Source organism: Dendrobates tinctorius, unplaced genomic scaffold (assembly GCF_039654945.1).
Source record: "Dendrobates tinctorius isolate UK_male_01 unplaced genomic scaffold, ASM3965494v1 ptg000165l, whole genome shotgun sequence".
NCBI lineage: Eukaryota > Metazoa > Chordata > Amphibia > Anura > Dendrobatidae > Dendrobates > Dendrobates tinctorius.
In genome coordinates, this window is record NW_027361832.1 from 6,277,327 (window position 1) to 6,565,684 (window position 288,358).

At 44.2% G+C, this 288,358-nt stretch overlaps 4 protein-coding genes and 1 non-coding gene across 7 annotated transcripts; 1 reads left to right on the forward strand and 4 right to left on the reverse strand.

The window, feature by feature from the left end:
• Positions 1 to 36,116: 36,116 nt before the first annotated feature.
• MATN2 (matrilin 2) lies at positions 36,117 to 143,572 on the forward strand. 3 transcript variants are annotated; one of them, XM_073550437.1, is made up of 18 exons: positions 36,118 to 36,319; positions 48,882 to 48,937; positions 55,841 to 55,957; positions 68,947 to 69,516; positions 82,611 to 82,733; positions 85,162 to 85,284; positions 93,609 to 93,731; positions 94,231 to 94,353; positions 96,176 to 96,298; positions 117,898 to 118,020; positions 119,842 to 119,964; positions 120,756 to 120,878; positions 128,732 to 129,145; positions 130,759 to 130,911; positions 133,896 to 133,937; positions 134,273 to 134,359; positions 138,602 to 138,691; positions 142,646 to 143,572. In XM_073550437.1, the coding sequence occupies exons 3-18, from the start codon at positions 55,843 to 55,845 to the stop codon at positions 142,699 to 142,701; spliced, it is 2,511 nt and encodes an 836-aa protein (XP_073406538.1). In that variant the 5' UTR covers positions 36,118 to 36,319; positions 48,882 to 48,937; positions 55,841 to 55,842; the 3' UTR covers positions 142,702 to 143,572. The 3 variants fall into 3 exon arrangements, with proteins under 3 accessions (XP_073406539.1, XP_073406538.1, XP_073406537.1); XM_073550436.1 differs by lacking the exon at positions 48,882 to 48,937 and having other exon boundaries at positions 36,119 to 36,319; XM_073550438.1 differs by lacking the exons at positions 48,882 to 48,937; positions 117,898 to 118,020 and having other exon boundaries at positions 36,117 to 36,319.
• Positions 143,573 to 144,591: 1,019 nt separating this feature from the next.
• Positions 144,592 to 162,620, reverse strand: RPL30 (ribosomal protein L30). Its single transcript, XM_073550439.1, has 5 exons — positions 162,468 to 162,620; positions 162,310 to 162,354; positions 151,830 to 151,975; positions 147,915 to 148,045; positions 144,592 to 144,685 (listed from the first exon to the last, which is right to left on the reverse strand). The coding sequence occupies exons 2-5, from the start codon at positions 162,328 to 162,330 to the stop codon at positions 144,633 to 144,635; spliced, it is 351 nt and encodes a 116-aa protein (XP_073406540.1). The 5' UTR covers positions 162,331 to 162,354; positions 162,468 to 162,620; the 3' UTR covers positions 144,592 to 144,632.
• On the reverse strand, positions 147,733 to 147,864 carry LOC141053592 (small nucleolar RNA SNORA72). Its single transcript, XR_012221212.1, has one exon. It is a non-coding gene; the product is annotated as a small nucleolar RNA SNORA72 (small nucleolar RNA).
• A 5,792-nt stretch (positions 162,621 to 168,412) lies between the features above and the next one.
• Positions 168,413 to 202,255, reverse strand: LOC141053049 (polyadenylate-binding protein 4-like). The gene is made up of 14 exons (XM_073550379.1): positions 202,063 to 202,255; positions 198,189 to 198,382; positions 197,998 to 198,113; positions 196,998 to 197,134; positions 189,268 to 189,362; positions 187,335 to 187,472; positions 187,146 to 187,241; positions 186,572 to 186,844; positions 186,254 to 186,340; positions 184,104 to 184,329; positions 175,177 to 175,328; positions 173,784 to 173,862; positions 173,570 to 173,700; positions 168,413 to 168,505 (listed from the first exon to the last, which is right to left on the reverse strand). Exons 1-14 carry the CDS (start codon positions 202,253 to 202,255, stop codon positions 168,413 to 168,415), a joined length of 2,010 nt encoding a protein of 669 aa, XP_073406480.1.
• Positions 202,256 to 230,983: 28,728 nt separating this feature from the next.
• LOC141053113 (polyadenylate-binding protein 1) lies at positions 230,984 to 255,344 on the reverse strand. The gene is made up of 16 exons (XM_073550440.1): positions 254,976 to 255,344; positions 252,132 to 252,347; positions 249,569 to 249,762; positions 249,377 to 249,492; positions 247,507 to 247,646; positions 247,323 to 247,417; positions 235,726 to 235,863; positions 235,551 to 235,646; positions 235,137 to 235,406; positions 234,604 to 234,694; positions 234,349 to 234,459; positions 232,927 to 233,087; positions 232,119 to 232,203; positions 231,904 to 232,034; positions 231,725 to 231,824; positions 230,984 to 231,420 (listed from the first exon to the last, which is right to left on the reverse strand). Exons 2-15 carry the CDS (start codon positions 252,322 to 252,324, stop codon positions 231,732 to 231,734), a joined length of 1,914 nt encoding a protein of 637 aa, XP_073406541.1. The 5' UTR covers positions 252,325 to 252,347; positions 254,976 to 255,344; the 3' UTR covers positions 230,984 to 231,420; positions 231,725 to 231,731.
• Between the last annotated feature and the right edge of the window lie 33,014 nt (positions 255,345 to 288,358).

Below are 288,358 nucleotides of genomic sequence, written 5' to 3' on the forward strand. Positions count from 1 at the left end.
CAGAAATCAGGGGTAACGGATACTGATATTTAACAGTAATTTTGTTGAGGGCACGATAATCAATACAAGGTCTTAATGATCCATCCTTTTTGGCTACAAAAAAAAAACCCGGCATCCAAGGGTGACGAGGATGGTCTAATATGACCCTTCTCCAACGCCTCCTTAATATAGGATCGCATAGCCTCGTGCTCGGGTACAGATAAATTGAAGAGCCGACCCTTGGGAAATTTACACCCCGGGCTCAGTTCAATTGCACAGTCATAACTCCTATGAGGAGGGAGAGACGCAGACTCATTCTCACTAAATACATCATAAAAGTCCGCCAAATAATCAGGAACATCATGCGACTGAGGAGAGGTGGAAAACACCGGAGCCTCAATAAAGGCACACCGACAACCCCAACTCACCACAGACACAGATTTCCAATCCAAAACTGGATTATGAATCTGTAACCAGGGAAACCCCAGAACAACAGTATCATGCAGATTATGCAACACCAGAAATCTGCAATTTTCTTGATGGTCTGGGGCGACCCGCATTACCACCTGGGTCCAAAACTGGGGTTTATTTTTAGCCAAAGGAGTAGCATCAATTCCCCTCAAAGGGATAGGCGTCTGCAGAGGTGTCATCGGAAATCCACAACGTTTAGCAAAATCCAAGTCCATTAGGTTTAGGGCTGCTCCCGAATCCACAAACGCCTTGGCGGAAAATGTGGACAGGGAGCAGATCAGAGTAATAGCCAGAAGAAACTTAGGTTGAACACCCCCAACAGAAAACGTGTGTGCAAAGCGTTTCTCTCGTTTGGGACAGACAGAAATAATATGCGAGGCATCTCCACAGAAAAAACACAACTTATTACGCCTTCTGAACTCCTGACGCTGCTCTCTGGAAAAAACTCTATCACATTGCATAGGTTCAGACATTTGTTCAACAGGTGGCAACACCTCTCGTGCAGCTTTGCGTTCGCGCAAACGCCGATCAACCTGAATGGCTAATGACATAGAATCGTCAAGACCAGAGGGAACAGGAAATCCCACCATAGTATCTTTTACGGCTTCTGACAACCCCTTCCGAAAGAGAGCAGCCAAGGCATTATCATTCCAGGTAGTCAGTACTGCCCACTTTCGGAATTTTTGACAGTACAATTCTGCAGAATCACGACCCTGGCTCAATGCCAGCAGGGTCTTTTCAGCCTGATCAATGGCATTAGGTTCGTCATACAACAACCCCAAAGCTTGAAAGAATGCGTTCACATTAGTCAGAATAGGATCATCTGGTTTCAAAGAAAACGCCCAATCCTGGGGATCGCCACGCAGCAAAGAGATGACAATTTTAACCTGCTGCGCGGAGCTCCCTGACGAGTTAGGCTTCAAGGCAAAAAATAATTTACAATTATTTTTGAAATTCAAAAATTTAGACCGATCCCCAAAAAATACATCAGGTGTAGGAATCTTTGGTTCAGCAGCATGTGAATGAGCAAGGTAGGCGGAAATTCCCCGCACTTCCGCAGCGAGCTGCTCCACACGATCAGACAATTGCTTTATCTCCATTGAGAGAAAAAAAAAACTCCCCCTACGGCCTCAGAGATATAGAGGAAAAAATATACACTTTTTTTTTTTTTTTTACAATTCTTTCCTGCTATTGAGTACCCTAGAATCTGCGGTAAGGCGGGTGATTCTGTTATGAATGAGTCACCGTAGGAGGCAAAAGCAGAAATACAAGCTAAGTCCAGAAAACCAGAGAAGTTGGCAACTATCAGATTGCAGTCCCCTGAACCTATCAACACAACTAGCAGTAGCCGTGGGGGGTTCCTACGATGCCCTAGACCCCTCGATCACAGCCGGAAAAATACATAGGCCTAAAGAAAGAAAGGGGAAATCTAAACTGCCCCAGAGCAGACCCCAAAGCAATAGGCAGCCCCCAACATATAATGACGGTGAAGCAAGATGAAAATACTAACACAGACAGAAAGATAGACTGAGCAAAGACGGGGCCCCAAAACTACCTAGATAGGAAAGGACAGGAAGGCTGCTGTCTGCAATCTGCCAAAACCCTATCAAAGACATAAGCCAACCAGCTGATATGAAAAAGGCCCTGAAGCAGCTAGGCTTCAAAAACCGAATCAGCACTCAGGTATTTTCAGAAGACAGAGCTAAATGAATTCAGCACACCCCAGCAGGGAATGGCAGAAATCCAGAAAAACAAAGCAAAAACAAAGTCAAAGCACAAAAGCAAAAGGCCGAGCAGCAAACTTAGCTTTGGAGGAGCAGGAATTCAGACTGGTCTCCAAGGATCCCACAGAGAAATCACCCGCAGGGCAGAAGGGCATCGGCAGCATTATATCCAGTCCGTAACTCCACTCAGCCAGTCACAATCATCAGCCTCAGGTGTTTGACAATCAGGCTCACTACCTTTCTTTACCAGAAGAGGGAGTTCCTCGGGCCTCAGTAATGAAGGGGAAAATGAACTCACAACAGAGAGGCCACAATCATAGCCCCAGGTGTGCAGGTAAGCCTGCATCGGGATCACAACCTTTAACCCCAGAAATGCCAGTCATCAGCACTGGTTCCAGACATTAACCCCACGTGTGCGAGTCAAACCCGCACTGAGATCATGACAGATAACACCAAAACTTTTTCTCCACTCATGGTTAGTGGTTGGGTGAAGCCATTTATTGTCAAACTACTGTGTTTTCTCTATTTAAATCATAATGACAACCCAAAACATCCAAATGACCCTGATCAAAAGTTCACATACCACATTTCTTAATACTGTGTATTGCCCCCTCTAACATAAATGACAGCTTGAAGTCTTTTGTGGTAGTTGTGGATGAGGTTCTTTATTTTCTCAGATGGTAAAGCTGCCCACTCTTCTTGGCAAAATGCCTCCAGTTTCTGTAAATTCCTGGGCTGTCTAGCATGAACTGTGCTAGATTCAATGATTCTGAGGTCAGGAGACTGAGATGGCCACTCCAGAAACTTCACTTTGTTCTGCTGTGGCCAATGACAGACCAACTTGGCCTTGTGATTTGGATCACTGTCATGTTGAAACATCCAAGTACATCCCATGCGCAGCTTCCGGGCTGATGATTGCAAATTTGCCTCCAGTATAACATGCTGCATTCATCTTTCCTTCAACTTTCACCAAGTTTCATGTGCTTTTGTAGCTCACACATCCCCAAAACATCAGCGATCCACCTCCGTGCTTTACAGTAGGAATGGTGTTCCTTTCATCATAGGCCTTGCTGACCTCTCTCGAAATGCAACATTTATGGTTGTGGCCAAAAAGTTTGATTTTGGTCTTATCACTCCAAATTGCCTTGTTCCAGAAGTTTTGAGGCTTGTCTCTGTACTGTTTTGCGTATTGTAGGAGAGATACTTTGTGGCATTTGCACAGTAAAGTAAAGTAGTTTGGGCATTATCATATTCTCTGAAAAAAAGGCCAAGAAAGCAAAAATTCTGCCCAGGTATGTAAACTTTTGAGCACAACTGTAAGTATGTTTAGTCAAAAAGTTTGATAAAATTCAAAGAAGAATGCCTCACAAAGGACAAAGCACATGCCTGGAGTAATGCTTATTAAGACTGGACCAACAGGCATAGTATTACCATATGGAGTATTAACTTGCTAAGTTCATAATCAATAGTACGTGCATATACAATAATAAATGAATAAGGATAGATGTAACCTGTGTTGGGTTCTACTCACTTGGTTGCAGTTGCGGTAGGCACAGGAAGCGGTTTCATTAAAATGTCCAGGCTGGTCTATTAAGACTCCATAAACCACTAAGGAAACAAAACAAAAATCCAGCCTTTTCCAGCACAAAGTGAAAACACAAAGTAAGTAGTCCATACTGTATGGTGGATTCGCTCACTCAGGTTAGTGTCCAGCTCTTAAGGACTTAGCACAGACACTGAATGAGAAAACTGGATTCCATTTTATCTGCCATATGTGAGCAGTCAGTCCCAGCAATCTCTTTAACTGCTCGTAAAACCCGGCACTGACACGCCCTATTAACTTTATCAGCACTATATGTGCTGGAGCCTGCTTTCCCAGGCTTACAGCACCAAGACTACCAGCCATGATGATACACATCTCCCCTCAAGGACATATCTGGTGTCCATCTTACACCTGTTAAATGAAATAACTGATGCCCAAGACACCAAGATGTATTTGTCACTGTGTCCCTGTACCCCGAGGCACGTTTCACCCAGCTTCTTCAGGGGGCGTGAGGGCTCATTAAACTGATAACTATCTAGTGTGGATGGACAATTGTATAAGACTGGTCATACGTACAAGATAGCTATTTGCTGAATGAGCCCTCCATCTCTCTTACTGCTCCACACACATGCACACTTAACTACTCATTCATTATTCTCAGTACAAAGAGGAGACGAATACTCCTGTAGCAATAGCTTGTAATCCAACTACCCAATTCCCATTTTCTCTGACATTGGCCATCAGTGAATGGTGAGGAGGTCACCATGCGCATGTATATGGTCAGGAACTCCTACCATAATCGTTGGATTCAGCTGACATACATCTAATGTATGGCCAGCTTAACGCCTGACATCTGAAGGTTTGTAAATTACAAGAGCAAAATACAAGACAATAAATTCTCATTAGTAATCTGCTTTTCCTTGGCTCCGTCCCTCATCGCTATGATATTACTCCGGCCCTTGAAGGGATGTATTTTAATTAATTATACATGTCTGAAATAAATTGAAAGCAGACATAATTAATTTTACTTAGATGAACAATCCACTTCATTAAGTTTGCCTGTTATTGACTAATATATTTTCCTGACAGATCTAGACAAAGGTTTTCTTCACAAGAAAAAAAAATTGTAAAATAGGGACCATAGGAGCAATTCATCTCCAATACTTTTAACCAAAAATAGGAATGGACCTAGAATACCTCTGTAATAAAGCATGCCAGTCAATGTGAAATGAAGGCACATGGAGGTGATTAGGGTCCCGTGAACCACTATAGATACCCATGTGTACGAGGCCTCATGGCATAGTCATACATAGTGGTAAATCATGGTTTTCTGAATTTTAGAGCAACATATGAATTATTATATTTTATATATAATATAATATATAATTAAATATAATATTATTCATTACATTATAGGCTTATTATAAATGAACCCACTAAAAGTCAACTTTTTTTTGTAAAAAATACAGTGCTTTTTGTTGATTTTTTTTCTGCCATTCCTTGCTGCATTCTTTCCTGATATTGGCTACAATACAATAGGTTTTGAGTGTTTCCTTACACTTGAGGCGCATTATTTTGGTCCCAGACATTTATAGGAAAAAAAAAATTGCATAAAAATGCAAGTGTGCCTAAAAAGGCAACACAAAGAACTGCTTGTAAGAAACGAATGAAAATAAGGGTGTGTCCTTTTCACGGTGCGCCGTCCAGCGCCAAACACAACCTGCTGCAGTTTGGTTGCGCTCGGAGCACCGTGAAAAGGACGCATGCGCCGCCAAACGCATACTGCGCACGGCCTGCGCCCCCAGTGATAAAGATAGGGGACGCAGGATGCATGCAGCGTCATGCGCCGGTAGGCGGAGCTACCGGCGGAGATGTGGCAGGGGGCGGGGCTTAGGCTGGTTTCACATTAGCGCTTTTTAAGCGCACGCACGGCCGGGGTAGCTCCGCCCCCGAGCCGGCTCTCTGCCCGGCGTGCCCGCCCCTTGCTTGTAGCGCCGCCTCCTAGCGCACAGCGGCGCCTGCGATCGGCGCACCCTATCTTTAGCATAGGGTGCGCAGATCGTGCGCAGGCTGTGCGCTAGTTGCGCTTTGACCTGCGCTGCGCACTTTTGACGGTGCGCCGTGCGCGCCAAAATCCGAAAAGTTTGATTTTGGCGCGCACGGCGCACCGTCAAAAGTGCGCAGCGCAGGTCAAAGCGCAACTAGCGCACGGCCTGCGCACGATCTGCGCACCCTATGCTAAAGATAGGGTGCGCCAATCGCAGGCGCCGCTGTGCGCTAGGAGGCGGCGCTACAAGCAAGGGGCGGGCACGCCGGGCAGAGAGCCGGCTCGGGGGCGGAGCTACCCCCGGCCGTGCGTGCGCTTAAAAAGCGCTAATGTGAAACCAGCCTTAGCGGCGGCCGTGCGCAGGCCGTCGCTGCGCTCAAAAGCGCAAATGTGAAATTAGCCTAAGAAAATGCCAATAAAAACGTTTATAAAACTGCTTCGTTAAATGACTGAAAAAACGAAAGATGATGCTTCAAAAGGAGAAAAAAAAGCTGACACTTCCTAAAGCGGTTTTTGCTTGAATAATAAATGCACTTTGTGCAGGCTGATATTTTACTGCTATAAGGTAACTGCCTCACAGAACTGCACAGACTTTTTCCAAATGCCGTTTTGGCATTTTACAGCACATCTTTTTATTCATTGTGTCCAGGATAAAAAAAAAAAATGAAATAATTGACTCGTAAAGCCAGGAATTTTAGGCTTCTGAAGATTTTATAGGCAATGTTCTGCTTCCAAAATATTCAGGAAATATGTAACACCACATCACTCTCCCTGTCTGCTGCCAATGATTGTTCGCCGTTTTATACTGTAATCTATAATTCTGTGATATTATCAGATCAGCGACGTGTAATCTGTAATAGTTCATCAATTGTGATAAAAATATTACACCATACAATATAGCAGGAAAGACAAGCCCGGAGACATTACAGGGGAAGATCTCACATTTGTGCCTTAAAGAAGCACTGCTCCTCCCAACAAAATTTGAATCTTCTTAATATACTGCAATCATCATATTATATACAGTTGTGGCCAAAAGTATTGACACCCCTGCAATTCTGTCAGATAATACTCAGTTTCTTCCTGAAAATGATTGCAAACACAAATTCTTTGGTATTATTATCTTCATTTAATTTGTCTTAAATGAAAAAACACAAAAAGAATTGTCCTAAAGCCAAATCGGATGTAATTCCACACCAAACATAAAAAAGAGGGTGGACAAAAGTATTGGCACTGTTCGAAAAATCATGTGATGCTTCTCTAATTTGTGTAATTAACAGCACCTGTAACTTACCTGTGGCACCTAACAGGTGTTGGCAATAACTAAATCACACTTGCCGCCAGATGACATGGATTAAAGTTGACTCAACCTCTGTCCTGTGTCCTTGTGTGTACCACATTGAGCATGGAGAAAAGAAAGAAGACCAAAGAACTGTCTGAGGACTTGAGAAACCAAATTGTGAGGAAGCATGAGCAATCTCAAGGCTACAAGTCCATCTCCAAAGACCTGAATGTTCCTGTGTCTACCGTGTGCAGTGTCATCAAGAAGTTTAAAGCCCATGGCACTGTGGCTAACCTCCCTAGTTGTGGATGGAAAAAAAAAATTGACAATAGATTTCAACGCAAGATTGTGCGGATGTTGGATAAAGAACCTCGACTAACATCCAAACAAGTTCAAGCTGCCCTGCAGTCCGAGGGTACAACAGTGTCAACCCGTACTATCCGTCAGCGTCTGAATGAAAAGGGACTGTATGGTAGAAGACCCAGGAAGACACCACGTCTTACCCCGAGACATAAAAAAGCCAGGCTGGAGTTTGCCAAAACTTACCTGAAAAAGCCTAAAACGTTTTGGAAGAATGTTCTCTGGTCAGATGAGACAAAAGTAGAGCTTTTTGGGCAAAGGCATCAACATAGAGTTTACAGGAGAAAAAAAGAGGCATTCATAGAAAAGAATACGGTCCCTACAGTCAAACATGGCGGAGGTTCCCTGATATTTTGGGGTTGCTTTGCTGCCTCTGGCACTGGACTGCTTGGCCGTGTGCATGCCATTATGAAGTCTGAAGACTACCAACAAATTTTGCTGCATAATGTAGGACCCAGCTTTCTCACAAGCTGGGTCTCCCTCAGAGGTCATGGGTCTTCCAGCAGGACAATGACCCAAAACACACTTCAAAAAGCACTAGAAAATGGTTTGAGAGAAAGCACTGGAGACTTCTAAGGTGGCCAGCAATGAGTCCAGACCCGAATACCATAGAACACCTGTGGAGAGATCTAAAAATGGCAGTTTGGAGAAGGCACCCTTCAAATATCAGGGACCTGGAGCAGTTTGCCAAAGAAGAATGGTCTAAAATTCCAGCAGAGCATTGTAAGAAACTCATTGATGGTTACAGGAAGTGGTTGGTCGCAGTTATTTTGGCTAAAGGTTGTGCAACCAAGTATTAGGCTGAGGGTGCCAATACTTTTGTCTGGCCCATTTTTGGAGTTTTGTGTGAAATGATCAATGGTTTGCATTTTGCTTCATTCTCTTTTGTGTTTTTTCATTTAAGACAAATTAAATGAAGATAATAATACCAAAGAATTTGTGTTTGCAATCATTTTCAGGAAGAAACTGAGTATTATCTGACAGAATTGCAGGGGTGTCAATACTTTTGGCCACCACTGTAGCACTGTGTACTTACAATTGCTCATTTTCCACTTCTACCCAGTTAATTCTCTTTTCCATTAGATCTATGACATCACGTGATTAAAAATGGACTAGCTGAATCCTTCTAAGCTCTATATAGAAACGGGATTCGGACAGATTATGCTAATGTCACTCGGCCAAAACTCTGATCGGAGTATGAGCTGAGTGTCATCTTATTGTGATCCGATTCTCTCGCATGTAAGAATCGGAGCACAAGGGCAGAGAACATGGAGAACTTAATTTCTTGAAAAGAAATCTTTTTCACAAGACCACAAACTTACACAACCCATATCTATCAGATTTTGGGTGGTCCCTATAAAGTGGTTCACTGTTTACACAATATATGAAAAAAATGATTATGATCAATCACTTCGCTTGTAGAGTAAAATACCTCCATAATATGGCAGTATATAGAGACACACCGTGTAATCACCTACTGTATGAGTGCCTTTGGTTCCATATGAAAGACCCACAGCCTCGACGTGCCACAAACACACCCTGTGACACAGTTTAGCTTTTTGTCCAGAAGGTTACGGCTACACAGTGAAATGTGTCATACGAATGTCAGGGTGCTTCATTGTGACATCACACCTAATAGGGCCGTAACAGGACCACCTATCTCATGAGAGGTCACAAGCAACTTTGCTACAACAAACCACAATGCAAGTTGTGTGTGACTGCAAATGGCCGATCATCATTTTGGGTGTTTGTGTTTTTTTACAGCCATACTGCAGCTCTAAAATATTTATGAGACTTGAAGTTGCAGATAAATTGCACCAATGTCTTAATTCGTGGAACTTGTTGGAGACTTAGTGTCAGGTACGGACTGGGGCTGAAATTTAGCCCTGGCATTTGAAATCACACAGGCCCATGTTACCCCTGTACCCAAGCACCAGATAAGATATATTACCCTGGATGGAGGAAAGCAAGATTTTCTACAAGACCAATATTTCTAATGATACCCGTGGCTTGCTGGGGTTAGTGACAAAGTCAGTGAATTTGTGCTCCTTCACAACTCTTAACAGTATGGGTGACTTGAGAACACAGATTCTGTTAACAATGTAGCAGACAATGTGGCCCACGACCAGACAAGCCCTTCTGGCATTTGCCAGAATTGCCAGATGGCCAGTCCGGCCCTGCTTACTGTTGCCAGGTTCCAAAATTTTTTCTTAAATTATTTCAAATTATTAGGCTAAGACATTTTTGTTAGATCACGGTCCAGTATCACAATTCGTGGATTCTTATGGGATTAGTAATACTTCCATTGCAAATTATCCAAACGTATTTTTTTGAGAATGACCTGAAATAAAGAAATATACCAGTATATGATATACAAGCATACTTCATTGATACTCATGTAAATATAGTAACCTATAAAATACTGATTCATGGTGTTCTCAAAATGGTGCCAAACAATTGCAACTCATAGCATTAAAAACAATTTTAATCCAGCTACTGTACTTCAAGAAAATTCTCTAATCTGTGATCTTGGCAAGCTCTGTTCTGTTTCTATTCTTTGTCTACCTTGGTCTTGGCCACCCTTCCTCTTCCTTGTGAAGATAATACGCTTGGATTTTGCAGCTTGACCATATTTTTCAGACCTGCATCAGGACCACACACATGGAAATGCTGGGATGTCATGTCCTTCAAGTGCCAATTACTGGACAGATAGTGACACAAGAATATACTGACCACTAAATCAGAAATGCTGGAAAACCAGAAGCAGGAGCAAGCAAGGACCAGAATCAGGATCAAGCAAGGACCAGAAGCGGGATCAAGCAAGGACCAGAGGCAGGATCAATCAAGCAAGGGCCAGAAACAGAATCGAGCAAGGACCAGAAGCAAGATCAAACTAGGACCAGAAGCAAGATCAATCAAGGTCCAGAGGCAGGATAAAGCAAAGACCAGAAACAGAAATAAGCAAGGACCAGAAGCAAGATCAAGCAAAGACCAGAAGCAGGATCAAGCAAGGAGCAGAAGCAGGATCAAGCAAGGACCAGAAGCAGAATCAAGCAAGAGCAGAAGCAGGATAAAGCAAGGAGCAGAAGCAGGATCAAGCAAGACCAGAAGCAGGATAAAGCAAGGAGCAGAAGCAGGATCAAGCAAGCAAGGACCAGAAGCAGGATCAAGTAAGGATCAGAAGTAGGATCAAGCAAGGACCAAAAGCAGAATCAAGCAAGGACCAGAAGCAGGATCAAGCAAGGACCAGAAGCAGGATCAAGCAAGGCTCGGAAGCAGGATCAAACAAGGACCAGAAGCAGAATCAAGAAAGAAGCAGAAGCAGAATCAAGCAAGGACCAGAAGCAGGATCAAACAAGGACCAGAAGCAGAATCAAGCAAGGACCAGAAGCAGAATCAAGCAAGGACCAGAAGTAGAATCAAGCAAGGACCAGAAGCAGAATCAAGCAAGGACCAGAAGCAGGATCAAGCAAGACCAGAAGCAGGATAAAGCAAGGAGCAGAAGCAGGATCAAGCAAGGACCAGAAGCAGAATCAAGCAAGGACCAGAAGCAGAATCAAGCAAGGACCAGAAGCAGGATCAAGCAAGACCAGAAGCAGGATAAAGCAAGGAGCAGAAGCAGGATCAAGCAAGACCAGAAGCAGGATAAAGCAAGGAGCAGAAGCAGGATCAAACAAGCAATGACCAGAAGCAGGATCAAGCAAGGACCAGAAGCAGAATCAAGCAAGGACCAGAAGCAGAATCAAGCAAAGACCAGAAGCAGGATCAAGCAAGACCAGAAGCAGGATAAAGCAAGGAGCAGAAGGAGGATCAAGCAAAACCAGAAGCAGGATAAAGCAAGGAGCAGAAGCAAGATCAAGCAAGCAAGGACCAAAAGCAGGATCAAGCAAGGACCAGAAGCAGAATCAAGCAAGGACCAGAAGCAGAATCAAGCAAAGACCAGAAGCAGGACCAAGCAAGACCAGAAGCAGGATAAAGCAAGGAGCAGAAGCAGGATCAAGCAAGACCAGAAGCAGGATAAAGCAAGGAGCAGAAGCAGGATCAAGCAATCAAGGACAAGAAGCAGGATCAAGCAAGGACAAGAAGCAGGATCAAGCAAGGACCAGAAGCAGGATCAAGTAAGGATCAGAAGCAGAATCAAGCAAGGACCAGAAGCAGGATCAAGCAAGACCAGAAGCAGGATAAAGCAAGGAGCAGAAGCAGGACCAAGCAAGACCAGAAGCAGGATAAAGCAAGGAGCAGAAGCTGGATCAAGCAAGACCAGAAGCAGTATAAAGCAAGGAGCAGAAGCAAGATCAAGCAAGCAAGGACCAAAAGCAAGATCAAGCAAGGACCAGAAGCAGAATCAAGCAAGGACCAGAAGCAGGATCAAGCAAGACCAGAAGCAGGATCAAGCAAGGAGCAGAAGCAGGATCAAGCAAGACCAGAAGCAGGATCAAGCAAGGAGCAGAAGCAGGATCAAGCAAGACCAGAAGCAGGATAAAGCAAGGAGCAGAAGCAGGATCAAGCAATCAAGGACCAGAAGCAGGATCAAGCAAGGACCAGAAGCAGGATCAAGCAAGGACCAGAAGCAGGATCAAGCAAGGCTAGGAAGCAGCATCAAACAAGGACCAGAAGCAGAATCAAGAAAGAATCAGAAGCAGAATCAAGCAAGGACCAGAAGCAGGATCAAACAAGGACCAGAAGCAGAATCAAGCAAGGACCAGAAGCAGAATCAAGCAAGGACCAGAAGCAGGATCAAGCAAGACCAGAAGCAGGATAAAGCAAGGGGCAGAAGCAGGATCAAGCAAGACCAGAAGCAGGTTAAAGCAAGGAGCAGAAGCAGGATCAAGCAAGCAAGGACCAGAAGCAGGATCAAGCAAGGACCAGAAGCAGAATCAAGCAAGGACCAGAAGCAGAATCAAGCAAGGACCAGAAGCAGGATAAAGCAAGACCAGAAGCAGGATAAAGCAAGACCAGAAGCAGGATAAAGCAAGAGGCAGAAGCAGGATCAAGCAAGACCAGAAGCAGGTTAAAGCAAGGAGCAGAAGCAGGATCAAGCAAGCAAGGACCAGAAGCAGGATCAAGCAAGGACCAGAAGCAGAATCAAGCAAGGACCAAAAGCAGAATCAAGCAAGGACCAGAAGCAGGATCAAGCAAGACCAGAAGCAGGATAAAGCAAGGAGCAGAAGCTGGATCAAGCAAGACCAGAAGCAGTATAAAGCAAGGAGCAGAAGCAAGATCAAGCAAGCAAGGACCAAAAGCAAGATCAAGCAAGGACCAGAAGCAGAATCAAGCAAGGACCAGAAGCAGGATCAAGCAAGACCAGAAGCAGGATCAAGCAAGGAGCAGAAGCAGGATCAAGCAAGACCAGAAGCAGGATCAAGCAAGGAGCAGAAGCAGGATCAAGCAAGACCAGAAGCAGGATAAAGCAAGGAGCAGAAGCAGGATCAAGCAATCAAGGACCAGAAGCAGGATCAAGCAAGGACCAGAAGCAGGATCAAGCAAGGACCAGAAGCAGGATCAAGCAAGGCTAGGAAGCAGGATCAAACAAGGACCAGAAGCAGAATCAAGAAAGAATCAGAAGCAGAATCAAGCAAGGACCAGAAGCAGGATCAAACAAGGACCAGAAGCAGAATCAAGCAAGGACCAGAAGCAGAATCAAGCAAGGACCAGAAGCAGGATCAAGCAAGACCAGAAGCAGGATAAAGCAAGGGGCAGAAGCAGGATCAAGCAAGACCAGAAGCAGGTTAAAGCAAGGAGCAGAAGCAGGATCAAGCAAGCAAGGACCAGAAGCAGGATCAAGCAAGGACCAGAAGCAGAATCAAGCAAGGACCAGAAGCAGGATAAAGCAAGACCAGAAGCAGGATAAAGCAAGACCAGAAGCAGGATAAAGCAAGAGGCAGAAGCAGGATCAAGCAAGACCAGAAGCAGGTTAAAGCAAGGAGCAGAAGCAGGATCAAGCAAGCATGGACCAGAAGCAGGATCAAGCAAGGACCAGAAGCAGAATCAAGCAAGGACCAAAAGCAGAATCAAGCAAGGACCAGAAGCAGGATCAAGCAAGACCAGAGGCAGGATCAAGCAAGACCAGAAGCAGGATAAAGCAAGGAGCAGAAGCAGGATCAAGCAAGACCAGAAGCAGGTTAAAGCAAGGAGCAGAAGCAGGATCAAGCAATGACCAGAAGCAGGATCAAGCAAGGACCAGAAGCAGAATCAAGCAAGGACCAAAAGCAGAATCAAGCAAGGACCAGAAGCAGGATCAAGCAAGACCAGAAGCAGCATAAAGCAAGGAGCAGAAGCAAGATAAAGCAAGGAGCAGAAGCAGGATAAAGCAAGGACCAGAAGCAGAATCAAGCAAGGACCAGAAGCAGGATCAAGCAAGACCAGAAGCAGGATAAAGCAAGGAGCAGAAGCAGGATCAAGCAAGACCTGAAGCAGGATAAAGCAAGGAGCAGAAGCTGGATAAAGCAAGACCAGAAGCAGTATAATGCAAGGAGCAGAAGCTGGATAAAGCAAGCAAGGACCAAAAGCAAGATCAAGCAAGGACCAGAAGCAGAATCAAGCAAGGACCAGAAGCAGAAACAAGCAAGGACCAGAAACAGAATCAAGCAAGACCAGAAGCAGGATAAAGCAAGGAGCAGAAACAGGATCAAGCAATCAAGGACCAGAAGCAGGATCAAGCAAGGACCAGAAGCAGGATCAAGCAAGGACCGGAAGCAGGATCAAGTAAGGATCAGAACTAGGATCAAGCAAGGACCAAAAGCAGAATCAAGCAAGAACCAGAAGCAGGATCAAGCAAGGACCAGAAGCAGAATCAAGCAAGGCTCAGAAGCAGGATCAAGCAAGGACCAGAAGCAGGATCAAGCAAGAACCAGAAGCAGAAGCAAGCAAGGACCAGAAGCAGAAGCAAGCAAGGACCAGAAGCAGGATCAAGCAAGACCAGAAGCAGGATAAAGCAAGGAGCAGAAGCAGGATCAAGCAAGCAAGGACCAGAAGCAGGATCCAGTAAGGATCAGAAGTAGGATCAGCAAGGACCAAAAGCAGAATCAAGTAAGAACCAGAAGCAGGATCAAGCAAGGACCAGAAGCAGAATCAAGCAAGGCTCAGAAGCAGGATCAAGCAAGGACCAGAAGCAGGATCAGGCAAGAATCAGATGCAGAATCAAGCGAGGACCAGAAGCAGGATCAAGCAAGGAAAACACAGATACATGGGGTAAGAATATATTATATAGAGGAGAAAAATGTTAACTTCTTATTGCTGCTTATAGATGGGCTGTAAATTGTAGAACGAGCAGTCCTATTAACTTTCATTCTCAACTATCATGTCACCTGACCAGGCAACCACCTAGTGAATGAGCAAAATGCTTGTAATGATTGTCAGATGCATTTTTTTTTAGCTAATTAAACAGTCATCATTCTCGGCGGCACATTGTCCTGTGTAAACAGGATAACATTATATTCTATTTGCACAAAACGATCATATTAGTGATTGTTCTGTGCACATGGAAGTACAGTCTGAATGTCTAAACAGGTCGTTCAATGGCTACTAATTAGTTTGCAAGTAGCCAATCAGCGATCGTTTAATGGTTGTGGAGCACACTGAGCGACCTGTAATGAACTGTTCTGTGCACTCAGGCTGCATTGTTCTCGGCAGCACGAGTTCTGTTACACAGGATGATACGCTGCACAGGACAATGATATTTTGTGCACGAAATATCATTCTACAATCATTTACTGGACTATTTACAGAGTTCTATGCTACAGAATAGTAATGTTTCTGTAAAAATTGGACGGCATACGGATGGTCCATGTGCCGTCTGTTTTTTTTCTGGCACCCATTAACTTAAAAATACACGGCCTCTCGCAGCACGCTGAGATTTTATTTCTCATCCAGATTCCAGCTGAGAAAAGAATTGCACATCAGTACTAACTGAATGAATAACATTGGTACAAGTGCAATCTGACTTTTTAGTCGATTGCACTCGTCCAATTTAAAAAAGGTGAGTATGAGCCCTAAAAAGAAATCTAGAGACAGGCAAGGTTCTCGGCGATCAATCTGATAGATTAGATTCACGGTTCCAGCGCTTTTTGTAACTAAAAACTTAGTGGAGAGATTTTTGCTAGTAGTCAACAGGAGAATATAAAGTTCTATACTTAATGATCTACATGTATCAAGCTCCAAACGCCACATTTTAGGCATTTTCAGTTAAAAAATGATGCGATCTGTGTGCAATTGTCTCGTATAGTAATTATGCTGTAAAGAATTACTGTTTGCTACACGTGTGCCACTTTGTGGATAAGAGAATGTGTATTTAAAAAACTAAAACATGAGCCACAAAACTGAGTCCAATGCACCTTCTCCATCCATAGTATAAGAAATGGCGTACACGACTATCACTTGATTGATATATGTGGACCATTGTTGCTTTTTCCTTTTTTTAAAAAATCAAACAGAATGCCAAAGGTGGAGGGGGGGTTTCAGGCTTTTCTTTTTTCATTTACAAACATCAAACTAAACCAAAAAGTTCAAGTTTTTAAGGCATTTTTGGCACAATTTTTCAACACATGACACATATTTCAAGACTAATTTCAAAAACAATAAAAGAGATATAAATCAGGATCTCTCCTGACGAGTGTATGCTTAACACAATGATGTATATTTACGTCATCAGCCACGTCCCTGCCTTTGAAGCGGGCTCACGCGCTGAGCCCGCATCTTTCCCCGCACTTGATGGCTGCTATAATCTGAGATCCATTTGCGGCCGTTATCCAGTTAAATGCCGCTGTCAATCACTGACAATAACATGCGTAGACAGGGAAGCACGATATTGATATTGCCACTAGGGAGCATCAGAACCAGCGGAGTAGCTGGAGTAGGTGCAGGGGGAGCCTTGGCGCCTAAAGGGGCTCAGAAGGACCAATATTAAAAACCTGACATGCTTGTGGGCTCTGTTGGAGATTTCACATTGGGGACCACACGCTTCAAGTTACGCTTTTGGTCAGAACTAGAGTTTTGGGTATCGGGAAGATAAGTATAGGTTTTTAAAAAAATAAAAGAAGTTAAGTGATTAACAATGAATGTTATTGGTTGGATAACCCCTTTACGTCTAAAAAAGTGACATTTCAATAGTAAAGATAAAAACAGACTTTCAAAAATGCTTGGGAAGTATGTAACTACAATTATAAGCTCACAACCCACTGCAAAAGCCATGTGCTATCACTAAACAATTAATGAAATATCATCACATTACAGACAGAAGTATCCGGTGTTCAACCAGTAAAATTGGGGCTCACTGCTCAGCTACATGCAAACATTACATCACCCTCATTCACAGATTTACCTCTGCTTCTATATAAGTATGCACAGGTTGTTTTTTCTGTTTTACTCACTTATATAGCGCCATTAATTCTTATATAGCGCCATTATCATCACTGTCCCTATTCTAAATTCCTTATCAGTATGTTTTTGGAGTGTGGGAAGAAGAGGTAAAGCCACATCGGGAGAACATACAAACTCCTTGCAAATGTCCTTGGTGGGATTTAAACACAGGGCGGCAAAGCAACAGTGCTAACCACTGAGCCACCATGTTGCCCATTGTTTAATGAATGATGAGATGCTGCTATTGTCTGTATATAGTAATTTAACCCCTTTACCCCCAAGGGTAGTTTGCATGTCAATGACTGGGTCAATTTTTAAAATTCTGACCACTGTCCCTTTATGAGGTCATAACTCTGGAACGCTTCCATGGATCCCGGTGATTCAGACATTGTTTTCTCGTGACATATTGTACTTCATGTTAGTGGTAACATTTCTTTGATATAACTTGCGTTTATTTGTGAAACAAAGCGGAAATTTGGCGAAAATTTTGAAAATTTTGCAATTTTCCAACTTTGAATTTTCATTATCTTAAATCACAGAGATACGGACACAAAAAACTTAATAAGTAACATTTCCCACATGTTTACTTTACATCAGCACAATTTTGGAACCAATTTTTTTTTTGTTAGGAAGTTATAAGGGTTAAAAGTTAAACAGCGATTTCTCATTTTTACACCATTTTATTTTTAGGGACCACATCACATTTGAAGTCACTTTGAGGGGTCTATATGATAGAAAATACCCAAAAGTGACACCATTCTAAAAACTGCACCCCTCAAGGTGCTCAAAACCACATTCAAGAAGTTTATTACCCCTTTAGGTGCTTCACAGGAATTTTTGGAATGTTTAAAAAAATGAACATTTAACTTTTATTTCACAAAAAAAATTACTTCAGGTCCAAACTTTTTTATTTTCACAAGGTAAAAGGAGAAATTGGACCCCAAAAATTGTTGTGCAATTTGTTCTGAGTACGCTGATACCCGATAGGTGGGGGTAAACCACTGTTTGGGCGCACGGCAGACCTCAGAAGAGAAGGAGCGCCGTTTGACTTTTGAACTCATAATTCAGTACGACATACTGTATTGAAATAAGCCACTTTATAATATATTTTATCAGAGAATTCCACTTCTTTATTAGGACTGATCACTCATTTTCAAAATTCTCAATATAGGCCGTGTGCCCACTATCCGAAAGTAGCAGAGCTTCAGATGCAGCGTGTGTTCTAATGAACGCAGGTAAATCCCCATGTGTTCACTGAACCGCGCGGATTTACCGCATCCAATACAATCTATTCATTTCATTTCTGTTGTGGAGACTGAGCATCTCCACAAGACAAATGGACATGCTGCGGTCTGGAAAGACGCGCCACATGTCCGTCTCCGCGGGCGGCTATGCACGTATAGTGGACATGTGATTTCTATTACACCCATCCACTGGGCTGTAACATCTGTCTGCTGCGGTCTTCACCCTCCATAAATACGCAGCATCAAACCTGCAACAATTCCCGATCGTAGGAACGTACTCTAAGGCCGGGATCACACACAGCGAGATACGGCCGAGTCTCGCAGGTTAAAACCAAGCTCTGGCACCGGCACTCCGGAGCAGAGCGTGCAGCCGCACAGCAATACATGGAGCTGCACACTCAGCTCCAGAGTGCCGGCGCCAGAGCTTGGTTTTAACCTGCGAGACTCGGCCATATCTCGCGGTAGTGTGACTCCGGCCTTACGGGTAAAATCTGTGTTCAGTGTCGACAGACCGTTACATTAAATATTGACACAGGAGATGACAGTTGCTGCTAATGATAGTCTATGTAGAAGGGAAAGGAGAGGAGCTCTGCAACAAGCTCCACCTCCCTCTCACCTCCTCCCAACGACATAGACTCTTATAAGCACCAACTGCCTTCTCCTTTCTCAGTAAAGTAAAAATCTGTCTTCACGGAATACAAATACTATTAGGATAATAATAATTTTGATAATGACTGATCAATTCTGGCAGAGAAAGAAGCAGGTTTCTCTGACAAGTTATATTTCAAAGGCTAGTTTCACACTAGCGTACTTTACATGCAACGCACGGCGCCGCTAAGCCCCGCCCCCTACCCGCTCCATGCCCGCCCTGTCTGGTCATCTCCTCCTACTATCGCACATGGCCGCATGCGATCTGCGCACCCTATCTTTAGCATAGGGTGCGCAGACCGTGCGCTGGCTGTGCGCTAGTAGGATTTTTGAGTGCGCTGCGCACTTTTGAAGGTGCGCCGGTGTGCGCCGAACGCACCATGTTGCATTTTGATGTGCTCGGCGCACCTTCAAAAGTGCGCACGTGCATGCAAAATTCCTACTAGCGCACGGCCAGCGCGCGGTCTGCGCACCCTATGCGAAAGATAGGGTGCGCAGATCGCATGCAGCCGTGGGCGATAGTAGGAGGAGATGACCGGACGGGGTGTGCATGGAGCAGGCAGGGGGCGGGGCTTAGCGGCGCCGTGCGCTGCATGTAAAATACGCTAGTGTGAAACTAGCCTAAGTTTTTATTTTCACGTGAACTATTGATTTATGAGATAAAAATTCAAACGACGCTGACCCTAAGGCCAGGAATCACACGTGCGAGAAAATCGGACGAGTCTCGCATGTTAATACCCGGCACTGCTGCCGGCACTTGGGAGCTGAGCGTGCGGCTGCATGTATTGCTATGCGGCCAAACGCTCCGATCTGAGTGCCAGCGGCACTGCCGGGTATTAACATGCAAGACTCGGCCATGTTTCTCACATGTGTGATGCCAGCCTAAGTGTTTTGTTCCAACTACTGCTCATATAGCTTTGTGGTTGACCAACTCCTACACCGAGGTCCACCGGGGAAATTGACTGGTTCCACTGTGGGCCCCACCAAGCCTCTAAGTATTAAAATAGGGTTCAAAGAATAGAGATAAGTGGCTGTACATATGGCCAGAACACCATTGTATCCACCTGTAATCAGTTGCCGCCACTAGTCAGTGAAATGGCCACATCCACTGTGTCTCTATAGACTCTATGCAATATATATAATATACATAGTCCTCCACAGCTAATTAGAAGAAACTGCATATATAAAACATGTGAAGAGAATGTCACCAGAGGCTTGTTCTGTAATAATGGCAGTAATGATGGTGGTAGTGGTAGTAACATGGACACACAATGTCTGTAATAATGGTAGAAATGATGGTGGTAGAAGTAGTAGTAACATGGACACACAATGTCTGTAATAATGGCAGAAATGATGGTGGTAGAAGTAGTAGTAACATGGACACACAATGTCTGTAATAATGGCAGAAATGATGGTGGTAGTAGTAGTAACATGGACACACAGTGTCTGTAATTATGGCAGAAATGATGGTGGTAGTAGTAGTAACATGGACAATGTCTGTAGTAATAGCAGTAATGATGGTGGTAGTAACATGGACACACAATGACTGTAATAATGGCAGGAATGATGGTGGTAGTGGTAGTAACATGGACACACAATGTCTGTAATAATGGCAGTAATGATGGTGGTAGTGGTAGTAATATGGACTCACAATGTCTGTAATAATGGCAGTAATGATGGTGGTAGTGGTAGTAATATGGACACACAAAGTCTGTAATAATGACAGTAATGATGGTGGTAGTAGTAGTAACATGGACCTACAATGTCTGTAGTAATGGCAGTAATGATGGTGGTGGTAGTAGTAACATGGACACACAATGTCTGTAATAATGGCAGTAATGATGGTGGTAGCGGTAGTAACATGGACACACAATGTCTGTAATAATGGCAGTAATAATGGTGGTAGTGGTAGTAACATGGACACACAATGTCTGTAGTAATAGCATTAATGATGGTGGTAGTGGTAGTAACATGGGCCTACAATGTCTGTAGTAATAGCAGTAATGATGGTGGTAGTAATAGTAACATGGACACACAATGTCTGTAATAATGGCAGTAATGATGATGGTAGTAGTAGTAAAATGGACACACAATGTCTGTAATAATGGCAGTAATCATGGTGGTAGTAGTAGTAACATGGACACACAATGTCTGTAGTAATGGCAATAATGATGGTGGTAGTAGTAGTAACGTGGACCTACAATGTCTGTAGTAATGGCAGTAATGATGGTGGTAGTGGTAGTAACATGGACACACAATGTCTGTAGTAATAGCAGTAATGATTGTGGTAGAAGTAGTAACATGGACCTACAATGTCTGTAGTAATGGCAGTAATGATGGTGGTAGTGGAAGTAACATGGACACACAATGTCTGTAGTAATAGCAGTAATGATGGTGGTAGTAGTAGTAACATGGACCTACAATGTCTGTAGTAATAGCAGTAATGACGGTGGTAGTAGTAGTAACATGGACATACAATGTCTGTAGTAATGGCAATAATGATGGTGGTAGTAGTAGTAACGTGGACCTACAATGTCTGTAGTAATGGCAGTAATGATGGTGGTAGTGGTAGTAACATGGACACACAATGTCTGTAGTAATGGCAGTAATGATGGTGGTAGTGGAAGTAACATGGACACACAATGTCTGTAATAATGGCAGTAATGATGGTGGTAGTAGTAGTAACATGGACCTACAATGTCTGTAGTAATGGCAGTAATGATGGTGGTAGTAGTAGTAACATGGACACACAATGTCTGTAATAATGGCAGTAATGATGGTGGTAGTAGTAGTAACATGGACCTACAATGTCTGTAGTAATGGCAGTAATGATGGTGGTAGTGGTAGTAACATGGACACACAATGTCTGTAGTAATGGCAGTAATGATGGTGGTAGTGGAAGTAACATGGACACACAATGTCTGTAATAATGGCAGTAATGATGGTGGTAGTAGTAGTAACATGGACACACAATGTCTGTAATAATGGCAGTAATGATGGTGGTAGTGGTAGTAACATGGACACACAATGTCTGTAATAATGGCAGTAATGATGGTGGTAGTGGTAGTAACATGGACCTACAATGTCTGTAGTAATGGCAGTAATGATGGTGGTAGTGGAAGTAACATGGACACACAATGTCTGTAATAATGGCAGTAATAATGGTGGTAGTGGTAGTAACATGGGCCTACAATGTCTGTAGTAATAGCAGTAATGATGGTGGTAGTAATAGTAACATGGACACACAATGTCTGTAATAATGGCAGTAATGATGATGATAGTAGTAGTAAAATGGACACACAATGTCTGTAATAATGGCAGTAATCATGGTGGTAGTGGTAGTAACATGGACACACAATGTCTGTAGTAATAGCAGTAATGACGGTAGTAGTAGTAGTAACATGGACATACAATGTCTGTAGTAATGGCAATAATGATGGTGGTAGTAGTAGTAACGTGGACCTACAATGTCTGTAGTAATGGCAGTAATGATGGTGGTAGTGGTAGTAACATGGACACACAATGTCTGTAGTAATAGCAGTAATGATGGTGGTAGAAGTAGTAACATGGACCTACAATGTGTGTAGTAATGGCAGTAATGATGGTGGTAGCGGTAGTAACATGGACACAGAATGTCTGTAATAATGGCAGTAATGATGGTGGTAGTGGTAGTAACATGGACACACAATGTCTGTAGTAATAGCAGTAATGATGGTGGTAGTGGTAGTTACATGGACACACAATGTCTGTAGTAATGGCAGTAATGATGGTGGTAGTAGTAGTAACATGGACATACAATGTCTGTAGTAATAGCAGTAATGATATTGGTAGTGGAAGTAACATGGACACACAATGTCTGTAGTAATAGCAGTAATGATGGTGGTAGTAGTAGTAACATGGACCTACAATGTCTGTAGTAATAGCAGTAATGATGGTGGTAGTAGTAGTAACATGGACATACAATGTCTGTAGTAATGGCAATAATGATGGTGGTAGTAGTAGTAACGTGGACCTACAATGTCTGTAGTAATGGCAGTAATGATGGTGGTAGTGGTAGTAACATGGACACACAATGTATGTAGTAATAGCAGTAATGATGGTGGTAGTAGTAGTAACATGGACCTACAATGTCTGTAGTAATGGCAGTAATGATGGTGGTAGTAGTAGTAACATGGACACAAAATGTCTGTAATAATGGCAGTAATGATGGTGGTAGTAGTAGTAACATGGACCTACAATGTCTGTAGTAATGGCAGTAATGATGGTGGTAGTGGTAGTAACATGGACACACAATGTCTGTAGTAATGGCAGTAATGATGGTGGTAGTGGAAGTAACATGGACACACAATGTCTGTAATAATGGCAGTAATGATGGTGGTAGTAGTAGTAACATGGGCCTACAATGTCTGTAGTAACAGCAGTAGTGATCATGGTAGTAGTAGTAACATGGACACACAATGTCTGTAATAATGGCAGTAATGATGGTGGTAGTAGTGGTAACATGGGCCTACAATGTCTGTAGTAATAGCAGTAATGATGGTGGTAGTGGTAGTAACATGGACCTACAATGTCTGTAATAATGGCAGCAATGATGGTGGTAGTAGTAGTAACATGGACCTACAATGTCTGTAGTAATGGCAGTAATGATGGTGGTAGTAGTAGTAACATGGACCTACAATGTCTGTAGTAATGGCAGTAATGATGGTGGTAGTGGTAGTAACATGGACACACAATGTCTGTAATAATGGCAGTAATCATGGTGGTAGTAGTAGTAACATGGGCCTACAATGTCTGTAGTAATAGCAGTAATGATGGTGGTAGTGGTAGTAACATGGACCTACAATGTCTGTAATAATGGCAGCAATGATGGTGGTAGCAGTAGTAACATGGACCTACAATGTCTGTAGTAATGGCAGTAATGATGGTGGTAGTAGTAGTAACATGGACCTACAATGTCTGTAGTAATGGCAGTAATGATGGTGGTAGTGGAAGTAACATGGACACACAGTGTCTGTAATAATGGCAGTAATGATGGTGGTAGTAGTAGTAACATGGGCCTACAATGTCTGTAGTAATAGCAGTAATGATGGTGGTAGTGGTAGTAACATGGACCTACAATGTCTGTAATAATGGCAGCAATGATGGTGGTAGTAGTAGTAACATGGACCTACAATGTCTGTAGTAATGGCAGTAATGATGGTGGTAGTAGTAGTAACATGGACCTACAATGTCTGTAGTAATGGCAGTAATGATGGTGGTAGTGGTAGTAACATGGACACACAATGTCTGTAATAATGGCAGTAATGATGGTGGTAGTAGTAGTAACATGGACACACAATGTCTGTAGTAATGGCAGTAATGATGGTGGTAGTGGTAGTAACATGGACACACAATGTCTGTAATAATGGCAGTAATGATGGTGGTAGTGGTAGTAACATGGACCTACAATGTCTGTAGTAATGGCAGTAATGATGGTGGTAGTAGTAGTAACATGGACACACAATGTCTGTAGTAATGGCAGTAATGATGGTGGTAGTGGTAGTAACATGGACACACAATGTCTGTAATAATGGCAGTAATGATGGTGGTAGTGGTAGTAACATGGACCTACAATGTCTGTAGTAATGGCAGTAATGATGGTGGTAGTAGTAGTAACATGGACACACAATGTCTGTAGTAATGGCAGTAATGATGGTGGTAGTGGTAGTAACATGGACACACAATGTCTGTAATAATGGCAGTAATGATGGTGGTAGTGGTAGTAACATGGACCTACAATGTCTGTAGTAATAGCAGTAATGATGGTGGTAGTAGTAGTAACATGGACACACAATGTCTGTAGTAATGGCAGTAATGATGGTGGTAGTGGTAGTAACATGGACCTACAATGTCTGTAATAATGGCAGCAATGATGTTGGTAGTAGTAGTAACATGGACCTACAATGTCTGTAGTAATGGCAGTAATGATGGTGGTAGTGGTAGTAACATGGACCTACAATGTCTGTAATAATGGCAGCAATGATGGTGGTAGTAGTAGTAACATGGACACACAATGTCTGTAGTAATAGCAGTAATGATGGTGGTAGTGGTAGTAACATGGACCTACAATGTCTGTAGTAATGGCAGTAATGATGGTGGTAGTAGTAGTAACATGGACACACAATGTCTGTAGTAATGGCAGTAATGATGGTGGTAGTAGTAGTAACATGGACCTACAATGTCTGTAGTAATGGCAGTAATGATGGTGGTAGTGGTAGTAACATGGACCTACAATGTCTGTAGTAATGGCAGTAATGATGGTGGTAGTAGTAGTATCATGGACCTACAATGTCTGTAGTAATAGCAGTAATGATAGTGGTAGTAACATGGACACACAATGTCTGTAATAATGGCAGTAATGATGGTGGTAGTAGTAGTAACATGGACACACAATGTCTGTAGTAATGGCAGTAATGATGGTGGTAGTAGTAGTAACATGGACACACAATGTCTGTAGTAATGGCAGTAATGATGGTGGTAGTGGTAGTAACATGGACACACAATGTCTGTAGTAATAGCAGTAATGATAGTGGTAGTAACATGGACACACAATGTCTGTAATAATGGCAGTAATGATGGTGGTAGTGGTAGTAACATGGACACACAATGTCTGTAGTAATGGCAGTAATGATGGTGGTAGTAGTAGTAACATGGACACACAATGTCTGTAGTAATGGCAGTAATGATGGTGGTAGTGGTAGTAACATGGACACACAATGTCTGTAGTAATGGCAGTAATGATGGTGGTAGTGGTAGTAACATGGACACACAATGTCTGTAGTAATGGCAATAATGATGGTGGTAGTGGTAGTAACATGGACACACAATGTCTGTAGTAATAGCAGTAATGATAGTGGTAGTAACATGGACACACAATGTCTGTAGTAATGGCAGTAATGATGGTGGTAGTGGTAGTAACATGGACACACAATGTCTGTAATAATGGCAGTAATGATGGTGGTAGTAGTAGTAACATGGACACACAATGTCTGTAATAATGGCAGTAATGATGGTGGTAGTGGTAGTAACATGGACACACAATGTCTGTAGTAATAGCAGTAATGATGGTGGTAGTAACATGGACACACAATGTCTGTAATAATGGCAGTAATGATGGTGGTAGTAGTAGTAACATGGACACACAATGTCTGTAGTAATGGCAGTAATGATGATGGTAGTGGTAGTAACATGGACACACAATGTCTGTAATAATGGCTGTAATGATGGTGGAAGTGGTAGTAACATGGACACACAATGTCTGTAGTAATGGCAGTAATGATGATGGTAGTAGTAGTAACATGGACCTACAATGTCTGTCGTAATGGCAGTAATGATGTTGGTAGTAGTAGTAACATGGACACACAATGTCTGTAGTAATGGCAGTAATGATGGTGGTAGTAGTGGTAACATGGGCCTACAATGTCTGTAGTAATAGCAGTAATGATGGTGGTAGTGGTAGTAACATGGACCTACAATGTCTGTAATAATGGCAGCAATGATGGTGGTAGTAGTAGTAACATGGACCTACAATGTCTGTAGTAATGGCAGTAATGATGGTGGTAGTAGTAGTAACATGGACCTACAATGTCTGTAGTAATGGCAGTAATGATGGTGGTAGTGGTAGTAACATGGACACACAATGTCTGTAATAATGGCAGTAATGATGGTGGTAGTAGTAGTAACATGGGCCTACAATGTCTGTAGTAATAGCAGTAATGATGGTGGTAGTGGTAGTAACATGGACCTACAATGTCTGTAATAATGGCAGCAATGATGGTGGTAGTAGTAGTAACATGGACCTACAATGTCTGTAGTAATGGCAGTAATGATGGTGGTAGTAGTAGTAACATGGACCTACAATGTCTGTAGTAATGGCAGTAATGATGGTGGTAGTGGAAGTAACATGGACACACAGTGTCTGTAATAATGGCAGTAATGATGGTGGTAGTAGTAGTAACATGGGCCTACAATGTCTGTAGTAATAGCAGTAATGATGGTGGTAGTGGTAGTAACATGGACCTACAATGTCTGTAATAATGGCAGCAATGATGGTGGTAGTAGTAGTAACAAGGACCTACAATGTCTGTAGTAATGGCAGTAATGATGGTGGTAGTAGTAGTAACATGGACCTACAATGTCTGTAGTAATGGCAGTAATGATGGTGGTAGTGGTAGTAACATGGACACACAATGTCTGTAATAATGGCAGCAATGATGGTGGTAGTAGTAGTAACATGGACACACAATGTCTGTAGTAATGGCAGTAATGATGGTGGTAGTGGTAGTAACATGGACACACAATGTCTGTAATAATGGCAGTAATGATGGTGGTAGTGGTAGTAACATGGACCTACAATGTCTGTAGTAATGGCAGTAATGATGGTGGTAGTAGTAGTAACATGGACACACAATGTCTGTAGTAATGGCAGTAATGATGGTGGTAGTGGTAGTAACATGGACACACAATGTCTGTAATAATGGCAGTAATGATGGTGGTAGTGGTAGTAACATGGACCTACAATGTCTGTAGTAATGGCAGTAATGATGGTGGTAGTAGTAGTAACATGGACACACAATGTCTGTAGTAATGGCAGTAATGATGGTGGTAGTGGTAGTAACATGGACACACAATGTCTGTAATAATGGCAGTAATGATGGTGGTAGTGGTAGTAACATGGACCTACAATGTCTGTAGTAATAGCAGTAATGATGGTGGTAGTAGTAGTAACATGGACACACAATGTCTGTAGTAATGGCAGTAATGATGGTGGTAGTGGTAGTAACATGGACCTACAATGTCTGTAATAATGGCAGCAATGATGTTGGTAGTAGTAGTAACATGGACCTACAATGTCTGTAGTAATGGCAGTAATGATGGTGGTAGTGGTAGTAACATGGACCTACAATGTCTGTAATAATGGCAGCAATGATGGTGGTAGTAGTAGTAACATGGACACACAATGTCTGTAGTAATAGCAGTAATGATGGTGGTAGTGGTAGTAACATGGACCTACAATGTCTGTAGTAATGGCAGTAATGATGGTGGTAGTAGTAGTAACATGGACACACAATGTCTGTAGTAATGGCAGTAATGATGGTGGTAGTAGTAGTAACATGGACCTACAATGTCTGTAGTAATGGCAGTAATGATGGTGGTAGTGGTAGTAACATGGACCTACAATGTCTGTAGTAATGGCAGTAATGATGGTGGTAGTAGTAGTATCATGGACCTACAATGTCTGTAGTAATAGCAGTAATGATAGTGGTAGTAACATGGACACACAATGTCTGTAATAATGGCAGCAATGATGGTGGTAGTAGTAGTAACATGGACACACAATGTCTGTAGTAATAGCAGTAATGATGGTGGTAGTGGTAGTAACATGGACCTACAATGTCTGTAGTAATGGCAGTAATGATGGTGGTAGTGGAAGTAACATGGACACACAGTGTCTGTAATAATGGCAGTAATGATGGTGGTAGTAGTAGTAACATGGGCCTACAATGTCTGTAGTAATAGCAGTAATGATGGTGGTAGTGGTAGTAACATGGACCTACAATGTCTGTAATAATGGCAGCAATGATGGTGGTAGTAGTAGTAACATGGACCTACAATGTCTGTAGTAATGGCAGTAATGATGGTGGTAGTAGTAGTAACATGGACCTACAATGTCTGTAGTAATGGCAGTAATGATGGTGGTAGTGGTAGTAACATGGACACACAATGTCTGTAATAATGGCAGCAATGATGGTGGTAGTAGTAGTAACATGGACACACAATGTCTGTAGTAATGGCAGGAATGATGGTGGTAGTGGTAGTAACATGGACACACAATGTCTGTAATAATGGCAGTAATGATGGTGGTAGTGGTAGTAACATGGACCTACAATGTCTGTAGTAATGGCAGTAATGATGGTGGTAGTAGTAGTAACATGGACACACAATGTCTGTAGTAATGGCAGTAATGATGGTGGTAGTGGTAGTAACATGGACACACAATGTCTGTAATAATGGCAGTAATGATGGTGGTAGTGGTAGTAACATGGACCTACAATGTCTGTAGTAATGGCAGTAATGATGGTGGTAGTAGTAGTAACATGGACACACAATGTCTGTAGTAATGGCAGTAATGATGGTGGTAGTGGTAGTAACATGGACACACAATGTCTGTAATAATGGCAGTAATGATGGTGGTAGTGGTAGTAACATGGACCTACAATGTCTGTAGTAATAGCAGTAATGATGGTGGTAGTAGTAGTAACATGGACACACAATGTCTGTAGTAATGGCAGTAATGATGGTGGTAGTGGTAGTAACATGGACCTACAATGTCTGTAATAATGGCAGCAATGATGTTGGTAGTAGTAGTAACATGGACCTACAATGTCTGTAGTAATGGCAGTAATGATGGTGGTAGTGGTAGTAACATGGACCTACAATGTCTGTAATAATGGCAGCAATGATGGTGGTAGTAGTAGTAACATGGACACACAATGTCTGTAGTAATAGCAGTAATGATGGTGGTAGTGGTAGTAACATGGACCTACAATGTCTGTAGTAATGGCAGTAATGATGGTGGTAGTAGTAGTAACATGGACACACAATGTCTGTAGTAATGGCAGTAATGATGATGGTAGTAGTAGTAACATGGACCTACAATGTCTGTCGTAATGGCAGTAATGATGTTGGTAGTAGTAGTAACATGGACACACAATGTCTGTAGTAATGGCAGTAATGATGGTGGTAGTAGTAGTAACATGGACCTACAATGTCTGTAGTAATGGCAGTAATGATGGTGGTAGTGGTAGTAACATGGACACACAATGTCTGTAATAATGGCAGTAATGATGGTGGTAGTAGTAGTAACATGGGCCTACAATGTCTGTAGTAATAGCAGTAATGATGGTGGTAGTGGTAGTAACATGGACCTACAATGTCTGTAATAATGGCAGCAATGATGGTGGTAGTAGTAGTAACATGGACCTACAATGTCTGTAGTAATGGCAGTAATGATGGTGGTAGTAGTAGTAACATGGACCTACAATGTCTGTAGTAATGGCAGTAATGATGGTGGTAGTGGAAGTAACATGGACACACAGTGTCTGTAATAATGGCAGTAATGATGGTGGTAGTAGTAGTAACATGGGCCTACAATGTCTGTAGTAATAGCAGTAATGATGGTGGTAGTGGTAGTAACATGGACCTACAATGTCTGTAATAATGGCAGCAATGATGGTGGTAGTAGTAGTAACATGGACCTACAATGTCTGTAGTAATGGCAGTAATGATGGTGGTAGTAGTAGTAACATGGACCTACAATGTCTGTAGTAATGGCAGTAATGATGGTGGTAGTGGTAGTAACATGGACACACAATGTCTGTAATAATGGCAGCAATGATGGTGGTAGTAGTAGTAACATGGACACACAATGTCTGTAGTAATGGCAGTAATGATGGTGGTAGTGGTAGTAACATGGACACACAATGTCTGTAATAATGGCAGTAATGATGGTGGTAGTGGTAGTAACATGGACCTACAATGTCTGTAGTAATGGCAGTAATGATGGTGGTAGTAGTAGTAACATGGACACACAATGTCTGTAGTAATGGCAGTAATGATGGTGGTAGTGGTAGTAACATGGACACACAATGTCTGTAATAATGGCAGTAATGATGGTGGTAGTGGTAGTAACATGGACCTACAATGTCTGTAGTAATGGCAGTAATGATGGTGGTAGTAGTAGTAACATGGACACACAATGTCTGTAGTAATGGCAGTAATGATGGTGGTAGTGGTAGTAACATGGACACACAATGTCTGTAATAATGGCAGTAATGATGGTGGTAGTGGTAGTAACATGGACCTACAATGTCTGTAGTAATAGCAGTAATGATGGTGGTAGTAGTAGTAACATGGACACACAATGTCTGTAGTAATGGCAGTAATGATGGTGGTAGTGGTAGTAACATGGACCTACAATGTCTGTAATAATGGCAGCAATGATGTTGGTAGTAGTAGTAACATGGACCTACAATGTCTGTAGTAATGGCAGTAATGATGGTGGTAGTGGTAGTAACATGGACCTACAATGTCTGTAATAATGGCAGCAATGATGGTGGTAGTAGTAGTAACATGGACACACAATGTCTGTAGTAATAGCAGTAATGATGGTGGTAGTGGTAGTAACATGGACCTACAATGTCTGTAGTAATGGCAGTAATGATGGTGGTAGTAGTAGTAACATGGACACACAATGTCTGTAGTAATGGCAGTAATGATGGTGGTAGTAGTAGTAACATGGACCTACAATGTCTGTAGTAATGGCAGTAATGATGGTGGTAGTGGTAGTAACATGGACCTACAATGTCTGTAGTAATGGCAGTAATGATGGTGGTAGTAGTAGTATCATGGACCTACAATGTCTGTAGTAATAGCAGTAATGATAGTGGTAGTAACATGGACACACAATGTCTGTAATAATGGCAGCAATGATGGTGGTAGTAGTAGTAACATGGACACACAATGTCTGTAGTAATAGCAGTAATGATGGTGGTAGTGGTAGTAACATGGACCTACAATGTCTGTAGTAATGGCAGTAATGATGGTGGTAGTGGAAGTAACATGGACACACAGTGTCTGTAATAATGGCAGTAATGATGGTGGTAGTAGTAGTAACATGGGCCTACAATGTCTGTAGTAATAGCAGTAATGATGGTGGTAGTGGTAGTAACATGGACCTACAATGTCTGTAATAATGGCAGCAATGATGGTGGTAGTAGTAGTAACATGGACCTACAATGTCTGTAGTAATGGCAGTAATGATGGTGGTAGTAGTAGTAACATGGACCTACAATGTCTGTAGTAATGGCAGTAATGATGGTGGTAGTGGTAGTAACATGGACACACAATGTCTGTAATAATGGCAGCAATGATGGTGGTAGTAGTAGTAACATGGACACACAATGTCTGTAGTAATGGCAGTAATGATGGTGGTAGTGGTAGTAACATGGACACACAATGTCTGTAATAATGGCAGTAATGATGGTGGTAGTGGTAGTAACATGGACCTACAATGTCTGTAGTAATGGCAGTAATGATGGTGGTAGTAGTAGTAACATGGACACACAATGTCTGTAGTAATGGCAGTAATGATGGTGGTAGTGGTAGTAACATGGACACACAATGTCTGTAATAATGGCAGTAATGATGGTGGTAGTGGTAGTAACATGGACCTACAATGTCTGTAGTAATGGCAGTAATGATGGTGGTAGTAGTAGTAACATGGACACACAATGTCTGTAGTAATGGCAGTAATGATGGTGGTAGTGGTAGTAACATGGACACACAATGTCTGTAATAATGGCAGTAATGATGGTGGTAGTGGTAGTAACATGGACCTACAATGTCTGTAGTAATAGCAGTAATGATGGTGGTAGTAGTAGTAACATGGACACACAATGTCTGTAGTAATGGCAGTAATGATGGTGGTAGTGGTAGTAACATGGACCTACAATGTCTGTAATAATGGCAGCAATGATGTTGGTAGTAGTAGTAACATGGACCTACAATGTCTGTAGTAATGGCAGTAATGATGGTGGTAGTGGTAGTAACATGGACCTACAATGTCTGTAATAATGGCAGCAATGATGGTGGTAGTAGTAGTAACATGGACACACAATGTCTGTAGTAATAGCAGTAATGATGGTGGTAGTGGTAGTAACATGGACCTACAATGTCTGTAGTAATGGCAGTAATGATGGTGGTAGTAGTAGTAACATGGACACACAATGTCTGTAGTAATGGCAGTAATGATGGTGGTAGTAGTAGTAACATGGACCTACAATGTCTGTAGTAATGGCAGTAATGATGGTGGTAGTGGTAGTAACATGGACCTACAATGTCTGTAGTAATGGCAGTAATGATGGTGGTAGTGGTAGTAACATGGACACACAATGTCTGTAATAATGGCAGTAATGATGGTGGTAGTGGTAGTAACATGGACCTACAATGTCTGTAGTAATAGCAGTAATGATGGTGGTAGTAGTAGTAACATGGACACACAATGTCTGTAGTAATGGCAGTAATGATGGTGGTAGTGGTAGTAACATGGACCTACAATGTCTGTAATAATGGCAGCAATGATGTTGGTAGTAGTAGTAACATGGACCTACAATGTCTGTAGTAATGGCAGTAATGATGGTGGTAGTGGTAGTAACATGGACCTACAATGTCTGTAATAATGGCAGCAATGATGGTGGTAGTAGTAGTAACATGGACACACAATGTCTGTAGTAATAGCAGTAATGATGGTGGTAGTGGTAGTAACATGGACCTACAATGTCTGTAGTAATGGCAGTAATGATGGTGGTAGTAGTAGTAACATGGACACACAATGTCTGTAGTAATGGCAGTAATGATGGTGGTAGTAGTAGTAACATGGACCTACAATGTCTGTAGTAATCGCAGTAATGATGGTGGTAGTGGTAGTAACATGGACCTACAATGTCTGTAGTAATGGCAGTAATGATGGTGGTAGTAGTAGTATCATGGACCTACAATGTCTGTAGTAATAGCAGTAATGATAGTGGTAGTAACATGGACACACAATGTCTGTAATAATGGCAGCAATGATGGTGGTAGTAGTAGTAACATGGACACACAATGTCTGTAGTAATAGCAGTAATGATGGTGGTAGTGGTAGTAACATGGACCTACAATGTCTGTAGTAATGGCAGTAATGATGGTGGTAGTGGAAGTAACATGGACACACAGTGTCTGTAATAATGGCAGTAATGATGGTGGTAGTAGTAGTAACATGGGCCTACAATGTCTGTAGTAATAGCAGTAATGATGGTGGTAGTGGTAGTAACATGGACCTACAATGTCAGTAATAATGGCAGCAATGATGGTGGTAGTAGTAGTAACATGGACCTACAATGTCTGTAGTAATGGCAGTAATGATGGTGGTAGTAGTAGTAACATGGACCTACAATGTCTGTAGTAATGGCAGTAATGATGGTGGTAGTGGTAGTAACATGGACACACAATGTCTGTAATAATGGCAGCAATGATGGTGGTAGTAGTAGTAACATGGACACACAATGTCTGTAGTAATGGCAGTAATGATGGTGGTAGTGGTAGTAACATGGACACACAATGTCTGTAATAATGGCAGTAATGATGGTGGTAGTGGTAGTAACATGGACCTACAATGTCTGTAGTAATGGCAGTAATGATGGTGGTATTAGTAGTAACATGGACACACAATGTCTGTAGTAATGGCAGTAATGATGGTGGTAGTGGTAGTAACATGGACACACAATGTCTGTAATAATGGCAGTAATGATGGTGGTAGTGGTAGTAACATGGACCTACAATGTCTGTAGTAATGGCAGTAATGATGGTGGTAGTAGTAGTAACATGGACACACAATGTCTGTAGTAATGGCAGTAATGATGGTGGTAGTGGTAGTAACATGGACACACAATGTCTGTAATAATGGCAGTAATGATGGTGGTAGTGGTAGTAACATGGACCTACAATGTCTGTAGTAATAGCAGTAATGATGGTGGTAGTAGTAGTAACATGGACACACAATGTCTGTAGTAATGGCAGTAATGATGGTGGTAGTGGTAGTAACATGGACCTACAATGTCTGTAATAATGGCAGCAATGATGTTGGTAGTAGTAGTAACATGGACCTACAATGTCTGTAGTAATGGCAGTAATGATGGTGGTAGTGGTAGTAACATGGACCTACAATGTCTGTAATAATGGCAGCAATGATGGTGGTAGTAGTAGTAACATGGACACACAATGTCTGTAGTAATAGCAGTAATGATGGTGGTAGTGGTAGTAACATGGACCTACAATGTCTGTAGTAATGGCAGTAATGATGGTGGTAGTAGTAGTAACATGGACACACAATGTCTGTAGTAATGGCAGTAATGATGGTGGTAGTAGTAGTAACATGGACCTACAATGTCTGTAGTAATGGCAGTAATGATGGTGGTAGTGGTAGTAACATGGACCTACAATGTCTGTAGTAATGGCAGTAATGATGGTGGTAGTAGTAGTATCATGGACCTACAATGTCTGTAGTAATAGCAGTAATGATAGTGGTAGTAACATGGACACACAATGTCTGTAATAATGGCAGTAATGATGGTGGTAGTAGTAGTAACATGGACACACAATGTCTGTAGTAATGGCAGTAATGATGGTGGTAGTAGTAGTAACATGGACACACAATGTCTGTAGTAATGGCAGTAATGATGGTGGTAGTGGTAGTAACATGGACACACAATGTCTGTAGTAATAGCAGTAATGATAATGGTAGTAACATGGACACACAATGTCTGTAATAATGGCAGTAATGATGGTGGTAGTGGTAGTAACATGGACACACAATGTCTGTAGTAATGGCATTAATGATGGTGGTAGTAGTAGTAACATGGACACACAATGTCTGTAGTAATGGCAGTAATGATGGTGGTAGTGGTAGTAACATGGACACACAATGTCTGTAGTAATGGCAGTAATGATGGTGGTAGTGGTAGTAACATGGACACACAATGTCTGTAGTAATGGCAGTAATGATGGTGGTAGTGGTAGTAACATGGACACACAATGTCTGTAGTAATAGCAGTAATGATAGTGGTAGTAACATGGACACACAATGTCTGTAGTAATGGCAGTAATGATGGTGGTAGTGGTAGTAACATGGACACACAATGTCTGTAATAATGGCAGTAATGATGGTGGTAGTAGTAGTAACATGGACACACAATGTCTGTAATAATGGCAGTAATGATGGTGGTAGTGGTAGTAACATGGACACACAATGTCTGTAGTAATAGCAGTAATGATGGTGGTAGTAGTAGTAACATGGACACACAATGTCTGTAATAATGGCAGTAATGATGGTGGTAGTGGTAGTAACATGGACACACAATGTCTGTAATAATGGCAGTAATGATGGTGGTAGTAGTAGTAACATGGACACACAATGTCTGTAGTAATGGCAGTAATGATGATGGTAGTGGTAGTAACATGGACACACAATGTCTGTAATAATGGCTGTAATGATGGTGGTAGTGGTAGTAACATGGACCTACAATGTCTGTCGTAATGGCAGTAATGATGATGGTAGTAGTAGTAACATGGACACACAATGTCTGTAGTAATGGCAGTAATGATGGTGGTAGTGGTAGTAACATGGACCTACAGTGTAATATACTTTCTAAACATCTGTAACATTAATATTTCAATGTAGCTGCTCTTTCAATCTCTGGCTGTTGCAATCACATTACTATCGTGCAACCTCGGCAGAAACATGTTCTTCTCTCCAGCAGATGAGGGCATCACACAGATGACTGTCTCCAAGGTCTGCTCCTTCTGCTCCATCCTCCAGATGCCCCCGTGTATCCCACCTCTGGAGCCCTGGCTGCCCTGCGCTCTGTGTGCCCGGGACTGGCCCTGGTGGGGCGGAGGGCGGGTCTTTCCATGCCTGCTGCTGTCTGTTCCCAAAGGGAGCAATCTTCCTTCTTTTTGGTTGCTGGATGTAGACGGCTGTGCAGGCGCGAGGAGCTGGTTTGTTAGCGGAGTCTCCTTCTCCCACAGGACGAGGTAAGCACAGTGTGATCGATGCGCAAAGCGCCGTGCGTCTTCTGGAGTGCGCAAAGGGACCCGGAGCAGAGATGCGCTGGACGCACCGTGTGGACGGGGTGTAACTTGTGCTGCTCCCTGGATGTCCTGAAGAGCTCCAGGCTGTGCCCCACAAAGTCAGATCTGACCCATAATGTTGTGTATTGTCCAAGGAAACTCAGCCTGACACATTACCACTGCAGGAAAGCTGAGTCTGCCATTGGTTCCAGGCTGTTATGTCACATAACTGTTTATTATTTATGTGCTTAGGGTAAAAACAATAATATGTTTAGATTAAACCCTTTAAAATAGCATTTACAGCACAGGCTACTTTACCATTATGTGCTGATAATTATGGTTTTTTTTTGCAATTGAACCAATTACATGAACTGAGGGTGCAGTGCTGGTTATGTCATTCCGACAGCCCCCAAATGGCAAACAGGCGTTCAGACATGTGGGCCCCGTGTGTGACGGGCGCAGCGGTGCGAAAGGAGCTATTAGTCGTCACCCTTCCTGCATTGGGGGATATAATCATGTACATGATGTCTAAAGATGTGAAGGGTTTCTCTATTTTACTTTAGTTGTTCCCTATGTATGCGTTTCTTTTTTTTTTCTTCTTTTTCTTTTCCGCTTTTTTGGAGGGAGGGTTGAACCCACCATCCAATACCATTAGTTATCGTCCGTTTAATTTAGTGCTGATTTTTATCGTCTTTACCAGGTGGGTGTTATTCACATTTATTCACATGGTAATTTTGCAGTGGTCTAAAAGTCACATCCTCAAAGACTATGGCCGGGATCACACATGCGAGAAACACGGCCGAGTCTCACATGTTAATACCCGGCACTCGGGAGCGGAGCGTGCGGCTCCACGTATAGCTATGCGGCCGCACGCTCCGATCCGAGTGCCGGGTATTAACATGCGAGACTCGGCCGTGTTTCTCACATGTGTGGTCCCAGCCTAAGAGTCCCGGGAAGGACCCTTATCTCTGCAACCTTCAAGAAAAAGTATATTCAAAGGAGCAGAGAGAATAAAATAAAAATATAAATGTATGTGAATTGGTGCTGTCCGGTCCGATGAGCGATGCTGGTCTTTTTCCACAGTGCCTCCACTATCCCCACAATTGCGTCCTCATGCCTTAATTGATGTTGATGACTCATCCACAGGCCACATTCACACAGTCAGTGTTTGGTCAGGTTTTTACCTCAGTGTTTGTAACCAGGAGAGGGTGATAAATCCAGAAGTGGTGACGTGTTTCTATTCTACTTTTCCTCTGATTGTTCCTCTCCTGGTTTTGGCTTACACATACTGAGGTAAAATACTGACCGTGTGAATGTGGCCACATGATGCTGCAAATCTCGCGCCTGCGTAGTTGATGCACAGGCCTGCGCAGGCGCACCTTGCTTTACCCTACTAAGGGCAAAACAAGTCCTGTAAAGTTCCGCAGGTCAAAGTGCGTCTGTGCTTCACCTGTGCAGGCGCGAGGTTTGCAGCACTGTGGGGATGATGTAGGATGCGTCATCCACATCAGTTAAGGTAGAGGGATGCTATTGTAGGGACAGAAGAGGCGCCAAACAAAGACCAGCAACGCCCATCGCACCAGATCAGGAGAATTATATAAGGTATTTTCTGAATATGCAGAAGGAGTTGGGGAATCAAATACAGTTTGCCAGATTACTGGACTCCGGTACAAGAGGATTTAAAGGTGGTGGCTTTAGTTTATATTCGGAAAACCTGCTGGCAGGATCCCTTTAAAGATGGCTTCACAAATACCGTACTTGTTTTTCATACTAAGTACAGACTGTGGTTTTCTGTCTGGACCTGAACATCGACAGCCTCACAAGCATATACGAGGAGACCCACAACCAGTCTTACACAACTGTCACTAAATTTTGGCCTACAAACAGCATAGATTCTTAAGCAGATCTCATAGGTCGGATGAGGCTGGTATACCTGCTATGAAAATCCATGTCAGAGCGGTTGTAAAATCCTGATTGAAGGTAGTGTTTTATATTAAAATGAGCTTTTCATGAATTCACCTCTAGCCGGACTCATAAAATGCTCATCTTAAAATTAGGACTTTATAGCACTTTTGCGGTGAATTTTCATAGGAAGTACACCAGCCACATCACGTCCAAGAGATCTATTTAATTTTATTAATCTACGCAGTTTGGATAATGAAATTTGGTGATGGATCTGTTTCACGCAGCTTGTTACTTACCTGTTACTGTTAGATCACATTTTTTTCGGCATTATTTGATTGTAAAAATATCTTAATGGGGTTGTCCGGTCAAAACCGATAAGTCTGCAGTCAGATGCATTTTTTGCATCTTTTTATTTTGTTTTTTTATTTGGTTATTTTTTATGTCAATGAACTGTCCAAATTCTCATGTTCTGTAACTTCCCATCCACTCTAATCCAGTAAACTGTCCCTGTTCATTCTGTTCAGTGCACCGCCTCCCTGCTACCGCTGAGATCTCACACTGCTCCGTACAAACTGTAAATCATGTAAGGCTAGGTTCACACTTGCGTTCAGGAGGGCTGCGGATGGCTGCCTACTTCCTCCTTTCTTCCTCCCTGAAGCTCCGTCTACTTCTGTATGCGTCCTGCGTTTCCCTGCGTACCTATCTTTAACATTGGGTACGCAGGGACATGCGTTGTATGTGGATGCGTCCGCATGCGGTGACTTGGCGTGTGCGGCAACCGCAAGAAAACGCAAAATTTAAAAAAAATGTTTTTAAAAATATGAAAAAATAAACAAAAATAAAAGTTCAAATCACTCCCCTTTCGCCCCATTCCAAATAAAACAATAAAAAAATCACACATACACATATTTGGTATCGCTGCATTCAGAATTGCTCGATCTATCAATAAAGCAAAGGAATAACCCGATTGCTTAACGGCGTAGCGGGAAAAAAAAAATCAAAACGCCAGAATTACGTTTTTTTGGTCGCTGCGACATTGCATTAAAATGCAATAACGGGCAATCAAAAGATCATATCTGCATATAAATGGTATCCTTAAAAACATCAGCTCATCGCTCAAAAAATAAGCCCTCACCCAAACCCAGATCACAAAAAATGGAGACGCTACGGGTATCGGAAAATGGCGCAATTTTTTTTTTAGCAAACTTTGGAATTTTTCTTCACCACTTAGATAAAAAAGAACCTAGACATGCTTGGGGTCTATGAACTCGTAATAGGTAAGTAAATTTTTGGCACTCAACTTGAAAAATAGATGAATTATATTTGCAGTCACGGGTAAACGTTTTGGTCAATACATCTGACCTTCATCAATACACCAACTGCTCCTGAGTTGTCTGTATGAACACAATATAGGAGATACTCATAAGAGCTTGGCTCCCGATAAATAAATGTACAAGGTCCTGAAAGGGTCCTGTTAATAACCAAGGGTCAAAAAGGCTCAAGATGTGAGACTAATATTATATGTAGTAAATGTGTCATTCACCTATAAAAATCATCAGTAGATGGTGCTCAACATAGATTTCATATGAAGATCAATGGGTCTGCGTATTTGTATAATGGTGAGACCATATAAGATCGTATGTAATAGGGACCTCAACAATGGACCAATGGAATGCGGCGATTATCGGTGGTGGATGGTGGTATCCCCTGCCATGAGCGATGAACGCCGCGTTCTGGTCTGGCAGGGGATACCACCATCCACCACCTTTAATATTCTTTAGTAAACCATACTTACAAGCTCACCTAATTCCTGCGAAGTCCTCGATCTCCTGTAATAAAAGTAAAATAATAAACCAACAATATACCATACCTGTCCGTCGTTGTGTCCCACGCCGTAATCCATTTCTGGGGGTGAAATATTTTGCAACCTGGACAGTGCCAAGATGCGACTGCCCCAGCTGAAAACCACTGGTGAATGAGGAGATGCTGGGAGCGGCGCCTCAGTGACTAGTGGTGACGTCACTGAAGCTGCGCTCCCTTACAGCCTGAACTGTGGTGAGCTCTGGACCGTGGGAAAATGCCAGTGAGGAGGACACCGCGGTCACCTCATCACTGGCATTTTCCCACGTCCAGGCTGTGCACATTTGTGTCAGACAGCACACATCCATGCTGTGCACAGTTGTGTCGGAAGGCACACGTCCATGCTGTGCACAGTTGTGTCTGAAGGCACACGTCCATGCTGTGCACAGTTGTGTCGGACAGCAGACGTCCATGCTGCGCACAGGTGTGTCGGACAGCAGACGTCCATGCTGCGCACAGTTGTGTCTGAAGGCACACGTCCATGCTGCGCACAGTTGTGTCGGAAGGCACACGTCCATGCTGCGCACAGTTGTGTCGGACAGCAGACGTCCATGCTGCGCACAGTTGTGTCGGAAGGCACACGTCCATGCTGTGCACAGTTGTGTCGGACAGCAGACGTCCATGCTGCGCACAGTTGTGTCTGAAGGCACACGTCCATGCTGCGCACAGTTGTGTCTGAAGGCACACGTCCATGCTGCGCACAGTTGTGTCGGAAGGCACACGTCCATGCTGCGCACAGTTGTGTCGGACAGCAGACGTCCATGCTGCGCACAGTTGTGTCGGAAGGCACACGTCCATGCTGCGCACAGTTGTGTCGGACAGCAGACGTCCATGCTGCGCACAGTTGTGTCGGAAGGCACACGTCCATGCTGTGCACAGTTGTGTCGGACAGCAGACGTCCATGCTTAGCACAGCTGTGTCGGACAGCAGACGTCCATGCTTAGCACAGCTGTGTCGGACAGCAGACATTTATTTCTTGGCTTGAAAGTAGCCATGAACCTTTATGTAAGACATATAGTTCTTGGGTTTGCTCACATCTGCTTATAAATACGCCAAGTGCAAAGCGATAAAAAACCGCACTACCCTCGCCCCAATGTTAATCAATGATGCAGTGCAGATATCCATATTTTTTCTCCGCTAGATTCAGCATGCTGCGATTTCACTCCGAAATCGGACAGGGCCTGAAAAAAAATCTCGCGCCATATGGACCATCAGTGACATCTGACTTTTATGGATACATTACACATTTCTGTAATAGAGGAAACTGTTAATGCTCCTGTAATGATTAATAGCTGCTGAGTAAAAACGTGGACTGCACATGGATGACAAGTGAGAAAAAAATCGTCCCACTCTCCGGGATGAAAATGGGACCAATTTTTTTTTATACGCAAGTGTGAGTGAACTCTAAAGCCCCCGTCACACATAGCGATCTCGCTAGTGAGATCGTTGCTGAGTCACAAGTTTTGTGACGCAACAGCGAGATCGCGGTGTGTGACACTGACCAGCGACCGCCCCCCCTGCCGGGTATCGCTGATCGCTGTGGAATAGCCAGGACATTTTTTTGATCACTGGTCTCCCGCTGGCCAGCACGCATCGCTGCGTGTGACAGGCGGGAGATCAGCGATCAGCGAGCTGGTAACTAAGGCAAACAGAGGGTTTCTAAGCGGCGCGCAGCGCTTAGAAACCCGATGTGTACCTTAGATACCAGCGCACTGGTGCAGGGAGCAGGTAACCAAGGTACACATCGGGTTTCTAAGTGCCGCTTGCTGCTTAGAAACCCGATGTGTACTTTGGTTACCAGCTCCCTGCACCAGTGCGCTGGTATCTAAGGTACACATCGGGTTTCTAAGCGACGTGCATCGCTTGTTACCCTCCTGTCGCTGGTGCTGATCGCTGGTGAAGCTGTCTGTTTGGCAGCTCACCAGCGATTATGTAGTGACACCCCAGCGATCCTGACAAGGTCATATCGTTGTCGGGATCGCTGGTGCGTCGCTATTTTTGACAGGGCTCTAAGAGTCAGACCTTTCCTTCAGGCCACAAGTGAGTTGACGGGAGTGTGTAGGAGAGGGATGGGAGAAGCTTTGGCTTTTCTCCACCTGAATCCGCCTACAGGAAAAAGTATTTCCATTACTCTTCAGTGTGGTGATCGGGGCTTGTATAGCAGAGGCTGTGCAGAGCTTCTTACATGGGTTCATCATGTCATCTGTGACTTAACTCACTATGAGGATCAGTACGTCCCCCCTTGTCCCACTCATTGTCCGGCATGTCTGAAGGATTTGCCATGTGGACTGCAGGCTAAAGCAGGAAGGAACTCTGGAGCTTTAATTAATTCAGGAATAGATATACAGTGAAGTAATTCATTGCTGGAGGGTGCAATCAGGCTGTGCAAGGATGCAAAGAATTAGGGAATAAAGAATGTATTAAAACTGCAGCATTTTCAAAGATTATATTTACACGCAGCATTTCTTCTGTTTTTTTGGGTTTTTTTGCATGAAAACCAGTGTCAGCAGGGAAACAATGTGTACATTAAGTGTATTTTTGTACGCATTTTTCTGTGCATTTTTGCAGCGTTTTTACTTGCATTTTCCTATTCATTTAAATAGGCGAAAAACGCTGCAAAAATGCTGAAAGAATTGATATGCTTCTGTGGCTCCCCTGAGGGTTCAGTCGCCACAAAGGTACTGCACCTCATCCAGAGGTGTGGTATTCCACTCTCAGGTAAGGAGGGGACACTACCCAGAACCAGACACTTGCATCCAACACCAGACTTCTTCAGACCAGGGAGGGACTAAGGCAGAGGGTGTGGGTGGAGAAAGCAGAAGGTGGAGAACTGAAGGGAGTGAGAGGAGTGATTTAGTTGGAGCTGGGGACTTGAGCAGTGAGGAGCTCGTCCCTGGACCAGCAGACAATAGAAAGAGAGAAAGGAAAGACAGAAGAACAGAAAGATAAGCTTCAGTGGAAGAGTGGAAGAAGGGGTCCTAGGGGCACGGGTAGTGAGGAATCCACCCGTGGGGCCCGTAACCACGCAGACCATAGTTGGGTGGAGGGACCAGGTCGCAGTAGAGGACTGGCCTCAGACTAGTGGAGAAACAAAGGACTCAGCTAGCTAACTGGAGGTTGCAGTATCTGCATGTGCTGCAGCCACATCCAGCAGCTGGATAGGATCAAGAGGACATAGAGCACATCGCCCGACAAGATCCGAGGCTGCTGGCTTGGGACACTGTGTGTGAAGGCGCAGGGCAGGAGAGAAGGGAGCCAGTGCAGTGAGACGGCCAGGAAAGGAACATCTGAATGGGGTTCTGAGACGGTGTACCCCAAATTACTTGAGAGCTGGCTGAACCACCGATCCGAATAACACAGCACCCCAGCTGGGGATTGTAATTGAAAGAACTATGAGTAAAAGTGTGAAGACTGCACTCCACTGTGTTCTCTGACTTATTTACAACGTCACCTGCCTTGCACCACGACTACAACCACCATCATCACATTTATCTTTATAACTGCCCTGGGGCTTAGCCCTACCCGTGGAGAGCTGTAACAACTCTTCTGCATCACCAACAGCCCCAGCGGTCTCTTTTGCAGCGTCGGCTATCACCTTCACTATCACCACGGGTGGTGCCACAAATCATCCCCATCTTTATTCCCTAAAAACATCATCTTCTTTATTTTCACTGCACGCCCAGGGCTACAGATCGGGTCACTGCTGCCGTGACATTCCCTTTAAGAACTGACCGGCCCGGTACCGAGTAACCCCAGCCCTAGGGGGAGCTGCACTTCGGATTTGAAAAAAACGCCTATGAGCTGAAAAAAAAGGAAAAAATCTCATTTACTTTACTGGTATTTTTCGAAGTATATGTTCCTTGTGTTCTAGTGCTGGAAAAAATGCTGCAAAAAAGCCACATGTGAACATACCCTAAGTCTTGTGCTTTACTCCATTGTCTTCTAATATTGACTGCATAATATGTGATGTGGGAGGATTTTGTACAACTTTTTCTTACAGCTGAGATTGTAAGTCGTGGTTTATATTGATGAATCTACTGTATATAGAATGAAACATCTATGAGAAGACCACCCATATACAGATCAGATGTATGAAATATGGTATACTGGCTATCTTCTTTCAGAAGACCACCCATTTTAATACCACTTTACTATATAATTTTAGGTGATTGTCAAAGAGGATTCATTGACAGATAGAACCCATAGGGCTGGAGCAAATTCTCTACAATATGCAGGATTTGATGGCATGGTGGACGTATCGTGATTGTTTTACTTTAACCAAGCCTGACTTGAAGATCTCCCTGTACAGGACTGTCTATTAATGCCTCCTGCGTAAATGGTGCTAGAACTCATCCTGACAACCAGATTCTGGGACTCGGGCCCTCACACATCAACCCCCCATATGCCCACTCATGAATATCTATGTACTCACTTGTGCAAGGTGATTACCAAAAGTGTATTTGTATCATGGTGCAGGGTAGTTGCCGCAGGTGAAGCACTCGTCTTCAGTGTCCCGGCATGTTACATGAAAGTGTGGGTCCTGGCTTGGTGTGGACTTGTACTGTGAGGACATTACGCCCTTGCAGGCCGCATTTAATTGTTGTTGAGGGTTTGCCAGGACCAGATGTTTCAGAGAGAGACACCATCATTCCCAAATAAACTCTTTACTGAACAGTAACTTGATCAGAGTTATACACAAGGGATAGCGGTTACAAAGTCTTTTGGACGTTTCTTTTACAGTATGAAGCATTTTTCACAGTGTCCTTCCTCTGTAGTTTACTCCAGGTCTTTCTATCTCCATTCTTTCTCTCTACTTCACCACAAACCATCTTTAACTCTACAGTCCTGATTTACAAGTCTCCTTTACTTGCTCAGCAGTTCCGCATCCTATTTCTTCCACTACTGGTGCCTTGGAACTCCTGCTTGAGACCCTTAACTAGTCCCAGTCTATCAGTTCAGATAGGTCCGTTACCTTCTGCATTACAAGCTCAAGGTATAGGCGTGCTCTCCTAAGACCCAAATCCAGAAGGCTACTCTGTCTCTTTTGTCACTTTTCCTCAGGATCACACTATTTCTCCTACTTCAGTCTCCTTTCACACAGAATCACTCTTGGATGTAGAACTGCTCACTCTGCACTCCAAAACCTTACTCCTGTCCAAGCAGGAAGGAGTCACTTTTCCTAAGACTAGCTCTTCCAACTTATGGGCTAGTCCCAAGCATTAACTCCTAACTTACCCTGTAGTCAACTACACACATATTATACTATACATTACATTGCTACACATGATACATTATAGAATATTTACACAAGACACAATTCACATAACACTTTACATAATGCAATTGGTGTCTTCAGGGGTAGGAACGCGACCGCAGTGGTCCACCATCCTTACATATTTATACACGCAGTCATCCATTCTTGTATGCACATATTCTCACTCCCCTACATTGACTTGTGCAATTACTTGTGTATACATGTGCTCCCTCATACTCATGGCCATGCAGCCATACATTCACTTTGGGTATTGGAGAAATGTTCGATGGTCAACCTCCTGAAGGACATAAAAAAGGCGCAGTTCTTTAGGGTCTAAGTCTCTCAGAACAGCCCGACTGTAATGTAATATTTGCTTCTACTTATTGTTGTTGTAAACACATATAATGGACCCCTCACCATCTTTGTGCATTTACTCAGCTGAACGCTGTTGACAATGACATACAAGATAAAAATTCTGCATGTGGACACCAAATCTGGTTTGTAGTTTCCAAATGGACACAAATGAGGTAAAGCTGTGTCAAAGTTTTGGCAGCCATTTTTTAAAAGGTATTTATTGGTCTGATTGACCCCTATTGACACTGCCGCTACCTGTGGTGCTGTTTGTAGCATCATCACATTAGCGACACATCAGTGCAGAATTTTCTGACCAAGAGAGCAACAGGTCCTTCAATGTCCTGCACATAAGGAAAGAGACATAGCGAATCAGAAAAGCTATACTACATTTCTAATTACAGGTATTTGCTAAAATTATTATTATTACACCTACTACATATTGGGATAGGATTTTGGAGACGGGAATACCCTCAAATTTGTGAGGTATAGGGACAGTACATCATCGAAATGTAAAAATGAAGCCCCTTAAAGGAGTGTTTCAAAATTAACATTGATTTTAATCCTAAATGTCTACTTATTGTTATAATCTAATCTCTTTTCTAATATATTAAATAAAAAATTACCCCCCGAAATGAAGCATCATAACTGACGTCCATATGAGTGGCTGGGCAAGTCCCAGCTCTACTGCCTATGTGTCAGCTGTCAATTCCCAGATATTCTCAGGCTAAACTCCCTTATCACTGTGCAATATTACTTTCAGTCACAATAACAGTGCGCTCCCTCCTTCAAGCAGAGACATGCCTCAACACTGAAAGTGATGTGTGTTTTGGGGGGTGAGACTGGTCTCTGCTTTTTCTGTTTGCTGGGTTCTCTACTTACAGTGCGCACTGACAATGTGCTCTCTTGCCGGCTCATCACTTCTCATTAGAGCTGGCGAGGAAGCGCACTGTCACTGTGCATTGAAAGTATTGCACAGTGACAAGATCCTACAGGGCATACATCAGCGATGAATGCATAGTAGAGCTGAGATTAGTTTAGCCACTGAAGCGGACATCACTGATGTTGCTTTGTTTCAAGGTAAGGTCAGCGGCTGTGGCAGTGACCACAGCTTCTGGCCCCTGATGACATCTTATTTGAGTCACCTAGCATGCACTGCCATCAGACTGGAAGTAGGCAAAAAAAAATAAAGCTGTTTGATAGAGATGAGATGGTAGGGTAATTTTAAGTATATTAAAAAAGAGATTAGATTATTGCATTAAATAAATGAGCACTTAGGATTAAAGTCAATGTTAGTTTCGGACCAACCTTTCCTTTAAGGTCAAGCCTGTCTTGGTCTTTGATTAAGGTGTATCCAAATGTTAGCGTCATTAAATTACATCCCACACCACGGCTCCAAGTTTATTTTCTAGTTGGAAAATGTACCTTTCCATGACCAGGATTAGTTTTGCGTGTAGAGTATATATTAACCCTGAGGAGCACAGCTGGCATGTCCTCCATGCTTCATACTCGATGCTTTGTTAGAGGGAACCAGTGACTCAGCCAACTCTATAGCCCAACCATGAAGACCTAATGGGAAGTAATCATCGCCTCTGCCTGAAGGAAACCGGACATTATTACATTTTGCATATTAATAGACAACCAGCAAATATCCAGGCCCCTCAGGTACAGAAGGTGCTGACTTGACTCCTTGAAGACAGACATATTTGGACATATGTAGATCTCATTTTTCATTTATGAATCACACAAGGAAAGGAAGAAACCCTATCCAGGTCGCCAAGCCTAATGCAGAAAGCAGCTGATGAGAGGAGGTTGTGCCAGTTTGCCATTTAGGATCAGACGTGGACTTCTTAATACCCCGCAAACGTCAGTCGCACCTTCCTCAGGCTCATAAAAGCTTAATGACTTCAGGCACTGTACGAAAAGTACAGCTTTGTACTTCTGAATTCATTGCAGCGCTGTGTACGTGGAAAAACAATCTTGCCAAAAAAAAATAGGAAAGCTTCCACGGTCAAGGTTAGTTCAAGATAAAGTGTCCAAGTCATAGAGAAATCTTTTTTTAATAGGACCATTAAAATAGACAAACGCTGATCTCTTTATCTGGACGGTAACCTGAGAAGGGTTTTCCTTAGTCGTTACAGAATAAAATATTTCCTATATTTATATCATCTGGAAATCCTGGAAAGCCTCCCCATAAACAGCTTCATGAACTGTAAAATAGAGGAATTTATTATTATTTGTACTATACACGGGTCGGGGCATTGGAGTCTGCTTCACTCTCATCCCAGCTACAGTATATAGATGTCTGGTACAATCTCCTACAGGTAAGGCTACTTTCACACATCCGTTTTTTTAAATCCGGCATGATGCGGCGAAATTTGTGAAAACCGGATCCGGAATTGGATCCGGTTTTTTCACATAGAATGTAATGATCGCCGCATCATGCCAGATGGACATGCGGCACCTCCGGGTTTTGCCGGATACGGCAAACATGCGCCGTCCGGCGTCTGCAAAAAACGTTGGCTGCAACGTTTTTTTGCAGCGCCGGACCGGCTTTTTCAACTGCGCTTGCCCGGGCACTATGAGTTTTAACCCCACAAGTGCCCGGCGCGCATCTCTCTCTCTCTCCCCCTCCCCTTCTCTCTCTCTCTCCATACGCTCCATACCTTTCTTTGGCTGGCTCTGTAGTCCCCCTCTGTCTCTCTGGCTGCTCTCTCGTCCCCTGCTGTCTCTCTGGCTGCTCTCTAGTCCCCCGCTCTCTCTTCGGCTGCCCTCTCGTCCCCCGCTGTCTCTCTGGCTGCTCTCTCGTCCCCCGCTGTCTCTCTGGCTGCTCTCTCATCCCCCGCTGTCTCTTTGGCTGCTCTCTCGTCCCCCGCTGTCTCTCTGGCTGCTCTCTCGCCTCCCGATCTCTCTCCGGCTGGCTCTCTCGACCCCCGGTGCTGCGACTCCTTTAAATGTCCTCCAAGCCGCATCAGGGGCCGCATGTACATCCGGTGTCATCGCTGCAGGCCGGATCCGGCGGCCCGGCTATTCGCCGCAGGCCGCCGGACCCCTGACACCGGATGTGTGAAAGAGGCCTAATGGCTCCAACAGCTGTCATCCCAAAAGTGCCGTGTTGTTTTAGTAACTCCTTCTTCCATTCTCTTTTCTTCAAAGGCAACATTCAGACATTGGATTTCTTCTACCAGATGTAAAGCATTAATGTGTAGGAGGTAATGATTACCCATTTATACATTTAAAGCATTCAGCATTCTGCCAGAACTGTAGGTGTAAGAACTTACTTTCCCTCAGTTGATGGCATGTATTGTGTCAAATTGCCTGCTCTAAACTAATAGTTAACCTCCTTGTTATGCCTATAAGCGGTATAGCAGATAGTAGAGCAGAAGTTGAGAGAAAAAGACAAGTCCCCACCAGGGCCGGTTTTAGGCAAAGTGGGGCCCTAGGCAAAGTTTAAAATGGGGCCCCAAATGCTCACATATTGCACATCACACAGAAGCATTTCGGTTGTATTTTCATGCGCTGAGTTCAGGCCGCTAAATGATCGACAAAATTGAAGAAGTCGTTCAACACTTGTTTCCCGGCCTCTTTCCACCGTCTGAGAAAGAATGATGGGGACAGAACGATCACTAATGGATCACTTAGGCACTAAGGGTGTGTGCACACGTTGCGGTTTTTGCTGTGGATCCGCAGCGGATTTGGTCCTGCGGATCCGCAGCAGTTTCCATGCGGTTTACAGTACCATGTAAACCTATGGAAAACCAAATCCGCCGTGGACATGCTGAGGAAAATTCCGCACAGATTTGCTGCGGTTTATTTCCGCAGCATGTTACTTCTTTTTTGCGGAACCGCAGCTGCAGTGTACATTCCGGGACATACAAATCAATCAATCTCTCATCCACACTGCCAAACCGCACTAGAAGCTGCATCAAATCCGCTGTACACATGCTAGGAATCCGCAGGAAAAATGCATGTGTTTTACCCTGCAGTTTCTGCCAAGAGATATGGATTCTCTGCAGAAAAAGCCGCAGACTAATCCGCAACGTGTGCACACACCCTAACAGATCACCATACAGTATCATGTTATCAGCAGCACATCTACAGTTTACACCCCATAGTCCTCCATATAATATAATCTGCCCCATAGTCCTCCATATAGTATAATACACTCCTCAGTCCTCCATATAGTATAATACACTCCTCATAGCCCTCCATATATTAAAATACACTGCTCAGTCCTCCATATAGTATAATACACTCCTCATAGTGCTCCATATAGTATAATGCACTGCCATAGTCACCCTTGTAGTACAATTCACTTCCCATAGCATAATGCACCCCATAGTTCTTCATATAATGTATTCCCCATAGTCCTCGATACAGTATAATGCAGCCCACATATAGGATAATGCAGCCACCCAATACAGCATAATGCAGCCACCCCAGAGTATAATGCAGCCCCGCCATACAATATAATGCAACCCCCATAGAATATAATGCAGCCACCCCTTAGAGAATAATGCAGCTAACCAAGAGTATAATTCAGCCACTCCTCAGAATATAATGTAACACCCCATAGAATATAATGCAGCCCCACCCCCCATATAGTATAATGCAGCCCCTCCATAGAATATATGCAAACCCCCTCATAGGATATAATGCAGCCCCTCCATAGAATACAATGTAGCCCTCCTCATATAGTATAATGCAGCCCCCATCGAATATAATAAATATAATACACCCCCCATAGAATATAATGTAGCCCCAAATAGAATATAATACAGCCCACCTCCCCATAGAATATAATGTAGCCCCCCATATTATATAACACAGCCTCTCCCTATAGAATATAATGTAAAATGTACCCCCATGGTATATAACACAGCCGCATAGTATATAGCCCAGCACCACATGGTATATAGCCCAGCACCACATGGTATACAGCCCAGCCCACCAGGGTATACAGCACAGCATGGTATATAGCCCACCATGATATAATACAGCCCACCATGGTATACAGGCTGTATTCCATGCTGGGCTGTATACCATAGTGGGCTGTATAATGCAGCCCAGCATGGTATACAGCCCACCATGTTATAATACAGCCCAGCATGGTATATAGCCCCCCCAGAATGGTATAATACAGCCCAGCATGGTATATATCCCCCCAGAATGGAATAATACAACCCAGCATGGTATAATACAGCCCAGCATGGTATATAGCCCCCCAGAATGGTATAATACAGCCCAGCATGGTATATAGCCCCCCAGAATGGAATAATACAGCCCAGCATGGTATAATACAGCCCAGCATGGTATATAGCCCCCCAGAATGGTATAATACAGCCCAATACAGCCCAGCATGGTATAATACAGCCCAGCATTGTATATAGCACCCCAGAATGGAATAATACAGCCCAGTATGGTATAATACAGCCCAGCATGGTATATAGCCCCCCAGCATGATATAATACAACCCAGCATGGTATAATACAGCCCAGCATGGTATATAGCCCCCCCAGAATGGTGTAATACAGGCCAGTATGGTACTGTATAATACAGCCCAGCATGGTATGCCCCCCCCAGAATGGTATAATACAGTCCAGCATGGTATATAGCCCCCCAAAATGGTATAATACAGCCCAGCTCGGTATAATACAGCCCAGCATGGTATATAGCCCCCCAGAATGGTATAATACAGCCCAGCATGGTATATAGCCCCCCCAGAATGGTATAATACATCCCAGCATGGTATAATACAGCCCAGCATGGTATATAGCCCCCCAGAATGGAATAATACAGCCCAGTATGGTATAATACAGCCCAGCATGGTATAATACAGCCAACATGGTATAATAAAGCCCAGCATGGTATATAGCACCCCCCCAGAATGGTGTAATACAGTCCAGCATGGTATATAGCCCCCCCAGAATGGTATAATACAGCCCAGCATGGTATATAGCCCCCCAAAATGGTATAATACAGCCCAGCATGGTATAATACAGTCCAGCATGGTATATAGCCCCCCCAGAATGGTATAATACAGCCCAGCACGGTATAATACAGCCCAGCATGGTATATAGCCCCCCCAGAATGGTATAATACAGCCCAGCACGGTATAATACAGCCCAGCATGGTATATAGCCCCCCAGCATGGTATAATACAACCCAGCATGGTATAATACAGCCCAGCATGGTATATAGCCCCCCCAGAATGGTGTAATACAGGCCAGCATGGTACTGTATAATACAGCCCAGCATGGTATGCCCCCCCCAGAATGGTATAATACAGCCCAGCACAGTATATAGCCCCCCAAAATTGTATAATACAGCCCAGCTCGGTATAATACAGCCCAGCATGGTATATAGCCCCCCAGAATGGTATAATACAGCCCAGCATGGTATATAGCCCCCCCAGAATGGTATAATACATCCCAGCATGATATAATACAGCCCAGCATGGTATATAGCCCCCCAGAATGGAATAATACAGCCCAGTATGGTATAATACAGCCCAGCATGGTATAATACAGCCCAACATGGTATAATAAAGCCCAGCATGGTATATAGCCCCCCCCGAATGGTGTAATACAGCCCAGCATGGTATATAGCCCCCCCAGAATGGTATAATACAGCCCAGCATGGTATATAGCCCCCCAAAATGGTATAATACAGCCCAGCATGGTATAATACAGTCCAGCATGGTATATAGCCCCCCAGAATGGTATAATACAGCCCAGCATGGTATAATACAGCCCAGCATGGTATATAGCCCCCCAGAATGGTATAATACAGCACAGCACGGTATAATACAGCCCAGCATGGTATATAGCCCCCCCAGAATGGTATAATACAGCCCAGCATGGTATAATACAGCCCAGCATGGTATATAGCCCCCCAGAATGGTATAATACAGCCCAGCATGGTATAATACAGCCCAGCATGGTATATAGCCCCCCCAGAATGGTATAATACAGCCCAGCATGGTATAATACAGCCCAGCATGGTATATAGCCCCCCAGAATGGTATAATACAGCACAGCACGGTATAATACAGCCCAGCATGGTATATAGCCCCCCCAGAATAGTATAATACAGCCCAGCATGGTATATAGCCCCCCCAGAATAGTATAATACAGCCCAGCATGGTATATAGCCCCCCAGAATGGAATAATACAGCACAGCACGGTATAATACAGCTCAGCATGGTATATAGCCCCCCCAGAATGGTATAATACAGCCCAGCATGGTATAATACAGCCCAGCATGGTATATAGCCCACCCAGAATGGTATAATACAGCCCAGCACGTTATAATACAGCCCAGCATGGTATATAGCCCCCCCCAGAATGGTATAATACAGCACAGCAGGGTATAATACAACCCAGCATAGTATATAGCCCCCCCAAAATGGTATAATACAGCCCAGCATGGTATAATACAGCCCAGCACGGTATAATACAGCCCATTATAGTATATAGCCCCCCAGAATGGTATAATGCAGCCCAGCACGGTATAATACAGCCCAGCGTGGTATATAGCCCCCCCAGAATGGTATAATACAGCCCAGCATGGTATATACCCCCCAGAATGGTATAATACAGCCCAGCATGGTATATAGCCCACCATGGTATAATACAGGCAAGCATGGTATAATACAGCCCAGCATGGTATATAGCCCCCCCAGAATGGTATAATACAGCACAGCACGATATAATACAGCCCAGCATGGTATATAGCCTCCCAGAATGCTATAATACAGCCCAGCACGGTATAATACAGCCCAGCACGGTATATAGCCCCCCCCGAATGGTATAATACAGCACAGCACGGTATAATACAGCCCAGCATGGTATATAGCCCCCCCAGAATAGTATAATACAGCCCAGCACAGTATAATACAGCCCAGCATGGTATAATACAGCCCAACATGGTATAATACAGCCCAGCATGGTATATAGCCCCCTCCCCCCCAGAATGGTATAATACAGCCCAGCATGGTATATAGCTCCCCCAGAATGCTGTCTGGCACATAGTGGCACATAGTAAGAGCGCAATGACGTCATCGGGCCCCCGCTGTGTCAGAGGCAGAGCGGGGAATGATGGGAGAGGGAGCGTCAGCTGACACTCTCTCCTCCATCACTGCCTCCTTCAGTGCGGCGGCGGGAGTCGGCGCTGGGGGCAGGCGGGGACCCCCTGCCTCACAGGGGCCCCATAGCGGCTGTGTGATGTGCTGCTGGCTGGGGGCCCTTGGAGGAGCAGGGGCCCTAGGTAGCTGCCTGGTCTGCCTGCCCATAACGCCGGCCCTGGTCCCCACTCACTGTCAGTAATCCGTCTTGGCACCTCTGCACCTGTAGGTGGATTACACTTTACAACAGGCAGTGAATAGTAAGTAAAAAAGAAGGAAAACCACTAGTGGTATTTTGGAGAGAAATTTCATAAAAACATAAGTGTTAATCATGGGTACCAGAGTATTTAGCACTGTTGTCTTGTAGCACTGGGGTCCTGAGTTTGAATCTGACCAAATTTTTGACACTCTCCAAAACAATTCAGTCATGGCCAAAAGTGTTGGCACCCTTGAAATTGTTCCAGAAAAATAAGTATTTCTCCCACACGTTTTGTTATACACAGGTTTACTTCTTTTATGTGTTGGTGTATTGGAACAGCAACTAAAAAAAACAGAGGGAAAAAAAGGCAAATTGAACATAATTTCACACTAAATCCCAAAAATGGGCCAGATAAAAGTGTTGGCACCCTCAACTTAATATGTGGCTTCGCACCCCTTTGGAATAAATAACTGCAATCAATCACTTCCTATAACCATCAACAAACATCTTACACCTCTCATCTGGAATTTTGGACCACTCTTCTTTTGCAAACTGCTCCAGGTCTCTCATATTTTGAAGGGCATCTTTTCCCAACGGCAATTTAGAGCTCTCCACAGTTGGCATTTAGATCTGGACTCATTGCTGGCCACTGCAGAACTCTCCAGCACTTTGTTTCCATCCACTTCTGGGTGCTTCTTGAAGTATTTTGGGGTCATTGTCCTGCTGGAAGACAATAAATAAAAATGACCTAGAAAAATCTAAGGGTCCTTGAAAATCACAGACAGCACAAGGATGGCACCAGTCGGGAATCTGTGTGCTGTCCGCGATTGAAAGGGTAGTCCACTACTCAAACAACCCCTTCTGGATCCCTATGTTTCCTCCATATAAACTAATAACAGTACTCACTTCTGGTGCCGACGTCGTTCCAGCGGTGATCAGCGCTGGGTCCACCGAGGAGCATCTCTCGCTTACTCCAGATGTACGTAATACATCCATTGGTGGCATGGAGCGTGAAGTTGGCCCTGGTTGGCAGGATTTTCACTTGAGACCCGGGAGAGCCAGTGCCAACACCACTGAAATGGCGCCGGCATCGGAGGTGAGTATAATTGTTGCTATTTTACAAGGAGGAAACATAGGAATTCAGAAAGGGTTGTCTGAGTAGTGGACAGCCCCTTGGACATTGTAGTAGATAGGGCAAATTTTGCAGTTTTTGTTTTTCATACAAGAAAATCACTGATGAAACACTGATGGTAAAAACTGACCAAACACTGATGACATGCAAAGCATGTATTTCTATGCAGCCTCACGTTCCAGTCAGAGTGCCGGCGGCAGTGCCAGGTTTTCATGCGAGAGACTCCCACAAGAATCGTGCGAGTCTCTCGCAAGTGAGTATGAGCCCTAAGAGAGGTGTTCACACTAGACACGTATGTTCCCAGCAGATCTGAGATCACCTTGTCACTGGCGGCTGGGCATGCATGAATTGGCCAAATTACATGCTAAGCGTCTCTATTGTTTCTTATTACCTAGAGCAGTAATGCTATTCATATTTCATATATTTCATATTTACATGTTTTAACACTACAGAGTGCAATTTTATTTCTTTGTTGTATATGGAGGTGGCTGCACTTAGTTCGCACCTGTACTCACCAGTTTTCTGAATTGGAAGTGCCAGTCAGTTTTTTGCTGTTTGGCTACATAATAACGTAATTTCTATCCACAGTGGCTTGTGATTATGTTTTGTACATTGCTGGAAATAGTATAAGAATACGTATATTTTGTATCTATTTTCAGATATGGGCCTCCAAAGTGTGTGCATTATGCTTCCGCTCCTCTTCCTGGCTTCAGAGGCGGTACAAAAACCACAATCAAGGGGACAAACTGAAGTGGAAATTCAATCTAATATATTAAGTAAGTGATTCCATTGCTATTTTTTATATTTAGACATTTTAGTTAGATTTTCTTTAGAGCAGCCTCATGAAAAAAAGCCTCAGTCAGAAAACAACCTATGTACTTCTACGGGAAAGTGTTGTGAGCATGCTCTGTGATCTGTGCAGAGGTCATTGTGCAGGGAGGAGGAGGAGGTGGTATATGGTCTATTGCTAATGGTGGATCCTGTGTTATCTACACTCACTGGCCACTTTATTAGGTACACCATGCTAGTAAGGGGTTGGACCCCCTTTTGCCTTCAGAACTGCCTCAATTCTTCGTGGCAGAGATTCAACAAGGTGCTGGAAGCATTCCTCAGAGATTTTGGACCATATTGACATGATGGCATCACACAGTTGGCGCAGATTTGTCGGCTGCACATCCCTGATGCAAATCTCCCGTTCCACCACATCCCAAAGATGCTCTATTGGATTGAGATCTGGTGACTGAGGAGGCCATTTGAGTACAGTAAACTCATTGTCATGTTCAAGAAACCAATCTGAGATGATTCGAGCTTTATGACATGGCGCATTATCCTGCTGAAAGTAGCCATCAGATGTTGGGTACATTGTGGTCATAAAGGGATGGACATGGTCAGCAACAATACTCAGGTAGGCTGTGGCGTTGCAACGATGCTCAATTGGTACCAAGGGGCCCAAAGAGTGCCCAGAAAAAATTCCCCACACCATGACACCACCACCACCAGCCTGAACCGTTGATACAAGGCAGGATGCATCCATGCTTTCATGTTGTTTACGCCAAATTCTGACCCTACCATCCGAATGTCGCAGCAGAAATCGAGACTCATCAGACCAGGCAACGTTTTTCCAATCTTCTACTGTCCAATTTCGATGAGCTTGTGCAAATTTTAGCCTCAGTTTCCTGTTCTTAGCTGAGAGGAGTGGTACCCAGTGTGGTCTTCTGCTGCTGTAGCCCATCTGCCTCAAAGTTCGACGCACTGTGCGTTCAGAGATGCTCTTCTGCCTACCTTGGTTGTAACGGGTGGCAATTTGAGTCACTGTTGCCTTTCTATCAGCTCGAACCAGTCTGCCCATTCTCCTCTGACCTCTGGCATCAACATGGCATTTCCGGCCACAGAACTGCCGCTCACTGGATTTTTTTTCTTTTTCGGACCATTCTCTGTAAACCCTAGAGATGGTTGTGCGTGAAAATCCCAGTAGATCAGCAGTTTCTGAAATTCTCAGACCAGCCCTTCTGGCACCAACAATCATGCCACGTTCAAAGGCACTCAAATCACCTTTCTTCCCCATACTGATGCTCGGTTTGAACTGCAGGAGATTGTCTTGACCATGTCTACATGCCTAAATGCACTGAGTTGCCGCCATGTGATTGGCTGATTAGAAATTAAGTCTTAACACACAGTTGGACAGGTGTACCTAATAAAGTGGCCAGTGAGTGTACATGTAAATGTGCTACATCTCAGTGTAAGACTAATGTCAGATGAACCTACCGATATCAGAAGGAACCATTGACAGTGTAATATGTATCGGGGCCTTCCAACTGTTCCTCAATAGGGAGAGAAAAGAATTTGACTTGTTGAATTTCAATGGGTGGTACTTTTATTCTTCCTGGAGATAAGCTTGTGCCGAAGGCGTTTCAGAGTGTCTCTCTCATAGAGAAAACAGGAGCGCTCTAACGAGCATTATGGTGTCGGGAGAGGTAGCTCTCGGTCAATGATCAACTATCTAATGTGGACGAGTCCTCCTTATTCCTGCCTCTGATGATAATGAAATGCTGTAAAGTGATCTTTATAAAACAAAGAGTAGCAGGTTCTGTGGTTGGAGTGAATACTGTAAAACTTTAGAATTTTTCAATATGGAAATAATTTTTACATGGAAAGTTGAAAAAGATCACTCTAAATTTTAAAAAATGATGTTTATCATAAAAACTTGAAAATTAAAAAAATATTAAACATGGCAGTCCTGTATCTACTAATTAGGTGGCCAAGTAGAATCCTGTCCCATAATATGCAATAAAAAACATGGCGCTGATCGGGGTCGATCGTCACTGTGGTGTGCTCCGCTTGCCTCCATAGCGCTGTTTCTCATTTATTCCTTGCTCTAATGCAATCTGTAACACTGATGAAGGTTGGATGCGACCAAAACATTTATATATCTACTGTGGATTACCTGCGTAAATAAAATTAAATTGCATGATTTTTTTTAAGGGCCAAGTATTTTCACTGCATAAAACTTGACCTGAACACTTTTATTTAGATACAATCCATTTATGAAGAATCATAGCGTTAATACTATTATACAGTATATGAACCAAAATTGAAACAACTGTGAAAATAGACCCTTAAAATCAGACTACACACAGGGTTTGTTTTAAGTCTGTAGCCATGACGAGTGCATCTGCCTAGGAACTATAGATAGATAACTATAGGAATAGATAGACAACTATAAGAAATGTTTTTATCTAAAGTACAGCACTGTGCAAAAATTTTACGCAAGTGTGAAAAAAATGCTGCAAAGTAAAAATGCTTGGCAAAAGCATAGAAGTGTTAATAATTTATCTTTATCAATTAACAAAATGAACAGTAAATGATTAAAAGCAAAATCTAAATCAAATCAATATTTGGCATGACTGCCCTTTTCCGTCATCACTTCTTCTAAGTACACTAATGCACAATTTTGAAGGAACTCGATAGGCAGGTTGTTCCAAACATCTTGGAGAACTGACCACAGATCTTCTGTGGATGTCGTTTGTGCAAATCCTTCTGTCTCTTCATGTAATCCCAAACAGACTGGATGATGTTGAGATCAAGGCTCGGTGTGGAGCCGGATCATCACTTCCAGGACTCCTTGTTCTTCTTCTTTATGCTTAAGATATTTCTTAATAACATGTATGTTTGTTGACATTGCACTGATGTAGAATAAAATTGGAGCCAATTGGACACCTCCCTTATGGTATTACATGATGGATAAGTATCTCCCTGTATTTCTCAACCTGCTTCCTCATATTCTGAAATGCAGCCCCAAACTTGCATGTAACCTCCACCATGCTGCACTGTTCCTACAGACACTCATTATTGTACCTTCAGTGCATAAACCAAACCGTCTTCTGTTACAGCCAAATTTTTCAATTTTGACTCATTATCCAGAACATCTGCTGCCATTTTTTCGCACCCCAAAATTGATTCACTTGACCATATTTCCATTTCAAAAGTATGTTTTTTCACCACAATTTTTCCTTGAAGACCGCTTATGGCCAGACTTCTCTGAATGGTAGGTGGGTGTAGCTTGGTCCCTCTGGTTGCTGCCAATTCTGTTCCGATGTCACGATTGGATTTCTTAAAGTTTCTAAATGATTTGCCACTTATCTGCTGCATAAAGTTTCTTTGGCCTACGGTACTCAATGTTGCCCGTTTCTTAGTGTCCTCAATGCCAAGAAATACAGGCAGATACTTACCCATCATGTAATGCCATCAGGGAGGTGTCTGACTGGCTACAAATTTGTTCTGCAAAGACCATACACGTACAACCAATGTCATTAAGAACCATCTTCAGTGTAATGAAAAACTAGGAGTCCTGGAAGTGATAAAATGGCCCCTACAAAGCTCTGATCTTAACTTCGTCAAGTCTGTCTGGGATTTTAGGAAGGATTTGCTCTAGTGTACATCCACAGAAGATATGTGATTAGTCATCCAAGATGTTTGGAACAACCGTCCTGTTGAGTTCCTTCAAAATCGGAAATATCTCATCCACTAAGTAAAACATAGAACAACATACACAAAACGGTAATGAAGCCGCTATGATGTTTATAAAAGTCACCATTTCCAACACATAGCAATCCGGCAGTGTCAACCATAGAGGTCTGCTGGAGACCTCTGGTTGTCATTCCGATCCATCGGTGACCTGTAATCACATGACAGGGTCACCGATGGGCGGGATTTCCGGCGCACTTTCTGGAAGCACAAGTTAAATGCCGCTGTGAGAGATTGACAGCGGCAGTTATCTAGTTAACAGCCGCGGGTGGATCGCGATTCCACCCGCGGCTGTTAGAGGCACATGTCAGCTGTACAAAACAGCTGACATGTCAGCTGTACAAAACAGCTGACGTACTGGAATAGATGTGGGCTCAGCACCGTAACCCACATCAAAATGGGAGACACAACATGTGCAGTACATGTATGGCGCATGTTAATGAACACATAGTAAAAAAAAAAGACTAATGTAAAGTAAGAACAATGGGTATCCTAGTTAAGAAATGTAATTAATGATTTCAGCAGTAATATATAAACCCATTACATGTATGCACAAGGATAGTCTTACCCATAATAAAGTGCGCTATGCAAAGTGACCAAAAAACATGTGCCTATTTTATGGTCACTTTGTATAGCGCACCTTATTATGGGTAAGACTATCCTTGTACATACATGTAATGGTTTTCTATATTACTGCTGAAATTATGAATTACATTTCTTTACTGGGTTACCCATTGTTCTTACTTTACAACATTATCTAGGCTTGCGCTATAACCTATGTGCCTGTTTTCTGTTTAATGAGATCCTTTCTTTAAAACCCACGTGTGAGTATACCTAGAAGAATCAATTATTTAAAGCTGTCACCAAATACTGATGTGAATTAAATTTCTCTTTTGTTCATTCACTTTGTATTTTATTAATTGATAAAAGTGATAAAAATAACCTATTAATACTTCTGGGGTGGGGGGTTTAAGCAATTTTTAGGGTTCATGCAGACGCCCTTGGACCTCGATCTGATCACGGACGGCAATGCACGGACTGGCCATGGGTTTCCCAATCGGAGAATGACCGTTTCATATATTTCTGCGAGGTTGTCATTCTCGGACAGGGAGACCTGCAGCCAGTCCGTGGATGGCAGTCTGTGATCGGACCGAAATCCACTGATGTCTGCCTGAGCACTTACGTTGCAACATGTTTTCCCACACCTGCCTAAAACTTTTGCACAGTTCTGTATATTGCAAATTTGCTTTTTTTTTAATTTTCAGCGCAGTGGAACAATATAAAAAGTGAAGATAGACTCTTGATGATCTAACCTGCATTAGGTATGATTGTGGCAGTAATTCAGGCACTGAATTGCACCAATATTACAGACGTGGGTGCAGATTTGGTTTGTACACCTCCTCCTTATGTATCATCAGACGTACGGCTAAATGTAATGGGAACAGAGCCTCACAAGTGTCTGATAGCAGAAGCGGCAGCAGATGCTTGAAATGTAGAATTTCTGTGTAATCCTCTCATTAAATAATACCATAAAAATTCAATCAGACTCCAGAAGTGTGATTCATCCACCGCACGCTGACAATTTCCCGAGATTTCAAGCAAACTTCATCTCTTTGCCAAAATGCACCATGGAGGGTGCAGTACATACTATTGACTTTGGAGGTGTTGCTCAGTCCTGGAAAGAGTCTAAGTGATAAAATACTGCATTGCAGTGAAAGGCAGAAAGCGAGAGTATATTGCTGAATAATATTATTTTAATAGACTACCCCTGTTTTCTTTTAGATATTTTAAATGGATAAATTCAACTTTTGTAAATCGCACAGTCATACATTTCTTAAAATTTCTTCTACAAATAAACATAAATTAAAAAGAAAAACATCTACATGAAAAGAAACATATAATAAATCTGTTGCGCATAGCAGGCTCACACGGTGAGGTTATCCTCTAAGCCCAAGGTGACGGTGCAGTAGGTGGGTGTAGCACAGTGTCGCTGAAAATCTCGGGCAGATTGCAGAGTTACTGGAAATCACAGGCAAGCAGGAGACGTCATGGAGATGCAGACAGATAGCGGACAAAACTTCAGAGTAACAAGAAAGTTCAATACCATGGAAGCCACAAAGACGTCCTGAAAAGCAGACACATAGAAGAGTCTTAGAACACCGGGGACAGATAGGCATCACTCAGGAGAAACTAGAAAGTCTGTTTACATTGGAAGCCGCAGGCAGACAGGAAGACTTCCTGGAAACTGTAGGCAGGCAGATGAGCGAGTTTACTGAAAAGTGTAGACAAGTAAATCATGGAAGGGGGAAGCGCAAATAGCCAGGCGACGTCCTGATGACTCTGAGCTGAAACTGTGCACAGACAATCTAAAAGCATTACTAGCAAGTATTAGAGCAATACCAAGAGACAGGTGTGTTTCTTGGGAGACCTTATATAGTCCATGTTAATACAATCCATGGGAGCATGACAGGCTGCTTGCAAAGCGTGATGTGGAGTACAAGAAAATCCAAGTCACTGGGGCATGTAGGGAACAAAATCTTTTACATCTGAATTACAACTTAATGTCTCATTTTTTTTGTCCTTGAAGGGGTCTTCCTATTAGAACAAAATACAAATAAGCATCGAAGAGGAGTATCCCCTGTTTCAGAGCACCAGAGATCTCAACACAGCCATAGATAACTTTGCATCGTTGATACCCCTGTAATCTATCACCCATCCAAAGGATTGTAGATAAGTGAATCGCTGGTGTCCTATCCCACCTATGTCGAGAGCGGTGATCTGGTGAGCCATGTTTGAATGTATCAATGGTTGTACTTGCGCATAACCACTCAATTCTTTGCCAGAGATAGCTGAAACATGCTCATGGTTAACTCCAGCAGTCCCATAGACAGTGAATGGAGTGACGGTGCGCAAGCGGGACCATTGCTTCATTCAAAGAAGACACTCTGGAGCCCCATCATCAGAATCATAGGGGATTGCAGTAATGTCATAAACTCTCCCATTGATGACTGCATGTTATCTCTTAGACATTTATCTATGCAGGGGTTTGGGAGCTCTTAATCAGAAAAAGGAAGCTGCAGCACCTATAAAGATATAATAAAGGGGTTGTTATCAATATTTGAATCCTGACCATCCTACCCTTAAGGCAGATGCACACAACAGTATAAAGAATAGTTCAGAGTTCAATCCAGAAAAGTGGGACCATTTGTTTCTCACTTGTCATTAGAGTTGAGCGAAACAGGTCGGTCAGATTCAAAAGTCGCCAACTTTCGCCAAAGTCGGGTTTCATGAAACGAAACCCGACCACAGTGTGAAGTCAGCCATGCGGTCGGCAACCCAAGCGACAAAGTCGGGTTTTGCCGAAGGCTTGTACGTGACTTTTTTCAGCCAATGAGAGAAGCGGAGCGTAGCTGGAGCGTAGCTTGAGTGGGAGTGGGAGAGGGGGAGAGAGAGAGAGAGAGGGGAGAGAGAGATTTCGCCGCCTCTAGGGTTAAAATTCATGCCAGGTGTGTTTACAGTCCTCCACTCACTGCTGACTTTTCTCCCCATTGACTTGCATTGGGTTTCATGCTTCACGACTTTTCCCGACTTTTCCCAATAGTCGGCCGATTTCGTTCGACTCGACTTTTGAGAAAGTCGGGTTTCATGAAACTCGACTCGACCCTAAAAAAGGCAAAGTCGCTCATCTCTACTTGTCATCTGTATACAATGCATTATTTTTACAGCAGCTATTAATCACTTACATTTTCCTGTTACAGAATTGCAATGTATCCGTAAATATCGGACGCTATACTGTGGCATATGATTTTTTTTCTCACACCCATAGATTTGAATGGGCGAGAGATTGTTTTTACACACAGATTTGGTCAGTGAAAAAATGTGTTCATCTGCACCACCCCATTGAATAACATAAGTCCGAGTGCTGTCCATTATTTAACAGATAGCACTTGGACCAAAAATACGGTTGTGAGCTCTTAGGATACTGTAGGTCATCAATATCAGAATGGCAGGAGTCGGACACAGAGATGGAGCTTGGGGTTCAGTATCATTCAATTTATTAAATCCCAAATGCCCCACAAAAAAGTAATAATACTTCTTCATCCCCCCACATATCGTAATAATATTCCAAGTCCCCCTAGTAATAATGTCTTCTTACAAATAATCATTCAAGAAAAGTTTGAAATTACTTACAGAAATATATAACTTTGGATCTTGACGAGTCCACCAGCACCTGGCGCAGGCGGAGTGATGGCGTGACAACATCATGATAGCGTCCTGTCCCAGGACACTGATGTACCCTGCCTGTCCCTGCAGTACTCTAGGCCTAAAGCAGCCTGCAGCCTAAAAAACTGAGAGTGTTTGGGCAGGGAGTCCATAGCCCCATAGCTCACTGCTTTATCATGGAGTCCAACTGTATTGGTTTCCAATACAGTCAACAGTGGTGGTCACAGATCTGAGTGAGCCCCACTGTGTAAGTGGGCTTGGATCCTCAACCCCTTTGCCCCCAATAACTACACTACTCATCTGACACCCCTCTGACTAGCTGATTCTGCAGCTTCCGGACTTGCACACTCCATGGAACCGGAACACTTACTTTAATAGGAGCTGAGCTGCAGTACCTAAGAACGACCACTATATGGTGTACCGCCAGCCGCTGTGGCATTGGTGGGGATGCTAGGTGACAAACTCCCATGGGTCTGATATCGATGATCCATTCTAAGGATCGGTCATCATGATCACAATCCTGGATGATCTCTTTAAAAAAAAAAATAAATGACCGTAATCAACAATGAATTTTGAAACTCTTGATTAAAAAGGAAACCATCGTATTCCAGAATGATCTGCAACTTCTAGCTTCTAAAGCCATGTTATCTTGAGAGAATGCAGAGGCCGTATCCAGCTGTGGCAGGTCGTTATGGCTCCATTACACGTCTCTGCTCAATATGATATCCTCCTAGGAATGAAAGATAATGTTTACACGTCACATTCATGAATAATTACACTTTGGCTTGAAATAATTATCCTGCGGAAACGTCTTTCCTGGATCAAGGCCTTTTCCTTCTTACTGAGAGATGAGCACGTTCCAGCAGTTCAATGGGAAAGGAAACGCGCTGGACCCATTGTGATAAGCAAACCCCATGTTATTCCATAAGCCTTTGTATACCCTGCACTGATTGCATCCTTGAAACCCAAATACAGAGCCGGGGTTCTCTGTTGGAGCATGCAACGTGCTAATTACATCCGTCATGTATTGTGCAAGTGTGAGCAGGTTGCGGGATGCAATGACGGACAGGAGGCCGAGTAAGGGTTAACAATTTTTAATAAGCAGGAATACTCCACGCAGGGAGGTAAACAGTTAAATGAGTGAATAAACGGTTCAGTTTGCGATGGATGATGGATATGCAGAGTTCAAGAATAAAGAATCAGTTAACGGCAGTCCCGGTGAATACGGCTAACAAGTCGGTAGCCCCTCAGACTACGAAGTCAATACCGCCGGCAACGGCTGGCGCGGTGTCTTTTCCAAAGGGGTCCTGTGGGCAGCAATGCCCCGTCTTCTGGCGGCAGCGGTCGGTCTCCAGTATCTTCCGCTGCCCCTAGTCCATATGCTGCAGTGGCTAACAAGGGTGCGGGCCACAGTCCTGTATGAGCCCAACGTGCCTCGGCACATATACACTGGCAAAGTCAGTGCGCAAGTGTCTGTCCCACACCCGGTCACTTTTATGTGGCACGTGCACTGTACTCACGGGCATGGAGCGTACGGCGCCTTGCTCTCTGGTAGTCACCGGGGCACACACTGCGCGTCTCCCTCTCTGTGGTCCCCACTGTTGGCGGCGAGAGGCGACGGACGCTGTACTGCGTGCTGCTGGTGCTCCGAGGACGGAGCACTCCTCTCTCTGGACTGCTGCAGTACGCACGGCTCCTCTCTTGGCAGCGCCGGTACTCGGTGGGGTTGGCGCCAAACTGCGCTGCTGTGCACGCTTTTCCTTTTTATCCCCCCGCCCCCCTGGGTCAGGAAGAAAGTCCAGCTTGCTAATGCTTCCCCCAGACAACAGGGGATACAGCCTCAAAAGTTCTGGACCCGGCACGCAGGTATCCGCGTTACGGTCATCTCCCTTACACAAGTAAGAAATATAATATCTGCATTATATTCTCAGAGGGCAATGTAAGGATTATTGGTGCATTGGACTCATCAGTTTTGTATATTAACCAGCAGAAAATTAATTATTGTTTCAATCAAGTTAAACCTATTTCTTAAAGAGAATCTGACACTAAGATCAGCCCAATCTCCAAACCTCACATATGGGTGTTTGCATCTTTAAAATGTACATCCATTGACACCTTTATATCTTCTATTTGTTGTTGCACTTTTGAGTGATTAGCGTTGCCCCGGTGGTGGTGAGTGGTAGTGCACTTTTGTTTCTTTGGTTTAGTGCACGTAATTATAAATCAGGTGTGAGGCTCTTTAAAAGAGTTCAGGTGGGTTTGATGACTGTTGGTGATATTGTGTGTTAGTCTTTCACAAGGAAGCCTAGGTGAAGGAAGGAGCTGAACATGAGTCCTGCGCAGCCCAGCCAGAGGGGACGAGTGGCAGCTATGTGGTCTGCAAGAAGGGCTGGCATGGCATGGTGGAGTCACAGTTTATGGTGTCGGCAGGAAGTGCTTGCATGGCTTGGTGGAGTGACGACTATGGAGAGAGTTGCACCCAGCATGTGGGACTTGGTTGCTGAGAGCTGGACTCAAGCATGCTTGACTTTTTGGGCAGGAGCTGAACTCATCTTTGGGACTCTGTTACTGGACTTCTGCAATTGGTGGTGGACTCTGCTCCAAGGCTATGGTGAAGGATCCAGTTATGGTGATGGATCCGGGTGGAGGAGAAGATGCACACAGGTGGTGGGCTCTGTTGCTAGGAGCGTACGCAACAGAGCAAAGCTAAGTGATGTTTCCCCTGTATTGTAATTTTCCCTCATGTGTGTTTAGTGCAGGGTGGGATTAGTTTCCGCACCGACCAATTCCCTAGTGAGGGTTTAGGTTCAGGGCGAGCTAGGGTTTTTAGGTTCCTGTGCGTCGCCCAGTGCGGAACCGGCATAGGGAACGTTAGGAGTGCAAGGACACTGGCTCAGGGGAGTTCAGGAGGTCTCCACTTCCCTATTCCCTATTGCAGGGCCCACCATTGTTAATGTTACCCAGGTTCCCCTTTATTATTTAAATTCGCCTTACTGGAGGCGGGGTTTCCAGACTACTTTATATATACGTGTAATACCTAAATTCGCCAGTTGGAGGCGGTGTATCCAGCTGCACATCTTATTATTTAAATTCTCCCCACTGGAGGCGGTGTATCCAGGGTCACGTGTGTCATATGGGTTCGCCTTGCGGTACTCGCTGCGTCCAGACACACGTGACCGTGACACCCGGCTTCCATTCTTTGCACTCGTACAGCCCTCCTACATACCCCCCCAGAGACTCCGCTCTATGAAGAAAGCAAAATCTCTGGTCGTTTCCCTACAAATAACTCTCATAATCCTTTATAATTAGTCGTAATCTTTTCTATGGAACCAAATCATTTCTTTTATCGTTTTTAATGGGAGCTGAGATTATCTCGAGAGTTTATTTCTGTGCTTCGCGATAATCGCTGCAGCTGGCGTCTATGCGGACGAAGACATTATCAATTCAGTCCCTGTATAATATCATCATCTATGGAACGATCCATCGAGCAGGAGAAATAGAGCATTTCCCAATAACAGGGACTTATTCACGCTGCAGTATTTCATCCACATATTTTCATCTTTTTTTTTTCTTTTAAAAGCCAAAATCAGGCATAGATTCAAGTAAGAGAAGTATAATTCATGTAATTACTTATCAGACACTTGTGAAGATAAGTCAGAACAAGTCTTTGAGTTTTCCTCTTTTGTAATGGTCTTGTTTAGACTGACCGACTTGTGGCGCAATATGACCGCCAATCAGTAAACTTTTACCGATCGGCGGTCGTTTGAATGCCTGTTTACACAGGCAGACCAAACAAAACGATGCATACCGATTGATCTAGACTGGATTGCTCGGTGCAAATAGGTTGCCATGGTTCTTGGTGGTGCGAGTCCTGTTTACACATTCAGACCAAACTAAACGATGCACACCAAGTGATCGAGACTAGATTGCTCGGTGCAAACAGGCTGCCATGGTTCTCAGCAGTGCGAGTCCTGTTTACACAGGCAGACCAAACCAAACGATGCACACTGAGTGATCTAGACTAGATTGCTCAGTGTACATAGGCTGCCATGGTTTTCGGTGGTACGAGTCCTGTTTACACAGGCAGACCAAACCAATTGATGCACACCGAATGATCTAGACTACATTGCTCAGTGCACATAGGCTGCCATGTCTTGGCGGTGTCGGTAGGTTTTTGGAGGGTTTTTTCATGGTTTTTGTGATGTCTTTTTTACTGTCACTTTTTCCACTACATTGAATAATGATGAAACAGCTAACATTTTTTTAATCAAAAACTATGGCAAAACGCTCCAAAAAACGTCTGTTCATCTTACGGACATCTTTTGAGCTTTCCCAATGACTTGTATTGTAAAGTACAGAGCTTCTTCAGAGTAGAAAACACCAGTAGAACAGGCCGGTCACTCCTCCTTTTATAACTGCTTGGAGTTTTTAGAAACCTGAAGTAGTTAGAAGATGTTCAAAAGCCTGAACATCCGCACAGCTAGTCGTTTTGACATAGAAATACATATGTTCATTCTTCTAAATGGTTTTGGGAGCAGAAACTGAGAGGAAACTCTTCAAAGCCTCCTCAAAAACACAAAACTCCTCAAAAACTTGGAGGTTCTCCTCAGTTTCCTATAATAAACCTTAGCAAAAAAGACTGTGAGTACATAGCCAATGACTGCCAAAGGAAGAGTCACGCAACTAAAAGCATTTCTGCAAAAAAAATAGGTCACAGAAGAGTTGCAAGTAAGTCGCAGTCACACACAACTTGCATTGCCTTCTATGATGGTAATGTCATATGTGAACAAAAATCCAACAGATTTGGGGGTTTTGCATCCTTCAGGTTTAGCTGTGATGATTTTGTGAATTGCTAATTATTGAAGGTGTTGTCACAATGCAACATTGCAATTTTCATGTTGCACAGCACTTTCGGAAAGCCTAAAACACCTGACCACTTGACGCCTCTAAACAAGTCATTGCAGCAAATGAATATCATGATCCTTTTTTTCCATTTTGACCTTGTTTTATTTTACAGGAGAAGCCTGCCACAACAAGCCGCTGGATCTCGTCTTCATCATTGACAGTTCCCGAAGCGTCCGTCCATATGACTTCGAAAAAGTAAAAGAATTTCTCATCACTGTGTTAAAATTCCTTGACATTGGCCAAGACACAACTAGGGTGGGCTTATTACAATATGGCAGTACAGTGAAAAATGAGTTTTCTTTGAAAACATACAAAAAAAAATCTGACATTGAACGTGCCGTCAAGAGGATGATGCACCTTGCCACCGGCACCATGACTGGTCTGGCGCTACAATATGCCATGAATATTGCATTTTCTGAGTCTGAGGGTGCTCGTCCTGTAGACATGTACGTGCCAAGGATTGCCATGATTGTGACCGATGGCAGACCCCAGGATCCTGTATCCGAAATTTCTGCAAAAGCCAGGAATTCTGGAATCTTGATTTTTGCAATTGGAGTTGGCCGGGTAGATATGCAAACCTTGAAATCTATTGGAAGCGAACCTCATGAGGAACATGTCTTCTTGGTGGCCAATTTCAGCCAGATTGAAACATTGACGTCTGTGTTCCAGAATAAACTTTGCGGTAAGAACCTATAAATCTATATATTTTGTTACTAATATGAACACATGAATCCAGAAAATAAAGGGGCTTATTTATCCAAAAGGTATGACCATATACTGGAGTCCTCATTTCTGTTAGGGTAGTTTCACATGTCAGTGGCTCCGGTACGTGTAGTGACAGTTTTCTCACGTACCAGAGGCACTGACACACGTAGACCCATTCTAATGAATGGGTCTATGCACACATCAGCGTGTTTTCACTGACCGTGTGTCCGTGTGCAAAATACTCTGATATGTCTGTTTTTGTGCAACAGCACGGATTACACGGACCCATACAAGTCAATGGGTCAGTGTAAACACGTACCGCACACGGATGGCGTCCGTGTGCGGTCCGTGTGTGATCCGTGTGCGTCAAAAGCTTTGTGAGTGATACGTATTCACACGGACAGCACACAGACACCATACGGATGTGACACACGGACACACGGACAGCACACAGACACCATACGGATGTGACACACGGACACACGGACAGCACACAGACACCATACGGATGTGACACACGGACACACGGACAGCACACAGACACCATACGGATGTGACACACGGACACACGGACAGCACACAGACACCATACGGATGTGACACATGGACACACGGACAGCACACAGACACCATACGGATGTGACACACGGACACACGGACAGCACACAGACACCATACGGATGTGACACACGGACACACGGACAGCACACAGACACCATACGGATGTGACACACGGACACACGGACAGCACACAGACACCATACGGATGTGACACACGGACACACGGACAGCACACAGACACCATACGGATGTGACACATGGACACACGGACAGCACACAGACACCATACGGATGTGACACACAGACAGCACACGGATGGCCTACGTATCCACACGGACAGCTCCGGGACCGTTTTCTCCGGTACCGGAATTATCTGGACGTGTGAAACCGGCCTTACCTAAAGTTTAGGATCCACGGCAGGCAGAGCCCTGCACAGTTGCACACCACATGTGAAAAAAGGGGACCCAGCAGTCAGTACATTCACCCGTGCTTAATTGTAGTATTTCTTTTACTAGTGGTGCCATTTAACTACTTTTAAGTCCAGGTTCAGATGACAGTGTGCAAAACTGTCCATTGTTCATACTTGGATTGCATCTGAAAGTTCATTTTTTTGCGAATGTGCCCTCCATACGTCTGTTTTATATATCTGTATGGAATCTATTTTTCACATGAACAATTTGATAAATAATAAAGTCCAAATAAAATTTCCTATTCTAATAATTATATTGGAGCCATGAAAAGCGCATTGGATTATGGATGGTGACTCATATGTGATCCTATTTTTGCACCCATTAACTTATAATGTACGAATCTGTAAACATGCTTACCAAATACTGACCGTGTGAACATGACCTTAAAGGGGTTGTCCGGTCCAAATAGTTAAGTCTGCAGTCACTCTGTGTGACTGCAGCCTTCTGAATCCTCCCAGAGCACACACTGAGCTCTGTGAGGATTCAACGGTTTCTGACCCGGTATGTATGAGTTAGGCCGGGGTAACACTTGCAACTGCAATGCAAGAAACTTGTGCAAGTTTCTCGCTTCAATACCCGGCACTGCCTCCGGCATTCAAGTGCCGCGTATTGAGGCGAGAGACTCGCGCAAGTTTTTGCATTGTAGTTGCAAGTGTCACCCCGGCCTAATACATATTCCCGGCCAGGGAGGGCCCACCTAGTGGGAGCTGCCTCGCTCCATACTCTTGTTTAGAGGGAGTCCATGCCCCATCTAGTGATAACTGGTTGTCCAGTGATGCGTAACACAAGTGTATGGAGTGAGGCCTCCCCCACTGGAAACATACATCCAGTCCTGGGTCAGAAACAAGGGATTCCCCGCAGCACACAGTGCGGGCGCTGGGGGGATTTATAAGTCTGCAGTCACACAGAGTGTCTTAAGACTTATCAATTTGGACCGGACAACCCCTTTAAGCAAATTAGGTTACTTGTGTTTTTTCACTGCGTTACTTACTTGTGTTTTTATCTCATTTTTGCTGCTGCTGTATATGTCTTTTGGTATAACATGTTTTAACCCCTTAATGACATGGGCCAAATTTTACAATTCTGACCTGTCTCATTTTATGTGGTCGTAACTCTGGAACGCTTCAACATATCCCGGTGATTCTGAGACTTTTTTTTTCGTGATATATTGTGCTTTATGATAGTGGTAAAATTTCTTCGATATGATTTGCATTTATTTGTGAAAAACAAAAACAGAAATTTGGTGAAAATTTCACAATTTAGAAACTTTTAATTCTTATGCCCTTAAATCAGAGATATGTCACACAAAATAGGTAAAAAATATAACATTTCCCACATGTTTACTTTACATCAGCAAAATTTTGGAACCATTATTTTTTTTTTGTTAGAAAATCTATAAAACCATTTTTTTAAGGACCACCTCACATTTGAAATCACTTTGTAGGGTCTATATGACAGAAAGTACCCAAAAGTGACACCATTCTAAAAACTGCACCCCTTAAGGTGCTCAAAACCACTTTCAAGAAGTTTATTAACCCTTCAGGTGCTTCACAGGAACTGATGCAATGTGGAAGGAAAAATATGAACATTTAGTTTTTTTCACAAAAAAATAACTTTAGACCCAACGTTTTTTATTTTCACAAGGGTAACAGGAGAAAATGAACCACAAATTTTGTTGTGCAATTTCTCCTGAATTCACTGACACCCCATATGTAAGGGAAATCTACTGTTTGGGTGCATGGCAGGGCTCGGAAGGGAAGGAGTTGACTTTTTTTTTTACATTGACTATTTCAATGTAAAATTTGCTGGAATAATTAGTGGTTGCCATGTCGTGTTTGGAGAGCACCTGATGTGCCTAAACTGTGAAAAACCACCACAAGTGACTCCATTTTAGAAACTAGACCCCATAAGGATTTTATCCAGTGGTATAGTGAGCATTTTGAACCAACAGATACGACACAGAATTTGATAAAATTAGGTTGTCATATTGAATATGTCGTCATTAGTGTTGAACGCAAGTGCTCGCTACTCCAGATTGCATCGGGTGCTCAGATAAGCATCGAATATCGTGGGTGCTCGAGTGACATGCACCAGTCCCTGTCCCGCATGTAGACACCCAAAAAAAAACATGCTGCGATATCTCTGTGCATACCCGAGCACCTGATGCAAACTTGAGTAGCAAGCACTCCTCCTCAAAACTAGCTGTCATATCATTATTTTTTTTTCTTTTGAAAAAACCCCAATTTTAACCCCAACCCTAACCTAACACAACCCTAATCTAAACTTTAACCCTAACACACCCCTAACCCTAATACAGCCCTAACCCCTACCCTAACACCAACCATAAGCCCAAATGCAAAGAATAGATAAAATAAAAAAAAAATATTTTATAATTTTTATCTAACTACCGTCTTTCCCCGAATATAAGACACCCCCGAATGTAAGACGTACTAGGGGAATAATGGGGGATGCCTAATGTAAGACATCCCCCGTTTATAAGACATAGCGGATCAGCGGTGCCCCGAAAGTAAGACGTTGTGCGGTACCGGTATAATGCATTAGGTTTAACATACCGGTACCGGTGCCTGTGTCCCCCTATGTCCCCCGGGCAGAAGTCAGGGCCTCTCTGATTGGCCCAGCGGCTTCTGTGAGCCCGCCCGCCGGCCGCCGCCCTGACGTCACCGCTCATTGGCCAGTGTCCCCCTGCACGAGGAAGAAGAAGCCTGCCCTGCCCTGTCCCGCACCGCAGAGGAATCGCCATCCGGTAAGCAATGGCTGTGGGATACTGTACCATACCGTAATGGCAGGCTGTGGGATACTGTACAATGGCAGGCTGTGGGATACTGTACAATGGCAGGCTGTGGGATACTGTACAATGGCAGGCTGTGGGATACTGTACAATGGCAGGCTGTGTTTACGATGATGTTCCTGAAGATGATGACATGGTTGTCATCGAATAAATCTTGTTTTATCTTCCAGTATAACTTATTCAGACTGTTCATTGTTACCGTTTTTCATTGTTTTAAATGTTTTACATGTTATACATGGAAATACCGTCATGATACGGTTGTAACAAGACATTCTTGGCACTTTCTTGGGCACTTGGTTTAATAAAACTGTTTTGTGGTGAACACCACACTGTTCAGCTTGTTAATAAATGTTATTTTTTGGTTAAAACAAAAATCGTCATTTTTTTTTTTCTAATATAAGACATACCCCGAAAGTAAGACATAGTGGGACTGTTGGGGGTCAAAAGAATGTAAGACACTGTCTTATATTCGGGGAAACACGGTAAGGGGGTGACAAAGGGGGATTTGATTTATTGTTTTTTTATTTCTATCACAGTGATAAAAAGGAAGTAATAGGAAAAATGTTCTATTGTTGCCTGGTGCTGTCTGGCAGATCTCGGCGGGCGCACTGTCCATGCGCTCGCAAATTTTTTTTCTTACAGGAAGATGACGCCGGGCCTGGGGACAGATCAGGATGGCTCAGGGATGGCAGAGATATCGGGTGGTTTCGTGGGGCACTGAATAACGTCTATCACGTGACCGGACATTGGAAAATTTGGCTTTGATCATGGTCTCCGGGGTCTTGGCTACCAGAGATTTTCCAACTCTGGGGGGCGCTACAGCCTTATTCTCGATCGCCAAACGGCGATGAGGGAATATGTACCCTTAGTGGCCATCGTTTTAATGCATATTGGCGGTCGCAATGGGGTTAAATAAAGCTTCTTTGTCTTTGATGCTCTCTTTTTTATAGAATCATAGAATCATAGAATCGTAGAGTTGGAAGGGACCTCCTGGGCCATCTGGTCCAACCCCCTGCTCAAAGCAGGATTCGCTAAATCATCCCAGTCAGATGTCTGTCCAGCCTCTGTTTGAAGACTTCCATTGAAGGAGAACTCACCACTTCTCGTGGCAGCCTGTTCCACTCATTGATCACTCTAACTGTCAAAAAGTTTTTTCTAATATCTAATCTGTGTCTCCTCCCATTCAGTTTCATCCCATTGCTTCTAGTCTTTCCTTGTGCAAATGAGAATAAAGTTGATCCTTCTACAATGTGACAGCCCTTTAGATATTTGTAGACAGCTATTAAGTCTCCTCTCAGTCTTCTCTTTTGCAAACTAAACATTCCCAAATCCTGCAACCTTTCCTCATAAGACAGGGTTTGCAGACCGGTCACCATTCTGGTCGCTCTTTTCTGAACTTGCTCCAGTTTGTTGATGTCTTTTTTAAAATGTGGTGCCCAAAACTGGACACAATATTCCAGATGAGGTCTGACCAAAGAGGAGTAGAGGGAAATAATGACTTCACGTGATCTAGACTGTATGCTTCTGTTAATACATCCTAGAATTGCATTTGCCTTTTTTGCTGCTGCATCACACTGTTGACTCATATTCAGTCTGTGATCTATTAGTATACCCAAGTCTTTTTCACATGTGCTGTCACTTAGCCCTATTCCTCCCATTCTATATATGCTTTTTCCATTTTTATTGCCCAGATGTAGTACTTTGCATTTCTCCCTGTTAAAAACCATTCTGTTAGTTGCTGCCCACTTCTCCAGTTTATTTAAATCTTTTTGAATCCTCTCTCTCTCTTCTCTAGTATTAGCTATCCCTCCTAGCTTTGTGTCATCAGCAAATTTAATCAGTTTACCCTCAATTCCTTCATCTAAATCGTTGATAAAGATGTTGAACAATACAGGGCCCAGGACAGAGCCCTGTGGTACCCCACTTGAGACATTCTTCCAACTGGATGTGCAGCCATTTACGACCACTCTTTGGGTCCGATCACTAAGCCAGTTATGAATCCACCTAACAGTTGCCTTGTCCATTCCATACTTAATCATTTTTTCAATAAGGATTGTATGAGAGACTTTGTCAAATGCTTTGCTGAAGTCAAGATATACTATATCTACAGCATTTCCTTGATCCACCCAATCAGTGATACCGTCATAGAAGGAAATTAAGTTAGTCTGACATGACTTATTAGTTACAAACCCATGCTGACTCTGTTTAATCACTTCATTCTTATCCAGGTATTGACATACATGTTGTTTAATAATTTGTTCAAAGATCTTTCCTGGTATAGAAGTCAGACTCACTGGCCTATAGTTACCTGGGTCCACCTTCTTCCCCTTTTTGAAGATAGGAACAACATTTGCTCTTCTCCAGTCTTCTGGCACTTCTCCTGTTCTCCAAGAATTTTCAAAGATTATAGAGAGGGGTTCAAAAATTTCTTCTGCTATCTCCTTCAGCACTCTGGGGTGTAATTCATCTGGACCTGGAGACTTGAATTCATTTAGGCTAGCTAAGTGTTTCCTCACTATCTTTCTGTTTATAGATATCCTGGATTCTTCTATTCCCTTAATAGGACAGTGAATAACAGTTGATGTTACATTTCCTTTCTGAGAGAAAACAGATGCAAAATAGGAATTTAAAAGTTCAGCCTTCTCAACATCCTGTCTTACCATTTCATCATTTTCATCCTGTAAAAATCCTATAGCATCTTTGACTTTTCTTTTACTTTTGACATATCCCCAAAATCCTTTATTATTGCTTTTGACATCTCTTGCAAGCCTCAATTCATTTTCAGCTTTAGCTAATCTGATTTGTGCCCTGCAGGTTCTGCAGACAGCATTATATTCTTCTTTAGATATGCCTCCCTCTTTCCATTTTATAAACATTTTTTTCTTCCTTTTTAGCATGTGCTTAAGTTCTGTGTTCATCCATCCTGGTTTCCTTAACTGCTTCCTATTCTTCCCTCTTTTCGGAATTGTTAACAACTGTGCTATGAGAATTTCATTTTTCAAGATTTCCCATCCTTCCTGGACATTTTTGTCTTTAAGGATATCCAGCCATTGGATCCCTCCAATTCTCTTTCTGAATCCCTTAAAATCTGCCTTTCTGAAATCTAACCTTGACGTCTGAGTCTTCACAGGTCTTCCGCCTCTAGTTATCCAAAATTCTAAAATAGCATGGTCGCTACCTCCTAGGGTCCCAGCCACTTTTACCTCCTCAACCATTTCCTCCCTGTTTATAAGGATTAGATCCAAGGTAGCAGTTCCCCTTGTTTTCTCCCTTACCTTTTGGAAGATAAAGTTGTCAGCAAGAGAGGATAAGAATTTCCTTGACCTGTTAGTTTTGCCTGAGAGAGATTCCCAACAAATGTCTGGATAGTTGAAATCTCCCATGACAACTATGTCATATTTTTTGGAGAACTTGGCCATTTGATGCATAAAGAGTTCATCCATAGCTTCAGCTTGCACAGGCGGCCTGTAGTAAATGCCTACAATGGTGTCCTTTCCATTGTTCTGTCCTTGTATTCTTACCCAAACAGTTTCCACAGAACTCCCAGTCTCTGAAGCTTCAATCTCTGTGCAGATATACGCGTTTCTAACATACAATGCGACACCCCCTCCTCGTTTATCAAGTCTGTTTCTTGCAAATAAGTTGTATCCTTCTAGTCTTGTATTCCAATCATGTGTATTGTCCCACCAAGTTTCAGTGATTCCAATGACATCATATTTCTTTTCCTGCGTTAGTAGTTCCAATTCTCCTTGTTTGTTGCCCATGCTTTGTGCATTAGTATAGAAACATTTTAGTTTGTGATTAGTTTCTCTTTCTCGAATATTTTTATTAATTAGATTCTTTCGTCTTTGTTCTTCCTTTCCACTTCTAATAGCAGAGTTCTCAATAGCATTTGTCAGGTGTATGGCTTTTTCTGGTCTTTTGCTTCCCTTCCCATGTTGTTCTAGTTTAAAGCTCTCCTTACAAGTGTAGCAAGGCGACTTCCAAATACATGCTTACCAGTCTTCGTAAGGTGCACCCCATCTCTAGCAAGTAGTCCATCGTATAAGTAGTTCACTCCGTGATCCAGGAATCCAAATCGTTGCTGACGGCACCATCGACGTAGCCAGTTGTTCACCTGCAGAATCTTATTCCACCTCCTTGTTCCATGGCCATCCACTGGGAGGATGGAAGAGAAGACCACCTGCGCTCCCAGTTCTTTCACTTTCTTGCCTAAGTCTTCAAAGTCTCTGCAGATGGTTTCCAGGTCGTTTCTTGCAGTGTCATTTGTCCCCACATGTAGTAGCAGGAATGGGTAGTCATCTGTAGGTCTGAAGAGTCCTGATATCCTGTCAGACACATCTTTAATTTTTGCACCTGGAAGACAACACATTTCTCTTGAAGTTATATCCGGTCTGCAGATAGCGGCCTCAGTTCCTCTCAACAGGGAATCCCCCATGACCACCACTCTCCGTTTCTTCTTCACAACATTTTTCTTTCTCCATCCAGGAGGACTCTGAAGGCGTACAAGGTTGCTGCTTGTTGGCAAAGTCTTATCCTGATGTATTTCTTCATTGTTTTCCTGCGTGAGAGCCTGGTACTGGTTTCTGAGCAGTATGGGTGCTGACTGCCTCCTGATCCTCCTGCTTCCCTGGGTCACATGTCTCCATTCCTCTGTTTCTTCAGGTGCACTTCGAATTTCTTCTCTTTCTGTAACATGAAGAGATAATTCTGCTCTGTCCAAGAACTCTTCACCTTCCTTAATGATCTTCAACGTAGCTAACCTCTCTTCGAGATTTTGCAACTTTTCCTCCAACAGGGATACAAGCTTGCATTTGTGGCATGTGAAGTTTGGCTTTTCCACTGGTAAGTCTGTGAACATGTAGCAAGAAATGCAGCTCACCAAATGGCTCCTGGCCTCTTCCATCTTGAGATTTCTTAAAAACGATGAAAGATGAGCCCAAATTCGCGGAGACTCTTCACTTATCCCAGAAGGCACTGGGAATATGCAAATGATCTCCTCAAGACTCTTCCCCTGGTTTTCCGATTTCCTCTTTTCAGCTGCAACGGCCAAAACCCAGTGATCGTTGAGCTCGCGGAGACTCTTCACTTATCCCAGAAGGCACTGGGAATATGCAAATGATCTCCTCAAGACTCTTCCCCTGGTTTTCCGATTTCCTCTTTTCAGCTGCAACGGCCAAAACCCAGTGATCGTTGAGCTCGCGGAGACTCTTCACTTATCCCAGAAGGCACTGGGAATATGCAAATGATCTCCTCAAGACTCTTCCCCTGGTTTTCCGATTTCCTCTTTTCAGCTGCAACGGCCAAAACCCAGTGATCGTTGAGCTCGCGGAGACTCTTCACTTATCCCAGAAGGCACTGGGAATATGCAAATGATCTCCTGAAGACTCTTCCCCTGGTTATTTGGCTTTGAAAAAACGTTATTGATACGTTTGTGTGTTTTTGCTGTTTCCACTACAGAGATCCACTAAAAACACATGCACATTTTTTACTTGTGAATTTTCCGCTTCTAATTCAAGTCTGTGATGAAAATCAGCACAGAAAACGGCGTACCCGCAAGAGAAATTGACATATTGCAGACGTGAAACATGCACCGCAGGTCAGGTTACGTTCAGTAAAAAAGAAGCACAGTGGGCAGGAGATTTCTATAAATCCCATCGACTGTGTGTGAATTGTAAGACTATGTGTTTTTGATGCAACAAAAATACGCAGCGAGAAAAATTCATCATGGGCACACCTAAATATCCAGATTCCCCAAAACAACACCAAACTTCACTCCTTGCACAGAAACTTAGGACAGAGCGGTGGGGTACAAAGTGAGGGGAGTGTAACTGCAGGATAAGACTAAGGCTTCTGTGGCGCTCCAGAGGGTACAGTCGCCACAGAGGTACTGCACCTCCTCCTGAGGTGTGGTGCCCCACCATTCAGGTAAGGTGGAGACACCTGACCACACTCCAACACCTGCACCCCACACCACAAAGTAGTGTAGCAAAGCACCTTCGGTGGCTCCCTGGTTGGAGTGTAGCATAGCACCCCTTGGTGGCTCCCTGCTTGGAACACGAAACGTGCTGGGAGGTGGGTGGAGCTGAGTTTACATAAAAGAGCGGGAAGAGTTGAGTGAGTCGTTCAGTCAGTCAGTGAGTGAGGATGTAGAAAGACAGAGAAGATCCCCGGGAGAGGGATGGAAGAACTCAGTGCTGCAGCAGGCCACAGTGATCTGGGTCTGCTGGCATAGGAAAGAGACAGAGAAAGGAAGCTTGATTCTCCATTGGGAAGAAGGATTAGCACGGAACGTAAGGAGAATAAGAGAACAAGGACCAGGGTTAGAGGACAACCCTTTTCAAGTTCTAAGCGCAAGGCCGGGGTCCAGTCCCCGAGGTTGTATGAATACTAATGGTCCTGCAGCAGACACCGGAGGAATAGAATTAGTGACCACTTTATTCCCAAACAAGACTTGGGGGGCACAACAGCAACATATTAGTGAACCGGGACTTAGTAGCAAGGAGTCCCCGAAGCAGGCTACAGCTGTCTGCCGTACAAACAGAGTTCATAGGAACATCTGACAGGAGGAACGCCAGTGTAACTCAGTACTAGGAGTACTTAATTCAAAGGCGCTATAAGAGGAGACGTTCAGAAAAGGCACATATGTTGGCGGATTGTTGGAAAGGAGGACTTCATCTTGCCTGGAAGTTGGCTGAGCTCCTGACCCAGAGGACACGGCACGGATGCGGGCACCTGTACCTGCAACAGACTGTAAGTAAAGCTTTGGAACTACATGCCCTCGTGTCCTCCACTTATTCCTGCGCCAACCTGCCCAGCACTGATACATCCCTTGCGCCTGACACTACACCATCTACGTGTCACTTCACCTACACTGCCCTGGGACTCCAGCCCTGCCTGTGGAGGGCTATAACATCACCGTTGCACCACACCATCTGTCCCAGAGGATCTGTCTGCAGCGTCGGCTTACATCTTCATTGACGAACACCACAGGTGTCGTCACGAATCACTTATAAACTTTCATCACCATAAGCACACTGCAACAACTTTTACAATGGGCGCCCAGGGCCACGGGCCAGGTCCCAGCTGCCGTGCCATCACCCATTGAAGCTCATCGGGCCCGGTACCGGGTACCCCACAGCCCTGGGAGGGCGACCCACTTCTTTTACACTTACAGGGTTTTTTGCGGCCCATTATTGCAGGCCTTTTTTCCGGGCCGTATCGCCTCAATTTTCACGGTCTGCCGCAATAATGGACCGCAAAAAACTTGCGGATCGCCGTTTTTCAGGTTTCCAATACTATGGAAAAAGTATTGGAAAAAAAAACGGTGTTCCACAAAACCGGAAGTCACGGTGCACCGCAAAAACAAGCTTCCGTTGTTTTTGCAGCCCCATTGATTTTCAATGGGGGCCGTGTCCGTAAGCCATGAAAAAGATCGAGCAGGCTCGATCTTTTTTCACGGCCGCAAATTCGGCCCTTACGGCCATACGGCACATGGCGCTCTGACTAATTTTTGCAGGCCGATTTTGCGACCCCATAGAAATCTATTGGGGCCGCAAAAACGGCCCAAAAAAACATGGTAAATGTAAAAGAAGCCTAAGCAGAGATTCTATGTAGTTTGTAACCATGGTGACACACGGTCTGCATTCGAGCTGTAGACCCCAAACTGAATATTTTTAATCACTGCCAAGTTGTTTTATCTTCTTATTTTTAGAGGCATTGAAGCAATAGAATGGTTGTCTGGGTGATTAATATGTTGGTGCATTGTATGATGTCTACAGAGACAATTTCAGATAAAAGCACTGGGTAATGTGAGACGCCAGTTACTGAGTTAGAGAATGTAAGAGTTGGAAAGGACCTCCTGGGTCATCTGGTCCAACACCTGCTCAATGCAGGATTCACTAAATCACCTCAGACTCATGTCTGTCCAGCCTGTTTGAAGACTTCCATTGAAGGAGAACTCGCCACCTCTCGTGGCAGCCTCTTCCACCCCTTGATCATCCTCACTTTCAAAAATGTGCCTTCATTCCCCACAACAAGTTCAAATTGATTTTTATCCACATCCCAGTCTAGATATGGAGTTGGAATACTCAGATGGAACATGACAGTTGGTGCTTTTAAAATTTTATGGAGAGGAGAGAGGAGGAGCTAGAGGTGGAGACAGACATTCTGCTGCAAGTTCTCCTGAAATAACAGTTAGTTTTCCAACTCCTTTCTCAGTAATGAGAAAATCTATATTCACTGAAGACAGATTTTACCCGTGAATTGAGAATTTTGAGAATTAATGATCAATCCAGGAGGAGAAAGAAGCAAATTTCTCTGATAAGATATATTACACAGTTTCTTATTTTCATGTGCACTATTGAGTTATGAAATAAAAAATTATAACAACCATTACACTAAGTTTATAAAACCACCGTGACCATCTGAGTATCACGTTATCTTGGTATTTGCATCAAATATAGAGCAGAAAACTTTTTCATCTTTATTAATTTCCACCTTTAATAAATCCAATCCAACTTGCTTTGGTTCTTAGTAAGAAACATCTGCTCAACCTCTTACACCTTGTGGTGTTCGGGAAAAATGTCTCTTGGCTCAATAACAATGCGGCAAGTGTTACAAAAGGCTCATTGCTCGTCTTCTGTATCACTGTCTTTACAAGAAAAAAGGGGTCTTGTTATAAGTCCATGACACTGACTGACCTCTAACTAAGTGTGGGAGGTCTACCAGAACCCTATGGTTTAGTGCAAACCGCCGGAACTCTGCCGTAACAAGAGACCGGCCCCATAACTGAGGCAAGAAAACCACAAGAATCCCCTCTGTGTTGCTGTAAATGTGACTGGAAAATCAATAGATGAGAAGTGGGCTTTAGGGATTTGTGGCTGATTTATACAATGATTTACAGAGAACTCCCCTCGTGCCAGTGATCCAGATACTCACGAGAAGATGTGATGTGATCTTCATCTAAACTAACCAGAAAATGTCGAACAGCAGCTACCGTAACATACAGTAATAAACACACGGGTCAAGGATTTTGATAGATCGAGAACCCTTCCGTTATAGACGTTTAGAGACACCAATATCTTGTGAATGCGATTTTACTTTTTTGGAGAACTCAGCTAGCCATCGTTGGCTCATTGGCCATCACTTCTGGAAATCACATATATACGACATCCTATAGGTCATTGCTCACTGTCTATAATGACATAACGTGCATTTTCTTTCTTCCAGCTCCTCATCTCTGTTCTACTACCACACATGGCTGTGATCACTTCTGTATCAATACTCCGGGGTCGTACTTATGTAGATGCAAGCAGGGATATGTCTTAAATACTGATGAGAAGACGTGCAAAAGTAAGACCTATTTGTTTGGTATATCACATAAGGTATGGGTTGAAAAATTACTAGCAGAGTTAAAGGGGCTGTCCACTACTTAAACAGGTTGTCCACTATTCTTTCATTGATGACCTTTCTTAAAGAGGTTGTCCACTATTTTTTCATTGATGACCTATCCTTAGGCTAGGTCATCAAAGTCTAATTGGTTAAGGTCCAACACCCGACAAACCTGACAATCAGCTGTTCATGCTGTCGGCGTTGGCTGCCGGCCGAAACGGCTCGATTGTGGAGCTGCTCCGTCTTGTGATAGTGGCCACGGTAAGGTAACACACATCCGCTTCATATTCAAATCAATTGGAGGTGGATGCAGCTCCACAATCAACCAATTCGGGCCACTAACACCGAGAACAGCTGATCAGAAGGGGTGCTAGGTGTCGGACCCCGACTGATCAGACATTGATTATGTATCCTAAGGATAGGTCATCATCAATGCAAAAATTGTGGACAACCACTTTAAGAAGGGTCATCAATCTTAGATCATTGGGGGTCCGACAAGTAGATTCTGCACCGATCAGCTGTTTTTTGCTCTGGCTGTAAACAGTATAACTTTTAATACATAACTCTAAAAATAATCAAACCTAAAGTGTCACCAAAAGTGATTAAAACGAGATGCCCATACATTGGGTAATCCCCAAAGGATAATTGAATGCACCCAAAAGCATCAGATAGGAGTATAGAATGCAGTTAATGTAATAACCAAGCAGCAATCTATATATATTGGATACAGCATAAAAAATAGCAAAATGCCATAGCCAATTGCACTCATATGTTTATATACTGGCTAAACCAAGGAAAGGGGGAAGAGATTCATAGCCACAAATAGATGAGAATAATAATAAAAGGAACAATCTCACCAATATTTTGCAGACGGTCAGGAGTCTCCAGGGATACTCATCAGTCATCATACATATGGATAGGCAGCAGTGGGAGTACAATACCCTGTCACAACCCTCATAAGCCGACCATTATCTGATCCCCAGACTCCTGCCCTAACAAGGCAGACAGCAGATAGTATTGAGAGCAGGAGGATGTATCTCTTAGCCTTAGCACTGTGGCACTTTTGAACAAGTTAGTCCCCTGAAGAATTACTTGGATGAAACGCGTTGGGACGCTCCTTGAAGGGAAAGTGTAGGGCTTGTGCAATTTAGGGCTAGTTGTGGACTGCCCTTGTCAGGGCAGGAGTCTGGGGATCAGATAATGGTCAGCTTATGAGGGTTGTGACAGGGTATTGTACTCCCACTGCTGCCTATCCATATGTATGATGAGTATCCCTGGAGACTCCTGACCGTCTGCAAAATATTGGTGAGATTGTTCCTTTTATTATTATTCTCATCTATTTGTGGCTATGAACCTCTTCCCCCTTTCCTTGGTTTAGCCAGTATATAAACATATGAGTGCAATTGGCTATGGCATTTTGCTATTTTTTATGCTGTATCCAATATATATAGATTGCTGCTTGGTTATTACATTAACTGCATTCTATACTCCTATCTGATGCTTTTGGGTGCATTCAATTATCCTTTGGGGATTACCCAATGTATGGGCATCTCGTTTTAATCACTTTTGGTGACACTTTAGGTTTGATTATTTTTAGAGTTATGTATTAAAAGTTATATTTTATCTTACTTGCTGTTATACATTATACATTGTTGGGTGAGAATTCATTGTCAATCCCTGATTACTATTGGCATTTTTGCTGTATACTGGCTGTAAACAGAGCATGAAGCTGCAATATCATGGTCCAATACACTGTGCAGTGGCCTCTCCTGAGTACTGTAATGTAGCTCCTATTGAAGTGAATAGGACCTTTTCTGCCATACTCAGGAGTAGCCACTAATATTTAGTGTACAGAGCTGTGAGTTTACACTCTATACGCTGATTACATCTGGCGCCTGTCTGTAGCTGATAACAGCTGATCGGCAGGGGTAAAGGTGTTTGAGCCCTATTAATGACCTATCCTAAGGATAGATCATCAGTTTCAAATTAGTGGACACCCCCTTTAAGCAGGCTGAACCATGTATCTCAGACTAACCATCTAACATGTATAGGACCTTTGGACTCTCCCCTGATGGTCGATGTCGGGGAAGATAAAGATCCGCCTGTAGGATTTCAGCTGCTCTATGTTTTAGCTTGGTCATTTGAGTATATTTACTGTATTTGATAGTCCTATACCATAATATACTGTAGTAAGGGCAATAACATATAGGCAGAACTTTTTTTTTTTGCCCTTACTATGGTATGTTTTCCTGCAATCTCAGTGGACAATACAGAAAATATATTAGAATTTTGTATATGTTCATTCTTTTTTTTTCTATTATTCTTGCCGTTCTTGTGTTATCATCAAATCAAGCTACAATGTCGACTATTATACTTTTGTTTTGTGCAGCGGTGGACTTGTGTGCCACAGAGAAACATGGATGTGAGCAGATCTGTGTCAATACTCTGGGATCCTATCTATGTCAGTGCTATGACGCGTATGAGTTGGCCAATGATGGCAAATCCTGCATCAGTAAGTATTGCTAGTGTCACTTTTCCATTGTCATTTGAACAAAAAACTGTGTTTTCTGCAGCGAAAAACTGATTTCCTGGCAGTAAAAGCACTGTGCCTGGTTTGTCGCATATTGACAGCAATTTTTTTACACATTTTTTGGGCGCAGATTACAAGTGTGCTTTGCCTACAGTATGTGTTTAATGAAATTAGTTTTATACACCAAAAATGCCATGAAAATATCTGTTGCATTTTTTTTCAGCGTTTTTTCACTTTCTCATTGCTTTCTATGGGTGACAAAACGCTGAAAAATTGCTTCAAAAACGCTCAAAGAATTGACAAGCTGCAGATAGAATAAACGCTGAAGTTCTCAAATTCAGGAAAAAAAATAACATGCATGAGATTTATGAAATCTCATAAGTTTCCCTGGTACTGTTAAAAAAACAAAAACCTAAGATAGAATCAAATTGACCATTAAAAGCAAAAGTGCATGTAAATATCATAGGGTACTTAGTAAACACTGTTTTTGATTAAAAAAAACGTAAAAGCCATCCCACCAGCGTCAAGGTGTACCCCTGTTGAAAAAGCATCTGGCGAAACGGCAGCGTCCAGGGTGGTGACACTTTACTATCCATCTCACAAGCACTTTGGCTCTTTGTAAGTATAATTACTTAAGGGAGACCTTCTATATCCGCTGCACCTTATAGATAACCCTTTGCTTCAGCAACACAATGACCATGTCTACTCTGTTATATATACTTGCTTTGCTTGTGATATGGATCCTAAATAGGATATACTCCTTATGCCATCAACAGTAACATGTCACTTTGTTGTTCTTTCTGCTTGGATTTTTAGTATTATCTTTTAAACAAATATGAATTAAAATGTAATGATTTTAAAGAATTTTTTCACAACGGACTCTCTTTTCCCTAAGGCCTGTTTCACACATCAGTTTTTCTCAATCAGTCAAGATCCGCCATTTTGTGAAAAAAACAGATCCGCCAATTTTCCTTGCGGATCCGTTTTTTTCCCCATTGACTTTCATTATCGGCGGATTTTGACTGATGACTGTCCTTTGCGTCCGTAATTCTGCGGATCCGCCAAAATTTTGGCATCCACAAAGATCACCGAACGGACCATGCAACGTTTTTTTGCAGTTCGGATCTGCACTTTTGCCTTTTAACCCTGAATCAAGTGTCTCTGCTGGTTGAAAATTCTCTTTCTCACTATCTATCTATCTATCTATCTATCTATCTATCTATCTATCTATCTATCTATCTATCTCTCTCTCTCCTTACCCGCAACCTCCATTCCTTGATCTCCAGCCTCATCATCGCGCGATCACCATCCCCATCATCGCACGATCACCATCCCCATCATCGCGCGATCACCATCCCCATCATCGCGCGATCACCATCCCCATCATCGCGCGATCTCCAGCCCCATCATCGCGCGATCTCCAGCCCCATCATCGCGCGATCTCCAGCCTCATCATTGCACGAGATGAACCGGTATTATTTTATTTATTTTTTCCTACCGCAGTTCCTTTAAATTTTTACCATCAGCGGATCCGTACATCCGCCGATTCGCTGTCCCCTGTTTCTGTCAGTCCGCCTGCGGATCCGTTTTCCGCTATTTTGACAGATTTATACTGACAGAAAAAACTGAAGTGTGAAACAGGCCTAAACCATTTTATTCAAGGCTGGGTTGTTATGACACTATAAACTGTATACTATGTGTATAATTGCACTGGTTATCACGGTATTACCTGTACACTGACACTATATACAGAGCTCCTGTGTATAATGTCACTGATGAGTCACTGCATTACCTGTACACTGACACTATATACAGGATCCTGTATATTTTGTCACTGGTGATCACTGTATTACCTGTAAACTATATACTGTATACTATATACAGTGCTCCTGTGTATAATGTCACTGGTTATCACTGTATTACCTATATACTGACACTATATACAGAGCTCCTATGTATAATGTCCCTGGTGAGTCACTGCATTACCTGTACACTGACACTATATACAGAGCTGATATATATAATGATACCGGTGATCCATGTATTTCCTGTGCACTATACACTATATACAGAGCTCCTGTGCATAATGGCACTGGGGATCCTGGTATTTTCTGTACACTGATACTATATACAGAGGTCATGTGTAAAGTGTCATTGGTGAGTCACTGTATTACCTGTACACTGACGCTATATACAGAGCTCCTGTATATAATGTCATCAGTGATCCCTTTATTTCCTGTACACTATATACAGAGCTCCTGTGTATAATGGCACTGGTGATAACTGAATTACCTGTACAATCTAATCACCATATACATAGGTTCCTATGTATAATGGCACTGGGGATCCCAGTATTACCTGTATACTTGTACTATATACAGAGCTCATGTGTATAATGTCACTGGTGAGTCACTGTATTAGGCTAGTTTCACACTAGCACTTTTGAGCGCAGCGATGGCCTGCGCATGGCCGCCGCTAATCCCCGCCCCCTGCCGCGCCTCCACCGGTAGCTCCGCCTACCGGCGCATGACGCTGCATGCGTCCTGCGTCCCCTATCTTTATCACTGGGGGCGCAGGCCGTGCGCAGTATGCGTTTGGCGGCGCATGCGTCCTTTTGACGGTGCGCCGACCTGCGCCAAACACAACCTGCTGCAGTTTGGTTGCGCTCGGCGCACCATCAAAAGGGCGCATGCACCGCCAAACGCATACTGAGCATGGCCTGCGCCCCCAGTGATAAAGATAGGGGACGCAGGACGCATGCAGCGTCATGCGCCGGTAGGCGGAGCTATCGGCGGAGGTGCGGCAGGGGCGGGGCTTAGCAGCGGCCGTGCGCAGGCCGTCGCTGCGCTCAAAAGCGCTAGTGTGAAACTAGCCTTACCTGTACACTGACTCTATACATTGTATATTATGTACAGAGCCACTGTGTATAATGGTAATTATAGTAATATGAGTATTGCGTTTTTTAAGAATGATCAGTATTATTGTATTTGGTCACTATGTGGCAGTAGTATGTGGTTTGGTCATGGTGTGGCGGTATTTGTTCCTTGTATGTGATATTATTCGGTCACTATGTGGTGGTAATATGTTGTGTAGACATGGTATGGTGGTATTTGCTCCTTGTATGTGGTATTATTCAGTCACTATATGTTGGTAGTATGTGATCTGGTCATGGTGTGGCGGTATTTGTTCCTTGTATGTGATATTATTTGGTCACTATATGTGGTCTGGTCATGGTGTGGCAGTATTTGTTCCTTGTATGTGGTATTATTCAGTCACTATGTGGTGGTAACATGTGATCTGGTCTTGGTGTGATGGTATTTGTTCCTTGTATGTGGTATTATTGGTCATTTTAAAAAAAATGCATGTGACATATTGTCTTAAAGATAAATATAACTACAAAGAGGATTGGATATTTTAAGAAATGTTTAATAGGTTAGCGTAGAGTAGGGCCTGGCCAAAAGAGTCTACTGTACCTTGTCTTGGTGGCAGGCTTAAAACAAAAGCTCCTGGCTATTGTATGTGATATGGTATTCAATGGGAACTGTTAATGTGTGATTGGTGAGGACGTGGTGCAGAAGTGGAGTTTTTCCAAGAGTGGACGGTAGGACTGTGGAAGGTTTGAGAGGTAGAGGCCGAGTCTCAAAGTGGCCCTAAAATTTTGCCAGTATGTGACCCTGAAATTCCTGGTGAGTGCCCTGTTCCTTAAGGGCCTGTCACACTAAGCGATATCGCTAGCAATATCGCTATAACGTCACAGGTTATCGTTATAGCGATATTGCTAGCGATATCGCTATGTGTGATACTTACCTCCGACCGGCTCCCCCGCTGGTTATCGCTGATCGCGCGAGAACGTCCTGGACCGTTTCTCGTCGTCAGCTTCCTGTGGCGCCGACGAGCGACGCGTGGACGCGGGCGGGAGGACGTCAGGATCGCCTCGTCTGACAGGTAAGTAGCGACCCCCGACCCCTGCTATGTCGCTGGTGAGCTCTGCCTGTGTGGCAGCTCACTAGCGACCACTTAGCGATGCACCAGCGACCCTGACCACGTCATATCGCTGGTCGGGATCGCTAGTGCATCACTAAGTGTGACAGTACCTTTAGTGTTCACCTCGTGTTGCACCGCACGCTGGGCGTCCTCTCGCGGCTAGCGTGACAGGTACACCTCATATATTCACACACAGACATTGCTCTTATGGGAGATTTTGAGTCATGTCTGTCCAACTGCATAACTTGTCAGGGAGACTGCTGTAATGGTTTCGGCCACCCGCACATCATGTACCATCCAAGCCTCATTATCAATGGCCCATATAACTCCTCCATCTCACATTTTTGGATACTAAGGTACAAATCTCATCTAGTGGTCCACGAACAATAGTAACAAAATCAATTTGTTATCTGCACTAAAAATAAATGGCTATTTTGACACTAATCTTTCCCAAATCTTCTGGTCAATGGATCTTTTATTATCTTCCCATTGATCCCAGATAAGCAACATGTACCCAGAATGTAACTACTAACATGAGTTTCTGTCCCTAGTAGGGCTCACAGACTAGTTTTGCTCAGACCCACACACTAGATCTAATTTCATAGCCAATTAACCTTTTAGTATATTTGAGGAGAGTGGGAGGAAATCCGAGAACCTAGAGGAAACCCATGAAAACAGATGTTACATTTTAGGTGGATTTATCCCCTAGAGCTGATTTCCGGTTTTCGCTATGAAACTTCATGTGGAAAAGTTCATCAGGACACGGCATTAAACACTGAGCTTTAGGTAATTAAAAAATAAAATATTTTACCTGATGTTTTCCGCCCTCTCACCGCCATAGAGCAAACACTGCATGGATGAAAGAACAAGGGCTATGTACTGTATGTCTGTAATGTCTGGGTGACTTAAAGCGCCACTCCAGCGTTTGCTGTTATTGCAGCTTTGGAGTGCTGCCACTAATGTAATTTCCCTGCGCTTAGTCTTACACTTATCCTATGTTGTGACCGCATCTCCTGAATGACTGGAAGTCAGAGGTAACGGTCACAAGTAGGGATGAGCGGACCCGTAGATGTTTGGGTTTGTCGGGTTCAACCATACTTTAGTCCAAAGTTCGGTTCGGGTACCCGAACTTGAACCCGAAGCCCACAGAAGTCAATGGGGTTCCGAACTTTGGTGCTATAAAATGGTTGTAGTAAGGGCTAGGGGACTGCCAAAGGAAGCAGAGTACCCCCCCAAAAAAAAATCTCTCTCTCGGTCCACTAAAACAGACTTATGGGAGAAGTATGTGTACGTAATTTAGCAGTTCGGGTTGTCTGTCCTATTACGTGTTGGGTGCAGCTTGAAATACCCCTACTGGTGTTTCCTGCTGGTGATAGACTTTGATGGATTCATTCACTTTTCTGTAGTTTGTTTTGGTTGGTCCCTACTACTTAGGGAGCTTCTTCTCTAGCGATCCCAGGAGCTACAAAGGACATTCAGGGTAAGCCACCATCAAGTGGAGGCGCCATTGCGTTATCTTAGGGTGCCAACTTCCACCGTCAGGCATGGACAGACTAGGGTCAGAGAAGGGCATTTCCTGTCAAAGTCAGGTGTTTGTTTCCCTGGTTTGTACGTTATCCGTATGAATGTGCTTTGGAAGTCATAACATTAAAACCAGCAGGTAATCCAGTCGGGGAAGGTATTTAAAGCTGCACCTGACAGGTGATAGGGCAGACAAACAAAGTAAATGAAAAACACGTGTACCCAAAAAGGCCAAAAACTAAGATGGCAGAACTAAAACACCCAAAGACAAGGTGTATTTGTTGTGGCTCAGCGGAGCAAGACACCAACCACAGAACACAGAATCAAGAGTTCGAATCCAGAAGATGACACCTATCTACTTAATTGTATTTTTCACAATGGCCACTACAGAGCTACACTGTAGTATATATCCAGCTGCTGCTGTTGAACACCCACCAATTTGATATTGTTGACTTTGTTATTCTAAGAATAGATTATCAATATCAAAGTAGTTGATAACCCATTTAAATGATAAAACAATATCACTTACACATTGACTATGCCATTGCTGGTGGTCAACATCCATCCTGCAAAGAGTTTGCATGTTCTCCCCATGTTTGCATGGGTTTTCTCCGGGTTTTCCGGTTTCCTCCCACACTCCAAAGACATACTGATAGGGAATTTAGATTGTGAGTCCCAATGGAGACAGTGATGATAATGTATGTATAGCGCTGCGGAATAAGATAGCGCTATATACAGTTGTGCTCAAAAGTTTACATACCCCAGCAGAATTTTTGCTTTCTTGGCCTTTTTTCAGAGAGTATGAACGATAACACCAAAACTTTTTCTCCACTCATGGTTAGTGGTTGGGTGAAGACATTTATTGTCAAACTACTGAGTTTTCTCTTTTTAAATCATAGTGACAACAACCCAAAACATCCAAATGACCCTGATCAAAAGTTTACATATCCCATTTTTTAATACCGTGTACTGCCCCCTCTAACATCAATGACAGCCTGAAGTCTTTTGTGGTAGTTGTGGATGAGGTACTTTATTTTTTCAGATGGTAAAGCTGCCCACTCTTCTTGGCAAAAAGCCTCCAGTTCCTGTAAATTCCTGGGCTGTCAAGCATGAATTGCATGCTTGAGATCTCCCCAGAGTGGCTCAATGATATTGAGGTCAGGAGACTGAGATGGCCACTCCAGAATCTTCACTCTGTTCTGCTGTAGCCAAGGACAGGTCGACTTGGCCTTGTGTTTTGGATCGCTGTCATGTTGAAACGTCCAAGTACGTCCCTTGTGCAGCAGTATTTGCTGATAACCTGCTGCATACATCTTTCCTTCAACTTTGACCAAGTTTCCTATGCCTTTGTAGCTCACATCCTCAAAACATCAGCGATCCACCTCTGTGATTTACAGTAGGAATGGTGTCCCTTTCATCATAGGCCTTGTTGACCTCTCTCTAAATGTAATGTTTATGGTTGTGGCCAAAAAGTTAAATTTTGGTCTCTTCACTCCAAATTACCTTGAATCAGAAGTTTTGAGGCTTGTCTCTGTGCAGTTTTGCATATTGTAAGTGAGATACTTTGTGGCATATGCACAGTAATGGCTTTATTCTGCAACTCGACCATGCAGCCCATTTTTCTTCTAGTGCCTCCTTATTGTGCATCTTGAAACAGTCACACCACTAGTTTTCAGAGAGTACAGTATTTCAGCTGATGTTATTTGTGGGTTTTTCTTTGCATCCCGAATAATTTTTCTGGCAGTTGTGGACAAAATTTTTGTTTGTCTACCTGACTGTGGTTTTGTTTTTACAGAGCCCCTGATTTTCCATTTGTTAATCAAAGTTTTAACACTGCTGACTGGCATTATCAATTCCTTGGATATCTCTTTGTATCCCAATCCTTTTTTATACAGTTCAACTACCTTCTACCATACAGTCCCTTTCATTCAGACGCCGACGGATAGTACGGGTTGACACTGTTGTATCCTCGGACTGCAGGGCAGCTTGAACTTGTTTGGATGTTAGTCGAGGATCTTTATCCAACATCCGCACAATCTTGCGTTGAAATCTCTTGTCAATTTTTCTTTTCCGTCCACATCTAGAGAGGTTAGCCACAGTGCCATGGGCTTTAAACTTCTTGATGACACTGCGCACGGTAGACACAGGAACATTCAGGTCATTGGAGATGGACTTGTAGCCTTGAGATTGCTCATGCTTCCTCACAATTTGGTTTCTCAAGTCCTCAGACAGTTCTTTGGTCTTCTTTCTTTTCTCCATGCTCAATGTGATACACACAAGGACACAGGACAGAGGTTGAGTCAACTTTAATCCATGTCAACTGGCTGCAAGTGTGATTTAGTTATTGCCAACACCTGTTAGGTGCCACAGGTAAGTTACAGGTGCTGTTAATTACACAAATTAGAGAAGCATCACATGATTTTTCAAACAGTGCCAATACTTTTGTCCACCCTCTTTTTTATGTTTGGTGTGGAATTATATCCAATTTGGCTTTAGGACAATTCTTTTTGTGTTTTTTCATTTAAGACAAATTAAATGAAGATAATAATACCAAAGAATTTGTGTTTGTAATCATTTTCGGGAAGAAACTGAGTATTATCTGACAGAATTGCAGGGGTGTCAATACTTTTGGCCACAACTGTATATATAAGAAGTGAGTATACAGCTATTACAGACAAGATGTAGTATAGGATAAGTAAGACTATGTTATACATGCATATACTTACTATGCTGCTATCTTATGTGTGCACTATATATATATTTTGTATTAGACACTTTAGACTGTTTTATTCTTTTTTTAGTTGTCGATTATTGTGCCTTGGGTACCCACGGGTGTCAGCACGAGTGTCTGAACTCCAACGACTCACATATCTGTCAGTGTCGACCCGGCTTTCTTCTGAATCCTGATAAGAAGACTTGTCGGAGTAAGCAAACTCTTTGTCCTTGTTATGTGAATATCGATGTCAGGGTAAATTAGAAGCAGACAGGACTATTCCTTCGCTGTTTTGCTGATTCTGTCATATTCTAATGAAAGTCACCTTGTTTCCCCACGACTTCTGACTTGTTTTCCTCTACAAATAAAAGTGTTATCCGTAGTTGACACTGAGAACAGTTGATAGATTAATATCTAGAGAAATAAATAGAGGAGCGCACATATCATTGGTGCAACCTGAGCGGCAGGCGTGGGAGACCAAGAGGTCATTTGGTCACTTCTATCTCCAAAGCAGGTGGAATTGTGCATTATGATGGACTATTGGATTACAAGGGGCCCCTATATTGCTCTTGAACAGGGACCACTTCTGTCAGTTTCCGCTCCTGGATAAATACTTCACCTTTAAGAGGTTTCTATTTTACAAACCAGTTCTGATTTATACTCTGCACCCTCATATAATTTAGTATTGATGGCGGTTCATTTTCTTATAGGACCGGATTACTGTGCGTTGTCTAATCATGGCTGTCAGCACGAGTGTGTTAATACCGATGATTCCTATAACTGTAAATGTCGGCCAGGACATTCACTTAATGCAGACAAGAAAACTTGCACAAGTAAGTTTCTTTCTTTTCTTCCTTCCCAAAATAGCTAGACTTACAAGGTACCTTATATAACATTGATGTTACAGATTAAAATTAACTTTTATTATACCTATTAAAACCACAAGACATTGCCAAGCATCATACAATCAAATGTGCAGGCTACCATCACCCTATGTAAACAATACCTATTAAAACAAGCCTACCTACCAGCGGAGGTTGGCACCCTAAACACAAAGCGAGATTGGCGCCCCCGAATGCGAAAAAAATTCTAATTTAGTGATAATAGCTCTGGCTCTATAATAGATGGAGATTCAAGTCCGCTGATTTCGGGCTCTCTATTGTCTCACCATTTTGACAGCTGTGTGAGACTTACTGCTTCTGAGCTGTAAGATACTGCTTTTTTTTGGAGAATGGAAATGTGCAGCATGGAAACTGGAGATCTGTGCTACTGTTTAACTTCTGTCTCTTCATGTCAAATGTTATTATAAAGGGGCAATGTAAGATGGTTTCTTGTGTATTGTGGAGCAGCAAGAATTGATGAGTAAAGGCCCCATCACACATAGCGATCTCGCTAGCGAGATCGCTGCTGAGTCACAATTTTTGTGACACAAGAGCGATCTCACCAGCGAGATCGCTGTGTGTGACACTGACCAGCGACCGGCCCCCCTGCCGGTATCGCTGATCGCTGCAGGAAAGACCAGGACTTTTTTTTTGGTCGTCGGTCTCCCGCTGGCCAGCACGCATCGCTGTGTGTGTGACAGGCAGGAGACCAGCGATCTGCTGGTAACTAATGTACACATCGGGTATCCAAGGGACGTGCGTCCCTTAGATACCCGATGTGTAAGTTAGTTACCAGCGCGCTGATGCAGGGAGCTGGTAACTAACGTACACATCGGGTATCTAGGGACACATGTCCCTTGGATACCCGATGTGTACGTTAATTACCAGCTCCCTGCATCAGCGCGCTGGTTACTAACGTGCACAGCGACGCTTGGCGTTGCTGTGCTGATCGCTGGTGAAGCTGTCTGTTTGACAGCTCACCAGCGATCACATAGCGATTCACCAGCGATCCTGACACGTTGATATAGTTGTCGGGATCGCTGGTGAGTCGCTATGTGTGACTCCAGCCTAAGACGCTAAAAGCAGCAACTGTGGTAATCCTATCACATTCTTCTATGGCTGCCTGTTTACAGTAGACATACACTCAAATTACCCATTTTACAGGCAGGTGATCTCATATTTTGCAGATCAACCCTTTACAAGCAGCGGTGTCCTATTCTTGCAGATTAATTGCTTTTAGCCTGCTATGTTCTTTTACATATTACTCGTTTAGAAGCAGCTGTATCCTCCTCTTTTATCTGTGCAGATACAGAGACAAATTATTAGATGGTTGATAAATTGTAATATTCTATATACAGCAGTGTTCATCCTTCCAGTCAGGATATGAGATATTCTTTTAGTCCAATTTGTGTTTTGCTGGTTTATTGCCTATTAGTATATAATGGGGAAATGATCACCATGTCTTTGATTTTATTTTGGTGAATTTGAGAAAAAGTAGATAAATTGGTTTTCCTATTGAATTATATACATTAGTGATACAGCAAAACAGTCCACATCTTGCAGATCTAAGCAAAAGGCTCCATGTAGTACTGAGGGAAATCATCTGGCACATATTTGATAAAAGTCTTATTATTTCATCTGCTGTTCTGTTTGTTTTTTCCATTACCGAAAGGTCATTTATAATGTATGCAACTTATGTATATATATATATATATATATATATATACAGTATATACAGAACTTACTAGGTTTCTTTTTTTGTAACCTTTTACAGAAATTAACTACTGCTTGCAAGGCAATCATGGATGTGAACAGGAATGTGTCAGCATGGACACCTCGTTTGTATGTAAATGTCGTAAAGGCTATGCTCTGAATCGCAATGGGAAAGCCTGCAGGAGTAAGTTGCTATAGAGATGTCATATTTCCTGAAACACAGTCATTAAGGGCCAGTAAAAGTGATTATTGCAATTATATAAAGCTGGAAAATGCAGATGAAGTCAGAACAGTTCAGCTCCGACGTGTAAACATTGTGGTAGTGATATGTAGCAGCTGTCCATCCATGGTCACCCTTCTAGATAATCTTTTTATTTGCACTAAATTGTTCTTGCCTTCGTAGTTTACTTCATAGTGTAAATGGATATTGTAGGTCACATCTTGTATGGCCAAAATATTTGACCCCCTTCCCATGAGTAAGGTCATTACTAGCAAGTGCATAAAATAGCAGCTAGCCAAAGACAAACATGACCAGAATCGTGGACCATATCGGAAAGTTGGCATAGGATGTCACCTAATAGATTTCTGCATGTTTCAGCCATCTGTACTTGCTGATGTCATGGTCAAGAAGCCATACAAAAATCTAAACCAATCGTGTGTACTACAAAGAACTCCATTATTTGGGGGTGTAGTTGGGGCCATGGTTGTTGGGTTGACGGCTCATGTACTTTGAGAGCTACTGTAGATGACGGCGGCTGGGGGATGTGCCATCAAGCCATTCAGCCTTTGCCAGTGTATGTAGCTACAGTCTTGACTTACCATGGACCAACGGTGGGTTGATCAACCTCCAATTTACATTGCGAAGAAGAGATTTGGTACTTATTCCACTAGAGCACACCACATCACTCCCTACTTGATCAGAACATTGATATTTGTATAAAGGAATAGGCACAAAAAAGGGATTTTTTTAAAGCTTTTTATTTTTTACCCTCATATAAAAAAAGGTTATTACACCTTAAAGTGAAGTATAGCAATGTTTTGCGTAATGACTCCTTCATCAGGTATGGAGTAGGGTATTTATTGAATGGACTTCTTGGATGAAACAAAATGCAGAAATCCACTTGTGCCGGTATATGAAAGGATAAAATCACTGCACTGTCTAAGGATCCAGAGAGAGAACATGGAGATTTCTATTGCCCACAGGAGAAGATACCCAGTGGTGCAAAAAGCAGTGGATGTAGAGGAATACGATGTCACACCAATCTCCACACTTTCTGCATTTTTTGTCTTCCAAGAAGGGCATTCCGCACATACCATTCTCAAGCCTGATGAAGGGTACATTACCCGAAACGTTCCCATTAGCAATGAGTGAACGTGCTCAGATAAGGTGTTATCCAAGCATGCTATCAGAGTGTCTTCGGCGTGCTCGAAAAATATGTTCAAGTCTCCACGCCTAACAAACAGGTAAACTCTGCATGTGTTGCGTCTGTCAAACAGCCACGAGACATGCAGCCGCGGGGACTCGAACATATTTTTCAAGCACGCCGAAGATTCTCGGTTAGCACGCTCGCATAACACCTAAGCCGAGCTCGTTCCCTCATCACTAGTTGCTATTATACTTCACTTTGTGGTGTAATAACCTTTTTTTGGATATGAGGGTAGAAAAATAAAAAGTATTAAAAAAAATTCCCTTTTGTACCTATTCTTGACTTACTATGGATGATCGGAAGACAAGCCATGCCTTTGCTGCCATTAAACTGAGCCACCTGACAGTGTGATAAATGAATCTTGGTGTAGTGGATGTTATGATAATACTACTTGCTTGTAGAGATGAGCGAACATGTTCGGAATCGGTCGCTGAATCTGAATTTGCCATTTTTGTGCCATATTGTTACCCTATTTGTGCCCAGTTTATGTTTGTTGACCAGTTCCGAATATATTCAGTCATTTCTACTCTCATTGACTCCAATGACGTTTGGCGAATATTTCAAAATTAATATTCGTCGCCGATCATAATCGGAACCGAATTTTGAAGAATTCACTCAACTCTACTTGCTTGGTCAGTGGGAACAACTTTAACATTTGTGGAGATAGGATAACAATCTGGGACAGTTTTTATGATTTGGGTTGTAATCGGTAATATTCTGCACAGTCTTTGAAGAGAGTGGGAGCGAAACTGTAATTCTTGGTGACAATCATAAACATAACGAGGCCCCTCAGAATTCATGGCGCTCAGCAGAATGCCGTCATCCTGGCCAAGTTTTCTTGTATACAATTCTTTAATCTTCAGTCGGTTTTATGAAACCAGACATCATTCTGAGCCAAAACGAGAGAAAAAATCCATAAACTTTATTCTGAGATAAACAGATGTTGAGTTTTCTAGCAAAAAAAAACCTTTTTCACAAACATCTGTTGGTTGAACGTGGTTTTAATCTTCGTAGCCGACGTTCAGCAATCACAGCATAAAACTACCTGCAGGCGCTTAGTATTTACGGACACATGATTTGTTGTTTTGTTTGGTCCCTTACAGTTTTGTATACAAAACAAGTGAAGCGCGAGTGTTCCGAATATTGTAAGCGAGCCAGCTCGCATCTTATACCCAGTCAGTGTTAATTGCCGGCATCTGGAAACGTGATCTGCTCTCTAGTCTGCTGGGATTAGATCACATATAGCTTATTACAGGAGAGCTACACATTTTAGGGAGTTCTTAAAGGGAGTTTTCTAGTGCTGCTCACATCCACATCAGCATGTAAGTGAGTGGTGCCGATGCTGTGGTGTCAGCAGATGCCTGCCATCCATTTATTATCTGCAACGTTATCAGTGTCGATGGTTAGAAGTGCTGGAGAAATCTGTTAAGGTTCATCTGTAAATAAAGTCATTAAAGGAGTTGTCCAGGACTTTTACTATGGGCCTAAAGGTAGTGTCACACTTAGCGATGCACCAGCGATCCTGACAACAATATGACCCGGTCAGGATCGCTGGTGCATCGCTAAGTGGTCGCTAGTGAGCTGCCAAACAGGCAGATTTCACCAGCGTCATAGCAGTGGTCGGCGGTCGCTACTTACCTGTCAGACGAGGCGATGAAGATGTCCTCCCGCCCGCGTCCACGCATCGCTCGTTGCCACAGCAGGAAGCTGACGACAAACGGTCCAGGACGTTCTTGCACGATCAGCGATAACCAGCGGGGGAGCCGGTCGGAGGTAAGTATCACACATAGCGATATCGCCAGCAATATCGCTGCTGCATCACAAAAACAGTGACGTTATCGCTTAGTGTGACGGGCCCTTAAGATCTAACAGGAAGGTAATTGCTAACTACCTGCCTGTTCTGCCCAGCTCAGAGCGGTGACCGATTCCTGTCGACGATCCTGCTGCTCCACGTGAACAGAGCAGCTCTTCTTCTACCGGGCTGCTCTGTCGATGGGGCGTGAAAGCCGGCTCCCTGCAGTTAAGCAGCAGGGAGCCGGATATCAATCAGCATGACATTGGCAAAGAGCCAAAGAGAAGCTGCTGATCTGTCAACGTGACATCAGAGGAAGCCACTGAATGGCTGGCAGGATCACCACAGGCAGAGATCAATGCCAGGCACGACAGGCAGGTAGTCAGCAAATACCTGCCTGTTAGGCTGGTTTCACATTAGCGTTTTTAAGCGCAGCGCATCGTTTATGTTTAACATGGCGTACGCAAGGTCTTGCGTTTGCATGCGTTCGTCTGCGTTTTCGTGTGCATGCATTTTTTCAAGGTGTGCGTCTAGACGTGCCGGACGCAGCAATTTTGGGTCCGCCCAAAGGCGTAAAAAAAAGCATGCTTACGCTTGCGCACAGAATGCGTCAAAACAACACATTACAGTCTATGGGAACGCAGGCTTGCGCATGGACATGCGCACACCTGCGTTTGCGTACGCATGCATTTTAAAAGTAAACATGTGTAGACACTGGTTTAACACCTAGAGAACGAATGCGCATGATGCGTTTTTGCATGCGTTTCCACTTGCGCACGATGCGCTGCGCACAAAGACACAAATGTGAAACTAGCCTTAGTTCTTAGAGACATTGTAAAAAAATATATACCTGGCTAACCCTTATAAAATTTGCATCAGCTCATTTAAATTTGTTTAACTTCTTAAAGAGGCTTCCAAGATGCGTATAATTCTGTCGTTAGCGCGAAAACGATGAAATGGTATTTTGTCATCCTCCATTCCAGCATTACATACCCACTGCTTCCTGCTGGTATATGGTTTACCCCACATGACGTCTGCAAGCACTCGCTAACATGAGCGTGATGGAGCACACACCAGGGCCGAGAGGTACTCGATACCGGGCCGGTACTGAAGGGGATGTGTCATGGCAGCAGTGATCCGGTCAGTGGCCCTGGGCGTCCAATAAAAAGGATCATAGAATCATAGAATCGTAGAGTTGGAAGGGACCTCCTGGGCCATCTGGTCCAACCCCCTATTCAAAGCAGGATTCGCTAAATCATCCCAGTCAGATGTCTGTCCAGCCTCTGTTTGAAGACTTCCATTGAAGGAGAACTCACCACTTCTCGTGGCAGCCTGTTCCACTCATTGATCACTCTAACAGTCAAAAAGTTTTTTCTAATATCTAATCTGTGTCTCCTCCCATTCAGTTTCATCCCATTGCTTCTAGTCTATCCTTGTGCAAATGAGAATAAAGATGATCCTTGTTAAAAGGGGAAATAAGTTAGATTTGTGACACCACCTGTGGTACTCAGCAAGTAAGGTGTTAGCCAACGCTGCAGATTCAGTCCACTGGGGCAGCTATTAATGCAGCAGAGTTGGTTCAGTTCCACAGGCAGAGCTATTCCCCAGGGCAGATTATGGTGTTGGAAATGATGGTGGTTGTAGTGCAGGGCAAGTGATGCAGTAATAAATTGAAGGACACAGCAGTATGCAGCCTTCACAGGTTTTACTCACAGTTCAGATGTTAGAATGCCCAGTCAGGGTCCGTGGTCCAGACAGCTGTCAGGTAAATTGGGGTACACCGTGTCAGAACCCCCTTTAGATGTTCCTTTCCTGGCAGTCTCAGTACGCTAGTTACCACCTCTCCTGCCGTGCATCTTCACACACAGTGTCCCAAGCCAACAGAATCGGGTCTTGACGGGCGATGTTGGTCAGGCCCCTGGATCCTATATGTCTGCCTTTTCGGCGAATGTGTACGGATGTGACTGCAGCACTTGAAATACTGCAGCCTCCGGTTTCCTAGCTGAGTCCTTAGTTTCTCCACTAGATTTGGGGCCGGTCCCCTAACTGTGACCTGGTTCCTCCACCGAACACACCGGTGGATGTGGGCCCCACGGATGGATCTCTCACTACCCATGCCCCTAAGATCTCTTCTTCCTTTTCCACCTCTGGAGCCTCTCTCTTTTTTCCATTCAAACAAAATAGGAAGCACTCTGTAGCACTCTCCTTAGACTGAAATTGGCCATTTTATGCGCTAAGCTTTCTCAATTTTTTATATTTCTAATGCAGTAATGCAATTCATTTGTCATATTTCATGTTTGCATGCTATGGCGCTACAGAGTGCTTCCTATTTTGTTTGAATGTGTATGAGTTGGTAACTCTAGGTTAAGCACCTGTTCACACTTAGTTTATGCTTGGATGTGACGGTCAGTTTTTTGAAATTTGTATTCATGAACCTTCTGACTGAGCACTCCACCTCTTAGCTGCAGGCGTTTTTATTCACAGCAGGGCCACCACCCCTCCACAGATATAGATTTCAGTCTAAGGAGAGGATTTACATAAGTTCCCATACAGATGAAGACTTTAGTCTAAGTGAGGACTGGCATTAGGTTAAGGTCCTGGAAAACGAGAAACGCCTTAACGTGGCTTCCAGGTACACATAAATTGGAAATTTTATGCCTAAGCTATCTCAGCTTTTCATATTTCTAATGCAGTAATGCAATTCATTTTTCATATTTCATGTTTGCATGCTATATATGAGTTGGTGACTCTAGGTTAAGCACCTGTTCGCAATTTATGCTTGGATGTGACGGTCAGTTTTTTTAAATCTTTTTTTTTATTGATAGATCGGGTGATTCTGAACTCAGCGATACCCAATATGTGTATGTTTGATTTTTTTAATTGTTTTATTTTGAATGGGGTGAAAAGGGGGGTGATTTAAACTTTTATTTTTTTTATTTTTTTTAAATATTTTTAAAAAAACATTTTCTTTTTACTTTTGGCATGCTTCAATAGTCTCAATGGGAGACTAGAAGCTGCCATAACCTGATTAGCTCTGCTACAGTTGTGGCCAAAAGTATTGACACCCTTGCAATTTTGACAGATAATACTCAGTTTCTTCCTGAAAATGATTGCAAACACAAATTCTTTGGTATTATTATCTTCATTTAATTTGTCTTAAATGAAAAAACACAAAAAGAATTGTCCTAAAGCCAAATTGGATATAATTCCACACCAAACATAAAAAAGAGGGTGGACAAAAGTATTGGCACTGTTCGAAAAATCATGTGATGCTTCTCTAATTTGTGTAATTAACAGCACCTGTAACTTACCTGTGGAACCTAACAGGTGTTGGCAATAACTAAATCACACTTGCAGCCAGTTGACATGGATTAAAGTTGACTCAACCTCTGTCCTGTGTCCTTGTGTGTACCACATTAAGCATGGAGAAAAGAAAGACCAAAGGAACTGTCTGAGGACTTGAGAAACCAAATTGTGAGGAAGCATGAGCAATCTCAAGGCTACAAGTCCATCTCCAATGACCTGAATGTTCCTGTGTCTACCGTGCGCAGTGTCATCAAGAAGTTTAAAGCCCCTTGCACTGTGGCTAACCTCCCTAGATGTGGATGGAAAAGAAATGAAATATGAAAAATGAATTGCATTCCTGCATTAGAAATATGAAAAATTGAGCAAGCTTAGCATATAAAATGGCCAGTTTATGTGTACCTGAAAGCCACGTTAAGGCGTTTCTCGTTTTTGCGTTTTTAATCACAGCAGGGCCACCACCCCTCCACAGAGAGAGAGATTTCAGTCTAAGGAGAGAATTTACATAGGTTCCCATACAGATGAAGACTTTAGTCTAAGTGAGGATTGGCAAGGTTAGGGTCCTGGCAAATGAGAAACGCCTTAGCGTGACTTCCAGGTACATATAAATTGGCCAATTTATGCGCTAATCTTTCTCAATTTTTCATATTTCTAATGCAGTAATGCAATTCATTTTTCATATTTCATGTTTGCATGCTATGGCGCTACAGAGTGCTTCCTTTTTTATTTGAGTGTATTTGAGTTGGTGATGGTCAGTTTTTTGAAATTTGAAATCTCTTTCTTTTCCGTCCTTCACTTCACTTTCTGTAATCTGGGGACAAGCTGTTAGGGCTGGCGGAACGCACCAAATTATAAAATAATAGTAGGTGCGTTCGCAGCCCGGGGTCCACCGTGCAGAGGTGGTACACTGCTGCTTAGTAATGGCGGAAGAATTAAGCGGTGTGAAACCAGTCACACGTGGGTTACGTCACCCAATGTGAACAGGGGCGAACTCTGTTAATGCACAGAGCCGCACAACCGCTGAACGTAGATGCCGGAGCCTGTTAAGCTCACAGAGCCCGGCCAAAAGAGCGCACAGTGTACAGCCACAGAACTCTACCCCAAGGACACAGGGTTAGAGTCTTTCTAGGCCCACTGAACGCGTGGCGTCGCTGCCGCGAACACCGCTATAGATGCTGGCTATGGAGCACCTGCACTGAGGCGTGCCGAGTCCCTGGTGAGGACTGATGCCTGACTCAACCTCTGTCCTACCTACACCTAAGCCTGGGCGCTAGCAGGCTAGGCTGCACAACACATGCGTACCAAGGGTAGGGGTTTCTTAATGAGTCATTCACCAGAGACATTCATGCATGCATACATCACTCACTCCACATAGTTTGTAAATACAGTCTTATCCTAGTGCATGGCCGAGCGACCATGCGAACCTTTTATAGCCGCGAGCGTCCGGGACCTTCCTGGCTTCTCAGATGGGCCAATCCGAACAGGAGCAGGACCTGAGCACGTGACCTTCGATCTCCAATGGGAGATCACTCCACGGGCATGCTCAGTGGCCCGACATGAGGACTTAGTCCCTGGAGAATCTCGCTGCTGAGCAGCATGCATAGCTGTACCAGAGGTAGCAGCAGCGACCAAACCCACAGAGTTGGCCTGGGCAGAGCGCCGGGACCGACGAATCTGCTGAGCAGGCTCCACTGCGGCCGAAGAAGAATGGGAGACCGCTGGATGCAAGGCTCTGGATTCCTGCTGTGCAGTGGCAGGAACCCGACGCCTAACACAAGCTGCTCTCAGCTTCAGCCCCCCTGTCGACTGTCCCTCTGGTTTCACAGACCACTACAAACCACTCTCTGACTCCTCCCCTTCTCTATTTTCTCCACCCTCACCTTCTACTTAACTCCCCCCTGGCCTCTTGGGGACTAGTATTGGGTGCTGGTGTGTGAGTCCTGGCAGTGCCCCTTCTTTACCTGAAAGCGGAGTACCACACCTCTGGATGAGGTGCAATACCTCTGTGGCGACTGAACCGCAGGGGCGCCACACTGACACCACCTTTTGGCTTCAGATATGAGTATGGGCTGTGAACCAGGTTCAGACTGGCCCATAGGGGGACCGAGAAATCCCCTGGTGGGCTCCTGTGCAGATCTGGGCCCCCAACGCCACTGTATAGGCAGCATCTCATCATTCATTAACCAAACTACGCGTGTATTATTATGTAAAGATGTAAAGATATAGGTGAATTTGTGAACGTGGGGTAGTGTAATATTTGTATGCAGATGAAAGGTGGGTCCCCCAAAGTCAATGTTACTGGTGGACCCTTGGCACCCCAGTCCAACACTGGCTGTGACATTTGCAACCTGGCAGGTAGCAGCAAGGATACAGCACGCCAACGAAGGGTGAGTAAGTATCATTCCATTTTTTTTAGCAGTACTGTTGCCTGTCTGCCACATTTTCCATATCTCATAACTCCCCTTTCCAGGACCAAACCAAATTTTGCAATTTTTGTTTTGCTTCAGTGTTACCACATATATTAGAGATCCATAAAAATGTACCGTAGTTGTCGTACAAGGGCTTGTTTTTTACTGGATGAGCAATATTTTTGGAAGGCTCCATTTCTGGGTATACATTACTTAACTTATTGATAAAGTTTTCTTACTTTTTTTTTATTGGGGCAATGGAAAAAAATAATTCACCGTGTGACATAAGTATTACATTATCTTTATCGATTTGTGATGATACCTAATAGGTTTAGTTCTTTTACACTTATTGCTTTGGCACAATAATAATAGTATGAAAAAATAATGTTTATTTTGTAGCATTCCGAGAGCCGTAACGCTTGATATATCTCTGCCGATGTAGCTGTATGTGAGCCTGGTTGTGTCATTGTGGGAGAAGGGGACCCCATCGAGTGTCCGGGCCGGAACCAAGGGAGCCGTCATCTAGGTTCCGGGGGAAACTGTCCCCGGGGGACAGAGTTCGGGGACGGACCGTTGTGACAGACAGATGGGCTGGGGGAGGGACCAGTATAAAGGAGGCGGGGAATTCCTGGGTCGATGAGTCAGCAGACCGGGACAGAGGCAGCAGGAGAACGTGGGAGCGACTGAAAGCTAGAGCGACTTACCAGTGCCAGGGGAAACGCTCACTGAGGACTCCAAAGGGACGGCGCTGAGACGAACATCCGAGACTTGCTGCCCCGCTCCAGCCCGCGGCCATTACGGCCCCAGTTCAATCCGCGGCCGCTGCCGCCCCACCTCAGCCCGTGGCTGCGGCCTACCCGCGGTCGCCCACGGCCGCTGCCGTCATGCTCCAGCCCGTGACTGCGGCCTGTTCCCCGTGACCCACAACGGCGCTACTCTCACCAGTGGCTGCGGCAAGCACAGTGCCGTTGGCGGCCACCACTGTCCCGCTCCGGTCCACAGCAGGGGCCGAGCGACTGCTAGCCGCGGATTCCCCGTCGAAACTGTTAACTGCGCAGGTGGCCTGTCCTCCGCCACCCCACATCGATGCCCCTTGCCCCAGTCCGGGGGCTGCGGCCCATCCGTCCAAGGACTCCGCCGAGGCCCGTGGGGCTCCAGTGTCATCAGCGCGCCGGAGCGCACAAAGACTTCATCAACGCCTCAGCAACTGGGCCCAGCGACTACTACCCCGAAAGACGACCATCCCGAACGGCGAGGAACGTCTGGAAGGTTAAGTTGACTGTATAATTAAGGACCCGTAGTTGGCCATACCGCGGCCCTATAGTGACCGGCTATTGCCGGAAGTAGTCGTGTTCTACTCGTTTGTGTTTGCTTGTATAGAGCCCCTGCGAGGGCAACCCGTGTTGCCTCTTTCTGTTGATCAGGCCGTGACTGAGGAAAGTTCCCTCTAGTCTTATAAACGTTATTATAGAAAGCACCAAATTGTCTCGTGACTCGTCACTGCATCCTGCGCACCTGCAAGCACCACATCATTTTTTAACAAACCATATTTTAGATAAAAATAACATATTAACTTTGTTTTACGAGCCGCCAGAATTGCAGAAATACTGTATATCTGTATTTTTATAATTTTTTTTTTATTTTTATTTTTTAATTTGCAAAATGGAACCAGTTTAACAGGGGTTTTTTGTTTTTGTTTTTTTTAGCTTTTAGCGCATATTTTTTTTTTTTCAAACTTTATTTTTTTTTTTATTAGAGGACTTCATGATCCTCTGCACACTACCATGATGTCTTGGTATACTCAGTAAAAATAAAAACTGTCAAGGAATTTATTAATCCACCTTAGGGAAAGAGCTAAATATTGATGGAATGTAGTATTCCGAGTTTATCCATATCTTCCGCCATTGTAGCTTGCTGCCCTCATCCAGGCATGATGTCCGCACCGCTGTAAATTCGTAAGCACCCATTCGCCCTGATTTTACCAACTTAGATGATAAAAAAAAATCTAAAGAATCTACGCAACATGCTGAGGTTCAGCTTTTGAATATGGTTGTTGAGCAGATTCTTCTTCTTTGTGAAGATATTGCAGCTGGGCCACAGAGAGATTGCGCTTCGTGCTGTGCCAGGATATTGGCATTTCACAGAGCCCTGTCTGTACCGCACACAGCAGCCCGTCTCTGCTATTCACCGTGCAGATCAAACATTCTCATTCCATTATCAGGTCCGGGCACTGTTACAGTCTCTTCTGTAATTCTGAAAAATTGTACTTGTCCTCATTTTCATCCTCCGATAAACATTAAAGAAAAATACAGAAATGCATAAAAAGTGTCAGAAAAAAATGTCCAGTTCTAAATAACGAACGTTTTATCCATCAATGTGTTTGTGTAAAATACCTGTGAGTCGTCACATTGCACAGTCACGGCGGGAAGCACACGGCACAGCTTGCCAAACTAGGCCAGTGCGCAGAGAGATGGCGCGTGTACGACACCGATCTCATGGATGTCATTGACCCTGAAGAAAACTTTACACAAAGTTTGGGAATTTGAGGAAAGTTTTTTTTATTTGTCAAAAAAGAAGACTCGACTTCCACAAACACAGGGTACCTCAGCTCGGCTGCAATAGTCCTCTGGATATTGCTCTGCCCCGCTCATCTGTCAGGTCAGGGGAGAGTAGCGAGGCCTCTTTCCACATTAGACTGTTGGCCGATCCCAATGATATTGGTGGGTTCAACCTACTATATTCGGGGGCCCTTTCCTCTATATGATGTGGGGTGACTATGTTCTCTACCTGCCTGGCTTCCTGAATTACATAGAATAAGACCCCACTTGCTTCCTCCTCGGACCCCTGGAGCCCCTTGCTCCAATGTGCCAGTCCCTAGTACAGCTCAGTTTCTAGGTCTAACAGTATTTTCCTGGAAGCTCTGGTGCCGTCTCTGCTTTCCTGAGGGAATGTTCACATCTGTATAGGTTCACATTACACTTTCCAGGCTCATGCACAACTTTCTAAACATCCCTTCATACTTCTCCTTTATATAGATGCACAAAACTTTGGAATTACCCTACATGCATTTGACTTTCTACCAGTACCATATGTACTGTACTGCTCTTTACCTGTATTACATTTACTCAATGACTCTCTACCTACTGTATACTACAAGTGTTGAACTGCTATATATCTCTTTATGTACTGTACTGCATTCTGCCTGTACTACATGTACTGCACTGCTATATACCCTTTATGTACTGTACTGCATTTTACCTGTACTACTTATACTGTACTGATCTCTATATTATATATACTGTACTGCACTCTGCCTGTACTACATGTACTGTACTTCTCTCTATATTATCTGTACTGCACTCTACCTGTGCTATATGTACTGCACTGCTCCCTATATTATATATGTAGCATACTGCACTCTACTTGAACTACATCCACTGCACTGTTCTCTACCTGTGCTACATGTGCTGCACTGCTCTCTATCTGTACTATATGTACTGTACTACTCCCTACGTATACAATATGTATTTTACTTCTCTCTAATAGTGCTGCTTGTACTGTACTGCTCCCTACCTTTACTATATATACTGCTCTCTACCAGTATTACAAATAATGTGCTCTAGCTTTAGTATATGGACTGCACTGCTGCCTACCTGTACTACATGTACTGTTCTGCTGTCTATTTGAATTAGAGTGGCTTGTAAAAGTTTGGGCACCCCTGGTCAAAATTACTGTTATTGTGAACAATAAATCAAGTTGAAGGTGAAATGATCTCTAAATGGCCTAAAGTTGACACATTTTCTTTGTATTTTAGGAAAAAAAGATATGTATAAATATATATCTTGTCATTATTTTTTTTTTTTCATTTTAAACATTGCAAAAAGTTAAGTGGGCCGATACAAAAGTTTGGGCCCCCTTGGAGATTTGTGTGCTCAGATAACTTTTACCAAGGTTTCAGACCTTAATTACCCTGTTAGGCCTGTTTCACACATCAGTTTTTGTCCATCAGTCAAAATCCGCCGTTTTGCAAAAAAAAACGGATCCGCCATTTTTTTTGGCGGATCCGTTTTTTTTTTCCCATTGAGTTGCATTACCGGTGGATCTTGACGGATGGCCATCCATTGGATCCATTTTTTTGCGGATCCGCCAAAATTTTGACGTCCGCCGACATGCCCGAATGGAGCATGTAACGTTTTTTCGGGCGGCATGATCCGCACTTCTCACTGCGCATGGCTGATAGACTTCACTCAGCCTGAAATTTAACCCTAAACTCTGTTCTGGCGGCTGGAAAATCTCTCTCTCTCTCCCCCCCCTTTCCCCAGGCAGCGGTTCCTTTAAAATTCTTCCTTTCACGGATCCGTTAAAATAACGGTCCGGTAACAAACGTTGTCGTCAGTTCAGAAATGGATCCGCTATCCGCCATTTTAGCGGATTTTGACTGAACACAAAAACTGATGTGTGAAACAGGCCTTAGGGTTATGGCTTGTTCACTATCATCATTAGGAAAGGTCAGGTGATGCAAATTTCCCAGCTTTATAAAAACCCAGCCTCCTCTAACCTTGTGCCAAAAAACAGCAGCCATGGGATCTTCTAAGTAGCTGCCTAGCACTCTGAAATTGAAAATTGTGGAGGACCATAAAGAAGTACAGGGATATAAGATGATAGCAAAGTGTTTTCAAGTTGCCCTTTCCTCAGTTCCAAATATAATTAAGAAATGGCAGTTAACAGGAACAGTGGAGGTCAAGATAAGGTCTGGATTACCAAGCTAAATTTCAGGGAGAGCTTCTTGTAGGATTGCTAGAGAGGCAAATTAGAACCTTTGCTTGACTGCAAAAGACCTTCAAAAAGATTTATCAGACTCTGGAGTTGTGGTACATTGTTCTACTGTTCAGAGACACCTGAACAAGTATGGCCTTCATGGAAGAGTCATCAGAAGAAAACATCTCCTGCGTCCTCACCATAAAATTCAGCATCAGAAGTATACAAAAGAACATCTACACAAGTCTGATGCATTTTGGAAACAAGCCCTGTGCACCGATGAGGTTAAAATAGAACTCTTTGGCCACAATGATCAATGATATGTGTGGAGATAAAAGGGGACAGAATTTCAGAAAAAGAAAATCTTGCCAGCCATTAAGCATGGGGATAGATCAATCATGCTTTGGGGGTCGTGTTGCAGCCAATGGCACAGGGAACATTTCACGGGTAGAGGAAAGAATGGATTCAATGAAATGTCAACAAATTCTCGATGCAAGGATGGCTTCTACAAATTATCTCAAACGCACGTCAAAATCCACAATAGACTGCCTCATTAGGCTCAAGCTGAAGGTTTTACAATGGCCCTCACAGTCCCCTGATCTGAACTTCATTGAATATATGTGGCCAGACCTCAAAATAGTAATGAATGGAAGACGACCCAGGAATCTCAGAAATGGAAGAAAATCCCTCAAACAAGAATTGAAAAACTATTGTCTGACTACAAAAAGCGTTTACACGATGTGATACTTGCAAAAGGAGGTGCTACTAGGTACTAACCAAACTTTTGCATCAGCCCATTTTCCTTTTTGTAATTTTTTAAATGTAAAATATACATATTATTATTTTTCTGGCTAAAATATAAAGGAAATGTGTCATCTTTAACTTTAGGCCTTTTAGAGATCATCTCATCTTCAACTTGGTTAGCTATTTACAATAACAGTAATTTTGATGAGGGATGCCCAAACATTTACACGCCACTGTACGTGTACTGTACTGTTGTCTATCTTTACTACATGTGCTACACTGCTGCCTACCTGTACTACATGTACTGTACTGTGCTCTAGCTTTGCTACATGTACTGTACTGCTCTCTACCTGTACTGCATGTACTGTACTTGCGCTCTACCTGTACTACATGTACTGTACTTGCGCTCTACCTGTACTACATGTACTGTACTTGCGCTCTACCTGTACTACATGTACTGTACTTGCGCTCTACCTGTACTACATGTATTGCACTGTGCTCTAGCTTTGCTACATGTACTGTACTGCTCTCTTCCTTGTGTATACGTACTATATTACTATCTGGTGGTGAAGAAAGTCACAGCATATCCAAATTATTTGATAAAATTACATCTTTATTTTAAATCAATTTATATCTCACAAATACATGATAGTTTATTTACACGTCTCTGGCATACTTATGCCGTTAGTTATTTGACAAGTGAATCATGGGCACGCACTTTTAATTTCCTCCCACCTAAACAACCACGTGGGTTTCACACTGAATTAGAATGAATCTCATTATTGTATTATTACCAAACAACACTGCATAAATATAATATTATAAAATATAATATATACATCACTGTTTTAGAATTTTCTCCAAAGTTTAATCCTGTTGTAAGAAGGGTAAATATTCTACAATTATCTGCTTTATTTTGGATTGTTATCTACCTGTACTAGACTCTAATGATCTTTACCCGTAATACATGTACTGTACTGCTGTTCCCTACTGCAAGCAAGAGACTAATTCCTACCAGTACTACATGTACTGTAATGCTCTCTGCCTGTACTATATGTACTGTACTGCTATCTACATGTACACTTTTCATTCTACCTGTACTACACGTGCATCAATACACCTTATCTGTCCTACATGACATGTATCTATGTCAGAACAAGCGCTGCCCTGAACATAAGGTTAGGGGATTCTTTTCTTTTGTTTTACAGAAGACTGAATACTGTACATCATCATGGAAAAGCTCCTAATCTCAATATAATTGTTAATTTTGCGGCTTCCAGCAGCTTCTTCCACTTTTTATATTAGGACTTATTAGTATTAGCCATTTTTTGTTCATATACAGATCTATGAAAAAGTGTGTGCCCCCTTCCTGACTTCCTATTCTTGTTCATGATTGTCACACTTAAATGTTTCACATCACCAAACAAATGTAAATATTAGACAAAGATAACACCTGTAATCACAAAATGCAGTTTATAAATTAGGGTCTTTATTATTAAGGGAAAAGGAAATCCAAACCTACAGGGTCATGTGTGAAAAAGTGATTGCCCCCTAACCTCAATAACTGATTGGGCCACCCTTAACAGCAACAACTGCAATCAATTGTTTGGGAAAACTGACAATGAGTCTTTTACAACGCTCTAGAGGAATTTTGGCCCACTCATCCTTGCAGAATTGTGGTCATTCAGCCACATTGGAGGGTTTCCAAGCATGAACCACCTTTTTAAGGTCATGTCACAACATCTCAATCGGATTAAGGTAAGGACTTTGACTTAAGCCCTTAAGAGGTGGACTTGCTGGTGCATTTTGGATCATTGTACTGACGCATAACCCAAGTGCCCTTGAAGTTACAAACAAAGGGCCCGACATTCTCCTTCAAGATTTTTTGGCAGACAGCAGAATTCATGGTTCCATTTACCACAGCAAGTCTTCCAGATCCTGAAACAGCAAAACAGCCCCAGACCATCACACTACCACCACCATATTTTACAGTTGGTATGATGTTCCTTTTCTGAAATGCAAGATGTAATGGGACATACAATTTCCAAAAAAGTTCAACTTTTATCTTGTCAGTCCACCGAGTATTCTCCCAAAAATCTTGGGAATCATCAACATGTTTTCTGTCAACACTGAGAGGAGCCTTTGTCTTTTTATTGCTCAGCAGTGGTTTTTGTCTTGGAACTCTGCCATGCAGGTCATTTTTCCCCTGTCTCTTTCTTATGGTGGAGTCGTGAACACTGTGTTGTTGTGGCGTCTTATGAGACCTCTTGGTTGAGTCGTTGCTGTGCTCTTGGCTTAATTTTGGTCAGCCAGCCACTCCTGGGAAGGTTCACCACTGTTCCATGTTTTCATCATTTGTGGATAATGGCTCTCACTGTGGTTCACTGGAGTCCATATGCTTGAGATATGGTTTTATAACCTTTTCCAGACTAATATATCTCCATTACTTTGTTTCTCATTTGTTCCAGAATTTCTTTGGATCGTGGCATGATGTGTAGCTTTTGAGGATCTTTTGGTCTACTTCACTTTGTCAAGCAGGTCCTATTTAAGTGATTTCTTGATTTATAACAGATGTGGCAGTAATCATGCCTGGGGGTACCTATCGAATTAGAACTCTGCCACCCAAATATGTGATAAACCACAGTTAATTTATGTTTTAAAGGGGGGGGGGCAATCATTTTTTTTTACATAGGACCCTGTAGGTTTGGATTTCTTTTTCCCTTAATAATACAGACCTTCATTTAAAAACTGCATTTTGTGCTTACTTGTTTTATCTGCGTCTAATATTTAATTTCCCTTGGTGATCTGAAACATTTAAGTATGACAAACATGCAAAAGAATAGGAAATCAGAAAGAGGGCAAGCACTTTTTTTTGTGTATAAATATTGCATTGCAATTTGGTTTTTGGAGAAATATTTGGAACCAGTTAACAGATTTCTATAGGGTTATGATATCAAATACTTCTTGTAACTTGAGAATGCACTGTATAATCACAAAGTTAACAAATCGCTTGAAATAAACAAGACCACCCAGACTGCAGCGGATGAAACAGGATTATTTTCACCAAGAACAATCACAGGTAGTAACTTGTATGAAGCATTGAGTGTAGGAAACTCTTGGAGAGCGATTACATAAAGCTGTCATAAATTGCAGCAACAGAAGAACTTATTGTAATACAGGAATGTGCTCATATCATATCCAATTGTCATTCTCCCCTCATAAATCATGCACCATTTGCCCAGTTTGTGTTTGGAAGGGATCCATAGTTGCGCTCACCCTTTCTGGTTTATGAGCAGAATTACAGGGTGATCCAAAGTCTTCCTGCCCTGGAACTACTAGGCTTTATAATCGTACAGGTACATAAAAAGAGTCCCCGCAGCTGCGCCTCAACACATGCATGGATTGCATGTTTGTTAGGCCGTTATCTGTCATTGTAATCATGTCTGTGATGATAATTATACTTCTGAAAAGAACAGGCTAGTAAAATCAAGCAGCTATTAAAATAAATAGGTGTCCACCTCCTCCACTGATTCAATCAATATCTTATTAGTCTATTAGGGCACAGACATGTACAGTATTTCGGATTTATGTAATAAAGGGGGACCACAGACGATCTGATCTTTAAAGTGGACATCAACCCTTTAAGACTATATTGATTTTCATAAACTCTTTATAATTGTCTCTCCAAATCCCTATGCATAGAGGGTACAGTTAAATAACAAGCTTCTGTCTTCTTGCAGCCATCACTAGGGGGAGCCCATGAGCTCAAACTATACATCAGAAAAAAATTCATTGTTTTAAATGAAACTATAGTCAGCTATAGTCAGAAAATTACCTATTGTTGAAGGTTTTTGTGTTGAATTTCTTTCTTTTCTTATTTCTAGATTATTTTTCTTTTTTTTAACATATAACATTCTCTATTAAAAATTTTAAAAAATCTTGCAATTTTTCAAACACAGAGGCATTTTTAGGGTATGTGCACACGTTGCTGATTCCTGTGCGGAATCTGCAGAGTCCGCAGGTAAAATGACCTGCGTTTTACCTGCGGATTCACTGCGGAATTACTGTGGATTTCGCCTGCGTTTTACACCTGCGGATTCCTATAATGGAATGGGTGTAAAAACGTTGAGGAATCCGCACAAAGAATTGACATGCTGCGAAAATTAAACCGCTGCGTTTCCGCGCTGAATTTTCCACAGCATGTGTACAACCGTTTTTCATTTACAGAGCCTAACATGGTACTGTACACCACATGAGAATCTGCAGCAGAACCGCACACAAATCCGCAACGTGTGCACATACCCTTAGACTCTAACTTCCTGATGTTTCAGGAAGCAACACATGTAGATAGCCACAATCCTATTATTTAAGGCATTTAATGAGTATGTGCAAAGGTCATTGTGCAGAGAGTGGGAGAAGGGTCAGCTGTGAAATTGCCTATTGTGATTGGTGGATCCTGTGTTATCAGCTGTGTATGCAGGTGTTACCTGTAATTGTAATGCTGCCTGTGCTGATAAGGAACCTACTGAAAACACTTCCTGAAAGAATGAATCTATATAAGCCCTAGTGCTCAGTCTGAAAATGGCAAGATTACTATTTTTTTAACTAAAGCTCATAATATGAAAAAAATATTTCCATTTATAAAAAAAAAATATCTATGCAGCACAAAAACATGCTAAACGATGGGTCATTTTCTGACGATACACTCCCTTTAACGACGCAATCCGACAGCCATCTAAATCAGGCCAAGATCGGACCACAATGCACAGACTATCCAGCAGCTCCCTGGACCTGAGTGTGACACCTGCATAGAAACACATGAAGCTGTCACTTTCAGGTCGGAAGAGCCGAGGGGCAGTCCAAGCATTGCGCTCTGATCTTGGCCCGATTTATACGGCCGACTGACTGCACCCTAAATAACACATTCATAATGCAAATACATGCATAATACTAGATATTTTTACGTGATTTCTCCATTAGCAGAAGAGATGGGCCGAGGGATGGAAGCCGTGTAGAGAAATGTTGGGAATGCCAACAATACTTGACTCCAAAACTCTAGTCTTGATCTGTGATTGGCTGGAATCATACTTGCCACCTTTTAGCAATGCTTCTGGGGGGTATCAGGAGTGCCGCATGCTTTGCTTGGGGAGCTGTCTTTTTGGGGGAAGAAAAGTTGGCGAGTATGGTTTAAATAAAATTGTATATGTGTCCCCATAAAATTTAGTGTGTCTTCCAAGCAAGTGGTGTTTATGTAGTAAGGATTACGAGTGCATTTTTGAGAGATGTCATCTTGGGGGTCTGACATTTGCGCCATCGTCTCTGTTACCTCACCCTATTTATTTCCTTGCCAGATGAAGCCTGTTAGGTCAGCGCTCACGTGTCTAGGTGAAATCTGGGACCCCTAGAGTTTTTGTCTCTGGGGCGCTTCCATTGTGATGGACCGGTCCCACCATAGTGTATGATGTCTAACACAAGTAACTTGTAGTGGCAGATTGACTCGGCTCATTTATTGTCCCAGGTCTGACCTCGGCAATCAGGTCCCGCAGAGAGTTCAGACCTGCTGCTGTTTACGTGGAAAATCATATGGATGGAATTTCAACAAAGGAAAAAGGTTGTCATTCCAAACCAAGGGCGGATATTTTACAATACATGTATGTATGCAGAAGCGTAGCTGTGGTGGGACGCAGGTCGGAGTTGGGTTTCAGCCTTACCACATGGGTGAACATCACGAAGAGTTTAACGATAATTACACAGTAATATAATGAACAGAGCTAAATACTACCCAAATATAAAAGAATGATCTAATGTACGGAGATGCTACATGACGTGCAATGGTCGGGGCAGGAGCGTCGGAGAACGTTGTTATCTGATAAAACTTTGCTCCCATATTTGTGGGGTTATGTTTTATGTCTTAGCTCTTGAAGTTTTTCATTGCATGCAGATATGATATTGAGATATCACACACCCAGACTTATGTTTAGGCGTTAGTTTCTTCAAGCTCAAGAAAAACGGACTGATTATTTTGATCAGAGTGTGATCCAAGTGTCATTGGTTTTACTCGTACGTGGATGGAAAAAAAAAGTTCCTCCACCTCCTCCTTTCTGATACTTCGTGAAAATCGGACCGCACTCAAATGAGATCCTATTACGGTCCAATTTTATTTCACGAGCCCGTAGACTTGCATTTCCGATTTTGATCCGACATGTTTCCACAGTTTTCATCATGGACATGTGAATGGCCCTTACAGACCATCACAAATAAAAAAAGAACAAAAAAAAAAGGCGGCCAATAAGAAGATCCGAGGCACGGAAACTTGTAGAGAAATAATGGAGAAAGAAGAAACATTCCAGAGTCAAACACTTCAGCAATAGCAAAAAATGTATTTAAAAATATTTTAAAAAGTCATAAAAATATAGGAAAATCTAGCAATTATTGGCAAGAAAAATAGATCTTTAGATGTGTTTACAATGAAGGATAATCATATAATGTAATCATCACATATTCACTAATGCTCCTTTGTCAGCACCGGAAAGCGCCAACTCGGGCATATACGGAAGCGATCGTTGGCATGTCATCACAGCTATTTGTGAAGGGGGCTGGCTGACGGCTCATTTTAATAAGTGAGCCACCCCCTTCTCTAGTCTACTGTAGTCATTGGCTGTGACAGATAAGATGGCTGGTTTACCTATTGAAATGAGCAGTCAGCCAGCCCCCGTCATACACATACCTCATCTGAGAGCAGCCTGATAGAAGAAAAAAGACCCTGATTCCAGCAATGTGTCACTTAGTTTACTGGGTGCCGCAGTTGTGATACAATTAGAGCTTTCAAATGTAGCATATAGCAGAGCTAAGAAACTAACTCCTCCTACACCAGGCTCTGTACGTACATTGTATATTGACAGTGAGCTGCTAATCAGTTCTGGGGGCGGAGATGGACCAGGATGGACGGGAGCTGTAGTTCTGTAGTGATAATCTCCTGCTCAGAAAAAAATTCATTGTATTGAAACAACAGTACACAGTCTAACAAGTGACACATCCCTGAATCAGTGTCTCAGCCCCTACATCATGCTGTCCTTAGATTGAATAGAAAATTAAGCCTGCTGACAGTTTCCCTGTAATCACTGCTGTTTATTAAAATTAATATTATTCATTAAATTGATAATGTTTAAAGAAAACTACGATGATATGATTGTCCCTAATTATCTAAGCAGCATTTAGACAATGTGTTTGTTTTAGAATTTATTTTGGCTCAAGAAATGAAAATATGAAAATTAAAATGTTTTAGGCCCAAAACAAAATTGTTAAAAGAATACAGTATATGTTCTATGCGCCATTTTTTTGTTATTATTAGAAGTGGATCATTGCTCGGAAAATAACCACGGATGCCAGCATGTCTGCACGAACACAGATGAGTCATATACGTGCCGGTGCAACGAAGGCTTTGTTTTGGGTGACGATAAGAAGAGCTGCAGAGGTGAGCAGATATCCTCCCACCGTGATAAGAACATTTTACTGCCACGTCTGTTACGCTGTGATATTAGCACCGACAGCCTTTTTCAATAAACAGTGTGTGGACAATTTAAAGGGGTTGTAACAAGTTAATAAATTATCCTCCTATCAATATGATAAGGGATTGCTTATCGATTTCTGCGGGTCCGATTGCTATGACCTCTACCAAGACTGAGACCGGAGAAGGAATGGAGCGGAGGTCGACCGCCACTCCATTAATTCTATGGAACTGCCATTGATCGTCCTTTGCTATCTCTGGCAGTCCCATGGAAATTAATGGAGGTATAGACTCATGACCTCCACTCCATTCAGATAGGGTTGTTCAAATCCATGTTCTTGGGATTGGTGGGGGTCCCAACAGTTGAACCCAGGCCCGGATTGGCCACTTACCCAACCGGGCATTTTCCCGCTGGGCCGCCATTTTCATGCACTTGTGGGCCGCTGGCTAGGCACCCGCTCCTCTGGCCGCTTGCCAGATAATGCGGTGGCGGGTCGGCCTCTTTTTTCCTGCCGCCGGCCCTTTAAATTTTCTGGCAAGGCGGCAGGCAGCGCTGCGGCAACTTGAACCCCTAGGTACCAGTACGGTATCCACTATACTATCTACACTATCAAGGGTCTAGTTCACATTTAGGTTTAAAGCAACTGTCTAGCCCACTCACTGTGCAGAATAATGCCGTAATACCCACTGAGGCTCTTCTTTTATCACCTGGCTTGGCAAGTAAATGAGAAAGCAGAATCTGGTACATGACACCGCCAAACCTCTAATCAGTATGCTGTGCTTAAAGGAAATCTGTCAGCAGAATTTCACACCCCAAACTATGTATGTACATCTGTAGCTATTTCAAAGGCAAGTCCAGCAATACCTCTACATAGTCAGTCCATTCCTCAACAACTAAGAAATCAGTGTTTGAATTGATATGCAAAAGAGGTTGAAGAGCTAGTGTAGATCTGAAGCATCTGTCACTCCAGCTCTTATCTCCACCCAGCGGTTCCTCCTTCTTGACTGACAGCTTTTCCACAGATGACTCCTTTGCCTGAAGTCACACAGCAAAGCAGAATCAAGCGATGTCTAGTGGGGAATAGAGTTTGAGTGACAAAGGCATCAGATCTACACTAGCACTTCAGTCTCATTTGCATAACCATTCCAATGGTGATTTTTCAGTAATGGAGCAGTGGACTAGCCATGTAAAGGCATTACTGGACTTGTCTTTGAAAGACCTACATGCACATATAACTAGTTTAGGGGGTGAAAACCTGCTGACAGATCTGGAATTAGACATCAGCCCAGTCTACTGGATGGAACAGGTGCAGATTAGTCCAGGCTAAACTTCAGGCACCACCACCGATCAGTTGTTGTCAGCTCTGCTGGCAGCTGGATGTAAACAGTGTAGGTGCTGGAACAGCACAATGGCCATTCATGAGAACTGCAGCTCAACTCCTGTTCACTTCCATAGGAGCTGAGCTGCAGTACCTGCCCATGATACAGATTACGTTGTGCCGGCTCCATTCACTGTTTACATCCCGCTGCCTCCGAAACTGATAATAGCTGATCGCTGAAGGTGCCTGTTGTCGATCCTCTGCCCATTTGATATTGATAACATATCTTGAGGATAAGTCGTCACTTTCACGAACCTGGACAACCCCTTTAGGGTATGGATCCTCGTTGACTTTGTGCATCTCTGTACAGAATCCAAGCTTGTGGTGGAACCTCCGGCCCTGCATTATGTGATAAACTGCGATCCGTCACCTCCTCGCTGGTATATAACACTAGTATTTCTCGTTTCAGCCATCGACCACTGCGGGGTGAATGAACACGGCTGCGAGCACTTGTGTGTCAATGCGGAAGGCTCGTACATGTGTCAGTGCTTCGAGGGATATTTTCTTCGGGATGATAAAAAGTCCTGTCAGAGTAAGAGGCTGCTAATCTGTACAAGTTAAATCCCAGTAAATAATGGCCGGATGTTGCTCTATGTTGGGTGTTTACATGCGCAGGTCCTCGTAGAGCATCACATATTGACGTCATCCTTTGTAGCCTCTTGGCAGCCAACATTGGTGGAGGGGAATTGGCAGAGACGGAGTTATGAAGGCCAAAGAAACGGGCAGTGATACTTTACATCATTTCTGGAATAGTCTTACGCAGCTTTATCTGTGTCCTCGAAGGTTGTTTTTTTCTTTCTAAATAAAAAATACCTGACATCTAAGGGTGTTCACACAAAAAAAAAATTTTTCAAGCAGACATCTCAACTGGAGTCTTTAGTGATTAGTTTTTATTACTTTCTTTTGTTGGAATTTTCTGTAAATGTTTGGGATTTTTTAAAGCTTTTTTTTACTGCTGTTTTTGTATTTTTTTTTACATCTATTAAGCAATGATTAAAACTTTAATTTTTTTAAGCGAAAACACTTAAAAACCCTCAAAAAGACACCCATGTGTCTTCTAGACAATGTTTTTAGCCTTTCCATTGACCAAATGACTGCCAAATGGACTTGTCGCTTCATTCAGCCGCTTGGCGTTATTGAAAGCTTGAAGTGTTTTAGAAAACGCTCAAAAACTATCGCCCTGCAGCGCCACCACAGGTGAAGTGAGGAATTACACAATGCTTATTGAAATCCTACCTATACCTAATTATTATTTTAGGAACAACCATGATATTCCTATTCAGTGCTGCCAGTTTTACTAACTTTAAATGGTTTTGTTCACAGGTAAAGATGTCTGCAAATCCACTGAGCACGGATGTGAGCATCTCTGTGTAAATAATGAGGATTCCTATATCTGCAAATGCTTTGAAGGATACTTATTAGCGGATGATGGAAAGAAATGCAAAAGTAAGTGATGCCAAGTAACTTTTATAGGGAACCTGTCACCTCCAGAAACTATTTACCTTTACGTATAGCAGTATCCTGCAGCTACGTGGTGTTTAAATCCTCAGCTCCTTGGAGCAGCAGCTACGGGGGGAATGAAGCTTTAATGAGATGAAAGAATAAAGTGCATGTGCCAAGATTTGGAAAGAGGCAAAATGAACACAGCTACCTATAAGTCAAGTGACATGATAAGGAATGGAATATACCGCTGTACTTAATAAGTAAAAAGCCTCTGGTAAATACCTGGTGCACATAGTGATTGTCCCTTAGATGCGCCCACCCCGACGCGCGTTTCTGTGTCTGCCTTCGTCAGGGAGATTGACAAAGGCAGATCTTGGCACATGTAGTTTATTCTTTCATCTCATATCTCTATACCTGCACACAATCACTTTTGTTGATTGCATTTTTTATCATCCACATATAGCAGTATACACATGCCACTTGGCTAGTTACCATAATCCAGCACATTTGCACTTTAGCTTGAGATTACAATTATTTTACTGATCTGTGTCTATTTTGCAATCCCTTTTGTCCCTTGTGTTGTGTCCCTTTGTTTTTGGTATTTTTTTTCCCCACCTCACCTTCTGTTGTATACTATAATAAATATTTCTTATACCAAAATCATTGGAATACCTTTCGGTTTTCTTTGTTTTTCTGTCACTATGATCGGACTATGATGTCACTTTGATCGGACTGTGATGTCACTATGATCAGACTGTGATGTCACTATAATCGGACTGTGATGTCACTATGATCAGACTGATGTCAGTACGATCAGACTGTGATGTCACTATGATCGGACTGTGATGTCAGTACGATCGGTCTATGATGTCACTATGATCAGACTATGATGTCACTATGATCGGACTGTGATGTCACTGTGATCGGACTGTGATGTCACTATGATCAGACTGATGTCACTATGATCAGACTGTGATGTCACTGTGATCAGACTGATGTCACTATGATCAGACTGTGATGCCACTGTGATCGGACTGTGATGTCACTATGATCGGACTGTGATGTCACTATGATCAGACTATGATGTCACTGATCGGACTGTGATGTCACTATGATCAGACTGTGATGTCACTGTGATCAGACTGATGTCACTATGATCAGACTGTGATGTCACTGTGATCGGACTGTGATGTCACTATGATCAGACTGTGATGTCACAGTGATCGGACTATGATGTCACTATGATCAGCATATGATGTCACTATGATCAGACTATGATGTCACTGTGATCGGACTTTGATGTTGCTATGATCAGACTGATGTCACTATGATCAGACTGTGATGTCACTGTGATCGGACTGTGATGTCACTATGATCAGACTGTGATGTCACAGTGATCGGACTATGATGTCACTATGATCAGCATATGATGTCACTATGATCAGACTATGATGTCACTGTGATCGGACTTTGATGTTGCTATGATCAGACTGATGTCACTGTGATCAGACTGTGATGTCACTATGATCAGACTGATGTCACTATGATCAGACTGTGGATGTCACTATGATCAGACTATGATGTCACTATGATCGGACTATGATGTCACTATGATCAGTATACGATGTCACTATGATCGGACTATGATGTCACTGTGATCGGACTATGATGTCACTATGATCAGACTATGATGTCACTATGATCAGACTGTGATGTCACTGTGATCGGACTGTGATGTCACTATGATCAGACTGATGTCACTATGATCAGACTATGATGTCACTATGATCAGACTGTGATGTCACTTTGATCAGACTGATGTCACTATGATCGGACTGTAATGTCACTATGATCAGACTGTGATGTCACTATGATCGGACTGTGATGTCACTATGATCAGACTGATGTCACTATGATCAGACTGTGATGTCACTGTGATCAGACTGATGTCACTATGATCGGACTGTGATGTCACTATGATCAGACTGTGATGTCACTGTGATCAGACTGATGTCACTAAAATCAGACTGTGACGTCACTATGATCAGACTGTGATGTCACTATGATTGGACTGTGATGTCACTATGATCAGACTGTGATGTCACTATGATCGGACTGTGATGTCACTATGATCGGACTGTGGATGTCACTATGATCGGACTGTGGATGTCACTATGATCGGACTGTGGATGTCACTATGATCAGACTTTGATGTCACTATGATCGGACTGTGGATGTCACTATGATCAGACTTTGATGTCACTATGATCAGACTGTGATGTCACTGTGATCAGACTGATGTCACTATGATCAGACTGTGATGTCACTATGATCGGACTATGATGTCACTATGATTGGACTATGATGTCACTCTGATCAGACTATGATGTCACTATGATCGGACTATTATGTCACTATGATCTGAATCTGATGTCAATATGATCAGTATATGATGTCACTATGATCTGACTATGATGTCACTATGATCGGACTATGATGTCACTGTGATCGGACTATGATGTTACTATGATCAGACTGATGTCACTATGATCAGACTGTGATGTCACTGTGATCAGACTGTGATGTCACTATGATCAGACTATGATGTCACTATGATCGGACTATGATGTCACTATGATCAGTATATGATGTCACTATGATCAGACTATGATGTCACTGTGATCGGACTATGATGTTGCTATGATCAGACTGATGTCACTATGATCAGACTGTGATGTCACTGTGATCAGACTATGATGTCACTATGATCGGACTATGATGTCACTATGATCAGTATATGATGTCACTATGATCGGACTGTGATGTCACTATGATCAGACTGATGTCACTATGATTAGACTATGATGTCACTATGATCAGACTGTGATGTCACTTTGATCAGACTGATGTCACTATGATCGGACTGTGATGTCACTATGATCAGACTGTGATGTCACTATGATCAGACTGTGATGTCACTGTGATCGGACTGTGATGTCACTATGATCAGACTGATGTCACTATGATCAGACTGTGATGTCACTGTGATCAGACTGATGTCATTATGATCGGACTGTGGATGTCACTATGATCAGACTGTGATGTCACTATGATCAGACTGTGATGTCACTAAGATCAGACTGTGACGTCACTATGATCAGACTGTGATGTCACTATGATTGGACTGTGATGTCACTATGATCAGACTGTGATGTCACTATGATCGGACTGTGATGTCACTATGATCGGACTGTGGATGACACTATGATCAGACTGTGATATCACTGTGATCAGACTGATGTCACTATGATCAGACTGTGATGTCACTATGATCAGACTGTGATGTCACTATGATCGGACTATGATGTCACTATGATTGGACTATGATGTCACTCTGATCAGACTATGATGTCACTGTGATCGGACTATTATGTCACTATGATCTGAATATGATGTCAATATGATCAGTATATGATGTCACTATGATCTGACTATGATGTCACTATGACTGGACTATGATGTCACTATGATCAGACTGATGTCACTATGATCGGACTATAATGTCACTATGATCGGACTATGATGTCACTATGATCTGACTATGATGTCACTTACATTCAGGGGGCTATATTAGTACTATGATTACGGGCAGCACAGCTTCTTATAATGTGTCAGCAGTGACTGCTGTGACAAATGTAAGGGTGATCTGTCATTTGCCATAAATGTCATTATTTACCTGGTGTAAATTCCGCTGTTCTCCTGAATCTGCTGTTTTCCTTTTGTTCTCCTCACTCTCCATTCCTAAGATATTGACACATCTTTCCTATATATAAATTTAGTTTTGTTGGCAAATTAGGAATGGTCTTGAAGGCTATTTTGTAAGGCCATACCCAGTTGGATAACAAGACTAGATTTATATACAGGGAAAAAAGGGTTCTAACTCAACCTTTGAGTCTTGACCCCATAGTCCACCACCAGTAGAATTCTGCTCCGTGACCCTGTAAGTAACTGTGCTAAGTACTAGTAGTAAATCAGCAGCAAGTAACACTGTTTTTAGTGACTGTACCTGTCATGCTGAGCAGTCACCCCTGAGAGCCTCTGAGCCTTTAAGGCTGTGTATGCCATTGCACAAATTTTGTTTTTTTGTTTATTTGCTTCCTAATGCAAACTTCCTAAATAATCTTTATGTAAATACTTAGGTCCCAAAAAAATGTGAAAGGTATTCAAGGAGTGATGCCGTTATTGGCTAACCAGAGAAATTATATGCGCAAGCTTTCAGGGCTCAGAAGGCCCCTTCATCAGGCTCGTCTGATGAAGGGGTCTTCTGAGCCCTGAAAGCTTGCGCATATAATTTCTCTGGTTAGCCAATAACGGCATCACTCCTTGAATACCTTTCACATTATTTTGGGACCTAAGTATTTACATCGATTTTTCTGGCTAGCACGGTACCACAATATTATTTTGTATTGTACATCGTAAATAATCTTTACAATGTTTCTACTATTTTGCTCCATCAAAATGTTTGTATGTCCTTTAGTTCTGTAAAAAAGATCTTATATCAAAGCTCCTACTCCTGGCTCTGAAAGCTTTCTGCTTCCCCCTCCTTTCACTGTATTTGTCATAGCAGGAGGAAAGGCTAAAAAGTTGTAGAGAGAGGGGAAAGCATGTAAAGTGTCATGGAGGACTGAGAAAATGGCTGTAGAAAAGGAGGAGAGCATATGGAGTGAAAGTTTCAGTATTAGAGCTGTGCTGATAGATGAAAGCAAGTGTAGAGTAAGAGAAAATATACAACAGCAAGTGACGGTAGCAGTATACACAGACCTCTCACATTCAGCCTATATTACAGGGAGGGACAATCTCAAAAGAGAAAAATCTGAAATTTAACTCAGGCTTCAAACTGCATATAAGGGCATTCATTAGTCTCTATAAGGTCCCTGCCTCATGGCATCTCTCCTCATAAAACAGAAGGAGTTAAGTCTGGAAAACTGAATAATCACAAATTGCACAATAGGATTTGTCTGTACAAGCAGATCTGCCGCCGCGAAGAATACAAATCAGACGGGAACAGTTGGTAAGAAATTTTAGATGCATCATCTGCCTTTGTGTCCGGCCTAAAGCTCAGCAGCTCCAAGGAATCTGTGCGATTAAATAAAACGACATCTATACTGCAAATCTGTAGAATTCCAATGAGAATTACTTGTGAAGGGATTGGCCCTTAGAGGCTGCGGGATAAATCCTCAGGAACGGGAAGCGCTCGCTCTCGGTACAGCTTGTGCTTGTAGCTTCTGTTTCCCTCATTGATTTGAACTGTGGTTTACTAGGAGCTTTTATGTGTAATGAAAGCAGATATTTTCGCTTCTGACCTAGTGTAAAGTACAGTCATTGCTGAGAGCCAAGAACAGAGCTACAAATTTCAGACCCTCTTTACTTTCAGTAAGTCCAAGGTCACACAAGCATATATTCGCTCTCCGAGAGAATCGGGCTGATTATGCTAATCATATGATGATCAGAGCGTGATCCAATTTTCTCGGATGAGGAGAAAAAAATGCTCCATCTTCACCCTTCTGTCACTCTCTGGACATCAGACTGTACTCGGATGTCATTCGAGTGCAGTCTGATGTTTTCCAAATACTCATTGACTTGCATGGCCTAGTGCGATCCGATAACCGCATCCAGCTTGGGCATGCCGTGATTTTTTTTTTTTCCTCAGATCGGCTCAGTCTGAAGTTAAAAAAATCAGCCTCATAGAATAACATTGGTCCGAGTGCGATACGATGTTTTGTTGGATCACGCTCGGACCGAAAATACGGTCATGTGCCTACTAACCAACATTTGGGGGATGCCAGTCCTGGAGATTCGTGGAAGGCGGCACACAAAGCGCATGAGTGGGAGCTTTTGCCCATAACCTCACCCTTTCACATCCTGTTTTCTGCCTCCTGAATACGCATTTTGACACTCGCTCCCCCAAAAAACCCTGGAGTGCCCCCCAAATCTTAGTGGTCTCCACTTTTTTTCTGTATAGTTGGCAAATATAACATAGTTAATATGGTTGCGAAAAAAAAAATGTTCACCCCATTTGGCGCTTTCGCATATTTTTTCCCTTTTATTTTTAAACCCCATCATTTCCAAGCATTTTTCATAGAATTTCGAGGGGGGGTTTCATTTTGTTATATTTGTGATCTACAATTTTTACTGGTGTTTTTAAAGGGGTCGTCCACTTAACAACTTAAAGGGAACCTGTCGCCTTAGGGCGGTATTTTTATCTGCTGGCATCACTATAGAACAGGGGAAGCTGAGCAGATCAGATAATGCTGGGGACGGTGCTCGGAGAGGAGGAATGGCACCAGTACGGTCAGGTAGGTAAGTATAGGTTTTTATTAGTTAATCTTCTGCACTTTCTGGGATTTTGGGTCCGATGGGCGGTCCTATCAATGACTGACAGCTTTCTTTTTAGGACACTGCATGCGGAGATAACTGTCAATCACTGATAGGACCGCCCACTGGACCCAAAATCCCAGATAGAGCAGAGGCTTAAATAAATAAAACAAAAATGAGGGTGCAGTCAGACGGCCATAGAATATGCAATGGCTGGCGGCTCTCCTGACCATGTATTTCTATTCTCAGGTCAGGAGAGCTGCCAGCCAGTCCGAGCATTGCGATACGATCCTCGTCCGTGTTATACGGCCGTCTGACTGCGTCCTTATACTGAATCTTTTCCCACAAAACCATATATCAATCCGCTCAGCCCCCTCTGATATGTAAGGGCTTATTCACACGTCAGGATTTTTCAGCAGTGTTTACCAGGAATGGAACTGACAAAGGAAAACTATAATCGAAAGACTCACACTTGTTTTGTGCTTTGGAGACACTCCTGGTTTTGGCCTGGAAAAACTGATCAAAAACACCGACGTGTGAATGAGGCCGAACATGAAGCCTGCAGATTGGACGTCATTTTCATGGTGACAGGTTCCCTTTAATGCGATTTTTACCCCAGTTTCTGCCATCTCTGACAACTTTTTGAAAAGTGGATAGAGCTTTTTTTTTTCTCTCTTTACCGGAGTCATCGTACATTTCTGAGCGGTGGTGCGCGGCCGCTGTAAGAGGCGCCAAATTCATTAAGAGGAAATCGCTTCTTAGTGAATTTGTCATTTTACTCAAGCTCAAGCCATTTTGACGAATGGGACGCAAAAATCAGTGACGCAAATGCTTTATGGTCATCGTCATCACTGTCCCCATTGGGGCTCCCAATCTACATTCCCTATCACTATGTCTTTGGGGTATGAGAGGAAACCCCCGCAAACACTGGAAGAATACACAAACTCAACTTAGTTTTCTAAAAAACTAGCCATAATTGAAACTCTATAAAAAGCAACACCCGATGCTGCCACAATACCAGACCTCTTCTGTTTCCATAGCTTCGTTCTGATTTTAGCATTTCCCAGTGCAGAATTGAGGGGATTTCAATCAGTATTTGGGGTTTTGGTGTCTTAGCGGCGCCATCTGGTGGTTATAGGTGGTATTACAGAATAACTTCTAAACGTGAGCATCTTTACTCCATATTCTGTATTGTGTCATTCCTCTGTTTTTCCTCCTGGAAATGTATGGCTTAAAAATGTGTTACTAGTTGGGGGTTTGCTCCTATATGCTCAGACGCTATCCAATCAGTGCTGCTTGTGTCGTAGTGAAATAGTAATGCCCATTTGCCAATGCATTCATATGTTTCCAGGAGGAGTAACAGAGGAACAGCCCACTGTTAAGCATTTATCACCTCATGAAATATAGACACCCCAGGAGTGTTGACAGCTCAATGATGATTGCATCGGCCAAATTGTCATCCATCATATGTTTGTTTTCAGAGTGCGGAGAAGGACCAGTGGACCTGGTGTTTGTCATCGATGGATCCAAAAGCCTTGGAGAAGACAACTTTGAGCTTGTGAAGCAGTTTGTAAATGGGATTATAGACTCGTTGGAGGTGTCGCAGAAAGCCGCCCGCGTAGGACTGGTCCAATACTCCACTCACGTCCGCACAGAATTCACTATGGCTCAGTACAGCTCGGTCAAAGACATAAAGAAAGCCGTGTCCCAGATGAAATATATGGGCAGAGGCTCCATGACTGGGCTCGCCTTGAAACTAATGTATGAAAAAAGCTTTTCAGAGGCTCAGGGGGCAAGAAGCCGTTCCCTGGGCGTGCCGAGAGTGACAATTGTGTTTACGGATGGACGAGCACAAGACGACGTCTCCGACTGGGCGAGCCGGGCAAAGCAAAGTGGTATTTTACATCTCTTATTTTACATCTCATCTTTACAAGATCAGATCTAGAATGACTCTAACAGTCTTATATTCTTATAACTTGTGACAGGGGTGATAATCCCGGTACCATGAAAATCACAGTACTAGCTCTTCTTCTAACACAGGCCCCAGCGGGGGTCTCCGGTTCTTCCCGCTAGGCCGCAAGTCCTCTTGACAAACAAGGCTCGCTAGGCCGCCTTCGCTTCTACCTGCCCCCGACCTGTCTGTTTCTCTAGCCCAGACCAACCCCTGTACCAAACGTCAGTGCTGGAATCAACGGCCTGGCTCACTAGCGCCTCCCATTCACCACCGCTGGCGTCCACCCCCGAGTCTCCTCACTGTTCTTCAGTACTTGACCAATGGCAGATGTCTCTGATACCCGGTGAGATGAAAGATCTTGACTGGCGTAGTCTAGACTCCATGTTTTGACCGGCAAAGGTCTGGTTTTTGGGCCTTGACCAGCGTAGTCTGGGCTCCGGAACTTTCCGGGCGTAGATCGGGTCTTTGGGCCTTGACCAGCGTCATCTGGACTCTGAGGCTTGTCTGTCGCCCCCGGGTTTTGCTTCCAGGTGCACCACAACCCGCTGCCTCTGGCTTTCTGTCACGGCCTGATACCTCGGCCTCAGCGTCTCCCTTTCCACACGTCCTGTCCATTCCTTTACTTGGTACCAAATCTACTCCCGTTTTGGCACCCTGTGGGTGAACTGCGTCTTCAAGGTTATCTGACCTGGTGCTCCATCTAATTTCTTCCTTCCTGAAACCTTCCCTCTTCTGGTCGGTTCCACTTGGACAGTAGGTGGCGGTCTTCTTGCACAAATTCCGCCACAGCGCTGGGGATTCTCGCTTCTTATGGCCCACCTTCTTACACACTGAATGATCTATTACTTAGCTCAAGGGAAGTGCGGTCAGCCTGTGTAAATGGAATTCATGCCCACAAAGGATCTGTTGCCTTATTGGCACAAATGGAAGCAGATTGTTATGGGGTCTGTCTGTGTTCTGTTTTGTGTCAGTTTTTAGAACGGTCCTGCATGCAGAATTTTTTTTCTCCTGTTGTTAAAACTGGCACAAAACAGAATCCACATGGACCCGGTAGTAATCAGAGGGGTTCCTCTGCTTCCATTTTCATAAGGGATGCTTATGGATACTTTTAAACATGGATTCCATTTGTTCCACTAAACGGAACAGACAAACGGAATGTACGAAAATGTGAACTGAGCCCTACTGTAATTACATCCTATGCCTGGGGGAATAAGGGGCTCAATAATGGATTGATGGAAGGGGACCAGGGAGTGTTAACAGTGCGCAAAATACCTGCCTTGCCCCAGGCGCTCCCCACCCACGCCACACCAATAGGTGGCGCCTCGGAGCTCCTGCTGTTCCTCATCCTCCAGTGACTGTCTTTTTCCTATGGTGCAGCTCTGCGGTCGCACACGATGCAGCTGTCACAGTACGCAGCCCCTGTAGACACAGCGGTTTCTCGGCCCTGTGGGCCTCTTCAGTCGCTGACAGCTGTGGTCAGCGCAGGTCACTTGGAGGTTGGAGCAGATGTAATTGGCATGACATAATTCTGCAGTCTTCCTTCTGTCTCTCCAGGCATCACCATCTATGCTGTTGGAGTGGGCAAAGCCATTGACGAAGAGTTACAAGAAATTGCTTCATCGCCACAAGAGAAGCACGTTATTCATGCTGATGACTTCAGCTCCATGGGATACATCACTGAAAAATTAAAATCCAGCATCTGCGACGGTACGGTGTCTAAAACAGTGTAGAATTATTGCTATAAAGGTCCATGGTGCACTTTTTATCGTTACAGCCCTATTGCATGTATCATATGATTCCAATTAAGTAAGGTTATTAAAGGGAATGATCCATGGTAAGTGCACGGGTATAAATAGTGTCATAGCGAAACAAAGCAACAATTAGAATGTCATTTTGCGACTCATCTTCATTGGCTCATGCATTATCCCTTCTGTCTGCAGCTACCACTAGGGGGAGCTCACTGCATATGGAATCACACATCAGATATGGAACTCAGTGGGTTGTAAAAATCTCTGTTCAATGAGCTCCCCCTAGTGGTGACTACAAGAAAACACTAAAGGGTTATTCCCATCTTCATAAATGGGTATAGACAGTTCTTGTAAAAAAAAAAAAAAAAAAGCAATTATTCAATTTACTGCTTTTTAAAATTTTCAGACGTTCTTGATATATTAAAGCTTTCCTTTTATTTACTGCTCGTTGCCTTGGAGACAGACCACTTCTGCCAAATAAGGAGAGCATGTGCAATGCTTACATGGTATTTTTTACTGAGCTTGTAAGCGCTGGCTAGGATTGCTGGAGCGCGCTGTTGCCTCCCATTCCTGGCCAGCTTAAAGGGTGGTCCGAAGTCCAGCTAGATATTTTGTAATATACTAGTATTAAAAATTCCTTATTGTTCCCTAACTACACTGTCTAAGATCTATATTAAATTTTTTCCTATTTCCTTTTAGATGATGTTTCATTTGAGAATCTCAGTGCATCGGGGGCAGAGGCTGCAGTCACTGTTGCAGCACCTGCCCCCTCCCTGAAAAAAAGCCTCATCAGTGACGCTCGTTTTAGGGGCTGTGCTCGTTCCTCTGTTGTCGGCTCAGATCGGTAATAATCAGCAGGCAGCAGAGCTGAGTCAGAGCATTCAGCATGTAGGAGACCAGTGATGTCACTAGCGGGTCAGCGCTCGTCTCCTGCACGCGGGGTATCGAGACTCCGCTCTGCTGCCTGCTGATTATTACTGATCTGAGCCGACAACAGAGTAGACGCTGTCACTGGGCGGATCGTATAATGCACAGCTTATAGGGCGGGATACAGGGACGAGCACAGCAGAGTAGACGCTGTCACTGGGCGGATCGTATAATGCACAGCTTATAGGGCGGGATACAGGGACGAGCACAGCAGAGTAGACGCTGTCACTGGGCGGATCGTATAATGCACAGCTTATAGGGCGGGATACAGGGACGAGCACAGCAGAGTAGACGCTGTCACTGGGCGGATCGTATCATGCACAGCTTATAGGGCGGGATACAGGGACGAGCACAGCCGCTGAAACGAGTGTCACTGATGAAGGTTCATTTCAAGTAGGGGGCAGGTGCTGTGACAGTGACCGCGGCCTCTACCCCCTGATGAAGCTTTGATTGAGTATTGATTATCAAGTGACACGCCATCACACAGGTGATAGGAAAAAAAAATAGAATGCTGGTAGATAGTGTCGTTAGGGAATTTTTAATACAAGTGGATTCCTGAATACCTGGAGCGCTTCCGATAATCAGCGGTTCGGTGCCGCAGCTGCATGTGTCACGGCTGTGTGACAGTCACAGCACAGGCATGGACATCTTGTTTGTTGGATTCTCCATGCCTGTGCTGTGACTGTCACACAGCCGTGACACATGCAGCTGCAGCGCCGAACCGCTGATTATCGGGAGCGCTCCAGGTATCCGGGTTATTCAGTAAGCGCTATAGTTATTTGGATTACTTCCTATCCGAAGCTATGCGATCATCCCTAATAAACATTAAATTGCGTAAGTGATTGTATACCATTCAACAATACCAATAGATGAAGATGAAAATCACCTTTTACGACCATGGAAGCAGAGGAATCGGCTTTTTGCAGAGACAGTAAGTTACCTCTTATCCATAAGATGGGGATAACTTACTGATCTTTGGTAGTCTAAATGCTGGGACTCCCGATGATCCAGAGGACAGGGCTCTGGAACCTAGGAACTTGTCTTGAATATAGTGTAGGTGCAAATGCTCCGATATCCGCTCCATTCAATGTCTGTGGGACTGCCAGAGAAAGACGAGTGTATTCTCGGCATCACTGGAAGTCCCTGTGGTCAGATCCCCAGCGATCAGTAGCTTCTCCCCTACCCATAGGATAATTAGAGGCTAATCCATTATACCAGGAGAACTCCCGTTGCCAGGATTGTCACAGGGGGTTCTGAGACAATACAGACACATAGTGATGACTGCTCTGCTCCGTATGTCACTTATTGGAGCAGCTGCTTATGCTCCAGAGCTGCTTTTCCCACTGTCAATCGTATTAGCCGTATCTGAGTTTATGGCTCGTTCAGTGTCTGTATTGGGGATGCACTCGAGATCAATAATCAGTAACACTCACATAGAATCATACAATCATAGAATCGTAGAGTTGGAAGGGACCTCCTGGGCCATCTGGTCCAACCCCCTGCTCAAAGCAGGATTCGCTAAATCATCCCAGTCAGATGTCTGTCCAGCCTCTGTTTGAAGACTTCCATTGAAGGAGAACGCACCACTTCTAGTGGCAGCCTGTTCCACTCATTGATAACTGTCAAAAAGTTTTTTCTAATATCTAATCTGTGTCTCCTCCCATTCAGTTTCATCCCATTGTCTCTAGTCTTTCCTTGTGCAAATGAGAATAAAGATGATCCTTCTACAATGTGACAGCCCTTGAGATATTTGTAGACAGCTATTAAGTCTCCTCTCAGTCTTCTCTTTTGCAAACTAAACATCACAAAGCATAAACTGTTTCAACAAGCAACACAAATAGTTTCTCTTTTTATTTCCATTCATTTCATTGGGTACCAACATCTCCCACAAAATTATCATGAGGTTTTATGTTTTTTTTTGAAGAATGCTTTAATAACTGACATAACAACATGTGGCATATGGAATTTTCTAAGAGTCAGAAATAATGAAAAAACTAAACTTTGTTTTTTCTTTAGGTTGGAGCAATTGGAAAACCCCTGCTGACCTCTCCAACCAAGGTGAGAACCGGAGAATGCTCTATTGTACTTATTACAATTGCAGAGTCACACTGGCTGCAGAGATTTGCCAATTCCCTGGCAGATGCCCCCTAAACTACCAAATGTGGGGGGTTGCAATGTAGTTTTGAGGTTTGTGGTATGTCAGAAAATAGGCGGAGAGGCCCAGGTCCATCCCTGTTCCAAGAAGCCACCACCTCTGGTTGTGGGAATTTCAAACAGTTTTTAAAACACATAGCACATGTGGTTTCAAGGCATGTCATACAGTTTGGGGGGCAAATTGCACCTGAAGTCTGGCGCTTTCTACATAGTACATCTTTCCCCTTCTTGTCTTTCAGAATTTTCCTCCGAACTAAAAGGAGAGAGCAGTGAAATCACAGTATCCTGTTCCATGTCTGCCATCAAATTCATGGCTCAAGCAGAAGGTGAGATATGAATTAGATTGCTAACAGACAGACTGTCGAACAGCCATGAGACATGCAGCTGCGGGGACGGGAGCATAGTATTCGAGCACACCGAAGAAGACACTCTGTTAGCACCCGAGCATGGCGGGTACCAGCTTATCCCAGCATGCTCGCTCATCGCTATTGGCCACCCATGTTATACATCGATGTACAGGTCGGCTGGAGTGGACTCCACGTTCCAGCTCATGGAGGAGGCATAGGGCATGTGGACAGGGCTATTCTTTATAACATGATACCCCCCATTAGAATAAAGGTGTGAATACTTATTCTTATTTTTTTTTTTATCTTTCAATGGGTTGACCGTGATCATTTTTTTGCAGCTGTTGAAAATGATAAACTCCATAACACTCACCCATCTTTGCTCCTGTGCTGCCTTTCCACTGCTGCTCCGGCACCGGGTTGAACGGCCCGTGTGGTCTACATTAGCGGAGCTGCTGAGATCATGGTTTGGCGTCAGCGGTCATATGGGCAGTTTTTGCTGGGACTGGCATGGCGAATGTTATTTTTAACAGTCTCTTTGGAAAATCACAAATGCGATGGACAGTAAAAGATTGCTAATACTTTTTCACGCCTCATAGATACATCCATCGGTATTATGCTGACTCCTAATATAGCATTAGTGCATTAGTTGTAGGTTAGAGGCATCATCCAGCATCTGTATGTTGTAGCCCTTTCATATATACAGTATATTGTAGGGATTCATTTGCTCTGGTAGGCATTAGGTATTTGGCCTTAGGTAGCGTTCACACAGGCAATACCGCTTTGGTTCAAACATGTCCAGTTTTTATAGCTTTCCAAAGGTTGCACAGCAACAAAACAACTAAATCATTAACCTAAGTCCCCAGCCTTGTCCAGGCGCTAACTAAACGGTATAGACCCCGACTACCTCAGACACCACTAACTTAGGCTGGTTTCACACTTGCGTTTTTTTTGCGCTGTTTTTTTGCGCAAAAAACGCACGCGTTTTCTTTTCTATTCTTTACATGGGTGCGCATACACATGCGTTTGTACGCGTTTGTATGCGCATGCGTTTATTTGTAGTGTGTGCTCGGGCGCACAAAATGCATTCTGTTGCATTTTTTGAGCGTCCGACTTGCCCCCAAAAAACACATGCGCACGCAATGCGTTTTTTTTTCACCCAACCACCCATTAAAGACTATGGGTGTGCTGAAGTGCGCATGGTAATGCACACGTCAGCACAAAAAACGCGCACAAAACCGCAAAAAACGCATGATGCGTTATGTGCGTTTGCACGGGGAGCAGCGCAAAAAAAACCGCAAGTGTGAAAGTAGCCTTATTTATTGAAAGGGGTGTTCTAATTAATAGCAATTAGTGAGGTCATTCATTCTGTGAAGAAATAGGTGTCAATTATGGCCTTTATTTAAAGAAGGAGGGCAGTAAACGTTGTACCTGCTGGTTTTAGCCCTTGCTCGGTGAATAAAATGGGTCGTTCCAGACATTGTACCGAAGGAGAATGAACTTTGATCAAGAAGTTGATTGGAGAAGGGAAAACATATAAAGAAGTGCAGGAAATAATTGGCTGCAAAGCTAAAAAGATTTCCAATGCTTTAAAATGTAAAACAAAACCGGAAACACGTGGTAGCAAAAGAAATCCTGCCATCCGCATAGATCATAGAATACCAAAAATGGCGAAGAAGCATCCAATGGTGATCTCCAGAGAGATCAAAGAAGATCTTCAGTTACATGTTAGGGTGGTTTCACATTAGCGTTTCAGGGCACAGCGACGGCCTGCGCACGACCGCTGCTAAGCACCGCCCCCTGCCGCGCCTCCTCCGGTAGCTCCACCTACGGGCGCATGACGCTGCATGCGTCCTGCGTCCCCTATCTTTATCACTGGGGACGCAGGCCGTGCGCAGTATGCGTTTGGCAGCGCATGTGTCCTATTGACGGTGCGCCGAGCGCAACCAAATTGCGCCGTGCATCGAGTCTAAAGGCCGCAGACAGTTTGTGAGACGACCCATAAACACTGAATTCAAGCAGCAGTAACTATGAAGACCAGGTGCGGACCGGGACTGAAATTCAGTACTGGCATTTGAAATCACACAGGCCCATGCTGCCCCTGTCCAAAAGAACCAGATGGGATATATTACTAATATTACCCTGGATGGAGGAAAGCAAGATTTACTACAAGACCAATATTTCTAATGATTCCCGTGGCCTGCTGGGGTAAGTGACGGAGTCAGCGACTTTGTGCTCCGTCAAAACTCTTAACAGTATTGGCATCTTGAAAACACCGATTCTGTTAACAATGTAGCAGACAAGGCGTCTCACGACCAGACAGGCCCTTCTGGCATTTGCCAGAATTGCCAGATGGCCAGTCCAGTCCTGGTGAAGACTGTAAAGCATGGAGGTGCAAGCATAATGGCTTGGGGATGTTTCTCATACTATGGAGTTTGGCCCATGCACCGTGGACCAGTTTGCATATATCAAAATACTGGAAACGGTCAAGTTACCTTATGCTGAAGAAGAAATGCCCTTGATATGGGTGTTTAAGCAGGACAACAACCTCAAACATACCATCACGGGGGCAGCATGCAAAAATCCTTGTACTTACAGCCTTGTCTGAGGAATGTTCTGCCTCACTCACAAGTCATTAAAATTCGCTGCTGGTATCTCCCTTTGCAGTTGCCAACCAATGAAGTCCCAGATGTGATCGATGGCAGCCTAATTTGGAGATGCTGCAGTCCATGGTGGTACATTTAGGAAAAGCAGGCTGCTAAAAGCCACTTCTTGAACCAAATCAGTGACATAGGAGCTCCGGGAGTTGCTGACTTGATTTATGATGAGATCAGCGGGTTGGTGACACAACAGATGCACTCACTCCTGTGATAAAACAAGCAGGGAAATGTGTTCTGTGTGGTCTGAATACCCACTTATCATAAGTTAATTATGTTTCCTTCCGTGGTATAAGCGCCAACCATACACTGAAACGGCTCTGCATGGTTAACACAGAAAATAAGTCAGTACATAGCATATAAGATTATTTCAGCACAGATATATTTTTTAATACCTCTAAGACACATCTGGAACTTACTATTATTCCAGGCTTTTTTAACTAAAATGTGCTTTGTTCTACAAACTCTTTAACATGTTTATCGATGATGTGCTTTACATATATTTTTACAACTTTTTCTTCTTGGCGTTGTAAAAATATTTAGATATGAGAGTCCTCAGTGGTTGTAATTTCAATGTTGAGGAGTGTTAATATGTACAATTGGAGGATCATGAAAATTATAATCCCCACTAATTAGGAACCATGTAATAATTTACGTTTACGGCAGGACCAGGTAGACCTGCCCACCTGCAACATTGGTCAAACAAGTTTGTTTCAATTGGCCACCGTGGTGCATGGAATTATGATCACATACTACTTGCTGCATCATCTGGCCGTGTCCTTAAAGGGGTTGTACTAAGTTTGGAAGTTATCCCTATTCATAGAGGATTCACTATCGCTGGATGTCTGGGACCTCTACTGATCCTCAAGACTCCCATGTAAATGAAGCGGTGGTCCATCATGAGCACTGCCGCTCCGTTCATTTTTATGGGAGTGCTTTGCTATCACCGTCGGTACGATAAAGAATAAATGGACCATCAGTGCTCATGATCGGCCACCACTGCATTCAAATGGGGCTGTAACGAGGCCCAGTTCACGGTCGTGGGGGTATCTGCTGTTGGGTCCCTATCGATCGGGAAGTTATCCCCTTTTTCGGGATAGGAGATAACTGCTAATCTTGGAACAATCCCTTTAATTATTGTCCTGAGTTCTCTTATATGCCTGTCTTGTCTCTAAAAGTAATCTGTCACCAGGTTTTGTATACCCCACCTGACAGCAGCATAATGCAGGGACACAGACCGTGATTCCAGTGATTTATCACTTACTGGGCTGCTTAGTGAAGTATTAATCAAATCCCGGTTTTATCTGCTGCAGATCTAGCAGTTGTCTAAATGCATTATAACCCCCGACAACACCTCTGAAGGGAAGTTTTCTGTGTACACTGTACAGAAAGCAGCCTAGAAAGTGACACATCGCTGGGATCAGGGTTTCTGCCCTTATATTCTGCTATTCTCAGATTAGGCATTAAAAAAAATAACCTGGTGTAAAATTCTGTTTAAGATATTTTACCATTAGTAAAAGTCAGCTTTGGTTCTGATGTATCCTCTTTAATGTATTTTTCATGTTAGAAAAAGCTGATGAAGAGCGATGCCAGTGTAAGAACATTATGGAGTTTCAATACAATTCAAACGAAGAAGTCCGAAAGCTAACAGAGCAGTATATCCTTTACAGTTCTGCCGTGTTTGTCCTTTTTGTAATGTCGGCCTTTTTCAATAAGTGATAGATATGTCCTTTTTTTGATACAATGGATCAGTCGGGCCTCCTATCCTCCCATATCCGAGCTATCACAGGAGGGAGGAAACGCTAAACTTCGCCAGCCAGTTTTCACTGTGATTTGATATAATATTTTCATGTAATCTGTTTATCTGCTGTCAGGACTCTTAGAAAAAGCCTGAGAGTCCTGCACCCCTCCATCACTATATTGTTTGACAGCTCTACAGTCTCGTACGAAAAAACTGTCTATTACTCAGTGTGGGAGGGAAAGCTGGACTCATGGCTTTCGCTTAGGAGTCCTGGCAATAGATCACTGATCTCCGCTTCCTGCAAACTGACAGGTAGGTCTCCTGTGCTACCCTGACAGATCATCTGTAAAAGCTTACAAGAGATTCTGAAGCAATTTCTTAAAGGCAGCGTGGCACTTTCTAAGAAGTAAAGTCCAGCCTACATATGTGATGGGATGATGTAATCTTCGATGATCCCCTGTAAATCATTAGGTCCATGAAAGATGCCTGAGGTACACATGGAGATGCTACCGACATGCCAACAGAAGGGCAAACTATATAGAGGAGATCATTCATGATGATTGCTGGCTGTAGAACGAGTAGTGATCAGCTTTCTAGATCATCAGTCAGCACTCGTTTATTTGCCCGTGTAATAGAGTTCTTTGGACTATCAGTAAGGCCAGGCTGGCATCTGAATTACTAATTGATCAGAAATTGACTGACATTTGTTATGTTTGCTTTTAAATCTATAACTATCCTAATCTACAGAAAGATAAAATGAGAAATCTTGCAATTTTCACATTGGCCAGTTTAGACTCACGCTACATGTTCTTTTCAGGAGTCTCATTATCGTCACAGCCAGGATCACCATGACAGGTTACACATCTATACCCAGCTGATAAAGCAGGATCCACTAATTACATAGACGATGTCAGAGCTGACCCTGCTCCCCTCCCCTTCACAATGGCCTTTGCACACGCTCATTAGATGTTTCAGTACAAAAGGTAGAGTCAAAGTCTTTTCATTGCTGCTAATGTTCATGTGAATTTCCTGAAAGAGCAGGGAGTATAAATCTATACTAGCTCCAGTGGCCAGTGTGAAAATTGCAAGAATTCTAATTTTTAATTCAGAATATAGGAAGAATAAAGAAGTCATTTTAAAAAAAAAAAACATACTTGAAAACTATTGAAATGGATGTATTTGTATAACTTCACTTGCTTTCGAGGCTGTCCTTGTCCAAGCAAAGTTCACTGCTAGGAATCTATAGAGGACAACCATTCACATGGAATTGAGACTGTATGGGGGCACGCCCTGTGCAGACGAAAACCTCTGCATACATGACATTTAATGGGGCGCTAACAGTCTGGCTTATGAGACCCCCCCACCAATCCTAAGAACGGAGAACACAAAATCCCACTTGTGAATGAAGCAGTAGTGAGCTTGTGCCACCACCAATCCTATAGACAGTAATGGAAAGATGGCTCACTACCACTCGCTTCACACAGGAGCGTTTGGGACCCCCACTCTTGTTATTGGTGCGCAGAGACGTAACTTGAAGTTTGTGGGTACTAATGCAAACTTTCCAATCGATGTGTCCCACATAACCTCTTATATACAGCATTAGCCCCCACATAGCCTTTTATATACAGTATGCAGCCTTAAATACAACGCGCGTCCCACGTAACCCCTGATATATAGCATATGCCCCATTTAGCCCACTATATACAGCATGTGCCCATCGTAACCCTCTATATACAGCACAAGCCCCCACCTAGCCTCTTATATACAGCATGATCCCCACATTGCCCACTATATACATGCAAATATCCTATATGCATTGAAAACACCACCACATACCTCACTCCCCCGGCCCTCTGCTCTCTCTGATGCAATGATTCTCCACAGTGCACAGCTGATGCGATAAAATGGTGTAATGGCGACTGCTGATTCGCATGCTGATTGGTGGAAGATGGAGCCAGTGGCACTGTCCTCCACCAGTATATTCACCGTTGTCTGCATCCCGAGGATGCGGAGAGTGGTGACAGCGAGCTGCATTGGCGGATTGACGGCGGGCATGGTATGGACCATAGGCCACTGTTGCAGCCCTTTGGCTGTCTTGGTCCGCAGACTGGACTGGAACAGCCAGAGGGCCGGATGTGTCCTGCGGGCCGCAATTTACCCAGATCTGGTTTAGAGAAATGGGAATGCAAATAACTCCTGAGCTCCACTGCAAAATCTGCAACAGGTCCCAACTATTACGCATCATTTATACAAGTGCTTCTCACAAAATTAGAATATCATCAAAAAGTTAATTTATTTCAGTTCCTCAATACAAAAAGTGAATCTCATATATTATATAGAGTCATTACACACAGTGATGTATTCCAAGTGTTTATTTCTGTTAATGTTGGCGATTATGGCTTACAGCCAATGAAAACTCAAGTCATTATCTCAGTAAATTAGAATACTTTATACCACCCAACTGAAAAATGATTTTAAAATCCGAAATGTTGGCCTACTGAAATGTATGTTCAGTAAATGCTCTCAATACTTGGTTGGGGCACCTTTTACATCAATTACTGCATCAATGCGGCGTGGCATGGAGGCGATCAGCCTGTAGCACTGCTGAGGGGTTATGGAAGCCCAGGTTGCTTTGATAGCAGCCTTCAGCTCGTCTGCATTGTTGGGTCTGGTGTCTCTCATCTTCCTCCTGACAATTCCCCATAGATTCTCTATGGGGTTAAGGTCATGCGAGTTTGCTGGCGAATCAAGCACAGTGATACTGTGGCTTTTACACCAGGTATTGGTACTTTTGGCAGTGTGGACAGGGTCCAAGTCCTGCTGGAGAATGACATTTCCATCTCCATAAAGCTTGTCGGCAGAGGGAAGCATGAAGTGCTATATTTCCTGGTAGACGGCTGCGCTGACTTTGGTCTTAATAAAACAGTGAACCTACACCAGCAGATGACATGGCTTCCCAAACCATCACCGATTGTGGAGACTTCACACTAGACCTCCTGCAGCTTGGATTGTGGCCTCTCCACTCTTCCTCCAGACTCTGGGAGCGCGATTTCCAAATGAAATGCAAAATTTACTTTCTTCTGAAAACACCTTGGACCACTGAGCAACAGTCCAGTTCTTCTTCTCCTTGGCCCAGGTAAGACGCTTCTGGCATAGCCTATTGGTCATGAGCGGCTTGATACAAGGAATGCGACACTTGTAGCCCATGTCCTGGATACGTCTGTGTGTGGTGGCTCTTGAAGCAATGACTCCGGCAGCAGTCCACTCCATGTGAATCTCCCCCAAATTTTTGAATGGCCTTTTCTTAATCCTTTCAAGTCTGTGATTATCCTGGTTGCTTGTGCACCTTTTTCTCCCACACTTTTTCCTTCCACTCAACTTTCCATTAATATGCTTGGATACAGCACTCTGTGAACAACCGGCATCTTTAGCAATGTCCTTTTGTGGCTTACCCTCCTTGTGGAGTGTGTCAGTGACTGCCTTCTGGACATGTCAGGTCAGCAGTCTTCCCCATGAAACAGACTAATGGACCTTATTAAAAACTTAAGAAGACTTTGCAGGTGTTTTTTGTTAATGATTCTAATCTACTGAGATAATGACTTTTGGATTTTCATTGGCTGTAAGCCATCAACATTAACAGAAATAAACACGTGAAATAGATCACTCTGTGTGTAATGACTCTATATATGAGATTCACTTTTTATATTGAAGAACTGAAATAAATTAACTTTTTGATGATATTCTAATTTAGTGAGAAGCACCTGTAGCAACTGACCTCTTGAAATTTGATATTTTGGGCCGATGAAGTTCTAGTTTGAGAGGCTAGAGATGACAAACGCTTTACAAGTAGATTTCTTGACATGAACCCACTACAGCAGATTACACGACGGATGGAAGAATTGGAAAATCGAGTAGGACAAAGATAGCAGATTGGACCTGGACTGTACAGAGGATATAACATTAGTTCTCCATAGGATGGAAGCAAACTATTCCAAGCAAGCGACCATCTGGACATGAGCAAAATGTATAAAGTACAGAAATGTTTATTTATATTCGCATGTTTGACGAGAGTATATAGAGTTTTTGTCAATTTTCTGGGGACCCAAATGTAAAATTCTGTAAAAACAGAAGAGCGTGGACTGCAAAGTCTAGTTCTGTAATTTCAAGAAGTTACCGTACATTGTTTTACAAAATATTAAATGGTAAACTGTTTGTAATAATGAGTGTCACTGGGTTCCTTCTGTGTCATCAGGACTAGACTTGTCCACATTTGTTCCCTCTTATTCGGCAAGCTATAGCGCTTACCGTATAAGCTGAAGAGGGAACCCGGCTTCCTGGATCGCTCCGGCTGGTCATCTCCGCAGCTGCATGTGTCGCTGATGTGTCACAACACATGCATGGAGAATCCAACAAACAGGCTCTCCATGCATGTGCTGTGACACAGCTGCAGTGCTGATCGGCCGGCGCGATCCAGGAAGCCAGGTTCCCTCTGCAGCTTATTCGGTAAGCTCTATAGCTTGCCGAATAAGAGTGACCCCGAACAATTTCGCTCAACTCTAATCAGGACCCTTAGTACTATTACACTTTGTATACAAGGTATCACTATCTTACCAATGAGAAGCTCCATTGATACAGGAAAACTTCTTGGCACACCTGAGATGTCACACGAAGCGTACCCTCTGCCTCCCCCCATACACATGCACGCTTGGGGGTGTTTCTAGGCTATGGGCACCTCTGACTTCCTTATGCGAGGGGTAACTTTTAGTTAATAAAATTGAACCAAGTTTCAGTCCACAATCTTCATTTCTCATTCATTTTTAGACCCGCTGATATAAATTATGCATGGTGCAAGTTTTTTTTTTTTTTTTTTTTTAAATTGTTGGGAGACTTTCCCAATAATGTAATGAGTTGTGTGTATCCAGAATACTGTTGTCTTCATTACATCTGTCATCAGAAAAGATATAACACTTTATGTAAAGGAGTAAAGTCTGGAGGCACAACGCGCATCGGTGTGACGTTACTATGCTGCGTCTCATGTGTTAACCTTGTAGACTAGATGGACGGACCACGATCCTGGGAAGACACAAGATTATAATCCACGATATATGGTGGATAAAGGGATGACCCGTACATATCCTAAATTAATTTAGGGTATGATGAGTAGCTACACATGACAGCATTTGTGAACATTGCTTTTGTACGTATATGATTGTATTTTTTTTATTGGCCAATGAGCTAGTAAATGTTCTTTTTCTTTTTATAATGAATGCAACTTTATATAGATGGGCAACTAAAATAACTCGCACTTCAATTTTTAAGATCTAACGTGCCATTTCAGATCTGGAGGTTTGTCGTTTATTTCATGTGATATAAATGCACATTATAAACCCCCAAGATGAATTCCTTGGTGCATATAGTTTCCAAAAACCGAGTCACTTTTGGAGGGTTTCTGTTCTAGCACCTCAGGTGCTCTTCAAATGCAACAATATCTACAAACTCTCCAAAATGAAATGGTGTCCCTTCCAAGTCTTGGGGGGGGGGGGGGAGGCTAAATAACCAATTTAGAGGCAAAAAGTAAGAACTTCCAGAAGATTAAAGAGAACACATCTAACATCACACGGTAGGGGGAAAGGTGTTCTTCAATGAATGCCACAAAAAATAAAAGTTTACAGTGAGTACAAAATAAAAATGCTCTTTTCTCAGGTGCTTCATTGAGATGTTCTGAAGCAAGTAGAACTAAGTGGATAACTAATGGCAAGCTCTGGCCAGAGCAACAACCATCATACTAGTTGCACTAATGAAAAACCACAGGAGCCTTTACTGGAAACCAGTCATTTATTAACAGTTTGGTGTAGATTTACTTCTCGCTGGGCTGCTGTTCGGGCATGCTTCTAATGATATCAGAGTCACCTGCAAGGCAAAAAGGACATGGTTAATAGGCATTACAATGAGGCATGACTCTGATTCTATGTTGTTGCTGCTTCTAACATATGGAAAATCTTAAAGATATGAGGTTAAAATTCCATTAAAAAAAGTGTGCATTTTATCATTATTTGCCTTTTTAGATGTGCAGTAATTTTTTTTTTCTAAATCTATAAAATAAATGTTTGCAGCAATTGGCCTCACAGTTGCACTGGTCAATCAGTGGTATAGATTAGAGATGAGTAAACGTGTGCGGATAAGGTGTTATCTCTGAGCATGCTCGTGTGCAGAGTGTCTTCGCGTGCTCGAGTCCCCAGCAGCTGCGTGTCTCGCAGCCATTAGGCAATCAATGAATATACTGCAGCTATTGATCACACTAGTAAAGGTGCATGGCTTCAGGAACATGGACGCCTGAGGTTACACTTGCGCAGATTGAGATCTCGGCCGGGCAGATAAGCAATGCATTCCACTCTGCCTCACCAGGCCTGCAGTATCCACTCTGCCTCACTGCCGACACCGAGCCCACAGCATCGCGTAGCTGGGGCACCCACTTCTCCCACCCAGGGCTCGCTGCATTTCCCCATTTCTGCCGCTGCTGGTCCATGAGGAAGGGACCAGGCTTCCTGTGATCCTGCACCCCAGGTAAGATACCTTAAATTCGGACTATAAGACAGACCTCCATCTTATAAAATCTTAAGGTAGATCTGGAGTGACAGAGGCTTCAGATCTACTGTAGCCCTTCATCCTCATTTACATATCAATTTGAATGCTGATTTCTCAGTAACAGAGGAACAGATTGGCCATGTAAAGGGATTGATGGACTAATCCTTAAAAGCGACATGACCATACAAGTAGTTTGGTGGGTGAAATCATCCCATTAAAGCAAAGGCTGAAAGATTAGTAGACACAATGGGAATTTATAACTATACGATTAAAGCATATAGTGGCCATACAATGTACATAAACTGAGTGGCTCTGGGTTTCCCAAATTTGCCAAAATTGGCAGAAACATAGTAGGCTTTCACCAAAGCTATATTAAAGTATTCCTATAACTGTATTGAGTGCTGGCTAGATTGGCCAAGATATATACATTACACTTATTTATTTGTTTTATAGAAATATAGGGTGACCGATTCACATTTTGGAGTTTCTCACTAAAATGTATTTTCAAATATTTACTTTGAGAAGCTAAAATAGCCATGTTCACTTCAGGAAGACTAATCAGCGGCTTCTCCGGAGCGAGCCGAAACTAAACAACTGTATACACAGCACCGATCTAAAGTGGATTTTTGCCATTTTTGATACAGACGAAGCAGAATTAGCTTAAATCCAAATCAAAAACCTCAGTAATGAACCGAACAGGAAAAAAAAAAAAAAGAAAGTTTACTGGAAAAATTTGTATGTTATGTCAACTGCTTGGAAATGTGTGCGTAAAAATTCTCTTAAGAAGGAATGCGAAAACTGCCAAAATAAAAAAAAAAAAATTTTCAAAGTTGAACTCTTGCAGTTTTTACACTAATCTGACACTTCCCGTTCCGTCTCACTGCAGAGTTGTTCCGCAGCTTGTGAGTAAAGTTTGGTAAAGTCTCATCCACATTGCCACTTCTCTGAAACACTGGGGATTAGGCAGAAAATCTGCACCACGAAATCATTGGTGGATTCACAAGTGGTAGATTAGGTGCAGAATTTCTGCAATTAAATTATGCAAATTGCCTCTTCAGAGAGGAAGCGGACTAGAACTCTAGTGCCACATATTGGAAGTAGCAATCCTAAAAGTCAATGTCGACCCTTTAACGAGCCTTGTCACATGACTTAGGATAAAAGCCAAACCAGAATCTCAATTTGCAGACACTGTCTCGGGGTACTGCCCCTCATCAGTGCAAAGTATGAGATCTGGTCTGACCGATATCCAAGAAGCATCGTTTCTCCTTGCAGAGATTGACATGATAAGCATGCCAAGATGAGGAGACTAAGGGCCCCGTCACACATAGCGACTCACCAGCGATCTCGACAACGATATGAACTTGTCAGGATCGCTGGTGTGTTGCTACATGATCGCTGGTGAGCTGTCAAACAGGCAGCTTTAGCAGCGATCAGCACCAGCGACGCCGAGCGGGAGCGTCGCTGTGTACGTTAGTTACCAGCGCGCTGATGAAGGGAGCTGGTAACCAAGGTACACATCGGGTTTCTAAACGGCGCGCGGCACTTAGAAACCCAATGTGTACCTTGGTTACCTGCTCCCTGCACCAGCGCGCTGGTATCTTAACGTACACATCGGGTTTCTAAGCGCCGAGCACCGCTTAGAAACCCGATGTTTACCTTGGTTACCAGCTAGCTGATCGCTGGTCATTGCTCTCCCATCTGCCACACGCAGCGATGCGTGCTGGCCAGCAGGAGACAAACGACGCAAAAAAAGTCCTGACCTTTCATGAACGATCAGCAATACCCGGCAGGGGGGCCGGTCGCTGATAGCTGTCACACACAGCGATCTCGCTGGTGAGATCGCTATTGCGTCACAAAACTTGTGACTCAGCAGCGATCTCGCTGTGTGTGACGGGGGCTTTAAAGCCGCAATCCTCTTCCTCTATGAAGAGACAATTTGCATATTTCCAAGAGGAGCATTGCTGCTTTAAGTCTCCTCATCTCGGCATGCTTAGCATGTCAATCTCCGCAAGGAGAAACAATGCAATTAAATTAAAATTTTGTCTGAATGAGATTGCATGGTCAAATATATGGATCGCTAAAGCCCAATTCAGATGTATGGGATGGTGGTAGATATTTATTATTTTTTAACAAAATGGACCTTTTAAAGAGAATTTTATCTAAGCTCAATCCTCAAATCACCGTCCTGTTAGAGGTGCAGAATCTGCCGAGTGGAAATGGATTAAAAATGTGAGCATGGACAGAAACATGAAAGGCAAATAGTACTGCAGATAGGCAAGAGGATACAAGAGGCAGATGTATAAAAGAAAGAAATAACACTTTTATAGCAATAATCTCCAGCACCACAATGGTGCGGCCTCTCCTGGGAGTCATAATGTAACCAGCCTTTAACAATCAGTACTGCATAAGGATCCAGTACTGTGACACAGACTGGTGCTGATCTAGCGAATGTCTAGCCCGGAACTGATTACGGACAGATCAATCCGGCGAGAATATGTTCGCACATGGAACAGAGTCACAACCCCCAGAAGTGAGCCCTGTGTGATCAGCTTACCTGGGTCAATAATGGCCAGTGTGCACACTCTGTAGTATTTACCGCAGGCTGTACCAAGCTCAATGTTGTTGCCGCTGTAGTGGTGAACTCCAGTCTTGGCCAACATGGCATAATACTCAATCTCAGATTTCCTGTGTCAAAACATTAGGAGATAATAAAGCTTGTAGCCTTCATATCTTCGGTAAAACAGTCTAAGGTGACAGCAGAATAGGCTGCATTACATTCATGTTCTCTCCAGCAGGATCAGAGCGTGCCAGCTGTAAACACACAGCAGACACCAGGCCGCAACCACCTTGATGAAGCCAGCTCTGTTCTCAGCTGCTCAACTGGGAAAGTGCAAGAGTCAAATCAACCACTTAGGCTATTTTCACACATCAGTTTTTTGGCGTCAGTCACAATCCAGCAGTTTTGGAAAAAACGGGTCCGTCGCAGACTGTGAAAAACTGATGCGATGGATCCGTTTTTTGCTGGTTCCGACTGCCCTACCTGGTAATAATTGGAACATGCTCAGTTTAGAAAAAACGGAGTCCGTCGCTGGATTCCGTCATTTGACAGACAGCGACGGATCCTGCGCCCATAGGTTTCTATTACAGCCAACGACGGACGGCGCTGGATCTGTCGCTGTCCGACTTTTCGATGGAGACAAAAAACGTTCCTATGTCTATTATCTACGCCCGACAGACACAAAATTTCCGAAGGATCCAGTGAACCACGGACGAAACGTGAGGCCATCCATCACTAATACAAGTCTATGAGCAAAAAACAGATCCAGCGTCAGTCACTGGATCCGTTTTTTCTAAAAACGATGGATTGCGACTGATGGCAAAAAACTGATGTGTGAAAGAGGCCCTATCCAAGACGTGAAACAGAGGGAAGGTTCCCGTCAGCCTATTGGAACCTCCGCAACGTGATCAACAGGGCACTGATGGGTGTGATTTTTTATGAAAGGGTGAAAAATCCCACTATACTAGAAAAAAAAAAATCTAAAAGTCTTATCTAAAAATGCATATTAGTCCAGCTCCTGTGCGGGAGTTTTCCTACTTGAGATTGGAAGAGTGCTGGGGTATACACGACTGAGATTAGCAAGTTCTCATGTCTAGGTTATTCAGTAATCCAAAAATGGAGGCAGCACTCCGTTCTCATTCATAAATTTAAGGTGCTTAAATTTAATAGCCCATCACAGCAACATTTCAGTCTTAGGTGTGGACCTTTCTCAAGGCTTGTAAAAGGTCCACACCTAGGACCGAAACGTTGCTGTGATGAGCTATTAAATTTAGGCACATTAACTCCATGAATGAGAACGGTGTGCTGCCTCCATTTTTGAGTTCCTGTATAAGGTTTGGAATATGCCTATGGGGGGCTTTGCGCCCTTATTGCAATTTTTGTGCTGCTCTTTTTCTTGTTTAGGTTATTCAGCAGGTAACGTGCAAGTCCTACTCTAGAGGGTGGTAGACTTACACAATACCGATCACTCCCATATCTCAGCAGCTGTGTGGGGTTTACACAGTCATGGGCACTGCTGACTTCCCATTTAGAAATGAGCCACTGGACAGCGCAGGAAATGTGACTGACTGTGGCCAGGTGGTTTTACAGGTTATAAACGGTGTTCCAAATTATTATGCAAAAAAAATTTAGGAGTGATAAGGTTAGAATTTTTTTGTCTGTCATTTAACCTCATTGCTGGTGATGTGTGTCAGGGCTCTTTATATCACTGAAAGCAATTGCAGATACCTGTGCAAATTAGTTTGGCAGGTGTGTCCAAATAAAGACAAGACTACTTAAGAAGGCTGTTCCGCATTATTAGGCAGCCTACATTTTTTGCCAAAATGGGACAGAAAAAGGATGTGTCGGCTGCTGAGAAGCAACAAATTGTGGAGTATTTAGGTCAAGGCATGACTACAATCAACATTGCCAAGACTCTTCATCGTGATCATCGCACAATCAAGAAGTATGTAGCTGATTCCCAGCACACACGTGTGCGTGCTGATAAGGAAAAATTGAGGACTCTTTCCAACAGGCAATTGCGTCGGGTTAAAAGAGCAGCTGCAAAAATGCCTTGTCATAGCAGCAGACAAGTTTTTGAAGCTGCTGGTGCCTCCAACGTCCCCCAAAACAAGAGGCAGGGTCCTTCAGATGTTTGCAGCTGTGCGTAAGCCATCCTGTCGACCACCTCTATCCACTGCACACAAGAAGAAATGGCTCCAGTGGGCCAAACGAGACATGAAGACTGACTTCCAAACTGTTTTGTTCACCGATGAGTGCCGTGCAACGCTCGATGGTCCAGATGGATGGAGTGGAGGATGGCTGGTTGATGGACACCCCATGAAAACACAGCTAAGGCGCCAACAAGGAGGAGGTGGAGTAATGTTTTGGGCTGGAATCATGGGGAGAGAGATTGTCGGCCCCTTTAGGATCCCTGAAGGGGTAAAGATGAACTCCATAATCTATGTGGAGTTTCTAAAACAGTACTTCCTGCCTTGGTTCAAGAGGAAGAACCGTGCTTTCCGCAGCAAGATCATTTTCATGCATGATAATGCACCGTCTCATGCTGCAAATAACACATCTGCATCTCTGGCTGCTATGGGAGGACAAACTTATGGTGCGGCCACCATCATCCCCTGACCTCAACCCCATTGAGAACCTCTGGAGCATCATCAAAAGGAGTGTCTATGATGGTGGGAGGCAGTTCACATCTAAGCAACAGCTCTGGGAGGGTATTCTGTCCACATGCAAAACAATTGAAGCACAAGCTATCCAAAAACTGACAAATTCAATGGACGAGAGTTCAGAAGCTTCTTTCCAACAAGGGGTCCTATGTGCAAATGTAACATCACCTAGAACAAAGTTTTGACTTGAAAACTGTTTGATTTCATTTTGTAATAAGCTGATAATGCTTATCATTTCACAATTGACCATTTTTTTTTGCTCAAAATAAAAATAAAAAGGTTGAAAACTCTGCTGTGCATAATAATTTGGAACATGCATTTTGAGTGTTTCTTATTTTTAAAAATATACTGTTTTCATAGGCAGTTTGTTCAAAAACAAGAATATTAGATGACTGGAAAATAACAATGACTGCAATTCATATAGGTAATTTAGAGAAAATATGAGGAAATATTTTTTGCATAATAATTTGGAACACAGTGTATATGCCAAATGCCACGGCACTCAGTCTATAGGACAGATTCAGCATTTTATTCCAGAATTCTGGAGTAAAAAACTTTGGTTCAATTCGAAGCGATGCTAACATTTTACCACTTTTCCCAGTCTCGTCCCATTTTCGCACAGCTCTGACAACCCACTGCTTATTCACAGATCTTACTCCAGTCCGTGACTGTAGTGAGACTTGCAGTAAGGCCCAGAGGTGCCACTCTTCATAATTTGTTAAGAGGCATGCGCATCTGACTTCATCATGACTGATGTGAACTTTTTTCCATCTTGGAAGAATTTGGGCCTATGGGTGTGAAGGCGAAGCATGAGGGACACAGGTAAGTTTCTCATTCTGGCTATCAGGTAGGGGAGTAAAGACTAGAAAACTAGATGAGCAGAGAACCCCCACACCTCAGACTAGTGGTCTGTATATACCTTGCAATCACAGACATTGGGGGGGGGGGGGGGGGGGGAGGAGTAGAGACCCTGAATCATAAATACACAGGACTCAATGCATCGTGTATTATTTTGCTTCAATTATTGTATTGTTAACGTTGTTACTTATGACTTGTGTTTTGAAGCTGTTAAACTGTAAAGCGCTGCGGAATATGTTGGCGCTATATAAATAACGATTATTATTATTCTGACTGCCATCTGGCTCAGAGGGACATGCTCCCATACACTGCACAGTATGGTATGGTGACAGATCCAAGATGTCAGCACTAGGTTACATGTATTTCAAGAAAACAGACCCCCTCTCCTCACCTCAGAGCTGGGCAGTTGTTGGCAAGAATGACAAGTTTAGCCTTGCCCTCACGGATCCGCTTCAACGTCTGCTTGTACCCCAGGACATACTTGCCACTCTTCATCACAAGTTGAAGTCTTGAGTTGATGGACTCCAGGGACTTTTTCTATAAATGGATATAAAATGCATTCAGCGAAATACTACATCTCAATGTTTTTCAGAACGTGGAGCAGAGCCGAATCTGTCACTGAACTATATAATGTGCACTGTGTATGACCAACAGGTTCCATCATCATAGGGAGGAGAACCGACAATGTCCACTCTGCTGTGTCTATATTCACGTTGGGATGGAAAGATTAGACAGAATCTATTAAAGGGGACCTGGAATCTTCAGCATTACATACACTGCTGCAGGTGACCCGAAATGATGTCTTACTGCACCTGGTCATAGCCAGAAACCATACCGGGCACTGACACCATCCTTCTGCCAACTACTGGAAGCACATCTTACTTTCATTTGTGCTAGGAGGCCTTGTACATGCCAATGTATAGTCATCAGATGTGGACTATACACTGCATGTGATCATCAATGTCCCAGATGGGAAACTTAAAAATGAATCCACATTTATATGGACAAGAGAAAAAAAAAAAAAGATTGGAAAACTAGACTCCCATCAAAGGATTCTTTCCTATGTAAGTCATCTCCTTCCATATGATGGGGGGGTCCCAGTTATTCGGAGATCGGGCTCCGAACCCACGGAAGCGGACTGTGCAGAGCCCAGGAGGTGCCAGTGCGCCGCCTCTGCTCTGTACATTGTGTTTACTGCCCACAAAAGCCGAGCGCTGGAGTCCATTTCCTTCATCAGCACCACAGGAAACGACGTGGAAGTGGAACATGAGAAACCTCTGTGGCATTCAAGACGTGGATCTGCAGAGCGCCAAGCTCAGGATCACAGTAATGGAACGCTCAATTATCAGCAACAAAAGGGGATGGATATATACTGTATATGTAGTATTACAGGTCGATGGATATATATATCTCCATAGACCTGTAATACTACTACCCCTATCAGAAGCCCATAATGTTCATAGAGCAGTTACTACTACTCCCATCATTGGAGGCCCCTACAGCCCACAGACATGATACTAATACTCCCATATGGATGTAGCCAGGCCCTGTGCCTTTGATTGTCTAACATCCCCTGGTGTGCTAGGCAATTGGTAATTTATCCCAAATCAGTTCCCACAATCCCTCTCACCTGATCCTCTACTCAGTCTTATATATTCAGATGCCTTCTAGGGGGGCACGTGTATCTCGAAAATGCAGTTATTACTACGGCGGTTAGTCTCGACAGGAGTCAGGACCCCACACTATCTACCTGTCTCTTTTGGGTATGTCTGCTGAGTAAGCCCTTCTTATTACTTGGACCTAGCTTCTCTCAACCTATCCTATTTCTTCACCATGTTTACATATGCCCTCACAGTGTTTGCTCCTTTAGTCCTCACTCTCCTTCGCTATCCCCAAACCCCAGCACCCTCTAACCAAATAATCATCTCCCCTTCCCTCTTTCCTCCCCACCTGACCTCCTCTGCTGAACTGCTCCTCAACCTCAAATCTGTCCAAATGAAACCTAAAACAAGCTGCCCACTCTCCTCCTCACTGCTGGCGACATATCTCCCAATCCTGGACCCCCACAGCTCTCACCCCCCACTACTTCCCCTTCCTACCGCTCCCTTTTTAGTAAGAACTACCACAACCTTTCTAACTTAAAACCTGTGCCATTGACACCCAACCCCCTGCTCCCTCTCTCGGGAGCACTTTGGAATGCCCGCTCCATATGCAATAAGCTCCATGTGATTCATGACCTCTTTCTCTCTCACAATCTTGCCTTCCTCGGCATCACAGAAACATGGCTGACACCGCCTCCCCTGCTGCGCTGTGTTACGGCGGCCTCCACTTTACCCACACTCCTCGCCCTGGCAACAGATACAGTGGAGGAGTGGGTCTTCTCCTTTCTTCCAACTGCACCTTCAACCCAATCCCACCTCTTCCCTCCCTAATCCTCCACCCTCTTTTGAAGTCCACTCTGTCCGCATCTACTCTCCCTCCAACCTCCAAATGGCCGTCATATACCGACCTCCAGGCCCAACCACTGCCTTCATTGACCAATTCTCTACCTGGCTTCTTCATTTTCTTTCAACTGACACCCCCACTATCATCATGGGTGACTTCAACGTCCCCACTCATACCCTTCAGTCAGCAGCCTCCAAACTCCTGTCCCTTACTTCACCCTTTGTACTTACTCAGTGGTCTGCCTCAGCCACCCACACAGATGGACACACATTAGACCTGGTCTTCACCCGTCTCTGCTCTCTTTCTAACTTCACCAACTCCCCTCTCCCTCTGTCTGACCATCATCTACTCACTTTCTCATCTCTGTCCTCCTCACCTGGCATCCATGTCCAGCAACATGCACACCCCCGCAGAAACCTTGCACACCTAGACACCCACGCGCTCTCTGATTCTATTCTACCACTGGCATCCATATCTTCACTCCATGACAGACAGTGCCACTGCTTTCTACAATGCCACTCTCGCATCAGCTATTGACACAGTTGCCCCTCTCGTTCATGGCAGAATGCGACGTATCAACAGACAACCCTGGCACAATAACACCACTAAAAAGCTCCGGCAAGTGTCCAGGATTGCAGAACGGCGCTGGAAGAAAAATTCGCAAGATGACGTCACCACATTCAAACATGCAACACTCGATTTCAAATCTGCCCTCACCTCTGCTAAACAGGCCTACTTCACAACCCTTGTATCTTCCCTATCTTACAACCCAAAACAGTTATTCAAAACTTTTAACTCCCTCCTCCAACCTCCCTCATCTCTGCCTAGGACTTTGCCACACACTTCAAAAACAAGATTGACCAAACAAGGCAAGTATTCATCACTCAGCCACCACAACCCCTTTGTATACCAGACCAATGCCCAAACCCCATAACCTCACTCTCCAACATCACTGAAGGGGAACTTAATTGCCTCTTCTCCAAATCGCACCTCACAACCTGTGCACTTGACCCCATCCCATCTCCTCCCCATCCTCACCACCACACTTATCCCATCCCTAACCCACCTCTTCAACCTATCACTAACGTCCGGTACCTTCCCTTCTGCTTTCAAGCATGCCACAATCACGCCTATCCTTAAAAAGCCAACCCTCGACCCAACCATTATGTCCAGCTATCGCCCAATATCGTTGCTCTCATTCGCTTCCAAACTCCTGGAACAGCATGTCTACGCTGAACTTTCCTCCCACCTATCATCTAACTCGCTCTTTGACAATCTACAATCTGGTTTCCGCCCCCATCACTCCACTGAGACAGCCCTGACCAAAATTACTAACGACCTACTTACAGCCAAATCAAATGGACAATACTCTATACTCCTGCTTCTAGACCTGTCCGCTGCATTTGACACAGTTGACCACTGCCTCCTACTACAGATCCTCTCCTCCTTCAGCATCAAAGGCCTTGCCCTATCCTGGATCTCACCATACCTTTCCAACCGCACATTCAGCGTCTCCCACTCCCACACCACCTCCTCATCCCACCCTCTCTCTGTTGGGAGTCCCCCAAGGTTCTGTTTTAGGACCCCTACTCTTCTCAATCTATACACTTGGTCTGGGGCAACTCAAAGTCCCACGGATTCCACTACCACCTTTATGCTGATGACACTCAGATCTACCCCTCAGGCCCAGACATCACCTCTCTGCTGTCCAGAATCCCAGAGTGTATCAGCCATATCCTCCTTCTCCTCTCGATTCCTCAAACTCAATGTAGACAAATCTGAACTCATCAGCTTTCCTCCATCTCACAAATCTTCTTTACCCGACCTAGCTATAACAATTAATGACATCACACTTTCCCCAGTACCAGAAGTCCGCTGCCTCGGAGTAACCTTTGACTCTGCCCTGTCCTTCGAACCGCACATCCAAGCTCTTTCTACCTCCTGTCGCCTCCAGCTCAAAAATATTTCCAGAATCAGTCCTTTCCTCAACCCTCAATCTACTAAAATGCTTGTGCATGCCCTCATCATCTCCCGCCTAGACTACTGCAACATCCTTTTCTGTGGTCTCCCTGCTAACACCCTCGCACCTCTCCAGTCCATCCTTAACTCTGCCGCCCGACTAATTCATCTCTCTCCTCGCTGCTTCTCCCCTCTACAAATCTCTTCACTGGCTCCCATTCCCTCAGCGTATCCAGTTCAAATTACTAATTCTGACCTACAAGACCATCTATAACCTGTCTCGGCCATATGTCTCTGAACTAATCTCCCGATACCTTCCCTCACGTAATCTCCTCCTTATCTCCACACTTATTCGCTCCTCACCCAACCGCCTCCAAGACTTCTCCCGAATAGCCCCTATTCTCTGGAATTCTTTGCCCCAACAAAAGTCCGACTATCAACCACATTTGGATCCTTCAGACGGAACCTGAAAACCCACCTCTTCAAGAAAGCCTACAGCCTGCAATGACCCCCGCTACCTCCTTCTCTCTCACCACTACCGGTGATATCACCTCAACCAACACCGGAACTGCTGCAACCCACCAACCTACTGTCTCCTTCCCCACCATCCTGTAGCATGTAAGCCCGAAAGGGCAGGGTCCTCTCTCCCCTCTGTATCAGTCTGTCATTGTTAGTTTGTTTACTGTAAGTGATATCTGTAATTTGTATGTAACCCCTTCTCCTGTACAGCACCATGGAATCAATGGTGCTAGAGAAATAAATAATAAAAATTATCGGCCCCTACAGCCCACAGACATGACACTACTACTCCCATCATTGGAGGCCCCTACAGCCCACAGACATGACACTACTACTCCCATCATTGGAGGCCCCTACAGCCCACAGACATGACACTACTACTCCCATCATTAGAGGCCCCTACAGCCCACAGACATGACACTACTACTCCCATCATTGGAGGCCCCTACAGCCCACAGACATGACACTACTACTCCCATCATTGGAGGCCCCTACAGCCCACAGACATGATACTACTACTCCCATCATTAGAGGCCCCTACAGCCCACAGACATGACACTACTACTCCCATCATTGGAGGCCCCTACAGCCCACAGACATGACAATACTACTGCCATCATTAGAGGCCCCTACAGCCCACAGACATGACACTACTACTCCCATCATTAGAGGCCCCTACAGCCCACAGACATGATACTACTCCCATCATTGGAGGCCCCTACAGCCCACAGACATGACACTACTCCCATCACTAGAGGCCCCTACAGCCCACAGACATGATACTACTACTCCCATCATTAGAGGCCCCTACAGCCCACAGACATGATACTACTACTCCCATCATTAGAGGCCCCTACAGCCCACAGACATGATACTACTACTCCCATCATTAGAGGCCCCAACAGCCCACAGACATGACACTACTACTCCCATCACTAGAGGCCCCTACAGCCCACAGACATGATACTACTACTCCCATCATTAGAGGCCCCTACAGCCCACAGACATGACACTACTACTCCCATCATTAGAGGCCCCTACAGCCCACAGACATGACACTACTACTCCCATCATTAGAGGCCCCTACAGCCCACAGACATGACACTACTACTCCCATCACTAGAGGCCCCTACAGCCCACAGACATGACACTACTACTACCATCATTGGAGGCCCCTACAGCCCACAGACATGACACTACTACTCCCATCATTAGAGGCCCCTACAGCCCACAGACATGATACTACTACTCCCATCATTAGAGGCCCCTACAGCCCACAGACATGACACTACTACTCCCATCATTAGAGGCCCCTACAGCCCACAGACATGACACTACTACTCCCATCACTAGAGGCCCCTACAGCCCACAGACATGACACTACTACTACCATCATTAGAGGCCCCTACAGCCCACAGACATGACACTACTACTCCCATCACTGGAGGCCCCTACAGCCCACAGACATGACACTACTACTCCCATCATTAGAGGCCCCTACAGCCCACAGACATGATACTACTACTCCCATCATTGGAGGCCCCTACAGCCCACAGACATGACACTACTACTCCCATCATTAGAGGCCCCTACAGCCCACAGACATGACACTACTACTCCCATCATTAGAGGCCCCTACAGCCCACAGACATGACACTACTACTCCCATCATTAGAGGCCCCTACAGCCCACAGACACGACTACTACTCCCATCAGTAGAGGCCCCTACAGCCCACAGACATGACACTACTACTCCCATCATTAGAGGCCCCTACAGCCCACAGACATGACACTACTACTTCCATCATTAGACAGACATGACACTACTACTCCCATCATTAGAGGCCCCTACAGCCCACAGACATGACACTACTACTCCCATCATTAGAGGCCTCTACAGCCCACAGACACGACTACTACTCCCATCATTAGAGGCCCCTACAGCCCACAGACATGACACTACTACTTCCATCATTAGACAGACATGACACTACTACTCCCATCATTAGAGGCCCCTACAGCCCACAGACATGACACTACTACTCCCATCATTGGAGGCCCCTACAGCCCACAGACACGACACTACTACTCCCATCATTAGAGGCCCCTACAGCCCACAGACACGACTACTACTCCCATCATTGGAGGCCCCTACAGCCCACAGACACGACACTACTACTCCCATCATTGGAGGCCCCTACAGCCCACAGACATGACACTACTACTCCCATCATTGGAGGCCCCTACAGCCCACAGACATGACACTACTACTCCCATCATTAGAGGCCCCTACAGCCCACAGACATGACACTACTACTCCCATCATTGGAGGCCCCTACAGCCCACAGATATGACACTACTACTGCCATCATTAGAGGCCCCTACAGCCCACAGACATGACACTACTACTCCCATCATTAGAGGCCCCTACAGCCCACAGACATGACACTACTACTGCCATTAGAGGCCCCTACAGCCCACAGACATGACACTACGACTGCCATCATTGGAGGCCCCTACAGCCCACAGACATGACACTACTACTGCCACCATTAGAGGCCCCTACAGCCCACAGACATGACACTACTACTCCCACCATTGGAGGCCTCTACAGCCCACAGACACGACTACTACTCCCATCATTAGAGGCCCCTACAGCCCACAGACATGACACTACTACTTCCATCATTAGAGGCCTCTACAGCCCACAGACACGACTACTACTCCCATCATTAGAGGCCCCTACAGCCCACAGACATGACACTACTACTTCCATCATTAGACAGACATGACACTACTCCCATCATTAGAGGCCCCTACAGCCCACAGACATGACACTACTACTCCCATCATTGGAGGCCCCTACAGCCCACAGACACGACACTACTACTCCCATCATTAGAGGCCCCTACAGCCCACAGACACGACTACTACTCCCATCATTGGAGGCCCCTACAGCCCACAGACACGACACTACTACTCCCATCATTGGAGGCCCCTACAGCCCACAGACATGACACTACTACTCCCATCATTGGAGGCCCCTACAGCCCACAGACATGACACTACTACTCCCATCATTAGAGGCCCCTACAGCCCACAGACATGACACTACTACTCCCATCATTGGAGGCCCCTACAGCCCACAGATATGACACTACTACTGCCATCATTAGAGGCCCCTACAGCCCACAGACATGACACTACTACTCCCATCATTAGAGGCCCCTACAGCCCACAGACATGACACTACTACTGCCATTAGAGGCCCCTACAGCCCACAGACATGACACTACGACTGCCATCATTGGAGGCCCCTACAGCCCACAGACATGACACTACTACTGCCACCATTAGAGGCCCCTACAGCCCACAGACATGACACTACTACTCCCACCATTGGAGGCCCCTACAGCCCACAGACATGACACTACTACTCCCATCATTAGAGGCCCCTACAGCCCACAGACATGATACTACTACTCCCATCATTAGAGGCCCCTACAGCCCACAGACATGACACTACTACTCCCATCATTAGAGGCCCCTACAGCCCACAGACATGACACTACTACTCCCATCACTAGAGGCCCCTACAGCCCACAGACATGACACTACTACTCCCATCACTAGAGGCCCCTACAGCCCACAGACATGACACTACTACTCCCATCATTAGAGGCCCCTACAGCCCACAGACATGACACTACTACTCCCATCACTAGAGGCCCCTACAGCCAACAGACATGACACTACTACTCCCATCATTAGAGGCCCCTACAGCCCACAGACATGACACTACTACTGCCACCATTAGAGGCCCCTACAGCCCACAGACATGACACTACTACTCCCATCACTAGAGGCCCCTACAGCCCACAGACATGACACTACTACTCCCATCATTAGAGGCCCCTACAGCCCACAGACATGACACTACTACTCCCACCATTGGAGGCCCCTACAGCCCACAGACATGACACTACTACTGCCACCATTAGAGGCCCCTACAGCCCACAGACATGACACTACTACTGCCACCATTAGAGGCCCCTACAGCCCACAGACATGACACTACTACTCCCATCATTAGAGGCCCCTACAGCCCACAGACATGACACTACTACTCCCATCATTAGAGGCCCCTACAGCCCACAGACATGACACTACTACTCCCACCATTGGAGGCCCCTACAGCCCACAGACATGACACTACTACTCCCACCATTGGAGGCCCCTACAGCCCACAGACATGACACTACTACTCCCACCATTGGAGGCCCCTACAGCCCACAGACATGACACTACTACTCCCACCATTGGAGGCCCCTACAGCCCACAGACATGACACTACTACTACCATCATTGGAGGCCCCTACAGCCCACAGACATGACACTACTACTACCACCATCATTGGAGGCCCCTACAGCCCACAGACATGACACTACTACTGCCACCATTGGAGGCCCCTACAGCCCACAGACATGACACTACTACTACCATCATTGGAGGCCCCTACAGCCCACAGACATGACACTACTACTGCCACCATTGGAGGCCCCTACAGCCCACAGACATGACACTACTACTCCCATCATTAGAGGCCCCTACAGCCCACAGACATGACACTACTACTCCCATCATTAGAGGCCCCTACAGCCCACAGACATGACACTACTACTGCCACCATTAGAGGCCCCTACAGCCCACAGACATGACACTACTACTCCCATCACTAGAGGCCCCTACAGCCCACAGACATGACACTACTACTCCCATCATTAGAGGCCCCTACAGCCCACAGACATGACACTACTACTCCCACCATTGGAGGCCCCTACAGCCCACAGACATGACACTACTACTGCCACCATTAGAGGCCCCTACAGCCCACAGACATGACACTACTACTGCCACCATTGGAGGCCCCTACAGCCCACAGACATGATACTACTACTCCCATCACTAGAGGCCCCTACAGCCAACAGACATGACACTACTACTCCCATCATTAGAGGCCCCTACAGCCCACAGACATGACACTACTACTGCCACCATTAGAGGCCCCTACAGCCCACAGACATGACACTACTACTACCACCATTGGAGGCCCCTACAGCCCACAGACATGACACTACTACTCCCACCATTGGAGGCCCCTACAGCCCACAGACATGACACTACTACTCCCACCATTAGAGGCCCCTACAGCCAACAGACATGACACTACTACTACCATCACTAGAGGCCCCTACAGCCCACAGACATGACACTACTACTCCCACCATTGGAGGCCCCTACAGCCCACAGACATGACACTACTACTCCCACCATTGGAGGCCCCTACAGCCCACAGACATGACACTACTACTCCCACCATTGGAGGCCCCTACAGCCCACAGACATGACACTACTACTACCATCATTGGAGGCCCCTACAGCCCACAGACATGACACTACTACTACCATCATTGGAGGCCCCTACAGCCCACAGACATGACACTACTACTGCCACCATTGGAGGCCCCTACAGCCCACAGACATGACACTACTACTACCATCATTGGAGGCCCCTACAGCCCACAGACATGACACTACTACTGCCACCATTGGAGGCCCCTACAGCCCACAGACATGACACTACTACTCCCATCATTAGAGGCCCCTACAGCCCACAGACATGACACTACTACTCCCACCATTGGAGGCCCCTACAGCCCACAGACATGACACTACTACTGCCACCATTAGAGGCCCCTACAGCCCACAGACATGACACTACTACTCCCCCTATCTGGGGGGGGCCCGTGCTGCACGGGACACGTGATACTGATCACCGATGTGACCCCTGTCGGTCCCACTCCAGTCCCCGGCCGGATGCTGCCCACCGCTGCCCGGGCAGCCCCATCCATCCTCCGCTCCACGTGAGACATGAGGCCGCACTCACCGTCTTCTTTGCGGCCACCATGATTGCTGTGCAGGGATCCCGGACCTGTACAGGAGAGGAAACACACAGTAAGGCGGCGGACACTCTGCCGTGCAGCACCGAGCCGACACCGACCCCGTAAGGTGACAAATTCCCCGAATATCCGGAGCCCGACTCACCAGAGGTCTCGCTCCAAGATGGCCGGGGAGGGAGAAAGGAAGACGCTCCCACAATGCAACGCTTTTGATACCGCCTGTGTAACACTAACAGTGTGAGTAGGGGGCGGGGCTTGTTAGGACGTAGGAAGAGGTGAAACGCAACGCTACGGAAAGGCAGAGGGGACAGAAGCGATGAGTAGCGAACTATTGAGTGGGTGCAATAGATGACCCAGAGAATGGCTCTAATCTTACTTTATGTGTATATCATGTCCATTTATGTATCTGTGTATGAATATATGTAGAACAGAGAAACTTTGTAGTGCATTTGCATTACTTAAAGGGATTGTCTAGGATTTACTTGTCAGTTCGCTTGGAACATCCGAGATGCTCCCACAAAGAGGGAAGACGTCAACAAATCTCCAGCCAGCCACTGTCAAAGCTGCTCCAAAAATGCCAAGAAACCAGCGATTCTGGAAATGTTCTTAATTTCTTGTGCCCCAGCATATAGGGTGGTGGGTACTGAGGCGTAGCCGATGGAGAAGGGGCAGCATGGACTCTACGGCCTCAGGATTACTCTCCTCTTGGGTTCCAGTTAGGTGATCTTGGTTAGTGGTTTAAAAATGTAATCTAACAACAGATCTGTCAAAAATAACCAGAACTTACCTTCCCAATCCCCCCGACGCTCCGGTGGTCCTCCCCGATCCTTGTTTACTTGTCCCGCAGCAGTGACAGCACGTCCAGCACTTGGCGGCTGCCGCCAATCACTGACCGCAGCGGTAATGCTTCCATGTGATGGCTGTCGCGGACACGGGCATGTGCACACCATCACTGCAGGACCAGTGAGCGGAGACCACCCCGGCATCAGGAGTAGAGGATGGAGGGGGAGGGTTTTTTTGTTGTTTTAGTTTTTTCTTTTTTTTTTCAAAGAGCTTTACTTTTCTTTTCGGTTGACACATTTTGTTTCCGCTCATTCGTTTTATCATATGTACTGGGGAAACAAAAACAGGAAAACATTCCAAATGTGGGGAAATATTGAAAAAAATGCAATTCCATCATTTTGTTTAAAGGGGGTTGTCCTTTACTGAGACCACCCCTTTTCCACCCCTATAATTACACCTACAGTATACTCACCTCCGGTGCCGGCGTCATTCCCACGGTGTCAGCACGAACTCTCCCGGAGATCATTGTTATGTCACGCGATCCCTGCGACCACTTCACTCATCTGCTTTTGGACAAATCATATCCAGAGAAAGAGAGAGCTGCTTGTTAGACTTTGTTCACACGTTGAGATTTTGCAGCGTTTTTTTATGCAAATTTTCAGCTGCAATTTACAGTACCAGCAAAAGCTGTGAGATTTCAGAAATCTCATGCACATAGCTTGTTTTTTCCCTGACTGGATTGGAAAACTGCTGCGTTTTTGCACACTGCAGCATGTCACTTCTTTCAGCGTTTTTGCAGCGTTTTTTCACCCATAGAAAGTAATGAGTGCAAAAACCTAAAGGAGGTTGCATCATGTTTTTTTTTTTTTGCGGGGGGGGGGGGGGGCACTAAAGCATGCACATGAGACAACAAAAACGCAGCAAAACCAGCATTTGTAAGCAGCTACTTTACTGCCAAGCTGGGCTGCCACTGGCAAAATTTCCGGGGCCCCCTTGAGACTCCGCCCATTCTCCACCCCAGCCCCGCTTCCACCCCTCGAACTGTCCACAGCCGCACCACTCAGAAAAACTCCACTTCTCACCAATCACACATTAACAGTTGCCATCACCAGATCACACATATAGCCAGCAGCTTTTGCTTTGGCCAAAAGGTTTTTTAAGCCGCCGCCACCACCATGACACGGTAGACTCCTCTGGTCAGGCGCTACTCTAATCTATTAAACATTTGTTAAAATATGCAATACAATTTAGGTATATTTTTATTTATGTTTCCATTTTTAAAATGATCGATAATATCACATACAGGGGACAAATTACCACCGCACCATGACCAGACTTTATATTACCTCCACATAGTGACCTATAATTCCACAGACAATGAACAAATACTGCCACACCATGTCCAGACCACATATTACCACCACATGGTGACCAATAATACCACATACAAGGAACGAATACCAACACACCATGGCCGGACAACATATTACCACCACTTTGTGACTGAATACTACGATACTGATCAGTAATAAAAAAAACACAATACTAATATCACTATACTGTATGTGCCATTATACACAGGAGATCTGTACTTAGTATGCAGTGTCAGTGTAAAGGTAATACAGTGATCACTGGTGACATTGTATATAGTATAATGTATAGTGTCAGTGTATAGGTAACACTGACTCACCTGTGACGCCTCTAGGTGAAGTCTTTCATCTTCATCCAGCACAGATCAACGTCACTTCTTCCAGCCAGGGCTCCTCTCTGCAGGAAATAACACAGTTAGAGCACTGCTTGCAGAACACATTACTTATTTTTCCCAACTTCTACATTACAACAAATGAATAAAAAAAGGCAACATAGTGTCACTCTGCACAGTAACAGGACCACCCCCTTTAAAACAGTGTACTCAAAAAATAAAATAAATACATTACTGCAGTAATAATATCCCTTAATTTGCCCCTATGGTAATAATGTCCCCCATCCTGGCCCCTGTGTGTCTCATTCCTGGCTCCAGCCTTATGTTCTCCCATCCTGCCCTGGTGAGTATCAATTCTGCCCCATATGATCTCCCCATCCTGCCCCATCTGTCCCATGATCCTGCCCCATCTGTCCCATGATCCTGACTCATGAACCTGCACCATCTGTCCCATGATCCTGCCCTATGAACCTGCACCATCTGTCTCCATCCTGCCCCATGATCCTGCACCATCTGTCTCCATCCTGCCCCATGATCCTGCACCATCTCTCTCCATCCTGCCCCATGATCCTGCACCATCTGTCTCCATCCTGCCCCATGATCCTGCACCATCTGTCTCCATCCTGCCCCATGATCCTGCACCATCTGTCTCCATCCTGCCCCATGATCCTGCATCATCTGTCTCCATCCTGCCACATGATCCTGCATCATCTGTCTCCATCCTGCCACATGATCTTGCACCATCTGTCTCCATCCTGCCTCATGATCCTGCATCATCTGTCTCCATCCTGCCCCATCTGTCTCCATCCTGCCCCATGATCCTGCCCCATATTCCTGCCAAATCTGTCTCCATCCCGCACCATGTCTCTAATCATACCCCGTGTCTCCAATCCTGCTCACTGTGTCTCCATTCCTGCCCCGTGTCTCCAATCCTGCCCCCTGTATCCATTCTGCCCCCCGTGTCTCCATTCGGCCCTTGTATTTCCAATCATGCCCCCTGTCTCCAATCATGCCCCCTGTGTCTCCAATCCTACCTCCGTGTCTCTAATCCTGCCCCCATATCTTTCATCCTGCCCCCTGTGTCTCCAATACTGCCCCCCTATCTTTCATCGTGCTCCCTGTCTCCATTCTGCCCCCGGCAGTATGGACACATGTCTCCATCCTGCCGGCTTGACGTTTTCAATAAAAATTTAAAAAAAAAAAAACTTTTTCCTTACCTGGCGCGCTCCTGTGGCAAATGACCTTCCCTCCATGCTGAAAGCGCGCATTTGCCAACGAATGACAATGGCGTCAGACGCCGGCGATGTGCGTGCTGACATCAGCTGCCAGCCTGCGATTGGCTGGCGGCTTTAGCTATTGCCATCCGAGCCCGGACCCGACCGGCAATAGAGTAACTCAACCCTGCGCCTCGGACGCAGGGTTCAGTTACTGCACCGGCAGAATCCTGCCGCTGGGGCCTGATGGGTAGAAGTGACGGGGCCCGATGCGGTCCTCCTCTGCTGATCGGGCCCCATACGCCAGTCAGGGCAGTAGTGCCCTGATGGCGGCCCTGCTGCCAAGAGAGCCGGTCTAGCCTGCAGAAAACACCACATAATAAAAATACTCCTGGAACGTGATTCTCCAGCTCAGTACAATAACGGTGATACCAAACATATCCATTTTTTCATTTTTTTTTGTTTGTTTTCTAATATATCTATATGTTTTACTGGTTCTAAATCATTCAGAACTTGTTTGGACCTTGTGTTCTTTGTCGCAGGATCTGAAGCTGAAAGTCTGAAAATTCTCTCCAAAACTAAGACAAGAGGAAAATGTGAGCAGCAGCAGAGGAATTATCTTCCTTGAGGATTATTTTCGCAGGTAAAATACCGTAATTCACACCGACATAAAATACTTACAGTTGAAGCAGGTAAAATATATGCATTTTTGTATTTTTGTAATGCACTCTTGACCACTCGGTCTTGTGTAAATCTTCACATGTGAATACGCTTTTCACCAACTAAAGCCCCCCCTTTAGATAGCTGTCAGCCATCCCGCCCGTCTCTCCCAGACACAGGAGCATGCTCTGTCTGCCAGGCGCTCCTCTGTTCCCTGTGACATCTCCAGGATTGGCCTTTCATGTTATCATTACATTTCTTGATGTTATTTTGATCAGGACAGAAGGATGGCCCGGATGGGAACTTGTTTTTTTTCCGAAAGAAGCACTCCTCCTCCCATCATAATTTTCATCCTCTTACTATATTGTAATCATCATATTATATAGCACTGTTCTTACAATTGCTCATTTTGCCTTTTTACTAGTTAATTCTTCCCTTTTCTCTGCTCTATGTAGAAACAGGAAGTCTCTATTCCCTGCATGAGCCATGAGTCATTGCAAAAGTCGCAGGTGGGGGAGGATTGAGCAGCTGGGTCAGGAGTTGAAGAGGGAGATGACTCATACAGGGAAAAGAGACTTCCTGTTTCTACATAGAGCAGAGAATACAAGAATTAACTGGTAGAAAGGAAAAATGAGCAATTGTAAGTACTGTACATAGTGCTATAGAATATGATGACTGCAATATATTAAAGGGAATCTGTCAGCAGAAAAAACACTATGAATATGCAGATATGGTGTTAATCTGCAGGTTAATAGCGTTAGTCACCTACCCGATGCCTGCACTTTGCTGAACGCTGCAGGAGAAATTGAACTTTTTTCTCCCCGGCAGCGTTCCGGCTTCAGTCATGTGGGTGGCGATGGTGCGGGTTCAGTCACTGCTCTGAGTATAGAGATCGACGGCTGTAACCACACCTCTGCCACTAACTGACAGCCAGCCGGCCCCAATGACTGAAACCAAAACGCTGCCGGGGAAAGAATCTTCATTTTCTCCCCACAGTGTTCAGCAAAGTGCAGGTGCCAGTCAGATTAATAACGCTATTAACCTGAAGATTAACCCCATATCTGCTCTTAAATAGCATTTTTTTTTCTGGTGACAGGAAAACTTTGATGGTATTGTCTATGTCCTTACCCAAACTGATTGCCACTACAGTACCGTTCAAGATGCCAACAAATACTTATTTACATCATTAATCACACAATTATGTCACAGATTTATTTTTATTAAATGAAGAGGTTATGCCATTTACAAATAACACATTTAGAAAAATATTATTCAATTTTGTTTACTTATCAAAATCTAGAAACATTTTTCACTTTCATTTAAAGGTGTTTGGCTATTATAACAAGCTATGTCATCTCTTTGCAGGATAGGTGATAACTGCTGGATCAGTAGAGATGCGATTGCTGGGACCCTCATTGATCAGTCGAGTAGGGGTCCCATGTCCCACGTTTGAAGGGATCTGGGGTGCATATACTATGACACTATATTTCAACTCTTCGGCCATTATGTAGACAGCTGAGCGATGGATTCGGCTAACGTCACCAGTCCCACAGGCTTGGAATGGATCGGCAGAGTGTACGTGAGGAGTCAGGACCACTGCGCTCTTCAAACGAGGGAAAGGGGCCCTTTGTCCTGGTTGTAGCATTGGTCAGATCTCTACTAATCTAGCAGAGTATACTTCATAAAGTCAGCAAAGAGGCTACAACTATGAATCTACAACTCAAAAGCCCATTAGATGGCTGGTCCTACGGTAGCATTGTTAACGACTTGGTACGCCACTTGTTTAGCCTGATGGACTTGAAGCACAGAAACAGCTTCATGAACCTGCAATAAGAGACCCCAAGTCAACACCGTAACTTTACACTATTTTTGTGACTGTCTTTATAAGAAAATATGCGTTACACTTCTGCACTTATACATTACATTATGCCCTTATACATTACACATCTGCTCTTATACATTACATTTCTGCTCTTATACATTACACTTCTGCTCTTATACATTAAATTTCTGTACTTATACATTACATTTCTGCTTTTATACATTACACTTCTGCTCTTATACATTACATTTCTGCTCTTACACATTACACTTCTGCACTTATACATTACTTTATGCCCTTATACATTACACTTCTGCTCTTATACATTACATTTCTGCTCTTATACATTACACTTCTCCTCTTATACATTACACTTCTGCACTTATACATTACACTTCTGTACTTATACATTACATTTCTGCTCTTATACATTACACTTCTCCTCTTATACATTACACTTCTGCACTTATACAATACACGTCTGCTCTTATACATTGCACTTCTGCTCTTATACATTACACTTCTGCACTTATACATTACATTTCTGCTCTTATACATTACACTTCTCTTATACATTACACTTCTGCTCTTATACATTACACTTCAGCTCTTATACATTACACTTCTGCACTTATACATTACACTTCTGCACTTATACATTACACTTGTGCACCTATACGTTACACTTCTGCTCTTATACGTTACACTTCTGTACTTATACATTACACTTCTGCTCTTACACATTACACTTCTGCACTTATACATTACACTTCTGCACTTATACATTACACTTCTGCACTTATACATTACACTTCTGCTGTTACACATTATACTTCTGCACTTACACATTACACTTCTGCACTTACACATTACACTTCTGCACTTACACATTACACTTCTGCACTTACACATTACACTTCTGCACTTATACATTACACTTCTGCTCTTATACATTACACTTCTGCACTTATACGTTACACTTCTGCTCTTATACGATACACTTGTGCACTTATACGTTACACTTGTGCACTTATACGTTACACTTCTGCTCTTATACGTTACACTTCTGCTCTTATTCGTTACACTTCTGCTCTTATACGTTACACTTCTGCTCTTATACGTTACACTTCTGCACTTATACGTTACACTTCTGTACTTATACGTTACACTTCTGTACTTATACGTTACACTTCTGCTCTTATACGTTACACTTCTGCTCTTATACGTTACACTTGTGCACTTATACGTTACACTTCTGCTCTTATACGTTACACTTCTGCTCTTATACGTTACACTTCTGCTCTTATACGTTACACTTGTGCACTTATACGTTACACTTCTGCTGTTATACGTTACACTTCTGCTCTTATATGTTACACTTCTGTACTTATACATTACACTTCTGCTCTTACACATTACACTTCTGCACTTACACATTACACTTCTGCTCTCACACATTACACTTCTGCACTTATACATTATACTTCTGCACTTATACATTACACTTCTGCTCTTACACATTACACTTCTGCACGTATACATTACACCTCCGCACTTATACATTACACTTCTGCTCTTACACATTACACTTCTGCACTTATACATTACACTTCTGCTCTTTTACATTATACTTCTGCACTTATACATTACACTTCTGCTCTTATACGTTACACTTCTGCTCTTATACATTACACTTGTGCACTTATACATTACACTTGTGCACTTATACGTTACACTTGTGCACCTATACGTTACACTTCTGCTCTTATACGTTACACTTCTGCTCTTATACGTTACACTTGTGCACTTATACGTTACACTTCTGCTGTTATACGTTACACTTCTGCTCTTATACGTTACACTTCTGCTCTTATATGTTACACTTCTGCTCTTATATGTTACACTTCTGCACTTATACATTACACTTCTGCTCTTATACATTACACTTCTGCACTTATACGTTACACTTCTGCTCTTATACGTTACACTTCTGCTCTTATTCGTTACACTTCTGCTCTTATACGTTACACTTCTGCTCTTATACGTTATACTTATGCACTTATACATTACACTTCTGCTCTTATACATTACACTTCTGCACTTATACATTACACTTCTGCACTTATACATTACACTTCTGCTCTTATACATTACACTTCTGCTCTTATACGTTACATTTCTGCTCTTATACGTTACACTTGTGCACTTATACGTTACACTTCTGCACTTATACGTTACACTTCTGCACTTATACATTACACTTCTGTACTTATACATTACACTTCTGCTCTTATACGTTACACTTCTGCTCTTATACGTTACACTTGTGCACTTATACGTTACACTTGTGCACTTATACGTTACACTTCTGCTCTTATACGTTACACTTCTGCTCATATATGTTACACTTCTGTACTTATACATTACACTTCTGTACTTATACATTACACTTCTGCTCTTATACATTACACTTCTGCACTTATACATTACACTTCTGTACTTATACATTACACTTCTGCTCTTATACGTTACATTTCTGCTCTTATACGTTACACTTGTGCACTTATACGTTACACTTCTGCACTTATACATTACACTTCTGTACTTATACATTACACTTCTGCTCTTATACGTTACACTTCTGCTCTTATACGTTATACTTCTGCTCTTATACGTTACACTTCTGCTCTTATACGTTACACTTGTGCACTTATACGTTACACTTCTGCTCTTATACGTTACACTTCTGCTGTTATACGTTACACTTCTGCTCTTATATGTTACACTTCTGTACTTATACATTACACTTCTGCTCTTACACATTACACTTCTGCACTTACACATTACACTTCTGCTCTCACACATTACACTTCTGCACTTATACATTATACTTCTGCACTTATACATTACACTTCTGCACGTATACATTACACCTCTGCACTTATACGTTACACTTCTGCTGTTATACGTTACACTTCTGCTCTTATATGTTACACTTCTGTACTTATACATTACACTTCTGCTCTTACACATTACACTTCTGCACTTACACATTACACTTCTGCTCTCACACATTACACTTCTGCACTTATACATTATACTTCTGCACTTATACATTACACTTCTGCACGTATACATTACACCTCTGCACTTATACATTACACTTCTGCTCTTACACATTACACTTCTGCACTTATACATTACACTTCTGCTCTTTTACATTATACTTCTGCACTTATACATTACACTTCTGCTCTTATACGTTACACTTCTGCTCTTATACATTACACTTGTGCACTTATACATTACACTTGTGCACTTATACGTTACACTTGTGCACCTATACGTTACACTTCTGCTCTTATACGTTACACTTCTGCTCTTATACGTTACACTTGTGCACTTATACGTTACACTTCTGCTGTTATACGTTACACTTCTGCTCTTATACGTTACACTTCTGCTCTTATATGTTACACTTCTGCTCTTATATGTTACACTTCTGCACTTATACATTACACTTCTGCTCTTATACATTACACTTCTGCACTTATACGTTACACTTCTGCTCTTATACGTTACACTTCTGCTCTTATTCGTTACACTTCTGCTCTTATACGTTACACTTCTGCTCTTATACGTTATACTTATGCACTTATACATTACACTTCTGCTCTTATACATTACACTTCTGCACTTATACATTACACTTCTGTACTTATACATTACACTTCTGCTCTTATACGTTACATTTCTGCTCTTATACGTTACACTTGTGCACTTATACGTTACACTTCTGCACTTATACATTACACTTCTGTACTTATACATTACACTTCTGCTCTTATACGTTACACTTCTGCTCTTATACGTTACACTTCTGCTCTTATACGTTACACTTGTGCACTTATACGTTACACTTCTGCTCTTATACGTTACACTTCTGCTCATATATGTTACACTTCTGTACTTATACATTACACTTCTGCTCTTACACATTACACTTCTGCACGTACACATTACACTTCTGCACTTACACATTACACTTCTGCTCTCACACATTACACTTCTGCACTTATACATTACACTTCTGCTCTTATACATTACACTTCTGCTCTTATACATTATACTTCTGCACTTATACATTACACTTCTGCTCTTACACATTACACTTCTGCACGTATACATTACACCTCCACACTTATACATTACACTTCTGCTCTTACACATTACACTTCTGCACTTATACATTACACTTCTGCTCTTTTACATTATACTTCTGCACTTATACATTACACTTCTGCTCTTACACATTACACTTCTGCACTTATACATTACACTTCTGCTCTTACACATTACACTTCTGCACTTACACATTACACTTCTGCACTTATACATTACACTTCTGCTCTTACACATTACACTTCTGCACTTATACGTTACACTTCTGCACTTATACATTACGCTTCTGTACTTATACATTACACTTCTGCTCTTATACATTACACTTCTGTACTTATATATTACACTTCTGCTCTTATATATTACACTTCTGCTCTTATACATTACACTTGTGCACTTACACATTACACTTCTGCTCTTACACATTACACTTCTGCACTTATACATTACACTTCTGCACTTATACATTACACTTCTGCACTTATACATTACACTTCTGCACGTATACATTACACTTCCGCACTTATACATTACATTTCTGCTTTTACGCATTACACTTCTGCACTTATGCATTACACTTCTGCTCTTATACATTATACTTCTGCACTTATACATTACACTTCTGCTCTTACACATTACACTTCTGCTCTTACACATTACACTTCTGCACTTATACATTACACTTCTGCTCTTACACATTACACTTCTGCACTTATACATTACACTTCTGCTCTTATACATTATACTTCTGCTCTTATACTTTACACTTCTGGTCTTATACATTACACTTCTGCACTTATACATTACACTTCTGCACTTATACATTACACTTCTGCACTTATACATTACACTTCTGCTCTTATACATTACACTTCTGTTTTCACCTTTTGTTTGAGAAATTCCGTTGACTCAAGCATATGCAAAACTTCAGTATTATCAAGTTCTAGCAACATGCCGGTGATTTTTGCGCTTAGTGTCGGGTACATGGCTTGAATTTGAGGGAAGAGAAGTTCACCTGAAATAATAGACCCCCTTATGTCATGTCATATGTTCTTTTACAATGTAAAGGATATGGCAATACTGTACAGTCTTACATACCCAGCATTTGCTTTTGGTCAACTGGAGGAGGAGGTGCTACTATAGAGGTGGTCGGCAGTTCTTCCATAATGATAGTGGGCTGTTGGAATAAAAATACAGAAAATAGAAAAAAGCATAATTATACACTTTCTTCTTCCCACCAGAGAAATGCCTGTATTTCTTTGCCTTAATGTTACCAGCATCTTTGCAGAGCAGCTGTTGAAAGCAGTTTCTAAATTAGCATGAAGTGGGCAGTGAAACTCCACTGTCATACACTAGTTGGGAGAGAGAAATGTACATTAATGGCACTTGTCCCCCTGGAAGAAGCAACTTGCGAAACGCGCGTCGGGGCCATCTCCTTGCCTGGTCCACACGGTAACTATGCCTCCCAGTGATAGCCAGCGCTATTAGATACCTGCACTGCGTTCATGGTCATATAGTCAGTGGACAGCAATCTCTTTGTGCACTTGCACTGTCCTATGCATCTTTGATTTATAATCTATTGTTGCACTACTGCATTTTCTGTTATACTTCGCTGATTGTCACTGTAAACTTAATTTTGCACTATTGCACTTTATATGTAAATGATTTCTGCTTATTGCCATATACATGTGTTATTACATTGCTAGCCTTTTGCAGCCATTTTGGTATTACTTTATGAAAACAGCTCACACAATTCACTAGGTTTTACTTGGTATCTACTTTGTCTCTGGCATTTTAATGTTTATGAAATTCATATTTAATGTGGCTATCTTGCCTCATATTTATAACCTAATTACATGTGATTTCATTAATATAAGCATTTCATTTTTTGTGGACCTCTTGGAGTTCATTTTGTTCAGTTTCAGTCCCTTCACATCTATGTGATTTTACCTTTTTGTATATTCAATAAATTTTCATTTTTATTATATATTTGGTTTCACACCTCCGTTTTTTGGTGTCTACTTTGGTTTGAGGTGTGTCCGTCCTCTATTATTTTGGTCTAAATTTGGGATTTTATTAATGGAATGAAGTAAATTACAAAAAATAATAATGCTGAATGTAAGATAATAAAATAGCAAAAAGAAAGGTACACTTTAAAAAAAAAATCCGCCCTTTTTCAAAACAAGCCAGGAGAAAATGATCACGTTAAAATAGCGATGATGTCCACTGTGACCGGAAGCGATGGACTCCTGTCCATGCAGCCCCACTACCACTACCCTGCAGCCAAACAACAGTCAGGTGACTGTATGGACCGTCCGTCATCACGTCCAGTCCAAGTGAAGACTGCTGTGGGGTTGGACAGTTATGTATCAATTCTTTTTTATTTTACAATGATCTCTTATCTCTGGCCAGATTAAAAAAGAAAAGCGTGGCATACCCCTTTAAGAAGGAGCCTATAGTTATAGTGAGGCAGTGCATACACAATTCTTACCTGCTGTACAGCAACCTGTGGCTGAATAAAGAGCTGCTGCTGATAAACTGGAGCTGGGAATTGCTGTGAAACAGAGCACACCGCAGTAACGTTGGCGGCTTGTGCGGTGGCCTGGGTAGGGTGGGCGTCAATTGCCTGATATGGAATATTTGCTGTATGGGAAAGTTCCAAGCCATAAACAAAATGCAACAAATGGAGTGGAATGTATCACAGTACAGGAATAGTAGACCCAGGGATCCCACGGTAATGGAAAAAGGACACAGTGATGTGACATTACAGTGATAATTTACACAATCATATCACATTATATTTATAATGTATACAATGATGTCATACTACAATCATTATGCACCCTGTGATGTCACATTATAGTGATAATGCATCCTGTGATGTCACTCTTTCAATCTCTGCTCTGAATCAACCTGTGTTTCTCCACTCCATTCAATGTCAGCAAGCTGTTAATCCTGAATGCTACATATGTGTTTTCAACTATGCAAGCTTATATCTGGTATATAGTTATTTCAACTTACTCTGCTTGTCCCCTTATGTTGTGAGGTCAAGAAACTTTTCAAACTGCTTTATGATCCATGTAGTGCTGGACATCTGTTTATTTGACCACAACATTTTTTTGGGGCCTGCTGTCTCAATTTAGTTTGATTAACGAGAAGAGAGAGAGCACAAAAAAAAACAAAAAAAAACCTTAGCCTTAGCCTCCTATATATTCAGACATAGCTTGGGGAAGGCATTTATGCAGGGGGCATTTATGAACATGTAATCTAAGTACATGTATCAAAGTACTGGCAGTTATAACATGGCAGTTAGACAGGGCAGGAGACAGGTAAGATATTTATATACATCTACTCCTTGTACATTTGGATTACAACAAATATATACCATATGCATTTGTGTAATTTATATCCTGGCCGCTGCATTCACACACATAAACCGCCCTGGCATTAACTCTCTACAATCCATCCATATCGGCCCTTCGCTCCTTTCCTCGCCTATGTATAGCACTCACGCTCTTTTCACATTGTTAAATTGCACAGATCCAGTCCGTCCCACCATTCAACATAATAGACGCTCTCACAAATCACTTAACCATCTGCTCAGTCTTTCTATCCTCCTTCTCCTAGTCGCAGGAGAAATTGCTCCCAACCCTGGTCCCCCATGTTATAGAAAGTCAAACCCCCCAACTGCTACACTCAGAAACCCCTCTAATCTTGTAAATATTCCCTGCATGCCATATGTCTCTCTTAATTGTGCACTTTGGAATTCTCCCTCAGTGTGTATCAAACTCTCCTTCACTCATGACTTTTTCCTTTCGAATTCTCTTAACCTCCTGGCTCTTACTGAAACCTGGATCCAGCAGTCAGACACTACCGCTGCTGCTCTTTCATACGGGGGACTACACTTCTCACATACCCCAAGATCAGACAATAGACCAGGTGGAGGCGTTGGTCTGCTCCTATCACCAAAATGTACCTTTCAGGTTATCCCTCAACTACCCTCACTAGCCTTCCCTTCTTTTGAGGTCCATGCCGTCAGACTCTACACCCCCTTCTCCATGCGAGTGGCGGTGGTGTATCGTCCTCCCGGCCCCTCCCATCAGTTCCTGGATCATTTTGCCACTTGGCTTCCACATTTTCTCTCATGTGACATCCCTACCCTCATCATGGGAGATTTCAACATCACATTGCTCTTCCCCTCTCCCCATCTGCTACTGACCTTTTATCTCTAACCTCCTCGTTTGGCCTTTCGCAGCTTACTAATTCTCCAACGCATGAAGACGGAAACTCCCTCGACTTGGTCTTCTCTCGGCTTTGTACAGTGGATGATTTTGCAAACTCCCCTCTCCCGCTCTCTGACCAGAGTCTTCTTTCATTCTCTATCAAGAACTGCCAGGCTGCTCAGGTCACCCCCACTGTCCATACTTATAGAAACATACAGGCCATTAACACCCAGAAACTTATGAAGAACTTGCAGTCTTCATTGGCCCCTATCTCCTCCCTCTCATGTCCTGATTCTGCATTGAAGCATTACAATGAAACACTTCAAAGTGCCCTGGATGAATTTGAACCCCCTATAAATAGAACACCACAACACAGACGGCGACAACCCTGGCACACCCTGCAAACACGTTTCCTGCAGCGGTGCTCCAGGTGCGCCGAACGTTTGTGGAGAAAATCCAATCTACACGAAGATTTTATCCATTATAAGTTTATGCTTAGAACATACAACACTGCCCTTCACCTCTCCAAACAAACCTATTTCAACACCCTCATCACCTCACTATCCAATAACCCTAAACGTTTCTTTGACACTTTTCATTCTCTACTCATCCCAAGAGTACAGGCCCCAACCACGGAGCTCCGAGCTGACGATCTGGCCAATTACTTCAAAGAAAAAATTGACCAGATTCGACAGGAAATTATCTCCCAATCACCTCATACCATGCACTTTCCTCCCTCCCCTACTGCATCTAGCTCACTCTCTGATTTTGAACCAGTCACAGAAGAAGAAGTAAGCAGGCTCCTGGCATCTTCTCGCCCAACCACTTGCACCAGTGACCCATTTCCGTCACATCTCCTCCAGTCCCTTTCCCCTGCTGTCACCCCTCACCTAACTAAAATATTTAACCTCTCTCTCTCTTCTGGTATCTTTCCCTCCTCATTTAATCATGCCATCATACATCTACTACTTAAAAAACCATCTCTCGACCAAAACTGTGCCGCTAACTATAGACCTGTCTCTAATCTTCCCTTCATCTCTAAACTCCTGGAACGTCTGGTCCACTCCCGTCTTATCCGCTATCTCTTTGATAACTGTATTCTCGACCCTCTCCAATCTGGTTTCCGCTCTTTACACTCTACTGAAACTGCCCTCACTAAAGTCTCTAATGATCTACTAACAGCTAAATCAAATGGTCATTACTCCATGCTAATTCTTTTGGATCTCTCTGCAGCATTTGACACTGTGGATCATCAGCTCCTCCTCACTATGCTCCGTTCCATTGGCCTCAAGGACACCGTTCTCTCCTGGTTCTCCTCCTATCTCTCTGACCGCTCCTTTACTGTATCTTTTGCCGGTTCCTCCTCCTCTCACCTTCTCCTTACTGTTGGGGTTCCTCAAGGATCGGTTCTAGGTCCCCTCCTCTTCTCCGTGTACACTGCCCCTATTGGTCAAACAATCAGTAGATTTGGTTTCCAGTACCATCTCTATGCTGATAACACCCAATTATACGCTTCTTCTCCTGACATCACCCCAGCCTTTCCAGAAAACACCGGCGATTGTCTAAACGCTGTGTCTAACATCATGTCATCACTATATCTGAAACTGAACCTGTCAAAGACTGAACTTCTTGTGTTTCCTCCCTCTACAAATGTACCTATACCCGACATTGCCATTTCTGTGTGTGGTTCCACTATTACTCCCCAGCAACATGCCCGCTGTCTTGGGGTCATACTTGACCCCGAGCTTTCCTTTGCCCCCCACATTCGATCACCGGCTCGCTCTTGTCATCTGCACCTCAAAAACATTTCTAGAATTCGACCTTTTCTTACTTTAGACTCTGCAAAAACGCTTTCTGTTTCTCTTATTCATTCTCGTCTCGACTATTGTAACTCTCTTCTAATCGGTCTCCCTCTTATCAAACTCTGCCCTCTCCAATCTGTCTTGAATGCTGCAGCCAGGATCATATTCCTCACCAATCGTTACACCGATGCCTCTACCTTGTGCCAGTCATTACACTGGCTACCCATCCACTCCAGAATTCAGTATAAACTTATTACCTGTAACGGTCAACGTGTGACTGGACACAGCACCTCCAGCAGGGCGAATTTATGACACACGTGACCCTGGATACAGCGCCTCCAGCGGGGCGAATTTAAATAATACCGGAACGTGCAGCCGGATACACCGCCTCCAGCTGGCGAATTTAAAAAGTACACGTAAAACTGGATACCCCGCCTCCAGCTGGCGAATTTAAATAATAAGGGGAAACACAGGAACAATTACAGTGGTGGGCCCTGTAATAGGAAATAGGGATGTGGAGACCTCCTGAGCTCCCCTGAGGAAGCGTCCCTGCACTCCTTACGTTCCCTATACAGGCTCCGCACCTGTCGCCGCACGCGAACCTTATGCCCTGACTCGCCCTGAACCTAGTCCCTCGCTAGGGCATTGGCCAGTGCGGAAACTAATCCCACCACTGCACTAGATCACACATAAGGAAAGTCACAAACAGGGGAAATAGAAAACTTAGCTCTCTCTGTGCAAATGCTCCAGCACAGAGTCCAGCAACTGACTGCAGCCTTCCTCCTGAATAGCTGCCACCAAGTTCAGTAAGCGCTGCAAAGAACTCCCTTCAGTGACTCCTTCCACACCAGGACTCAGATTGAGCTGAGCAATCTCTCCAGCTCCTTCCACCACCAAGGTTGGTTGCAAATGAACAACTATCACCAACAATGATTTAATACCCTGAGACTCATTTATAGAGCCTCACACCTGATTTATAATTACAAATTAAACCTACCACTAAGGTGCGATACCACTCACCACCACCGGGCAACTTAGAATGAAAGACACCACGTGTGATAATTCCAATGGCCACCGGGGGCAATCACGTCACACTTTGCACTTGACAAAGTAAAAAAAATTCACTTTGTCAAATTTAAAACTGTCAGATCATGACATTACCCTTACCCACAAAGCCCTCCATGGCTCAGCACCACCCTACATCTCCTCCCTTGTTTCAGTATACCACCCTATCCGCGCCCTCCGTTCTGCTTTTGACCTGAGGTTAGTATCCTCAATAATCAGAACCTCCCACTCCTGTCTCCAAGACTTTACACGTGCTGTGCCAATTCTTCGGAATGCACTTCCCAGGTCAATACGATTAGTCCCCAATCCCCACAATTTTAAGCGTGCCCTGAAAACACATTTATTCAGACTGGCCTATCACCTCAACACATTAACCTAATCTATCCCTGTGTGGCACAGCCAAAAGTTTTACCATAACCAGGTTCCCCGCATCATGCTCCCACATGCTTTATGCATCCATTAGCCCTCTGTGTCTGTACTGTTACACACCTTTCGTGTCTACCTCTTTCCTCATAGACTGTAAGCTTGCGAGCAAGGCCCTCATTCCTCTTGGTATTTGTTATAATCTATGTGATTATTGTTTTGCTGTAATGTCTATTGTCTGTACAAATCCCTTCTGAAATGTAAAGTGCTGCGGAATATGTCGGCGCTATAGAAATAAAATGTATTATTATTATTATCACATTACAGTGATAATGCATCCTGTGATGTCACATTATAGTGATAATGCATCCTGTGATGACACAATACAGTGATAATGCATCCTGTGATGTCACATTACAGTGATAATGCATCCTGTGATATCACATTACAGTCCCAGAAGTCCCAGAAGACTGGAGAAGAGCAAATGTTGTTCCTATCTTCAAAAAGGGGAAGAAGGTGGACCCAGGCAACTATAGGCCGGTGAGTCTGACTTCTATACCAGGAAAGATCTTTGAACAAATTATTAAACAACATGTATGTCAGTACCTGGATAAGAATGAAGTGATTAAACAGAGTCAGCATGGGTTTGTAACTAATAAGTCATGTCCGACTAACTTAATTTCCTTCTATGACGGAATCACTGATTGGGTGGATCAAGGAAATGCTGTAGATATAGTATATCTTGACTTCCGCAAAGCATTTGACAAAGTATCTCATACAATCCTTATTGAAAAAATGACTAAGTATGGAATGGACAAGGCAACTGTTAGGTGGATTCATAACTGGCTTAGTGATCGAACCCAAAGAGTGGTCGTAAATGGCTGCACATCCAGTTGGAAGAATGTCTCAAGTGGGGTACCACAGGGCTCTGTCCTGGGCCCTGTATTGTTCAACATCTTTATCAACGATTTAGATGAAGGAATTGAGGGTAAACTGATTAAATTTGCTGATGACACAAAGCTTGGAGGGATAGCTAATACTAGAGAAGAGAGAGAGAGGATTCAAAAAGATATAAATAAACTGGAGCAGTGGGCAGCAACTAACAGAATGGTTTTTAACAGGGAAAAATGCAAAGTACTACATCTGGGCAATAAAAATGAAAAAAACATATACAGAATGGGAGGAATAGGGCTAAGCAACAGCACATGTGAAAAAGACTTGGCTATACTAATAGATCACAGACTGAATATGAGTCAACAGTGTGATACAGCAGCAAAAAAGGCAAATGCAATTCTAGGATGTATTAACAGAAGCATACAGTCTAGATCACGTGAAGTCATTATTGCCCTCTACTCCTCTTTGGTCAGACCTCATCTGGAATATTGTGTCCAGTTTTGGGCACCACATTTTAAAAAAGACATCAACAAACTGGAGCAAGTTCAGAAAAGAGCGACCAGAATTGTGACCGGTCTGCAAACCCTGTCTTATGAGAAAAGGTTGCAGGATTTGGGAATGTTTAGTTTGCAAAAGAGAAGACTGAGAGGAGACTTAATAGCTGTCTACAAATATCTAATGGGCTGTCACATTGTAGAAGGATCATCTTTATTCTCATTTACACAAGGAAAGACTAGAAGCAATGGGATGAAACTGAATGGGAGGAGACACAGATTAGGTATTAGAAAAAACTTTTTGACCGTTAGAGTGATCAATGAGTGGAACAGGCTCCCACGAGAAGTGTTGAGTTCTCCTTCTATGGAAGTCTTCAAACAGAGGCTGGACAGACATCTGACTGGGATGATTTAGCGAATCCTGCTTTGAGCAGGGGGTTGGACCAGATGGCCCAGGAGGTCCCTTCCAACTCTACGATTCTATGATTCTATGATTCTATGATAATGTATCCTGTGATGACACATTACAGTGATAATGCATCCTGTGATGTCACATTACAGTGATAATGCATCCTGTGATGTTACATTATAGTGATAATGCATCCTGTGATGTCACATTACAGTGATAATGCATCCTGTGATGTCACATTACAGTGATAATGCATCCTGTGATGTCACATTACAGTGATAATGCATCCTGTGATGACACATTACAGTGATAATGCATCCTGTGATGTCACATTACAGTGATAATGCATCCTGTGATGGCACATTACAGTGATAATGCATCCTGTGATGACACATACAGTGATAATGCATCCTGTGATGACACATACAGTGATAATGCATCCTGTGATGACACAATACAGTGATAATGTATCCTGTGATGACACATTACAGTGATAATGCATCCTGTGATGACACGTACAGTGATAATGCATCCTGTGATGACACATACAGTGATAATGCATCCTGTGATGACACAATACAGTGATAATGTATCCTGTGATGACACATTACAGTGATAATGCATCCTGTGATGACACATTACAGTAATAATGTATCCTGTGATGACACATACAGTGATAATGCATCCTGTGATGACACATTACAGTGATAATGTATCCTGTGATGACACATTACAGTGATACTGTATCCTGTGATGACACATTACAGTGATAATGCATCCTGTGATGACACAATACAGTGATAATGCATCCTGTGATGTCACATTGCAATGATAATGCAAATGCATCCTGTGATGTCTCATTACAGTGATAATGCATCCTGTGATGTCTCATTACAGTGATAATGCATCCTGTGATGTCACATTACAGTGATAAATTATACAATCATATCACATTGTATTTATAATGTATTCAATGATGTCATACTACTATGATTATGCACCATGTGATGTCTAATTACAGTGATAATGCACCCTGTGATGTCACATTACAGTCATGAACTAATGCACTGAGTGTTGTCTCCAAGCAGTAATAATTGTAGTCAGAATTAGGTATAAGGTCAATAAATCAAGCTAAAATCGCCATAGATATTTCATAAAGAGATATCGCACGATGAAGTTGGTGTGGACCCCGTGGATCTTTCAGTGATTTAAAAAGAGATGCAGAAGCTGCCGTCCTGACGCATGAGATATACTGTAGTGCTATTCCTCTCAGTTACTGTGTATACAGACATGTACAGGTCTGTTCAGATATGATTAGTGCGATCACTTACCTAAAGGCTGCACTGGCATGGGGCATGGGGCTGGAGGCGCTGGCCTAATTATGCTGTATGTTTCTGGCCTGATAGCGGGCAGTCTGACAGCTGTTGGCATATTCTGGTACTCTGCCAAAAAGCAAATGGATTAATCAGCACCACCGAGGTAAATGCTATGTTTAGTGCCAGATAAACACAGCTCATCACCCCAAGAACACCATCCTCACAGTGAAACATGGTGAAGGCAGCATCATACTGTGGGGAAGATGGATGGTGTGAAATACATGGATATTCTTGAGCAAAACCTGCTTCAGTATGTCAGTGATTTGGGATTGGGACGGAGGTTCAACTTCCAACAAGACAATGACCCAAAGCATACTGAAAAGCAACATTTAAGGGAAAATGTAAATGTTTTGGTGTGGCCTTGTCAAAGCCTAGACCTTAATCCAATTGAGAATCTGTGGTCAGACTTGAAGAAAGCTGTTCACCGGAGGAAACCATCTAACTTCATGTAGCTGGAGCAGTTTTGCTTTGAGGAATGGGCAAAAACCCCAGTGGCAAGAGGTGGAAAGCTGATAGAGACTTATCCAAAATGACTTGCAGCTGTAATTGTTGCAAAAGAAGGCTCTATAAATACTCATTTTAGGGGGGTGAATAGTTATGCACACTGAAATTTTCAGTTATTTTGTCCTATTTATTGTTTGCTTCACAACAAAAAGAAAATCAAATGTTCACAGTTGTAGGCATTTTCTATACGATACATGAAATTATGTGAACCCTCAAAAACAAAACAATGAAATTCCAGGTTGTGAGGTAGGAAAACATCAAAAGTGCCAAGGGGTGAGGGTTGAATACTTTTGTAAGCCACTGTAAGTGTTGTTGTAATCGGATTTAGGAAACTCTTATTTGAAGAATCTGAAGGGTTTTGTACATGCTTGATCTCTGTCAACTCCTTCAATAGGAATCTTTTAAATGTTTCAAAGGATGTCTTGACGCCTTTAACCTCCTTGATTAATAAGCCCCTTAAGAAGTCCTTCATGGTAAGCATGGAGGTCGCCCCCTTGTTAACCACAAAGAACTCCTGTAATAGTTTAGAGATATGGCAGTCATGCGGAAGGATGTTCAACCAGAAAAAGTTAAACTTCCTGGATCAAAATAAGGAGCACACGTGGTCAAGAAGGGTCAACTCTGCCATAATTGAAGAGTGGCCAGAGAGACTCCGGGGTAAGTATTCTACCCTTCCCATCATTCCCGCAGCTGCGGAATTACATAGTAACAAATCTATACAGGACAATTAGCCATAAACAGCAGAATAAGAGGAAATAGATGCGTATTATGCTCCGTCATGTATGTCTCTCGGAGGCATAATATTACAGGCTGACATTTTTTCATGGTACCGAAGATCGTCTTCCTTTTATCAGGTTCATTTACTCCCCTTACGATCTATGACAATAAGGTAATCTTTTTAGCCATGACCGTCATCCTGCGGAATAGATAGTGCTATACCAGAAAAGCTTATCTCCATTGGTGGCGAGATTAAGTATGTATGACTAAGAAGAACCACTATAGATCTGAGGTGAACCTAAACAGGAACCCGAGGGCCAGATGTTCCCTCTTTACCTGCCAACATAACCCAAATTTCAACACTAACATTTTGGCCACTGTGACCATGCGGAATAGGCACTCCCCAAGGAAACAGGGCCTAAGTTGAAACCCTGGATGTAACAGTCGCGATGGGGGGAACCAAGCAACCTTCTAAATTCTCAATCGTTCTAAAGTAGCAAAACTTTATGCATATTCAACTTTAATGTCCAACAGTCATCCATGTGTCATAACAGCATGTCCATGATGAAGTGAAGGTAGAGTAGAGTGAAGATTACAAGTACATCAACTGCAATCAAAGTCGCAGCCAAGAGGACCGGAGCCAAGCTGATGGAGAGCGGCGGCATCTTCAAACCTATTTTCCAGGCCAGGTCCTAATCTCATTCTACTTCTGCCCAAAGTTTTTTTCATTTTGAACCAGAGTCTAAGAAGCTTGTTGATTTCATAGCAACAACCCACAGGTGGGCCAGATATTATCTAGGGTAGGAGGACCCCAGTGTCCACAGCCATTTTTTTAATTTTCCAGGAATTGCGCACTTCTCCTATGCACGCCAGCAGAATAATCTGTGAATACAGAGATTCTTTGACCATTTATTCATAGTTCAGAGTTGTCCTTGGAGTTTCGTAGGATGGTATCTGGATCCCTATAATGAAGTATCTTGGCCAGGACTGTGCGTGGCTGACTTCCAGGCGGTAGTGGCCTGGTCAGCACCTGGTGTGCCCGTTCCACTGCAAAGAGAGGATCCTTCCTACACACCATCACTAGCCAGGTTTCAAAGAATTCTGTGGTCTTTGCATGAAATTTTGGGCTCTGTAGCTGCTAGTTAGCGTGTAGGAGAAACAGCATGGACTCCCCGGTTCTCATCCGGTTCTGACTCAGGCTGATTTGTAGTAAGCTTTGGGGAGAAGGAATTCCGTTCTGGATGAATCCCTCTCAACGTCTCATGCCGTTTTTTCCCCTCCAGATCTTGCAAATCTTTCTAATCTAGCCAAAACCTCCTTTTGGCACTCACCCGCTCAGCTTGCACTATCCGCCGTGCTTGTATCAGCACCATCTTGTACATTGGGTTCCTGGCCTTTTGAGCATTTTCCCTTTCTTCATGGCGGGCTCTGTGCCAGGGTAAAGGCTGTTTGCAGTGTCCAGGGATAAACAGGTAAGTATACCTGACTGTCGTATCCGACCAGAGGGTGAAAAAAGGGCAGCTTGAGGATCGTATAAGGATCTGCACACGGAGTTGATCGGGCATGCATCCTATCACACCACTGGCAAACCATGCCCCCACGGCAAGTGCATATCTTAAAAATGGTGAGGACTGGTATAGTAGACCACAGAGTTTATGTAATATCACTAGTTAGACGGTAGCACACACACAGCGTTCATACTAAACTCATTCCCACAATACACTGAACATACTTTGTGGTGTCCAGCTAGGACTTGGCACAGCCTGCGGTAGCGATCCTGTATGATAGAATCCTGCATAGTTCTGGACCTAAAAACAAGTGTAAATGGATTGTATATGGTTAGAAAAACATGTCGGCTTTCTTTCTGTAATAGCTCCCCATATTTCCACAGGTCGAGTGTGGTATTGTAACTCAGCCCTATTCTCTCGAATGGAGCTGAGCTGCAATACCAGACACAACCTTAGAACAAGATTGGCGCTGTTTCTGTAAGAAAGCGTTCGTGCAAAGTTCCTGTAGGTTGTTTTCATCTGGAGACTTACCTGTGAAGCAGGTGACATTAAATAGCTGGGAGGTGATGGTGGTTTGTAGGTATTGATGACTTGGTTTGGTACCATTTGGATATGATCCATCTTCTTCATAAACTGGTGGGCTAGAAGAGCTAGCCGTTCCTTCTTATGCTGTGCCAGGGCGACATACAAGGGCTTGGAGGCTACAATCCTTCCGTTCATCTCTGTGACCGCTTTGGTTGCTTCCTCGGGGGCGGAGAAGCAGACAAAACCAAAGCCTTTGCTGCGTCTACCGTCCATCATGACCTGAAATATTAGATCACTTTCCATCCTTATAATGAAACATAGGCAAGTAAATAGTACACCCTCACCTAAGAAGGTTCACGCTGAAGGGTCATTCCCGACATTTAAAGTTATCATCTACTCATCACTCTATTCCTAAAGGATCGATGGGGTCGCAGCAGTCAGGCCACCACCAATCCGCAAGTTATCACCTCTCCTATGCATCAATGAAAACGTCTAACGTTGGGCATAAGTATAACCCTTTATGTTAAGTAGATGAAAATGAACGTGAGGATAGAAAGAAGCAGATACAAGCTGAGCTCACCTTAGCACTGGTGATGGTGCCATAGCAGGAAAACACCTGATGCAGTAGGCTGTCATCAATGCAATCTGCAAGATTTTTAATGTAGAGATTGACACCCTAAAATTAGAAGAAAAAAACGTTATTAAAAATATAGAATTTTTTTTTCAAATACTCACACAAATTAAACACGAAGGGAGTGAAGTCACTCACCCGAGATCTGGTGATCCGTTCTTGCTTTATTTGCTCGAACTTCCTCCTAAGCTCGGCTTGTCTTTCCCACTTCTTCTGGGCTCTTCCAACATAAATGGCCTTACCATTCACATCTTTACCATTCATTTCATTCACGGCCTTTTAGAAGTAGGAACATAGTTACTTTACTCCCATATAGTTGGTCACAAGAACAAGATCTCTCACCCTGAGGGACCAGGACACCATTTCATACAGACTATCATTTTTTGATCTCCCACCCTGAGAGAGCTGATCTTCCCTTTCTTCTTTGCTCACATGGTGTACACCTGACTATTGTAGACCGGAAAATTATCGTAACCTATATTATCCTAGCCAGGATGGGTATTCTCATCTTAATCATTGATGGTGTAACCATCTGATGATATAACTGAGGTGGCACCCGTATCTATCTCCAGAAATGGGCTCCCTCAACCTCCAACCTGTCTGGATGGCCGGTGGATGACTGCCGCATTCAAATGGAGAATGAAGAGGTGGTGGCACATGTGCACATCTTGAGATAGCTGAGCACATGTACAGCCATGCCACTCCCCACGTGGTTCCCTGTTTTCTGGGCATTCATTAAATGTCTGAAATAGTAAAAGCCTCTTTTAGAAGCCAGTGTACCTGTTGAGTTTTCCAAGATGAAGACGCTTGTAAAAAACAGCGATGGTGTTTTTCCTGAAGCATTTTCATTATAGCTTTTTCCAGCTGCTCTGCCCCTAGCATCTTTTTTTAATATTTGGGGTATGTGCACAAGGAGTATTTTTGCAGTGTTTTTGGAGCAGAAACTGAGCAGGATCTCCATGTTTTTGATTATGATTTGTAAAGAGTTTATGTTCAGTTTCTGCTCCAAAGACCCCTCGACACACTCCATGGGCACATAGCCTAAACTTTAAATAGCAAGCCGCTTCCAAGCAGAAGCCCCTTCCAAGCAGAAGCTGCTTCCAAGCAGAAGCCCCTTCCAAGCAGAAGCCCCTTCCAAGCAGAAGCTGCTTCCAAGCAGAAGCCCCTTCCAAGCAGAAGCCGCTTCCAAGCAGAAGACGCCCAAAGTATGAACATGCTACTTTTCGTCTTTTGAATCCTGAAGCAGTTAAAAGAAGTGACAAAAGACGGACAATGTGCACAGCGGTGTTGTTTTTATATTGCTGTTCTAATGTTAATCTTTTGTAGTTAGTTTTTTAGCACTCTTTCATGGTTATTCCAGGAAGAAATCAACCTTAAAAAGCCGTGTGTCCTCTTACCTTTGGTGTGTGTGCACACTGAGTCTTTTTGCTGAGTTTTTGGAGCGGGAATTAACAAGTTTTTTCAGGAGTTTTGAGTCTCAGAGGAGGATTTAGAGAGTTTATGCTCAGTAACTATGTGCAGATATCATCTTTTTCAAGTGGATTCTGCCTGGCATCCATCTGAAAAAGTGTCTCAAACGCTCTTAAAAACATTAACATAATGCACAGCAGTGTCAAAATGCCATTACTGTGCCCATGTTCAGTATTTAGTTACTTCTTTTCACTGCTTCAGGGTTTGGAAACCTTGGAGCAGTTAAAAGAGGAGACATGTTTATTCTCTCATAATGAAGCTATAAAGGAGAAGATGCCAGCACAAGAACAACAGCGCACTGCTGGCGTTTCAGGAAAAAAGCCGCCGACTGAAGTAGCTTCACCTGGGAAAAGTTGGCGGCTGCGTCAGAATCTAATGCACATAGCCAATTTTTGCTCCAAAATAAATTTAAAAAAATTCCGTAGGGGTATAGGACCTGAGATCCCAATTAATTAATACTACAAAGGGGAAGTGCTGTCTCAGATGAGTGGTATATAGCCTGATAAATGATTAGCGCTGCTCGCCTTCCTGCAACTTAGATGGCCTACAGTAAAAGAGATACCAATCCTGACTCCAGATTTTTCGTAAGTCTCCATCTCACTTTTTGGGCGTCCTCGTGTTTCTCAAAGCTGACAAAGCCGAATCCCTTGGACTTCCCATTTTCATCAGTCATGACTTTAATGCTCAGTGTAGGCCCTAAAGTGAGAATATTGCCCAAATTTAGGTTTTGGAAGCTTCAGGACAATCCCATAGACGTCTGGCTAACAGATATTTCAGAAGACCGTATTGTGGCCATATTCTATTCTCTTGACAGCGTACGGTCAATATGGGTTTTTCTTACCAGAAACCTGCCGTTACGCCCCACCCGTACTGGTAGCCACACAAACCCCTTCTATAAAACTAACAATCCACACATTATATTCTTTGGATAATTATGGCCACAGAAGCCAGTTTATTAACAAACAAAACATAAACATTGTTTAACAATAAATATTACTGTAAATATGCCATATTTAATGACATGAAGGGGAGGGTTCTTGGAGCCCATACAAGATCTGGCTTAATATTTGGCAAAATGTCCAACGAGAACTTCAACCGCCATGTTACCCTCAGCCGTACACCACCAGCTCGAGGGCACCATAAATCCCGTTCCGGGAAGGCCAACCACCAAACAGCTCTCAAGGTAAAACCCCGTCCAGAGCCCGTAACAAAATGCCAGATCACCCACACAATTTAACTGTCCGGAATTTTACCTACAATTCCTTTTTCCGCTGCATCAGTGTCAACTCCAAGAACCCTACCCCCCCGCCACACACGAACAGCCCTGACCACCTCAGGCTCGTGAGTGCCCCAACACTGCAACTGCTCTCTCAACTCCTTCTTGTATCGCAAGTGCCCACAAATCAATTCTTATCTCATTCAAATGAACCCCATCCCTCCAAAAATTCCCAACCCCAGCTTCCAAATCAAAATGCCGCACACTAATACCCCCGTTCCTAGAAACAAAACTCGACACAGTCCTATTTAACTTCTGGGTCGCCCTCACACCCAGGGCAGCGGGGTACTCGGTACCGGGCCGGTGTCAGGGGGATGTGTCACAGCAGCAGTGACCCGATCCGTGGCCCTGGGCGCCCAATATCAATGGCGGTGATGTTAATAGTATAGTTTATATGGATAGTTCGTGACGCCACCCGTGGTGTTTGGCAAGTAAGATGAGCCAACGCTGCATGCAGATCCACTGAGACTGATGGTGTGGTGCAGCAAAGATGGTGTAGCTCCCCACAGGTGGAGCTGTAGTCCCAGGGCAGTGTAGGTGCAATGGACAAGGAGAGGCGCAGAATGGTATAGATGCTGGTACCCAGATGTAGCGGTGCTGAAGGTGTTAGCGGCGAATGAATGGAGGACACCAGGGCTTGCAATTTCAAAGCTTTACTCACAGTTCGTGGTACCCACTGGTGCCTGCCTCCATGCCGTGTCCTCCGGGGTAGAGGCTCAATCAACCTCCCGGGCAAGTTATGGTTCTCCTCTCCAACACTCCGCCAACATGTGCCTTTCCTGAACGACTCCTCTATTGCGCCTTTTAGTGTGAAGAACTCCAGTACCGTGATTACTCTGGAGTTCCTCCTGTCAGATGTTCCTAGAACCTCACTTGAATGACAGACAGCTGTAGCCCGATCAGGGACCTCCTGGATCCCGGCTCTCTATCCGTGTTGCTGTTGTGTCCCAAGTCTTAGATTGGAGTAGTGCATTTACAGCCAACTACTCCACCGGTGTCTGCTGCAGAACCATAAGTGTCCATACAACCTCGGGGATCGGGCCCCGGCCTTGCGCTGAGAACCTATAGGCAGGGTTCCTCTTCCAACCCACAACTCCTCTCTGTTCTTCTACTCCTTTGTTCCGCGCTGTTCCTTCTCTCTCTTATGGAAGCTTGGGTTGCAGTTCTACGTCTTTCTCTTTCTCTTTTCTTTCCCGTGCCAGCTGGCTCAGATCACTGAGGCAGCTGCAGCACTCCTTCCTCTCTTCCTCTCCTAGGGAGCTCGCTCCACTAAGACCAGTCCTCAGCCTCTCCTGACTGACTGCCTTCCTCCGCCTTGAGCTCCCCTCAGGCTGAACTCCTGTCAGCCTGCTCTCCTTCTCTGGGACTCACCCCAGACTGACCTGCAATTCTAATCCTTCCCACTCTTTTATATGGATCTCAACTCCACCCACCTCCCAGCACATCTCCTGTTATGAAGCAAGGAATCACCAGAGGTGCTCTACTACCCTCTAAGCATGAGCCGCAATGTGATCAGTGCTGAACTATCCTGTGTGTGGGATGCAGGTGTGGAGCGTGGAAAGGAGTTCCCAACTTACCTAGTTGGTGGGGCACTACACCTTAGGAGAAGGTGCAGTACCTCTGTGGCGACTGAGCCTCAGGGGCGCCACACTTCACCCTAGCCCTATTAATTTCTTTCACGGATCGAGCCTCTCTCCATTTTAGCCTGGGGACGATATCCAACCATACAGTCATGACCCCGGGAAAAGACGTCCACAACCTAAGGAAGTCGAATCGAATATCCCTGATCAACTCCCTGACAGGTTTAACGCCCAAATCGTTCCCTCCCAAATGCACCACCAAAATGTCGGGCGCTTTATCCAGATGGGCAAATCTGGAAAACTCAGATAACGCCCTGCTCCATACCATCCCTCGAAAACCCAACCATCGAACAACAACGAGGTCCCTGTTAAAACCCAGTTGCCTACCATCTGGCCTCGTGTCCACCCGAAGCGCCCCCCAATAAACAAACGAGTGTCCGAAAATCCAAGCCAAGTAGGGATGACGACCTGAAATACATAACCACAACAAGAACTGTTAATTCCCCGCATATGGGCCATACCACTTCAATCAATGACGCACATATGTTCGATAGCGGCTCGAATTCCAGCGGCCAATACGCTTGATCACGTCTGCCCCTATGCCAAGACTGTCAGCCTCAGATGCTGCCCCAATCCTAAAAGAATGGGACCCATACATGTCTGGTGGAAGGCCCAATTCCCCCAAACCCCTTTTCAGCAACGCAATGAACTGGAAACGGGACAAAAATGCCCCGCCCTCATGGCACAACAATGGGCCTACCCGACCTGGCCACAAACGCCAATACGACTCCAGACACCTTCTTGGGCACATCAAAGCCCCGTCCACGCTCCCCAACACCACTCGCCTATCTCTTACTAGCTGATCGGTTTTCGAATGCCGAATCCAAAACACAGCGCCTCCCGCCCCGAATTCCACGTCCTCAGCCAACAGACCGCCAGCCCTGCCCCTACTGTGAGACACTAATTCGCCTATACGCATAGCCCCAAAGAACGCTAAAGAAAAAGCTAACTTGAACAATGCTGCCTCAAAATTAGAACCACAAATCGTCTCTAGGACTCTCCCTAACCGTTCCAATACACTAAAAGTTATCGGTTTACGCCTGTCAAAACTTTGGTTACCCTTCCGAAAACCTTTTAGAGCCTGCTTTACGAGGAAATCTTTCGTCACATCAACCGAGCCCTCCATCTTAAAACCGAACGCCAGACCAGCAATAAATTTGTTAACCTTCGAAATAGACCAACCCATTTCCGCTGCCCTGCCAACCAAAAACAAAACCCCCGACGTCTTATCCTCCACAGACAACAGCCATCCCCAGTGGGACATCCAACTCTGCCATATTCGCCATGATGCCTTGTATGACGCCCAAGTCTGGCTCGAAACCGACTCACGAATCAACCTTCCTGCTCTTCCATAACGATCCACCACAAGTGAGAAGGGCATTCCGCTCCGGAGGTCTCTGCGCCTGGTGCCAGCTCCCGAAAACGCTCCCACTGAAAACGAGACAAAGCATCCGCTATAGAGTTTTGGACACCTGGGACATGCACCGCCGAAATCCACGCATTCAAGTTCTCTCACTAGCTTAATCACTGGGGGGGATGAAGCAGACAAAGTGTTGATCACTGACACCACACTCATATTGTCGCAGTGAAACCTAACCCTGCGGTTCTCAAACATGTCACCCCAAATCAAAACCGCCACAACAATGGGGAACAATTCCAACAAAGCCAAATTTTTTGTGAGACCTCTCTGACGCCACCACTCCGGCCAGCTCCCAACACTCCAACGCCCCCTACAATAAGTTCCGTAACCAACACCGCCTGCTGCATCGGTATAAATTTCGCAATCAAAATCATTCAATATCTCCTGTTGTATCAGAGATTTACCCTTGTAAGTCTCCAAAAACGCTGCCAAACCGCCAGATCTTCCCTGTGTTCCTTATTCAAACGAATAAAGTGGTGCGCCAACCGTGCACCCGCCGTCGCGCCAGATAACCTACGGCAGAAAATTCGGCCCATGAGCATAATCCTACAGGCAAAATTCAACCTTCCTAGCAGTGACTGCAATTCTTTCAATGTCACCTTTCTCAGTCTCCCAACTCGCTGTACTTCCAGCCTTAGTGACAACAATTTGTCCTCCGGTAACCGACACTCCATTTTCTCTGAGTCCATCAGTATACCCAAAAAACTTAAGACCGTGCAAGGGCCTTCGGTCTTATCTTTCGCCAACGGTACTCCAAAAATCTCTGCCACCCATTCCATCGAGGCCAGCATATTCCAACATAGAGCGGAATCTGGTGGGCCTATAAACAAAAAATCGTCTAAATAATGAATCACGGACGGAACACCGGCAACATCCCTAACCACCCATTCCAAAAGTACTGAATGTCTCAAACAGTGAACACAAAATTGCACAACCCATCAGCAAACATCTATCTAAATAGTAACCTCCGTTCCAAAAACATCCCAACAAGGGAATGCTATCCGGGTGTACCGGTAGTAACCTGAAGGCCGACTCAATGTCGGTTTTTGCCAACAAGGCCCCCGCGCCATACCTGCGAACCCATTGCACAGCCGTATCAAAAGAGGTATAAACTACCAAACACAACTCTTGATCAATACCGTCATTGACCGACAACCCCTTTGGATAAGATAGATGTTGAATCAACCTAAATTTATTCGGTTCCTTCTTTGGAACCACCCCCAACGGGGAAACAATCATCACTTCTACTGGGACCAACGTAAACGGACCTGCCATTCTACCCAATTCAAACTCTTTAATTATTTTGGCACTCACCACCTCTGAATGCAAGTCAGCCAACCTCAAATTCTTAACCGAAAAGGGGACCGTGTGGCTGGGAGGAGGGATTCTAAAACCAACCCCCAAACCATTCCATATCACCCCAGCCTTCTCTTGATCAGGGTACCCACTTAGAAAGGGGGCCATCCTTTGAAGCCTCACCGGCGTCTCCCCCTTGGCCGGCCGCCACTGCTGGCTTACCCATTGCTTTCCTAAAACATTTCGATGCTCCATGTGAGCTACCATTGCAATGGGAGCAAACATGCTTGAACTTGCAGGTACTGCCATACTTGCACTGACCCTCGTTGAACTGCCAGCATGTTCCTGACTTTTCTCTCGCCCCCGACGCCCCTTGACTACCACTTCCGTGTCCTCCCTGCTGGTTGCCACTACCTCCGCCGCCGAGAAAGGACTGCCTGTACCTAACTGGCGCCATCACCTTTAACCAAAGCCCAATGTCTTTCTGGTCCCACCGAATCTCCGGCCGCACCGCCTTCCTCTGCCTGAATTGTTCATCGTAGCGCAGCCATGCCTGACCTCCGTATGTACGATGTGCCTGCCCAATCGCATCCAAATAACAAAACTGGCCGGAACAATTGTCAGGAGACGTTTCCGCAATCACACTCGCCAATATTGCAAACGCTTGCAGCCAATTAACGAATGTCTGCGGGATCAGCCGCCACCTCCGCTTTTCCTCTTCCTCCTTCTTACTATCATCCTTCTTCCCCCTATCCAAGTTAAACTTTTTCAACGGAAGAGGGAGAAAATCTCCACATACTGATCCCGCCAAATCTTCTCTTTCACCTCTTTTTTCAAGTGTGCTCCCAACGGCCCCTCAAAGCACACATACACCTCCCCTTTTGGTCGGTCATCCAATTTCACCTAATCTGCTTTCTCTTTCTCAGTCTGAACCAACACGGATAATACTCCTGCCACTGGTATCTGCTCCTCTCCGATCGGCCTCAAAGCCTCTCCCCCCAGGTGTGGGCCAGACCCCAACCCCGAGATCCATGCACGCGCCGCTGACACCCCGGACACGGACCACACTGCCACCGATACTTGTTCCCCCCCGACCGACCTCAATGCCTCGCCCGCCATGGCTGGCCCAGACCCCATCCCCGAGGTCCATGCTCCCGCTGGTGACAACCCTGACCTGCTCGTCGCCCCTCCTTCCATCCTCCTTAAAATTTGCGACATGTTAAGCAAAATATCACGCAGGCACGGTGCCTCTGACCCAATAGTCCCCCCCATCCTTTCGACCAATCCTGACCCCCGACTCCCTTCCGCTTCATTAGCTACAGCCCCTATGGGAGACAGACAATACATAGACTCATGCTCACCAAGCTGCACGGGTGCTGCGTCCCCGCCAGCCGGACATCCCAAATCCTGCCACTCTCCAGCCCGCTGTCGCTCACCGTTGGAGTCGGAATCTTCAGCACCGCTCAGCTGCCCCAGGCCCGCGCCCCTAGCCTCCTCGTCACCAGGGGGGACCGGAGCGCCCGCAGCGTGCCGAACCACTGACCTCAGCCTTGATCTTGACCTTGATTGTCCGCGAGACTCCGGCTGATTAGATCGGTACGTCCCTTGGCCCCTGCCAGGCAGCTCGGCCTCGCTGCCCGCCGCTCCTCTGGACAGCCGCTGATTGCCAGGACCCGGCAGCAGGTCGACCCCATGCTGCTGCCTGCCCGCTGGAGCCCTCTGCCGTGTACTCTTCATCGCTGGGCCACCACCAGGGGTGCCAGCTGCGCCGATGCTCCCATGGTCCCCGCCGTCATCATTGCCGGCCGCCTCCGGCCTCTTCCCGCATACCGCTGCCGCCTGATCCCCCCCGGGAAGCCTCGCCCTTCCCAGGTGTGCCGCGGGCCCGTGCTGCCGCCCGCGGTGTTGGTGCAGGCTGCACTTCCGATGCGGCCCTCACTTCCTGTGCGGCCTGCACCGCGGCTACCCGCCGCCTTCCTGCGCCCGCCGGCTAGTTGGATTCCTGCCGGAGGTGGCGCAGCGTGGGGAGCCGTGCCGCTGCACCCGGCCTCCGCAGGGTCCTCGGAGGGGCTCCAGAGCCTGCGCCTGCTGCGCGTGGATACCTCCGGTGACAGTCTCTCCGGGGGCCACGTCCTCCTCCTCCCTCCTGCATTCTCCCGGGTCCCAGTGTCTCCAAGCAGAGAGGACAGCTGCTCCTCCAGCCATCCTCCTCGCCTGGACCTTGCAGCGTCTCGCAGCCTGCCGATCAGCGCCTCCACTGACTCCATCAGCAATGTCAGCTCAGGTATGGCCTCTGCTCCCGGTGTCTTCCTGTGCCAGAGTGCGGTTTTCCCGCACTTTACACCCTTTTATCCATATCCACTCCTCCCCACACTCCTCCCCTATCCTGCCTCCACCAATCCACACCGAGTCCACCCTGTCCAAAACCCTACTTGTCCCAGCGCAGTCATGGGGGCCTCCACTAAGCTGCGCTTATTTTCCAGTCACCTTCTGTATCATTGTTCCATGTTCCGACCCATCAGCAGGTCTCCTAGCCCAGAACTTACATCATAAATGTCTGCCATGCTGTTAGCTCAGGTTATGAGACCTGCTGATGGGACGTGACGGGATGTGGAGCAATAACACAGAGAATAAAATATGGCCACAGTACGGTCTTCTGAAATAACCGTGATACTCGTACCTACACGATTCATACTTACCGTATTTGCAGAACAATTCCTTGAGCCGTTCATCGTCCATATTTTTTCCAAAGTTCTTGATGTAAACATTAGTGTATAAAGATCTGGCAACACGTTCAGGTTCTCGTTCTTTACGGGACTTGAAATGTCCAATAAACCTTTACAGAAAATGCAGACATGTTTATCCACATTTGTGATTTACTGATGGCAAAAAAAAAACTTTCAAAAGGGTATTCTTATGTAGATAGTTTTATATACGTGCGTTATATATTTATATTTATTTCTGTATATACACAGAGAAATCTCTGCTACTGTCCCAGTAATCGCAGAAACAAAAAATCATTCAGATATATAGAACTGATTTTTAGTTGCAGACACTTTGGCAACAGATAAAATCTACGACGTTTGGATGTACCCATAAGAAATTGTGGCGCACCCATGGGATATACTGTTCTATAGGAGGAGGTCCTCATTGTCAGGGGTGATCCACCTTTGGGGACATTTTTTTTCTTACTTAACTGCATATGTTCTTGGCTAAAATTTATTTTTACAATTGGGTACATTAAAAATCCAACAGTGAGCTCATCCTAAGATCCAACAAAAGAGTTTCTAACTATTTCTGAGCTCCTCTCTGCCGATTTAGAACCACAGACCACATCAAAGTTGAATGAGCAGGGACACAAAGAGCCTGTAAAAGCCAAAAGTTGCAAATTTTGCAAGGAAACTGAATTGCAAAAATGACTTTTAGCCCCAAATAAATGGAATTAAATTTAACAAAAAAATGTCCCCAGAGGTGGACAACCCTAATTATGTAACTATATTGTTAAGATGTAAGTCAATACTCGATTGTGGATTCTTTGTATTAGGCCGTCTTGGCACATCTTAGTCTTCTTACAGGTCGTGGTTTCCAGAAAGTCTCCTGACCCGAACCCTATAGCCTCATATATGCCTATGAGAACGTTGATTTGGGGTTCGGGAATCCCAGTCATGTGACACCGGCTTTAGATGAGGGCATACTTACACTTTCTGGTCACTTAGGATCATGCCATTCAACGAGTCAATGGCCTTCTGGGCGGATTCGTGGGTCTCGAAATGTACAAAGCCATAACCCTTAGATCCATTTTTGTCACACACGACCTGCAACACCTCATATTAATAAGTGACCTTATTACTGCACAGACCTCATACACCTGTATGTGTGAGATGACTTACCTTACACGACATGATGTTGCCAAAAGCAGAAAATGTGTCGGAAAGTAATTTACTATCAATAGTCTTATCCAGGTTTTTGATAAAAACATTGCCGACCCCGCTCTTTCTTAGGGACGGGTCGCGCTGACTCCACATAATGCGCATCGCTTTGCCATTCATGTCTTCAAAGTTCATCGTATCCAGAGCTCTCTCCGCTGGTGGGAAAGAATCAATGACATTTTCAAAGAAAAAGACTAAGGCCAGGGTCACACTTGCGAGTGTGATGCGAGAATTTCGCTCGAGTCTCTTGCATCAATACCTGGCGCTGCCGCCGGCACTCAGGACTGGAGTGTGCAGCTGCATGTATTTCTATGCATCCGCACGCTCCGGTCCCGAGTGCTGGCAGCAGCGCCGGGTATTAATGCAAGTTTCTCACATCACACTCGCAAGTGTGACCCTGGCCTAACAAAGAGATTGTCCTCCTCGGTGACCTCTCCACCCTGATACCATGCCATGCAATAATAGGAATTGTTGATGGATCAATTCCTGCATTCAGTGCTAAAACATGTTTTATTATATTTTTTTTTTTGCATTACATTTATTTAAAAAATAATAATTTGGCAGTATTTTTTTCGTTCTAAAAAAAAAATTAGAAATTTTCATTTTTTTTTTAGACTCATGCATTCTGTTTTTTCAGGAAGAGTTTTCAGCAGGCTCCTTATTAGCAGAGGCAGGAAGACGGGTAACGCTTCTATACACAGCTGATGACACAGGATCCACCAATCACAGTAGGTGATGTCACAGCTCACCCTTCCTTCATAATGAACGTTGCACACGCTCATTAGATGCATTAATACAAATAATAGGGTTCAGATCTGATCATTGTAGCTATCTATACGTGTTGTTTCCTGAAACAAGTTAAGATCTAAAAAAAAATAAAAAGCTCCCATGTCCAGTTTGAAAATTGAGAGATTTCTTATTTTTAATACAGATTATATATTATTAACAAAGAAATAAAACTGGCAAAAATTTTATAAAATATATATTTAACACAAAAACCTGCTTTAAACAATAGGTAATTTGTGACAATAGCCTGAATTTTTAAATAAATGACATCACTAGGGGAGCTTAAGGCAGAATGATTTACTATTAAATTTAATAAAAACAGTGTAGTTATATATAATGTATACTGTGAGCTCATGGGCTCCCCCTAGTGGTGCCTGCAAGAAGACACAAGTTTGTTATTTAAAGGGAATCTGTGACCCTTTTTTTGGACTATGAGCTGCCGACATCGTCATCAGGGGCTTATCTACAGCATTCTGTAATGCTGTAGATAATCCTTTGATGTAGCCTGAAAGATAAGAAAAACCAGTTAGATTATATTCACCGGGGGGGTGGTCCGGTCTCGGTCCGATGGGTGTTGCGCCTCCCATCTTCATACAATGCTGTCCTCTTATTTCCTTCCTGTTGTGGCTCTGGCGCAGGCGCACTGCTCTGCCCTGTTGAGGGCAGAGCAGAATACTGCAGTGTGCAGGCGCCGGACCTCTCACCGGGCCGGACGGGATGGCGACACCCATCGGACCGGACGCCGGGGTGAGTATAATCTAACTCTTTTTTCTTATCTTTCAGGTTACATGGGAGGCTTATCTACAGCATTACAGAATGCTGTAGATAAGGCCCTGATGGCGGTGCTGGCAGCTGATAGTCCAAAAAAGGGTGACAGATACCCTTTAACTCTAACTCTATGCACGGGGATTTGGAGAAGGTGGATTTTCACCTTGAAGATGAACTTTTCCGTACCCCCCACTTTATTACATATATCTGGAATACATGTCTTTGCCCTAATGGACTAATAGGATACTGATTGAAGTTAGTGGAGGAGATGGACACGCATTTATTCTAATAGCTGCTTACGGGTCATGCCACTATAATATATATCAGCCGGGAAAATAAGGATTTCATACACTGCCAATTTTGCAAGTTTTCCTACCTACAAAGAATGGAGAGGTCTGTAATTTTTAGCGTAGGTACACTTCAACTGTGAGAGACAGAATCTAAAAATAAAAACCAGAAAATTGTATGATTTTTATATAATTAATTTGGATTTTATTGAATGAAATAAGTATTTGATCACCAACCAGCAAGAATTGTGTCTCTCACAGACCTTTAAGTTTTTCTTTAAGAAGCCCCTCCTGCTCTGCACTCATTACTTGTATTAATTGCACCTGTTTGAGCTCGTTACCTGTATAAAAGACTCCTGACCACACAATCAATCACACTCCAACCTCTCCACCATGGCCAAGAGCAAAGAGCTGTCTAAGGACACCAGGAATAAAATTGTAGACCTGCACAAGGCTGGGATGGGCTACAGGGCTATAGGCAAGCAGCTTGGTGAGAAGGTACCAACTGTTGGCCCAATTATTAGAAAATGGAAGAAACACAAGATGACTGTCAATCTTCCTCAGTCTGTGGCTCCATGCTAGATCTCACCTCGTAGGGTAAGGAGGATTCTGAGAAAGGTCAGGAATCAGCCCAGAACTACACGGGAGGACTTGGTCAAATACCTGAAGAAAGCTGGCACCACAGTCTCATACATTACCGTTAGTAACACACTCCGCCGTCATGGATTAAAATCCTGCGAGACACGCAAGGTCCCCCTGCTAACCCCAGCACATGTCCAGGCCTGTTTGAAGTTCACCAATGACCATCTGGATGATCCAGAGGAGGCATGGGAGGTCATGTGGTCAGATGAGACCAAAAGAGAACTTTTTGGTATCGACTCCACTCGCTATGTTTGGTGGAAGAAGAAAGATGAGTACAACCCCAAGAACACAGTCCCAACCATGAAACATGGTGGGGGAAACATCATACTTTGGGGGTGACTTTCTGCAAAGGGGACAGGGTGATTGCACTGTATTGAAGGGAGGATGTATACGGTCATGTATCACAAGATTTTGACCCACAACCTCCTTCCCTCAGTAAGAGCATTGAAGATGGGTTGTGGCTGGCTCTTTCAGCATGACCGTGACCTGAAACACACAGCCAGGGAACTAAGGAGTGGCTCCGTAAGAAGCATTTCAAGGTCCTGGTGTGGCCTAGCCAGTTTCCAGACCTGAACCCAATAGAAAATCTTTGGAGGGAGCTGAAAGCAATGTTGCCCAGAGACAGCCCCGAAACTGAAAGATCTGGAGAAGATCTGGATGAAGGAGTGGGCGAAAATCCCTGATGCAGTGTGTGCAAACCTGGTCAAGAACTACAGGAAACGTCTGACCTCTGTAATTACAAAGGTTTCTGTACCAAATATTAAGTTCTGTTTTTCTACTGTTTCAAATACTTATTTCATGCAATAAAATGCAAATTAATTATGTAAAAATCATACAATGTGATTTTGTTTTTTTATTTTTAGATTCTGTCTATCACAGGTGCCTACGATAAAAATGACAGACCTCTCCATTCTATGTAGGGGGGAAAACTTGTAAAATCAGCAGTGCATTACATCCATATTTTCCCCCACTGTATCTATAGTTCTTTCTATAAGTAAAGGGGTATTTCCATGATATTTGTGGACAGTTGCAGCATGTGACCCCAGCCGAGTGTTATGTTTTGTCGCTCGCAGGGCTGCAATGTCCTATAGTGTAGTGTAGTATGGTGTAGTGTCCTATAGTGTAGTATAGTATGGTGTAGTGTCCTATAGTGTAGTGTAGTATGGTGTAGTGTCCTATAGTGTAGTATAGTATGGTGTAGTGTCCTATAGTGTAGTATAGTATGGTGTAGTGTCCTATAGTGTAGTGTAGTATGGTGTAGTGTCCTATAGTGTAGTATAGTATGGTGTAGTGTCCTATAGTGTAGTGTAGTATGGTGTAGTGTCCATTGTGTCCATTGTAATGGTTCTTACCATCCTCCGGCTGCTGGAAATTGACGTAAGCGTAGCCAAGAGACTGACGGGTGAGCTTGTCTCTGCATACCCTGATTGACAAAATGTTGCCGACAGGAGTGAACTTTTCGTACAGCATCGCCTCTGTGACCTCCTGAAGGAGATCCCCAACATACAGGGATGCTGAACTGTGGCTGAGGGCGCTAGCGGCCATTATTAGCGGGGGTCACTAAAATAAAGGAGATTGTAAGACATGATGATAACATGTCACACGCCAAATCTGGCCATACACATTAGCCGCAGCCTGACTCCTCTGACCGTAGCTTATCTATACCCCCAAACAAAAGGAAATTCAAAAAGGCGGATCATTCTCTCCTCCCGTCATCTGTTCAGGGTTACTTTGGGGGCCCCTATACACAGTATATGGCCTGTCGATCCCACCGAAGTCAGACAACATTTATCTAATGTGTATGGGGAGCTTTAATGGGGTTATCTGGGACTTTATCATTGTTGGCCTATCCTTAGGAGAGGTCATCAGTGTCTGATCACTGGCGGTGCGACACACGGTACCCAACCGATCCTGGTGGCGGCGGCTGGAACTGCTGAGTTGTAGATCTATACAGAACAGCTCCATTGACAGTATAGTGGCCGCGGCCCGGTACTGCACATCTGTCCTCTATTGAATAGGGTGTGCAGTACCACTATTCTGTTGACAATACTGTGCTGTGCAGCTCCATAACTGAGCAGTTCCGGCAATCGCCGACACCAGGAACAACTGATTTCCAGGGGGACCGAGTGTCACCCCCTACCAATCATACATTGATGACCTATCCTAAGGATAGTCCATCAATGTTAAACACCCGGATATACCCTTTAAAGAACAGGTAGATTTCACCGCTTCACTAAAACAAAGCAAAATTGACATCTTTGGTGTTTTTTTTTAATTATTTTTAATTCTTGTATTTATGGCTAAATATAATTTTTGCAATAACGTTTCATTAAATATGTTGAGCCGTTTGGCTTCTACAGCCTCTACGTATCACAGTACATAAAACACCGCAAAAAATCGAGTTAACTGTCAATACATCAGTGAGCTCATCTGAAAGCTGAATAACAGTACAAGTTCATTTATACAGCCATAATAAAATAATTCAACGTTTTTAATAAACAAATGCCCCCCAAAGTTTCCATATCCTCTGTCTGCCAACAGAGGCATTTTTTTATATCTATAATATATTATATAATAATATAAAAATGCTGTTTCCCTTTTAAGGATGTATGTTCGCACAAAGTTTTTTGCATTAAAAAAATCACCTTTGGCGTGAGTTTTTTAGCATACGGGGGACTTTTTTCTTCTTCTATTGATGTCGTAGTGGTGTTTTATCAAGGAGAAACACCCCAACAGTTTACATTGCTTTTTTGCAAATTTTTTAGTCTGATTTTTGGAGTGGAATCCCCTCCAAAAACCCATGTTAAAAAAAAGAAACTGTGTGAACATACTCTTATGGTATCTTGGGTGTAAACAGCCCCCCTATTGTGAGAGGTAACATTTAAGAAACACATGGTTGCTTTCTTCTGGAATCGGCACCACTCTTATCCCATGGTGGTGTGCGGTATTCCACCGCCACCCTGCTCACTGAAATGGGACTTAGCTGCAATACCGCACACAGCCCATAGGCAAGAGTGGCGCTGTTTCTAAAAAAAAAAAAATATATATATTTTATGTAATTTTTTTTAACATGCAGATTAACAATCCCAAACCTTCTTGGACAATCCAGTGTATAGGGACGGCATATTTGTCATCTCTTTCTGGCGATGAGCCATTAACAAAGTAAGAAGCCCATTGAGCCAGGTGGGGGCCCAGAGTCACCGGTCATAGGTGCTGGGATATCTACTTCTAACATGTGTCAGTGATCCGAGAAGTTATGTTTCTATAATTCTTCACTTTCCTCCACAAATATTTCCGGTTGTGCCGACTTCAAACTCACAAAATATCCAAAATGTGTTAATTATGGTCATAGTCACCTTATATCTCTGTCTCCAGTGGCCTCTTGATAACTCCTTCTGTTAAACTGCCGCTGTCGTGGCACGGCGTGGCTGCCTCACGGCTGCGCGATGCCAACTGATGCCCATGCGACGAGCGGGCAGTTACTACTGCTCTGAGCCCATCATGGCCGACAAGTTTCAGGATTACCCCTTATAATAAACCATTTCATGCCATAAATTTACACCTATAAAATAAAATTTCTCCTTTACTATTCATTACTTATAATATGTTTGCATTAGATTAATAAATGAATGAACCGCAATAGTTTTCTAATATGTTTTGGGAAAATACCACTTTTCTGTCTGGCACATGTACTGACAATGCTACAGAATTAGGGGAGTACAATTGTACCCCCTGGCAATGCACACAACTCACCCCAATACCTAAATCATGTCATTCACTCTCCAGGACTAACCCTACTGCGGAAAGAAGTGTACAGTGGGTATGGAAAGTATTCAGACCCCTTTACATTTTTCACTCTTTGTTTCATTGCAGCCATTTGGTAAATTAAAAAAAGTTCATGTTTTCCTCATTAATGTACACTATGAGCCCCATCTTGACTGAATAAAAACAGAAATGTAGAAATTGTTGCAAATTTATTAAAAAAGAAAAACTGGAATATCACATGGTCATAAGTATTCAAACCCTTTGCTCGGACACTCATATTGAAGTCACATGCTGTCCATTTCCTTGTAATCCTCCATGAGACGGTTCTACTCCTTCATTGGAGTCCAGCTGTGTTTAATTAAACTGATAGGACTTGATTTGTAAAGACACACACCTGTCTATATAAGACCTCACAGCTCACAGTGCATGTCAGATCAAATGAGAATCATGAGGTCAAAGGAACTGGCCAAGGAGCTCAGAGCCAGAATTGTGGCAAGGCACACATCTGGCCAAGGTTACAAAAGTATTTCTGCAGTACTCAAGGTTCCTAAGATCCCAGTTGCCTCCATAATCCTTAAATGGAAGAAGTTTGGGACCACCAGAAGTCTTCCTAGATCTGGCCGTCCAGCCAAACTGAGCAATCTTGGGAGAAGAGCCTTGGTGGGAGAGGTAAAGAAGAACCCCAAGATCACTGTGACTGAGCTCCACAGATGCAGTAGGGAGATGGGAGAAAGTTCCTAAAAAGTCAACTAAGGCTAGTTTCACACTTGCTTTTTTTTGCAGCGCGTTTTTCCCGCAAAAAAACGCATTGAAAAAACGCATACAAAAGCATACAACTGCTGCGTTTTTTTCAAGCATTTTTATGAGCATGCATGAAAAAAACGCAGCGTTTTTATGCGTTTGTATGCGTTTTTAGTGCGTTTTTACCGCACTTGCGTTTTTTCCAAACATTAGGTGGCCCCTCACACTAACCCAAACCATGACTTTACTAACCCTAACCCTTAACCAAACCATACCCTGATCCTAACCCTAACCTTGACCCTGACCCTAACCCTTAACCAAACCATACCCTAACCCTAACCCTGACCCTAACCCTGACCCTGACCCTGACCCTAACCAAACCATACCCTGATCCTAACCCTAACCTTGACCCTGACCCTAACCCTTAACCAAACCATACCCTGATCCTAACCCTAACCCTAACCATGACCCTAACCCTTAACCAAACCATACCCTAACCCTGACCCTAACCCTGACCCTGACCCTAACCCTAACCCTTAACCAAACCATACCCTGATCCTAACCCTAACCTTGACCCTGACCCTAACCCTAACCCTGACTCTAACCATAACCCTAACCCTTAACCAAACCATACCCTGATCCTAACCCTAACCTTGACCCTGACCCTAACCCTGACCCTGACCCTAACCCTAACCCTTAACCAAACCATACCCTGATCCTAACCCTAACACTGACCCTAACCCTAACCCTTAACCAAACCATACCCTGATCCTAACCCTAACCCTGACCCTAACCCTAACCCTAAACCCCCTTAACTAACCCTAACTCTAACCCAAACCCCTAAATTCCATTGTCTAAACTAATGGTAAAAAATAAAACGCATGTGCAAAAAAACGCATACATAAGCATGCCAATGCGCACATATGCTCACCATAGACTTATAATGGGTGTCTTGCTGTAAAAAAACGCAATGCGCGCGCATGCGTTTTTTTGAGGCAAGTCGGACGCCCAAAAAATGCAACAGGTTGCATTTTGTGCGCCCGAGCGCATACCGCAAAAAAACGCATGCGCGGAAAAAAGCGTACAAACGCATGTGTATGCGCACATAAGCGCATCCCATGCAAAGTATAGGAAAAAAAAACGCATGCGCTATTTAGCGCTAAAATACCGCGAAAAAAAACGCAAATGTGAAACCAGCCTAACACTGCAGCCCTCCACCAGTCGGGCCTTTATGGCAGAGTGGCCCGACGGAAGCCTTTCCTCAGTGCCAGGCATATGAAAGCCTGCATGGAATTTGCTAAAAACATATGAAGGGCTCCAAGACTATGAGAAATAAGATTCTCTGGTCTGATGAGACGAAAATAGAAAAACCAGAAGAAAGAAAGAAGAAAACCAGGCACTGCTCATCACCTGCCCAATACAATCCCAACAATGAAACATGGTGGTGGCAGCATCTTGCTATTGGGGTGTTTTTCAGCTGCAGGGACAGGACGACTGGTTGCAATTGAAGGAAACATGAATGCGGCCAAGTACAGAGATATCCTGGATGAAAACCTCTTCCAGAGAGCTCTGGATCTCAGACTTGGCTGAAGGTTCCCCTTCCAACAAGACAATGACTCTAAGCACACAGCTAAAATAACAAAGGAGTGGCATCAGAACAACTCTGTGACCATTCTTGACTGGCCCAGCCAGAGCCCTGACCTAAACCCAATTGAGCATCTCTGGAGAGACCTGAAAATGGCTGTCCACCAACGTTCACCATCCAACCTGACGAAACTGGAGAGGATCTGCAAGGAAGAATGGCAGAGGATCCCCAAATCCAGGGGTGAAAAACTTCTTGCATCATTCCCAAGACGACTCATGTCATGGCTGTACTAGCTCAAAAGGTGTTTCTACTCAATACTCAGCAAAGGCTCTGAATACTTATGACCATGTGATATTTCAGTTTATCTTTTTAATAAATTTGCAAACATTTCTACATTTCTGTCTTTTTTCAGTCAAGCTGGGGTGCAGAGTTATGTTCACATGATGTGATTGCATTTTTTTGTAGCAACAGTTTTATGAAAAACTGTTTTGCCATGAGTCTTAAATTGAAAAAAGTTTGGAAAATCGCAGCAAAAATAACGCAGAGTGATTGCATTGAGTCACCACGCAGAGTCTTAAAGGGGTATCTTTCTAAGTGATGGCTTACTGCTAAGATTGACCTCTAGGGACTCAGCACTAATTCTAAGGTACAGGGCAGAGGCGTAGCTAGGGTTTTGGTTCAGGGGGGGCAAAACTTCTGAGTGGGCCCCTAACCACGTAACCTTGATTATAACTGGGTGACGCACCCTAATAGTGGAGGAGAACCTCAGCAGATGACAGCAATGTTACTGAAAATAATCTCTATATAAAGACCAACATTGATATTACCGCCATATGGTCAGTGGTAGATACCCGTCCTACAGAACATACTGTAAAAGTGATCACAGCACAGCTACAGATAATGACTTACCGCTGACGTTCTTTCTGATGGAATCGTTCACTTTTCACGTTTTTTCCATCTGGTGCAGACCGACATGACAACTCCTCCAGCCAGGACTCGGCTACAGAAAATACAACAAAGACACGTTTCACTTCTCATATTTTCAGCACTGTCCAAACCGGGACTATTCCCAACCTGCACAAACTCCTCATCCTGCTGATACCCCAATACTGAGCCGCTGCTGCACCTACTGTATGGTTCTGTGTGCTCTCTAGATTCTAATGCAACTCTCTAGAATATAGTAATGCCTGGTGCAAGTGTCCTAGAAAACAGTGCCCACATTTTGTCCCCTAGAATGTAACATTGCCCTCTGTGTGCCCATTTGAAAGTCACCATAACCTAAGTTCCCCTATAACAATAAGTGCCCACTTTACATTTAATAATGTCCCGAGTCTCCCACCCGTACAGCTCCTCTATACACAGTATAATGCCCCCTCACGGTATATATACTGACCCCTTAATATCCCCCAAACTATTTATGGCTCCAACACTGTATGATGGCCACATCACTATAATCACTACACTGTATGATGGGCCCCTAGATAGCCTCCATATAGCATAATACACCAGATAGTTCTCAATATAGTATAATGCACTCCCCATAGGTTTCCATATTGTAAAATGCACTCCCCATTGGTCCACCATCTCCATATAGTATAAAGCACTCCCCATAGTCCTCCATATAGTATAATGCACTCCCCATAGGGCTCCATATAGTATAATGCACTCCCCATAGGTCTCCATATAGAATTATGCACTCTACATAGGCAGACTCTATCTAATATAGAAAGCTCAAAGTGTGTATGTATGTGTGTGTGTGTGTGTGTGTGTGTGTGTGTGTGTGTCCGGGATAGGCATCTGCACCGTCGCAGCTACAGCCACAAAATTTGGCACAGTCACACATCTGGACCCCGAGAGCGTCCTAAGCTATGTTGTGAGGCGAAATTTTAACCCCGCACGTTCCAATTCACCAAACAATTTTGCCCCTATCTACATACTGGGGAAAAAGTGTGTGCGCGTCAAGCCCCGCCCCTCATTATGTCGTCATAATGCCCCTATCTACATAATGGGGAAACAGTGTGTGCGTATCAAGCCCCGCCCCTCATTATGATGTCACAATGGTTGCCATGGCGACGCTGATGTCATAGGTTGCAAGCCCCGCCGCTCATTATGATGTCATAATGGTTGACTATGAGATGGAGGATGTGTGATGGGTATATGGGCACTGGACTATGGGATTGAGGATATGTATGACGGGTATATGGACACGGGACTATGGGATGGAGGATATGTATGATGGGTATATGGACACGGGACTATGGGATGGAAGATATGTATGATGGGTATATGGGCATTGGACTATGAGATGAAGGATGTGTGATGGGTATATGGGCACTCGACTATGGGATGGCGAATATGTATGATGGGTATATGGGCACGGGACTATGGGATGGCGAATATGTATGATGGGTATATGGGCATGGGACTATGGGATGGAGAATATGTATGATTGGTATATGGGCATGGGACTATGGGATGGAGGATGTGTGATGGGTATATGGGCACTCGACTATGGGATGGAGGATATGTATGATGGGTATATGGGCATGGGCCTATGGGATCGTGGATATGTATGATGGGTATATGGGCACGGGACTATGGGATGGAGGATAATTATAATTTGTTATAACTAACCACAGTTAGTTACTATGCCCGGGCAGCGCCGGGCTCTTCAGCTAGTACTGTATATAATGCACTCCCCATAGGCAGACTCTATAGTATAATGAACTCCACATAGGTAGACTCTATAGCGTAATGCACCCCTTTAGGCAGCCTCTATAGTGTAATGCACCCCCATAGGCAGCCTCTGTAGTGTAATGCATTCCCATAAACAGCCTCTGTAGTGCAATGCACCCCCATAGGCAGCCTCTATTATGTAATGCACCCCCATAGCCACCCTCTGTAGTATAATGCACCCCTTTGGCCACTCTCTGTAGTATAATGCACCCCATAGCCACCCTCTGTAGTATAATGCGCACCCCATAGCCACCCTCTGTAGTATAATGCACCCCTATGGCCACCCTCTGTAGTATAATGCACCCCTATGGCCACCCTCTGTAGTATAATGCACCCCATAGCCACCCTCTGTAGTATAATGCACCCCATAGCCACCCTCTGTAGTATAATGCACCCCATAGCCACCCTCTGTAGTATAATGCACCCCATAGCCACCCTCTGTAGTATAATGCACCCCATAGCCACCCTCTGTAGTATAATACACCCCATAGCCACCCTCTGTAGTATAATGAACCCCTATAGCCACTGTCTGTAGTATAATACACCCCATAGCCACCCTCTGTAGTATAATGCACCCCATAGCCACCCTCTGTAGTATAATGCACCCCATAGCCACCCTCTGTAGTATAATGCACCCCATAGCCACCCTCTGTAGTATAATATACCCCATAGCCACCCTCTGTAGTATATAACGTAGCCCCATAGCCGCCCTCTGTAGTATAATGCACCCCTCCCCTATAAACTAAATACTCACCTCTCTTCCTCCTGGTTCCTGCACTGCTCCCGCTCATCTCCAACTGCAGGCGCCGAGTACTGACGTTATCGTGCCCGCTGTCAGTCTCGGTGACGTCAGACGCTGACAGGTGGATGATGAGAGAAGGAGCTGTATCGGCATGTAGCCGATACAGCTGACCCTGTGATGACGGGCGGGGGGCCCACTGCTGGCACCGGGCCCCCCCGCCTGCTCAGGGGCCCCATAGCGGCCGGGCGGCAGAGCAGGGAGATTGATTTTCCCTGATCTACTGCACAATGTAGCTAGCATAGCTCCGGGTGGGCCCTCTGAGAGCACGGGGCCCGGGGCCACCACCTCCTCTGCCCCCCGGTAGCTACGCTACTGGTACAGGGACTTGCAAAAGTATTCAACCCCATTGTCTTTGTTCCTATTTTGCTACATTACAACCTGTGTTTAAATATTTTTGTAATCTGATTTGTGTGTGATGCATCAGCACTAAATAGTCTAAGTTGGTGAAGTGAGATCAAATAACTAAAAATTGGCATGTGTATATGTATTCACCCCTTTTGCTACGAAGCCCCTAAAATATCTGTTGCAAATAGTGCCCTTCATAAGTCACATGCTTAATGACAGGAAGTCCACCTATGTGCAATCCAAGTGTCTCATGGTCTGTCAGTATACACACTTTATCTTTTCTGAAAGGCCACAGAGGCTGCAACACCATTAAGCAAGAGGCACCACTAAACAAACACCATGAAGACCAAGGAGATCTCTTAACAAGTCAGGGACTTAATTGTTGAGAATTACAAGTCAGGGTTGGGTTTTTAAAAAAAAAATCCCATTCTATGATGATTCCCCGGAGCACCATCAAATCCATTATCATCAAATGGTAATAGAATGGCACCACAACAAACCTGCCAAGAGAGGGCCACCCACCAAACCTGTCAGCCCGGGCAAGAAGGGCATTAATCAGAGAGGTAACCCTGAAGGACCTGCAGAGTTCCCAAGCAGAGCCTGGAGTATCTGACTGGAGTATCTGTCCATACGACCACAATAAGCCGTACACTGCATAGAGGTGGCCATTATGGAAGAGTGAGCACAAAAAAAGCCTTTACTTACACACAAATATTGTAAGCTTCGTTTTGATTTTACTAAAAGACACGTGGAAGACTCCACAAATGTATGGAGGAAAGTGCTCTGGTCAGAGAACAAAATTGAACTTTTTGGCCAGCAAGGTAAATGCTATGTCTGGCGCCAACTCAACACAGCTCATCACCTCAAGAAAACCAACCCCACAGTAAAATATGGTGGTAGCGGGGATGTTTTTTTCTCGGCAGCAGGGACAGGGAAAATGGTCCGAGTCAAGGGGAAATACATGGATATTCTTGAGGAAAACCTGTTTCAGTCTGTCAATGATTTGAGACTGCGACAGAGGTTCACCTTCCAACAAGACAATGACCCAAAGCATACTGCTAAAGAAACACTGGAGTGGTTTAAGGAGAAATGTGTAAATGTTTAGCAGTGGCCTAGTCACAGCTCAGACCGTAGTCCAATTTAGAATCTGTGGTCAGACTTGAAGATTGCTGTTCACCAGAGGAAACCATCTTACTTGAATGATCTGGAGCAGTTTTGCCTTGAGGAATGGCCAAAAAGCCCAGTGGCAAGATGTGGAAAGCTCATAGACACTTATCCAAAGTGACTTGCAGCTGTAATTGCTGCAAAAGGAGGCTCTACAAAGTACTGACTTTAGGGGGTGAATAGTTATGCACACTTAAAAGTTTCAGTTATTTTGTCCTATTTGTTGTTTGCTTCACAAGAAATATAATACCAAATGTTCAATGTTGTAGGCATGTTCTTTACATGAACTGATGCAAACCCTCAAAAGAAACAGTGAAACGCCAAGTTGTGAGGTAGCTAAACATGAAAACCGCCAAGGGGGTGAACACTTTCACAAGTCACTGTAGAAGGGGCTGCAGCACGATGCCCCACTTACAGAATATTTCAAGCGGGTGGCCTAGCACAACCCTCTGCCCAGAGAAAAAAGTGTTAAAGATGTAGCGCTTTAATAAGCCTTTCCATGACTTAAGATAAGAAGCCAAACGGAAATACTCTTGTGACAAGGCTCATTCCAGGGTTAATATTGACTTTTAGGATTGCTACTTCCTATAGGTGGCGTTATGGAGCTTTAGTCCTCTTCCTCTCTGACGAGACAATTTGCGTATTGTACTTACATGTAATGCACAAAGTGATGTCACACCACAAGAATAATAACCATAATGATGTCACAAGCCATCCATATTGTGCAAAATGTCACTGTACAAGAATATTGCACACAGTGATGTCACTTTACATGCATATTGCCCATGAGAGTATCATTGCACAGGAATATCACACACAAAAATGTCACTTAAGTCTTTATCGGGGAACTGCAAAACCACAATGGCAATTTGGCCTGAGCACATTACTCTATATACAGTCACAATAGCATCACTTTTTCATGTACCCACATGGTCAAAATTGTTGATACCCCTCGTTTAATGACAGAAAAACCCACAATGGTGACAGAAATAACTTGAATCTCACAAAAGTAATAAATCAAAAATCTATGAAAATGAACAAATGAAAGTCAGACATTGCTTTTCAACCATGCTTCCACAGAATTTGAAAAAAAAATAAAACTCATGAAATAGTTTTCATGAGTTTTCCATATCCTTACAAGACCTATCCTTACAAGACATATCCTTACAAGACCATCTCCAAGCAGCTTGATGTTCCTGTGACTACAGTTGCACATATTATTCAGAAATTTAAGCTCCACGGGACTGTACCCAACCTCCCTGGACGTGGCCGCAGGAGGAAATTTGCTAACAAATCAAAGAGACGGATAATACGAATGGTAACAAAAGAGCCGAGAAAAACTTCTAAACAGAGTAAAGGTGAACTTCAAGCTCAAGGAACATCAGTGTCAGATCGCACCATCCGTCGCTGTATGAGCCAAAGTGGACTTCATGGGAGACGACCAAGGAGGACACCATTGTTGAAAAAAAATCATAAAAAAGCCAAACTGGAACTTGCCAAACTACATGTTGAGAAGCCACAAAGCTTCAGGGAGAATGTCCTATGGACAGATGAGCCAAAAATTGAACGTTTTGGCAAGGCACATCAGCTCTATGTTCACAGACAGAAAAATGAAGTATATCAAGAAAAGAACACTGTCCCTACTGTGAAACATGGATGAGGCTGTTATGTTCTGGGGCTGCTTTGCTGCATCTGGCACAGGGTGTCTAGAATCTGTGCAGGGTAAAATGAAATCTCAAGACTATCAAGGGATTCTAGAGAGAAATGTGCTGCTCAGTGTCAGAAAGCTTGGTCTCAGTCACAGGTCATGGGTCTTACAACAGGATAATTACCTAAAACACAGCTAAAAACACCCAAGAATGGCTAAGAGGAAAACATTGGACTATTCTGAAGTGGCCTTCTATGAGCACTGACCTAAATCCTATTGAGCATCTTTGGAAAGAGCTGGAACATGCCGTCTGGAAAAGGCAACCTTCAAACACGAGACAACTGGAGCAGTTTGCTCTTGAGGAGCGGCCAGAATACCTGTCGAGAGGTGCAGAAGTCTCATTGACACTTACAGGAATCGTTTGATTGCAGTGATTGCCTCAAAAGATTATGCAACAAAATATTAAGTTAAGGGTACCGTCATTTCTGTCCAGGCCTATTTCATGAGTTATGTTTTTTTAAACTGTGGAATCTGGTTGAAAAGCAATGTCTGACTTTCATTTCTTCATTTTCATACATTTTTTATTTATTACTTTTCTCAGATTCATGTTTCTTTCTGTGACTATTGTGGGTTTTTCTGTCATTAAACGAGGGGTACCAACAATTTTGACCACGTGCGTATAATCAGTAACAGCATGTAAAGCATATTGCTGCTTTCAGGAACCCGGCACCTCCCTAATATAAGTTGTGCTTGGTCGTCTATATTTTGTTATCCGCTTTCTTACCTATGCGGCACATATATCAAACTAGCTGAAGAGCCCGGCGCTGCCCGGGCATAGTAACTAACTGTGGTTAGTTATAGCAAATTATATTTATCCTCCATCCCATAGTCCCGTGCCCATATACCCATCATACATATCCACGATCCCATAGGCCCGTGCCCATATACCCATCATACATCCTCCATCCCATAGTCCCGTGCCCATATACCCATCACACATCCTCCTTCCCATAGTCAACCATTATGACATCATAATGAGCGGCGGGGCTTGCAACCTATGATGACATCAGCGTCGCCATGGCAACCATTATGACATCATAATGAGGGGCGGGGCTTGATACACACACTTTTTCCCCATTATGTAGATAGGGGCAAAATTGTTTGGTGAATTGGAATGTACGGGGTAAAAATTTTGCCTCACAACATAGCCTAGGATGCTCTCGGGGTCCAGACGTGTGACTGTGCCAAATTTTGTGCCTGTTGCTGCGACGGTGCGGATGCCAATCACGGACATACACACACATACACACTTTGAGCTTTATATATATTAGATTTGAGGGTCACACCAGTCTGTGACATTTGTCACATGCTGAACAAAGTTTTTGGTAAAGAATACTTTTTCCAGGAGGACAGAGTGCAGCGTGTGCATCATTCTGTGTGCTGCAGTTTATAGTCTTAACATTAGGTGTCCCCGTCACACCAGAGCTGTGAGCCTCCAGCATAGCAGCATACAGGCCGCCATCAGCACCTGGCAAAGAGGGCAGATGGCTTGTAGCGCATATGCCAACAGACACTTGTAATGGCACTGACTGTTTCTAATACATTTCAAAGAAAGTTCCCAAGCAAGCTGTATTCTCACATTGGGCTCCAAAACTAAGAACAAGAAAGATCCAGTTCATTCACATTTCTCAGTTCAGAAATGTAAAGGGCTAATCCCAGAATCACAATATTTTTTTAAATAAAGCACAGCAAATGTATATTTATTGTTAATATACTGTCTAAACTCAATATAATGTTTCTTTCTTGTACCTTAGCATCTTTTTTGATCCCAATCATTCAGCTTCACACAGTCAAATGGGGTGGTTCTATTCTTACACTGCTACTACTTCATTTCCCAGCACTTGCTTCTCCTCAGTGCTGCAGGCCCCCTCTCTCTCTGTATTGTGTGCTCTTGACTAACCGCACCTCTCATCAAGCTAATACACATTTTGCTTCCTGCACCATCTGCTACTGTGCAATACAGGTTATTGACCCGAGCATCGCCTCTATGTAGCAGAGCCGATCAGGCTATGGCAGCTTCTAGCCTAGGCTATTGCCAAAAGTAAAAAAAAAGTTTAAAAATAATAAAAAAAAAAAAAAACAACAAAAGTTCAAATCACCCTTTTGTCCCATTCAAAATAAAGCAAAAAAAAAAATACACATTAAGTATTGCCACGTTCAGAATCACACGATCAAGAAAAAAAGAAGAAAAAAAAAAGGATTAACCTGACCGTTAAACAGCGTAGCAAGAAAAAAAATTCAAAATGCCAGAATTAGGTTTTTGGGTCACCTCAACATTGCGTTTAAATGCAATAACGGGTGATCTAAAGAACGTATCTGCTCCAAAACGTTATCATTGAAAACATCAGCACGCAAGAAAAAAGACGACCTCTGGCAACCCGAGATCATGAAAAATGGAGACGCTATGGGTCTCTGAAAATGGCGCAATTTTTTTTTTTTTTTTTGTAATAAAGTTTTGAATTTTTTTTCACCCCTTAGATAAAAATGAACATAGACATGTTTGGTGTCTATGAACTCGTAATGATCTGGAGAATCATAATAGCAGGTCAGTTTTAGCATTTAGCGACCAAAAAAAAAATTTGGGATTGCACTTTTTTGCTACTTCACCGCACTTGGAATTTTTTTCCCGTTTTGGAGTACAAGATATGGTAAAACCAATGGTGTCGTTCAAAAGTACAACTCGTCCCGCAAAAAACAAGCTGTCACATGGCCATATTGACTGAAAACAAAAACAATTATGGCTCTGGGAAGAAGGGGATCGAAAAACAAACACAAAAACGAAAATGGGCTTTGGCGTGAAGGGGTTAATGAATACCCCTATCACGTATAGATTTTGAACTATTCAGGTTCTTTAATGGAACGGAATTCAGGAGTTATTCAAAGAGCAGTGGACATTCTGTGGTGTCAGTCTAAGGCTAGGGTCAATATGAAAAATTTCATCCAGAAAACAATTTATCCATATTGCCACAAGTGTGTACATGATCGAATAGTGTCAGGTGAATAATGGTAATATCCATAAATCATATGCCATGTGGATGATCTACGTAGGATCTGATTACGGTTTTGTGCACCCCTAGACTTGAATGGTTGACATCACAGCATGCACTATTCAGAGTCTTGGATCAGAATTTGATCAGTGTCAGATTTTCTTTGCTCGGATGAAAAAAATTTATCGGGCCATGATGATTCAGATGTCATCCGAGTGCAGTCCAATTTTGTGATCCAATTATTGTATCAAACTCCAGCCATACGCCGATTGTTTTTTGTGAGTCATGTCACTTTTTTTAGCTCCTTTAAGCCTGATTGAAAACCCATTTGTTTTTCAGTTGACAGCTCTCAGTGAGGACTTGTTTGCCAGATAAGCTGAAGATTTTTGTTTGTATATTTTGGGGTACACAAGTTTGTAATAAAAAATGTAATAAAATGAATGAATTATTTTCTTTCATGCAGCAAAACTGATAAGACCACTTTATCATATTGACTTGAACACAGGTTTCAGGTTTTGCCATTTTGAGCGCTGTAATTTTATTTCTGCCGACTACTTTATGAGGGCTTGGTTTTTTGCAGCACGAGTTTATTGGTATCCGTTTGGGCTATACAATGTTTTTATGGTCGCTTTTTGCTTAGATTTTTGAGTGGCAGAATAGAAACACAAAATTTAGCATTTATGCCATTCGAGATGTGAAAAAAAAAAAAAGAATAAAAAAGAATTGTTCTTTGGGGCAATATAGCTATACCTGATTTATATATATTTTTTGCTACCTCTGCACAAAGCTTTTTATTTTTACATTTTAGTTATTTGCCATGCTTGGAAACTTTGTTTTTACAGGTTAGATATGAGTTTTAGACTGTCTTCCAGACACCGCAACATTATGAACTTTGTTTACTTTTATTTTACGCAACAGGATTTTCAATTCTGTTATTTTATATGGACTTTACATAGTTACACATTTTATTAAACTAAAAACCATCGACACCTTTTTTTAAGTCGCTTGGGTGAGGATGGAGTCCACTGCCTCTCCACAAACTTTTGGAGGTAGGTTTTTATTTTTCTATAACATTTATGCTGGATTTATTCTTCATACATAATAGCTAGTTTGTCATGATAAACTTTAATTTGGTGAATGTACAGTGGTGATTTGGAAGTTTGGCTATTACAGTGGCTCAGTGGGTAAAACCTCAATCAATCAATCAATCAAATTTATTATCGCCAAGTACATATTACATATATACAAGGAATTCTTTGTGGCAAAGAGGCAACATAATATATAACAACAGATACAACAAGACAGATACAGTATATAGTCTACACATGACGATTTAATTGTTGAACAGAGAGTGGATAGAAGCTGTTCATATGGCGGTTGGTGCTGCATTTGGGGACTCTGAAGCGACGTCCTGAAGGGAGTAGTTGGAATGAGGAGTGTCCCGGGTGAGAGGGATCGGATGAAATTTTCAATGCGTGGGATCGAATACTCTTATCATAAAGATCCTGGATTTTAGGCAGGGGGGAGCCTATAATTCTCTCTGCTGTTCTGAAAGTCCTTTGTAAGCGGAGTTTGTCATGCGCAGTGGCTCCCCCATACCAGACTATCAGAGAGGAACAAATCACAGATCTGATGACAGCATTAAAGAATAAGGGCTGTAAATCTCACAGCCCTTATTAAACCTGTGGGTTTAATAAGGGCTGTGAGATTTACAGGTGACTCCTGAAACCTGTCTCAGTGAATCTATGCTCTAATCATTACCTTAAAGAAACTTACTAAAAAATTGTGAGGAAAGTATGGTACACCTTCTTTTCCATGGTATTCACGGTGGAAAATGAAATGCTAGGTGAAATGCTGAGAAACAAAGAAAACCCTATATTAAGGGTCACCAATCTAACCCAAGAAGAGGTGCAAAACCGGCTAAATAAGATTAAAATAGATAAATCTCCGGGTCCGGATGGCATAGACAAACCATTATTTCTCTAGCAACCTTACACGGCAGCATAGGAGGTTGTCTCCACGCCCTAATGGGGGAAAGGAAGCACGAGAGGTTAAAAGGTCCCTCCCCACCTTCCTCTCACCAGTGTCTTTCCTGTCCCCCATGGGGCATGGAGAGGTGCGGTATGCTGTGTGGCCGGCTGCTGCAGCGTACCTGTAATTCTTAAGCCGGGCAGTGGTGGTCGGCAGCGCTGCCTCCCCTCCTCCATACTGCTCCCGTCTTCATAAGAACACGGGACCTTCCTGGCCCACCCGTGCTCCCCTATGGGGAGTAAAGCGGGCCAGTGATCCCCGACTGGAGGCCTCCCGCAGCTCTCCGGTCTCTCCTCCTCCTGTTGCACGCCGTGCGGTGACCCGGAAGTGACGTCATGCGCGGTCACTTCCGGGGTATGTATGACAACCTCTTGTCTTGGCAGCCCCCATTCAACTGCCAGCGTGCGGAGCTCGCCAGCACTCGCTGTGCCTGCCCCGGGACCCAGGGAGGAGGGGGAAAATGAAAATACTGCGCTGAGGGCGGGGTTAACCCTTTATTAACCCGCCAGAAGACGCCGACAGGTAAGGCAAATCCCTTGTCAGTATGGACGGTTCTTCCTGCCCTGCGTCTGCAGAGCCCAACGCTGCCCCAGCCACAGTAAGTGTAACTGGGGTGGGTCCTAGTGGTGCGATCTTGGGATAGAGGTCCTCAAAGTACTTCTCCCCCTTTTTTTTTTTATAGGGAGAAAAGTCTGCCCACAAAAGCACCAATACCACCAGCAAGTCGGCCAAATGTGCCATATGCAGTGCAAACCTCCCCTCAAATTGGGCGAAAAAATTGTGTCAAGCTTGCATAGACAGGTGGTCAGGGCTGAACATCCGTCACTAATTGATGAAATCCGCAGCCTGGTTCTGACTTCCCTGGCCGCACTGTCCCCCCCTCCACCACCTCCGATTGTGAGCTCACCACCCCCAAAAAAAAAAAAACGGAAAATTCAGATGGAAGACTCAGAGTCTGAATCAGGAAAATCATATAATTCAGGCTCCGAAAATTGGGAACAACCGAGAACCTCTAATTCAGTCGAATCTAGGAAATACTTCCTTTCCACGGAATATGTGGAGGAGCTAGTCGGCGCAGTACGGGCCACCGTGGGCCTAGAGGATGAGCATGTTACTCAGTCAGCACAAGACTGCATGTTCAGGGGATTCGAGGGACCCAAGCAAACAGGTTTCTCAGTACATAGGAGCATAGTAGATATGATCTCCCAGGAACGGGAGTACTCAGAGAAGCGCTACTCAGCTCCTTCGGAACTCAGGAATAGATTCCCCCTGGAGGGAGAGCAGTTTAAATGGGACATCCCGAAAGTTGATGTCCAGGTGGCGAGGGTGGTAAAGAAAACGGTCCTTCCTTTTGATGACGCGTCCCAGCTTAGAGACCCGATGGACCATAAAGCAGAGAACCTCCTTAGGAAAGCCTGGGAAACCTCTGCTTTTTCCTTAAAGACAGGGATTGCGTCCACATGCGTGTCTAGGTCTCTCTTCCAATGGATAGAGGAACTAGAGAGTCATATTTCTCGGGGAACCTCAAGAGGTGACCTCCTGAACTCCCTATACTACAAAGAGCTACAGGCATCCGTGCATCGATGCAGATGATCCGCACCTCTGCCAGGGCTATGGTACAGTTCAATTCTGCCAGACGTGCCCTCTGGCTTAAAACGTGGAGCGGGGATGTTACCTCCAAGGTGAAGCTATGCTCTTTGCCCTTCAAGGGTGAACATGTCTTCGGCTCGGCCTTAGATGAAATTCTTGAAAAGACCACAGACAAAAAGAAGGTACTTCCTGAGCAGAGGACTTTTTCGAGCCCCCCAGAATCAGTCATCCCAGTAATATCCTGGTCCCCCAGCAGCAGCAACAGCCACAAGAAAAGCAATGACTTGACCCCGGTGGGGGGAAGGCTTTCGAGGTTCTTTCACTCTTGGCAGTTGATTTCCAACAGCCCCTGGGTCCTCAGTGTGATCAAAGAGGGCCTACTACTAGAATTCGAATCCCCCCCCCCAACGGGGTATAAGAGTTACCTCCCTACCACCTCGGGAGACTACAGCACTAAAATTCGGCATCCAGCTCCTTCTACAATCAAACGCCATTTCTCAGGTCCCTGTGGAGGAACAAGGAAGGGGGCATTATTCCAGGCTGTTCCTAGTGAAGAAACCCACAGGAAAGGCAAGAATAATAATAAATCTCAAGGGCCTCAACCGACACATTGCATATCGCAGATTCAAGATGGAGTCGGTAAAGACCGCCATTCCTCTGATAGGGCCGTCTTACTTCATGGCAACCATAGATCTGAAGGATGCCTATTTTCACATTCCTATAAATACTTCTCACAGGAAGTACCTAAGGTTTGTGATCCGTCGAGGTCCAGCCATCCCGCACTATCAGTACAACGTACTTCCCTTTGGAATATCCTCTGCCCCTCGAGTATTTTCCAAAATTATGACGGAAGCCGTGTCCCACATCAGAAGCCAAGGTATATGCATTGTTCCCTACCTGGACGACCTGCTGATAATAGGAGCCTCATACCAGACTCTGGTAAACCAGGTGACCCAAACTCTGGGTATTCTCCAATCGCTGGGGTGGATCCCAAATATAAAAAAGTCACAGATCCAACCCTCCCAGCAGATAAAATTCTTGGGAATCCTCCTAGATTCAAGGAAACAAATGTCCTTCCTCCCGGAGGAACATCAGAGGTCCATAATTTCAAAGAATCTCAAGCTTCAGGAAACAGAGGCCCCCGACCCTCAGGTCAGCTATGTCCATACTAGGGTCAATAACCTCCTGCATCCAGTCGGTACCTTGGGCGCAGGCTCACTCCAGAATACTCCAGTCCCATATCTTGGGAAACTGGAACAGAGATCACACCTGCCTGAACAAGAGTCCAGACCCCAGGAAGAGTGAAAGCTTCGCTAGCATGATGAATGGACCACAAAAATCTGTGCAGGGGAATCAACTTTTCCCAAATCCACTTGATCACGGTAACATCGGATGCCAGCAAAAAAGTCTGGGGAGCCGTAGTGTCCCAACAACCATTCCAGAGGTTGTGGAGCCAGAGAGTGAGTACAAAGTCCTCAAACTTCAGGGAACTGAAGGCTGTGGAGGAAGCTATCCTGGCGGCAAGACACCTAGTTCAGGGCCATCATATCAGAGTCTACTCGGACAATGTAACAACAGTGGCCCATCTCAGACACCAAGGTGGTACAAGATCCAGCAGTCTAGAGGGCCTGTCGGGCCGAATATTTTGCTGGGCCGAAAGACACCTCCGGTCTCTAACAGCAGTCCACCTAAAGTGTACCTCCAATCTTCAGGCAGATTTGCTGAGCCGAAAATGCATCCAGCCGGGCGAGTGGAGCCTAAACGAAAAAATCTTTCAGAAGCTGGTCAACAGGTGGGGCCTCCCGGAGGTGGATCTGCTGGCCTCAAGAGAAAATGCTTGGGTGAGAAACTATTTTTCTCTGGGGGTAGATGCCTTCGCCCACAAATGGAGGTTTCGTCTGGCATATGCCTTCCCGCCAGTTCCAATCTTTGCTGCAACCCTGAGGAAGATCCGGGAGGATCGAACCCAGACCATCCTAGTAGCTCCGCTATGGCCAAAAAGTAGCTGGTATTCTCTAATTACAGAGCTACAGGTAGAGGGGCCAGTCCTCCTACCCCTGGAAAACAACCTTCCCTTACAGGGCCCGCAACATCACCCAAACCTCCGGGGAATGAAGTTAGCAGCCTGGTTACTGTGACCCAGATCTTGAGGGCCAAGGGTCTATCAGAGGCAGTAAAAAACACCCTCCAGAAATCCCAGAAGCCGGTCACCATTGCTAGATATAACAAAATATGGAAAAAGTTTTCCTCATGGTGTCTGCCAGATTTGCCTGACCCAGGAAACCCTAACATTTCCCGTATCCTGGATTTCCTACAGAGGGGGCTTGAGCTAGCTCTAAAGCCTAGCACACTGAAAGTACAGATATCAGCATTAAGCTCCATGTTTGACTGTGACTTGGCCAACCACAGGTGGATAAGAAGATTCATTACATCAGCCACTAGGCTACATCCAAAAAAGCTAGTTGCGGTTCCACCATCGGACTTGAACGTGGTTCTTACGGGACTCACTCAATCACCCTTTGAGCCCCTGCCATCCTGTACTTCTCAGCTGCTCTCCTGTAAGGTGGGCTTCCTTATAGCAATAACCTCAGAAAGGCAAATAGGAGAGCTACAGGCTCTCTCAGAGAACCCTACCTAACAGTCAGAGATGACTCCATAGTTCTCTCCCTTGATCCGTCTTTTCTACCAAAGGTTGTGTCGGACTTTCATAGATCACAGAATATAATTCTTCCCTCATTTTGTCAAAACCCAGCAAACCCTAAAGAAGAGGCGTTTCATACGCTGGACGTAAGGCAAATAATTCTCCACTACTTAGAGTGTACCAAGCCTTCTAGAATCGACCACAACCTATTCATCCATACCTCTGGTCCAAACAGAGGAAAGAAGGTGGCAAAAAACACCATTGCCAATTGGATTAAAAAGGCAATTTCTGAAGCAAACCTGGCGCAAAACATCACTCCCCCTACAGGGATCAAAGCGCATTCAACACTATCTACCTCTACTTCATGGGCTGAGAGGGCAGGTGCATCTTCAGAGCAGATTTGTAAGGCAGAAACCTGGTCCTCCTTACATACTTTTTCTAAACACTACAGGTTGGACCTCATGTCCAACAGGGATTAAGACTTTGGCCGAAAAGTTCTTCAGGCCGTTGTAACCCCGCCCTCCCCCCTCAGTGCAGTATAGGTTGTTATGCCTCCTATGCTGTCGTGGAAGGTTGCTAGAGAAAATAGAATTAGACTTACTGGTAATTCGGTTTCTAGAAACCTTCCACGACACCACTATTTCCCTCCCTGCATTCTTGGGACAAATTCTTGAGAATCTATGGTAATCAGTTATAAGTCACTGGTGAGAGGGAGGTGGGAGGGACCTTTTAACCTCTCGTGCTTCCTGTCCCCCATTAGGGCGTGGAGACAACCTCCTATGCTGTCGTGGAAGGTTTCTAGAAACCGAATTACCGGTAAGTCTAATTCTATTTTCTTTTAGAGACTCTATAGCGACGGGGGTCTGTTCCACAGGACTGGCGCATAGCAAATGTGGCACCAATATTCAAAAAGGGCTCTAAAAGGGAACCTGGAAATTATAGGCCAGTATAGGCCCCATCACACTAAGCGATATCACTTAACGTCACTAGTTTTGTGACGCAGCAGCAATATTGCTAGCGATATCACTATGTGTGATACTTACCTCTGACAGGCTCCCCTGCTGATTATCGCTGATCGCACGAGAACTCGTCGTCAGCTTCCTGTGGAGCCGACGAGCGACGCGTGGACGCAGGCGGGAAGACGTCAGGATTGCCTCGCCTGACAGGTAAGTGGCGACCCCCGACCGCTGCTATGTCGCTGGTGAGATCTGCCTGTGCGGCAGCTCACTAGCGACCACTTTGCAATGCACCAGCGATCCATATCGTTATCGGGATCGCTGGTGCATCGCTACGTGTGACAGTACCTTAAGTAACCTCTATTGTTGGTAAAATATTTGAAGGGTTTCTGAGGGATGTTATTCTGGATTATCTCAATGAGAATAACTGTTTAACCCCATATCAGCATGGGTTTATGAGGAATCGCTCCTGTCAAACCAATCTAATCAGTTTTTATGAAGAGGTAAGCTATAGACTGAACCAAGGTGAGTTATTGGATGTGGTATATCTTGATTTATACAAAGCGTTTGATACCGTGCCACACAAAAGGTTGGTACACAAAATGAGAATGCTGGGTCTGGGGGAAAATGTGTGTAAATGGGTAACTGGCTTAGTGATAGAAAGCAGAGGGTGGTTATAAATGGTGTATTCTCTAACTGGGTCGCTGTGACCAGTAGGGTACCGCAGGGGTCGGTGTTGGGACCTATTCTCTTCAACATATTTATTAACGATCTGGTAGAAGGTTTAGGCTGCTTTCACACATCCGGCTTTTTGAATCCGGCACGATGCGGCAAAAAGTGTGAAAACCGGATCCGGAATTGGATCCGGTTATGGCACATAGAATTTAATGATCGCCGCATCGTGCCAGATGGACATGCGGCGCCTCCGTTTTTAGCCAGAAGTGTAAAATCTGCGCCGTCCGGCGTCAGCAAAAAATGTTGCCTGCAACGTTTTTTGCAGCGCCGGAATGGCTTTTTCAACAGCGCATGCGCGGACACTGAGGTTTAACCCACAAGTGCCCGGCAAGCGTGCATCTCCCCCCCCCCCCCCCCCCATACACCGCTGCCTTTCTCGTCCCCGATGCGGCTCCTTTAAATGCTTTCCAACCGGATCAGGCGCCGCATCTGCATCCGGTGTCACCGCTGCAGGCCTGATCCGGCGGTACGGCTTGCCGCCGCACCCGACACCGCATGTGTGAAAGCAGTCTTACACAGTAAAATATCGATATTTGCAGATGATACAAAACTATGTAAAGCAGTCAATACTAGAGAAGATAGTATTCTGCTACAGATGGATCTGGATAAGTTGGGAACTTGGGCCGAAAGGTGGCAGATGCAGTTTAACAAAGATAAATGTAATGTTATACACATGGGAAGAAGGAATCAATATCACCATTACACACTGAACAGGAAACCACTGGGTAAATCTGACATGGAGGACTTGGGGATCCTAGTTAATGATAAACATACCTGGAGCAGCCAGTGCCAGGCAGTGGCTGCCAAGGCAAACAGGATCATGGGATGGATTAAAAGAGGTCTGGATACACATGAGAGCATTATACTGCCTCTGTACAAATCTCTGGTTACACCGCATATGGAGTACTGTGTAGTTTTGGGCACCGGTGCTCAGGAAGGATATAATGGAACTAGAATGGGTACAAAGGAGAGCAACAAAATTAATAAAGGGGATTGGGGAACTACAATACCCAGATAGATTAGCAAAAGAGGGATTTTGGGTTCTTACTGTAAAATCTTTCTTGGAGCCTTCATTGGGGGACACAGATAACCATGGGTGTATGCTGCTGCTAGGAGGCTGACACTATGCAAAACAAGAAACTTAGCTCCTCCCCGGCAGTATACACCCGACAGGCACCAAGCACCTCAGTTGGTGAAAAAAGCAGAAGCAACCAAAAACCATAAACATATGGTGTGCAAAGACGACCAGGTCGCAGCCCTGCAGAGTTCTAAGGCCGAAGCCTGGTGCCGCACAGCCCAAGAAGCCCCTACAGCCCGGGTGGAGTGGGCTTTCACTCCCGGAGGGGGCCGTTTCTCTTGAAGACGGTAGGCCTCCAGGATGGTAGACCGAATCCAACGAGCAATTGTGGATATGGAAGCCGGAAGACCTTTCCGGCGACCCTCAGAAATGACAATCAGATTGGTGAAAGGGAGCGGTCCTGGCAAGGTAAACACGCAAGGCTCTCACTACATCCAGTTTGTGGAGCGACTTTTCCAGAGGATGAGCAGGCGCAGGACAAAATGATGGAAGGACGATATCTTCGTTAATGTGAAAGGGAGATACCACTTTCGGAAGGAAAGAAGGAACTGGCCTGAGAACAACCTTATCTTGGTGGAGGATAAGGTACGGAGAACAGGATAAGGCCGCCATCTCAGAAACTCTCCAGATGGATGTAATGGCGATTAGAAAAGCCACCTTCCATGAAAGAAACGAGAGGGATATCCTGGATTGGCTCGAACGGCGCCTTCTGGAGAGCGCCAAGAACAAGATTGAGATCCCATGGATCTATCGGAGAACGATGAGGAGCCACATGGGTGACTCCTTGGAGAAAAGTCTTCACTTGCGGTAAGGAAGCTAGATCCTTCTGGAAGAGGATTGCTAGGGCAGACACCTGGCCTTTGAGGGTACTGAGGGATAGGCCTGCATCCAAACCGGATTGGAGGAAACCAAGAATGGGAGGAATGGAGAATGATAGTGGAAAAACATCGTTTGTCACACCAACGAAAAAAGGCCTTCCAGTACCTATGGTAAAAGCGTGAGGAAGCCGGCTTCCAAGCCTTAATCAAGGTCTGAATGACCCGGTCGGAAAACCCTGATTCCCTCTGAATCGCGGCCTCAATGGCCATGCCGTTGAACTCAGAGCCTGAGAACTCTGGTGGTAAAGGGGGCCTTGCGAGAGAAGATCTGGACGGTCTGGAAGCCTCCAGGGGACGTCCGCGAGCATGTTCACCATCTCCGCGTACCAAGGGCGTCTCAGCCAGTCTGGAGCCACTAAGATGACTGTGATGCCCTCTGACTTTATCTTTTTGACCACTCTTGGGATCAGGGCAAGTGGAGAAAACAGGTAAACAGGCTGGCATATCTGACTGAAGACTGTGGGATGAAGGGACCATTCGCCTGACGCTAGACCTTGGCAACTCAAGAAGTCGGCTGCCGTTTTCCACCCCTGGAATGTGAACGGCGGAAATCGCCGGCACGTGACGCTCTGCCCAACGGAGTATCCTTGCCACTTCTGACATCACCTGCCTGCTGCGAGTACCGCCCTGGTGGTTTATGTATGCCACGGCCGTGGCGTCTGACTGAATGCGGACCGGTTTGCCTACGAGAAGATGCTGCCAACGAAGGAGAGCGAGGAAGATTGCCCTGATCTCCAGAAGGTTGATGGGCAGAAGAGTCTCCTGGGCGTTCCAACGCCCTTGGGCTGTTCTGATAGACCGCCCCCCATCCTAGGAGACTGGCATCGGTGGTGATGACCTGCCACCGAGGCGGGAGAAAGGATCTTCCGCGGAGAACTGACGCCGGCAACGTCCACCAAGTCAGCGATTGTCTGACTGAGCGGAAGAATGGGGCGATCCAGAGAAAACGAGGTCTTGTCCCAGACTGACAGGAGGAACAGTTGGAGAGGGCGAGAGTGGAATTGTGCAAATGGCACTGCTTCCATAGAGGCTATCATCTTCCCCAGGACTCTCATGCAGGACCGAAGGGACATGATCTTCGAGCGTTGAAGGGACTGGATCCCCTTGCGAAGGGTTGAAAACTTGTCCCTCGGTAGAAACACTCGGGCTAGATTCGTATCGAACTCCATGCCCAAAAAGGTCAGACGCTGGGTAGGGCGCAGAGTGGACTTGTCCTTGTTGACTATCCATCCGAGGTGTCTGAGGGCATCCAAGGTTGTGAAGACTGAAGACAGTCTTGGCGGGACGAGCCTTTGATCAGGAGATCGTCCAGGTAAGGGATGAGAAGAATCCCTCTGGATCGAAGGATGGCCATGACTGTTGCCATCACCTTCGTAAAGACACGAGGGGCGAAGGCTAGGCCGAAGGGAAGGGCCGCGAACTGATAGTGATTGTTCTGAATCGCAAAGCGGAGGTATCTGATGCCGCAGAGAAATGGGGATGTGGAGGTAGGCATCCTGTATGTCCACCGAGCAGAGAAACTCTCCGGGCTCCATCGAGGCTATTACCGAACGCAGAGACTCCATCTTGAAGTGGCGGATCTTCACGTGGCGATTGAGCAGCTTGAGGTCCAAAATTGGACGAAGAGAGCCATCCTTTTTCGGGACTACGAAGAGATTCGAGTAGAACCCTAAAAAACGTTCGTTTGTAGGAACGGGAACGATGACTCTGGCGGAAAGGAGAGAGGAGACGGCCTGAAGGAACCCTGGAACCTGTGATCGCTGTCTTGGGGATCGAGACTGACAGAAACGACTGTTTGGGAGGGAAGAAAACTCGATTTTGTATCCGGATGTGATTTCCCTGACCCAAGCGTCGTCAACGGATAGCCACGCGCCCCTGAAAAAGGAAAGTCTGCCTCCCACCCTGGAAAGCTTTCCAGATGGGGGTGACCCGTCACTTAGATGAAAACCTTCCGGATCGAGAGCCTGAGGACCTGGAAGGCTGACCTCTGGATCTCCAGCGAGGGGCCGGCTTATAAGATGGCTTTCTCCGGTCCCTGAAAGCAGTGTTCCGGTCCTGCTGGGATGAACCTTCTGCGGGAGAGAAGGGGTGAAAGGACCTAAAAGGCAGAGAAACCTTCCTGTTAAAGAACCTCTTAGGGCGGGACTGGGGAAGGGAAGTGCTTTTTCCACCAGTGGCATCTGAGATCATCTGATCCAGCTTGGCACCAGAGGCTAGTACCGTGAAATGCCAGGTTGGTGAGCGACTTCTTTGAGGTGGTATCTGCATTCCAAGACTTCAACCAAAGAATGCAGCGTACGTCCACAATGTTGCTGTTAGCTCTAGCTACGCACCCTGCCGCTTCCAAGGAGGCAGCCAAAAGGTACTTGCCTGCATGATTAATTTGGTCTGCTAAATCTGCCAGCTCATCCTGAGGAGCTGCCGCTGAAATGCCCCTGCGGAGAATTTTTGCCCAAGCCGAAGTGACTTTTGCCACCCAAGCGGATGCGAAGATAGGACAGAGGGATGCGCCGGATGCCTCAAACATTGACTTAGCCAACGACTCCATTTGCCTGTCTGATGGGTCCTTAAAAGAAGCTCTGTACGGAAGGGAAAGAACCGTCTTAAGAGGAAATACGAGAGACTGGTGGATCTACCTCGGGAGCTTTGGTCCCTTTCGTGACTAGATCCGCATCGAAGGGATAAAGTATATCTAAGTACTTGCGGCCTGAAAAACGTTTCTCAGGATGTTGCCAGTGATTGGCTAAGGAAGTGTCGAAATCCTTGTTATTAGGAAAGGTTTGAGATGGAGGCCTCGCTTTAAGGGAAACAGAGCATTCCTGAGGGGGGGGCCTTATCCTCCTTTATCTTGAGTGTTTGGTATATAGCCGATAGACTACCAACCATATCCCGAGTTCTAGCCATCTTGTTCGCCTCTGAGTCTGATCCAGATTGTGAATCCTCGTCTGACCCAGGATCGTCTGCTGACGAGGAGCGTAGCCTGAGAGAAGCGGAGGGACCCTGCGAACTGGAAGAGCCAGACAGGACCAGCTTCCTAGAGCCCCTACCTGGTCTGTTCGTCTGAGGGTCACGGTCTGGTGCTGTCGACTCACTACGAGAGGCGGTCGGTGCACAGGTGACTGCAGATAACTGAGGTAACCGCTCTAAGACCTGGACCAGCGATTGAGACACTTGTCAGATCAGAAACTGACAGACATCGCCACGGCCCATTCAGGGGGTAGTGTGGTCTCCATCCAGGGTTCGGAGTGCTCCTGAGGGGCAGACATGGCAGAAGGGCTGCAAGACGGGCAGAGGGGAGACTGACCCAAAGCCCACTTTTTACAGCGCGCGCAGGCGTAGTGAGTAGCGGTGGGTCTGGAGCAGAAGGCCCTTGCCGGGTTGGGCATAAGTCTCAGTGGTAGAAACACTACCTGAAAGAAACTGCGGGGGGGAGCTAAGTTAAGCGTCAGGGAGAGTCAGAGTCAAGCCTACCGAGGTTCAGAAGCACACACTAGCGTTGTGGCCCCCAGGCAAAAATCCAGAGAGGAGGAAGAAGCTCCAGAAATCCAGGAAGAGAACGCTGGTGGTGGGCGGAGCTTAGCCACCGCACTGCGCGATTGGCTGAGACCCGGGGAGGGGGCGCGGTTAATGACACGCTGACAGGGCTAAAGAGAAAGGAGCCCCGAGATAGGCTGTAGAAGCGCACGAAGAAAGCACACGCACAGGGAGAGGGAGGACCGCTTTGAAAATGAAAGCGCTCCCTCTGCTTTCACTAGCGACGGTGCAACCGGGATGCCTACTACCGCAGTTAAAGGAGAACTCCCTCTGGGCTGAATACTGAGGACAGGGGACACAGACTGAGGAAGCACTTGTTTTGCATAGTGTCAGCCTCCTAGCAGCAGCAGCATACACCCATGGTTATCTGTGTCCCCCAATAAGGCGATAAAGAAATTAGGATTTAGTCTAGAAAAAAACAACTGAGGGGGTGATCTAATAACCAAGTATATAAGGGGACAATACAAATCTCTCCGAGGATGTTTATACCAAGAAAGGCGATGGTCACAAGGGGGCATTCTCTGCATCTGGAGGAGCATATGTTTTTCCACCAACATAGAAGATTCTTTACCGTTAGGTCAGTGAGAATCTGGAATTCCTTACCTGAGGAGGTGGTGATGGCAAACTCAGTCGAAGGGTTCAAGAGAGGCCTGGATGTCTTCCTGGAGTGTAACAATATTGTATCTTACATTTATTGTTAGGTTCCTTAGAAGGACGTAGATCTGGGGATTTATTCTGACAGAATTTTATAGGCTGAACTGGATGGACTAATGTCTTTTTTCAGCCTTACTATGTTACTGGTGTCCCCTTCATCCATGTTCATGATTCCTGTAATCTAGAAATATTTTTAGTTGGGGGATCCATGAACTTTCTTGTCCCTTGGCAGTGTTGCCCAGTGTGTGTATGGGCTTTTGAACACACCAGCCACAAATCAGCAGGGAAAAGTCTAAAATATGTAAAATGGACTGTAAAACCCAAATGAGGACACAAAACCATGCAATGTTTTAAGTGATTTTATTAAAGCAAGAATTTTATAATCCAAATTATGTTTCTTTTTGCCCAGCTATCTTTCCCACAAAATACCAACAGTGGCGAAATTCTGGGTTTTTCAGCAATAAAGAATTACAAAATGAAAGAAAGGAATGCTTAACTTCTCGTACTGTTTTCAAAATGCCTTTCCCCGGGTCTTTAAAAAAAAAACAAAAAAAAAAACAATTCCATTTGTTTTTGTATTTTACGATTTTTTTTTTATTTTTTAGAATATCTAGGACCAGCAATGATATGCCAGACCTGGCATTTGTTGGTACGTAAGCATTGTAGTTTCCTTTCCTTTTTTATTTGATTTTATGTTTTTGCAGTGTTTTTCAGAAATTTAAGATTTTCCATGTTTTGATATTTTTCTTCAATGAAGTGAAGTCTTTGACAGTTCTCAGCCTATAAGAAAAAAAAAAAAGAAATCATTAGCACACCATGTTTCGTTTTATAACAAACACTAAATACAGGGGTCAGATGTTTCTCATGAAACTAGTTGGGACCATCATACTCTGAAATAAATGGGCAGCAAGTGCAGATGTATAAAGACTGAAATGTCCTCAAAACTACCATCAAAGCAAATCCTCCACTTGCAAATCTGCAGAGCAGGTACTAATGTATATTTTTATCTATACATCCATCTTCATAGTAAAGGAGGTAAAATATAGAGCTATAAAACAGATGGAAGGAACTGGACACAACTTACATGCATATTAGACAGCTGCGACTCCTGCAGGGTTGTTCACGGCCTTCTGCGCAGCTTCCTTGGCCTGATGGGCCTGCAGCACAGCAACAGCTTCATCAACCTAAAATAGGAAGCCCAAAATTACACCAGGCCACCATAGTTGTAAATGCACTTAACAGTATTCACTACACTGCAAATACCTTGGAGCGGAGAGACTCTGGTGACTCAAGCATGTGAAGAAGCTCAGAATTATCAATCTCCAGTAACATCCCAGTGATTTTTCCAGCCAGTGTTGGGTGCATGGCTTGAATGAGAGGGAAGAGGCGCTCACCTAAAAAAAAAACAAGAAGCCAAGTCAAACTTTATGCTCTTTTGTAGTGTGCACAACGTGACATTAAGGAAGAGCTTTACTCACCAAGCATTTGTTTCTGTTCCTGTGGTGGAGCAGAGGCCAGCATAGAGGCAGTCAGGGGCTCTTGTCCTTGTACATGGACAGCAGGCTGCAAAGCAAATATCAAGCATATTCAGAAACCCATTAATACAGTTATCAGCAGCGACATCTACTTGAAGCTATGCTTGGTGTAGTTTTAGGTTTACATGAATAAACAATTCTCTTCCCAAAACCCTGTTAGGAAAGTTGTAAGTGTTCCCCACATAAATTAGATTGTCGATTAAACAATTCACATACCCAGATCTTAAAGTCCACAGCTGGACATCCCCTTTAAGTCTGCAGTCACTACTTGAAGCATGTGACAGCATGTTTGTTATTTACATATATGTGGTCATGTGCCAACTAGACATGCACAACCTCACTTAATACAAGCGAATTGAGTGAGGCCAGACATATCTAGTCTGAATATGTCTGCAAGTGTGAAAATTGCATACTTGGTCACATGACTGCCTGCTCACAGCACCAAAGAATACTTACAGCACACACTGAGGTTTCACAAGTTTGCAATCAGACTGCAGACTTGAGCCCCAAGCAGGAACTCCTTCTAGCTGGTCTTACACAGATTGCAGTCAACAGAATGAGGCCAGCGCCCATCTTTGCTGACACTACCATACACAGAATTGCTCACATTCTCCATGAGAAAGCCTCCCACCAACATCAGTTAGAGGTGAATATCTGACCATCAGTTGGCTAGCAACCCCATGCACATTAGGCAGTCGATTTCAGCAGGTTCAACTGACTTCGGTATGGGGTCCTATGAATCAATGCTTACCTGCTGCATAGCAACTTGTGGCTGAGCGTTAAGGTGTTGCTGAGGGTTACGCACACCAGCAGCGTATTTATACTGTGTAACTGAGCGCACGGTAGAAGTGGCGGCGGCTGCAGCAGCTGCGGCTGTTGGACGTGGTCCCATTGTTTGGGTCGAAGTATTAGCTGTAAAAGAAAATTTGTTATAAACTTAAAATATTGCAGGTTTGTTAAAAATTGGAACTTTAGTGTATTGTTTTAGAGTACAGATTGTGAGACCAGTTATTTAATAAAAGCTTGTGTTTTTCCCCTCAAACTTGTAAGCTTTAATTTCAGATAGTAATTCAGCAATGTCTTCAGCTATAGTCTGTGCCCAGCACCAGAGGTAAATGGCCGTTTTGTTTAACAGATGATGTAGCAAGGCCTGAAGCTAGTCCTGTGCAGATTGTCCTGGCTAAATGGCAGCCCAGAGGCCCAAACCAGCCTCTGGGACCTTTGAGTTTCAAAAATTGATTTGAAAAATTACTAGGGTGTCTGGTGCTCCCTTTAACTACCTGTCATCCATCACATGGGGAGTGGACATGGCAGACAAGCAAATATTTCCAGTGTCTCCCTGATGCCTATTAGCATTTGTTGTTGTGCTTAGGATTTAAGCCGCTGCACTGCATAGAGTCAATTGATGTGTGTCCCGACATCATGGCTGCTCTGGCGTGTGATATGCAAATCTGTTCAGTGTGTTTTTTTAGACAACACTCCAACTACATGTGCTGTTTAAATTTACAGCTGACAGTAGGAAATCAAATGGTCTACAGAGATCACCAATTTACAAGGCTCGCTCACACAAGCATAAATCGGATGAGTGCTATCCGATGTTACATAATGGGGCCGTGTAGATCTGTTTTTCTCCACAGACCAAGTCTGTTTAAAAAAAAAAACAAAAAAAAAAACGCTGCATGCTGTGCAAATTAAATGACATGCTGTCAGATTTTTCCAGACTCAGACAATAAAAAAAATCAAGTGCTCCATCTTCTAAACTGTGTTCCGATTATCTTGGGTAAGAGCTGTAACACAAAGCAGACACTGCTCAAACTAGGATCAGAATTAGATCAGCGTCATTAGCATAATCAGATCCAATTCTGCAGTACGAGAATCTACACTTGTGATCCCGTCGTAACAGATTTACACATTTAACTTTCACAATATGAGCATAAGATGCTGGTCTACTGACCCAAACACAACAGCCTCATGCTTAAGAGGTTGATGGGTCCAGATTACAGCACAGTAAGTCCAGTCATCATTGTCAATACTCTGGACCTGAAACCAGCTTAGAAAGCAATTTTAGATAACGATTTTGTGATTACTATACTAGTCACTCAGACAAAAAAACAAAAAAAAACCTTTTGGGTCAAGAATTTCTACAGAATGATTTAGACAGACAAGCACTTACCGACTCTCTGAGCTGATACAACACGTGGGACTGAAGATGCTGGTCTCATCGTGCTAAATGCTGGTGGTCTTGGAGCTGCAGGTCTGATGGCTCCTGGCATATTCTGGAATGCTGCAGGATAGTAAATTGATAATTAAGGTCACTTAAGAAACATCAACATAAAGCCAATACTTAACCAAATTATTTGTGTCAAGCTTTTGCCATAATAGCTGCATCAGAGACCATGTTTACTAGGAAAACTAAAAGCTGACTTACGGTGAGGCCTAGCTCCTGGTGTCGTCCAGCGGGGATTGGGTCTAAGTTGGGTTATTTGTCCAGCTGGGTAGTATGCGGCACGATTCTGAGCCTAATACAGAAAAGTATTTAGCTTAATTAATCCTTCCACATGTACTGGGATTAAAAAGAGGCTCTCCAATGTAAGGAGAGGCTTAGTAAAGCTAAATCATTGAATCTACATTTAACAGCACAGCCTGTAGGATTTCCCATTGGCTCTACTTTTTCTCTCCATGTCTGACTTATATGAAAGGGCTAGGCTGTGGGTCAGATTATTAAGCCAGTCCCTTCCTTCACAGTTGAAGTGGGTTTGCTTAATTTATCCCCTGAACCAGCTAGCCATTTCATCATATCACAGGTCACGTGCTGACACTTTGAGGGGAAAAGTATCTTAACTGAAAGTGTAGCTAGCTTTAGTGATCAGCATGGAAATCATGCAGTTTTGGTAGAAGTAGGTTATTTTATATTTGCCCGTTAGCTTTCATCTCCCTGCCCCTTTATGTGTTGTAACATACCGGTGGCAGAGCTGCCATGAAGTAGCTGGATGGTGGTGGCTGATAAGGATTGATGACGGGGTTGGGCACAGCCCTGACACTGGCCATTCTCTGCATGTACTGATTTGTCAGATGTGCTTGACGTTCCTCCTTGCGTTGTGCCAAGGCCACATACAATGGCTTGGTGGCTACAATCCTTCCATTCATTTCTGTTACAGCTTTGGTTGCCTCTTCTGGGGAGGAGAAACAGACAAAGCCAAACCCTTTGCTGCGTCCACCTTCCATCATGACCTGAAACATCAGATAAAATTAAAATTGAGAAACAATTTGCAATCCACTCCTTCCAGAGAACTATGAATTATACTTGTTACAGGACCAGAAATAAAAATGACAGCATACTTTACATAAGGATGTTTACAATGTAGTGAAGCCCACCTTCGCACTAGTGATGGTACCGAAAGGGGAGAATTCTTTTCGCAACCTCTCATCATCGATCCCATCATCAAGATTTTTAACGTAGAGATTGACTCCCTATAAATAAAATGTCAATTAATAAACACTGCAAGTTAACCCTGTAAACATTAAGATAAAACAAAGTGAAGCCACTCACCTGATATCTGGTGATTCGATCTTGCTTCATTTGCTCAAATTTCCGTTTAAGCTCAGTTTGTCTCTCTACTTTCTTTTGGGCTCTTCCAACATAAATTGCCTTACCATTCATGTCTTTTCCATTCATGTCATCCACGGCCTTAAAATAAAAGAATTTCATTGAGTGACTCGAGTAATACTTAAGAGAACATAAAAGCTGAAAAAATGCAAAAACAGCAGATGAAATTATAGACTTCACTTATACTGCAACCTACAAGCTCAAAAGCATAAAAGGAAGCAGTCAGCAGGTTTTTAAACCCCTAAAGATGCATCATAGTAAATGACCTCCATACCTTCATATTACAAATCTGTCTCCATTGTCTTTGAACCATCAGCGCATTTTTAAGTAACAGCTTGCAAAGAGGTTAGTTCTGCACATGCCAACGTTGGGTCTCTGTCTCCTCTTGGTGCCGGCCTCCTGCCAGTGCTCGACAGGTTACACTTCTGTGGCATGCTCCCCTGACAGGCAGGCACAGTCAGTCCAGGGGCGATACTGCACAAGCGCAGATAATCCATCTTGCAAAACATTAGGAGGTTACCGCACATGCACCGTCCTTGGAATGACTGCGCCTGAGCAAGATGTCTGCCAGGGAGCAGATCACAGAACAGAGTGACCTGTCAATCATTAGCACAAGATGAGAACCGGGAGGAGAAAGGCTGAAGTTAGAGATGCAAGTGCAGAACAAGCCTCTAAACTTGCTAACTCACGTACTAAAGCACTTGCCGATGGAATACAGGTCAAAAGGAGACACCGAATTGTACCATAAAGCAGGGTTCCCCAACTCCAGTCCTCAAGGCCCACCAACAGGTCATGTTTTCAGGATTTCCCTTGTATTGTAGAAGTGCTAAGGAAATCCTGAAAACATGACCTGTTGGTGGGCCTTGAGGACTGAGTTGGGGAACCCTGCTATAGAGTAATGCAAGTCCTCATTGCAGGGGCCTTACTGTGATGGTCTGCAGGTATTCAGAACCCAAAAATAGTTCCCCTTTAACCAATGTTATAATATTAAAAAAAATTGTCACTTGAATTCTATACACGAGTGGGTCATTGGAAAATAATCTTACTACTAAACTTCACTCTTATGGGCTCAACTTTCTGACCTGCACTGTGTGGCCTCATGTGGCTTGCGAGCTCCACACATGGCTAATATATTAAATAGCTGGCATCTGACTTACAGCCACGAGTGAAGAGCACTGGCTACAATTATCAACCATTTAGATGCTGCACAGTCTCAGTGTCAAACTACATAATTGGTGCAAGCATGCACTGACTGAGATCACCCCTGATGACATGATCATAGGGCATCAATGGGCTATGACAGCTGTCTCACTAAAGTACAAGAAAACACCAGAACACTTTTCAGCCACTAAATCTCAAAAAAAGAAAAAAAAAAAAAATCATAAGTGACAAAAACATTGCATCTATCACAAAATAGTATGAATGGGAAAGTCAGCCCTCACAAAAAAAAAAAAAAAAAAAAAAAAAAAAGTCTTCATTTTGCACTGCAAAAATATCTAAATTAGGCATTGCTGTTATCATTTCTGAACTTCATACTATTTTTTATTTCCATGCACTTGAATTTTCCCCCTTATCAAGTAGGTTGAATGGTAAAATTAATGTAATTCAAAACTACAACTCATCTTGCAAAAAAATAAGCCCTCACAGCATAGATGGCAGAAATAAAAAAAGTTATGGTTTCAGGAATAAAAAGGGAGAACGGAGGTACAAAAACAAAAAAAAAAAAAAATAAATAAATTGCCTGGTCCTGAAGGGGTTATTGCAAATCACAGAGGCTCAGACCTATTATATGCCCCAGATGCAACATATAATATGGTAATTTAAAAGCACATGATGTTTACTGTAGGAATAATTCCATTCCAAAGAAGTACCCAAGTCTGAGCATTCCTTAAGGTGTGACAGCTATACTTGCAGATCCTAAAAACCTGTATCCTGGGATTACTGGAGGACAAAAGGAAAAAATTACCCAATCCAAATGGGTATTTCAGATCCTATTCCATACCAGGATAGAGTAGACTCCTCGCTGGATACACGAGTCTCCTCTTAACCTAGGGAATATTTATCTCAGTGGGCAGACCTGGACTGGTCATTGTTTTCGTCTTTAGTGCACAGAGCATTCCTTAATGACCCAGGACCATTTCAGGCAGCTTACTAAAGTGTCCAAATTTTTGCTTTACTACAAGGCTAAGCGCAGACGTACTTTTTTGCCCTGCAGATTTTTCCCGCGCAGAATTGAAGAAATCCACAGGTCAAATGACCTGCATTTTTCCTGCGGATTTCTTTTTTCTAGCGGTTTTCCCCTGCGGATTTGAATAGAGCAGGTGGAAAACCACACAAAAGTGACATGCTGCATATTATGAACAAGAAAACCGCGCGGAAAAATCCGCAGCGTCAGCACAGCATTTTTTTTCTATTGACTAACATACTACTGTACATCACAATGCAGATATGCAGCGTTTCTGCGTGGTAAAATCTGCTGCGGATCCGCTGGATATCTGCATCGGGCCATGTGCACACGGCCCAAGGCTGCCACAACCTTTAGGAAGCCTTGTCTGAGCGGCGACGGCTCCGAGGACTTTCCCGTTCATTCCCTGGTCAGTGCACAATGCAGCTATGTTTGAGCTCTCGCTTCTTGCACTCTGCAACAGTATTGTGGAATCCCATAACGTGGTAGTGTGGGACACTTACTAAAAAAAGGGGCAGTCTGGGTGATGGGGGACATTAGGGAGAGTTCAACATGTTGGTGATTTTTATAACATTATTGCCTATTCTGAGGTTGATTGTTAAATATAAAGGGGGTCAGCCTTAGATTGGTGACTTATGTAATTTAAAACTGTTGAGAATGCAACTGGACTTGATTTAAAAAAAAAAAAAAAAAAAAAAAAATTTGAGGGTAAGGAAGGAGACTGGATAAATACTATATGTACATCTATTTGTACATGAAAAATGGGTAGAAGCGACACAAGTGTGCTTACTGCAGAATAGTAGGCACTATCCTAGAGTCAAATACTTTTGATTATATAAAAACTAGACCTAGCAAATGCTATATGAAAAAAAAAAAAAACAGGATTTTTGGGTTGCTTACCGTAAAATCTGTTTCTCGGAGCCTTCATTGGGGGACACAGAGACCATGGGTGTATGCTGCTGCCACTAGGAGGCTGACACTATGCACAAAAAAAGGTTAGCTCCTCCTCCGCAGTGTACACCCCACCGACCGGCAGGAAGTTCCTCAGTTAGTGAGAAAGCAGTAGGAGAAGTAACAGAATAGATTGAAAACAGAACAGACAACTCAAACCAACCAACATAACAACAAGAGTTGTAGAACATGGGAGGGTGCTGTGTCCCCCAATGAAGGCTCCGAGAAACAGATTTTACGGTAAGCAACCCAAAAATCCTGTTTTCTCGTTCGCCTTATTGGGGGACACAGACCATGGGACGTCCCAAAGCAGTCCCTGGGGTGGGAAAAACAAACTTCCGTCAGGCCAGCGGACTCACTACCGCAGCCTGCAGGATCCTTCTACCTAGGCTGGCATCTGCCGAAGCGTAGGTATGGACCTTGTAGAATTTTACAAATGTGTGAACCGATGACCAGGTTGCAGCTTCGTAAAGCTGCAGCGCGGAAGCTCTGTGACGTACCACCTAGGAGGCACCCACTGCCCGGGTAGAGTGCGCTCTAATTCCCGGAGGGACCACTCGTTGTTTGACCCGGTAGGCCTCCAAAATTGCCGATCTGATCCAGCGAGCAATAGTAGCTTTGGAGGCCGGGTGACCTTTCCGCGCCCCATCTGGAATGATGAAGAAAGAATCTGTCTTCCGCAAGAAGTCATCCTAGTTAGGTAGACATTCATCGCCCTGACCAAGTCCAGCTTGTTCAAGGACCGCTTCCGAGGGTGAGCTGGACCCGGACAAAAAGACGGGAGAACAATGTCCTCATTCAGGTGGAAAGTGGACAGAATCTTAGGAAGGAAAGAGGGCGGAGGCCGCAGAACTACCTTGTCCTGGTAGAATACCAAGAGAGCGGCAAGAGAGGGCCGCCAATTCCGACGCGCGCCGGATGGAGGTGATGGCTGCCAGAAAGGCTACTTTCCACGAAAGGAGAGAAAGGGAAACATCCCAGAGAGGTTTAAAGGAAGGACCTTGCAGAACCTCAAGAACCAGATTAAGATCCCATGGATCTACGGGCGCTCGGTACGGAGGAACCATGTGAGCCACACCTTGACGGAAGGTTTTAACCTGAGGACAGGAGCAGTCTTCCGAAATAAAATGGACAGCGCCGACACTTGACCCTTTAAAGAGCTGAGGGCAAGACCCGCATCCAGCCCCGCTTGAAGGAACGCCAGGACAGAAGGGAGCGAAAAAACACATGGGCGGAATGTCATTGATCTCGCACCAAGTGAAATAGTTCTTCCAAGAACGGCAATAAATCTTGGAAGACGATGGCTTCCTGGCTCAGATCATGGTATGAATAACTCGATCGGAAAATCCTGATCGTTGCAAAACCTCGGCCTCAACAGCCACGCCGTTAAATTGAGCGGCCGAGAATTGGGGTGGCAAATCGGACCTTGAGACAGCAGATCTGCTCAGTCTGGAAGCTTCCAGAGGGCGTCCGCGAGAAGGTTGGCGATGTCCGCGAACCAATCCCTACTGGGCCAATTCGGGACGAAGAGGAGGACTGAAATTCCTTCCGCCTTGATTTTCTTCAGCCGCCTGGGAAGAAGAGGCAGGGGAGGAAACCGGTAGGGGAGCTCGAACTGTGACCAAGGAATGGCCAGAGCATTGGCGCCCACCGCGAGAGGATCTCGAGCCCTGGATACAAACTGTGGAACTTTTCTGTTGAGGCGAGAAGCTAGCAGATCTACGTCCGGGGTTCCCCACGACTGCAAGTTGAAGAAATACTTCCGGATGTAGGGACCACTCTCCCGCCGCGAGATCCTCGCGGCTGAGAAATCGGCGGCCCAATTGTCCACGCCGGGAATGTGTACCTCGGATATTGCCGGGACTGAAGCCTCCGCCCAATGAAGAATCTTGGACATTTCTGCCAGGGCTGAGACACTCCGCGTCCCTCCCTGGCGTGTGACATATGCCACCACCATGGCATTGTCTGTCTGAATCCGGATAGGCAGTCCCCTGAGAAGTCTCTCCCAGTGAACGAGAGACAGATAAATCTCTTGTATCTCGAGGACGTTGAATGGCAGGGCTGACTCCTGAGTTGACCAACGACCCTGAACAGTGTGATTGCGGAACACTGCCCCCCCAGCCGAGGAGGGTGGCATCCGTTGTCACAATCTGCCAGTGAAAGGGGAGGAATGACCGTCCTAGGGAGATGAGAGGAGACGTCAGCCACCAATTGAGGGACTGCTTGACATGGTTTGAAAGACGAAATGGGCGATCCAGGGAAAGGACAGACCTGTTCCACCGGGATAGGATGGTGAGTTGGAGAGGGTCTGGAGTGAAATTGGGCAAAGGGGACCGCCTCTGTTGCCGCCACCATCTTTCCCAGGACTTTGATGGTCGTCCGGAGAGATGGAAGTCTCATGAGCGGCCGCGATCGTACATCCCGTTGCAGGGAGCCAATTTTCTCTTGAGGGAGAAAAACCCTCGATCGACGAGTGTCGAACAATAGACCCAGAAACACAAGACGTTGTGTCGGGACAAGACAAGACTTCTTTTCGTTGATGAGCCACCCGAAATTGGTCAGGTAAGACTTTGGCGAGCTTGACAAAAGGATGGAGCTTTGATCAGAATGTCGTCGAGGTACGGAAAAAGAACGAGACCTCTGATTCTCCACCAGGCCATCAACGCCGCCATGATCTCTGTAAATGCTCTGGGTGCGGTGGCAAGACCGAACGGCAGTGCACAAAATTGATAATGTTCCTGGCGAATCGCAGGAATTTCTGATGCCCGGAGAATATGGGAACATGTAGATAGGCATCTTGAATGTCTATTGAACACATGAACTCCTGCGTCTCCATGGAAGCGATTAACCGAAGAAACTCCATTCGGAAATGACGCAGTCGGGCTCTCCTGTTGAGTAATTTGAGGTCGAAGATGGGGCGAACTGTCCAGCCTTTGTTCGGCACCACGAACAGGTTTGAAGAAAACCCTGTGAAACGTTCTGATTCGGGAACGGGCACAATCGCCCCGGAACTGAGGAGAGAGGCGATGGATGCAAGAACCCCAGAACTAAGGCTGGATCTTTTGGAGGACGGGACTCAAAGAAGCGATCCCGTGGACGAGAAATGAACTCTATCTTGTACCCTGAAGATACAAGCTCCCTGACCCAAGCGTCCTCTACTGAGGCCAGCCAGGTATCCCTGAAGAAACGGAGTCAACCTCCCAATTGGGAGGGACCCTCGGGAGTTCGTTGACAGTCATGCTGACGTGGACCGTCCAGATCTGGACCTGGAGGGTCTGCCCTGGGAGGAGTGAGATCGCCAGGAGGGAGTGGGTCTGAAGGACACCGTCTTTCTATCCTGGCGTACCTGTGGTCTTTGTTGGTTAGAGAAGTTCTCTGCCGTATTGAAGCGGCGGTAAGCCCGAAAGGGCCGAAACTGACGCCTTGGCGGGGGTCTGCGAGGTTTGGACTGAGGGAGGAGAGAACTCATGCCTCCAGTGGCGTCCTTAATAATCTGGTCCAGCTGGGACCCAAAGAGACACGCTCCATGAATAGGCAGATTGGTAAGAGACTTTTTAGAAGACAAGTCCGCCTGCCAAGCCTTGAGCAAAATTGTACGTCGGATTGCCACAACGTTGCTTGACGCCTGAACAGCGCGAGACGCGGCATCCAAGGAAGCAGAAAGCAGATAATCCCCTGCATGGGAAATCTGGTTGGCCAGATCGGTCAATTGCTCTGGTTGGGCCTTATCTAGGATGCCCTTACGGAGATCCTCTGCCCAAGTGGCTATGGCCTTTGCCACCCAAGATGAGGCAAAGACTGGACATAGCGCCGCTGCAGCCGCCGCGAATGCTGACTTTGCCAAGGATTCTATAATTCTATCATTAGAATCCTTTAGTGACGCTACACCTGAAAGCGGGAGAACCGTGTTATTAGAAAGTCTGGACACGGGTGCGTCCACCGACAGGGAAGCAGACCAGTTGTCAGAGAGCTCTTTAGCCAACGGATACAGCACGCAGAGACGCTTCCCTCTTTGAAATCGCCTGGACGGATTTTCTTTCCCTGGCAAGGATCTTGCCAAACTCAGAGTGGAAGGCGAATACCCTGGATGGTGTTTGTGCCCGTCTGAACGAAACCTCCTGATCTGAGGATTTCGCAGGGGAGTCAGATATTTCGAAGGTGTGGTTAATCGCAGCAATGAGGTTCTGTACCGTAACCTTCATGTCCGCGTCCTGGTCAGAATCCAGCTCTAAAATCCCTTCAGAGGACATATCCGAGAACGCTTCACCTGACTCGGGTGAGGAGGCACGGGAGGGCAACTGCTGGGAAGGACTAGGTGCCGATGAGAGACCAGGAGAGGATTCCAGCCGTGGATCCTGCCTGGGCCTTTCGCGGCATCTGCTAGCTGGCTCAGATGGAACGTCTTGCGACCTGCTGGACCCTGCAGAAGTGTCCAGGGGCAACTTATCAAGAACGGCCAACTAGGGACTGAGACACCCTGGTGAGGTCTGCCACAGATTGTGAAAGGGACGAGGCCCAGCAGGAATGGGGGGTTCGATTTCACGTGGCGCAGTAGATGGCTCCTGGACGGCATCCTGCTGAACGGGATTGCTGCAGTCCCGGCAGAGGGGAATTTGCGATTGCAAGAGGAGCATGCGAAAAAAAAAATCTACGGAAGTGCTGGAGGGTTGGGGGACAGCAAGGCAGGGTAGGGTGTCAGTCTGCAGTTGCAGAACTACTCACGGTCCGGTGTCCCCGAAAGATGGCATCTGCTGTAGTCTCCGGCTGTCAGGCTGCAAAGATGGCGGCAGCCTGATGTGAGGAATCAAAAAGCGCGGACTCTGTAAGAAGAAAGGCGGAGCTAGCCGCCTGCACCAGAGGGAAGAACCGCCTCCTCCCCCTTCCCAGCCACAAGACTAGAGAGGCGGTGGGAGGGCTTAGGAACGGGCGGGAGGGCAGCCGGCCTATGATAATGAACGGGGGGCGTGGCCGCGACGGGTGCAAAGGCCCAAACTGAAGCCGGGGACTAAATTTGAAACGGCGGCCGCCTGTCAGCACAGGGCGGCGCGGAAGAATTGCGACGCAGCCGCGTCCGCCCCTAAAGGAGACGCCGCCATAGCCCTGCTCCCAGACGCAACCCTCACAAGAATACCGGCGGTGGGGTGAAGAAGGCCCGCACCGCCGCCGGGGCCAAAAAGGGATGCGACGACCGTCGGACGGCGCGAGCAGTGCGAGAATCTGCGGCGCTACTTTGGCGCCGCTCCCAGGTCATCTTGTGGCTTTATGTTCCGGTGCTCCAATAAAGGTACCTTCTGTATCCCACGCTGTCTGCTCATCTTCTACATATTCGTGCCTCGTCCAACCGACAGGCTCTGGTGGGCGAGTGGGTGGGAGGCGGGGGGCAAGGACCATCTGTTTTCGCTGGCACGACACCTGTGCTCAGCCTGTGGTCCGCCCGGAGAACTAAGAGGATACGGGGTGGCAGTACACGCCGTACTCATAGCCTCTTTGTGGGAGTACAGTTGTGACTCTTCACACTGTATCCCTCCTGGAACCTGAAAAGGAACGACGTACATCGAGGTAGATATGGGTCTAATGAAAGACCCGTGTCCACCTCCTACTGACACTAAGCTAAACTGAGGAACTTCCTGCCGGTCGGTGGGGTGTACACTGCGGAGGAGGAGCTAACTTTTTTTGTGCATAGTGTCAGCCTCCTAGTGGCAGCAGCATACACCCATGGTCTCTGTGTCCCCCAATAAGGCGAACGAGAAAAAAAAGACAGTGAGGATGGTTAAAGGGGTATTCCCATCTCCCAGATCATATCAAAATATGTAGTAAATCTAATATTTGCAAATCCTGCTCATTTAGACACTGTTCACATGTTCAGGTTTTAAATATATTAGATAGGGACTGCTTCAATAGGGGTTAACTTGATGTGGTGGAGCAGCTTGGCATACATTTTTTGCAAAAAAAACGTTATCAACTAAATACCCTGTATTTGTCGTCATCTTTTTATCAGCACTTGCTGACTATTATATATCTTACTGCAAGGTATTTTTTGCACATTTTTCATTCTGTGCTTTGTTTGTGTTTCAATCAGTGGGTGGTGTGAACATTGTCCTACAGACTTGTTCACATTTGTGCATTTCACATGTGTTTTTAATCCAGTTTTTGTGCTTATGCATGATTTGAGAGACCCCACCCCTCTCGTGTGACATGCAAAAAGGAGCTGTCTCACGCCACGAGCCCATACAGGTAAGCGCCTGTCTTAATCCTGCTCATTTAAACACTTCACATGTTCAGGTTTTAAATATATTAGATAGGGACTGCTTCAATAGGGGTTACCTTGACAAGGTGGAGCAGCTTGGCATACATTTTTTTGCAAAAAAAAAATGTATCGACTAAATACCCTGTATTTGTTGTCATCTTTTTATCAGCACTTGCTGAGTACTATTATATGTCTTACTGCAAGGTATTTTTGCACATTTTTCATTCTGTGCTTTGTTTGTGTTTCAAATCAAAATATGTAGTAAATCTAATATTTGCAAGTCCCTCCAATTAGAAATGTAGTATAGTTGTTCTGATTTGCTATGTCAACTTAACCTATGTGCAGGGCATTGCAGTAGTGACTGTCAGTGGTCATAAAAATGGATACCAAAGCTACTAGAATGCCCTGCACATGGGGGTAAGTGACACAGCAAATCACAAGAACTATACTACATTTCTAATTGGATGTACTTGCTATTCCACCTACTACATAATGGGAATACCCCTTTTAAGTGCCAGCAGTGAAGATTAAGAGAACCAACTCTGCAAATACTGGGGGGGAAAAAAAAAAAAAAAAAAAAAAAAAAAATAGAGAACCCATGCAATACAAACTGCTAAAAACAATGCAGATCTCCCACCAAAAACCTGCACACACAGCATTAATCTACAGGACGTACAGGATACCAGTGCAATAAAAAAAAAAAAAAAAAAAAAAAGGTGATCAATGTACCAATCATGGGATCTTGTACATCAGACAGTAGTATCAATATTACCCGCACGTAATTGCAGTACCTGTAGGTATAACGAGGCAGGAGAAAGCTCAGCCGCTGTACTTATGGTTAATAAATCAGAGGCTTCCTTGATATTAAGAGACACAGGTTTTAGTTTCGTTTTTCCAAAGTGAGCTCAGTCAGGCTGTTTCTCATCTCAGGGAGATACCAAATGTGTAGAGACTACAGAATTTACAACGCTGCTGTTACCTTCCTCCATAAAATAGCGGGAGCCATCTTACATTGCTATATACAAAGTACATCCAATGGGAACATACACTAGTGATAACAAGCAGCAATGTCAGTGTGGCCACCCCCTCCCCACACAGTGGTATCTCCCAGTTCAGAAGCAGGAAGTATCTGCTGTCATAGTGAGACAGTGGAAGGTTCAGACTTGTGTTAAAGGGCCAGAGCAATTATAACTAAATTAGGAAAACTTAAAACACTTCATTATGTAAATTGGAGACAGTTTATAGTCTTACTTTGACGTTTCCCATGAGGAGATTGGTTCTTTAATACAAAGGGTTCTCATCAGTTATGGATAGACTGTAAAAGTGCGATTGGTTCAGGCCCAGGTCTGGGACCCAAAGCTAGTTGGAGGAGGCATCCTGTGCCCATCTGTTGGTTTATGCCCAGCCACAAGGTCTTGACTAATGGAGAGCGGTTTTTATTTAAAACCATGGGTGTTCCAGAATACATGGTTCTGGAACTCCATGGACACATTTGGCTAAGTGAATGAGCTTAACATTTGCACTTAAAGGTGTATTCCCATCTCCAAGATCCTATCCCAATATGTAGGAGTCATTAGCAAGTACCTCCAATTAGAAACGTAGTCTAATTATTCTGATTAGAGATAAGCGAATTTATTCAAGTTTGGTTCTGAATCTGATCAGCATCGAATATTGTATTGTTTTTGCAATATTTGTTGAACACAGCCGAACGACATTAGTCAATGGGAGTAGAAATTACCGAATATGGTCGGAACCGAATATAAGACATACATTCGGCACGAATAGTGTTCGAATATGGCCCGAATGTCAAAATCAGATTCAGGGACAAAATCCAAACAAGTTTGCTCATCTCCAATTCTGATAAGCCATTTACCCCCATGTGAAAGAGCATTGCAGTAGTTTAGCTATCCATGGCTACAATGAGTGACATTTAGTGGTTGTACTTGTAATCATGAATATCCAAGCTACTGCAATGCCATGCACATTGGGTAAGCAACAGTGAATCAGAACTACACATTTCTTACTGGAGGCATTTGCTAGTATATTACACCTACTACATATTGGGAAAGTATCTTGGAGATGGAATACCCCTTTAAACATTTGGCTCAAGTGAAGCTTTTAAAGAACACATGATCTAAAGTGATTCTTTTAACTTACCTTTTGCGCATCCTCGTGTCTCTCAAAGCTGACAAACCCGAAACCCTTAGACTTCCCGCTTTCATCAGTCATGACTTTAACACTGAGCGCTGGACCTTTAAGATAATGAAAAGTTGTAGTTAAGCAAGTCGTTCAGATGAGCTGTAGACAATATCAAGTTTCTACAAATGTAAAAGAGCTGTACCATATTTCCCAAACATTTCTTTGAGCCGTTCATCGTCCATATCTTCGCCAAAATTCTTGATGTAAACATTAGTGAACTCTTTAGCTCTTGCTCCAAGTTCAGCTTCTCGCTCTTTACGGGACTTGAAACGTCCAACAAATCTATAAAAAAAATAATTTTTGTTAAAAATTACAGATTGTTAAGCGAACAAAGTACTAACCTCCAGCCTTGTTTTAGAGAAACTAAACCTAATTAGGACTGATCAAATATCTTCAGGTAAGTGCTTATCCAAATAGCTAGCGCTTATGAATAGCTGAATCGTTATGGAGAGCTTCCGATAATCAGCTGTTCGGCGCCGCAGCTGCTTGTGTCGCGGCTGTTTCACAGTCAGCATGTGTGGTGAGCCCAAAAAACAGGCTCTCCATGCCCATGCACATGTTGTGACTGTCACACAGGCACAGCACATGCAGCCAAGGCGCCGAACAGCTATCAGGACAGCTCCAGGTATTCAGGTTACAGATGCTGCTATTCGATGAACCCTACTAACAATCCTATTTTCATCACAGAAGCTGTGCGCACATCATACGCATCCGGTTCTGGCAGCGTTACATACTATGCATCTGCTTTCCTAGCAGCAGCCAGAACATGTTCTGATAGCTGCTGTTAACCCATTTAGATACTGCTGCAAAGTCACCAAGCGCCTATCACAGGTTTACTTCCCTTTAAGGGACTATATAAAGTTATAATAAAAAAAAAAAACCACAACCACAGTTTTAAATCACCCTTTTCAGACTTAGTAGTTTCTGAAGTAGTGCAATTAAAAAAAAAAATATTTAGCTGTACTCTAAAGTGGAAAATATAAAAAGCCAAAATGGTTTCTGCTGCCACATCTCCATAAAATTACTACATTAAAAAGTGAACAAAAATGGTTTGTATGCCAAAATGGTAAAAACTACAGCTCAGCATGCAAAACACAAGATTTTATTCAGCTCCACGCATGAAAAAATAAAAGTCATGAATCTCAGAAAATGGCAAAAGTCAGAGCTTAACAATATTCTGAAATTTTATTAAGAAAAAAAGTCATGACGTTTGGCTTTTCAGTGGTTGCGCTGCCCTGTAGAACCCTACTGTAATGTCATTTGTATATCAATGAAAGCGATAAAAATGCTTCCCTCCCAAAAAATTTCATTCTGCTTGTTTTTTATTTTTTCCAACCATTAGTCTTATGAAGGCCATGCTATTGCAGCACGAATTATAGTTTTGACCATAATTCTTACCATATCTTGACAAAGACAAAAAAAAAAAAAAAAAAAAGTGCACCTGGAATGGTATAAAGGGAAGGAAAACAAATGCACAAAATATCCAGGTCCTTAAAAGGTTAAATTAGCCATCTCCAACAATCCCTATGAGAATCAGGCCCCTAGTTTAATCAGGTGATTGCCAACTGTCCTACTCACCAGCAACCCTAAGGCTGTGTGCACACGCTGCGGATTTTGCTGCGGTTCCGCAGCGGTTTTGGCCGCTTTCTGCTGCGGTGTACAGTACCATGATTCCCTATTCCCTATTTTCCGCGCGGATTATCTGCGGTTTTCAATCCGCAGAAAGAATTGACATGTCAATTCTTTCTGCGGATTCTCCTGCGGTTTGCCATTTCCTCCATTTGAGGAGAAGGAAAACCGCAGGGCAAAACCGCAGAGCAATCCGCAGGTAAATTTTACAAAATCTGCAGCGTGTGCACACAGCCTAACAGTCAGCAAAGAGGCAACTTGCCAAGCAGTTCACATTTCCCAAAAAAATTCACAAATGTATATTGCCAGGGGAGTGGGGTATGTTTGGTCTTACAAGGACCCCCATTTAATATTCTTTTACTGAATTTTCAGGGAATACATACACTTTGCGGTCATTTAAAAGCATGCCGTTCATCTTGTCAATAGCCCTTTCTGCAGCTTCTTGGGTCTCGAAATGTACAAATCCATATCCTTTAGATCCATTTTCATCACAAACGACCTGTAAGATCATAAATCAGTTATAAAGTGACAGTCCCATTAACATTAAAAGATACAGTATATCTGGCCGTCATTACCTTGCATGACAGGATGTTACCGAAGGCAGAAAAAGTATCATACAGGGCTTTGTTATCAATAGATTTGTCGAGGTTTTTGATGAAGATATTGCCAACACCGCTCTTGCGCAGAGATGGGTCGCGCTGAGACCACATAATCCGAACAGGCTTGCCCTTAATGACATCAAAGTTCATGGTATCCAAAGCACGTTCAGCTGGCGCACGGGGAAAGAAAAGAATGTCAGCCTCCAGTCAACAATGTACAGGTTATGGAATTTATTTTGCAAATAAAGCTGAAATGACTAAAATAACTGTTTAATGTTGCGGAATTCACTATTAAAGCAAGTGCATATGTCTTGTTCTTAACCCTGATGAGGCTGGTGTACGTTCTTTCAAAAATCCATGCAATTATGGCTGTTTAAGCCCTTAAAATTTCCCTTTGCTCCATAAAAACGATTTTAGAGTTGAGGTTAGTCAAAAAATGTTCATATTAACAGGATACAGGCATTCCAGAATGTATACCAGCCTCATCAGATCCAAAATATATTTTTTAAGCACCACTCCAACTTTTAATTGTATCCCTGGAGTCGTGCTTCAAATCGAAGTACCCTGGCTTTTAAGGTACTGTCAACACTTAGCGATGCACCAGAGATCCCGACCAGCGGTATGACGTGGTCAGGATCACTGGAGCAGCGCTAAGTGGTTGCTAGTGAGCTGCCACACAGGCAGATCTCACCAGCGACACAGCAGCGGTCATTACTTACCTGTCAGAAGAGGCGAACCTGACGTCCTCCCGCCCGCGTCCACGCGTCGCTCGTCGGCGCCACAGGAAGTTGACGACGAGAAACAGTCCAGGCCGTTCTCATGCGATCAGCGATAACCAGCGGGGGAGTGGTCAGAGGTAAGTATCACACACAGCGATATCGCTAGCAATATCGCTATAACGTCAAAAACCAGGGACGTTATAGCGATATCGCTTAGTGTGACAGGCCCTTTACACTCCTTCTGGCAGCTTAGTCTGTTATCGGCACCACTCCTGTTTGTCTCCTGCTGGCTGCTCCAGTGTTTCATGTTGGAGCCGGGAGTCGCAACTCGATATATGTAATGGTGCAAATGTTCCTTTCAACAAACTGAGTGTGAACGTCTATGGTTGCTTGCTTTTTCTCGTCTGATGCCGATTAAAGGGAATCTGTCACCCCTTTTGTCAAATATGAGCTGCCGGCACCGACATCAGGGGCTTATCTACAGCATTACAGAATGCTGTAGATAATCCCCTGATGGCTGTCCTGGCAGCTCATACTTGAAAAAGGGGTGACAGATTCCCTTTAAAACAGCAATGTCCACAAAGGCTCTATGGTATATGCACAGTTATTGAAGAAAAGAGAAATTTGTGCCATTACAGGGGGCACAACTTACTGTTTAAAAATCAGTGGAGGAGCACCAATTAAAGGAGTTACTTGACTTAAAAAAAAAAAATCTAATGAACTTTAAGTTGTCAAAGCAAATTTTACAACTTGGCAATAAGATTTTACAGTTTATAGTGATAACATTGTAATGAGACCTTATGCCACTGCCTGAAAGGCTTACACTCCCAGGAAGTGTCATTGGCAAAGTCCTAATAAATTACTAGACACCCCCATTTGTAGTCAAGTGTCATGATGTGTTTCCAGGTATGGATACAATACCCTATAAAACACAAGTTAGGGTTTACTAAAATAAAAGGACACAGAAAGTGAGTAATAAAAAATAAGGCACCACCTTAAAAGCACCTGCAAATGTCATCTTGTTGCCAAGTGTCCCTAATCATTTTTATCTTATAAAGGCAGTCAGGAGTGTGGTGGGTGGATAGCAGTCAGAGGGGCAGCAAACTAGACACCATAGAGTGAAACCAAGCTGGGAAAATGGATACAAATATTAACTTATGGAAACTCAAATTTAATGGAGCTCAAGGCGTCTGATTTTGCACATATATATGTTCATCATGTTATCTTAGGCAACAGAAGCACAGAATTCAATGGTTCAGTGGTTAGTACTACATGGTGGTTCAGTGGTTAGCACAGTTTCTTAGCAGCACTGGGGTCCAGGGTTCAAATCCAATCAAGGACATCTGTAAGGCTAGTTTCACACTAGCATTTCCTAGAGTTGTGGAGGGATGTGCATAGCCACCGTGAAGCTGCGCCTCCTCCGGTCAGCTCCGCCTATGGGCGCATGACGCTGCATACGACCTGCGTACCCTATCTTTAGCATTGGGTATGCAGGCCGTGTACAGGTATTGTGTTTGCCAGCGCATGCGTCCTTTTGACGATGTGCCGACCTACGCCAAACGCAACGTGTTGCATTTTGGTGCGCTCGGCGCACTGTCAAAAGGACACCGTTCCAAGAATATGATAAACTGTAATCCATGGTATTCATTACTTTTCCATTGGAATCTGCAGTGTTGTGATGCCCCGATATAGAGGCAGCCTTTCCTCCCTGAAACCAAACCTCACAACTGACTTTCCAAAAAACAAATAGTCCGCGGCTCAGGGTCATGTAACTTTCAATATGCAAACCATATGTTTAAACTCGTACAAAATGCTCTTACCATCGGCCGGCTGCTGGAAGTTGACGTAAGCGTAACCCAGAGATCGACGGGTGATCATGTCTCTGCACACTCTGATAGATAAAATTGGACCTGCAGGGCTGAATTTTTCATACAACATAGCCTCTGTGACATCAGGGTGGAGGTCCCCAACATACAGGGATGCCATAGGATAGCTGGGAGCACTTGGATTCATGTTGTCTGGCGTTTAGGGTTTAACTGCAAGAAAAAAATCATAAGTTAGTAAGTCCCAATGTTTCACAGTCGAAATTAAAATTTCAGTAATTGAGGTATGCACACCGCAAGTTCTGTAACTGGATGGAATCCTGCAAGTGTCACTTGTAGTTTACATGCCAGCGATCATTAAATGCAGGTAAACACATGCAGATTCACCTGCATTTAATAGACAGCAGCGCTTTGGGCACAGCGAACTTGCAGAGTCCAAAGCGCTGCCAGTTCTGGATCTGGTGCAAAAATAAAATGCTCCTGTCAGTGCAAATGCGCAACCAAGCAGCCCACAAGTCTGGGATCTCTCAGAGAATGTTTGGCAGAGCTAGGACCCACAGTTTCCACAGGTGAAGTACACCTTTTTACACACATTATAAATCGTGGTAAAACTGTGCAATTTTGCTGCAGGAGTCTCAGCCATGCCGAGCATTTGCACTGACATCCATAGTAACTGCACAGCAGGTAGAAACCTAAATTCAGCAGTCACCTTTCCTAAAAAAAAAAACCTGGGAGGAGAATCTCAGGTTGCATATCAGATTACACTATATGTTCTTACTATAACTGAAGTTAAACATTACTGTAACTTGAACTTTACAGAACCGATGACGGCAGAAGGTGATTTATGTACAAGATACGCCTCGTGAGTCATTCTTTCACTCTAGTAATGGACGAGACGAGGATGTATAATATTTGGAAGCACCTTACACGCATTGCAGAAATTCATCTGTTAAAAGCAAAATAGAAAAACCTAACTGACTTTTAGGTAAAAATGGGGCATTAAAAGACACGCCAAACTTCCCTTTCCTTATGAATCACCACATATACTACACCCAACAGCAAGGCTTAAGATAGAACTTTCCGCCATAAGTGTTCAGGTATATGGCATGTTTCTAAGATCACAATACTTTTACAGAAACCAATAAGGAAGTACCAATCGAGTTTTTGATGGAAGTTTTATGCTGCATGAAAAAATGAAGGCTATGAAAACCAGAATTTACATGTGTTTTTAATAAAAAATTTTATGCCAAGCAATGGATCTCAATGGAGAAAATTGCTGAAAATTCGAATAGGCATGCTGTGCTTTAAAATGCATCAGAGGTTAAAAAAACAAAAAAAAAAAAAAAGACAAAAACATATGGATAGTGTATTTTCCGTTACAGCAGGATACTTTCCCAGCACGATCACACAAAAAAAATTGGATCAGCACTATGCAAATCCTATGCAAAAACGTCAGGTTGCTGCAACCAGTCCACTGTCATCGGCCAGGAGAACACAATTTAACAGACATGGTTCCCAGCTGTAGACGTTGCATTAGTTATGGCATATCCTCTGGATATACCATGTCTGAAGAGAATAAGTTGATAGATAAACGCAGTCACAGTCCCTGCCCAATACTGCTCTCTTTGGCCCAGCAACAGCTTCATGCTTACTGTAGAACACTGGACTAACATGTGACTCCAGCTGTTGCAATACCAGAACGTAGCTGTGTAAAATCTAGAAAGCCACAAGCTGAAGACCACAAAGTTGAAAGACATGAAGCAAGACTACAGTGTAGAAGAGCGGAGACGAGAGGTTGCTTCACCGCAAGAACGGAAGATCTGTCCGTAGCTCAGAAAGCGTTGGCAGCGCTAGGAGACGCAGATTGTATGGTTTTAAGGACTTAAAACTTTAAGGAGTTGTCCTGCAAAAAAAAAAAAGGAAGTCATCACTGATAGGTGGTGGTCAGACTCGCTGGTAAGCGCAGAAGACAGCACAGCCCCTTCCAAGGGAACGGAGCAGAACAAGCTGTGATCTGATGGCTGAAAACAAACTGAGCAGGATCAGTGCAGTGGGACAGTCACTTTGGACCATTTCATCACTAGATTCTACCTAAAAAAAAACGGACAGAGGTTTAAAGCCTGCCCCATATGGAAAGTGTGTGAGCGGGATTCAGAGTAAGTGAACCAGTGGAGGAAGGCAGCAGCACATGTGCCATCATATGATGCACTCACATGGCAGCTGTTTGGAGCATGTGTACAGCACATGGTCACGCGCCAACCTGGGGACACGAGTGTCCCATACACGCGCATCGGCCCGGGAGCGCCCGTGTGCCACACGGTCAGACTGTAGTCTCCACACGTGTACACTGGCCAGGTGACCCCCACAACACAGGGCCCCTGTGTCCCAAACCCACGCATCGGCCTGGGACCACCTGTGTCCCACACTGTCAGACCGTAGCCCCCCCTCTTGCATACACCGGCCCGACGACCCCCTCCGTGCCCAACACACCCGCTTGGGAGCACCTCTGTCCCACACTGGCAAACCGTAGACCTCAGAACACACAGGGCCAGGACCCCCCTCATGTCCCATATGATCAGACACGCTTGCCAGCACGTGAACCCCCTTCTCACACAGCCAACCCCACACAGCAGCCTGGTGACCCCCTGTGTGTCTACCATACACACACATCAGCCTGGGGACCCCCTGTGTGTCTACCATACACACACATCAGCCTGGGGACCCCCTGTGTGACGACTCAGACCCCCAGCGTCGGCCTGCGGACCCTCGTGTCCCACATCCCTGGCCAGGACCCCCCCCATACAAGCCCCCGGTGCCCCGTCCTCCCCCGGGCCCGCTCACCGGTGTCGCAGGGTCCTCTCCGCGGTCGGGCAGCTGCAGCTTGTCTCTTCACTTCACGTTACTTATTCCGTTTTTTTTTTTCTTTTGTAAATTTTTGTTTTTTCCTCTAGCGTTAAAATCCTTGAGAGCTGGCGGCGGCGGGAACGTCTTCTCTTGTTAAAATCAACAAAAAAATAAAACGTGAGGGGAGAAGAGGAGCTCGGGGGGATTTTTCTGGGTTTTTTGAAGGGATTTTGTGCTTTTTTTTTATTTTTTTATATTTTTTTTAATAATAAGAAATGTGTGCCGAGGCCAGGCTCCGGAGCACACACTCACACACAGCACTAACAGCCGGGGTAGAGGGGAAAAGGCCGCAGCGCGTCGGCGCGCTATTTATACGGGCGCATGGACGTACGGCGTGATCTGACGCGTAGCACGTCAGCATTTCCGCCCATGACTCGTGACTTGGTAAGGGGGCGTGGCTATTGGAAGGACGTGAGCTGTTTCTGCACTGGGCGCCATTTTAGAGTTTGATGACGACGCTACACTGCCAACCGTTACCGGGATCCGTGTTATAAAACGTTGTGTGCCAGAAGTAAACCGTCTATAATATATATATGAATTTATGAAGACGCGATGCGCTCATACGCTTTATGGACTACAATACCCGGCATTCTCTGACGCTTGCTTTGCTGACTAGGAAGCGGCGCGGCATGCTGGGAAATGTAGTTTACATTTTTGAAAACTAGAGTTTTTTTCTTTTTACCACGTGTGCAGCACATGTTCAGTACAGACCTTAAAGGGAACGTGAGGCTGTAAAAAAAAAAAAGCCTCAGGCTTTGCTTCAGTAGGCACGCTCTTTTTTTCTGGAGATTTTTGAAGATTTTTTTGTTCTAGAAAGCTTTTTTTTTTTTGCAGCCAGTTTGGCCGGTGCCTGGATTTAGGCCGATTCCATCAGAATTCACTTCAAACAAGTGAAATGCACTTTTTTTTTTAATTCCATCAAGAGTTTTTCAAGACCTGTTCAGAAAAAAAACACTGAAAATCCACTGGGCAATGATAACCATAGCAATTCGGCAATGAAAACCACAGGGGTCTGCTGCAGACCCTGGGTTGTCATGCCAACCCATCTGTGCCCCGCAGTCATGTGACAGGTGCTGAAGGGTGGGATTAGTGACGCGCTTCCGACACGATCACATTAAGTGCCGCTGTCGGAGATTGACAGCAGCATTTAACAGCCGCGGGTGGATCACAATTCCACCCATGGCTGTTAGGGGCACATGTCAGCTGTTCAAAGCTGCTGACATCTGCCTGAAAAGACATGTGCTCCGGCGCCGAGGGAGGTACACGACATGCGCTGTACATGTATGGAGCATGTCGTGAAGGGGTTAAATCAGATCCACGCTCCAAAATTTCTCAAACAAGTAAATTAATAAATTACCACGACCGGTCAGTGCACTGCGACCTTAATAGGGTGTGTGAAGGCCACAACATCTTGATGAGCCCAGATGTCCTGTATGAGCGATTGGGGGTGGCAGCTAGTATTGGTTTCTTTCGTTATTGTGGCGTTGGCAGTGACCCGCCCGAGGTGTGTATACACTGCTCAAAATAAAGGGAACACAAAAATACCACATCCTAGATATTTCTTCATTACATAGTGGAATGTGTCAAGAACAATAAAATATAGAAATGATCATTGTAAATCAAAATATCCCGCAGTAGTCTGGATTTAGAATGCTACTTAAAATCAAATTACAGGCTGATCCAACTTCAGTGCAAATTCCTCAAAACAAGGAAATGATGCTTAGTAGTGTGCGTGGCCTCCACGTGCCTGTACGACCTGCCTACACCTTCTGGGTCCCTACAATGCTTGGGCATGGCCCTGATGAGTTAGCGGATATTCTCTTGAGGGATCTTGTTTTGACTTGGATTAAAGCATCAGTCAACTCCTAGACTGTCTGTGGTGCAACATGGAGTTGGTGGATGGAACGAGACATGATGTCACAGATGTGCTTGAGATGTAGTCAATTGGATTCAGGTTTGGGGAACGGCAGGCCAGTCCATACCATCAATGCCTTCATTGTGCAGGAATTGCTGACACACTTTATCCATGAGGCCTAGCATTGTCATGCATCAGAAGGAACCCAGGGCCCAGTGCACCTGCATATCGTCTCACAATGGGTCTGAGGATCTTATAGCAGTACCTGATAGCAGTCAGGGTCCCTCTGGCTATCACATAGAGGGCTGTGCAGCCCTCCAAAGAAATGCCTCCCCACACCATTACTGACCCACTGCCAAACCGGTCAGGCTGGAGGATATTTCAGTCAGTGGGTCTGTTACATGTGCTCAGTGTGAACCTGCTCTCATCTGTGACTGGCACAGGGCTCCAATATCAAATCTGGCAATCTTGGGTGTTCTCTGGCAAATGCCAATCTCCCTGCACAGTGTTGGGCTGTAAGCACATGACTTAGATAATAGTCAAATCAGAATCTCAATTAGCAGACACGGTGTTTCGAGCTATTGGCTCTCGCCAGTGCAAAGTATGAGAACTGATTTGGCTAGGTGAAAGGCTCTGGACTGAGGTCTTAGGCTACGTTCACACATCGTGGTTTTTCGCGTTTTCGCGGCAGTTTTAAACGCGCGATTTTGCTGTGAAAAATAAGCATCCCATTCATTCCTATGGGATTCCGCAATGCTGTGCTAATGCAGTTTTTTCCGCGGCGGAATCGCTTCGCGGTAAAAAACGCAGCATGCTCATTAATTTAGCGGAATCGCGGTGATCCCGCACCCATTGGAATGCATTGTTCTGCTTACTTTCCACATGTGGCTGTGCACACCATGCGAAAAGTAAGCAGAACATTTGCGGATGGTACCCACGGTCCGGAGGAGGGGAGACTGTCCTCCGGGCTCTGAGCACCATATCCCTGTAAAAAATAGAATTAAAATAAAATTATTGTTATTCTTACCTTCCGGCATCCCGTGCGGCCTTCCCGCCTCTCTCCACGCTCCCAGTCCCAGTAATCCTTTGCGAGAATGACTGCGATGTCGCAATCTCACGGGAGCACAACGTCTCGCGGTCATTCGCGCAAAGGATTACTGGGACCGGGAGCGTGGAGAAAGGCAGGAAGGCTGCGCGGGACGCCGGAAAGTAAGAATAACAATATTTTTTATTTTAATTCTATTTTTTACATCCCATCTTTCACTACTGAGGCTGCATAGGCCAGCTCTGGCTTGTCAAGGTAACAATAAAGGGACTGCGCTAACGCAACTGCCTTTTTTGGATCGCGTTATCCAGTGACGGACCCTCGAACGCTGCAGACCGCGTCCAAGGGTCCATCACAGCATGACGGCACATCGCTAATGCATGCCGATTAGGACATGCGTTAGCGATGCGCCGCGTTATGGCAGTCTATGGCAGCATTAACGGATTCGTTACATCACGTTAATGCCGCATTGTAACGCAATCCGTTAGATGGACTGCCATAGCGCAATGTGAATCCGGCCTGCTGGAGGTCATTTTGCAGGGCTCTGGCAGTGCTCCGCCTGTTCCTCCTTGCACAAAGGAGGAGGTAGCGGTCCTGCTGCTGGGTTGTCTCCCTCCTACAGCCTCCTCCAGTCTTCTGGTTTACTGGTCTGTTTCTGGTATCTGCTCCAAGCTCTGGACACTACACTGACAGACACAGCTACCCTTCTTGCCACAGCTTGCATTGATGTGCCATCCTAAATGAGCTGCACTACCTGAGCCACTTGTGTGGGTTGTACTGTAGACATCGCCTCATGCTACTGTAACTCTATGGATGAGAGCAGTGACAAAATGCAAAAGTTACCAAAACAACAGCCAAAAAGGATGAGAACAGAGAAATGGTCTGTGATCACCCCCTGCAGAAATACTCCTTTTATAGGAGTTGTCTTGCTATTTGTCTATCATTTCTACCTGTTGTCTGTTTCATTTGCACAACAGCAAAAGAAATTGATTCACAGTCGGTGCTGCTCCATAACTGGACACGCTGATTTCACACTAGTGGGATTGACTTGGAGTTACATTGTGCTGCGTAAGTGTTCCCTTTATTTGTTTGGAGTAGTGTATATTCCATGCTTTGGAATCAGAGGTGTATATACCATACGCTGTGAGTTTCCCAATAACCGGCCTAGTAGTGAAGGCAGCCGCGGCCTCATCCATCACTTATCAGTCAATTGCGTAATTGTCCTGTCGATTAGAGGCAGTAGAGTGTCGCTCTCTGATGTATTGGTGTTCTTCCTGACAGCTGCCATTGTTCTCAGTCGTGTGACTCCTGTTTGCACAGAACGGTGGTCTGCTGAGAACGATGACTTTTTTTGCGCTGTGCAAAGGATCACTTCACCCAGTGAATGAGTATTTTGTCAGCAGCCTGTTTACACTGCAAGATAATCATGATACAAGCGTTTTTAAGTAGCCCTCATCCACGATCATCTGTTAGTGTAAATGCCCCTTAGGGGTACTTCACACTAAGCGAGATCGCTAGCAAGTTCGCTGATGCGTCACGATTTTGTGACGCATCAGCGATCTCACCAGCGATATCGCTGTGTGTGGCATGCATCAGCGACCGGCAACCCCTGCCGGGTATCGCTGTTCGTGCAGGAATGTCCTGGGCCATTTTTTGATTGTTGGTCTCCCACTGGCCAGTACGCAGCAGCGGGAGACCAACGATCAGCGAGCTCCCAGCGCTGTAAGCAGATGCTGGGAGCTGGTATCCAGGGTAAATAGCGGGTAACTAAGCGCGCGCGTCACTTAGTTACCCACTGTGTACCCTGGATACCAGCGCGCTTGCGCTGGGAGCTGGTATCCAAGGTAAACAGCGGGTAACTAAGCGCCGCGTGCACTTAGTTACCCGCTGTTTACCCTGGATACCAGCTCCCAGTGCGAGCACGCTGGTATCCAGGGTAAACAGCAGGTAACTAAGCAACGCACCAGCGATCCTGACCAGGTCGTATCATTGTCAGGATCGCTGGTGCGTCATTTAGTGTAACGGGACCCTTAGGCTAGTTTCACACTAGCGTTCGTGGGCGCAGCGCAGGGCTGCCGCTAAGCCCTGCCCCTGGCTGCGCCCCCTCCGGTCAGTTCCTTCTCTGATCGCATGAGTCTGCATGCGATCAGCGTATTCCAGGGGTCCCCAACCACCGGTCCGCGGCCCAGGACTGGGCCGTTGGGGTTCTGGCGCCGGTCCGCGGCACTGGCGCCGACCAGCTCTAAACACTGACATTGTTCTCTGCGGCAGCTCAGAGAACATTGCAGGTGGGTGGGGCGTGCGTACCCACACAGCGTTCATCATCTGGACGCCGCTACACATGTGTGGCTGCAGCCGGGAACGTGCTGACCGTTATGTGTCAGCGCTGTCTGTGGGCAGAGAGTGTGCACTCTGTTCTCCCGCCCGTGACCCTAGTAACACTGCAGCCGCAGCCCAACTGGAGCAGCAGTGAATAAAGAGAGGAAGATGTTTTTTTTTTTCTTTGATTTATAAATCAGTACATTGTGGGGCCATCATACTTTCTATGGGGGGATTACATGTGTGGGGCCATCTTATATATGGGGGTTATATGTGTGGGGCCATCATATATATGGGGGGATTACATGTGTGGGGCCATCATATATATGCGGTGGCCTCCAGGAACATGGACACCAGGAAGATGGCCGCCGGTCCGGGGACGGCGCATGCGCAGGTTCAGATCTCGTCCCGAGAGCACAGCACAGCCCGCTGCCACCACCGCACTACAGAGGCCCGCGGCACCCGCACCAGCCTCCGGAGGTTAGTATATTTCGACCATAAGACGCACCCCCCACATTCCCCCAAAATTTTTTGGGAAAAAAGTGCGTCTTATGGTCCAAAAAATACGGTATATGGGGGATTACATGTGTGGTGCCATCTTGCTATACATGGGAGTATTATATGTGTGGGACCATCTTTCTTTACATGGGGGATTTTGAATATTTGTCAAATATGGGACCATCTTGTTGCAGGAAAACAAGCCCTGTGCTCCCACTGATACAGGGAAACAAGCCCAGTGCTCCAACTCATTCAAAACCTATGGTGAGTTGAGTCACATTCACATTATAAATGTTATATTAAATGATAATTATGCACTGACTACTAAACTACAACCCCGTCCATAGCCCGCCCCCTATGACCAAAGCCCCGCCCCTGCCACACCTCCATCCCCGCCCTGCCGAGCCATGGAAGAATGGTCTTGCTTGAAGCCGGTCCCTGGTGCAAAAAAAGTTGGGGACCACTGGCGTATCCTATATTTAGCGTGGGATACACTGATCGTGCGCTCACCATGCGCTGGTCTGATTTTGCTGGCGCTGCGCCCAGCACACAAAACCGCGCTGTGTTGCGTTTTTGTGCTCTGGGTGCAGCTCCAAAAGGGCGCAGCACCAGCAAAACCAGACCAGCGCATGGTCATCTCACGATCAGCGTATCCAACGCTAACTATAGGATACGCTGATCGCATGCAGACTCATGCGATCAGAGGAGGAACTGACCGGAGGGGGAACGGCCGGGGCGGGGCTTAGCGGCGGCCCTGCGCTGCACATACGAACGCTAGTGTGAAACTAGCCTTAGAGTGAACCCGCCAGCTGGTACATGCGGCCCAATCCACAAACATACCGGGCTGAGATCATATAGCCAGTGCCTGATACATGCTGCCCAAAATTATCTCCCAATAATCTTCACGTGTAAATAGGCTGACGAATGAGCAAAAAGTTTTTTGCTTGCTGTAGGGTCACAGAGCTGGATTCCAGGGATCGGCCACTTGCTCAGCAGTTTGATGTAGTTTCAATACAGTGTTTTATCAGGAGAATATCAGCAGAACTAGGTGTCACAAACCAGACAGTCCAGCTAATGTGTAACCCTTGCTGATAATGCACAGTGTACACAGGAAGATGCCAATCACTGGTGTGGGTGCATATGTCAATCCCAGGCACTGGGCAGGGAGAAGCCACCAGGGACCCGCCTGTCTGACTGGTCTCCATTGCCGCTCGGTCCCTTGCGGCTATGAAAGTATGATTGTCTCATACAAATTTTCTAACCTGTACAGTGGATTTAGGAATATGATGAGCTGACTAATGATACTGATTAATTGTGCGATCCAGCTCTAACCTGGAGGACAGCTCAGATCATGGCCGCTTAGGCCTGTTTCACACTTCCGTTTTTTCAAATCCGTCAAAATCCGTTGGTTTCCGTAAAAAAACGGATCCGCCATTTTTTGCAGGATCCGTTTTTTTGTCCCATAGATTTCCATTAGTGGTTACCGCGGATCCGTCAAAAAAACGGATCCGTTTGCATCAGTTTCCGTCAAAAAAACGGAAACGGATCCGTTTGGCGGACACAAAAACGGAAGTGTGAAACAGGCCTACGTATGCTGCTGTTAGAAGTGATTGGAGATAGCAATCAATGGTCTAGACAATTGATCTGGAAGCAAATGTTACTTCTTTACAATGCAAATGTCATTGTCCCTCATGATAAAGCCAAGTTGTGTAAACCTGGATACTCAGGCCCTGATTAATTATTTGCGCTGCTCCTATTTTTTGTCTAGTTTTTGGTATTAAAGACAGTTTTTGCTTTCCTCCAAGTTCTTCTTTTAATTTGCGCCTTTCAGCTTGCCAGAAATTTTTCTCCCGTTGGGAACTACTGGAATAAGATTTGTTGAGCAACAAACGTCATGAATTTGATTAGTGGGGGTTGTCACTGTCACATCCTGCCCCAACTTCACCCACTTTGTCGGAGCTGGCAAAAATGGCGTGACAACACCAACATTTGCTAAATTTTAGGCTAGCCTTGTGTTGTGCCCAATTTTAGCGACCTACCAAAGTTTCGAATCGGGACCATAGTTTTAGGGTGCATTTACACTATCTGATGGCGGCTGACTGCTACGGAAAAGCTGATTGACGGTTGTTTAAAGGGAGCCGTGACCAGTTTTTGAGTCTTTGCGCAAATGGCACCACTTTTAATTGCTCCTGTTCTGCATCCCAAAAACATGTCTAAAATCTTCTGGCTCCCCCTGTATAGCCCAAAAAATACCATTCCATACACTTCCACTGTATGTAAATAATGGTGGTCCAGTCCGATGGGCATCCTCGCTGCGGCATCTGTCCCTCCTCTCTGCTCCTAATTGTGTCCTCCTGCTTTGTTTGATGTGGTTGCATCATCCACATTGCAAACAGAGATATCTCGCCTGCGCAGTAGCAGCACAAGACTGCGCAGGCGCTCTCTGCTCCGCCCTAGTGTGAGCAGAGCATAAAACAGCACTGCACAAGCGTATAGTTTTGATTGATGTGAATGACGCTGCTATGCGCTTGAGCAGTGCTGTTCTCACACTAGGGCAGAGCAGAGTGCGGCTACTGTGCAGGCGCGATTTCTTGGTTCTCATTGACATGTCCACATTCAAAGCATGGGGATGCGATTAGGAGAGAGGAAGGATAGACGCTGCAGCGGACGCCTATCGGACCGGACCACCCTTATTTACATACAGCATGGGAACGTATCAAATTGTATTTTTGGGGTTTTACAAGGGGAGGTGGGAGCGGGTAGACACATTTATGGGATGCAGAACTTGTTCATAGGCTCAAAAACTGGTGACAGGTTCCCTTTAATTTACCTAATTGGTGCAGAATATCTGCAATATCAAAAACTGACTAAAATCTCATGGTGGGAACATAGCTTTCCAGGCTAAGTTCACATAAGCGTTTGGGGGCTTTGCGGAGGGCTGCGTACTTCCTACGTTAAGCCCCGCCTATTTCTGCATGCGTCCTGCGTGCCTATCTTTTACATTGGGTACGCAGGACATGCGAATGTATTTGACGCACCCGCTGACCACACGGGAACGCAACAAGTTGTGTTTTGTGCGGGCGGTGGGTGCTTCAAAACGACGCATCCGCATGTCCTGTGTACCCAATGGTAAAGATAGACACGCAGGACGCATGCAGAAGTAGGCGGGGCTTAACGGAGGAAGTACGCAGCCCTCCGCAAAGCCCCCGAACGCTAATGTGAACCCGGCCTTAGCCATGGATTTTACAGATCTGTTATGTTCACCAGTTTGAATTTATACAAGATTTTAGCTGCAGATTACAAGATGTTTTTTTTCCATGGTCTTGCACTTTTGTTTATTTGATTACCTTTTTTTTTTTTTTGGACCTGGAGACCTGGAGACTGGCCTTCATGAAGATATCTAATCTTACCATTGTGTGTAAGTGAGATTCTCTTTGATGGAGCCTGAGAAGAAACCCTTCTGGAGGTGACAGACCTGGTTACATCATTTTTACCTTCCTTGCAAGACCCAAGTCACACCCAGCAGTGTTGCAAGAATTAACCCTTTCAGTTCACCACTGCTCCAATTTTGGCACAATGGTGATTTGAGGTTCCCCCCCAAAAAATAGACACTGAATAATGGAACATTTTCTTTTTTAATACAAAGATTGGTTTTGTTTTTGTATGTAAAATCTATGAAGAGCAGTATATGAAACAGGGAGGGAAGGGATCCTCCTTAGTACAGAGTAAAAAGAGTAGTTCACACATTGCGGAGAATAAACAGCTGCTGGGGATTTTTTTACGGTAATTGTCATGTGATGCAGATTTGTTACATTTGTAGCATGGAATTTATGTAGCACCTTGCAGCCTTAGCTGGACATAACATATGCAGATATTACAGAAGATATTCTGTGGAAAAATGTGCGGCAAATCTGCTACATGTGAGCAAACCCCAAGGGTAAGGTCACATCATTTTTTGGGCTAGGGTTTTGAAGCAGATTTTGTTTTGGCTCAAAAACTGTATAAAAAATCCCATAAAAACTGCCTTAGTAGGGAAAGTGCGCACAATGTCATTTGTATTTCTATATTATGCTTTCTTAGGCGTCCGGATAAAACACGTATGTGAAAACTAGTACCGGTATCATCCATATGTCCAGTTTTCCATAAGTGTAACATTACAAAGGATAGGAGAAGCTTTGTAATTTCATTCTTTGCAGGGATTGTCTGTAAGGCAATCCCTGTACATGTTATAGCCAAGAGACATGCGGCAGCGGGGTCTCAAACATGTTATTTGAGCACGCCGAAGACACTCTTAGCACATGAGCATGCTCAGATAACACCTCATCCGAGCACGTTCGCTCATCACTACTCACAATCTACAATCCCTATCAGTATGTCTTTGGAATGTCGGAGAACCTGAAGGAAACCCACGCAAACACCGGAGAACATACAAGCTCCTTGCAGATATGAACAACCAAAACATTTGCTTATCAAGTCCAAATTCTAGTGCCATTATCAAAGCAATGCCATAATAGAAAGGCATATAAGGGATAAAGAAATCAGTAGCCCCGCCCACCAAATCGGACCCTGTAGGGCCCCGCCCACAAAATTAGACCCAGTGGCCCCGCCCAACAAATCGGACCCTGAGGGGCCCCGCCCACCAAATCGGACCCTGATGGGCCCCGCCCACAAAATCGGACCCTGAGGGGCCCCACCCACAAAATCAGACCCTGAGGGGCCCCGCCCACAAAATCGGACCCTGAGGGGCCCCACCCACAAAATCGGACCCTGAGGGGCCCCAACCACAAAATCGGACCCTGAGGGGCCCCAACCACAAAATCGGACTCTGAGGGGCCCTACCCACCAAATCGGACCCTGAGGGGCCCCGCCCACCAATTCAAGCCCTGAGGAGCCCAGGCCGCCGAATCGGATCCTGAGGGGCTCCACCCACCAAATCAGACCCGGGGGGCCCCACAAGCCAAAGTGACCCCTGAAAGGCACCCACAGTTATAACGGATCCTGAGTTGAAAGTCTTGCAGGGGCAGCAGGCAAGTCTCTCTTACAGGGGCAGCCCGGGCACCATTTCAAAGCACTATCTGTACTTCCTTCAGGAAATACACATCTTGTTGATTATATAATCATTTATTTTTAATGCAAAATTACATTCACTATTTTAAAAGTTTTTTTTATTATTATTGTCTTCTGTAGACACTGATGGCTGCCGTTTGCATTTGTTGTTGTGTAAAAACACTTACACACCACAAATATGGCAGCCCCTGTACATAGAAGTCTATGGTCTCTGTTGGACTCAATCTTCTACACTGCCTTCTGCTGTGATATGGGGAGCTCCCCTTGGCTCTTCAGGTCACAGCTGTGGGAGGAGAGCAGCGCCATTTTTATGAAGCCCACAGAGTATGCTGCAGGCTACAGTTTCCCTGTCACCACTCAGGGCCAGCAGAGTGGTGACAGGACATGCGAGGAGCGAAGGTCCTGGATTAGGTGAGTATCAGCAGCAGGGAGCAATGATCGCTGCCTGACTTGACATCAGTAGCATAGTACCAGGCTGCTGATCACCGCTCACCGCCACCTGAACACACGGACTCCGCTCTGCCATGTCACTGTAAACTTAGATATATATCCATAGATATCTATATACAGTATATATATCTATCTATAGATATATATATCTATAGATATATCCATGGCTATATATCTATGGATATGTCTATGGCTATATATCTATGGATATATCTATGGCTATATATCTATGGATATATCTATAGATATATCCATGGCTATAAATCTATGGATATATCTATATATATCTATGGATATATCCATAGATATATAGCCATAGATATATCCATAGATATATAGCCATAGATATATCCATAGATATATCCATAGATATATAGCCATAGATATACCCATAGATATATAGCCATAGACATATCCATAGATATATAGCCATAGATATATCCATAGATATATCCATAGATATATAGCCATAGATATATTCATAGATATATAGCCATAGACATATCCATAGATATATAGCCATAGACATATCCATAGATATATAGCCATAGATATATCCATAGATATATAGCCATAGTTATATCCATGGCTATATATCTATGGTTATATATCTATGGATATATCTATTTTAAAAGTCGTAAATATTCCTTCTTAAATTATTTTTCATATTTCACATATTATCTTTCATTATTTTTCACATATTTCATATTAAAAACAAATAATATTTTTTAGAGATTAAAACACTAAAACTTTATATTGTTGAAAAAAAAAATGATGGCACCTTCCCTCAACTCTTTGAATGCAGACTTTTGAATCTTCACAACTCGCACTATGAGTGGTCAGGATTCTATGGTACTGGCGGTGGGAGTGGGCGGTCATTGTGACCACAAGTAGGCGATTTGCATTCTTCCGGAAACATTCCTACTAGACAAGTCCTTGCCTCAGTCAATTCACAGGTATTGACCAATACCACCCACGTCTAGTCGCCAGGACACATGGAGTGACTGCAGACATGACCCCAATCCCAGACAACCTCTTTATCACACTATAGAGCAGGGGTCTCTGGGCCCCCGAGACATCCGCGGCCTGTGCCAGAGGCAGGCGATGTTGGCATTCCTTTTCAACTGAATGTGTGTCCTTAGATTGAGGACATTATTACAGGACGGGGGACCATTACGATAGGTTGAGACGTTATTCCAGGGCTGGGGATATTATTACAGGATTAGGGACATTATTACAGTACAAGAGACATTATTACAGGATTAGGGACATTATTACAGGACATTATTACAGGACATTATTACAGAATTGGGGGCATTTTTACAAGATGAAGAACTTTAGAGGACCGGGGGCATTTTTACAGGACTGGGGTATGAAAAAAAAAAAACAGAAAAATATTTGGCCAGTAAAAATGCGGTTTTATGTAAAAAAAATAGCACCTGTATCATAACCCATATAGCAAACTCCATTAATAAAAATTTAAAAAAATAATGGTGTCACTGAAAACATAATTTTTGTCCCACAAAGAACATGGTCCTTCATATTCAAATTTTTTCCTAAGTGCGGTCCATTTACCCGGCCAAGTTTGAGACCCCTGGTATGGAGTGAAAGCCATAAGGTACTAAATGATCGCTAATCGGTACACCTTTATGGATCGGCAATCATGTAATCATGTAATTGACCATTTACACAGGCAGGCCAAAGTAACCTCTGTATAAGATCGCTCAGTACACACAGGCACACTCAGTAGTATTAGGCCGGGGTCACACTTGCAAGTACAATGCGAGAAACCAGCGTTAGTCTCTCGCCTCAATACTCGGCACTGCCATCGGCACTCAGGACCAAAGCGTTCGGCTGCATAGAAATACATGCAGCCGCACACTCCAGTCCCAAGTGCCGGCGGCAGTGCTGTGTATTGAGGCGAGAGACTTGCACTAGTTTCTCGCACTGCACTTGCAAGTGTGACCCCGGCCTAAGGCTGATATACCACTGGAAACCATGATTTTTCTTGGGCAGTGTAAATGAATGAACGTTTTGCTCATTCATCGTGTGATCAGCTGTCTGCTTACACAGCAAGACAATCGTGAAACGAGCGTTCTTTAGATTATCTTTCAGTGTTAATTCAGCCTTATCCTATGGATGGAACATCAATATGCAAGTGGTGGAAAACCATTAAATCTACACATTCATAGTAGATAGCCGTCAGCCAAAAATGTAAGAAATAGCATTGCCGTGAATACCGTAAATAGGATACAACAACATCAAGAAATATTATGGACAATACCAGTATCAAACGATAAGATGACCAGCACACAATAATACCAGGCCTGCATAGGTTCTAGAGGGACAGATCGCAAAACAACAGCAATGTATAAAACAAGCTGGGTTTATACCCAGAATCAAATGAACGCTATAAAACTGCTAAAACAAAAATGATCACAAAATCCCCAAACTACAATATTATATAGAAACAGCAAAAACACAATAAGGGTATTATAGAGATAAAGACGAGCGAATGTCCTAAATTGTAAACCGGATAACCCAACAAAAAGTAAAAGAAGGAAATACAGCAATCCGCAGTAAACCCAAAACCATCACCAAGTACTTCAGTCATGGAGAACCATTGATATAGTTACCAAGTCTCGCGCAGGATCCTTCAGCCCTTTTTTCAGGGATTTATTTTTAGCAGTAGGAGTTTTTTTCCCAAATGATTTGTCCTCATAGACGTTGGGTCTTTTATATCTCTTTTTGGGGCTCATCACCTATAGACTCCCAATCATATGCTAGAGATGCTGTGACCCGAGACTTGTATTGACCAATCTGTGTTCTCGCATTCACAGGCTCATAATTTCGTCATCATTCACAGAGCGGAGACAGGTAGACCAGTTTGAGGTAGCTCTTATGTATATTGTATAGTCAGGCCCTTGTCTCACAATGGTACCCTCATCTACATGTCTTAAGGCTTGTGGCTTTGTCCTCGATTAGAGAAACATGAAAAATTCGTCTTCATTAACATTCAATACAAAGTGGAACATGCAAATATTGTACGATCCTGACAAACTTGGTGGGTTTGGAAGACCTCTTTGTGCTTGGGGGCCTCTATATATTTTGGCAATAACATTGAATCCCCCCCACCCGCTTGTTAAGGCCTTGTTCAGACGGCCATATTTTCGATCAGTGTGCCATGCCTGCATGCAATGGGCGACAATATTAACCCAGGGGCCAGTGCATATCGTGATTTTCCAAATGGACTGATGGTCTAAGTGAAAAAAAAATTGCATTGTGTATTGGTCTGGTAGAACGGAAGACAATTCCTACATGATCAATCTGTGATGTGGAAAAGCAGGGGCATAAAGATCACGGGTGTGACCGGGCCCGTGTTGGAGCGGGCCACGGATGCACATTCAGCTGAACTGTATTGCGGGTCATACACCCAACCAGGTTCCTGAACCACAGTACACGCTGCTGGCCAATCAGACACTGGCAGCTAACGTCAGTGTGCCACTCACAGGCCATTTTGGATCCAACTTTATTTTTTCCAATGGGAAGAGGGTCATGTGACACATCAAACTTATTGAGAATTTCACAAGAAAAACAATGGTGTGCTTGATTTAAATATAACTTTATTCTTTCATAAGTTATTTACAAGTTTCTCTTTGCTTACAGCCATTGACATGTCGCAGAGGTAACACGTGAGGAGCGGATAGAAATTGTGTTGATGTCTGGTGAACGCAATACCTGGGTCATTGCAGCAGATTTCAATGCAAGACACCCTAAGCAAGAAAACTGTCACCATTCCCATTTTGTTTAGATGTAAATATTTCCTACTTGCACTTTACATTGACTTGCTAAGACACTAACAACACAATCTTTAGTTTATCAGTGCACAGCAGGCGCCTGGAATAATCACATGCTTCTCCAGGCTGGGTGCAGGGCTTGGCTGCATAACATTGAAAAGTACAAGCTCCCCAGACTTCTGGCTGCTCAGATTAGCACTTCAGTTCCCATTCTCCTGGCTTCCCCTGCATATGTGCTTTGTGTTATTTTATTTACCCAACATTTGCTACATTTGTCCTGCTACATTTGTGAACATTTCTGTACAGTCAATTTTTGTGTCTTGGTGGCCTGTAGTACAGCAGCCCTTGTTACACTGGTTCATGGCAGCTAGTTTTAGCAGCACCACATAAGGTTAACGCTTTCACTGGTTCTGCCATCCAGGCACAGAAAAAAGCCACCTAAGCAACTTTCCTCCCAATGTAGTAACAATAAGGCTCCATTCACACAGGAATATGTGCATAATTTCTAGTGGTGGAGCCGTCTGGGATTGTTCTCATTCACTGGCAGCATCACGTTACAGGCTCCTCACTCAAGGCTGTGATATTTGTAACACCACTGAAGCGCCACCTAGCGTGGACCCTCTGGGTCGGGATACCAGAGCCCCCTGAGAGAGCAGACCTAGTGAAATCACCCCCTATACAGGGAGCGCCAGGGGCAGGCCCAAAGGGGTTAATATATCGATGGCCGGTAATAAAGGGGCGGCTCTTAACCGCTTTCCGACCTGTGACGCCACGTAGGCATCATGAAAGTCGTTGCCAATCCGACCTGTGACAACTATGTGGCGTCATGGCGAGGTCGCGTTCCTGCGGGTTGGGTGACCGGAGTCACTGAAAGGTCACCCGACCTGCAGGTACAGGAGGACTTGTACTTCACCCCCCGTGGCTACGATCGCTCTGAAAGTGAAACAGCCAATCAGAGCAATTGTAACATTTCACCAATGAAACTTGGTGAAATATTACAATCCAGCCATGGCCAATGCTGCAATATAATTGGCCATGGATGGAGACCGCGATCTGCCCCCGCTAGCGACTGACGGCGGCAATCTGCCCCCGCCATCGACTGATGACGGCGATCTGCCGCTGCCATCAGTATTTGCTCCCCTCCTCTCTTCTGCCCTCCGCTCCCCCCGCAGTCCGATCCCATCCCCTTTCCCCCAGTACCTCCTGAGTCCCGGTGTCCCTCCGTCTTTGGGCCTTCCCCCATGGGCGCCGCCATCTTCTAAAATGGCGGGCGCATGCGCAGTGCGTCCGCCGAGATCTGTCGGCCGGCACCCGGCAAATTTATTCATTTCAGGTACATTTTGATCACTGTGATAGACCCTAATAGTAAATAACCCCCCCCTTTATCAGCCCTATAGGTAGGGAAAATAATAAAATAAAGAAAATATATTTATTTTTATTTTTCCATTAGGGTTTGGGTTAGAATTAGGGTTGGAATTAGGGTTAGGGTTGGAATTAGGGCTGGGGTTGGAATTAGGGTTAGGGTTGGAATTAGGGTTAAGATTAGGGTTAGGGGTGTGTTGGGTTTAGGATTGGGATTAGGGTTAGGCATATGATTAGGGTTATGGTTAGGGTTGGGATTAGGGTTAGGGGTGTGTTGGGGTTAGGGTTGTGGATAGGGTTAGGGGTGTGTTGGGGTTAGGGGTGGAGTTAGAATTGAGGGGTTTCCACTGTTTAGGCACATCAGGGGCTCTCCAAACGCGACATGACACCACCATTAATTCCAGCCAATTTTGCATTTAAAAAAGTCAAACGGTGCTCCCTCCCTTCCTAGCCCCGACGTGTGCCCAAACAGTGGTTTACCCCAACATATGGGGTATCAGCGTACTCAGGAAAAATTGCTCAACAACTTTGGAGGTCTAATTTCTCCTGTTACACTTGGGAAAATAAAAAGTTGGGGCCCAAAAAATTATTTTTGTGGAAAAAAAATGATTTTTTATTTTCACTGCTCTGCGTTATAAACTTATAAACATGACGCCTGCAGACCATTGCATCAAAGTCTACATATCAAAACGTCACTACTTCCCTTCCGAGCCCTGATGTGTGCCCAAACAGTGGTTCCCCCACATATGAGGTACCAGTGTACTCAGGACAAACTGGACAACCACTTTTTGGGGTCCAATTTCTCCTTTTACCTTTGTGAAAATAAAAAATTGCTGGCTAAAAAAATCATTTTTTGAGAAAAAAATGATTTTTTATTTTCACTGCTCTGCGTTATAAACTTCTGTGCAACACTTGGGGGTTCAAAGTGCTCACCAAACATCTAGATAAGTTCCTTGGGGGGTCTAGTTTCCAAAATGGGGTCATTTGTTGGGGAGCTCAAATGTTTAGGCACACAGGGGCTCTCCATATGCGATATGGTGTCCGTTAACGATTGGAGCTAATTTTCCATTCAAAAAGTCAAAAGGCGCTCCTTCCCTTCCGAGTCCTGCCGTGCGCCCAATCCGTGGTTTACGAGCACATATGAGATATCGGTGTACTCAGGAGAAATTGCACAACAAATTTTATGATCAATTTTATCCTGTTGCCCATGTGAAAATGAAAACATTGAGACTAAAAGAAAATTTTTGTGAAAAAAAAGTACTTTTTCATTTTTACAGATCAGTTTGTGAAGTTTTCAGGTCTATGCACTATACTATACTGTAGTATACTAAACTAATTGGAGGGCTATGTGGGGGCGATTATATAGTTTGCACACCATTATATAGATTGTAGGGCTATATGGGGGCCTTTATACCATTATACCATTTATACCAAAGATGTTCAACATCTTTATCAATGATTTAGATGAAGGAATTGAGGGTAAACTGATTAAATTTGCTGATGACACAAAGCTAGGAGGGATAGCTAATACTAGAGAAGAGAGAGAGAGGATTCAAAAAGATTTAAATAAACTGGAGAAGTGGGCAGCAACTAACAGAATGGTTTTTAACAGGGAGAAATGCAAAGTACTACATCTGGGCAATAAAAATGTAAAAAGCATATATAGAATGGGAGGAATAGGGCTAAGTGACAGCACATGTGAAAAAGACTTGGGTATACTAATAGATCACAGACTGAATATGAGTCAACAGTGTGATGCAGCAGCAAAAAAGGCAAATGCAATTCTAGGATGTATTAACAGAAGCATACAGTCTAGATCACGTGAAGTCATTATTTCCCTCTACTCCTCTTTGGTCAGACCTCATCTGGAATATTGTGTCCAGTTTTGGGCACCACATTTTAAAAAAGACATCAACAAACTGGAGCAAGTTCAGAAAAGAGCGACCAGAATGGTGACCGGTCTGCAAACCCTGTCTTATGAGGAAAGGTTGCAGGATTTGGGAATGTTTAGTTTTCAAAAGAGAAGACTGAGAGGAGACTTAATAGCTGTCTACAAATATCTAAAGGGCTGTCACATTGTAGAAGGATCAACTTTATTCTCATTTGCACAAGGAAAGACTAGAAGCAATGGGATGAAACTGAATGGGAGGAGACACAGATTAGATATTAGAAAAAACTTTTTGACAGTTAGAGTGATCAATGAGTGGAACAGGCTGCCACGGGAAGTGGTGAGTTCTCCTTCAATGGAAGTCTTCAAACAGAGGCTGGACAGACATCTGACTGGGATGATTTAGCGAATCCTGCTTTGAGCAGGGGGTTGGACCAGATGGCCCAGGAGGTCCCTTCCAACTCTACGATTCTATGATTCTATGATTCTATGATTTAGAGGGCTACTGGGGGCCATTTTACTGTTGTGAGGGCTATGTGGGAACCATTGTACAGTTTGCAGGGCTCTGTGTCATTATACAGTTTTCAGGTCTATGGACTATACTATACTAATTGGAGGGCTACGTGAGGGTCATTATATAGTTTGTACGCCATTATATAGTTTGTAGGGCTATATGGGGGCCATTATACTGTCTGGAGGGCTATATGAGGGCCATTATATTATTTGCAGGACTATATAGGGGCCATTATATCATTTACAGGGCTATATGGAGGCCATTATATCATTTGCAGGGCTATATAGGGACCTTTATATCATTTAGAGGGCTATTGGGGGCCATTATACCATTTTGAGGGCTATAAGAGGGCAATTATATCATTTGCAGGGCTATGAGGGGGTCATTATCCAGTTTGCAGGGCTATGTGGGAACCATCACAGTTTTCAGGTTTATGGACTATACTAATTGGAGGGTTATGTGGGGACCATTGTATAGTTTTCAGGGCTTTGTGGGGGTCATTATACAGTTTTCAGGGCTATGTGGGAACCATCATACAGTAGTTTGTAGGGCTATATGGGGGTCATTATACTGTTTGGAGGGCTATATGGGGGCCATTATATCATTTCCAGGGCTATATGGGGGCCATTATGTCATTTGCAGGGCTATATGTGGGCCATTATACCATTTAGAGGGCTATTGGGGGCCAGTATACCTTTTTGAGTGCTATATGGGGGCCATTATATCATTTGCAGGGCTATGAGGGGGTCATTGTACAGTTTGTAGCGCTATGTGGGAACCATCACTGTTTTCAAGTCTATGTGAGGGCTATGACCCCCACATTATATAATTTGTTGGCCATTATATAGTTTGTATGGCTATATGGAGTCAATTATATAATAATCATAATTTTTTTTTTATATAGCGCCAACTTATTCCTCAGTGCTTTACAATTTGGAAACATATTAACATCGCTGTCCCCAATTGGGCTCACAATTTACATTCCCTATCAGTATGTCTTTGGAGTGTGGGAGGAAACCGGAGAAAACCCACACAAACATGGGGAGAACATACAAACTCCGTACAGATGTTGTCCTTGGTGGGATTTGAACCCAGGACTCCAGCACTGCAAGGTTGCAGTGCTAACCACTGAGTCATCATGCTACCCTATATCATTTAGAGGGCTATTGGGAGCCATTTTACTGTTTGGAGGGCTATGTGGGAGCCATTATACAGTTTGCAGAGCTATGTAGGAGCCATTATACTATTAGGTGGGCTATGTGGGGTCATTATATTGTGTGCAGGCCAATATAAAATTATAGGATTGTGTTGAGAGCAAAATTCTGCATGGAGGGTTGTGTTGGGACCAATATACTGCGTGGAGGGTTGTGTAGGACCCACCTTACTGTGTGGAGGGGTGTAAGGGCCCTTATACTGTCTGAAGGGCATTTATAGTATAAGGAGGGCTGTGTTGAGGCCATCATACTGTGTTGGAGTCACTGTGGGGGTATCATACTTTGCAGGGTGGGGAGTAGTGAAGGGTCATCAAATTGTGTGTGTGGAGGGTGCTGTGTAGGAATTCACTGTGGGGGTATCTTTCAGTGTTTGGGGGACACTTTTGTTGACAGCATACTTTATGCTCCCATGAAAGGGGAATCTTAATGCGTGATTACACTAAGGGGTTCCAATAGAAGGAAAGTTACTTTGTGAGGGCTTCAAAGTTTTGAGATATGCTCTCCTGTGACCCCGTTGCATATATTTTGTGTGTCAATTAGCACACCTGCATGTGGCATTAGGTTATATTAACATATCCAGCAATCATGTGTTTTCAATGGATCCCGTAAACAAAAAAATCTGACTCAGTTTAAGGGTCCCGTTTCACATAGCGACGCACCAGTGATCCCGACAACGATACGACCTGGTAAGGATCGCTGGTGCGTTGTCACACAGCAGCTATTCTGAATGATTCCAGCCTGCGTCCCTGAGTTCTGCGTCGCCAACGAGGTCGCCTGTCAGTGTCAAACACAGCAATGCATGCTGAAAAAATGGTCCAGGACATTCGAGCACGATCAGCGATATCCAGCGGCAGGCCCGGAGTTGGGGGGGGGGCCCGGGCCCTGGGCCACCCACCAAGCGGGGGCCTCCCACCAATATAGAGATAAATATCTCAAAACCTGTAAAATACACGTCTCTCTTTGCTGTGAACCGTTTCTAATGATAAGGAACATTTAACAAAAGAGAAACTATTGAAAGTGCAGGGACCTGGCTTCGGTCCTACATCTCAGTGGCTAGAGCAGAGCGGCAGAGTCATGGCACCTGCGTCACCATCCACTGACCTGGCTAGCTAGACTTCCCTAGTACATGAACCTAATGCTTAGCTTATGGCATGCGGCAGCCTTCTCCGATCCCAACAGAAGCTTCTAGGCGCGGCGCGCTACTATTCAGCTATATCGCTCACTCGGATTAGATCAGATGAGAGTTTGCTCAGTTCAGCTACCTTCGAGGAAGGAGGCGGAGCCACGATGTCGGCGCAAGAAGAGGATTCTCTACCGTGGAGAGCGGCAAGACTTCACTCTGGATCTTCAGTCACTGAAGGTCCAGAGTGAAGTGGTTCAGTCTTCACAGTGTCACAGTGGGTGAGTATGATCTCTGTCTGTGTGTGTCTGTCTGTCTGTGTCTGTCTGTGTATCTTTCTTGCAGCTCATGTCCTACACAGTACCATACTGTATATACAGGTCCACACTATATCCTGCATTACAATGTGTCTGTGTATACTGTATGTATATACACTGTGTTCCAAATTATTATGCAAAAAATATTTCCTCATACTTTCTTTAAATTACCTGTATGAATTGCAGTCATTGTTATTTTCCAGTCATCTAATATTCTAGTATAATTGCAATGTTTTTGAACAAACTGCCTATGAAAACAGTATATTTTTAAAAATAAGAAACACTCAAAATGCATGTTTCAAATTATTATGCACAGCAGTTTTCAACCTTTTTATTTTTATTTTGAACAAAAAAATGGTCAATTGTGAAATTATAAGCATTATCAGCTTATTACAAAATGAAATCAAACAGTTTTCAAGTCAAAACTTTATTCTAGGTGATGTTACATTTGCACATAGGACCCCTTGTTGGAAAGAAGCTTCTGAACTCTCTCGTCCATTGAATTTGTCAGTTTTTGGATGGTTTGTGCTTCAATTGTTTTGCATGTGGACAGAATACCCTCCCAGAGCTGTTGCTTAGATGTGAACTGCCTCCCGCCATCATAGACACTCCTTTTGATGATGCTCCAGAGGTTCTCAATGGGGTTGAGGTCAGGGGAAGATGGTGGCCACACCATAAGTTTGTCCTCTTTTATGCCCATAGCAGCCAGAGATGCAGATGTGTTATTTACAGCATGAGACGGTGCATTATCATGCATGAAAATGATCTGGCTGTGGAAAGCATGGTTCTTCCTCTTGAACCATGGCAGGAAGTGCTATTTTAGAAACTCCACATAGATTATGGAGTTCATCTTTACCCCTTCAGGGATCCTAAAGGGGCCGACAATCTCTCTCCCCATGATTCCAGCCCAAAACATTACTCCACCTCCTCCTTGTTGGCGCCTTAGCTGTGTTTTCATGGGGTGTCCATCAACCAGCCATCCTCCACTCCATCCATCTGGACCATCGAGAGTTGCACGGCACTCATCGGTGAACAAAACAGTTTGGAAGTCAGTCTTCATGTATCGTTTGGCCCACTGGAGCCGTTTCTGTTTGTGTGCAGTGGATAGAGGTGGTCGACAGGATGGCTTACGCACAGCTGCAAACCTCTGAAGGACCCTGCATCTTTTTGTTCGGGGGACGTTGGAGGCACCAGCAGCTTCAAAAACTTGTCTGCTGCTATGACAAGGCATTTTTGCAGCTGCTCTTTTAACCTGATGCAATTGCCTGTTGGAAAGAGTCCTCAGTTTTTCCTTATCAGCACGCACACGTGTGTGCTGGGAATCAGCTACATACTTCTTGTGCGATGATCATGATGAAGTGTCTTGGCAATGTTGATTGTAGTCATGCCTTGACCTAAATACTCCACAATTTGTTGCTTCTCAGCAGCCGACACATCCTTTTTCTTTCCCATTTTGGCAAAAAATGTAGGCTGCCTAATAATGCGGAACAGCCTTCTTAAGTAGTCTTGCCTTTATTTGGACACACCTGCCAAACTAATTTGCACAGGTATCTGCAATTGCTTTCAGTGATATAAAGAGCCCTGACACACATCACCATCAATGAGGTTAAATGACAAACAAAAAAATTCTAACCTTATCACTCCTAAACTCTTTTTGCATAATAATTTGGAACACAGTGTAGTGTGGACCTGTTTACAGTATAGTGCTGTATATACACATTATACAGCCACTCAGCCTCTATTCTATATACAGTCTCTGACAGCGTCGGACTGGCCCACCGGAGAACCGGAGGATTCTCCGGTGGGCCCTGGCATCTGGTGGGCCCTGGCACCTGCTGGCATACAGGGCCAGCAGCTGCCTAGGGCCCCCGCTGCTCCAGGGGCCCCCAGCCAGTGGTGTGTCGCACACCATGCAGCTGCTATGGGGGCCCCTGCCAGCGGAGCAGCAGCGGGTGTCAGGAGGCAGGAGCCCCTGTCCCCGCTGCTAAAGAGAAATGAATATTCACTGCGAAGCAGTGAATATCATTTCAGGTCTCCACCCCCAGAGGCCCCGCCCCCAGCCCAGTAAGCCGCTCTGCAGACTACAGCTGTAAATCAGGGCCGGCGCCGCCCTCAGTCCTCTGCTCCTGGCTCACAGCCAGTGCACGATGACGTCACTACATCGTGCACCCGCTGTGTGTCTGACAGAGGGGGCAGCTCTTGACACTGAAGCCGGGATCAGCGTGGGAGCGAGGAGGAGAGGTGAGTATTGTGTTTTGTTTTTTTTTTATATCTCTCTCGCTCTCTCTATCTGTATCTATCTATCTATCTATCTATCTATCTATCTCTATATATCTCTCTCTATCTCTCTTATATCTATCTATCTTTCTATCTCTATCTATTATCTATATCTATCTATTTCTATATCTATCTCTATCTATCGCTCTATTTTTATATCTATCTTTCTATCTCTACATCTATCTCTATATCTATCTATCTATCTATCTCTATATCTTTCTATATATATCTCTATATCTATCTATTATGTCTATCTATCTATCTCTATATCTATCTATCTTACTCTATCTATCTCTATATCTATCTATCTCTATATCTATCTGTTATCTCTATATCCATATCTATCTCTATATCTATCTATCTCTATATCTATCTATCTCTATATCTATCTTTCTATCTAACACTATATCTCTATATCTATCTCTATATCTCATTATCTATCTATCTCTCTCTCTCTTTATCTATCTATCCATTGATCTATCCATCTATCTCTATATCTATCTCTATATCTATCTATTATATCTATCTATTATCTCTATTATCTATATCTATCTATCCATCTATCTATCTAGCTATCTCTATCTATCTCTATATCTCTCTCTATATCTATCTATCTTTCTAACTCTATATCTGTCTATCTCTATACATATCTCTATATCTAGCTATTATCTCTATATCTATCTCTATATCTATCTTTCTATATCTATCTGTCTCTATATCTATCTCTATATCTATCTATCTCTATATCTATTATCTCTATATCTATCTATCTCTATATATATATATCTCTATATCTATTTTTATTTATAGCCAAGCCATCTATCTATATATATTTATCTCTATATCTATCTATATATGTCTATATTATTATTATTATTATTATTATTATTATTATTATATCTGTATATCTCTATCTATTATCTATCTCTATCTATTATCTATCTCTATCTATATATCTATCTATCTATCTCTATATCTTTCTATCTATAGCTATCTATCTATCTCTATATCTATTTATCTATCTATCTATCTATATTTCTTTCTATATCTATCTTTATATCTATCTCTATCTATCTCTATCTATCTCTATGAATCTTTCTATCTATATCTATCCATTATCTACTTTCTATCCATTATCTACTATCTATCTCTATATCTATCTATTTCTACATCTATCTTTCTATCTATATCTATCTAACTCTATATCTATATATCTATATAGCATTATACCCTATGAGGGGGGCAGTATTATACCCTATGAGGGGGGCAGTATTATACCCTATGAGGGGGGCAGTATTATACCCTATGAGGGGGTGCATTATACCCTATGAGGGGGTGCATTATACCCTATGAGGGGGTGCATTATTCCCTATGAGGGGGGCAGTATTATACCCTATGAGGGGGGCAGTATTATATTCTATGAGGGGTCTACATTATATTCTATGAGGGGTCTACATTATATTCTATGAGGGGGCTGCTTTATATTCTATGAGGGGGCTACCCCAACTCCTGCTACATAATTAAGACATGTACAACCTTATATTATACCCGGATATTAGCGTGTTTTACCGCATAATTGGTGGTCTGGTATTTAACTCTATGCAGCTACATAGTGGGCCCCAAGAATGATTTTCTCTGGTGGGCCCAAGGTGTTCCAGTCCGACGCTGGCCTCTGATATATACAGCCAGGTAAACAGCCTCTGATATATACAGTCCTGCAGCATCCCCTCATATATATACAGCCCAGCAGTAGCTTCTAATATATACAGCCCAGCAGAAGCCTCTCATACATATACAGCCAAGCAAAAGCCTCTCATACATATACAGCCCACCAGCAGCCTTTGACATATAGAGCCCAGCAGCAGTCTTTGATATAGACAGCCCAAATTTTTACAATATACATACATATATATGTACATATTCTAATCTTTAATTCCTTTTCAGGACTTCAAGGGTTGACAAGGTCATTTTGTTACTTTTAGATTACCATCATGGACAATTGTGAAGGAGATAGGCACAGACAACGCACAAGAATTTGGGAGTCTGGGGCTTCTAAAAGACTTAAGGCAAAAGAAGCAACAATGAAATCAACAGAAGAGATAGCGAAAACAAGAAAATTGGACGAGTTCTTCACTGTTCATTCAAGGCAAGTGTCAGAAAGGAGTAATGACCTTGTAGAATCTGATCAACCTGACAATGCTTCAGTGGAAATGGTTGTTGATCCTTGCAAAGAAAATGCTGAAGTAGTAACGCGTACAACTGAAGAACACAAAGAAAAGGAGACTGATAGTGGCACATCTTATGAAGAAGGTGAAGTTGAGTTTCCACCAGTGGCAAGACTACTGGCTGAAAAGGGGTGTATCAACAATCCGGCACTGTGATGAAAGTTTGTTCATTGCACACTCAGTTCAGCAACCTAGAAAGGACCACAATATTCCAAGAATGTGCACACTTGGGCTTTTCCTTCGTCAAAATCATATTGGAGAAGTTATAACGAGGAGTTGGTTATGCTTCTCTCCCTCTAAAGGACGCATTTACTGCTTCATGTGCAGATTGATGAGCTTTATTACAGCATCTGAGTCTTCTCAGCTTCCGTCTAATGGATTCTGTGATTGGAAACATTCACAAGAACGTAAAAAAAGTCATGAGCAGTCAGCGGAACATCTGAACTCTACAATTGCTTTCAATATGAGGTTAAAAGCGATTGGACAAATTGATACGGAGCTAACATAACAGGTCAAGGCTCAGGAGCATTATTGGAGGTCAGTATCAAAACTCAAGCCAATCGCGGCAAGGGTCATACAAGCTACCTGTGATCTACAATTATGGAAGAAATTATCAATGTAATGGGTGAACAAGTCCTCAGAGAAATTATTTCTCGAGTTAACAAATCAAAATACTACTCCATCTCTTTAGACTCCACACCCGATGCAGCTCACGTTGACCAACTAACCCTTGTGTTGAGGTATATGGAGAAAGATGGCCCTGTAGAACGCTTTGTAACATTCATGGCAAACAAACGCCATGGCGCTCAAGACATGTTCAATGCCTTGTTGGAATTTTTGAAGAGACATGACCTAGACCTGGGAAATTGCCGCGGTCAAAGTTATGACAATGCATCTGCAATGAGTGGCAAATACAATGTCCTGCAAGCCAAAGTGAGAGAGAAGAACAATCTTGCATCCTGGATTCCTTGTATGGCACACTCTTTAAATCTGGTTGCTAAAAATACTGTAGAAAGCTGCTGGAGTGCTGTACATTTTTTTGACTTGCTTGAAAAGCTGTTCCTCTTCTTCACAGTTTCAATGCATCGGCATCAGCTCCTGACTGAGGCTTTGAAAAATATTGACTCAGCAACAGCATTGACTCTCAAACGTGTCACAACAACGCGTTGGTCCTGCAGAGCTGGCGCTACTAAGGCCCTTAAGCATGACTATCAGCAGATTAAAGATGTACTCAAACAGATTGCTGATGACTTTGAAGAAAAAAGCTGTTTACGGTGTGAAGCAGAAGGACTGTTAAGACAAATTAATCAGCTTGAAATTGATATTAACACCACCTTCTGGAGTGATATCCTGCAAATAACAGATGCTACTAGTAAAAATCGACAACACGCAAAACTTGATCTAAACACTGCTGTGGCGTCACTGACCAGCTTAACCCCTTTCTGCCATGAGATGTACTATCCCGTCCATGTGCCCTGGGACTTAATTCCCAGGGATGGGATAGTACGTCATAGCGATCAGCGGCGCCCACGTGGTGAGCGCCACTGATCGCGGCCGGGTGTCAGCTGATTATCACAGCTGACACCCAGCACAAACACGATCGTGGTGTACCGGGGGTTAAAGGGAAGCATCGGCAGGGAGGGGACTCCCTCCGTGCTTCCCTGAGCCCCCGACAGCAGCGCAATGTGCAGCGCTGCTGCGGGGGTCTCTTTCCCTACAGGCCCCCGGATCCAAGATGGCAACAGGGACCTTCGGGGGTCTGTAGGGAGCTGACTTCCTCACTGCCTGCAAAGCGCAGGCATGAGGAAGTCTGCAGCAGTGCCTGTGACAGATCACTGATCTGTCACAGTGATCTGTGCTGTGACAGATCAGCGATCTGTCACAGGACAGTGATATCCCACCTGGGACAATGTAATAAAGTTAAGAAAAAAAAAAAAAGTGTAAAAATAATTTTAAAAAAATCGCTAAATAAATTAGTAAAAAAAAAATAAATATTCCCCAATAAATTCATTTTTTGAAAATAAAAAAACCCAAAACAATAAAAGTACACATATTTGGTATCGCCACGTCCGTAACGACCCGCCCTATAAAACTGTCCCATTAGTTAACCCCTTAAGCGAACCCCTTAAAAAATAAAAATAAAAAACGAAGCAAAAAATAATGATTTATTATCATACCACCGAACAAAAAGTGCAATAACACGCGATCAAAAAGACGCATATAAATATTCATGGTACCGCTGAAAACGTCAGCTTTTCCCGCAAAAAACGAGCCACCATACAGCATCATCCGCAAAAAAATAAAAAAGTTATAGCTCGCAGAATAAAGCGATGCAAAAATAATTATTTTTTATATAAAATAGTTTTCATTGCATAAAACCGCCAAAACATAAAAAAAAGACATAAATGAGGTATCGCTGTAACCGTACTGACCCGAAGAATAAAACTGCTTTATCAATGTTACCGCACGCGGAACGGTGTAAACGCACCCCCCCAAAAGAAATTCATGAAAGGCTGGTTTTTGTTCATTCTGCGTCCCAAAAATCTGAATAAAAAGCGATCAAAAAATGTCACATGCCCGAAAATGGTATCAATAAAAACGTCAGCTCGTCCTGCAAAGAGTAAGACCTCACATGACTTAGTGGGTCAAAATATGGAAAAATTATAGCTCTCAATATGTGGTGATGCAAAAACTATTTTTACAATAAAAAGCGTCTTTTAGCGTATGACAGCTGCCAAACATAAAAACCCGCTATAAATAGTAAATCAAACCCCCCGTTATCACCCCCTTAGTTAGGGAAAAATAATAAAATAAAAAATGTATTTATTTCCATTTTCCCGTTAGGGTTAGGGCTAGGGTAAGGGTTAGGGTTAGGGCTAGGGTTGGGGCTGAGATTAGGGTTAGGGGTGTGTTGGGGTTCGGGTTGGAGTTAGAATTGGGGGTTTCCACTGTTTGGGCACATCAGGTGCTCTCCAAATGCAACATGGCATCTGATCTCAATTCCAGCCAATTCTGCGTTGAAAAAGTCAAATGGTGCTCCTTCCCTTCCAAGCTCTGCCATGCGCCCAAACAGTGTTTTACCCCCACATATAGGGTATCAGCCTACTCAGGACAAATTGCAAAACAACTTTTAGGGTCCAATTTCTCCTGTTACCCTTAGGAAAATAAAAAATTGGGGGCAAAAATATTTTTTGTGGAAAAAAATGATTTTTTTATTTTCACGCCCAGGCGTTAAAAACTTCTGTGAAGCACTTGGGGGTTCAAAGTGCTCACCACACATCTAGATAAGTTCCGTGAGGGGGGTCTAGTTTCCAAAATGGGGTCACATGTGGGGAGTTTCAATAGTTTAGGTACATCAGGGGCTCTCCAAAGGCAACATGACACCTGCAGACCATTCCATCAAAGTCTGCATTCCAAAACGTCACTACTTCCCTTCCGAGCCCCAACGTGTGCCCATACAGTAGTTTTCTCCCACATATGGGGTGTCAGCGTACTTAGGACAAATTGGACAACAACTTTTGGGGTCCAATTTCTCCTGTTACCCTTGGGAAAATAAAAAATGGGGACTAAAAGATGATGTTTGTTTAAAAAATACAATATTTTTATTTTCACGCCCGATCGTTATAAACTTCTGTGAAGCACTGCGGGGTTCAAAGTGCTCACCACACATCTAGATAAGTTCCTTAGGGGGTCTAGTTTCCAAAATGGGGTCACTTGTGGGGGGTTTCCATTGTTTAGGTATATCAGGGGCTCTCTGTTATGATTGAGTCACCGTAGGAGGCAAAAATATTAATGCTAGCTAAGTCCAGAAAACCAGAGAAGTTGGCAGCTATCGGATTGCAGACCCCTGAACCTATCAACACAACTAGCAGTAGCCGTGGGGGGCTCCTACGATGCCCTAGGCCCCTCGATCACAGCCGGAGGACTACATAGCCTAAAGACAGAAAGGGAAATCTAAACTGCCCCAGAGCAGACCCCAAAGTAAAAGGCAGCCCCCCACATATAATGACGGTGAAGCAAGAAGAAAGAACAAAACACAGACAGAAAGATAGACTGAGCAAAGATGGGGCCCACGCTAGCTTAGATAGGAAAGGACAGGAAGGCTGCTGTCTGCAATCCGTGAAAAACCCTATGAAAATAAGAGCCAACAAACTGACAGTAAAAAAGGCCCTGAAGACGCTAGGCTTCAAAAAAGCTATGTCAGTACTCAGGAATATTCTGAAGACAGAGCAACAGGCAAAAGGAGATTCAGCTAACCCCAGCAGGGAATGGCAGAATCCAGAAAAGCAAGGAAAACAAAACACTAATGCAAAAAGGCAAAGCAGAAATCTTAGCTTTAGATGAGCAGGAATCAGACTGGTTTCCTAGAAGTCCACAGAGAAATCACCCGCAGGCCAGAAGGGCGTCGGCAGCCTTATAGCCAGTCATTAACTCCACTCAGCCAGTCATCATCATCAGCCCCAGGTGTTTGACAATCAGGCTCACTACCTTTCTTCACCAGAAGAGGGAGTTCCTCGGGCCTCAGTAGTGAAGGGGAAAATGAACTCACAACAGTACCTCCCCATTGAGGAGGGGTCACCGAACCCTCAACCACGCCACCAGGGCGATCAGGGTGAGCCCGATGAAAGGCACGCACCAATCTTTTGGCATGAATATCAGAGGCAGAGACCCAGGAATTATCCTCCTGACCATAACCCTTCCACTTAACCAAATACTGGAGTCTCGGTCTAGCCAGACAGGAATCCAGTACTTTCTCTACCTCATATTCCATGTTACCTTCAACCAATACAGGGTCTGGAGGTGCAACCCCCGGAACAACAGGTTCAACAAACCTCTTCAACAAAGATTTATGGAACACATTATGGATTTTAAATGTGACAGGAAGAGCCAAACGAAAAGAGACCGGATTAATAATCTCCAAAATCTTGTAAGGTCCAATAAATCTAGGCTTTAACTTAGGAGAAGCCACCTTCATAGCAATATTTTTTGATGATAACCACACCATATCACCAACCTTAAATTGGGGACCAATGGTCCTATGTCGGTTGGAAAACCGCTGGGCCTTTTCCTGGGAGAGAGATAACTTATCCACCACTTGGTCCCAGATCTGGTGCATTCTCTCCACCACAGTGTCAACCCCTGGGCAGGCAGAGGGCTCCACCTGCCCTGAAGAAAATCGAGGATGAAACCCAAAGTTACAAAAAAAAGGAGACATCAAAGTGGCAGAACTAGCTCTATTATTTAAAGCAGATTCGGCCAAGGGCAAAAATGAAACCCAATCATCCTGATCAGCAGAAATAAAACATCTCAAATATGACTCCAAGGTCTGGTTTGTTCTCTCTGTCTGCCCATTGGTCTGAGGGTGAAAAGCAGAGGAGAAGGACAACTGAATTCCCAGCTTGGAACAGAAAGTTCTCCAAAATCTAGACACAAACTGGACTCCTCTGTCACATACAATGTTCTCAGGAATCCCGTGCAAGCAAACCACCTGTTGTAAAAACAGGGGCACCAATTCAGAGGAAGACGGCAACTTAGGGAGTGGTACAAGATGAACCATCTTAGAGAACCTATCACAAATCACCCAAATAACAGTCATCCTTTGAGAGACAGGCATATCAGAGATGAAATCCATTGAAATATGGGTCCATGGCCTCTTGGGGACAGGCAAAGGCATCAACAACCCACTAGAGCGAGAACACGATTTAGACCGGGAGCACGTCCCACAGGACTGCACAAAATTCCTGACATCACGAGACAAGGAGGGCCACCAAAAAGACTGACTCACCATATCTCTAGTACCAAAAATACCTGGATGACCAGCCAAAGCAGAGCAATGAACTTCAGACATCACTCTCTTCTTCCACTGGTCAGGAACATACAACTTTCCACTGGGACAATGCTCAGGTTTGTCCTCCTGGAACTCTTCCAGAGCACGTCTCAAATCGGGCGAGATGGCAGAAAGAACTACCCCTTCGCCTAAGATGGTAGCAGGCTTGGTCACCACAGGAGAATCAGCAAAGAAGCTCCTAGAGAGGGCGTCGGCCTTGACATTCTTAGTTCCAGGAAGAAAAGAAACCACAAAATCAAAACGTGTAAAAAACAAGGCCCACCTAGCCTGTCTAGGGTTCAAGCGCTTAGCCGACTCTAGGTAAATCAAATTCTTGTGGTCAGTGAGGACCACGACTTGATGCTTAGCTCCCTCCAACCAATGTCTCCACTCCTCAAATGCCCATTTCATGGCTAACAGTTCGCGATTCCCCACATCATAGTTACGTTCAGATGGAGAGAACTTTCGGGAAAAGAAAGCACAGGGATTCATTTTAGATGTTACAGGATCCTTTTGGGACAAAACAGCTCCTGCACCAATCTCAGAAGCATCCACCTCTACCTGGAACGGAAGTGAGACATCGGGTTGCCGCAAAACCGGGGCGGAGGTGAATCTTTGCTTCAGCTCCTGAAAGGAAGAAACAGCCTCCGGAGACCAATTTAACACATCAGCACCCTTCTTAGTCAAATCAGTCAATGGCTTGGCAATACTAGAAAATTTTTCTATAAATTTCCAATAAAAATTAGCAAAACCCAAAAACTTCTGGAGGGCCTTCAAAGAAGTGGGCTGAACCCAATCGTAAATGGCCTGTACCTTGGCCGGGTCCATTTCAATAGTTGACGGGGACAAAATAAATCCCAAAAAAGAAATCCTCTGTACTCCAAAAAGGCATTTAGATCCTTTGGCATGCAGGGAATTCTCCCTCAAGATCCGGAACACAGTCCGAATATGTTCCACATGAGAATCCCAATCCTTGGAGAAGATCAAAATATCATCCAGATAGATAATCAAAAATTTATCGACAAAATCTCGGAAAATATCGTTCATGAAGCACTGGAAGACAGAAGGGGCATTAGTGAGCCCAAAAGGCATCACCAGGTACTCAAAATGTCCCTCCGGAGTATTAAACGCTGTCTTCCATTCATCCCCATGCTTAATGCGAATAAGATTATACGCCCCCCTGAGGTCAAGCTTGGTAAACCAGCAAGCACCCTTAACTCTGGAGAATAGATCAGAAATCAGGGGTAACGGATACTGATATTTAACAGTAATTTTGTTAAGGGCACGATAATCAATACAAGGTCTTAATGATCCATCCTTTTTGGCTACAAAAAAAAAACCGGCACCTAAGGGTGACGAGGATGGTCTAATATGACCCTTCTCCAACGCCTCCTTAATATAAGATCGCATAGCCTCGTGCTCGGGTACAGATAAATTGAAGAGCCGACCCTTGGGAAATTTACACCCCGGGCTCAGTTCAATAGCACAGTCATAACTCCTATGAGGAGGCAGAGACGCAGACTCATTCTCACTAAATACATCATA

Bases quoted from the DNA above. Each gene is read 5' to 3' on its own strand.
- MATN2 (XM_073550437.1), top strand. From the start codon at position 55,843: ATGGGCCTCCAAAGTGTGTGCATTATGCTTCCGCTCCTCTTCCTGGCT. The intron at 118,021-119,841 runs GTGAGCAGATAT...TTCTCGTTTCAG, and splicing joins CGATAAGAAGAGCTGCAGAG to CCATCGACCACTGCGGGGTG. The intron at 120,879-128,731 runs GTAAGTGATGCC...GTTTGTTTTCAG, and splicing joins TGATGGAAAGAAATGCAAAA to AGTGCGGAGAAGGACCAGTG.
- LOC141053113 (XM_073550440.1), bottom strand. From the start codon at position 252,324: ATGAATCCAAGTGCTCCCAGCTATCCTATGGCATCCCTGTATGTTGGG. The intron at 247,418-247,506 runs GTACAGCTCTTT...ATTATCTTAAAG, and splicing joins AGAAATGTTTGGGAAATATG to GTCCAGCGCTCAGTGTTAAA. The intron at 234,460-234,603 runs GTAAGTCAGCTT...ACTATCCTGCAG, and splicing joins ACCAGGAGCTAGGCCTCACC to CATTCCAGAATATGCCAGGA.
- LOC141053049 (XM_073550379.1), bottom strand. From the start codon at position 202,255: ATGGCCGCTAGCGCCCTCAGCCACAGTTCAGCATCCCTGTATGTTGGG. The intron at 184,330-186,253 runs GTATTGTGGGAA...AAACTATTACAG, and splicing joins CACCACAAAGTATGTTCAGT to GAGTTCTTTGTGGTTAACAA. The intron at 168,506-173,569 runs GTGAAAACAGAA...CTCTTATTGCAG, and splicing joins CGGAATTTCTCAAACAAAAG to GTTCATGAAGCTGTTTCTGT.
- RPL30 (XM_073550439.1), bottom strand. From the start codon at position 162,330: ATGGTGGCCGCAAAGAAGACG. The intron at 151,976-162,309 runs GTGAGTGCGGCC...ATCCATTTATAG, and splicing joins TGGTGGCCGCAAAGAAGACG to AAAAAGTCCCTGGAGTCCAT. The intron at 144,686-147,914 runs GTAAGCTGATCA...TTTGCCTTGCAG, and splicing joins ACTGGCCATTATTGACCCAG to GTGACTCTGATATCATTAGA.